Source organism: Xiphias gladius, chromosome 10, assembly GCF_016859285.1.
Source record: "Xiphias gladius isolate SHS-SW01 ecotype Sanya breed wild chromosome 10, ASM1685928v1, whole genome shotgun sequence".
Lineage (NCBI taxonomy): Eukaryota > Metazoa > Chordata > Actinopteri > Istiophoriformes > Xiphiidae > Xiphias > Xiphias gladius.
This window is the reverse complement of record NC_053409.1, coordinates 703,760-992,117: the sequence shown is the minus strand read 5'-3', so window position 1 is coordinate 992,117 and position 288,358 is coordinate 703,760. Positions and strand designations below refer to the sequence as shown.

Below are 288,358 nucleotides of genomic sequence, written 5' to 3'. Positions count from 1 at the left end.
GTCACATTCCCAATTTATTCATCATATACAGTATGGCTTGTCTTCTTGCCTGGATCCTTTTGCTTGTTCCTTCTCTCCCATCATCCCTCATCTCTCCTGCTTTCTTCTTGTTCACTACAGTCAGCATGGCTATTATGTGTGTTCATACTGAATGAGTGTGTGTTGCTGTATGCATTAATACTCTATACTGCTGTGTGTGCATGTGTGTATATGAAAATGTATGTGTGTGTATACTGGGGTGGATGTAAGCCTATTTTCAGCTAGCCTCAGCAGCTGCTGCCTCCTGTGCAGAAACACATCTTTATAGGCATAGGAAGGAGCCAGGAGAAGCTCAACTCTACACTCTTGTACAAATCTAACTAATGAGCAGCAGCAGAGGGAGAGATGGCATAGGACAGAGATGGAAGTAGTCAATGAATACATTTAATTTTCGCCTTTTACTTCCCCTTAAGTAGTTTTTAGGTAAAACAAACAAACAAAAAAAACATTATTCCAGTACACAAAAAATAACCTAGAAAATGAAATTTGCCATTGCTATAACACAGTAAAATGGTGTCATTAGTCCTGAAAATACTAAATTTCACACCCAAATATTTTTAGCTCCGAGCAACTACGAGTCCAGTAATTTATGAGAGGGTGAGTGAACCGACAGCAGAAAGGATGTGGAAAATAAAGCCATGCTTCGTCTTTGGGGGATGGAGTTAGATTTGTACAGGTGGTACAATTTATTACTGCATAAGGTAGAGTCACAGAGACATATTAATCAGTATGACAGATTTAGGGCATTCTAAGGTGATGCTAGCCACTGGGATCAGGAGTTTTTCCTTGATCAGCCCCAGTGGTGAATGGAAGCGGATCAATTTGTGTCAACACTGCTGTTTCCATCCATGTGCTGCCCCTACTCTTTGAACCTTATTTATCCAAGGAAGGTCAAGTAAGCTCAGTGTCTTTGCCCAGCTTCCTCCTGCCCCTGCTTTACATGCATACTGTCCTGCTCATTTACGTTGATAGTACCACACAATCAAAGCCAATAAATGTCCACTTGATTCCCAAGAACTGAGCCTAGACACAAGGCCTGAGTCAAGCTGGGTGTTAAGTATATAGTACAGAATAACTTGGTTTTGGTAAGGTCCAATTCTGTTGTGTCAAGTCCGTGTCAATACTGTTTGTCTTATATTTGAGTAGATCCATGCAGTCTCTAGCAGCTCGGATCACATGGTGACATGTATTGTGATTTTTCTCAACTGTAGCAGATGGTTAATTGGTGGAGCATCATAATGCTGCCACCGTTACTGGTTCCTTTTTATTTGCTTCCGTTCAAGTCCACTGCATTTTTGACCAGGTATAATTAACCTCTAGACTTTTTCAGATCGGGTCTCTTTAATGAAACGTAACATATGCATGTCGGGTTCAGGTATCCTTTCCATGGATCTGTTTCATTACAGGTCCGAAAGTTTGGACCCACGAACACCTCCACTCTACTATGGGCAACTGAGGTGGGCCATTAAGTAGGCTTCAAACTATGCGCTTGTCAACGCGGGACAGCCAGTAGGCCCTTGTCAGAAGACCTAAGAGACCTACTGGCGATACAGGGATGGAGAAGGTCATAGATTTAATTTCTTCAGAACAAATAGAGTCAATATTTAAACCATGTATAAAAACAAGGTCCAGAGTATGCCCCTAATGTGTGTGGGACCAGACACGTGTTAAATAACATTAAAAGACTCAATGACATTAAGAAAATCAGCTTCAAAGCTCCTAGAGACATCATCAACGTGATTTTTAAAATCACCCACCATAATAACTCTGTCCAACCGTATGATGGAGGAAAAAAAACACATTCAGATACAAAATAGCTGTTAAAACCAGGGGGACGGTAGATTAATATGCCATAAAAGGGATTGGAACGACCAACTTTAGCTACCTGCAATTCTAAAGTGGAGAAAACTGAAAACAGTTCCTGAGGACCACAGCGAGTCCTCCACCCTGGCCCGAGGACCTCGGAATGCAAATGAAAATACAATTAGGCGGGCACAGTTCTGCCAAGTCTAGGTACTTGAAGTGAATAAATCATTCAGTATAACGGATTGCATTTTGTATAAACGATTTATTTACAATAGAGCAAGCATTCAACAGTGCCATCCTAAGGGGCACAGACCGACCGATAACAACAGCCCAGTGCAAGGAATGTGGATGGGAAGGCTTGTGCCTGATAATAGTCTGTATGGAGAAAATGCCCAGTGAGAGGGTTAATGATGGCTGAGGCCGGTGGGGGGAGCCAGCGTAAGGGGCAGCACTCTGACGAACAGCCGGAGGTGGATGTTATGGGAGGGAGTCATAAGATGTAAACAGTCAATCACGTGGGGTGGACAGGTCAGCACTGGACTGAACAAGATGCTTTGATGGGCAGCGGGTGTGTATGGAAGCATGGGGATGAAGGACGCTGCATTCCAAATTTTCGGGAAGCACCCGTGCACCAGCTCTGTTTAGGTGGAGACCATGTGCACCGAAGAGGTCACCATGTTTCCAGAAGAGGTTGAAATTATCAACAAAGTTCACGCTGTTGGTGTAACAAGCAGATGTGAGCCAGGTGTTGAGGCCATGACCATGAGTGGGGATTGGACTGGACATATAAACATTGCTGTGGGACTGCTTGATGTAAAGGAGACAGGTGAAATCTTGGAAAGCTTGGACTGCTGTCTTCTAATGTCGTTCAAACCGACATGAACAAGGACCCTGGCCATGTCAGAATAGGAATTTAAAACGCTTGGGATTTTATTGGCAATGTCTTGTACAGTAGCACCTGGGAAGCAGAGAGTGTGCGCTCTGCTGACTCTCACATCTCCGATTATCAAGTCACCAATAATGACAGTTGAGGGGGGATACAGCCCCTGCTGATGAGGGCTGTGGAAGCAGACAGCAGCTCCCACAGGAATGACTGTCGTCTCGGTATGACGGTGGTGGGATGAAGCCTGGCACTGTGACCTTCCTCGCTGGGCAGCAACTGGTCCTGGCAGGACAGCCGACTCTTTCCCTAGGGCCTCAAGACCAACAGATATGCCTTTGGATGGAGCTGCAACTTTAATTCCGCTTTGAGGCGGACGTGCAATGAAATTGGCTGGAGACCAAAGTCAGGGTTTTGACCTGGGAGATGGGAGAGCTGGGAGAGATCGCTGGCCCACTGTCAGTGGAGGGAAACCTGCAACCTGAATGTCTTTTTGCAATCATTAACCAACTCCCAGTGCTCCGGGTTTAATTGGGTGGAGCAGCTACTCAGGGATTTTGGTTTAGCCCCAAGCAGGAAGCAGTGTCGGCCCACTCTTCAGAACTGACGTAGACCCCTTTTTAGGGCTGCCAAACACGTTTATGTCCAAAAGTTTTTCAGCCTACTGGATTTTTTAGACGTGGATTCTTTCCTCCAACACAGTGATCTTCTTGCTGAGACATAGATAGCTCTCACAGCCAGAAGGCGTGGTAAATGGAGCCATGGCGTTTGCTCAGCTTAAAACCAGAAGTCCAATGGCTAAAATCCGTTATCGAGTAAAAGGTATTTTTAACAATATCTAAAAACCTGTATTGTAAAAAGCAGCTCAAAACCAGATAAAATTCAGTTAAAAAAATCTCGGTTTAAGAGAGAGCTTTCTGGCAGACACACAAAACGGAAGTACAAGATAACTCCAATACACTTGAGTTATCTTGTAGTTTATCTTCATAAAAGGCAAGTATTATATTTTTTATTAGCTTTGCAAGATGAAGGTGATGTATTATGTGAATACTCTATGACCTTCGAAATGTGGCTATTTTGAACAGATACTGCTTTTCGATGTGGTCGCACGAGTGTTATGTGAATTCGTTTCTCTGAAGCATAATGAGGCCTTTTATGTGCCTTGCTTATTGGAACTTGGGTAACAGTTTGAGAACAATGTGAATGTTATTAATTCACTTTCCAGCCCATGAATTAGACAGTTTGAATCAGGAACCCTGGTGCTCTCTTACTTAATAACAACCTGAATAACAGTTTGTCTAGGTGCAATACTGTCTCATTAGAGTGATGGTGTATATTGGACAGTTGGAAAGCAAGAGTTTGTGAAAATCTTAATGTTTCGTAAAGTGTTTGCAGGTATACTGCCATTTAATGCCGCTTACTGTATATTTTGGTCTCTCTGAATAAAATCTTAAAGGGGTAAAGTATCGCTCTTCCATGAAAGTGGGGAGGCTGGTATGGGCCAAACTCCCAAAACATTGGCTCCTGTTGGTTTTATTGCCTATTGGTTGCGTTTCCCATTATAAAACAAACCCTAACCCTAACCCATTTTTGTTAGACAGCAAGGAAGGAACAGCATGGTCAAACTTTTGTAAGACAGGCTTTTTGTAATAAATGTGTAGTCTGTGAGATAAGACTTCAGCAGGGTTACTTTCCTAGACTTTGAAAGTTTGAGTTCTCCTGTGAAATGTATGTTTTAAAATGACCTCAGATTACTCCCTGTGGAAGTGTTCTTTTTTCTGTGTTCTCATTGTGACCTTTTACCTTGTCTGGCAGGTTGATGATGGGCTCTGCTTCGCCTGGTGATGTGATGTGCCCCAGAAGGGCTTGTAGGAAGTAGCGGCTGCTAGCAGCGAGGACGGTCCTGTGTGCACGCACCTCCCTACCCTCCACCAGTACAGTCACGTCACAAAGGATGCCCTGCCGCCGCTGCTCTTCCAGGCTCAACAGCACATTGGTACAGTGGACCTTAGATTCATACACGTACATGGGCGCTGCCGCCTCACTGTCCTGCTCCTCGCCTGCCAACATCACTCCCTCTAGGACTCTGCACAGAAGAAAAACAGAAAGAAATGATACCATGTAAGCTTGCTACATAGGTACACTCTTGTAGGATAATATAAAGGCTGCCTTTTCATTGTGTTCAGTTTCTGAGAAGGATGACACTAGGAATTCTATTAGGTTCTTCTTGCATTTTCATGTCTAAAGTGAGGTAGTGTATTTCAACAATATATGGGCCATACTTAGAGAATTTGTCTGTCTGTCTTCCTCCACTTTGGATCACAGCAAGATATCACTCAAACTATTTGCTAGATTGCCATGAAATTAGGTATGGAAATTCAAGACCCCTGGTGATTGTGCTTTATTACTTGCTAACTACTGCGACAACATTTGCAGACGCTGCTGAAGCAAGACTACTGACAAGCCCTAACCAAGCAACAATGACACACACGACAAATAATGAGTGCATCTGCGAAAACTGTGAAACATAAAAAAGACCCTATGACCTGATAGAGAGCGTAAGCGTAACAATTTTTCTTGCTATTTTGATTCGTTGTTTAGAGAACATAGTAGTTGTTGAGACATTTGAGTTTGAAAAGTTTTTGAAGCATTTGTAAAATAACATAACTTCAGTTACCTCCAGTTCCAGAACCCCATTCTTTTAAAATGACCTCGTAATGCCATGCACTGTGGTAAATAATGGGAAAGGTGTAATGGTATAAAAACTGGATCACACCCAATTCTAATACCAAGCAGCTACTGAGCCATGCTCTATACCATAGAGCTGAGATTATTAGACAATTAACCAATTGGTCAAGCAACAGAAAAATTGATTGGCAACTATTTTGTGATTTGTTATGTACTAAATTTAACAAGCAAACATGCCAAACATTCTCTGGTTCCAGTGTCTCAGTAGGAGGGTTTGCTGGTTTCTTTGTCTTGATGTGATAGTAAGCTAAATATCTTTGGATTTTTGACTGCTTGTCACAAAAAGGAACTTCCGAGGTTTTAAAGACTCTGACCTTTCCTGTGGTGCCACCACAATGATAAGCTTTACATGGTTGTCCTCACATTGGTGAGTACTTTTGAAAAGAAAAGGCTTGCCACTTCTCTTTTCAATTCAATTCCTCTATGACAGTATATGAGACTTGAACAGTAGAAGGATACAGAAGGGTATACACTACAGGATTATTGAACTGAATTGTAATATGTTGTATGATGAGTGTGTAATAGTGTATATATCTATGTAGATGTGTTTATCAATTGATAGATATTAAAAAGGTACGTATAAATAGATATAAAGCAGCCCTCCACACTGATTCCAGGCAGCTCTATCCAGAGGGTTTTCATTGTGTTTCTTTTCAATGCTGTAGTACATAAAGCCCCGACACAGACAGCTGAGCATGCAGTCTGTCTGTCTCATCAGCCATGGACTCTGTGTGTGTGTGTGTGTGTGTGTGTGTGTGTGTGTGTGTGTGTGTGTGTGTGTGTGTGTGTGTGTGTGTGTGTGTGTGTGTGTGTGTGTGTGTGTGTGTGTGTGCGTCAGCAGGCATAGAGGGGGCTGCTTGCTGCTGATTCATGGCTTTTGAATAGGCAGAGCCCAGCACTGGGGGCTGCTGAAGTAGTATTCTAGCTTTTCTCCCTGTGGCCCATGGGCCAATCATCTCAGCATTGTAGATCATCTCCTGCCTACCCTCAGGAACACTTCAGGCTCAGACCTTTCTCTCCTGTTTTTTATGATGCTTGCAAATTGTTCACTACCGCCATATGCCCGGTGTACTACTCCGCTCGTATTTTTGAGCTATTGCCTACTGAAACTGAAAACATAAGAAAGGGGAAACTGCATTCAATAACATTGCTCTTTGATTCTAGTCTGCACCAACTGCACCACAATTAGGAAAACAGAAGGAGATTACATAAATTAAAAAATGGAGATGATAACCGATAGAATTAGGACTATAGTTATAGTTCGATTTCACAAAATAAGAATCGAAAAAGGCATTATACAGTGAGATTCAGGGGTTCACACTGAGGTTTTATAGTCAAGAATATTTTGGTTGACTGAATGTGGAGAGGAAGGAAGCGGAGTGTAAATTTGAAATTTCTTCTAAGCCAAATCCATCTGTTTTTTTGTTTATTTCTTTTTTTCATTTTACAGTTATTTATTCGTGTATTTTATGCTGACAGTGTTATAATTTGTGTTTATTTTGAGGTATGCAGTGGTTGGGGCAGAGGATAAAAGACAAACACTGACATGATTTTCTCATAAAGTATTATTGTAATGAGTAACTATAAAATAAAGAGTACATTATCATTTTCTATGACATTTTTCCAACATTTGTCAAATCATGATATATATCATTAATATCCCCATCATTAGGAAATACTAGGAGCACAGTACAATTTAGTCATTGGAAGAAATGACAGGATACTGTTGATGACAAGAAATTGTCATTAAAATAAAATGTATTTTACTCCATTTACAGGTGAACTTCAACGGCCTTGTGAGGATGATTCCTTTAGATGTGAGAGTCAGAGGTATCACATCTGCAGTCAGTACTGTCTATACCAGTATATCAAAACACTGGAATTATTTTATGAATTTGCATAAACATTTCACACTTTCCATATTTCCCCATTTCGCACTTTGAATTAGCAGAGTCTGATGTATGAACCAGTGTTTCTCCATGTTTTGCTTTTTTCCCTCCGAAACACGCTGGGTAAAATGTTCAGAGACAGTTGAAGGGCTTTGGTAAACAAGACGTTGCCAGTGGTTTCATCATCTTGTCTGGGCTGTACTTTAATATGTATGGGGAGAGGATGGCATGTTTCAGCAGCAGACTGAGCTGACAGGCAGCTAACTGATATCCATAATCCCCAAACTGTACAAAAAGAAAAAACAAAACAATAAGTTGGTGAAAAGGGAAGAACTGTACCTGCTGAAATACACTATACTCACCCAGCACAATATTAGGAACACCATGTGTGTTTGTGTGTGTGTGTGTGTGTGTGTGCGTGTGTGTGTGTGTGTGTGTGTGAGTGTGTGTGCGTGTGTGCGTGTGTATAATGTGTATCATGTTTACATTATGTATCTTTGTCTTTGGTTGTGCACTTTTTTTCCCCACAGATTTATATTTGATACTTGATCTCTCCTAGTTAGAAAAAAAAATACATTATACTTATTGTACAGTTAGATTGTAATTAGGGCTAGACCGGTCAAGACGATTTTTCAGCTGATATTCGTATCGCTCTGTATGTAGGTAAGGAATAAGAAGTTGCAGTACGGAGTTGCTGGACTAGGTTTGAGATAAGTTAGAAACAGTGTAAGCATTTAATCATTTGTCCAACAGAGAGCACAAGTTGATTTTTACACTGTACAGCGTCCCACTCTGTTTACAGGTTGTTCATAATTTAAAGACAAAAATATGAATAAATAAATGAAATCTCACTCATCTGTTTCAGGATTATTCTTTATGTTATGGATTGCAAAAAGAAAGTTACTATTGGGTGATTTATCGTTATTAGATATTTGATTTCAGTATCGTCCACAAAAAGCCTGCATTGACCAGGCTATAATTGTAGTGGTTATATCAAAGACAGTCTTTCCGCACACTTTAGTTATTAAGGGTCCAACAAGTTTTACCTACTCTATAGTTTTATATTATTTTTAGATATTGGGGGAGGTGTGTTTTGGGAAGAAACAACCAATCACAGAGCTTCAAATTCTGTTGAGTGCTCTGCTAACAGTAGGTGGAAGACTGCTGAGAAAACAGAAAATACATTCTGCAGCATACATCAATTCACTTTTGGATTACGTTACAGGTGAATCACGCAACTATGGCACCGTTTGTTCACAAATTGTAGTATTTTGAGACATCTTCTGTATCAAATCAACAGACAAAACCTGATTTGTCACAGACAAGTTTAAAACTGGTGGTCATAACACAGATTTATACAATTGTAGTATTATCAAGGGCAGTCCCCCTAAACAAAAACATTTATTATCTTCCAGAACCAGCAACTTCTCCCACTTTGCAACTCTATTAATAATTCTGGAAATTGCTTTTTTATAAACATACGATTCAACCCCCCCACCCAACCCTACTAAATTTCAGGCAGTCCCTAAGTATCGCCCATAGGATGAGTGTTCTCCGAGCCCTGTCTCTGCAAACAGAAAGCCCAGCACTCTAGAAGTAAAACAACATGATTAGATAAACAGTTGGGCCTAAAAGCTCACCATCACCCTATGACCCAGTCAGAATAGTTGGGTAAATGCTTTACAAGGGATAGAGTGATGGCTAAACCTGTACCTACACACTACACAACACTCTTCCACTACGAAATGTTTGCAATGTCTAAATACAGATCTCAAAATCACAATCCAAAGGCCAAACCCCTGTGAAGCAGAGCAGCAGGAGTAGTGGGCCAGTATTTCCCATAATGCAGCTCTCCGTGGCTGCTCAGCACTTTATACTCATCAGTCAGTTGCTCCGTTAGCCTACATCAACCCAACAGTGTGAGGACACTCGTTGACATAATGCATTTCCTAGCCCCTTATCCTAACCCTAACCTAAACTGAATTCTAACTTGAACCCTAAAACATTCCTTTGAGGGTGTGAGGACCAGACAAATTGTCCTCACTTTCCCAAAATGTCCTCACTCCAACAGTTTAAAACTCAAACTGGTCCTCATAATGTATAGCCATACAAGTACAAACACACACACACACACACACACACACACACACACACACACACACACACACACACACACACACACACACACACACACACACACACACACACACACACACACACACACACGGTGCATCCCAGCAGGCAGTATAGAAACATCCAGGAGTGAATAATTCATCACAGGACCAGCAGAGCTCTGGGCCTCTTCCCCCAGAGCTGCTGCTACACACACAAATATTAATTAACAAACACTAATAATTCACCAATTCCACTTTGTGCATCTCTGTGTATGCATGTGTGCGTATTTATGTTTGTGTGGGTACAGTCCAATGTATTACTATGCCCTACTTTCCTCCACCCTTTCCTGCCATCTCCCCTGCCCTGATTATGTCTTATTTTCATCTGATGGTGTCTGTGGGGTATTCTGAGTAGAGCTTATTTCCACAGAACTAATTCCATCAGTACAACAACAGAGTCATGTTCACCACTCCCTGACTTTCTCTTCTCCAACATAAGTAATTATTTTCAGTTGCTTCTACTTTTTTTCATCACAGATAGGCTATCGTCAATCAAACTTGCCACATCCTGTACATTTTAACATCAAAAACTTATGAGGAAGGGGTATGGATTATTCCAATTAAGAAACTGGGTGACATTTAATTTGAAGCTTCTACAGGAAGTGTCGAGTTTGAATGATGGTTACAGTTAGAGCAGCAGAGTGGTAATTATGATTTGACTGATGGAATTAGTTCTGTTTAAATGTACCTAACCCAAATTTTTCCAAGACAGCAGGTAAACATAGAGGTAGCATTGAGTTTGTGTTAGTCAGGGAACAGGGAAGATTAGAAATCAAACTTGGTCGTGAGGAAAATGAAGGCCTAAGCCACTATTGGCTACTTACAATGTGCTACTTTTGAACATTTGCAATCACAAGCCGAAAACAACAATTGTTTCCTGGTAAGGTACCGTGTTTACTTCTTCTTTTGTTGTTTGACATGCTAAAATGTAGTGTAACAGCAGCAAAAATGGAGACCTGATAATGTCAGTAAACACAGCAATGTCTAAACTTTGATAATATTAGCTAACATTAGCCACCATAAGCTACTGGTCATACCAGTACCACATGTTTTTTGAATGTAATTGAACTGACAAATACAAATGAAAACAATGTGGTCCATTTTATTGCCTAAGCATTATTCTTCTCATATGTAGGACAAAATGGCATGATTTCTTTGTTCAAAGTTTACAGTCCTGCCTTAACTGTGGCTGATCAATTGTGTCCTTGTGAGAGTTTTCACCACGGTCAGAGGTTTTCACCCACCTGCATTTTCATCCATTGTTTTCTATGTAAGCCAACACAACGGTGTTGTGTGACACATTTTGTGTGTCAACTTGTCAGAGTACACCACTGTCATATTTGCCACCATCTGTCAACTCTGGAAAATTAGCAATTGTAGCACATTCACTAAAATTGTTACTTTCAGACAACTTCACTTCTTTTGTCTGTATGATTCTTCCAGTGTGTGCTACTGATGTCAGCTGATCCAAATGGTGACACTCCAACCCTCCACGGTGTGGCTGATGTATTTTATATGGCTATAAAATCTTATTGTAAGCACACAAATCACTAAATGCATTTCCATCCACCTATTTGTATGTGCATTCTCAAGTTGCACATAAAAACACCTAACCTCGAAAAAATAAAACCTCAACAAAAAGTCAAAATATCGCCAAAAAGTTTTTTTGCTTATTCAAGGTAGAAGAGTTTGTGTATCGATAAAAAAAAATTGCAACGGAGAAAGACTACACTTATAAATCATGATACATAAAACATCAGATCTGTGTGGAGCAACGAGGAGCCTTCCTGATATTAACAAGTGAAACTAACAGAAATGTCATATTTCCATCATGCTTTCAACATTGTTTTCATTTGAGCTTTGACTGGAGCTCTTTAAAGACGTCACCATATCGTGCCGTCTTCTTTTGCAATGGTTTAATGGTTACATCTGGATAATTAGTGTCAGCAACTGTTTATCTTGGACACTTCATGTGTCCAACTCCTAATACTCACATAACAGTAGTGGATGGAAACATGCATTAATTCACATTTTATTTTGCTGGTTTCCTGGAAATTCAGTTAAAGTCTGTGCCTCAGTTTGACGAAACTTGAAAAACAATGAAAACATTGACATGCTGATGTTTAGCTGGCATGTTTACCATGTTCACTTTCTTAGTTTAAACATAGTACTGGAAAAATTGAAATTTTGATTCAACCAACATCTCAACCTCATGGTGGTGCCAGAGGAAAATTCACAAGATCACCATAGGAATCATAGTGCCACAGTGCTAGTGTGGCTTAAAATTTGAAAATCTAATTTACTCATCAGTGCCTTATTCCCCAAATAAGGCATCAACTCATCAAACTCATGCAAATAAACAAAGAAACCTTAAAGTTCCTCAAATCTAAAGATAGTGCTCAGTCCTGGCTACATTACTGGGGCCCTCCCTTGGGACTTCCTGAGCTCCGGAAATACACCACCATGACATCAGCATCTCCCATTCAACACTGAGCCTTTGTTGAGAGAGCAGCTATGGGGAAGCTCTCACTTGCACTGTGGTTATTGAGATCCTGATAAATGACCTCTGAGGTCATTGCCACCCGTGTTTGCTCAACCCTCAGCCTCCTTCAACCCTGTATAACTCATCTTGTCCTTGTCAAGTGGAATTGGATTTAGTGCAAATGAAAGCCCTTCCGTGTATAGCAAGCTCTCCTGACATATGTCAGAGGACCATTGTAGATGTGTGTGAAAGGCAAGTGGCCTGCATTAGGAGTAAGGAATTAAAGGTCGTAAATGGACTGCTAGGGTTTGGAAGATGGCACATGTAACATTTATGGAGGAATGACATATGTGTTGGTTTGAGCAGGGAGGAGTGAGGTCAATGTCTGCCTCCTGCATGTGTGAGTGCGTGTGTATTTATCCAGTGATTAAGTTACAATCTTTAGATACTGAATAGCTGACCTAGGTACTTTATATCATTTGCTTTCTCACTCTCCATCAATACCTTCACCTTTTATCCTATAAGTGCACACACATACACAAGAGTGCCGCAGACTGCATGTGGGTCAAGCAACACTAATGCAGAGGACTCGCAACTCTAATCTGCTTCCATCAGGAGATAATTTGTAACCCTGAGGGCGCATTGTCCCCCTTACATGTTCAGCAAAAGCATACTAAGACATTTATCTGCCTTCAAGCTTACTGCCAGACAAGAACACTGATAATCGTGATTCTGCAAAACCCAGGATTATATTCAATGACAGCTTTTTTCTTTCATTAGTGCCAATGTTTTGAAACTTCTATCTTATTGTGTGTGGTTAACTAAAGCTTAGTTTAGGTTAGGGAAAGATGTGGTTATAGCAAATAAATTAAGAGTTAGGCAAATCACTTGGTTAGGGGAAAATTGCCATTGTACAGGAATACTGTGCGCAAACTATGCAATGCTGCAGTAAGAACAGTAGGTCAAAATTGAAGCAGGTAGTCGGTCTGTAAACTGAGATGGAAGTTTACAATAGACAGTTTGGGTAATTCATTTGCCTTTATTTTCTGTTCCATATGTTTCTGATGAGTAGTGTTTCTTGCCAACACTTCTTTTAAGTAATGTCCCTGTATTCCCAGATATCGGTTACTAACTACGTGAGTTCAAACTTATTACTGATAGAAAAAATACCCACAACTATGAAATAAAAGACCCAAATTATAATGAACTAGAATTGTTCTTTAAAGATGATAAATGGTCTGCACTTTTCTACCTTTACAGACCTTTACAGTTATTTACCCATTCACACACACACACACACACACACACACACACACAAACACACACAGGCAACGATGGCATCAGAGCTACCATGCCGAATGGGAATTCTTTTGGCCGAAATCCGAGTCCTTCAAAATGGGTATCTGCCGATACAGGGTCAGATGTTTCTATTTACCAAAATGTTAATTAAACAAGTTTATGACACACTGAGATAACAGCTAAACTGAATTTGGTGCTACTTATTTTTCACAAGCTACTTAATCCAAATACTGAAGATCCTGGTTCAAAACTATTACGCTGATCAGTTTAAATTATAATGATCTGAATGGAGGTTAACTGAAAGAATGTGACTTTGATGCAAAATTGACATGACTTGAGCAGCTAGAGAGAAGATGTCTTACTCTGTTGGAGTTGGACCTACAGAAACACTCAGTCCACCATAATTGTACAGTGGTGTTTCAGAGTGGAGCTTCTTCTCTCCCAAACAATCTTTGGCAGAGTACAGACATCTGCTAGCAGCGAACGCACAATCTCGACAACAGGCAAGCGTAATCTTGGCCTGAAGTTACTCATGGAATTAATGTTAATTAGCAACTGCTGTTATGGCCTGCTAGTCCAGGTGTCAGAACACAGAGTAGTGTACAACACAGTAGAGTTCAGATAAGAGAGAAAAGACTGGAATTTGATCAGGTTTATTTTAGCTGATAACGATCCTTTAAAATATACCCATTACAGCCCCGATATGATTTTTAGGATTGGCTTAGTCCACAACCTTATCTCCTAGAAATTATAGGTACAGTACAGAAACCTAGTTTACGTACCACTAAACTGCAACAACAAATATATTTTGTAGGAAACGTAATTACAACCAAATTGCGTTTTCTATTAACATAGTTAGGATATCTTGTTAATTTAAGCATTTGGCAAGTAGCAGATATGTTGACAAAAAAACATAACAGTAAAATGTTCACAGACAACATATTTGTTTTCCACCAGAATATCCAGACTTACAGTACAGTATCCGCTTGTAGTGAATTCGCATCATTACACTTCTTTATGGCTCTGTTTAGACATTCACAGCACTTGGTTAAGGTTAGAGAAAAATTCTATGCACTATGTTCTGTAAAAAAACAAGTTTTCATATTAGCGTATATTGGACAACATATATGCTGATACCGATATATTTTATATTGGCCTATATCAATATATCGGTCAGGCTCTACAAAAAATTCAAACTAGCTTCAGACCTAACATGTTTATTTATACTTAACCAAAACCATTCCAAATCTTAACCAAGGTGCTTTGTTGCCTAACTTAACCACAGACAGGACTGTGGATGTAAGCCCTGGTCTTTAGCGTGATATTTGTACACTTTTGTATGGCTGTCATCCACCTCAACCACCTCCTTGCGAATCTGATGCCTTAAATAAACAAACAAATACTTAATTTATTCAAAAAAAAAAAGAAAAGAAACAACTGTTCCCCACAAAATGTATTTGCTGTTGGAGATTAATTGTATATAAATGCTATTTCTAGGAGAAAGGGTTGCAGGACAACTCTAGTTCAGTGTCTTCCTCAAAGAGACGTTGACATGTGGACAGGGGAAAACTGAGATGAAACTGAGATTTCAAGCTGCTGGATTAGAACAACAGTACTGTTTGTAGTGCCAATGCCCCTTGCATTCATTTATGGTCACAAAGGAACCAACTGAATGGATGCAATTTTTTGGACTGAGTATTACAGAAACAGAACATATTCTCTTACCAAGCTTCAACGCTGCAATAAGCTGACTGTTGTTTAATATTAATATTGTCCTTTTCAGTATAAGCTGTTTACTCAGAGGAAAGTGGAATATAACATACAGAAAGTAATTGAAGACAGGGACATCAAGGCTCATGTTAACAGCTGAACTGGAATTAGCTATTAACCTAAATGTACCAGCTGGCAATATTCCATGAACATTCCTCTACTTACATACCATCCCACAGTAATAACTGAGTCTCTCATATATTTTAGTTGTTAACACAGTAAAAAAAAAAAACTTATCCATAGTACAGAAAAACACAAAAGGCTGAGGGTCAGCATGTAGTTAACTGTAGAAGAAAACCTAATCTGATTAGGAGTGCTGCTGGCTTCAAACTCTGAGGTGAGGGCACAATTCATGGCTGAACTAGTTGAATTTGTCATTCACAATGCATGAAAAATTGTGCTGCTGGTCTAAAATGTCACAACTCTCTGTGATGCCTTGTACCGTTTTCACTGGTTCATCGCATTTGTTTTCATCTCAGTGTTAGTTAACTTTTAAATGTACAATTTGAGGCACGACTTGCTGAATTGGATTTCTGCACCTTTGTGCAGTTCAACTTCCACTCTGCTTTTCTGCACTCCCCTCCTACGGGCTCTGTTGGTGTAATTAACCAAAGGCAAGCTTTTAGGTGTAGGCGTTTTTGACCTAAGAGGGGCAACAGAATCCAGAACAGAAAGGCAGGTGGTGTTAAATAAGGAAATAAGATCCTCTGTGCTAAGGTGGGGAGCTCATAAAGTGAGAACAGCGGACATGAACATCTTTAGTTTAGCTGGAGAAAAAGGAAGAGGCATCAAATAAAACTGCGCTATGATCTGTCCGACTAGCATCAATTATTTCTATATTGCAAATCGGAAAACCAAACGACAAAACTAGGTTCAGTGTGCGGCCTAGCTTGTGAGTAGAGGCACCAGCAAACTGTGTAAGGTTAAAGTATTCAATCAGATGCATAAAATCAGACACAAGAAGTTTAGAGGGACAGCAAACATGAATACCAAGAATCAGGACTCTGTCAAAGTTAGGCATGGTATTTCAGAGAAAGTCATCAAATTGTGGAATAAATTCTTTATGTATCTTGGCAGATAGATGAGTGCAATTAAGAGGGGATTCACTGAGCCTTCCTTTAATTGTTTGCACCACAAAGTTGGAGAAATGACCAGAATTTAATAGGTGGCAGTTAAAATGTTTTTTTTATTCACAAAGGGCGGAGTTTCTGGAAGTCAACAACACCACTGCACTTCACAGAGGGCCGAGCGGGGACCACATGGCTAGGCAGCATCCTGGAGTCAAGGATAATTGGTCGGAGAAAGGTGCACCCTGGAGACTAGATCTAGGGAACACCGACAAATGGAGCATTATAGTTGTCCAGGTCCAACATTGTGGAGCTGACAAAGATAGGCCGGTGCCAAAAGGGCTAGAATCCTCAGCTTAACTGAGGCACCTGTCTGTATACCCTGCCACTTAGTGCATTTCCTACAGTGATAGTGGCAGCGAGGATCCCATGTATCTTAGGTTAGTTGGGAACACAGACAACAATGAAAGATCCTTTCTCCAGGATTCCACGTGCATAAGTCCACAGCAGAGGCTCGAATATTCAGTAGTGTTTGACGATCATAGACAATAGTGGCTTTTACATCATACATGCACAACCATACAAACAGAGCCAGGACAAACAGGAGGGGTACCATCCGATGACAAGCAGCCAGAAACATAGGTGCAGCCATCTTGCCAGGATTAGTCTAATCACACAAAGATCACCATGCTTTAGCTTTTAAATAGGGAGCAGAGTAAATATATAATATCATTTATATCCTGGTGAAAGGACCATTGTGTCACATCCAAACTGTGCAATAACTGAATAATTTTTGAGAGGGTGTAAAAAATCTCAGATGCCAAATGAGTCATAAAGGCAGGAATGTTAAGCAAAGGATTATTTCATCTCCTCCACAAGCCAGCACAGTGTAGGCGTGAAAATTAAAGTACACATGTGGGCTGCTAGACGCCCACAAAGTTTCCATAGAAGACAACTGACAGATTAACATCACCCTTATGAAATACAGTGAATTCTTTCAGTGTTTCAAATGTTTTGCATTGCAAGTAAAACCAAAAGACCTTTATGCTATTGGAATTATAACACGCAACATTCATTCACACTACAGTAAAAGAAGCTTCAGTGACTCAGATGTTGATCTCACCCACAGACTCAGGGCTGTTGTGAAAACTTTTTCCCATGTTCCTCTGCAGTATGTTGTGTTGGCATATCAATCTCCTGACATTTCCTCCCGTTGTCACACTCAAGTAGCAGTGACGCCACTGCCCTTATTAACCCAGAAACCATTGAGAAGTTAGTCCCGGTCTACTGGATTTTATTTCACCTGTTTGACGGTTACGGATGTGGCAGAAGAGGACTTTCCCTCCCCAGGGAGCTCCTCCATGGTCATCTGTGTTTCTGACACTTCCATTCCCTCCTTTCAGCTGGGAGGATGGGCTGACATCACTTTGCCTTAGGCTGCTAGGGAAGCATAAATTGGATCAGGCTTGTCGGGTTTCAGGAATGTGAAGCTAGGGTTTGCTGTGTGAGTCATGCCAAGGATTGAATGCTTTGCAAATTAAAATTCACTACACTGGGAACGCAGCCATATCAAACGGAAATGAAGCAATAGGATCAAAACAAAAAGAAAAACACTTTTGACCGCAGATATAAACTCTCAGTGTTTACTACTGGGTTTAAACATCATGCAGCCTATGATTGTACAGCAATTAAGAGAGAGCAAGTTTGTTTGTTTTAAATGAACACTGTAGTTTTCTCTGCAGTAATTTTGCTGATACTTTCTGCAAAAACCACAGAAATCATAAAGGTCATAAAGCTCCACTTTCACGGGGCTTCATTAATAACTGTTGCATATGGACAAAATGGGGCTAAGAGATGTGTAGGCCATGAAACTGACACATGGTATGAATATTTTAGAGGCTGAGAGAAATGCCAAGGCAGATGGAATGCATTTTCAGGTCTGTAAAATTTTGATTGATAGTTAAAGTTTGGGGGTGGGGCAACAAACTGAGGCACACACACAAAGAAAGGGACACATTTGGAAAATGAGTAAAAACATGTTAACACTCAAATGTAAAGCCCTTCATTTGGGCAATGATAAAATGAACAGTATTAAGTTCAGTTGTTTTTTAATGTTGGTGTTTTGTCAGAAATGTATAAATTCAGTTATACAGCATGTTTATTACTGAATATATAATATCATTTATATCCTGGTGAAAGGACCATTGTGTCACATCCAAACTGTGCAATAACTGAATAATTTTTGAGAGGGTGTAAAAAATCTCAGATGCCAAATGAGTCATAAAGGCAGGAATGTTAAGCAAAGGATTATTTCATCTCCTCCACAAGCCAGCACAGTGTAGGCGTGAAAATTAAAGTACACATGTGGGCTGCTAGACGCCCACAAAGTTTCCATAGAAGACAACTGACAGATTAACATCACCCTTATGAAATACAGTGAATTCTTTCAGTGTTTCAAATGTTTTGCATTGCAAGTAAAACCAAAAGACCTTTATGCTATTGGAATTATAACACGCAACATTCATTCACACTACAGTAAAAGAAGCTTCAGTGACTCAGATGTTGATCTCACCCACAGACTCAGGGCTGTTGTGAAAACTTTTTCCCATGTTCCTCTGCAGTATGTTGTGTTGGCATATCAATCTCCTGACATTTCCTCCCGTTGTCACACTCAAGTAGCAGTGACGCCACTGCCCTTATTAACCCAGAAACCATTGAGAAGTTAGTCCCGGTCTACTGGATTTTATTTCACCTGTTTGACGGTTACGGATGTGGCAGAAGAGGACTTTCCCTCCCCAGGGAGCTCCTCCATGGTCATCTGTGTTTCCTGACACTTCCATTCCCTCCTTTCAGCTGGGAGGATGGGCTGACATCACTTTGCCTTAGGCTGCTAGGGAAGCATAAATTGGATCAGGCTTGTCGGGTTTCAGGGAATGTGAAGCTAGGGTTTGCTGTGTGAGTCATGCCAAGGATTGAATGCTTTGCAAATTAAAATTCACTACACTGGGAAGGCAGCCATATCAAACGGAAATGAAGCAATAGGATCAAAACAAAAAGAAAAACACTTTTGACTGCAGATATAAACTCTCAGTGTTTACTACTGGGTTTAAACATCATGCAGCCTATGATTGTACAGCAATTAAGAGAGAGCAAGTTTGTTTGTTTTAAATGAACACTGTAGTTTTCTCTGCAGTAATTTTGCTGATACTTTCTGCAAAAACCACAGAAATCATAAAGGTCATAAAGCTCCACTTTCACGGGGCTTCATTAATAACTGTTGCATATGGACAAAATGGGGCTAAGAGATGTGTAGGCCATGAAACTGACACATGGTATGAATATTTTAGAGGCTGAGAGAAATGCCAAGGCAGATGGAATGCATTTTCAGGTCTGTAAAATTTTGATTGATAGTTAAAGTTTGGGGGTGGGGCAACAAACTGAGGCACACACACAAAGAAAGGGACACATTTGGAAAATGAGTAAAAACATGTTAACACTCAAATGTAAAGCCCTTCATTTGGGCAATGATAAAATGAACAGTATTAAGTTCAGTTGTTTTTTAATGTTGGTGTTTTTGTCAGAAATGTATAAATTCAGTTATACAGCATGTTTATTACTGAATATATAATATCATTTATATCCTGGTGAAAGGACCATTGCGTCACATCCAAACTGTACTGGACTACGTTATATTCAGAGGTGTTTCTAATTTTTTGTCTTTGCCATTTACATACATAACAGGGGTAAAATTTAATTAAGTATGACAGTTTAAAAAAATGAACATTAAAAGCATCATAAAAGTTTTCATGATTAATAGTTATGCAAAGGACAAAATGGACAACCTGATTGATCTCCGCTTCCTCATTCAAAAGGTCGGTCACACTAGAAAGGGGCACAGTGAAATATGTACAGTAGCTTGGTGATGTAGAGACTACTTGAACGGCTAGTTGGTACTGCTGTAGAAGGCAAGCTAACCGCTACCATGCTAGCTAGCCTTGAACATACTAGCTCCAGTCAGTCACAATACCTCTGATTTTCTTTCTATTTTCTCTGTACTGAGCAGTTTACTAACCCCTATCATTTTGGTGTCAGGATTGTTCATTCTTTCAATAAAGAGTTATTGAAGGGGAAAGAGAAGCTTTCTGAACATGAGTTTGCTAAATGTCAGTTAGCAATGTTAGTTGGTCACTAATAGGACAATATATTCATATAATTTATTCAAGACACATTTTACCCTCCTGACTCTTGTCTCATAACTTTTTGTAAACAATTCCACTTTTGTGGAGCAGTTTATTCTACAGTGGATGCTGCAACAAAGCCTATAAGCTACAATAGCTTCCACTGTCTTGGACTCGCCAATTTTCTGTTCCCTCAAGGATCAGCACTTGCTATTGGTCAACAATGCAAATTACAAAAATTTGCACAGATTTACTCTATCCCCACAGGTGAATCCACTAATCGCAGTGATTCCCTTGAAATGAACAGACGTTGCTGTTTAAATGCTGATGTCACCACTATGTTAGTGGGTGTGTGGCATAAAAACATGGGGCAGTCTGGCAAAAAAAACTGAATATGGTTCTTTGTTGCCACAGCAAAACACCCTGCAATGAATTATGTTAGCCAATTAAATTCATGCACATGATGGGAAGGAGCCTTGTAGAGTCTAGGTTGCTGCATTATTAACTAATTTACAAATCCAGAGTGGTACAATCCTGCCACAAATGAGTATAAACAACCATGTGGTTCCTTGGCCATCAAACTGGACTTCCCATTACATACTGTATTTCATCACACACACACACACACACACACACACACACACACACACACACACACACACACACACACACACACACACACACACACACACACACACACACACACACACACACACACACACCACACATTGTTTTTCTGTAGTTCTATATTGGATCTGAATGTTACCTTAAAGCTAGCCATATGGTTACAAAGCATGCCAGAGTGCTTGTTTATCAATGCTACTGCTGTAATCCTTCATAGCACACAAACCCTAATTGCATCACATCAAAGCCGCAGCCATGTCTTCCCTCAGCAGCAGACATGGAGATGAATGTGAGACCATGCTAATCTGTGTCGACAGGTGGAACCTCCACAAGCCCTTGCAGCTTCATTGGCACTGTTACATCAGCCCACAAACAGCTTCAATGGCCCTACTCAGACCAGAAAATAGCAATGTCTCAACAAATAGCTTTTGCTTGTGGATCCTGCTGAGGTTCCTCCGGATGAAATGTAATCACTTTGGTGAACCCTAAACTTTTCATTTAGCACCATCATCAGGTCAAACTTTTCATTTGTCCAATACTCCAATACTTACTCTTTCCTGAATGGCTTCTTCACACTAGACAGTAGTAGAGGAGGTTGTACCAGAATCTGGCTCTTGAGTATTTTAGCCAACCTCACTAGCATTCAGAATGGGAGAGAGCATGAGAGTATCAGTGCAGCAAGCAGAAACACTGCTCTATCCTCAGCACTGCTCTGCTGTTACCCTTTTCTCTTTTCATATAGTTAAGTTTGCAAGAAATTTTTCAACAACACTCGACTTAAAAGTTTATACCTTGCCATAATGTTTTCTTGTGTTGAGTCCAGGTTCAGTGGGTTCACTTGGTGAATGGGTGACAGTGTTAGCGTGGGACTGAATGCATTCAAAGAATACACCAGAGCTAACCATCCAACTAGCTTCCTTCATGCTGATCTGCTGGGAGGATTCCCTGTCCACCAGGGCTGCTGCAGCTATTTGTTCATTTGATAACAGAGGATTACATCACTTATTCAGTCTGCTGAGTAATCAACAGGCAACAATTACCTTTTCTTTAACAAGAGCAACATGCTTTAAAGAATAAAAATATAGCAATAAGAATAAAACTGACCTGAAACAGAGGTAACAGCCTGCCCATTGCTTACTGTATTTCTCTGAAATTGTCCTGCCTATCTGAGTACTGTGTCTGACAAATTCTACCAAACAAATGCATTAGGTTATTGATGGTTATTGAGGCCAAGGCTGGGAGTCTGCTAATCCCAGCAAATGAGGTGGGATTTGTATCTAGCCTAAATGTAACTTGGCAAAATGTCCACAAAGCAAAGTTGCACAATTAACATGTGATATAAGTGGTGTTTAATAATCCACATGCCACATTTAGCGACCTCCATATTCAATAAAAGCAGCAATCTAGGTTACATTTCCTGCCTCCCTTTTTTCCTAGTGTTGGTACTAAGCCATCTAATTTTATTTATTTATTTATTTTGTGTGTGACATTTCTGAAAAGCTTATATATAATAATGGCCCGTTCTGTCCATTTTCCAAGCTAAATTGGCCCCAACACGTTATGCCCCTGTCCCATATTCTTTTTAAGTCTGCATTCCCAATTAAATCCTTCCTGTCCACTCTAAGACATTGGGTAAAATAAGCAGGCAAACATGATTTTAAATTTGTTTTAATCCAATCAAAGAGGATATTGTGTAATGAGGGGGACTAATAGCAGCCAGGTCTACCCAATGTTCAGCTTGCAGGGAAAAGGGGGGGACTGACAGACCCATGGCTCTATAACTCAGCTCACTGCTGAAGAGGGGGAGAGCGTTTCAAAACCTACACTCTGTCTGCTTCACATCAATACATTTGTTTTGGAACTCTGTCAGTGGCATGGTGTGGGTAAATGACTCAGGTGTGCAGTTCATAACATTTAGACATGTTAGTGCTGTTTGACAGAGGAAGCGTTGTTGTCCATGAAGGATATTAAGGATTATAGCAGGTTTACGGACCAGCCTCGCACCCTTCCTAAGTTTGCCATTACACCGAAGAAACGTGTGTGGTTTCACTGATGTCTCTACATGCCCGTTCCTCAATCTTAAATTATAGCTGGTGGAATGAAAACCTAATTTAAACTACACATTTAAGAAGATTTTGACTGAAATCTGGGTTATATCAACGATAGCTTTAAAGTGGTCAAAATCTGGCCAAATGAGAATAAAATGTTTGAAAGGACATAGAAAGCATGACTTGATGCTTTAGACTTGTGATAACATAATTCATCTGTGTCTGCAAGCTGCCAGCGGTGATGTCAAATAGTTTGCAGACATTGTCATTTACAGCTGCATGCTCAAGTGCAGACTTGGAGAGAACCTAAAACCATCTCTGTGCCTCTCTTGTGTACAGCGGAGTATCTAGAGCCCTGTGCAGCACCACAATGCCTATCAAATTCATGATCTTGTGGCCAGCCGCCGGCGACGCCCCACAGATGCAGGTGGCAAGCCGACGAGAGGAGCACCTTCAAAAAAATAACTTTTGATTTTGATTTTACGTTTTACCAGAGATCATTTGACAGCCTAGAGACATGTATAAAAAGTTTATAAAAAGACACATTACAACCTCCATCATGTAACTTCTTTCAATTTAGAAAAAAGAAGGAATTTTAACCTTAATGCAATGCATGCTGGGGAAGTTCTGTATATAATAACTTAAATAGTTTAAACTGATGAGTTAAGTCTTTGCAATGAATCACAAGTTATCAGGACTCCCTCACTTTTGTTGAAATAACAGACTGACTTCATTTCTTGGCACAATATCAGTTTCTACTTTAAATCCTGACAATTGAAGTTTCTATGGCCTACCACCCTGTAATTGTTATTTATGTTAAATTGAGTTTTTACAGTGTATAGTTTAAGATGTGCAAAACTGACTTTAGAGGAGTGTTGGGGGTGTGGTGAGTGGTCATTTTTATGGATGTGAATGAAACAGGGCTATGATGATGCAATCACCCACTCTGCCACAATTGTACATTTTCATGGGAGCTGTACACTTTAAATTATTTTAAATTTGAAACACAAGTTATCTGACAGGGTTTACTAGAAAGGTAGAGCCTAAACCCTCTTTTGTCTGACTATTTTCTTAGTAACATTTGAGTTTACAATAATGGACTACACAGCATTTGGGACAGAGTCATAGCTTGATTGAGCCATGTATTCATTTTGTTTCTCAGTAGTGATGACTCCATGAGCTTCTTTACATATAAAATTGTAAGTTTGAGAAAAAAAACTTCATCACCTCCTTCCCAAAACTGGCACTGCTGTTATGTCTGGTACAGTGGCCTTAGAAGTGATTGTAAGGCCTGGTTTATATTTAAACTGCTTCTCTTCTATAGATCTCTCTGAGTTAACCTTAACCACCATTCTGTTTCTTAGACGCCATCCCAACTAGGCTGCTTAAGGAAGTTTTACCCTTAGTTAGTACCTCTTCACTAGATATAATCAATATGTCTTTATTGACAGGCTACGTATTGCAGGCCTTTAAAGTTTCAGTAATTAAAGCTCTACTTAATGATCCAGATGTTTTAGCCAACTATAGATCTACTGTATATCCAACCTCCCTTTTATTCCAAAAATTCTTCAAAAAGCTTTTTCAAACCAATTATTTGATTATTTGCATAGGAATGGCAAGTATGAATATTTTTAGTCAGGATTTAGAGTGCATCATAGCACACAAACAGCACTCATGAAAGTTACCAGCGATCTTCTCATGACCTCAGACAATCGACTTGTCTCAATATCTGTCCTTGACTTAAGTGCTTTATTTGACCCCATCGATCACAAGATTTTATTACAGAGACTGGAACATGTTGCTGGGGTTAAAGGAACCACACTAGGTTGGTATAAGTCATATTTATAAGATATATTTCAGTTTGTTCATGTTAACAATGACTCTTCCATGCACAGAAAAGTTAGTCATGGAGTTCCACAGGGTTCTGTACTGAGACAGATACTTTTCACCCTATATATGCTTCCTTTAGGCAATATTATCAGGAAGCACCACATAAACTTCTGTTGGTGTGCAGAGGATCCCCAGCAGTATTTATCTAGCCAGATGAAACTAATCAGGTAGTCACACGCCAGGCTTATCTTAAAGACATAAATGCCTGGATGACCAACAGAACTAATGTTATTGTACTTGGCCCTAAACTTCTTAGAAAAACATTATCTAATCATATACAGTAGTTACTTTGGATGGCATTACCTTGGCCTCCACTTCTACTGTAAGGAACCTTGGAGTCATTTTTGACTGGGGCATTTTTGCCTCACACATAAAACGAGTCTCTGGGACAGCCTTCTTCCGCCTGTTGTGAAAATTAGGAACACCCTGTCTGAAAAGGATGCAGAAAAACTAGTCTATGCATGTGTTTCCTCTAGACTGGACTAATGTAGTTCTTTATTATTAGGATGTCCCAGTAACTCTTCGAAAAGCTTCCAGTTGATCCAAAACGGTGCAGTGCGAGCACTCCTTATGTACAAAGCCCTTTAATGACCAAGCGCCATCATATCTTAAAGAGCTCCTAGTACCCTTTTATCCTAATAGAACACTGCACTCCCAGAACACAGGCTTACTTTGTGAGGCAGAGCGTTCAGTTATTTGACTCCTCTACTAGGGAAACTTCTTCCAGTTTGAGTTTGGGAGACAGACACCCTCTCCACATTTAAGATTAGTCTTAAAACTTTACTCATTGATAAATCTTATAGTTAGGGCTGGCTCATGTGAGCCCTGAACCATCCCTTAGTTATGCTGCTATAGGCCAAGAGGCTGCTTGGGGTACTCCCCTGACGCACTGAGCACTTCGTCCCTCTTCTTCGCTCTCTCTGTCTCTCTCTCCCCATGTGATTGTAGCGGAATGGGTTTTTCCCTTCTCCTCGCCCACTACACTGTCATTGTGCTGGTTTGGAATCACTTGTTTCTCAATCACTGGGCGGCGCCATTCAGCGCTACATCTAGCCGAATTACTGCTACTCTATATTTCGTTTCCTACCTCATCCTGGACCATGTTGGTAGCGAGGTCCACAGTTTAACATGGCTGGTTGAGGCACTGTGGCTCTGTGATCTGTTTTCTTAAACAATTGAAAGGTGTGCATTCTTGCTGTTTTCCTGCCTGCCAGTGCACAGTCCTGGTTGAAATTATTGGCACCCCTGACTATTATGTACAGAATTTAGAATATCTTCAGAAATAAATGCACATTAATTAATTTAAGTGTATAATCAGAATATTTTGATAAAATGTCCAAAGTTACTTGACGAAAGAAAATAAAAAACAAAACTTGCAGAATAGTGAAATAATACAAATACAAAATGTGCCCCAGACACAATTATTGGCAGCCTTAACTAATATTTGGTTATAGAACCATTTGCATCAGTGGCAGCCTCTAAACGTTTCTTGTATCCTTCTAGAAGCTTCTCTCACCTGTCTACTGCGAGTCTCTGTCACTCTTCCACTTCTATGCGTTCAAGCTCTTTTAAGCCTTCTTAACAGTTTTATGACTGTGAATCTTCTCGATAACATTACCAACTGTTGAAACAGGGATTTCCAGATCTTTGCTGATTGCCTTGTAGCATTTGGAATTGCTCTGTTTTTTGATAATAACATTTCTGATGCTCTTAGACAGCTCTCTTGTCTTCACAATACTGAAAAAGAAACTGGAAACAAGCAGTATATCTTTATGCAGTAAAACCATCAGTCATTGGTTAATTCAGGTCATGTGAAGACTGAAAATTAAGCACAGGTGAGTATTAATTGTTTTTTATTTTTTTAAAGGAACTAATTTAATTTCATCAAAAGGCTGCCTAATTGTGTCAAGCATAATGTTTTTGGTGGTATTTTTTATTTCACCACATGAAAGCATCGTTTGTTGTTATTGTTCAGTAACTTTGGACATTTTATTAAAAATACTTTGATTTTACAAAATTGGTTCATTTGCATTAATTTCTTAAGATATTATAAATTCTGTAGTGAAAATTAAGGGGTTCCAGTAATTTCAACCAGGGCTGTATAGTGTGTGTCACTGATATTATATCCATCTCCACTCCCTTGCTTGCAGCGTTGGTGGCCTGTCTTCTGGGTGTACAGACATACAGACGTATCAGGTTGAACCACTAAATATAAAGTTGCTAGAAAAATTCATTAACATTTTTATTTAAAAATAAAAGCTTTAATACTGTATGTTGATATGAACACTGAACAGTGATTTTATACTGTATTTACCCGTTTACCAGAATTCTGTCCAACCAACATTCAACATTTGTTTCAGCTCTACAATCCTATTATAGTCTTTATTTTTGTTAACAGTTAAGCCATGAGTTAGGCTACCGGTCCTTCGCCCTAGTATACCCTAATATTTAATTATAACAGAGTCTGACATCGTAGGAAAATGCCAGCCAGTCATGGATCAGAGCATGTATCTGTTATGTTCTCTCAGCAGCATGTCTGCTTTCCTCAGCACACTTTGTCCTTTATTTTATTCTCATTCTGCATCGCACTCTGATGCGAAGCTCTGTGAGCTAAACAACAGATTTAGCTTTCACTCAGCATCCCCTACGTTGAATATGTTGATTTAAGCAATGCCCCAAACAGCTGACCATCATCTCACCATCTGCCCCCCTGTCTGCACCAATGACCACCAGCCATGCCAGATGGGTTGCCAGAACTGTGGCAAGATTATTCACTGGATAAACCAGGGAAGCCAACAATGCTCTGGGCAGTGAGAGCTGAGAGGGGTGAAGAGAAATGTCTGTGTTTTGTTGTTTGTAATTTGGTGTGGATGTTTTTGGAAAATGGCACTCAGTTAAATACTAGTATGCTGTTAAAATTCAACATCAAGTCCTCTCATTTGTACAGTCACATCATCCACAGTCCATACACAGACATGTCCTTTTGGGCAGATTGTCTACTCATTAGGAATTCTCAGTGTGTCTCTCAGAAGTCCAGACAATAGCTGTTCAAATCTTTTCGAAAACACAAATATGCGGCAATAGCTTGGCACTTGATGAAGCACTTTCATGTCAGGAAATCCATCTCTTGCACTGGGATTAGAAGATGGTTTTCTGCCATGATAAATTTGCTGCTGGCTTTTCATCATTTCAAGGTGTGAACAGATGGATCCATAAAGTATTGAATGAGCAATAGTATTCTTTTCGACATGTAGGCCAGGTCTATTTCAAATCAAAAGAAATGTTCTGGAATATGTTACTGCACATTGGTTGACTGACTGATAAGACAATGAGTGAAGCAAGATCTAGTTGAGGCAAAATGTACCAGTTACAAGCAGCAAAATTGGTCTCCATGATACATGGAACATTTTAGTATCTGAAGCCACTGCATAAACAGTACATAGAGTTTTGTTCCACAATCCATCTCTCATGTCTATACCAGCAGAGGAATTCTACCATTGATCGGGCTAAAACTTAAATATGTTTGGGTGGCTAAAAGCATTTCATATTTATTCAAGTCCACACTGACCACATTCAGATATCGACCTTGTTCAAATCACCACAACGGAATTAGATCAAGTTGACTTTAACAGTAGCGTGGAAACAGCGCTCTAAATCAGTGGTTCCCAGCCTGGTTACCAAGCTGGTTGACAAATCTTTTCTTTCCTTGTTTTCTTGTGGATGAGAAGAATAGTTATCCTAATTAATGGACTACTTCACCTCTAAAAACGATTCAAATAACACAAAGAAATACATAACTAAAAACCATGATGTGCTATATGTGACAAGGGTTCACAGAGACATTGCTTCGTTTTAAAGGGTGACAAGACGAAAAGAATCCACTGCTCTAAATGACAAGAACTGCAGCTTTGAAAGTGTATTCACTTTCTAAGAGCAACAGCATTCTTAGAGCAAAAAGCGGCAAAAAAAAGAAAAAAAAAATCCATTAATTACATTTTTGTGGTACCCTGCCTACACTTCGCGAAATTGAAGCAAGCAGTCTTTAAATCTAAAGCAGTCACAAAATGGTAACTGTCAATGTGAGGATGAATATGAAATATTTCAAAATTAAGGTTACCATTCCATTTTAAAATTCAAGCGTTATTATTAATTATTTAAAGGGATAGTAAGGCAAAATAAGAACTAAAAGAACTAGTAAAGAGCAAATTTAATCTTCTCCAGGGATGGATGTTAACGCCATTCTCATCAGTCTCAGCTGGACTTTGTGTTTAGTGCTAATTAGCAAAGCATGCTACTGCACTAAACTGATCTACTAAACATCAGCATGTTAGCATTGTCACTGTTAGTTAGACTGTGAGTATGTTAGCATGCTGACATTGGTATTTAGTTCATCACTACTCCTAAAAATTACAAATCATTGGATGCCCTCAGGTGCAGGGCTGGGACCAAAAGACATTCTACAACAATATATCTGCACAAAATTATTTATGTATATACATTTTTTTTTCTCATTACTATTTTACTTGGAAATATTTGGCATATTCATATTGTGTACTTTATTTGTGCCAGAAGGGAGTGTCAAAACACAAAAAAATGAAAAACTACACTCTCATCTTGAGAATGTGTTTTTCCCCCCTCTACTAAGAGCACAGACTGGATATCTATGTCAGAGCCCATCATTAAAACTGATAGACTGTATCATGGAAAAATATGGGCAAATTGTGCCAGTGGAGAATATTAGTATGGGAGGCTTCACCCTGCATATTAAGAATATACTTTATTCTCTAATCCGCATTTGAGAATTCACCAATTTTTCACTCACAAAATCATTCTTGCAAATTTGGAAATATTGTGTTATCTCACCATGTAGCAGTGTAATGAGATACTGAACCTAAAAATGCTAGGGGACACCCTAAGTACTGGAGGTTGAATCCTTTCATTTTAAAAGATCGCAGATTTGTAGGATATTTTAAAACAGAATTTAAAGCCTTTCTTGCTCTCAACTACTCTTCAGCTAGTAGCCCATCTTTGCTCTGTAAAACCTCTAAGGTCTGCGCAACGGGATTGATAATTTCTTACATAGCCAGTAAGAAAAACAAAATTGTAACAACAGAATGTACTATAAATGAAACTTTGAGGATGGGGACCTCGTGGTCTTTAATCAGATATTAAAGGCCAAAAATATGATGTGTCCAGAAATGACCTGTTTGGTTTCTCTCAGATATGAGTTTATTAGGAAAATAATTCAATCAATCAATCTGTGTCCTATACAACGTTCTTAGGGGCTATTCTGCTGTTGGTATTCAGGAGCTGGGACAGACCTAGGAGAGGGAACTGGGTGTGAAGATTACAGACGACATGTGGGGAGATTTAAAAAAAAAAACAAAAAAAAAAACAATCTGTAATTGAGCTAGGGCACTACAAGTCATGTCCAAACAGCACAACAAATCCTCGTAGTCCTACAAATTGTCAGTGTTTCTGTCACTAATTACAAAAAACTGGAAACTGTCCCAAATGATATGCAGAACGTGTTGGGAACTCAGGTGGAATTCAATCCGGTATCTCCTCTCACATTACTAATGTACATTGTTTAAAATTGTTTAATGTCTTGACATTGTGTGCAAGGAACATTATATTACTTCAGTGAAGTTCCTGAATTGCTCCCACATTCTCTGCTGAGAACAGGACAATAATAGAGCATATTCCGCTGGGCTTCATAACTTGCGTAATGCACTTCAAGACCGCTAATTTTAACAAAATGTGGAAACTCTTTCTCGAATATCTTAATGTGAATTTATCTGCTATTTTAAATGGTGCTTAAATGAAGCTGATGAGATGCTGAGACCCAACTATGGTGGTTTCTGTCCTACTGTGATGATAAATGTGATGTGCCTGATGAGAATGTTTTTCTTTTCTTTTCTTTGTTACATTTTAAATACTATCAAAGTGTTGTTCCAAAACCTCATAGTGTGATTGGTGTGCAGTTTGTTTATTTAGTGATAAAAAACAAATCCATTAGTTAATATTTCAGAGCCTAATAGATAAATCAGAATGTGATCGGAACCGTTCTCAGGTGATAAACACATCACACTCAAGACAAGCGACGGAGGACGAGACAGTAACCCCTGCTTCACACCAAACCACACATCCACCCTCCAGAATGACAGACTGAGATACTGATGAACAGATAGAGAAGGAGCTCCACAAGACATTCTGAGTCCAGTTTTTCAGTCTGCCCTTGAGTTGTGCTAGGCCTCCTGGGACAGTCTGTACCCCCAAGGAGGTGTAGCTCATCACCTTTGCTCACACGCATGGCCGGGATGCCCTTGATCAATTCCTCTCACCTGCAAAGCTGTACACACACAAATAGAAGAAGAGAATCTCTTCATCACACTCAGCTGTGATTGGTTGGTTCTTCAAATCACACACTATATGCTGCCGTGGAGTTCACATAAAACTCTAGATGGATCCACAAAGAAGCTCACTTCCACATCGCTCCATTCACTCAGTCAGCCAAGTTAATCCATCTGCTCCCTAGTGGTCGTTGTAAGGCATGACAGCGTCTCCACCCCGCATACTGGACCAGGGTCACACACTCAGTGGCCCTGTGGCATACTGCTGAAGTGAGGAGTGCTTTGCATCCCTGGCACCATATATCCTTATTCCTTATTTTCCCTGTTTTTTGATTCATGCAAACTCAACACCTCTTCCCTGTTTAGCTGTTGTCTTGATAAATAAAGAAAAATACACTGTGTTACAATGCACTAATTCGATCAGATTTTGCTGTCTTCCAGAGGCTCACAATCACTGCCTTTCCTGGTGGGCTTTTAATGTGAAAAATATGCAAGAATATTCCACTTCCAATGATGATAGCATAAACCTTAACAATTTTCTATTGAAGCATTTTCATTTTCCATTGAGGTGATTTCCTTTTTTAAGCCTCACTACATGTCTTTTTTGTTTTCCACTGGCATCTTTGATTTGATCTTTTCCATTTCACCTTCAAAACTGAGCTTTTCCATTTTTCATTTTGATTCTATTTTTGATTCTATTTTGATTTCTATTTTCAAATTCATGGTACCTATTGCAGTACCTTGTATTAACCACTTTCTCTTTTAAGTATCTTTCTGGATGATATAAACTGCTACACTGCAGCATTTATACTGACCAAAAAAATGTGGAATTTCAACATCCAACATCCCATCATTCCTGTGGCTCAGTCCATTACTCTCAGTGTAAAGGAGCCTGAATAACTACAGAGTTGTATGTTTGTTCTGGGAGGGTTGACTTTAACACACTCCCAAAGAGATATTCCTGGCAAAAAGTAGAGGCCTCAACTTTGTTTTTCAGTGAAAAAAAGAGTGTAAATGTAGATGATATTTCCACCAACCCTTGTTACGTCTAATTCCTGATTTGGTGAGTAAGTGAGACAAACCCACTGTGCCAGGCTGTGCTGCTGTGCTGTTTTATGATGTCAGCCAAGAGAAGAATGTGAAACCGTTGAATGCACATTACAGGACCATTCTAGTGGTTTTCAGTCCAGTGAATCCTGTGTTCTTACAGCTTACATTATTGACAGCCATTTCACATTTAAAGCAAGTGGCACCGTAATTATTTGAATAAAGTGAGTTTTTTTTTTAAAGTGAGTACGCTATCAATCAACTTACAGAGACTTAAAACTTGCTCAACATAGGTAATGCATCGTAACGAAACACACATCGCACTGATTTTTGTTAAAGTTACTTCCTTTAGTTTTAATTGCAATAGCGGAATGATCTGTGAATCCCTCATGGTGGTGCATTCACATGCTGAAGTGAAGGTCTGACAACAGAGCTTCTTCATTCAGCTGCCACATAACACTCCATTCAGAAACTGTGATTAAGAATTCACAGCATCGGAAAATTAGGAAAGACAACAGGAAATACAAATACTTACCAGACATAAGTGTTGTAAAAACTTTTCATCATCTTGACAGGTAGTTGTAATGAATAATGTATGAAAGTTATTTGGTAGAGCTCAGAGTGGAGCACGGTTTTAGCTACACGATAGCACATTGCTCTATGTCGAACTCGGATGTGAGCTGTGAGTGGATTGTCAGAATTGGAAAATCTGAATACGAGTTGGGAAACAAACAGTATTTAGCAAAGAAGAAACTCTGCAAAGTAGTAACACTTTCAAAAGAAAATGTCATCGAATATAACGAGGAGCTCCGACGAGGGGACTATTACACTTTCTACAGAGAAACTGTTGTACCGTATCATTTGGAGCCAGATTATATACTGAGGAGGACACTGCCGCTACATCAACCAGATCAACCAGAACGCCAGACTCTGGAAAGAACAGATGGCAGCTGTTGGTATAGTTGGAACACATGCCAAGCTATGTAATCCACAACAGAATGTTTGTTGTGCCATGAATGGGACATTTTGGAACCACTGTTGGAGGAGCCCAAGTGGGGAAGTAATACTGTGGATGAACCAGCATGCCATCCCAATTTCCTGAATCCTGGTGTGCTTGATACATTTTTTACTAACAGGTAGGGAGGGTATACTTTAATGTAACCTGACTACACAGTGCATTCACTTTCTTTTTCACATTTTGTTATGTTGCAGCCATTTAAGGTCTCTGCAGAAATGTTTCACTGGGCTCAAGTCAGGGCTCTGGCTGGGCCACTCAAGGACATTCACAGAGTTGTCATGGCCCAGTCTGAGGTCCTGAGCACTCTGGACCAGGTTTTCGTTAAGGATATCTCTGTACTTTGCTCAGTTTACCTTTCCCTCAACCCTGACCAGTCACCCTGTCCCTGCTGCTGCAAAACACCCCTACGGTAGGATGCGGTCATCACCATGCTTCACCGTTGGGATGGTATTAGGCAGGTGATGACTAGTGCCTTTTTCCATCAGACTTGAAGCTTAGAACTGAGGCCAAAAAGTTCAATCTTGGTTTCATCAGACCAGAGAATCTTGTTTCTTAGAGTCTGAGAGTCCTTTAGGTGCTTTAATGTGTCTGTCTGACCACTCTGCCCTAAAGCCCAGATCAGTGGAGTGCTGCAGTGATTGTTGTCCTTTTGGAAGTGTTTCCCATCTCCACACAGGATATCTGGAGCTCAGCCAGAGTGACCATCGGGTTCTTGGTCACCTCTCTTACCAAGTTTGAATACTTTCTGAATACACTTCATGCACTCATCTTTTGGTTCAGCCAGTACAGCCTGGTGGCCTATCGCATCACTTTGGAGTGGTTTCTCAAAGGAAAACATCTTGGGAGGGGTGAAAGGAGAGTACTTCCCTCCTTTCTTGTCCTGGCGATCAGAGCGAAATCCCCCTGCTACTGACACCTACTTTGGGTTCAAGAATATGGATGATGCTGAATCGTTGATGTACAGTAGCTTCAGAAAATGTTCAGCTCCCTTCAATTTTTACACATTTTATTGTGTTGTACATTTAATTTGAAATGGATAAAATTGCCATTCTTGCCCATCAATGCATTTTTGCCCACAGGATGCACCTAACTGTGGCCAGGTGCATCCTGTTTGCTTTAGTTATCCTTGAGATGTGTCTACAATTAACCCTACATCAGGACGAAAACCAAGCCACGAAGTACAGGACAGTACAAGTATCAGGACAAGTGTATATATGAAAGTGTATATATAAAGCTTTGAGTGTTCTCTGGAGCACAGTGGCTTCAATCATTGTGAAATCGAAGAAGTTTGGAACCACCAGGACTCTTCCTAGAGTTGGCCGTCCGGGTGATGATAACATGGTTGTTTATCTGAAGTATAGGTCCACAAATTACTGATATTTTATTTTTATTTATTACTCAAAGTTATATTGAATGCTGTATCTTAATTGAAGCTAGTGCTAAAGTGATTAGTCAATAACTGATTAGTCATTCTAAAACCTAACGCTCAACAATTCTGGTATTCAGTGAATTCTTTTAGATAATTTATCAAGCTAAAAGGCCAAATATTTGCATCTTCGCAAATGTGAGGACTTGTTTTTCCTCTGTTCTAGGCCAGTAAAATGAATTACTTTGGGCTTTGGACTGTTGGTCAGATAAAACAAGACATCTGAAGACATGACCTTGAGCTATTGGAAACTGTGATCGACATATTTCACTGCTTTCTGCTTTCCGATTTCTGACTTACATACTGAAAGATTATCAATTGATCAATAGAGTAATTAGCTGCAGCTCTAATTTAAACATTTCCTGTAATCACTCAGCGAGTGTTCGTATCAAAAAACAGTCAGGACCTTGGTGTTTATGTTCTAATTCTTTCATTTCTCAGTCCACTAACAGGTCCATTTTTACAGACTCGATACGTTTCTTTGAAGAGTTAAAGCCGGTTACAGCACCATGTGTTACATAGTGGGGAGAGCATTCGGTTGAAAAGCAGTTATTTTCAGGACTGAACGCCTCCACACAGACCGAGGAAAACACATTTCACTCCCCACACAGAATGCAAGCCACCAGCTGTCCTTCCATTCAGCAATAGTAGTCCATAGACAGACTGTACACACACACACGCAGACACAGAATGAATAAATGGCATTACATGCTCTTTCTTTGCCAAACACGTCAATACATGTCTCTAGCAATCTCTATGCTCTCACTGTTTTTTCTGTTTACAGACAAGCTCTAGTCCCTTTATTCAAATCCACCTAAAAGCAGATATAACCAACACCAACAAATTGTTGCAAAGTAATGATGTCTTATTTCTGTACTTCAGGAGACTCTTGAGTAACATTTCATTTAGCGATTCAATACATACATCTTCCTTTCTGCACAACATTCCACCTGTCCATGTTGAACAAACCCCTTTTACCCTAACATGCATTCAAGTGAATGGGAAAGTGGGCTCAGACTTTTGGGCCCCCATGTATGTATTTGTGTTGTCGGGTTTGTGGTGTGTATATATACATATACAATCTACTAAGCAAACATGGTATCTCGTAGTTATTAATAATTAATTAGAATTATCTATTTTTTTTCATTTTTAATTCTTGCTTTGGCTCCATCCAGTGGTAGTATCAAGAATGACAGTGAGGTAGTGTGCAGGTTTGTGCTTTTGTTTTGTACCCATAATCACACCCCCCCTTCAAACAAACTTAAGGGCATTCCAGCTGTTTAGTAAAGCTGGGGGACTTGCAAATGACGCTTTTTTTTTTTTAAAAATCTGTGCGCTAGTGTTGGTCCAAAATGCTGCATGCTACACTTCCCATGATACACCTCACCAACATGTTTTGTCCGACCCTCCCAGCCATGTAAGTGTCTATGTTTGGTTTTTGTTTTGGTCTTTGTTTGTTAAATCCACACCCCCAGTTTGTAATGCAGATTCTCTGTGATTAATCTGTGGTCCCCAAGCCCAAGCTGATATAACCTATCATGGGAGTTGTTTTCTCAGACTTGACAAGGCTTCACAGAACACATGATATAACTGTTTTGACAAGATGGGCAGTATCTCCCCCATGAGATGTTAACTGAGCTCGATGTGTAAAATGAGTGGAGTGTCCCTATAATAATTATGTATTTTCAATAAATTATCCCTTTATGTTATGAGATGAGTAATATTTACATCAAATATTTCAGAAATACTTCAGGGCTCTTTGCTCAAAAGTGTCGGCAGCTGAAGTGGTTGTGGTAAATATTTCATCGGCCTCAGTCAACTCTCATCTGCTCCATTCAGCTGAACTGTACTTAAACCCTGAGAGTGAAGGACAGACCGAGATGTCCTCCCACCCCATCACAACCGGGTGCCGCAAACACTCTTGCTTGATGATGCTGTTTTCCCATCAGGAGAGCAATGGAAGGTGGGAGGGGGGGTGGCTCCGAGGCCTGAAGGATTGAAGGATAACAAAGAGCTAATCTGTTCACAACAAGGCATGGTCACAATGGCTTAAACAAGTCATAAAAACAGCCACTACTTCTCCCAGTGTGTAAAGTCGAGGTTTATGAATGTCCATTGAATAAGCAAATACTTCTAGGTACTCCCTTTATTAGGCTAAACTGAAAAGAAGAGCTCAGTAATTCATATTTTAGACCTGTAAGGTCGCGCGTTGTAATTGAGGTGAATGGCGGTGGAGCAGCTCATTTTGACACAGAAATCCTCGGAGTCATAGTCACAGTATACGGTGTCTATGGACCCAGTCAATAAAGGCATTCTTGCTTTCCTCCGAGGTGGGTGTTCACTGATCCGATCGTTCAGCGGCTGAGGGCGGGAATAAGGAGGAGGGAGGCTGGCTCCTTTGTCCCTCTGCAGCCCCTTCCTCCCCCAGCGTGACAGGAGCGCGTGCCCCGGTTGTGGCAGCATTTATCTACCGCCCCCCCCCCGGTTTAGTCTTCCACAGCTATGTGCTAGAGAACGGATTCTAGAAGTAGGACGTGTTGAGCTAATACACGACGAGCCGAGTCGCATAAAGACCCACAACTTCCACGTCGAACGAGCGGACGTGTGCTCCGTCATAATGACTCCGCCGACGGGGCTGCTCGGTTGTTGACACAAGGCACCGCAATCATAGCTCACTGTCAGTCGGCCAGTATCCGTGCTCATTGTTTGTCACGGAACGCCCGGGAATGCCGGGGTTCGGTCCCGGTTTCAGTATTTCTCCCGTGGCCTCGGAGGAGTTCGCGCTGGCCAAACAAGCAGCTAAGCGAAACAGTCCGAACACACTTTGTTACTTTCTCGACGTGATGTCGAGACCAAGCGAAACGTTTCTGAGGGAAATGCAGTCCGGAACAACAACTAGCTAAAAGCAACACAGCATCCCCGCCAACCTGCGTGAGCACCAGCACCAGCACTGTGTCCAAACCACATAAGGTCGGCACGAAGCCCAGGACGAACAGGCAACTAACAAAGACCCCGCGGTTGAACCAACTCCAGTGGCCACAGCGCCAGAATGACTACAACACAAACAACTGGGGGCAGACAGATTAGTAGCAAATCCGATGCTGACAAGGGGCTCCCGTAGTCTGGGTTATTCAAGCTTAGTAAAGCCCAATGGTTGCTTATTATCCTTGTAACGCAGGGAGCGACTTACCCGTTTTCCCTGCCCGTCTGCGTTCCTCAGAAATAAGAGTGATTCCACATTGTGTTTTATCTCCAGCCAGAGCTGCTGCTTCTACTGGACCCTAGGCATCAGTCGGTGTGTGGTAGATGAGTCTCCTGTGTGTGTGTGTGTGTGTGTGTGTGTGTGTGTGTGTGTGTGTACGCGCTAGGATGAAACGCCTTTTCTCCTCCAGGAGCTGCATTGTTGACATTGGCTTCCTGACGTCATGCTGGTCCTCATTCACAACAACGGCCGAGCCCCCCTGCTCTTACGACGATTGACCCCCCCCCCCGCCTCATCCTGACGATGCAGCACAGATGTGTGGTTCCGCTCTCCCTAACCGCGTTACTACACGGTTGATCTCTGCCGTAGACGTGCATTGGTAGGGATACGTTGCTGAACTAGGCGAAGGAAGGTTGGATTATCCCTTTGGTCTATAAAATGTCAGAAAATAGTTAAAGACGCAGATTCAAGGGTGTCAACAACAACAATCTGAACAAAGATAGGCCTCTGCGTCGCTTACAGGAGACAAAGAAAACCCAGATAATGTTTGACACGGATGCTGGAAACTGACCGAAGCGATTCATACTTCATCAGAAGAGCTGCTGACTCCTCCATTTATTGACGTTTCAAGCACGGCATTGCAATTGAGCTAAACTAAGTTCTGCTAAATTTTGGTGGTGAAATTAATATACGTTGAAGACGTTTGAAACGACCCCAAGGACACGGAGCCAGGAACCCTGAACTAGAACCTTGGAACCTCTTCATGGTGGCCCCTTGGAACTCAAAACCTCTGAAATCCCTCAAGGACCCCAACACCATCGGAAACCACTGTGACCTGTTAACAGAACCCTGAAACCCGTGATGCCAGTGAATTCCTGAAGAACTCAGAATACTTCCTTCTCTCACATATTATTTTCATTTTTATTTACATGGAATCATTTTCTGTCGGGGGGGGGCACGGGTGCGTATGACCATGTGAAAAACGTGGAGTGAGACTAAGGATGAGTGGATCTTTTTATTCATTTGTCTAATCCATAAAGCCAGATACAAAGTACATTTATTCACACTCTTTAAAAGAGAATTAATGACACATTTTTTCTTCATGAACTGGATATAGCTTAAGACACGGGTGGCCATGGACACTTTGTCCACCATAGAAAAGCACTATACTCTGCAAGTGCAGACATTTTGACATGACAATAGGAAAACCACAGGTGTAAATAATCAAATGAATAAAGGCAGAATTCCCTTTCTGGGTCCCTTTTTCATCGCAGACATTTTGACTTTTCACAGGCGTCACTAATAACACTTAATTTTCCATCATTTATGTTATTAATTCCACCTGTGCCTCTGCCATGATAAGTCTGAAAAAGGTGCAATATTCTGATGGATGTGGGAAAAATAAAATAGTGAGAGTGATCTGATGATAGCAAGGTTAACAAGATTTATTCTGAACGCAAAACATCATATTTAGTTCAAAATAGAAAAAGTGTTGACAGACAGATGCTCATCAAGCAAATATGTCAGTCAGATCCAAAATATGAAAAAGCCTATCTTTCTCTCAAGTACACTACAGTATACCAGGAGATCCTTGTGTCTGTATTACCTGAAACCGAAGTTTACTATGCATTGTCTGCTGAACTAGCAGTGGGGCTCCTGGCTTTGTGACGTCTGTCATTTCTGTCATTCTGTTGGGTAGTCCACCACTTTGCTCCAGACTGCAATATCTCTGCGATTATTCGGTAGATTGCCTTGAAATTTTGTACAGATTTGCAGAGAGGATGAATCCTAGTGACTTTGGTGATCCCTAAACTTTTCAGCTAGCGCCACCAACAGGTCAAAAAGTCAGTGGGTCTAGTACTTTTGTTTATGATTAAACTTATAACATCCCCATAAGCCCTAGCTGTGTTTTGTGATTAGTGCTAATTAGCAAATGTTAGCATGCTAACACATTGGTAAAGATTACCTGCGAGACATCAGTGTGTTAACACTCCGATTATGAGCATGCTGACATTAGCAGTTTGGACCAGGGCATGGAGACACTAGCACTGTTGGACTCAAATTCATCTGATAACAGGTCTAAAGAAAGGTCTATAAATAATGACTAAAGTCATAAAGTGCTACATTGCCAGACCCCAAGCTAATGTCTTCACTTATTGTGTCTGAACGTAGAAAAAAAAGGGGAAAAAATGTACCAGTTAAGTGAGTATATCTCAGCATTCTTTAAACTCTAGCCACCAAATGTTTGTTTTCTTTTTATTCTTTTTTTTTTTATCTAAATGATTTAGACACTTGATTAATAACCTATTAATTATTATTAATTTCAAAATCAAATAAATAATTAATAATAAAATCAAAGTACTTGATAGTACTAAGAACACAGCGAGTGGCCTCCATAATCTGGTAGCTGCTGAACACACAAGGCATTTACATTACATTATAATCCGAGAAACACAAAGAAAGATAAATAGGCACAATTGAAAAGTAAATACTGCTTGAAAATCAAATCACATATATTTGAAACCATGTTTGCAGTGTACTGCGGCCATTCTGAACAGGACAGTAGGTACAAAACAGTTTCTAATACAGAGCATAATCCTGCGGGAACTGGCAGAGCTGTTATATTTTATCAGTTTGCCACAGACAGGCACCTCTTGGGCCTCATTCTGAGCAGCTGGATTCAGATCAGCCCACATTCTCAATGTCAAGATGTTATAAATAGCTAGAACTGATTTGTAGAGCTTCTCTAGCTAAGATCAGGGGGACATAATGTTCTCAGTAGCCCCATTTATACAGCCTGTTCAGGGCGGTAATGTTGCAGCTTTATTCCGCCTCGACATTCTTTATAAGAGATACTAAAGCGGAATGGGGGGGGGGCATTCATTGTTCCGGCAATAAGCCGAAGGTAGTCACAGAGCCGGATTGATGTCTGTGTAAAAGGGAGAGCCAGCATGGTGGGACAGAGGCCGGCACTGTTGCGCTACACGTAACACCTCTGTCTCCGGAACGCCAGCATGCTATCTAAAAATCACACACTGGGGCAGCATTATGTCGGCTGTGTTGGCTTCAGTGTAAACAAGCAAAGCCCAGGTAACAACAATATAGAGGCATCTCTGTGGGGCCATGGAAAGATCCATGGGTTGCCTGATAGGGTTGGAATGACAAACAAAAGACAAGCTGGCTGATGGCGGCCTCCTGAAGGCACACATTCACCTCAGAGGGCTGCTCACACAGTTTCTGTCTGTGTTTGTTGGTGCAGTCAGATAAAAATTTGTCATTAGAACTTGGATGTCGAACAATCAGCTATTATAACGCAACAATACAGTTGTTCAGAGTCTGATTATTTTATTTCATGCATTCTTCTTCCTTGTCAAAACCTGGTGACTACATTACCTACAATGTAACTTGACTTCCAACAGTTGGGTTGGAGATTTGGGTCTGTTATGCTAGTGGCAGCTAATGTAGCCTGGAGCCGATAGCCTCAAGCAGAGATGAGTGGTGGGCTGTGGAGTCTGGAACAGGGTTAGGGTTAGCCCTATAAACACAGATGTCCGTGACTGACTGACTGAAAAAGTTACACCATTTGTCAGCCGAGTGCCACGTGACTGAGTGTTGGAGCTTCCCCATTGGCCTTTGCTTTTTCTACCGTTTCTACTACGTCATCGGGGCGTGTTGCCTACCTGGCCTTTGTTGCTAGATTTACCGACTTGTATCTCTATAACTCATATTAGAATAGTGTTGGTGTACTGAAGACTTGCCTAACTCAATAATAAAGTATAACTAGCAGGTGATGACAATCCAGTGCATTCAGCAGACCTTTGTATTTCCTCTTCCTCCTTTAGAAAGCAGACAAATCTGAGGAGTGTCACCACAAGAGAGGGAGGTGGCTTCAATTTCAGACCAGCCAGGAGCTTTCTCTATGTGTGCATGCGTGTTACAACACAGCATGTCAAATTGTTGTTGAATGCACTACTGGGATTTTAAAAAAAACTATACATCGCTATGGAAACTGCAGCCTCGCATCCAAGTGGATCCAGTTCTTCCCTCAAACCAGACACACTCCTCCATTTGAAATGGCTGTTAACATCAATAACCTGCTGTACTCTAGCAGCTGCTGATGAAAAGTGTTTTCAGGACAAACTGTGTCACCTGATTTCTTTCCCAATTTGCCCACAAATCAAAGTAATATTCTCGGCTTATCCTGGACCAGTTGTCTTTTCTGAAATGGCCTGTTCAAAGATGTAAATTAAGCTGAGCATGAAATTACAAAAGATATGAATACATATTTTTTTGTAATATATGGATGCTAGGTTTGCATGTAAATATTTAAAGCCATCTGTTACTGCTGCATTTGTAGATATTTGGGGGTTTTAGAAAGATTCAAACAAACTTACAGTATTTAAAATATACATCAAAATGTATGTATTGTACATCATGCTTTTTTTTTATTTCAACAATTAAAATGTATTAATACTACAGCTGGTGCTATATAATATTGAGTTTTATTTATTGTTTGTAATTTCCTCTCCACTTGCTATCATAGGTCTTATGTGCTGCATATCGGTAAGAACTGCAGGTCGGTGCTGCAGTATTGTAGCTGTTTCTTTCTGTGTTGTTCCTTTTTTGGCATGGTAAAGTTATTCAGTGTATGTTATAATGTCCCAAACTTTTTTGTGAAATTTTTTGATTAATGACATCCCTATGATCAGTTGTTTAGCCCAAACATCCCTGTATAGCAATCATTGTACTGTAGTGAAAATAAAGCTCCTCCATTCAGTTATACAGTAGGAGACGTGATGATTGTAGGTCAGTGGTCCCAGGTTTGAATGCAGACAGGCCATCTGGGGCCCCTCTGCATGGAGCTTGCATCCTCTCCAAACACAGGTTCTTACCATATGGGTTTTCTCCAGGTGCTGTGGTTTCCTCTCACAGTCCAAAGACTGTTAGACTAGTTTGTCTGTAGCTCCAGCCCCCCCCCCCAAAACCATAAAAGGTAAGGAGGCATACAGTCCTGCTTGAAATGATTGGAACCCCTGAATTCACACTACAGAATTTAGAATATGTTCAGAAATGAATGCAAATGAACCAATTTTGTAAAATCGAGATATTTTAATAAAATGTCCAAAGTTATCGAACAACAACAACAAAAACTGTTCTCATATAGTTAAATAAAAAATACAGATATACAATGTACACTCGACACAATTATTGTCATTTTGATGAATTTATATTAGTTCCTCAAACGAAATAAAAAACATAAGACTCACCTATGCTTAATTTTCAGCGTTCACATGATCTGAATTAACCAATGTTGATGGTTTTACTGCATAAGAAGGGTCTGCTTGTTTCCAGTTTCTTTTGGAGAATGGTGAAGACAAGAGAGCTGTCTAAGAGCATCAGAAATGTTGTTATCAAAAAACAGAACAATTCCAAATGCTACAAGACAATCAGCAAAGATCTGGAAATCCCTGTTTCAACAGTTGGTATTGTTATCGAGAAGATTCACAGTCATAAAACTGTTAAGACGATCCCACTGAATCCCTTTGAAAACCTTTGGAGAGCTGAAATCTGCCATTGACAAAAAGATTCCTGTGAACTTAAAAGAGCTTGAATGCATAGAAGTGGAAGAGTGACAGAAACTCCCAGCAGACAGGTGAGAGAAGCTTCTAGAAGGATACAAGAAACGTTTAGAGGCTGCCACTGATGCAGATGGTTTTATATAATATTAGTGAAAGGTGCCAATAATTGTGTCTGGGGTACATTTTGTATTTGTATTATTTCACTATTATGCAAGTTTTGTTTTTTATTTTTTTTTCGTTTAGTAACTTTGGACATTTTATCAAAATATTCTGATTATACACTTAAATGAATTAATTTGCATTTATTTCTGAAGATATTCTAAATTCTATACATAATAGTCAGGGGTGCCAATAATTTCAACCAGGACTGTAGATAATGAATGGAGGATGATGTCCTGATGTCTCGAAACTGAATTTATTTTAGTTAAACACTCCTACACCCAATTTATGGGGTTCTTACACATACACACACACACACAAATGTGGGGCCATGGGAAACTTGATCTGATAATGGTGCTTGAAAAGAGATCAGGGGATCTCAAAAATAAATGAGTTTAACTCTTATAATGTATATCCATATCAAATTTAATGGTTAGTTAAGGTATCTTACTTTGGTCCAAAGAATGGACTGACGCGTCTGATAAATATGTGGTCATGAACCATGTTGATTTCTGTGTAAATAGTAAAAGCTGATTTTCCGTAGAAATGCTCTTTAACTGTAATATTTAGATGGAATAGCCCTGAAACTCAAAGTGGACAGAGGCTGCAGGGACGTGAGGAACGGCAGTGAGCTCAGCAGACAGGACCTGGACAGGCGGGTTGTATGAGTGGGAGGTCCAGCCATCATCCTACAGACAAAACTATTTGTCTGAGCTCTGCTGTGCTGTCACAACTGATGTGCTTCCTACCTGACAGGACCAACCTGCAACTGCAACATCAACAGCAGCAGCACTCACTCTTTTCAAGGTACTGATCATATAGCAGAAGTTCTGTCACCTGTGAACTCAATGTTAAAGGTGTAGGAAATCACAGTACCTGCAGGTTTCAGAAAGACTCATTTAAGACTTGGGTTTCTTTAATCCTTTCATGCATGATGTATTATCCCCTGGCTCAGATTTTTTTTCTATGTGTATTCACTGTTCTTCAGGCATGAAAAATATTTTACTCTTTATTATTTTTATGGGTTTTCCGGGAGTTATTGATGTTTCTGCTCAATTTTAAGTAATGTGTGGGGGAAATGGGAAATGGGTCAACCAGTTCTAAGTGTTGTGTTTGAAGGATACCAGACAAACTCCAAGTGGTTTTAATATGTCTTTCACTGAGGAAAGGCTTCTGTCTGACCACTCTGTCCTAAAGCCCAGATCAGTGGAGTGCTGCAGTGATGGTTGTCCTTCTGGAAGTGTCTTTCATCTCCACACAGGATATCTGGAGCTCAGCCAGAGTGACCATCGGGTTCTCGGTCACCTCTCTTACCAAGGCCCTTCTCCCCTGATTGCTCAGTTTGGCCGGACAGCAGCTCTAGGAAGAGTCCTGGTTGTTCCAAACTTCTTCCACCAATGAATTATGGAGGCCAATGTGCTCTTGGGAACCTACATTGCAGCAGAATTTTTTTGTAGCCTTCCTCAGATCTGTGCCTCAACAAAAGCCTGTCTCCTTCAACCTCATGAATTGGTTTTTGCTCTGATATTCATTGTCAGCTGTGAGACCTTATATAGACAGGTGTGGGCCTTTCCACATCATGTCCAATTGAATTTACCACAGGTGGACACCAATTTATTTATTTATATATATATATATATATATATATATATACATACATACATACATACCTACATATACATTCACTGTCTCCAGTACCAGACGCAGCAAAGCAGCCCCACAGCCTGATAGAACCTCCACCATGTTTTACTGTAGGTAGGATGTTCTTTTCATTGTGGTCTTCATTTTGTCGCCTATAATCAACATATGAGCTTTATTCCCAAAGAGCTCTACTCTGGATTCATCTGTCCATAGAACATTATCCCAGAAAGACTGTGGCTTATCTATGAACATTTTTGCAAACATTAGCCTTTTTGTGCCTGCCTTTCTTTCAATAGTGGTGACCTCCTTGGCCTTCGCCCATGGAGACCTACTTGGTTTAGTGCGTGGCGTATGGTACGGGCTGAAACCACCACTCCAGATTGCTCCAGGTCAGCCTGAAGCTTTTTAGATGTCTTGTGTGGTGTTTCTTCTACAATCCGCATCAACCTTCAGACTTCTCTCATTGAGTTTCTTCTTAGGGCCACGTCATGGAAGCATCTTAACAGTTTTATGACTGTGAATCCTCTCGATAACATTACCAACTGTTGAAACAGGGATTTCCAGATCTTTGCTGATTGCCTTGTAGCCTTTGGAATTGTTCTGTTTTTTGATAATAGCATTTCTGATGTTCTCAGACAGCTCTCTCGTCTTCACCATTCTGAAAAAGAAACTGGAAACAAGCAGCACTTTTTTATGCAGTAAAACCATCAGTCATTGGTTAATTCAGGTCATGTGAGGACTGAAAATTAAGCATAGTCGAGTCTTATTTGTTTTTTATTTTGTTTGAGGAACTAATATAAATTCATCAAAAGATGCCTATAGTTGTGTTGCGCATACATTTAATGTCTGTATTTTTCTATTTCAATATATTAAAGCATTTTTTGTTGTTGTTCAGTAACTTTGGATATTTTATTAAATATTCTGATTGTACAAGATTGGTTAATTTGCATTTATTTCTTAGGATTTTCTAAATTCTGTAGTGAAAATTCAGGGGTTCCAGTAATTTCAACCAGAGCTGTATGTATGTGTATAAGTATGTATGTACACCGAAAAGCTAACAGTTTTAATGTCTTGGCTGAATGGTGTATATGTTTGGTGAGTACGCATGTATTCGGAAGACACCTTACTTTAAGCGGAAGTTGCTACAACAACATGGCGCTACGGTGATGATGACTACTCATGAAGGTGCAGACCGGCGGAAATACGAGGAATGTGTATGTAATTTTAGTTGTGTAGATTAGCTTCCAAGTCCATCTCCTACACAGCTTTATTATTTTTAGTGCTCTTATGAAGATCTGTATCTCTGTGTCTAGTATTTGCTGTCAGCTGCTCAGCTTTCAGTTATTGTGTAACTAACAGCCTCTTTTATCACCAAACTCAACACTAAATTCAGTGTGCTGAGGCTCAAATTTGTTGTCCAACCTGTTGGTGATGATGCAGTCATTCTACACGTCACTAATTCATACCACTTCCGATACGCTGGAATAGTTTGAGGGGTTGTGTTGTTACGTGTTACTCGGTAAACTGGGTTAAATATATGCGTTGTATTGTTAACCAGTAGTGTTACAGTTTACCATGCTGAAATAAAGCCCTGCTCCTTGTGTAAAAGCTCAGATAATCTGTGCCACCATTTTTGACTGGAGCACTTCAGACTAATAGCAGAACAAAAAGTCCATTTATTCATACTTTCACCACCATTCACGTGTCCTGCTGTGGCTGGCAATAGGAACATCAAAACATCTTCCTTCAAAGAAAACAGTACACTTGTGGTGTAAAAGCAGTTTTGTAAATTAAAACTACTGACAAAATACCACACACGATTTTTACTTTCTAAAAGCGTATTACAGTCTGTACATTTTAAAATCACATGTGAAATGCTTCAGGAATTCTTAGGTTTCAATTAAAAGTATCCACAAAATAAACTGACATGAGAAAATGAACTGTACAAGAACAATGCTAAGGCAACGTTTGAACAAATGCATTTAAACAACATTCCATCCCCCCCTCAGAAATCCCCAAACCAAAGTGAGACTACAACACATGCTGAAGATTTCTTTGCCCCAAATAAGTGCAGTGCAGAATAATGTTAATCTAATTATGTGGAATATGGCTGTGTGTACTGAAGAAAACAAAACTGAAATGGATTAAAAAAAAAAAAAAAAAATCTGTCAGGTTCACTATTCTACAGTTATTTCCATTTCAAACAGCCTTTCAACAAAGCTCTTCTCTTGCTCTGAGGCAGCATCTTTCTGAAGCAGAATTCCTTTGGTAACAATTGCATTCACAGTAAAATCGGTTTTAAATGATACAGCCCACCCTGCCTTTCCTATTTTCATAAAACACAATAAAAGGGGTGTGACTAAGTAAATATATAAAAGTAAGAATTTACAAATTTAATTGTAGCTACTTTTCAACAATTCAACAAAGAAAATACAACAAAATAAAATTCACTGGCTAAAAGGCAATTTATCTTATAACCCCACAAGGAAATGACACCTGAAGCTTCAGTTTTTATCTGAATGAAAGTCCATTTCAGAATACGAGTCCATGTGAAGTCTCTTTGGTCCCACTGGGTCCATCCCAAAGGTCAGGACTAAAATGACTGGGACTGAATTTTATGGCCAACTCCATCACCAAATGTACAGAGGCCCAGAGAGGATGTGGCAGCTACTACTTTTTAGGTTCATTATCTCTCACAACTGAGTCACCTCATTACTCAAGATAGCAAAAGGTGCTCCTGGTTATGAAATTCGCTTCTTCTACTAAATGTGTTTTGTATTTATAGTATAGGGTCAAAATTGAAGAAATGCACATTTCAGTCATATTTCTGTAGTAACAACGCTGGTTGGTGTTCTACGTTGTTAATTTTCGGTACGGACTTATGGTCTTCATACTGTAATTTGATTGGTGCAGGCACTACAAAGTGTTTGTTTTATTGCTTATTTTCCAACGGTCTAAACTGGAAATATGGAGCACACTGTTGTCTGAAGCAGGATGGGGGGCCACTGCTGTTACCAAGTAGCCCCATTGGTGACCTTGACACTCCGTATACTCCGCCGTGATTCTAATCACAGAGGAATCTTATGAGTACTGAGGTCACAGGACTCCTGTGGTTGTGAGTTTGGACAGTCTGGTCATTTGTCATCACTACATCAGGATCCATCAGAGACAGAAAGCTTATGCTAGCAAGACGTAATCAGTGGTAATGTGCAAAATTCCAGTATTTTTCAGCCTCACTCTTAAAAACGGCTCCAGTCAAACAACGCACTGTATATCAGGCCAAGCTGAAAGCTGCCCAGGAAGCAGATCCCTCTGCAGTTAGATAAAATGTTTCTGTGTTTTTGAGGTCAAACTCAGAGACAAATGTCTGACATGATTTTCGTAAAACTGAGGCTTATGTGAAAAGCTTTAAGGGGCACGCAAGGTTTATGGCCTAGAGTTGGACGTGAGTGCAAAGTTGACACATGGTCAGAATGGCCAAACTTATGAGAATGTACCCAGGTTAAAAATACCGGAACTTTCCTTTAACATCATGACGGGTCCTTCCAACTCCAGCACTCAGTTGTCAAACTCACTCAGAGGCTTGAGGCTTAGACACTTTTTCAACAAATATGTCCAAAAACACTTCTGACAGCTGCCTTATCATTATAGTTTGTATTTCATTACACAAAAATGAATAATGTCTAGATGATAAATCCAATTTCAGTCGGACTTTAGAATTTATAATCCCAAACTATCGATTGAATTCTAATGTTATCTTGATACACTGTTTTGTGGCGAGCTAAATATCTTATTTTCTCCGGATAACAGGCTTCCCTACTTTATTGTCAGCTGGAGTGTTTCCTCTCATCCTTCAGAGAACGGGACAGTCCTGAAGAGAACAGCAAAACTGAAGAGGTGTAGATTGTTACCCGTGGCCCAGCTTACTGTCCTAGCTGTGGTGCTGGTTCTGACCCTTGATCAGACTCAGTTTACTCTTCAGGCCCTGGTGGTAGGCTGACAGGTGGCTGTTGTCCTCCACCAGCTTGCTGTGCTCCTGGATGAGTCGAGATGAAGTCTGCTGCTCCCTCTGGTCCTGCTCCAGCTCAGACATCAGCTCCTGTCTGGACAGAGGGAGCAGCGCAGAGCTTCTGTTAATGTCAGTACATCACGGCCAGGAATGAGTCATTATGTCTCAAAGGGTTCATTCAACATTTCTGGAAAAATGCTTATTTGCTTAATTTTGCTTTCTTCATCTCAGTGAGATGACAAATGCTAACATGGCACAGCATAACGTCTGGAGGCTCTGTCCGAATTTCAGAAATGCACCTATCAGCATGTAGAATAGTGACTGGTGAACAGACATTGAGTGTTAAGTAGTGAGTAGGGACAAGGGGGCAGGGACCGTCTATGTTCAGTGCCCTGCGTAAGGAAGTAGAGCGAGACTGACGTAACTCTGAGCTGTGCCAAGATGGTGTCACGTTGATGCTGCTTGAATGACAGTTAACTTCAGCAAAACTGGAGACCATGCATCAAGAGTCACATTTGTCTCTTGATAAAAGCGCAAAGAAATGTGGCGTCACAAACCAGTCGACGTAAACCGCATCCCAAAATTACTATCATTTACCAGAAATGCAAAGAAAGGCGATTAGCATCTGAAATCACAGCTTAATGTCTGTCGTCTAGTTCGCATTTCTTATTGATGCTTTGCGAGTCATAGTCTTTACTTTGCGCTTCTGAATGTTTCATTGCAGTTCTCAGTTTTTCTGAGCTTGGTCATGAGACAGAAGATGGACAAATGTTTCTGGACGGGGATTCTCTCTGCTGCTCTTCTATTGGTCCCATAAACTGTCAGTCATATCCTGCAACTAAGTGTGTGTAAGTGACCACAGAACTCGGATGCGGTCAACAGTCGGGCAGTAGCAAACCCTAAAAGATGAAATTGACCTCACTGCTGACATCAGATAACAGTGCCCCAAAGAGTTATGTGCTCACAATATTAATTGATGAGCAACAGCTGGGTGCAGTGAGTGTGCACAGCATAGTGTTAGTTTCATTAACAACAACTGTGACAAAATGTATTGATCAATGACCTAATCTCCCATTGAAGAGACGACCAGACGATGGGAGGAATAAGAGGAAACTGATGTCATTAAACAATAACTGTGACTACACCTCCATACAACAGCGTTGACAAACACAGAGAGGACTAAAATAGAGTTTAAAATAAAAACTTTAATAAAATCCCTCTATTTTTGTTGATGGAAAATGAGGAGACAAAATTACATGGACTGTTTTTTCAAACAATGACATGTTCCAAATGTCCTCCTTTCACCAGATGGCTCTGCTGCCCGGATCATCTTCCAGGTGACTCTGCACACTAGCAGTGCATCCGTGAACGCATTTGAATAATAAAGTTAAACCCATTCTAAACACCTACTGTATACCGCAGAGTAATACAGCACTACAACTAAAGTCTAAAACATTACAGAATAAATTCACTGTCTGAACATTATAAAGGTGAGATTTGATACACAGTGGTACAGGGGCCTTGTTTATTGTGTAGGGTTTTCTTTTTTCTGGACATGCAGGGTTCCTCTTATCAAACAAAGTTAAGCTCATACACTGCACCGAGGAACAGTGCAGATGGATACACCGTTGTCCACCGAGAGATAAATTCTAGCATACAACCCCCCCTCAAACTGTAAATTGTCATTTTTAGCTGTTTGCTTACTGGTTAAACACAAAAGTTCGACAGCTTCAGAGGAAGTGACAGGTGTGTTTTTAATTTTTGACAGATCCATTGCTTCCAGTCTTTATGCTAAGCTAGGCTAACCATGTCCTGACCAGCTCTGTACTTAACACAAGAGCAAGGGATTGATAATCACCTTCTCATCTCATTCTCAGAGAGAAAGCGAATAGGCCTATTAAATGTTGAACTGTCTGCCTTTAAAGGCAGAATTAGACTTAGAGGGGAGGCAGCAGCAGTAAACTTGAAGATGTCTCATGTATGGCAGAACCTTTTATTCTTGAGGATTCAAGATAGACAGGTCATAATTCTGTGTAGAAATATGACTATTTCATCACCCAGATAACAAATCCTTTTTGTTTGCAATGCGTTTACATTTTCAGTAGGTTTATGAAGTCTCAATCCCGCCTCTTCCACACCTGCCGTCTGGTTCAGGTGCTGTAGCTACACTGTTGCTTTTTTCAGACTGACTTGTTACGAATGAACCAAGAGGAAAGAGCTAACATGAAGTCGTGTGAAGTGACAGGTAACCCACTGATTGGACAGTTTAGATTATGTCATCCTGCATCCTCACCGCTACATGGACCGATGTGGTGAAATCTAATTCTGGTGACCGACAGCAGGTCAGGCTTTACTGGACCTGGTGTGTTTCTGGATCTGCTCTGGTGTCACAAAGAGCTCACCAAGCAGCAGCTGCTGATGAAGTGTATTAGTCCAGATTGGGACTGGACTTGACAAAGAGGTAGAGCCGGAATGAAGAAGAGACATCTTGTGCTGCGGTATTAAAGTGAGGATAGTTACTTTGCAGTTGCTACATTTCACTCAGTTTTAATGAGGAACTGATCAGATACACAACATGCTTCTGTTGGAACTCTTCACTTTCTAATTCATCAGGGAGAATCCCTATACCTATGCGCATACATGTTACCATGATTATTAAGCGATCTTACACACATCAGTTCAGGGAACGCATGCCAGCCGATGATCAGCAGATGGATTTAAAAGCACTTGAGCTTTTGAGTTCATGCTCGAATCATACATCTACGTAACATCTATGTTACAAAATCCCTGAAGATGTATATATAGTTCTATTAAACAAAAACGACAACATGTGACTTGACTTACTTCCTCCGAACAAAGTGAGCAATCTCCGACTGGACTTTGAGGTACTCTTGAGCCATCCGGATGTGCTGCTCAAACACAGCCATGGACTCTTTGGAGTTTGGACATGGGGCCAGAGGCTGAAAGCACAGGGACAGCTCGGTGATTAAAACTATATTAAATAACAGGGTATAACGCAGGTTTCGGCTCAACGTCAAGAAGTGGCTGAGAGTAATACTGAGAAAAGCTAAAGGTGGTGTCAAAAAAAAACATTATTTCGGCTGAGTTTGAACACCAACCTCTCAAATGCTGCACTAGGACACTACCTCAGCAAACTGTTTGGTTCAAACTGGAACTCATCCAATACAGTACATATCACTGTTTGTAATGAAGTATATGCATATGAAATTGAGCTTTTAAAGTGTGTCTGCATGTATTTATTTGTTCATGCTACTCCCCTGCACAAGGCTTGAGAAAAGCTATTATAGAGGGACATAGTATGTACTAGGGAGGACGCACTAGAGCTGTGCCCATGTACTAAAGCAGACCGGAATAAAGTGCTCTACTGACCCACGTGACCCAGTAATAGACATAACAGTCAAAAAACTCTAAGATGTAATAAATTATCATGATGATGATGATGATGATGATGATGATGATGATGATGATGATAATGATAATAATAATAACAACAACATCAGTACTCGCAGTAACAGTATTATAATGTCATACAAAGGATTTAATCTAATGAACACTTAAGTGTATTTTCAACTTACCTGTAACTGGTGATCCAGTTTCAGGTAGGCCAAGGGAATGGAGCTGTCTAAACCATTGGCAGCTAAAGACACACACACATGGACACACACCTGTCAATGTCAATGTCAATGTAAAAGAGCTCCTGTAGCACACATACAAACACTGGTAGGTTGCACTATAATGCCCTGTAGTGGTTCAGAATGACCAGCGCAACAGGATTCAGAGCTTTGACTGTGTGTTGTCAGCTTGGTGCTGTCAGACTGAGGAACTCAACCTGTTGAAGTAGCACTGATATGGAATTTCACGGCCAATAACTATAACTAATAATGATCTTTCTTGTGGCAGATACAGATATGTGATAACATTAATCCTACAAATACAAACGTGAAGAGGACAATAAAGGCTTCATGTTTAAGATCAAAAGATTTATTGAGCAATTGTCTAAGCTTAGAGAACTTCCACTATTCCTAGAATACAGAATACCTTTAATTATTATAAATCTGTTCCTAAGAATCTTAGTTTATTTTTTCAACATGTAGAATAATTGATTCCTGATGTGGAGACACTCACAGCTGACCGGGTATTACTGGTAGAAAGGAGAAGGGGCCGGTTGGTTTCAGCATCAAACTCTACAAGGATTCAACTGCCTTAAAGATGATGTCAGTCAACAACCACCAGAAATCCTCTGTGCTGACTTTGAGCTTCTCCTTTCCCACCTAAAGGACACTGGGAGACACATCCCTTTATCCGGTCCAATTCTTCCTTGGGCTGTGGCGGTTTTTCCTCTTTCCCTGTCACAACACAACTGGCTGAAAAGAGGATGCAGCACAGCACGTCTGAATCTTGACTTGAATGACGATTTTGACCTGTTGTGGAACTGTAGCCAAAAGACCTTCAGACCTGATGGACCTCATCCAAACCTCCATGGTACAAAGCTGCTCTCTGCAAACATTGACTATGAATTTCAGTACCATCTAACCTAATTCATACCTTACCATTCATGGGGCATGGACTGTCAAACTCACATTCAGCTGCTCCACCTGTAAATCACAACCTAACCTTATCTCCAAGTACGATAACCTTAGTAGAAATTACACCTACTGTAAACTCCTCTTCTTCCTCCCACTCCAATTTTGGTTTGCTAAATGTGAGATCAGTGTCTAACAAATCATTTCTCTCTTAGGATTTTATTTTGTCCCATAATCTTCACCGTTTTTTCATCATCGTGATATGGTTTACCCCTGATGACCTCACACCTCTCACTGAAGCCACTCCTTCAGGCTTCCCCAGCTTTCATCAGCCCATGCACGAGTGTACAGCCCCCTAAGCCCAATATTAATTGTATCAGTGGATTCCCCAATCTCCTCTCCCACATTGCTCCAAAATATGACAACATTCTCAATCTCATAGATTTCAAAATCCACATTTGCTTTCTGTCTCAAGCCATGACTTGTGATTTCTTAAATCTACTTGGCTCATTTAGTCCCTAACAATCTGGCAATGGCCCAACCAATGGTCTCTCTCTATCTCCAGCCCTGTGATAGAGGATCTCCACCTATCGGATCAGATGGAAATCATATTTTATCTTAATTTACCTCCCAATCATCCTGTCCACTCTGCACTTCTCTGTTCCCACATCCTGAATTCCTCCACTGCCACCAGATTTGCAGAAGCCTGTAGAGAGACTCCCATCACTACCATTATCGAGGCCGCACCATCTTGTGTGAACACAGAGGAACCTTTGTCTCCTTTTAACAGCACTGTTTTGGCTACCCTTGACTCTGTCACACCTGTTAAAACCAAAAACTTATGTCTTTAGCCTCCCATGACTTAAAAATTACAATACTAAAGAAATAAGGGGAGTGTGCAGTAAGGAAGAGAGCAAATGGAAGCTGGATAAATGATAGAACTTGGTTCAAGTTTTGAAGGATCTCTTGGGTAAATACCAGTTGGCTGTCAAAAATTCCAGTGCAAAATACTTTTCTGATCCTATCTCCAAAAACTGTCCTAATCCCAGGGTACTTTTTGTGTAGTAAATTTTGTCATTTCCTCCTCCCGAAGCTCCTGCTTAAAACTTGCCACAAAATGTGAGGATTTCCTTAATTTCTTTAAAGACAAAGTACCAGACATCAAAGCTAGTATTATTCCATCTGTAAACAGTCTATCAATCTCCTCTGAAAACACTGCAGTTCTAAAGTCTGATGGAACATTTTCATACTGTCTGCCCTATCAAGACCTCTACCTGTTTCCTCAGCATGATTCCAACTAAACTCTTCGAGTAAGTTTTTGGCACCATTGGCCCCAGGATTCTTTCAGTCATCAGCAGCTCTCTGCTACCTGGCATTGTTCCCTCTTCATTTAAACATGCAGTTTTCCAGCCACTTTAAAAACCAGAATCTAGATCGTTCAGTCAATCATCGATCCAATCCAAGACCAATCCCCAGGCTCCCACTTCTTTCTAAAATACTTGAAAAAGTAGTTTTAAACACAACTGTTGTCTTATCCGGCTCAACACCGTATTTTTGAAAAATTCCAGCCTGGTTTCAGAGCTCTTCACAGTACTGGATCTGCATTACTAAGAGTAACAAATGGTCTCCTCCTGCCTGCTGACACAGGTAACTGTTCTATAATTTGCTTTTAGGCCTAAGTGCAGCCTTGACACAGTAGATCACTGCTTCCCATCTCATTCCCAGCTTAAACCAATGGGTGGGGGTGTCCACCTCTGCCTTCTGCCTGGTTCTCTTCATACTTATCCAACAGATCCTTTGGTGTCTCAATTAGAAACTCCTCTTCATCCTCACACTCTCATCTCCTGTTATGCCCCACAATGTTTTGCAACATGATTTTTTTCTTCACTTTGACACATTGACTTCTTTTGTTAAAAAGCATGAAAAAGATCTTGGTGGTCATGTTCAATATAGCGGTAAAATTTGGTAAAAAACATCAATCAGGTAGTTCAATCAAGTTTCATTCAGCTGCGTGTTGTCTCCAAACTCAGATACATTCTCTGTACCTCTAACCTAGAGAAAGTCATCTACGCCTTCTTATCCTCCTGCCTTGATGACTGCAACAAGTTTTTGCATCACTCAGACTTCTTTATCCTTTCTCCAAATTGTTCAAAAATGCTGCGGCAATAGTATTAACAACTGTGAAAAAAGAGGGACCCCATCATTCCCATTCTCTCCTCCCAGTTAGCTAGCTAACTTCTAATATTATAGTACCCTTTTCCCTATATCACACTTCTGACCGAAGACTCCTGACTTCTGTCTCGTGATACATGATTAAGAGCTATGTGGACAGGCTTTTCTCTATAGCTGCCAAAAAACTATGGAATTCTCTTCCTCCTCCATGCAATTCTCACTTTTAAGATTAAAAAAAAAAAAAAAAAAAAGCAACTAAAAAAACACATTCTTACTCCATAGCTTTTAACTGTGTCCAACCTCACCAGCTTGGGTACTTTTTCTGAAGCCTTCATAGGTTTGTGTTGTCTCTATGTGCAGTGTGTGATCATGTGCTTTTATGGTGATGATGTTGATAATGATAATGATGACAAATACAATGGGGGGAAACACAAGCACCGACAGAGAGCAGTGTACAGGACAGAAAGACAGAGATGAAAGACAAAAAAAAACAAAACATGCATGCACAATATATATGGAAATGTACTCTGCTCTGCTACTCTTCAGTAAACTGGGTTACGAGTGGCGTCTCTAGTTCACAGCCAAGGCTCCACATTACTGGAAATAAAAATTCTAAAAAGTTCTAAAGTTCAAATATCAGAATGGTAACAATACTTAATTTTCGTATTTGTCAGCCAATAATAATAATTGGTCACAAAGTTATTGTGTATCGTTATACAAAAGCAATCAATTGTTTTGGCAAGGAGTCACTCAAGTAAATTAAGGTCAAAATAGTGTTACCAATTGTGTTTGCTATTTTCAGAAATAACCTCTTTCATTCTAATGGCACAGTCAGACCAAAATTTGCTCCCCATTCATTTCTGTGTGGACCAGCGCAAGATACATTTGCTTTTGGTCACCAGAGTTCCATCTGATTTAACTTTGACACACAAAATCACTAGGTTCTCCAATGTCCAGCCTGTTTGAGAGAGATTCTTGTTTGATACTGCACGGTGAGATAATGCAAACAGCAGAGACAAAAGGATGCTGCTGTACTGAGTGTAAAGAAAGTAACAGAGGTTAATGACAGAGGTTAATGACAGTTAAATGTTTGATTAAACATAAAAATATAAAAGATTTTGTGGACTGTCATTAGGTAGACATGGAAACTCCTGCAGTTCTGTTCATAACCTTATAGATGCCATTTTCTGCCCCCAATGCAGGTAAGTTTCCCCCGGCAAATTTCAGTCTGTAGCTTCAGCATCAGCTGTTAACCTTCTCATGAGGCTACCTACCTGTGGGACTAAATGTCATCCTCAGCTCTGACTGGCCAGTGGTTGTTACAGGGCTGGTGCAGTAGTTGGGGCTTTGGGAGCGTCCTGGTTGACTGTCTATGCTGGACACCTTGGACAGACCAGCGCGCAATGTGGCTGTCTGAGGCGGAATAAAAATTGTTCAAATCATAAAAAGTAGAGGTTGAACAAAACATATTCCTGACAGTATGATCCTGTTGCGTCACTTTTTACGGTTAAAATACCTTTATGGGTTTGAACTGTAGTGGAAATTTGGCCTCAAAGCTTTTCAGGGTTTCCTCTCTGCCAACTGAGTTTCTGTGTTCTGTGTTGTCGTCACTTCTGTTAGTGTTGATGGTGTAGTCAGCGTATGAACCTGCAGCCAGCAAAGACTGATTCATGAAAACACTTTCTCTGCCTGCAACATACGATGTGTTCAACACACACTGACCCAATTGTTGACTATAAACATTTTGTTTGAGGTGACAAAAACCATCACGCATTAATAAAAGTTGTAGAGCTGGTAATTACCTGTGCTTGTGGCTGAGGAGGAGCCACTTCTGTTGGCTGAAGACTGGTGAGGGAGCTTGAGTGGTTCATCAGAACCTGGGAAGTACTGGAAGATCCAAACACACCACCCATCACTTTCAAAGAGAACTCATTACAGTTCGACCTGATACATAAAGCCTTATTAGAAGGGAAAATGTATCAAAAAGGTATCTACTGGTATTAATAAACCATTACGAAATGAAAGGAAAAGTTCAACATTTTGGGAAATACAGTTACTCCTCTCTTTCCCAGATAGATCACCGGTTAAACCAACCTTATATCAGTAAATCGGGATTATTTTCAGGAAAATTCTGTCTCATAATGGAGGTTTAAATAAGTTTGTTACCACAAGTAACCATGGAAACTTATCCCTCCAGACTAACCTGGTCCTGGTCAGGCTAGTTTTCAGGTTTAGCTTCATCTCAGTCTGAGCCAGTGTTACAATCAATCTGCCAGACTGAAACAGTGTTTTCTCCACAGTTCCACCCTGAAGGTTCACTCTGTTTGCAGTACATGTAAAATTTATCGCAATTCGACATGAGCTGCTCTTTTGGTCTGCTTATTTTGAGCTCACATTTTTTTAGTCTAAAGGTCTGCGCAATATTCCAGTCAACAGACGTGCTTTAAATCACCTGCAAAAGAGTTAAGGCTACGAAACAACTTTGCCCCATGGCTGTGGCCTCAAAGTAAGAAACATTTTCCCTGTTTTCTCTCTTTAATTGTCATTGAAATAAAATGAAAGGGACAGACACCCATAAATCAGTGTTGCCACCTTACGGAAGCAGTTATGTCACTTGTACAAGCCAACATAATCCAACTGAAAATGCTCATTATTGGGGTCCTATGGGGGACCTCAAAGTTATTTAAAATTTCATGTTACATCTTACACTTCTCCTAATTAATTTTCAGCCCATATGATACACAGAAAATTCACAGGACTTGAATCTATGACAGTCTGATTACAAGCAGAGCACTGCAACAAAGTGGGCTAACAGTAATTGTGCTGAGTTCATTTCTGCTTGTGTCAGGCATTACTGCTGGTCTACAACATGCTTCCAAAAGTTCTCGTTTGCTTCGGCAGGGGTTTCGTTCATTTTTGCTGTCATGTTTTATTCTTACATGTTGAATATCTTCCGCTCTGAGGCTGCATATGTAGTTTTGTGTGTTTTATTCACTGTCAATTGATGTGATCACTTAAGTGAGTGAGATCACATCAGCTCTGAGTTGCTTCATTAATCAGTTTAATCCTGGTTCAGTTTGTCAGGCTCATTCAAGACAGGCTTCCCACATGAGCCCTGCAGCCTTTTGGAGTCAGGAAGTGATTAGCCTAGCTTAGCGGGGGGGGGTTGGGCTCTGTCCAAAACTCAAAAAACACACCTACCAACCCCTAGAGCTTATTTAATGTTATGTTAAAGTTACATTTCATTTGTTTAGTCAGCACCCAAACAGAAATATAAAAATGACAATTTGATGTTTTAGGGAGAGTTACATGTTGGGACTATACCTTCATTAGATGGTTCATGGTGTTCTTGACCTCCTCCATGGACGGTCTCTGGCTGGGCTCTTTGTCCCAGCAGCGGGTCATCAGAGTCTCTATGGGTTCCGGGAGGTCTTTGATCAGAGGAGGCCGTGTACCTGCATGACAGGAAACACCCAGTCAATCGGGTGGTGTGGAACATCTAAAAGTGATAAGCTTTGCTAGTGAGAACACTGTACACTGCAGTGGCGGGAACAACATAACAGCGGCAAGTAAAAGTAAGTGAACTCCTTGGAACGAATTGCATTTATAAATTTGTCTTAAGACATGCTCAGATCTTCATCAAGTTACAGTTATGAACAAACACAATCTATTTTAACTAATGACACACAATAATATTGTTCTTGTCCATACTGAACACTATTCAAACATTCACAGTGTAGTTTGGACAAACCCTTTTAACCCCTCGGCTAACGATATCAACCAAAGCAAATTTGAGTCAGGAGTCAGCAAACCTGGAGTCCAGTCAATGAAAACCAGGCTGGAGGTGTGGGTTAGAGCTACGTTGACTTTGTCTTTATTTGTGACTTAAATGAATATCACATCACATTTTATGACCAATTCATGAAAAAAACCAGGTCACTCCAGAGGGTTCACATACTTTTTCTTGGAACGGTATGTCTGGTCACCTTGGACCCTACTAGTACATCTGATCCTACACAGAAATCCTACAACAGTCAGTCTGCAGCTGTGTGAGGCTTTCAGCAGCTTTCAGCTCATTCTTTATGGTTGACTTCAAAACGCCCGATGTAAAAAACGAGAGATCCAGGGTCAAATGGCAGAGACAGAGGAAAGAAACTAATGGTGTGGTGAAAACAGCTGGAGAGGGGAAATGGGATGCAGCACCACTATCACGGCATTTTTCAACATCTGGGAATCACAATGTAATGTATTCATTTAGGCTGCTTCACGCTGAAATAATACAAATGATAAACAGTTGCATCAACATCACAGAATTAGACTGAGAAGAGCACTCTTATATAGTTGTATTTATACACACATCCAGCTTACACAGCAACATGGCATCCCATTGAAATTCTTTCTTGGACACCTGCTTAATACCTGCCAGTATTCACAGGTGTTTTATTCCTAGTTTGGGCCACTAACTTTTAAAACACTAGATGTTGGATTTTCGAAACCAGCCACTTATTTACCTAGGCGCTCTGCCATTTGGTGCAAGGTAGAGAGAGTACAATCCCTTTGTTGGAGCTTGTGAGCTGAGAGCAGCAGATTTTGGACCTTCAAACCAAAGCAAGACAGAGCAAGACAACATAGAGCAGGATGTTTTAAAAGAGCACTCCACTAATTTAGCACAGCACTCCTATAACACTGTTGGACTCATGGTGGACAGTTTAAAAAAAAAAAAAAGATCACTATCGATGCAGTAGAACCAGAGATATCATCTTTTTTATTCCACACAAAACCTGGTGCCTACATTACTCACAATGCAACTCGAACAGCAACAGTTCAGTCTGACAATTGGGTGTGTTATGCTGTTATACTACTACTGTGTCCTGGAGCTGCTACTTTAAGCAGAGATGGGGAGCAGCCTACAGAGGTCTGGTGAGCTCCCGTCTTTCTAACTCCACACCTCCAAATATTTTTCATTTCATCAAACTTGCAGTCTTCAGGCCCGACTGATACGGACTGAAGTGAAATCACTCGAGGACATTTATCACATTTCTCAAAGTTTTCATTTTTTTCACAAATGCAGTACTACTTTCCAACACCTGTAAACACACGCTGATGTGTGAAACTGGTGAAGTCTCCCTTAAATTCTCAGTGGGATCATCAGTAGCAACCATTTCACATTTCAGTCACTGGATTCAGTGTATTCATCAAACAAACAAAAAAAGAAAGAAAACAAAAGCAGTTGGCAGTATAGCTCAAGTTGGTGCAGGATTTCACTCACCTCTGTGGACAGCCCACATTATACAAAACGCCGAGCCACCGATTTCATCAAACGGTTTCTTGCGTGTGATGACCTCCCATAGGATAATTCCCCAACTGAACACGTCGCACTTTTCACTGTAGTTACTGCCTGAGGAATACACAACAAGATTATATTCACTGTATCCAAGGCTTCAGATGATCAACCAGCAAAATCAAGGTAAAAATTAAGAGCAGCCGGTAATGCTGTGAAGTTATGAACCAACTTGATTGGTGATGAATCAAAATCTACAGGTCTTATTTTAACACTGTGGTCACAATGAATGCAAGAGCAATGAGGATCGGATCCGACTGGCTGACGACACCACCTCCTCAGAATTGTGATGGCAAATCTTAATATTCAAACATCAATGACAAAATACAAATCTAGACACTGATTGTGGCCAACAAATCTTTACCTAATCATCAACACTGATCTATCCAGCTCTCAGCTGGGGCTCCAGACTGATAGTGAAAGTAATGTTAGTGGCTCACCTTCAAACACCTCTGGTGCCATCCATGCTGCACTGCCTTTATTGTTGGTCATGTAGGTCTGAATATCACAAGCTGTGCCAAAGTCACATATCTTCAGCACAGTACCACGAGCCACGAGGAGCAGACTGAAACAGTAGAGTGGACAAGGATTAGAGACTTAAGAAAATATGTTCCACATTGCAGATGTCCTATTATACTGACACGCATATAAAATATGCATTTGTGAATGTACTGAGTTGAGCCAGAATTCCTATGGAGTTATTTGGTCGTAAACCAAAGTACCGGATTTTGATCTGATGACAGCGCTAGATGAAAGATTACAATTCATCTTCTTGGGAACGTGAATGTGTGGACTATATTTTATAGCAAACCAACCAACAGCTATTGAGATATTTTGATTAAAAAAAACAACAACCCACAAATCTCAACCTCATGGCACCAGAGGAAAAGCTGGGGAATCATAGTCAGAAGAATTTATCCTCTAGGGACCATGAATGTTTGTCCTAAATTTCATGGCAATCCATCCCCTAGCTGTTGAGATATTTTAGTCTGAACAAAAGCATTGGATGGTCGGACAGGCCAACAGAGTGACACTGCCATCCCCAGATCCTTGTCACTAGCATGGCTAAAAAAAAGAAATAAAAAGGATAACTTAAAAAAAAAAAATATATAATCATAATCATAATCATAATAATGATTTAGTCTGAATCCTGCTGAAGTAGTTTATGTTAAGTAAAGGGCTTTATTTATATACTTGGTCTATTCTGCCTTTGAACAAACCGGAGGCAGAGCATTAGAGTGTTAGTCACTTTTTCCTTAAATCTGACAATGCAGGGTCAATCTACAGGGGATTTTTCCTTTTACAGCAAAAAGCGCGTGATTATTTTTCCATTTCCAGTTGTAGAGGCCATAAATCTTGTGTATAGCTCCTATTAGGCGTTTCCATATATGGCGTCCCAGGCTTCTGTTCTTCACCAATCAGCAACTGTTTAACACATGGGACAGCAAGCAGATCCAATGAGCAGTTAATGTTCTGGGGAAGTCCACGCTGACTCCTACCTAAGCTACAATTATTGATAAGTCCCTTGGAAAAGAATCAACAGATGACAGCCCTGTGCACAGCTATAAGCTCATTCATAATGCAGGGTGCAGGGAGTTGGAGCAGGAAGAAAGTAGCAATATAAGGAGACATTCCTGTTCACACCAGGAATATCTTAAATCACTTGTTCAATCATTCATATTACAAATCTTTTCACTTTTAAAGGTTCTTGTGACTTGTAATGGTCAGTGATCAATGATCTGATAAAGACGTGGCCAAAAGTGTCGGTACCCTTACACCTCATTGAAACAATGCTCCGTTCTTCTTGAAAAATGTTGAAATCAAAAAAGCTCTTCTGCCATGCATAGCTGCTTGCCTTGGGTTTGCCATAGAGTAAAGCAAAGAAGCTGTGAAAACAGCTGAATTCTTGCTTATTCTACAAAGATCTTCTGAAATGGCCAAAAGGGACAAAATCATATGAACAAAACCCATTTGAAATGGTGATAAATAAGTGGATTGTTTGATATTTCCAGTAGACTATTGTCTTCAATTAGTATCACAGGTGCCTTCAATCTTTTAATCAGTCATTCAGAATATTTACATGGAAAGAAGCACGTCAAAAGTACATAACATGATCTACAGAAAGAGCGGAAACTCTCAGTTGGGAGAGGACACCCATCAAACCTGAGAGGACTGGAGCATTTTGCTCAAGAACAGTTCAGCCAGAATATCAACTGAGAAGTGTAGAAGTCTCTTTAAGAGCTACAAAAAGGGCTGGATTGCAGTAATTGTCTCAAAAGGATGTTCTACAAAATATTAGGTTAAGGGTCCCAATATGTTTGTCCATGGCATTTTCATTTGTTGTATTATTTAAAATAATATGTTACATAGACAACCACAAGCAAAGTGTCTGTTCTATTATTTATGGAACAGAGAATAGTGCCAGTTACTTTTGTCCCTTACATCTTATTTCAGAGAAAATTGTGGGTTTTCCTTTTAAGAGGAAGGGGACCAACACTTTTGGACCCATCTGTATATTGTGACAAAAGCACTTCCAATCATCTTTTCTCTGTAGTTCAACATATCTGACCAGGTTTTCAAAGTATTTACAAAAACTCTGAACTGTGTTACTTCTATCGGTTCGATCACAGAGTCTTACTTTGGTGGTTTGAGGTCCCGGTGAATTAAGGCCTTTGGCTTCATCGCATGCAGATAGGCAACTCCCTGGGCGCACTGCAGACACCAGCTCATGGCATGGGATGCCGTGTAGTGTGGCTGTGGGTCTGCGCTGTGCAAGACTTTGTGGTTGAGTGACAGGCAGAGAGAAAAGCAAAGAATGACATAACACTGTATGAACACACATACAGTATGGGGTACTGTCATTTTACTGCAAATCCACTTTGGAGCTGTCGTGTACTGAGTGTAAAAGGCATCATCAGTGTGGTTTTTCTCTCTGTGTTTCAGTTAATGTGTTTATTACTAAGCCTTTTTTTTTATAAAAACTAGCGTATGTTGTTAAAAATAATACCCAGTCTATGTCTTACAGACATAATATGACTTACGGTTATATAATGAGCCACATTCTGCATACTCCATGACCAGACAGACCTGAGAACATAAATCATGTTACTATGCTTCAGCAGTGAAAGCATTACAATAATACACATCGGCCATCTGCAGGGGTTAAAGTGGGATTTGGCAGGTGGGGGAACCCTAAAATCCGGTGTAGTGGATGGCACCATGAAATGTGCAAAACGTAAAGGGATTGGAATACTTTCTGAAGCCACTGTAAAACACATAAGTAAGTTAAGCTGCTTGTGTTCCCCTGGCAGATTTACCGTCAGTGGCATACACAGAATCTTACTGTCATATTCCATTGATTGGGTTACGCCTCACTGGCCTATGCCACACATATTCAGATACCACTCCTTATTTCAACAGCCATCACATGTAGTGCATAGAAACTAACTGGAAGTTCCTGTCAGAGTGCACCAGACCTCAGTACTCACTTCGCTCTCTCAGCTCTAACTTTGCTATCAAGTGAGGTGCTGCCTGCCAGCATTGTGGAGGGACAGACATTTTTTGATGGAGAAATACATTTATGTTAGAAAATAAATAACAATAAATAAATACATTTCGTTTTCCAAAACGGTTCTAAGTCAGGACAATTTGGGAGGGCTCTGAAAAAACTCTTGAAACTGTGAAATTCACTCAGGAAGGGGCTTGTCCTTTACCACGCACATCATAAGAGAAGGGCACTGATATGTTCGACTAAACATGAGCTATTAGCCTGTGTTGAGTGTTCGTATACTCACTGGATTGTCGCAGGAGCCGTACAGCTTAACAATGTTAGGGTGATTCACCCGGGAGAGCTGGCGGAGCTGTGCACAGACAAAGAGAGCAGGTGGGAAAACTACATCTTACTGCAAATCCATATGTTAATGTCTCTGTCCGTCTGTCTTTCTAGATTACATTGCAGCATATTATGTAAAGTTAGGTCCATAACTATTTGGACAGTGACACAATTTTTGTCATTTTGCCTCTGTACAACATGATTGAAGTGTAGACTTTCAGCTTTAATTCAAGGAGGTTAACAAAAATATCACATCAACCATTTAGGAATTTAAGGCCATTCTTATGCACAGTCCCTCATTTTCAGCGGCTCAAAAGTAATTGGACAAAACAACATAATTATAAATATGAGGATTATTTTTAATACTTGGATGAAAATCATTTGCCTGAAGTCTGGAACCCATGGACATCACCAGATGCTGAGTTTCCTCCCTTGAGATGCTTTGCCAGGTCTTTTACTGCAGCCGCCTTCAGTTGCTGCTTGTTTATGGATCTTTCTGCACTCAGTTTTGTCTTCAGTAAGTGAAAAGCCTGCTCATTTGGGTTTAGGTCAGGTGACTGACTTGGCCATTGAAGAATATTTCATTTCTCTGCCTTGAGAAGCTCTTGGGTTGCTTTCGCAGTACGTTTTGGGTCATAATCCATCTATATTGTGAAGCACCGTCCTGTCAGTTTTGCAGCATTTGGCTGAATCTGAGCAGATAGTATAGAACTATACACTTCAGAATTCATCCTGCTACTTCCACCAGCAGTCACATCATCAATAAACACCAGGGACTCAGTTCCACTGGCAGACCATTACAAGCCCATGCCATAACACTGCTCCACCATGTCTGACAGATGATGTGGTATGCTTTGGATCATGAGCCGTTCCTTTCCTTCTCCATACTCTTCTCTTCCAATCATTCTGCTACAAGTTAATCTTGGTTTTATCTATGGAAAGAACCTGGTTCCAGAACTGGGCAGGTTTTTTAAGATGTCTGTGGATTTGGCAACTCCTAAAGTTTCTGCCATCTGTGGGAACAGGCCCCACCTGGCCATGAAACTGGTAGTCAGTCAATTGTCCAATTACATTTGAGGCTATGAAAATGAGGGACTACGTTTAAAAATGGCTTTAATTCCTAAACAGTTAATGGGATATTTTTGTTAAGCTTCTCCATTCCGCATGTTGTAGTGTCTTTGGGCAAGATACTGAACCCCAAATTTCCCCTGAAGACTGTACCATCAGTATATGTGAGTGTGTGTGAGTGTGGTGAATGTGGTACTAGTGTAAAGCACTTTGAGTGGTCGATTAGACTAGGAAAGCGCTATGTAAGTGGAGTCTATTTACCAAGAGGAAGCAATCCGAAACATACAGTCATAAAGAACTCACTTCAGAAACAGCACAGAACTCATTACCTAGATGTGGGCCATATGGATACAATCCTCTACCGCGGAATATTGAGAAATGATTGACGTGTTTTTGGTTACTCCAGCAAATACTTGACAAGTCAAGGTCAGATTAATGCAAAAATAATGTAAAAATCCAGTATCGCAATATCCATTCTACTCATTGATTTGGTAAACCCCTCATCATGGCCTAATACAACCAAGGATTTTAAAAGGAGAGTTTAAGAAGGTCCACAGTTTTATGCAGAAGTTTGAGTGTAGTATGCTCCCAGGCATTTGTTGATTTTTGAAGTGAAAAGAACTAAATCCAACCACTGCAGCAAATAAACATTTAAAAAAGAACCATTCTTCAAAATGTTTTACTTCATCAACTTCATAAAAAAAGAAAAAAAAAATCAACAGAATTTCTGGCATGTGCAAAAGTAAGGGCCCCCTTCTAGTTGTATAACACTCAGAACTTCAGTAACTCGTTGGACCTTAACTGACTCGTTAGGACTTGCGAGGCAGGTCAAGAACTGTCATTGGGGATTGTCAGATGATGACAGTTCCAGAGCTGATAAACTCTCTGAGTCTTCAAACCTTGTTGTAACACTCAAGAACCATGAGCTCCTCTAAACAACTGACTGAGGACCTGAAAGTGAAGCTAAGTGGTGCTACAAAGCAGGGAAGGCTGTAAAAGGATAACAAAGCTCTTCCAGCTTGAAATTTCCACTGCCTGAACTGTCAATAAGGAACGGCCTTTCGAGGAGAGCTGTGGAAGTTAAGACAAGATCTGGAAGAGCCAGAAAACTTAGAGATAAAAATGCAGGTCTGCTGGACAGAAAGATGAGGCCAAACCTCCGTATGACTGCAGAGGAGCTGACAAAGACGTGCTGGTGCACCGATCCACTGTGCAGCATTGCTTGCAGAAACAGGGTCTGCAAGGAAGAGTCATCAGAAGGAAACCTCACCTGCAACCTCATCACTTAAGTCAATGTATGAAGTCTGGATAAGCCAGAGTCGTTCTAGTGACAAGTGCCATGGGCTGGTTACTACAGGACTGGCTTCGAAAAGGACAAAGATCCAAAGCAGACGTCAAAGTCCTCTATAAACTACTTAAGGGTGCACAAGATGAGGCTTTTGGAACAGCCCTCACAGACCCCTGACTTTAACATCACTGAAAATCTGTGGGTAGATGTTAAACCTGCTGTGCGGCCTGAAATATTACAGAATTTGAAGCGAACTACAGGGAGAGGCTGAAAATTAAAAAACAAACAGAGCTAGACTTGATATCTGCCACGACGGGGGGCACCCAAAGTTCTGCATACAACTGTAACTAAATCACTGAAGTTTATATAATCTCACAGTATATGTATATCATTATATTGCTCGCCCATATTATGAGCTAGATTGCATGAAAACAAAAACAAAACAAAAAAACCCAATATCCAAACATGGTTGTTTTCAAAGAGACATTGACACTATGGAGGCTTCTTCCATTAAATAGGCTGCTGTTCATCAGCTGACTCTCACAGCTTTAAAAGACAAAGGCTCCAACTGCACAAGAATGCACCACAGCACCACAACAAGTGTCAGGTACACAATCAGAACAGCCTGCACCAAGAGGAAACACTGTGCAGCACTATGAAATATCCACATGCACAGTATCAAAAGGCGGCACTGAAGGAGATTCAAAACCTCCTCCAGTTCCTGAGTTAAATCCAAATTTTACTCATTTTAAGTGTATTTTTTAATGACAAAGTTCTTGTGCGGCAGCTTGTGAATTAAGTTATTACACATAAGTAAAGTACACAGCCTGAGTAAGAAAAACTTTGTTATAATTGTTATTTAAAATGAATATATGAAAGTGTCTAGGTTTATTATTATTCCCGGTCTAAAGAGTCCCTGTTATATGGCCACACCTGGCACCTAGCGAGCTGCAGAACACTCTCACGTCATCAAGTTAAGACAGCAGTGGGCATCTTTGAACCCTGCCACAGTCTGAAGTTGGGCGCTGGCTGCTGGATTCAAGAACAACACTGTACCTCACCTCAACAAGGAACGCGTTCCTCTCATTTTCACTCTCAATGGTCTTGATGGCTACATCCTTTCCTTTCCACACGGCCTTGAAGACAACTCCAAACGTCCCTCTGCCAACAGCCTGAAAAAGATAAGGAGACAACATGACACAATGCAAAGGGAAGGCAGGTGCTGGTGCTGGTGCTGGTTTCACCAACTCATTTTTACCCAGGACCCACGCAAGCGCGTTAATGTGGCCGTGGTAGACGGGACCTACCCCTGTATAAGCCTGTTTTTACTGCTTTCTACAGCTGAGTTTTACGACTAGGCTGCCCTCCCAGAGACTGGGGCCTTGTTGTGTTGTTGAAATGCCTTTAGGCTTTTCAGGAGCGAACGCTGTCATGTTTCATGGTCTGTTCAGGCCTCGGTGCGTTACTGTCTCACTGTATTTCACACGAAAGGCCAGAAAACAGAACAGAACTATCAGAGCAGCAGAGCTGGTTTTCCCTAAGAACTCGTGTCTGGCTTTTATCTCGGCGTTGCTCGTGAGCAGGATTTCGACTCCAACTGTCACATCTTGCCTCAGAAAGGCAGAGCGAGCTGTTGTTGGTCAGTAAGTTTACCGCTTCAACTTGAATGTCTTCGTACTGGATGTCTTCGAACAGACAGCCGGCTGGAGCCTCCACCATCGCGGCAGCGCGGCGACACTCCTCGACACAGCTGCCCGGGATGCCGCTTTGAAAACCCAAAGCTTCTTTGGAGTTAATCGGGCAAACGGCGCGCTTCGACGTCCGCTGGCTGCTGCCGAACAGCCCTTTTCATCTGTTGCTGCGAATTCAGGAAGTAGGCACCAGCGGCGGCGCTGTGAGGGCTGTGCGCCCCTGGACGTCCCGGCGCAGAGACGGGCGGGAAACAGGGGTCTGCCCGACACGCTGAGCGGCGCTGGGATTGACTTTAGACGGCACCCGTGCCCGGCTGATCCGGGTCTTTGTTTTAGAGGCAGGTAACTGAGCTAATCGCCCAAACGCGCCGCTGGCCGATTCGCGCTCTTGAATGCAGCCCGGCGTGGCTTCTGCACGCACGAGAGTCTCCAAAGGGGGCGACAAACCGTTTTCACAGCCAATACACTGTACGATATGCAACCCCCACCCCTCTCCCAGGCACACACGCACTCTGTCCCCGGTGCGGCTTTGACAGGAATCGGGTCCAAACGGCAGCTGCGCTCCAAACAGCCCAGATGTGTTTTGAGCGTTTTGGAATGAACTTTCAAGAATCGAAGCCGCTTCCATGTAGACGGTGGTTCTGATGGCCTATATACTGACAGTCTAGATTGCATCATTGTGTTGCTCAGTACTTTTGTTGTGTGAAGCCTGCTGCTCTCTAATTCAGATCATTTCATTCTTCTTCAATTCTTAAAACAAATAAAAACACACCATTTGACATATTGTTATTCCCACTTTTACTTACATCAGACATTTAAGTGACTTTTATTGAGCTTGACATTGGGGGCATTCATGGTTGAACAGACAGAAGAAGCATTAGAGGTTTTATTAACAGTAAATCCAAATCCCACAGAGCTGACAAACTCTCTCACACCACAAAACATAATATTTTGGACAGATTTGTGCAAAAATTCACTCCTCAGGAGGAAGCATCCTGATCCTCCGAGGTTTTGGAATAGAAGTACCATGTTCGTATGGAAACAGTCCCAGATCATTGAGCGTGTGAGTGGGGTGTTTTCACCAAAGAAGCCCCATTCTCTATACAGACACAGCTAGATGGATGAAGGTCCAGGAGACCGCTGCGTCGAACACCAGCCATACATCTGACAATACAGAACAATAGCTTCAAGAGTTTTTAAAAAATGACACGGGTCAGGTCAACAGGTCAAAATCAACCTACAACATGGTTCTCACATGAAAACACTCATTCCTCCGCCTTCTCACCAAACCCGTCAGAGCGCACGGGGACAAGTTACAGCAGCTGGTAAAACAGCCTTATTAGGGGCTGTCATTCTTTTAAATAATCATGTCATCATTTCACCCAAATAACACTTATGTTACGATATATACCCGTATCAACTAATAATACTGATTTGTCAGTTACAGAGTTACAGTTTTAATTATCTATCTATACGGAATGCAATCCACCCTGAAAAAATAAGTCTTGCACTCAAAATTTGTTCAAACACAAAAATGAGTACAACTTCATGAATACAAGTATTGCAGGATATAATTGTGCAGATATTTACAGACTGTTGTTTAAAACAAGAGTTGGATGCCAAAGTGAAGACTAAATGGAGTCGTGTGTGACGGCCAGCAACAAACATTTAAACACTTTACGGAAAAGAAACTCAGAACAATAATATTGACAGTTACCAAATTATCCATTTTTGAAACTTGGTATAAATCTCACATTGATCAATAAATGTTTTAGAGGATGAACAGACAGATTTTTTCTTGTAGAACTATAATTTACAAGTCTAATGGCACTCATGAATAATTAAAGCAGCAAATCTGGGCAATATACAGATTATGAATATATGTAAAATGTATGTAATATATACTTTATCTGAGGACATATGTGTCTTTTAGTTGCTTTCTCGTCCTCTCTCTTCTGCAAAAACATCCCATTAAAAGAACATAAAGAGACTCAATATTGGTCAAAGCAGACCGAGTGAGTTTTGGGAAAGCCTTCTTCAATTATTATAATGGCACAAAAAGTATGCAGTGGTCTTCCTCGTGTCAGTACACTCAGATACATAAATTAGGATACATACTGTACAGTCTTACAGAATGTATCTGTAGTTTTAGACAGCTCCAGGGTCTGCTACCAATGACAGGACACATGAAAAGGTTCAGTTGTCTCTGAAGAAACTGGAGATATTCTAAACTGCAAACCCATTTCATCCACATCCAGTTTTTCCACTAATATAACTCAGCATCACTTATGGTCTCGTATATGCAGTATAATGTTATATTGTGCAAAACATCCTGTACAGGTACATTTTGAACACAATAAAAAGCAACACGTATTGTAGGTCAACCACTCATTCTCCATACTCCAGACTCTAAAAGGTGGTACTTTGTTGCAGCCACACTTCTAACACACACGCACGCACACACACACACACACACACACACACACACACACACAAACACACAGCATTAAAGTAAGCTTTTTTTAAACATAAAAACTAGAGTTAGTGTAAGTTGAATGTATACAAAAAACACTGTGGCTTCTGTTTCATCAACTACATTTTGTTGTACACAGTCTGCATCACGAAATTCTCTCCAGGAAAAGAATTGTGGTATTTTAAGGAATAGTTCGACATTTTGTTAAATACGTATACACACTTTCTGTCAGTTAGTAAATTGAGAATATTCATCTCATGTCCGTGTGTTGACTATGGAGCTGAAGTCAGGATGTGATTAGCCTAGCTGAGCATAAAGACTGGAAGCAGGGGGAAACAGTTAGCCCGCCTCTGTAAAGTATACCCCCTCTTACGTATGTCAGAATGACAGTTTGTGATATTAAGAATAATTTTGTGCTGGAACAGTTTCCAAGAAATAGTTGGGCACAGTGTTCTCAGTGACGGTCTGCAGCTTCCTGGAGTCTTGTCATCACGGGGCCATTGCCAGGCAACAAACCAGTGACTACAGGAAGCTACTGCGGTCGGCCAAGAGGTAGTCTTGCACAACTTGTCGCTTTTTCACTTCAGTTTTTCTACAGATTAAGCAAACAAGCTGTAATGTGTTAATTAGTGAGCTTCTACAGTTGCCGGGGGACAGATTTTGTTTTCACAGAACTGGACCAGCTGTTTCCAGCTAAGCTAACTGACCGCTAGCAGTAGCTTCATATTTACCATACAGGCACAAGAGTGTCAATCTTTTCACCTAACTCTCGGCAAGTGAATTGTGTTTCCCACTTCAACGGTACATACTGTAACTCAAATATAGAGCCCAGCTCCATCCCCACATGCCGTACTTAACCTATGCACGCAGACAAAAAAGACAACTACACCGTGCATTTATGAGTAGCTGGGTGTGGGATTCAGAACAGATATAGCAGAGGGGACAAAATTATACTAGAGACATTCTCCTGCATCTCCAACTATAACAGAGTAGAGTGAAAAATGGATGCAGTGAATGTCCAGGGTCATGGGCTATAGGCAGTGCCATGCAAGTGATAACTGTTCAAGATTTTGGAAGCTGTGTGTGTAATATGTGACATCCTGTTATTGTTGAAGAATGTCAAACTGTTCCTTAAATCAGTGAGCTTGAGCAGCATCTGTGTTTTTTGGTTTGTTTTTTTTTACTTTGGACAGAGCCGGTCTAGCTGCTTCCAGTCTTAATGCTAAGTTAAACTGAGCATGTCCTGACTCCCACAATGCTGAAATATTCCTTTAAGTCCTCACAATTGGACAGTTTACTTTCTCCTCATACCAGGACAGTTGTGATCTCGTGACAAATGGTTTCAAAGATTATTAGCAACCATAAGTCTTCTCAGCCTTAGTTCTCCATAATGCACGGTAGCACAGTAACGGGCCAAAGTACCAAAAAGGGTTGCTTCTGTATACTGTATATACAGTTACCGTATGTATCCATATACTGTATATACATTTACCGTATGTATCCATATACTGTATATACATTTACCGTATGTATCCATATACTGTACACCATTGAGCCACAACATTAACCGTAACAGGTAACTGGTTTTAATGTTGTGGCTGATCGGTGAGAACAACCTTGAACCATGAACCAGTAGTGTGGATGTAAATGAAAATAATAACTCCACGCCTACCACAGTGTTACAGAGACATTCCCGTGTTTGAGCAGGCCTTTAACAGTCCCAGTGAGGTGTTGCTGTCCATTAAGTCTGCTGTTACTGGTTTAGTTTTGGTGCTGGTCTCTCCCGGCTGCTGTCAAACGTGCTGTGTCTCTGCTGTTTTCTGCGGCTCATTTTGGACAGATCCTTATCAAACACCTCACCGGAACGCAGAGCAGAGACCAAGTCATCAAACTCACCGCCCTCCTCTTCATTTGCTTTGGCTTTCCTCGCCTTCTGCTCCCTGTCTCTCTTCAGCTAGTGACGGGGAAAGAGAGCAGATGGGCGGATGGAGAAGGTTTATTTAACATTTTTTACTGTACATTTATCCATCAATGAGGTGATCATCAGACTTTGTATCAGTATGTGGAAATTGGGAAAGTGGGTCGGCAATGTCATTGATGTCAGCTCTCAGAAGTTAGAATCAACATTTGTGTGGTTTTCAACATTTTCAACTGAATTCACGCAAAGTTTAGAATATGTTTCATGTATCTAATCCCTGTGTAACAGACACCTGGTAAAGAGCAATTCAGATACATGATGTATCTTTTCAATTGAATCTTTTTCACACGTCTGACTACATTATATCCTTCTCCTAGCTCATCTGATAATGTCTGCTAACCTGTGCCTCCATGAGTGCCCGTCTCTCCTCCTCCTCCTTGCGTTTGGCCATGTTCTTGTTGTCCTGTTTGGCCTCTGAGAAAGCTATGAGGAAAGTGTCAAAGATCCCAAAGAACCCATCTGGCTGCAGGTTGGATGAGTCTTCTCCAAAGTGTTTCAGCGCCTTTCCAAACTTTCAACAAGAGACATAAAGACTGAGTCGCTCTTGTCTCCTCCATTGTTTTGTAGACAATTTGCTCAAGGTTACAAATTAACTTTCTGTACTATGTTGAAGCTTTGTAAAAAGAACAGTACATTTAAGTCGCAAAGTTTGCTTGTTTGTTTGTTATACTTGAGTATAAACCACAGCCCTCTTGACAGAAAGGTTTGATCTGGACTACATGCTGGAGGGAACATTAGTATTAGTTAGAAAAAGTCAAACAATTTGGGAAATTTGCTTATTTGCTGTTTCATTAATTTGAGAAGTTTAGATGGATATCACTCTTATGTCTGTGTGTCAAGTACAGAGCTGGAGTTAGGACATGGTTAGCTTAGCTTAGCATAAAAACTGGAAGCAGTTGGAAGCTGCTAGCCTAATGATGATGGACAAGAGAGCTGTCTAACAAATCACTCCAAACACATCTTCATGTTCTACTCAGTGTATTTAGCCTACACATTGACACTGCTTAGTGTTATGATAATATTTTATATTTTTTAAGGCAGAGGACATCAGAAAATGGGGCTATATGAATGTGCATAACAGTTATCTGTTGCCCGCTCACCAATTGTTTGGCCTCAGTGAATGACTCCTCTACCTCGGAGAAGCTGAAGGAGGCCACAGTGATGAACTGACTGACAACAGGGACAAACTTATCAGCCAGACCGTGAGGGGACTGAGCCCGCTGGTACTGCAGCTCCTGCACATGGACAAAAAGACATCAGACAGAAAGACAGGACATTACTACTGAAAAGATTTTCAAACAAACTACTGAGGTCACTCACCGCTTCAATGCTCTTTAGGCCAGATCTCAGATTTCCAATGTCCTTTTCCAACTCTGTCATACTGGAAAGAGAAAGTAAAAGAGACACATGGCAGGGTAGAGTTTTTTTTGTTTTGTTTTGTTTTTTTGACATGGTGGTTTTGGGCTGAGTTGGAACTGGAATTATTTCTTGCTGAACAGCAGCTAGATGCATTGACTTTGTGCAACAGGCTGAAATCTTGGCCAAGCTATTTCAACAAACGTGACTCTGCATGTGTTACTTCAACAACCACTGCCACAATATGTGTGTGTGTTAGTTCATTCCTACTTGACTTTAGAAGCTTCTGGCACATTCTGCAGCTCTTCACTAAAAGCTGCCACCTTTGGGTACTTCTTTTCCAGTACAGTGATCATGTAGTGGAGCAGAGTGATGTTTCTACAAACACACAGCACATTCAGTCAGTGATCAATGATTTATCACTTCTCAGTTGCTTGTAAAAGAAATAATTTGACTTGTGAATATGACTTTTTTTTTTTTTTACCAGCAGACATTTTGACTTGTCATAGTAGGAAAAGCAAGGATGTCACTAATAACATGACCAGTGGCTCTGTCCCAGTAGCCATGGCAAAGTGTCCGTGAACCAGCATGAACAATACCAGGACTCTAAAACAAAATTCAGCCATCGTTCATTATACTATCTACACCTGTGCTTTTCCCACTACTGTCAAAATGTCGTCGGTGAAAAAGGCCAATGACAGAGAAAGGATTCTAGATAGCTGTACTTGTCTATGCTTGACTTGGTGTCAGCTATCTTGTTGAGACTAGACACTTTAAATCCATAGGCATTTCCTCGTTGTCCTTTGTTCATGTAGTTCCCAAAGGCCAGAACCACCTCTAGGAGTTGACGCAGTGTCCCACTCTGTACCACCTCCCTGGACGCAAGACACAGAGCTGAAACCACAGAAAAGGAGTGTTCACACACAGCACTCACATCAAGATGGCAATCTTCAATTTCTTGTTTTCATATCTTCAGCTCAAGATACAAAACAGAACTTAAAGCAACTTTAAGAGAGAAAAGCGTTCATACATATTAACACAAACCCCAGGTTCAAATTTAGCCCATTTTGAAAAAACTTTCATTCATTAATTCAATGTAAACTAATGACCCTTTGGGATAGAAGAGGGTACCTTTGATTTTAGGTTTGACCTCAGCCACTCTTTCAGCAAACTTTTTCTTGAAGTGGAGAGCCTGGAGTCTCTGTTGATAGTGGTCGATTCTGGGTGTGGACAAAAAATAGACAGAAAACCTGTGAGTGGACTCAAAATGTCTCGAAAGAGTCACTGACATCTGTCCCAGCAGGAAGAGATGGAGCAATATTTTGGTTATCACTCAATGTAAAACCCTATTTAATGGCACTAACTAAGTATTGATGCATCAGATGCTATATAAACCCTTTATTTACCTGTTAGTACTGTAAGTGTTTTGTAAGAAGGACATACAACGTAAAGTGGAGTTATACCATGAGATCGTGGAACTCTGACCTTCGACCTCTTGCCTACAGCTCAGCAGTGCTACTATCTTAAAAGGTAACTGCAGTACTACACCCACTCTAATGGCTGGGTTATGCTGGAACAGAACTGGTTTGTGTGACATATTGTCCGACTGTGTTGGAAATAAAAAGTGTTTGGCCGTCATGGAGGGAGGAAGATGCGATATCGTAAAAATATCGGCCAGTCTGTCCTGGAAGGCCCTCTGTTGTTCACATGCAAAGTGCAAGAAATGGTTGTGTCAAGAGGGAAAACAGAGAGTCGAGAGAGAAGTTCAAACCCTGCCTCCTTTCTCACCTCCACATACCTGGCTGATCACAGCGTGAAGTGGCTGTGCTGGTCAGATTGTCAGTGAAAGTTAGAGAAATGGTCACACACAGCCCTCCCAGGGGGAAGGGGGTTTGCGAAGATATTCATCCATCCGACAAGGAGTTCTGATGAAGCATTCGAGCATCTTAATAATCCTGCTTGTGCTGCTAACCTGTCGCGATGACATTCTCTTTTCACCAGTGTTGCCGGATTGGACTGACAAAAAGTACTAAAGACAAAAAGTAGACCAATGGGAGCCCAGAGCCCACCCAATCGTCATAAATGTAGCCCAATCTTTAACTTTCATTTGGGATATTAATATATTTCCGTTATATGTATATATTCTTGGTCACGTAACTGAATATGAGCAAGAACAAACTATCGGTCCCATAGCCTCTGGTTGTCTGGTTTATCAGAATAAGAAGTCAAAAAATAGATAATACTGTATGAATAGATGAACAGGTGTAAACTCTTGCAAGTCTTTTAGTGCAACCTTTAATGCTTTTCCTCCATGCAGGATCTACTGGGGGGTTCCAAGTATGCATTCTCTGTGTGTGGTCTTGGTTTGATAAACTGCCATGTTGAAAGACATCCTCGCTCAGACGTTCAGAAGTGTCGCTGTGCGTCTCTCTTGTTTTGGTGCGTACCTGCTCATGTCATACAGGAAGCGATCTGATACGGCCATACGATCCAGCTCATGTCTGTGTTCCTCTAACAGCTCAATGTCACTCTTCTCAGGAACAAACTTCAGGAGCTTCAAAACAAAGACACATATACACAAACTATCATAAGTGCATTTGAGTTGAGGAGTTCTTTGTGTAGTATCAGACATAAATAAGAGCCCAAAATAAATAAGATTTTACCATGTTTCCATTAGAAACATGCCTCATAGTTACTGAATTGATCCAGCATCATCCCAAAATCCAAAAGGGAATAAAGCTGCTGAAAAAAAACTTCTAAGAGTGCACATGTAATTTTATATCACAATATCAATATACCGTGATTTAGTACATTTTCCAAAAACCACATAACCACATAACGTTGTCTATGGGAAAAATGAATTTCACTTTTACAGTAGGAACCCTGGACAACTTGGCCACTTTGCTACTGTACTTCTTACAATACTGTGTGAAGCAATGGAGACAGAGCATGTGTGTCTTTAGATTGTGTTTTGGCACCTGCTCCAGCATGTCTTTAGGTAAGTCCTCCTGTTCATCCATGGTCAGGATGGCATGGCGGATCTCCTCATTGGTCAGCTTCAGCCTGTGGCACAGAAAATGACATTTTTTCATTTTTAAATGAACAGGTGTCCCCAATGCAATTCATTACATGTGCCCTGTAATACCTTTTCCCTTGGTGAAACTCAACATGTAATTTTTTTTTCGTTGAGGCTGTAAGAGAAAGGGGTTTATTCAGCTATGGAGGATGGAGGATGGTAAGAAACTGGTTCAATCACCCAAATGCCCTGTGATTGAACATAGGCCGTAACAGAACATCCAGTTAGTGCCATAAGTTAGTGCAACAGATTGTGGTCTTCCTAATGTGGGCATATTATAAATATTCCAGTGACAGTGTTTGCTGGAAAAACTCTGAAGGATGCACAGGCTGAGATGGTAGAATAAACTGCAGGAAGAGGATATGCCACTGTACAAATCAAAAAGCCCACTTCACTGCCGATACTGATATGGAGACAAAATGTTAAAACTCCTATGTGTAGTGTAGGATGTGAAATTCTTCTGCCTTTGGTGACTCCCAGTGGTACTATCAAATATGACAGCCACTAAAAAAAAAGACCTTTGCCAGTGGTGAGCAAATAGTGGCCCATGGGCCAAATCTGGCCCTCCCTCTACAATGTTTGGCCCCCTAAAAAACCTGAAGCTTTACCATTTTCTAGTTAGCATTAAAACCTTATATGATCCTTCATAATTCTACTGTAGGTAACAATATAAATCCCAATAAATATGACCTTGTCACATCTAATACTTCCCTCACATGCATAGAAGTACAGGATGAATTACAGAGGTAAATCGTTGTTTATTTGACCTATTCGAGCGTAACAGTTAGCAAACGTACTTTCATTCAGAAATCAGTGATCAAGCAGCTCACTTTTTATTGTGAGTGTGAAAAGTCATTTTTTGCTAAATGACTATCAAAATAAGCTGCTGATGTTAGTATAACTTACTAAGAAGAATTATGAAGTCAGTTTTGTACATCAGTATTATTCTTAAATGAATTTGATGAAATAACTAGAAAAAAACCACTGAAAACATACAGGCCTATGTTTCTACTGGGCCTGTAGATGTTGGCCCCACGTTGAACACTGCTGAAAAAAACTGGCCCGTGGCTGAACCTAATTGGTGACCCCTACCCTATGCCATCAGAATCATTCAAAAACTGCTATAATCAGTTAAAGATCCTAAACATAGAGGCTTTGAGTACAGACTTTTCAGAAATTTCGTGGCAGTTCAATGTGGCACTGGGCTGAATCTGCAGATCCACCACAAAGGTGCTGTGGTCAGTTCCAACCCGGCATCACAGGCACCAGATGTGATGGTGCATTGAGGCAAATCATAAGTTTGCGTGTATTGGCAAAACATTTGCATCAATGAGGTAAATACCCAAAATCCCAGGTAAAGTGAGGCAAGTTCATGATACCAAAGTTTACCAAGATGATTTTTCACTTCATTTTATAATGGACAACGGTGTACCAGGGTATTAGTAAATCTATGCATGGAACTGTAATTTGCCCTTTAGGATGTGTGGAAACAGCCCACATGTAGAGATGAACAACAAAGCCGGAGTTCATGTCTGATTTCCCTCATTAACATCCTACAGTGGCTTTCTCTCTCATTCTCCTAACAACACTGACCGTGAGAGCAGAATGTTACAGTTCTGTGCTCGGCGGCCATCGATTACTGACAGCTCCTTGACTTTCTTGGCAGACGTCTGATCACCCTCAGCATCCTTCTGTTAATACAAAGCAAAGCACAATATAACGGAACTCGGCCATGCCAAGATCGGCACCTAGCAATTAAATCATGACAATATCATTATCTTGAGGTAACTGTTATAAATAATAAACATTAGTGCAACAAACGATGGGGAAAATAAGATCACTTATCAGTGAAATAGGTTGTTTATTGCTGAGAAGGGAGAAAATACCGATAAACTTTAGAAAAGCCTCTAAAGAATCATTAGCAACCACAGCGGCATTTGGCTTTTGAGTAAATTTTCTCTTACGTCACCGTGCATTCCTATTGGAGAATAGGTATACTAAAAATAAACAAATCAATCAATCAATTAATTAAAAAAAGACTCTCACTAGTAAATCCAATTGAACACGAGCAGTGTTGCTTTATTTAGTATCTGTGACAGTGAAAACACTGAATCCAAAACATATGAATGGATAGATATGCCAGAATGAATGAACATTAAATAAAAGGCAAAAGGGAAAATGGCAGTGTTGCTGAGGGTTTGGTGTCAGTGTAGAGCGCAATATGTTACTTGTGGCTTTTGGTAGGCTGAGAAGGTCCTCTGGAACTCTTCTAGGTCTAGAACTTTGAACACCTGGAGATCATCGATCTCTCTCCATATGGTTCCTTCTGTCTTGCTCTGAAACAAACGATAATGCATTTGGATGACAAAATCTTAATTTCAAGTCCAACGAATATCTTTTACCTGAGATTTCAACTGCATCTTACACCTGTTTGACGACTGCTGCTGTTTGAAGTTCCCCGATTAAAGGATCAGTCTGGTGTTATTCTGTTGTGATAAGTAAACCGCAGTCTCTGGAGCTCCTCCCCACAAGTAAGCAGTCACTAATGACTAGCTCCTGTGCAGCTCATGGGGAGGTGGGTCTATTTAAATTCAGTTGGTGTAGTGTGAGCTGCTGTCCTGGCACACTCCATGCTGCCTGGCTGGTTTTTAGATAGTTGTTCCACTTCCTTTGCAGTTGTGAGCTATGTTAACTCTTTTGGTTTAAAGCAAACATGCATTTTTAACCACGGTTCCACTTGATTGTGGTCTTTGTTTGTAGGCTCACCACCCAAAGAGAGTGCAGACTACCAGCTATAAGGTGTATTGTGTTTAATTGGATTTTAACAGCTTTTTGAGAACCATTGCCTGTAACCACATGTTTGTGGTTGCTCTAGAAGCAACTGTATTGTGGGTTCCTGTGTTCCCCTGGGGGTCATATAGTAAAATGTTTCAGGTAACTTTTAATCCCATGGTTTTATTTCTTTAGAAACTCTGCGAGGTGGGTGGTGGTAGGTGGGTTTTCCCATTGCCCTCCAAAGATAGACCTGCCTCTGGTTAATCCCTTGCCAGGACTAGCTGTTTTTATTGGTATTATTTCCATCACTGGTACTCTGGTACTCTTGTAATCTTACGTTGTAAATTATTTTTTAATCCAGTTTTGCCACTGTTTGCTATTGCTGGCAAGATAAACAAAGTCATCTGCCATTCAACGCCGTGTCACGTGTCTGACCTCTTTATGAGCTTATCTGAGTGGATTCCCCCTAGTGCTACAGGTTTTTTTTTGTTTTGTTTTTTTGGACACTCCCAAGGTGATGAAGTTGGAACTTCAGAAAAAATTGTGTTTGCCTGCCCCTTGATTATACTTTTTTTCCCCGTGCTCTCAACAAATCCCATGAAAAGACCAAAACCAGCAATGTGTTAGTCCATCTCATTACTCTCTGACTTCCCTCTATGGCTCTCACCCCTAAGCCCATTTGTTCATACTGAAGATGTCTCACAAATGTATAGTTTCAATCACAAAAAATCTTGTATTATTCAAATTTTCTTTATATATGGCAGAATGAAAGATTAATATCACCCTGTGCAACAGTGTGGCTCACTGATGCCTTTTTAATAGTTTTTGGACAATATGCGATGGAACAAGATACTTCAGGCTCTGGATACACAGAACTCTAGTGAGTGTGACACATTCATTACCGGTTTGGCTCTGCTCATGGAATTTGTTGACAGGAGGAAAAGTACAGAACACCAGACTTTAACGTATAGTAGCACCTCAACAGAAACTGGATTTGTACCATTACCCAGAACGCATCAGTATATTGTTTTTGAATCATTGTTGCCTTTCAGTTTCGACTGGTCTAGATTCTTTGTGGATGCCTGAACATGTCTTTTATTACTAGTCATTATATTGTGTGTTGTTTTATTGGGGGGGGGATTATCTTAAAAGTTACACATGGCAGGCAACCAGGTTCAGACCAAGACATCAGTTGGATAATGCTACAGAATGTGTGCTGTACACATAACCCCTGAAGAAACAGCCACTGACATTATGATATGTTGAAGGAACATGTCCAGGTGACCACCAAGTAATGTCCAAGATAGATAGATGTACTTTATTGATCCCGAATTGGGAAATTCTTGTTGATGTCAGTATTTTGAACCTCTACCAGATGTCTTTGGAAGATGTTCAGACATTGGTCATACTGTATAACCTCGCAGCGTTTGCTGGGTCGAGACTGAAGCTGGATTTCTACTGCGTTACAGGGCTACGTTGTACCCTGACAACTACTTGCGTAGGCTTCAATGTTACGGTGTACGTTGGGACAGCAAGAGCTGTGATTGGCTGCTTGTGTTTTCCCCGACGTGTTTCTGATACCTGTGGAGTTTGCTGAGAGTGAAGACGACATTAAGAACGTTAAAGACGCTCAGTGTCAGTTACAAACGACTGACTAAGCCATTACACTGCAAACCTTCTGCCCACTACAGTCGCCGCTCCGTATGATTAAATGAATGCAAACACCGCAGCTGCTTGGCTGTAGTCTCCTATTCAGTAACAAGACACAGCAAAATAATGCTTTAAGTTACCTGGATCTGAATCTACCTGAACCTGCTATGTGCATAGCTCACTGTTGCTCTGTATAACAAAATAAATGAGAGAATGTAAACACAGCTACTGTAAGGATATAAAGCAAGACACAACCTAATCACAACACGTGTCTAGTGTTGCAAAAGTGATCCGATGCTCAACTAAAAATCAAAACCTACGCCATAGGTACCCACAACTCCCATTAACCCCTTGTGTGAATTATAAATCCAGTTCATTTTGAGGGTGTAGGGGACACATTTTCTTATTCTTGAGATGACTGAACAGGTGCTTCTCTTAAGATGAATTCATGAGGTTCCTGGTAAGTAGTTGACATGCTGTTAGAGGGACAAGCCAGACAGCTCATTAACTCCACCTTCAGTCTCAAAGAAGTTTTCTTTGTACGTACGCTGAACCGAACCCCTGGGGAACGAAAGGCCTTAATCTTGTTTAGGTAAAGGTGGAGCACATTAGCAACTGTAAAACTAGTAGAAGCTGTGCAGGAGTATGTGGATCAACAGCAGTTTGTAATAGTTCATAAAAATAGTAATAGTGGGAGTTATAGCAGATGTAATAGCTGCAGTAACGTTAGCATCAATAGACCTAGCAGTTAATAAGTGTACCTCCGGCAGTTTGCTCCAGTTGAATGACTTGAGTGGGTTAGACGGCTGGGGAATATTCTTCTTCTGGGCAGTTCCTAGTGGAGCTCCTGGAGGAGGGGGTGGAGCGAATGGTACCATGCCAAAGGCTGGTAGGCCTCCTGGAGGAGGAGGTGGTGGTGGAGGAGGAGGAGGAGGAGGAGGAGAGGGGATGGATGGGACAATACCAGGAGGGACTAAACCAACTGCAGTCACAGGAGGTCCTCCTGGAACGCTGGAGGTCTAACAGGACAACAAGAGAAAATAACCGATGACACAAATACTGATTATGAATTATGAACAGACAGATGAGCAAGACACAAATGATCATCGTGATGATGGGACTTTGTAAGTGTCGGGAAATTCTTTGCGGCTTGTAGGTACATTTTATCACAATATGACACTAATGAACAAAAGTGAAACTGATCAATGGCATTTCTAGCTCACAGTACATGTATCTTGAGGTGGTGAACATACAGAGCTGAGCTGTTGCAGCCGAGCAGACAGTTCTGCCACTTGTAGTTTAGCCTGCTTGTGGTCGTTGCTCTCTCGCTCCAGTTTGTCTTTCATCTTGCTCAGCATTGCCATCATATCGTCTTTCTCCTTATTCTTGGCCTCACACTCCCTCTCTTTCTTTTCAAAGCGCTGCTGTAAGTTCTGATGGTCTGGAGAGGAGAGAAGTTGAGACAACTAGAAACAAGCGACTTATAGGAGCATGTTCATTCTACAAACCAGAGTCGATTTATCCAAAGTATAATTGTTGAAGGCAGAGGTGCTGCGAAAGATGAAGAGTGAAAGACAGTGAAGCAGCATTCTCACTTTCTGCATCTTGACTTATTTTCTGTGATTTTGGTTCTGAGTTGCATCGAGTGCTTGGTTCCTGATGTGTCCTCATGGTCTAATCTAGTCCAGAGGACTAGTTTGTTTTGTTATTTACAAAGTCAAGCAAAGCATCTACTGAGCATTTATTCCCAGCTGATCAGGTCGGCGAAATGTAAAACTGTAAAAATCAACCAATTCACAGTTTTTAGGTGAGTTAACTAAAACAAATAAAAAGAAATTTATGATTACAATTTATGTTTTGGGTTATCTTTGTACATGTTAATGTTGTACTTGATGCACAAGTGTGTATTTACCTTTTCTCATTTTATCAGCTTGCTCTTTCCATTGTTTGACCTCGCTCTCCTTGATGAGCCTATAGGCAAAGACACACCCACACACACACGGCTGAAAGAAGTTCTCCAAACACAATTTGCATCTACTAATACTACCACACACGCACACAGATTTAGAGTTTGCAGCACTAATGCTCATTCCCCAAAGTCAGGAACCCTGTAAACTTACATGCGTACAATATTTTTAACGTTGAAGTCGTCCAGGGGAGCAACATCAGGGTTTTCACCTTTGTCCGTCTGCAGAACCAGCTGCTGAACTATCCGGTCCAACAACACCCAGTACTGAAGTGAGGTACTGTTCTGCTTATCTGCAGACACACAGAGAGAGGAGTCAAGAAAGAGAGAAAACTGCCACTGTCACAGATCGTTTTTATGGTCAATGAAAAAAAGGGAATGAGTAAATAGTAGACAAGCAGACCACCAGCCGGTCTTACAGGGCATCATGAGACAGTGCTGCAGTGCAGACAGGAGGTGAGGGTAAGCTTCAGTGTGGTTCAGATTCTTCCTGATCAGCTCAAACATCTGGCTGGCACTTTTAGTTTCCACATGGACCTGAGGCAATGTATCATCATTTATCACTGGGTTTATAACACATCACACATCTAGTTAGCACTTCCACATTTTATTTGACATCAAAAAGAAATGTAATGCTGGTAGAAAATGTGCTGGTACAAGTGTGTTTTCTTATTAAGGAACACTGGAATACACCACTCCTTAGATGTGTATCATTTTTACACGTGCAATAATAATATGCATCATGAGTTAATACGTTAGTTTGGTTTCCAATAATCCGTTAAAATTCCCCTTAAAGTTCACTTCCATAAAAGCTTAGAGTCCAGCTGGTTACTGGAGCTGAAGGATGTAACACAAAAAGAAGTCAGAGTATTTAAGCATTTGCACAGTGTAAAGCTTTGTCTGAACGACTTACAACATCAAAGCGTTTGGAAATCACAAGCTCATCTTCATTCCTCAACATCTCAAAGAAGTCCAGATGTCTGGAAGACAATTAAATACCCGAAACAACTGAACTCAGAAAGCCATTTAAACTCAAAGTCTGTTAAAGCACAAAGAAGTGCCCCTGACCTGGTACTTATTTGTTAGTTCCATGATACAGTAGGTTTGAACATTCCTGCACCTTTTGGTGCACCTGATGTACCTGTCCAGGGTGGCATTTTCATGGGAACGTAGTTTGTCAATGACTGGCTGGATGCCCAACATCAGAAACTCATAGCGCAAATGGATACGGAACTCCAGACTGGTCTGTGGAAAACACACACACGCGTACAACATTGCCATATTGTTCGTAATCATCTCTTTTGTTACACAATAAGAAAAAAACAGTACAATTGGTCAAAGATGAAGTAAATTGAAGAAAAGAAGTAGCTTTAGGTAGATGAGCAGAAACACAAACAGATTTTCAGTGAGACCGGTTGAATGCAGATAACATAGTGTTAATTCAAGATATTTTCAAAGCAGCTACAGCAGCTGTTTGAGAGTAGAAAATCAGGTTGTAGCATCAGTCCCTAAGAACTAAAGAGCTAGATGTCTTTCTTCTAGATTTATCAGGAACCAATTAGTAAACCAAAAATAACCTCAACAGACACGTAAATATATACCAATATACCATGTCTTTAATATACAATATATTTGTGTACCTTAACCGTGCTGTACTGTGTGTGTAAAGCCTGATGTATCATATTCCTCTGAGCCTCAGAGCTCCACTGTTTCCACAAATTATTAAAACACATGGGTGAGTCACACTGTTGCACTGGGTGACATGTTCCTTCATCTCCATCAGCACACACATACACCATCCTGCTGCCCCAGACACTCACTAGAGCACAGGATGGAGCACCAACAGGCACTTTTTCTTGCCATTTGAGTAACGTGTGCCAAAAACTACAGTGACCAGCTCTTATAGGAAATTACAGAGCCATTTTCAAACACGTACTTCTGTTTGTTGGCCTTTTTCAAAGATTTACATCTTCAGTAGGAACCTGGACTTGGGGCTTAGAGTCGAAGACAGGACAGGGAAGTCAAAAACGACTGAGAGATGGATTACCCTCTGTTGGTTTTGGTTTTTTTATGAAAGTATAGGATAACACCTGCCTTATGTTTAAGAGGATGCATGTTGAAGGAAAGAGACTGAAAGAAAAAAATCACACAGTATCACACTGCATCACAAGCCAACTCCTAGAAGACATTTGACATGATAGACGTATGCTACTTAAACCTGCGCGCAGAGGGATTTCTCTTTGAGAGAGAGACACAGATAGATTGATCTTCACCTCTCCTGCTCCCTGGCTGAGCACAGCGTTGATGAAGGACATGATGGCAGTCTTCAGGTTAACCTCATCTCTGTAGCGGCCTGTGGATCTATCCAAGTCTGTCAGCAGGATCTGCACACAAGACAGAAAATACTCACGTTTCACCACGATGAATCACGCTTGCATGGATAAAGGACTTGTGTCCTCCTTTTTGATGTTTGCCCTCCAAATTCTCTCTTTCAAATTCTTTTCCTATTGGTCTGGTCGTGGGCTCCAAATATAATGAATGAATGTCCATCACTGCCTGTCACAGTCTGTCAGTATGTCCATCTGTCCAGCCATCCATTAATATTAATGGTTCCTAAAGGATGACTCCAAATGATTTTAATGACAGAAATAACTATATGTTTCAACATACATTAAAAACATGGTGAGCAAAGTGGAGACAACATCTCCAATTCAGAGGCATGATGGGATGGCTGGGTGTGGGAGAAGGATGAGCAACGCAGAGGGCACATCAATTAACTGTGATCTGGATACCTGATGGGTTGTGGCCAACTAACCACATCTGTCATATATTTATTGTAAAGAAAACCAAAAAAGTAAATTGCAATTAGTAGAGCTTTTAACTGCTGACGTCCAATTAGATGCAACAGCTGCAACACTTTGCACCGGTGTGAGTATTTGTATAATGCGTCCTGTCATGTTTGCATATTTGGTTGAGTTGTGTTCTGTTACTGTGCATACCGTGTGTTTTAAGTGTTACCTGCCAAGGGACTGCAAATGAGAAGCAGCTTTAAGCTAACTCCAGTACAGTACGTCAGATAGTAACATTCATATTCTGTCTGCATGACAAATATAAGGCAGGGCCGCAGAGGGTAGGGAGATGGACCTGCCTCCATCAAAGGAGGCGGGGCTGCGGCACAGGTGGGGGTGAAGACAACGGGGCCCTTGGATGTGGCCGGTTGCTCACATACGGGGGCTGGACTGGTCCCATTGTTCCGCACGGGCCAGGGCTGCGGCGCAGCCGACACAGCGCTTCACATGAGGCGAGTACACACGACAAAGGAGGCTGGGCTGCGGCAAATCATAACCCCGCATATTCATCTCCCTGCTGAAGTTCTTTACTCAAATTCCTCACTGCGGCGTTTGAACCCTATTCAGCCCAGTCCCAGACGGTGGTCTGAACCCCTAATCTATCTGGCCAACAAGTTCCTCCTGTGACACGCCAATCATTTCTCCAGTATGACCAGTCTAAGAGTTGCTTTATTATTAATTACTGACCACCTAAAACATGTTTAATACCATACTCTAACTTTTTATATTTCTCTTTTAGTTTTTGAGTTATTTAACTTCGTTTGGTTTTTTTCTGGTTCAGAATTTTGGCTATGGGAAGTCAGGAGACGTCTCAAGAAATGATTTGCGTTGTGTTTTAAGCTCAGGGTCACCATGTCAAGAAATCAGATTCATCTATTTTGTCCTTTCACATCTTCTTTAGCAGGAAATTCAATGAAGCACACTCAAATTACCAGAACAAAAGCCGACCTGAAAGCGTGTTCTCTCCGAGGCAAATTTTTGGTAGTGCAGCATAGCTTCTAGTACTTTCTTATGACCTCCTGGCACCAAACACACTGCGCCGAGGATCTCTAACACTGCAACCTAAGAAGAGAGAAGAATGGTCAATTAAGAATGAGAAGAAGAAAACAATTCATGGTTTCTTTGCTGGGCCAAGTAAACGTTTGTCCTTAACGATATCCTTTCTGACAAACTTTGATCAGAGACAGGTTCAGGTTAAAAGAAAATCATCAAAACCAAACTTTGAAGCAACTGTTTGCATTAAGACTTGAGTACATCATCCTCATGACCATCAGTTTTCCTCCTGTAATAGAACCTTGTCCTCACATCCTGCCATCACATTACAGTCAACAGAACTAGAAGACTGCCAGGAGTATGGAGTATAGCTTGCTCCCAGCTCTCTTAGTAGTCATAGTGTCTGTTTTGCCATCTTGTCCTAACTACTGAGATTCTAGAGAAGTGCACACCCGCCTCTTTGCCAACACATGAATTATTCATCTGTGTCCAGATTTCATCCCTGTCTATTCTTTTGCTGAACTGGCTGATGATCTGCTGTGTGTGGTTTTCTTCTGCCTTACCTACCTGATTAACAAAATCAACCACATTCTCCATGTCATTTGCTGGACCTGGTGCAACGTTGAAGGACAGGCCAATTACAGTTGTTTTTGTAGGGATCCTTTTCTTTCACCTGCTCTTGCAGTTCCTCAACAGTGTTTAGTAGTTTGATTGAATCTCTTTATAGATTTCTATCTATAAATCTATACATTCTCTCTTCAATTTTATTACTCATGGTACAATGAAATGTGTTGGACGACAAAATGGGTCTGCTAAGCAATAAGAGCACTAGTCGTATAAAATGTAGAATATAAGATCAAAAAAATGTAATTGGGAAGGGATGAGGTACAAATAAAATATAACACTATGTACATATATGAAAGTGAGTATTTATGTATAAAAGTAAATGTGACCAGCATATGCAACAGTATAGCACATGGGGTATGTAGTCAGTCCTGGTTCAGTAGCAGCAGTCATGGTTGATAGTTTATATTTATGTAAGCAGTGCAGTAGACAGTAGACAGCACTGTAGGCCCATTCAGCGGCCCTCAGTTCTCAATCTCAAACCAGCATACCAGAAACAGCCACGGAGTACCTGCATTCCCCAGCTCCCTCAGCTTCTCAGAAATTTCGAGAGTAGCCTACCTACTGTTTGTGCTCCACCTTTGTACCTTGGTTTTGATGTTTTCCGTGGTGAGACTTTGCGCGATGATATTAATGCTCTCACAGTGGCCCAGGACATGAGCTCTGCCCTGAGAATTGTTCATCAGGGCTTTGATGCAACCAATCAGTGAGGAGTGGACCTGAGACTCTGTGGTCTCATAGTCCATGGACGTGAGGAAATTCAGGATACAAGACAGGCCATCCAACTCAATGAATCGCGTCACAAACCTGAGGGAGATCAATCAGAAAGGCAGGTTGAGGTTATTCTTTAGGTGACTGGAGTACAAGAGAAAGGGAAACAAAGTGAAGCAAAGCTTTGGGAAACCTCTTAATCTGTCACGTGTGTTAGAACTGGAATCCTACCTCATTGGCTGTGTCCTCAGCGCTGTTCTCAGACCATCTACGATCTTATGCCTCCCGTGCTCTTCCTCATCTTCCAGTGCCAGCAGACTCTTCCTCTGGAAATAGAGGGGTTAAACAGAATAATGCCTTGCAATGTTAAACAATTCCAAATAGGTTACATACTCACTCAGAGGCAATAATGGAGAAACAGTTTGGCCAAACTTACCCTCTGGCTCCTCACCACAACTAAATGTTAGTATGTTACTATGTAAATGAACAAAATTGATCTAACTCAAAGCCCCATGTGTAAAATTATTCTGATGAACTAAGACTAGAGGTTTTAAGCAAACTCTGTCAAGCTTTGTCTTTGTATAACTTGGGAATAGCAGGATGAAAACAAACTTTCCTGTATTACTCACAGCAGCCAAGGACCTGAGATGGTCAATATAAAACTCTGGCCATCTGGTTGCTCCTTTATTCTCCTGTGCCTCCTGAAAAACACATACATACAGAAGGACAGGTGAGGGTTATGGACATGGTTATATATAATAGACAAACAAACCCATGTGTCACCTGTTGCTTATTAGCCTTTTTTTTTGTCAACATAGAGAAAATTAGAACCTGCAGCAGCTCCGAAAAAGTGAATGTACTATAGATGTTATGTGGCTAGGCCTGGCACTTGTACCATGAACGTCTTCTTGGAGAGACTGTCTGACGGTGTGCGCCGTTATCCCTATTTGTACCAGTCATCACTCTGTGAGAGCAGGCTTTTTACACCACTGCTGAGAATGTCCATTTAGAACATGCGTATGATGATTTGTTGTTGTTGATACCATGTTGCAGAATGTAGTTCATTTGAAGAACGCTGAACTTTTAAGTAGTAGCAAGTCTTAACCGAGAAAAGCAGCTACCCAAGAGATCACTGTACATAAACTGTAAACTGGAAGGGGAGATAGGATACCTGTTGTACATGTAGTTTCTTACCATTTTCTTACTACAGTAAATCTTCCATTTTTTCTCTGCTGGCAAAGAAAACATGGCAACTCTGTGCTCCTCTGTGAGGTCCAGTTCATCCTGGGAGAGATGGGAAGGGAGAATGAGGAAGATAAGAAGAAAGCTGTTGAATAATTATGGATTTTTGAAGTCACCTAGAAATACTCAATGTTCAGAATAAGAACATTGACTCTGGTCTTGTACTCACCACCAGCTCAGTGAAAATAGAGTCCAGTTCTTGAAGGGGGGGCAAGGGCAAGGTGGGCTCTAGTACAGCCGCATTGGTACTGGTTTCATGGCAGTAGGTGATCTCTGGTTGGTCGTTTCCTTTGAAGCAGCAAGAAAACAGAGAGGACAGGCCACGCCCCTGGGGCTGCTTCACCTGGGATGCCATGGTTACGGTGGGGACCTCGCCACAAGTATTGGCTAGTGAGTGATGAAATAAGTTGCTAGTTATTCCCCGGTACTGTTTTTGATGCAGTTTGCAGCAGTTTCTATGGTCAGAGGACTCACAAAGGCAAATACTGAATTAGCTTGATGTTTGCATGCATGTTGCAGAGGAGCTGTTCAAACATGGAAAACATGAAACAAAATTGGGAACAAAGGAAAGACAGCTAAACTCATGAAATAAAATGAAAGAAAGCATTTTCCTTTATGTATTTGTTTCTCAGTTTCTAAAGTCAGAGTGACACATAATGTATATCATTTCCTGTTACTGCTTTAACCTGCCAATTGTGGATGCGAATGAAGATTTGTAAGGCTATGAAATTTTTGATGACCCCTTGACCTTTCCTCTGGGTTTTGGGTTAAGAATAAGGAGGGCATGAGTGTGATTATCATTGCACAGCATTTAAACTAATAATCCCATTAATATTACGTTGATGCTGAGTGTCTTTGTATCACGTTTGAAAAGATCTCAAGAACAGAACACATCGCATCAACTAATATCCATCCACAGTAATAATAACAATCCCACACCCGTTAAATCCTTCCCATCTCTTCAAATCAACTCATAAAATGAACAAAAATATTTATTAGCACATACATCCACATCCACATCCCTAAAACGGTTCAGGCTGCACACACACTTATCGCCTATCCAGTAACACTAGAGTGATCATACACATACACAAGCACAAACTAACACAGTTCTCGCTCACACAGCTGAGTCATGAGGCGTGGCCCGGAGCACAGTACATAACAGTCCTGTGTTTGGTCATGTATTTAAGGATTTGATTTATGATAGAAAAAGCACTTTGGTATGTTGCACCACAAAAAATAGTTTCGGTGTGGCTGCAAATATCAGCTACACACTAAGGTCCTTACATGGTCATAAAGCAAGTGCAGGTGGTACTAAGTCAGCGTCAGTCATGGAGTGGTAACACAGTGTTACTGGTACGCTTTCTGCTCTTTTTTGTGAAACAAAATGACATTACTATACAACTAAAGGGCAACAGCAAATATGTTTTATAGGAAACGTAATGGAGGGATGAGTCGACAAAACACGGGTCTTTCACGCAGAAGATTGCTCTTTGTTTTTCATTTGAAAGTGATCAGTCAGGACTGTTCCACAACCTTAAGTGCGTGTTTATTATTCTTTCCATGACGACAGAGGTCCAGTATGTCTGGCCCTGGTTCACTGCTGTGGATTGTATTATTGTTACCATGTCAACAACGTCTGGTATGCCTGACGCTCTATGTACGCTCCTGTGGGTCATATCCGACGGTAGTTACCAACCTATACGGTCGTTTAGGTCAGAGGGACTTGTTGGATCTTACAGTACAACATCCACCTGTGGCACCTCCAGCATTATTAAACTGTTTCGTGGTTCTGCTTAGACTCTCACAGCACCTGGTTCAGGTTCTGGAAGGACCCTGGTCTGGTTTAATACAGAAAAAGTTCACAGTGACATCAGACACAACCTGTTTATTTACATTGAACCAAAACCACAAACTCTCTCCAGTCTTAATCAAAGTGCTTTTTAGCCTACGCCTAGTCACGGGGGGGGTGTATGCAAGCCCTGGTCTCAGGTGTGGCAGTCATGCACTTTACCATCCACCCCAACACCTCCTTGGGAATCCACTGCCCGTTATAACTATAACGGCTTCATTCATTCTTCCAAAAAACACAAGAATAAAAACCAAAAATCGCTGCCTCTGAACATGATCCGGCCAGAGAACAGGTTTCCTACGAAACATATTTGCTGTTGCAGTTTATTTATATAGAAACCTCATCCCTGGGAGACACTTGCTTCTGCGATATGATTTCTTATTATCTGTAGTACTTGTACAACAGTGAAAGTACATTTTATTACTGACTAAAACACGAGCTCTTACAATCAAGCACCTCATTCATAAAATCATATACTGACAGCAGGCTGGTTGACGTCTGGTATAAGGATTAGTATATGCAGGACTGTGTACAGTTAGAGTGGAGTATGGAATTAGGATGCTCCAGATAACTTAGCTAGCTAATGCTAACTCTGTAATGTCATGCTGACATTACTAAGTTTGACACTTTGACCCCACCAGCTGAGGTTTAGACAGTTTTCTCTGTCCACTGTTGAAGCGCTGGTAAATAAACGAGTGGGTCACTTTACCAGGCAGTCTGAAGCCTCGTTTTAAGCTCTGGCAGAATGAAGCTCAAGGTGTGGAACCGAATGCAAAAACTAAGTGGAATAAACACGTTTTACAGGCAGATGCTGAAATGTTACAAATGACAACAGAACAAAGCTTAACGATACAAAAACCGAAATAACATGTTTCTGCTTTCAAGCCTTTATCAGTGACTCAATATTCCATAATCACCAACCTGCTTGGGCCTGGTAAAAGATTTCAACCTTCCTGACCATCATCGCTTGCTGTTTAGATGGACTCTGTAGACCCTGATGCCTGTCTGGTGGATACAGGGAATGCTGATTAATGACTGGCTCAACAGTACAGAAAAGGTTGGCGTTAAGGACGGACTTGCCTGACAGGTGGTTCAGGAGCAGCAGTGGTGTTATGTGAGGCATGCTGAGTTGACAGGCAGCAGGCAGGGGCACGCCCTCAGCAGGAGGAAGTTGCGCTCATCAAGGACAGTGGTTCTGGAGCTTTTAATGCTTGCCAATGAAAATGAAAGTGTTGGAGGCTGGACTGAGGGTCTACACTCTTTTCTGGGAACAATTACCCATGAGCTGTAGTTAGGGCTGGAGCATACTGTATATCATGTAATAGCCAAACTTATCAGCACCGTTCAAACAGCTATTGAATAATCTCTGTGAGACTGATTTGAGATGTAGTTTAAAGGTAAACAAACAGTGTATTTTTTTGGTTTGATTTTTCTGTCTTGTCAGAGAAAATGTCTGGAAATGGTTCCCCGTGGGTTACATCAGTAACACAGAGCTGAAAAAGTACAGTAGCCTGCGGAGCTGTACCTTCGGCTGATCTGTATGGCTTACGGAAACTAAAACACACACCATCAACTTTGTCTGTACTGTTCCTATCTTGTTTCTGAACTGTTTTCAGTCCAAGTTTTCCCCTTTTTCCCCACTTGCATAGCTTTTCATTTCTCTCAATACCTTGTGTAGACAGTTGATCATTTGGGCTGAGGTTGATATCAGAGGACAGATTGTCTCATCCAGCTCTGCTTCCTAGGTCCTGTGTTCTTTGTTCCATGTTTTCATGTTGCATTTCCTGCCTTATTTTGTGTTTTTTTTACCCTTTTTTCCTTTCATTTCAGATCCCCACTTCCTGCCCCAGAGTGTTTCCCGCCACTGTGATCGTCTGCCCGGCCCCAGATGTGTTGCACCTGTGTCCCATTGTCTCCCCTCTCCTAGTGTATTTCGTGTCTGTGCCAGTTCGTCTTCGTTCTCTGTAGGAGTGTTGGTGTTCTCCGTGTGACTCTGTTCTTGCTTTAGACCTCACCTAGGCCGGGCCCTCTGGCTTTGTTTGCCTCTTCCTGGTTGCCTGCCTGTGGACCGAACCATTACGGTCTTATAAAGCTGATCAAGCTGTGGGAGCTATTTATCAGCTTGTTGTTTTATTTATTTGTCTTGAGTTTTCTAAAAAAGTGTTGACTTTAGATGAGATTAATTTAGCATTTGCCTTTGTTAGTTATGTTAGTTTGCTTTGTATTTCTAGTTGTCTATTTAGTGTAGTTGGGTTTATTTTGTAACAACTGGGCAGCACTGTGGGCATCTCAGGTTATAATTGTAGACAGGCGGGTACGGGACCAGCATGCACCTGGGAGGGTCTGTGCAGGAGCCATGATTTCTCTATTCTTTTATGTGCTTGCTCAAGAAAACGCAAAAACCTCAGTTTGGAAAATGAGTTTCTTTTGCCTGCGTGTATTACATCCCCATGGTGCTTCAGTGGCCTTTTGATTTCAAGTTTGATTCTAGTTTGATTTTGATGTTTGACAAATCGACACCACGGTAGCTAATGCATTAGCAAAAAAGCACCATTAGTCATCTTTGGAGTCATGTTTGTTTCCACCTGATGAATAGAAGTCCAGTATTCACTCTCCTCTTAGCTCTGGCTTGGACTCCACAAACTCCTTGTCATACTAAAGTATGTCTCTGTAGCTGCTAAATGCTAAATCCACTGTGTTCACCAGCTAGTTATTAATTGTGTCCGTCTGCCGTTTGCTGCTGTGCAGGTAGGGTGCAGTGGGTTTATCAGGGCTTTTCCCCTGACACTGAACATTGTGGACTGTAAAACCAAAACAATGAGCTGAAAGAGCCGAGGTCTCTGTGTACTCGTAGATCATTCTGTCAGTTCATCACTGCAGCTCAGTAGCCAGCAAAATGGCTGTCAGTGTTCATTTTTAGATTTTATATCATATTATTATTATTATTATTATTATTATTATTATTATTATTATTATCATTATCATTATTATTATTATTATTATTATTATTATTATTGTGACACACTGACATACGAGCATCATTACAATTTGGTTGCTGGTTCAGGTTGAGCTAATTTTGATGACTGTATACACATTTTGCCTGTGAAAGTTAATTTGTGAACTTGAGAACAGTAGTATGACAAAATAATCCCAACTCATGTTCCACTCTCAAACTTTGTCTGGTGATGTCAACAGCATTTCACCGTCCTCATCAGCAGATGGAGTTCGCTTAGTAGTCATTAAGTTGGTTCAGTTATCATAGCATCATCTTAACTATGGAACTTTGGTCCAATTACAACAGGTGGTCTGCTGGCGAGGACTGTGAGCTGTGGTTGAAAGCTCCAGAAAAAGCTAGTAAGTGGACCTTGAGTTAAGATCATTACACTCATTGCACTATATCATATTGTATTAGGTCATCATATTTTGTTCGGAAAGCTTTGAAAGTAACTAGTAACTATAGCTCTCAGATAGATGGGTAAAAATGCTCCATTTTCCTCTGGAATGTTTTGAAGTGGGTGTGTAAAGTAGCAGCATACGGAAAAACTCAAGTAAGGTAGAAGTACCTGAAAATGTTTGTAAGTGCAATAGATGAGGTAATGTACTTAGTTACGATGTTTTGGCCATGGCTGTTAATAGAGAAATGCTCAGGGGGGGATCGACCCCACTATCAGTGAGGTCGATCCCCTGGGGGCCATAGCATCCGAAACAAACTTCATGGAAAAATACAGTTTTTTTCCAAACCTAGGGGTGGACAGATCGACTGGCTGGCTTGCTGACATTGCCATGCTTAAGCCCTACCAACAATAAATACACAAATAAAACTACTGGAACTCTTGCAACCAATGTCCATGTATGTTTTGTTGGTATTTAACCGTGTACAAATCCTGAGGCAGTGCCCTTGCCTCAGTCACCGAAATGTTTTTTACATAACAGCAAGTCAGTGCTTGCTGCAGGACTGAACTAATGATCAGCACTGTGTATATGTTCATTTTGTGTATGGATTGATGACAGCGTTATAATTCATCCTGATGCTCAGCTCAAGCACTCAGCTCAGAGTTTGCAGGGTTTGATCAATACTGTATTGATCCCTGTAGGGAAAGCTTGTTTCTCTCTAGCCCCTCTTCCACACAGTGGTCAAAGGTCAGTGTCAGCAACAGAGCAGCACTTCTGGAGCTGTAGGGGATTCACTGTCTCACCCAGCGACATTTCAGTCAGTAAATGTTTGCCAGAGCGTGTTCTTTCCCAATATGAATGTGTGTTGTTGATGTAGCTGTTAACCATGTGTCTTCATCAAGCAGAAACTCTGGAAATGTCCATTCTGTCTCCTGAGGAGCCATTTTTAAATGGACTCGTGGAATTCCACACTTACACTCTGACTGGAGTGTATCTTTAATACGGTTGTGCGTAAGGCAACGTGGCAATAGAGGCCTGACGCCACTGAAGACCTGAGGACCAACCCAAAACAGGTCTGTGGTCCTCAGTCCTAAAGGATTAGGCAAGGACAAGAAATCCCACAACAGCCAGAACCAACAATGTGTTGGTCTGTCTCTCACCACTTTTTGACTTCCCTACCGTGTCTGTGGCTCTCAGCTCCAAGCCAGTTGGTACCTTCTGAAGATGCAGATGTTTAATCTTGACAACGTTTCATTTTTAAGAAAGCCTCATTCATTTCCTACAACAGCTGACCAGTGTAGTTTTTAGCAAACGTTACTCAAACAAGAGCAAAGAGTGCATCTGTTGGGGACTGCCACATTTGGTGCTCTAGTGAGTATGTCCTGCAGCAGGATGGTGCGTGTGCGTTGACGATAGGGAAGGGACATGTCCACAATACAATATAAAAAATACTTCTTAGTAGGATCAATGCATTGTTGATGTGGCTCTGCACATTGGATTTGTCGACAGTAAGATAAATGCGGAGGACCACCAGACATTGCTCAGGTAATTGAAACTACTGCAAGTCATCATGTGAGAGTTTGGGCCTGTTGCTGTAAGAGGACTACATTTTGGCCAAGAGGCAGCCGTGCTGGCTGCAATGTTAGCACCTCCCACCAAGCTTTTTGGAAACAGGACTATTTCACTATCAATTTAATGCTGCCACAGAATTGCCACCTTTACCATAAATAAACGTCACTTTTATAACAGTGAAAAATTAGACTTGTTGTAAAGACCATGTAAGTTTACTTATACCGACGATGAGCTAGTAGGTTTTCAGTCAGAGGTTTTACAGAGGAACCAAAACACAACGGAGGATGACGAGCGTTACTCACTTTTATCTGTAAGAAGTTATTTCCTCAGTCTGATGGTTAAGGGTTTGTTTCATAGCTCAGAAAAGCTGTACTGTGTTGAATGAGCCTAACAAACTGAACCAGGATGGCTCTCTTTCATAAAGCAACTCAGAGCTGATGAGATCTGACTTTTTAAGTCTGAATCAAGAACTGACACTGAAACACAACCCTGATGCTTCAAGCACTGATTACGTCATTCCACAGTGAAGAGAACAGACCCGTGAAAACAAAACCAAAATGATTAATATATAAATGGACTCCATTTATATAGCGCTTTCCTAGTCTTATCGACCACTCAAAGCGCTTTACACTACTGCCACATTCACCCACTCACACACACATTCTATACATACAGCGCTTTCTACACACACACACACACACACACACACACACACTCACACACAGATGATACATTGGGGACCATTGGGTTCGGTATCTTGCCCAAGGACTTTGTTGCAGTGCTCTGCTTGTAATTGTATCAGTGTGGGCTCAAGTCACATGTGGGCATTGTGAATTTTCTTGGTATCATATATGCTGAAAATTAAGGTACACGATGCGTAGGAGGCAACATTGACCTTTAAATACCCTCAAAGTGCCCTATAGGACCCCAGCCAGGTATTCTCTAGAGATGAAAGTTCCCTTTCAGTTGGTTCATATTTTTAAATACCCTCGGATTGGCTGTCTACCACTTCTGCATTTTCATTGACAGATTTATAGTTGTTCCTTTAATTGTATTCAAGTTACATTTAAAATTAGAAAAAAAATGCCTGGAATTTTTCTTTCTACGAGGCTACAGCCATGAGCTTTATTTCATTTGCACTGCATTTAAAAGCTCATACGTATGGATATGACTGGGATACTGTGCAGATACTTTAGACTGAAAAAGAGCTCAGATTTGAAGTACACAATAAGAGCAGCTCATGTCAAATTGTGATAAATTTTACGCGGACTGCAGACAGAGTGATGTTCACAGTGCAGCAGGACAGAGGAACCTTCGGGGGTTTCAGTCTGGCAGGGTAACACCGGTTCAGCCTGAGGTGAAGCTAAACCTGAAAACCAACTTGACCAGGGGCCGGCCTGTATCACAAAGTGAGTTCAACTTAGTCAGGCTCGGTTGGGTTATCTGGCTTCACTGAGCCTAACATCGGCCGTCCTCTGTTAACCCTTCTTGTGGAGTGAGATCAGTGGTTTATCCAGCCCTCTTTAGGCTTATCTTAGGTTTTCTGGTATCACAAAGCTGGTTCACTTCTTTCCCGGGGTACATCGCCGTAGTAGCTTATGCTGCACAGCTAACCTTCTCCGGAGCAGGTTTAGTTCAGAGGATCAGATCAAAAGCTGTCAACAGCCTGACTACTGACCAGTCAGATCACTGGAAAACCAGAGTCATCATTCCTACAGGATCCCGACATGGACAAAAGAGTTTACAATAAATTTTTATGTGATATATTTTTATAGATCAGTCGAATGGTTTTGCTGTTTGAGGCTTTCCGTGTGTCAAGCTGCTGAGTTTCTAACTGAGGGAGTTTATCACACCCAATAACTACATAACTATTATAGCTTCATTATAATTGCACGCAGATTATTTGATTCCAGACAGGATTCCTAACAGCGTTGATGATTTTACTCCTATTCTATCACTGCTGCTCAGCATCACATGGGGAGACTCTGTGGCGATAAATGGAAATGAAAAGGAAAACCTCCGATGTCTTTTATGAGAAAAAGAAACCGCTTACTCTGACATTTCAGTCAGATGGACCTCATTAGCCACGAACTACGTCTTTTCCCTCCTCTGACGTTACTTTTAATGTTTCTATGTGCAGTGCATCACATACTCAGAGTAGTTTGTGTCTCATCAGACAAAAAAGCAGAAAAAATTCTCACTCTGCCCAAAAGAAATATATAATAATTCCTGCACTTATTTACAGCCTTAGAATTACTTTAACATTTGGAAATTATTTCTACAGCTTTGTATTCTGTTCTAGTCATGTGATCATATTCTTTACATGTCACCTTGAACATCACTTTCTGGTGTCACTATAACCAAATTTACCTGATATGAAATTCTTCATTTGCGATTGTGTTGATGTTGCTCTTAATTAACAACTTTGCCTCTTTCACATGAACACGCCTGTAACTGGATTGGAGTTAACAGAGCCACTTGATAACCACCTTCATGATACCAGTTATCCAGTTCAGCAAATGTGAAGCTCAGTGAAACCAGGTAACCCCAAGAGAGCCAGATTAAGTTGAACTTGGGCCATATGACAGCACCTGTCAGCTAACTGCAAAACCCAACCGACAGATGAAGGCAGCCCGCTTGCGCCCACTTCAGATATTGAAATGACTGTTTGAATATCAGTGCTTGATGGTGTGGGTACACAGCCAAAGAGAAAGGCTGAGAGTAAGCATTTAATGACCGCGATGGGAAAGGACTCACTCTCCTGCAGTGCAGCTTCCTCCTTATGCCCAGTTAAAACCAGGCCTGTGCTGAAAGCTGTGACTAGCTTCATGACTACGTCTGGCATCTAACGAGGGGAGTAATGTCATGTCTCACACGTTTTTATCACTTCAAGTGGTAAAACAGCCTAGGTGCAAAACATCAGATACCATCCTGAGTCTCAAGGTGCCCTTTTTTGCGTTCTGAGGTCTGAGGTCCGCTACCAGTGTTAGGTGATGAGTTGAAAAATGCTGAGCTGCCTGATAATGTCCTGAATTACGTAAATGATTTTTACCAGCAGGAAGAAAGTACAGTGGTTTCACGTCAACTTATTTAAGTAGTATCATTCTGTTCACTCTAACTCTGGGGTAAATGGTGTCCTGCTTTCAACAAGTCCTCATCCATACGAGCCCACAGGTCGTTTGTCCCTGCCCTTGGTTACCACCCGTAGGAGCAGCTCCTGAATTAGCCGCCCTACGGCAACAGGGGATATGCCACAGATGACCTGTTATAAACAGCGGTTGATGTGGCATTTCGCTTGTAACAATGCTACGGTAAAGCTTTGGACAGTCAGTTGAGATTATCTGTCAGACGCTTGCCCACTTCACGTGTCATGCTTTGGTTATTTTGCGTTATCATTAACAAATCACTCGTTTTACTTAAATTGTTTGTTATGACCTGTATCAGCTGGGAATAACGCTGTAAAATAGAGAGAAACACTGGCTATTTTAGAGGAAAGGAGGAGTAAATGATACTCTCAGTGCTTCCGTAAATAACGGGGCCCCATACAGTGTTTTATGGGCTTCAGTACTGGGAAAAGAAAAACAACAAAAAGCTCCTAACACTGATATTCTGGGTAACATATAAAGTAATTGTGGTATAATGTATTTCACAGTTCTGACATGTCAAAAGTGCGGGGGTACAGTGAGGTAACAAAAGGGGACTACATCAAATATACGGGTGACCTTCCCACAGCGATGATAGGGTTACTCACCAGCGCTGGAGTACAGCACTGTTGTGGTTCTCCCCAGTACTGTACCCAGTAGGTACACAGTATTTACAAAAAGTGTATCATTTTGTTTCCCCTTTCCTCTAAAGTGCCCAATCATACTCCATCGTTCCCCACAGTCTTGTTTTCCTCCAATGTGCCTACAGGTAAGTACGAGGAGGAACGATTTATTCAATGAAATTACACTTACATTACAATTGCAGTGAGTATTTTTAAGTGTGAAACAAAATGGTAGAGAAATATTACAAAACGAAAGGCCATTTTGTTTTTTGTAAAGGGGTGTGTTGTGGGAATTTGGACTCTTTCTAAAATCCTGGCTACAGGCCTGGCAAAGCCTATGGACCTGTGACGTCACCGTCCCGTACATAAAGTGCGCGGATCATCGTGTGTTTCTTACCTCTGGGATCCTCTTCTATGTGGCGATGCAGTGAGATACCATGTTCAGCTCCAGCTGTGTGTGTAGCATCAGTCAGGTGTCAGATGAACATCTGTAGCAGAGATCATTCACTCTGCTTTCACTGTAGCTGAAGCTCCAGCTGGCAATCACTGAAGACTGCCCTGAATTTCTTCTGACAATATCTCTCTACATATTTTATATAACCCAAAGAAAGAGATGAAGACAACATGAAACTAGAGAGTCAACAGTCAGAGTTTTGCTGAAATGGAGCCTCAGCTCCAAAGACGCTGATTTAAACAAAAATCGAGAGCTGAATTCCAAAATTTCAACCAGAGTCCATATTCATAATCCACAAGAACTTTGTCGAGTAAGTAAGTGGATAAATATAAAATCCACTCGAGAAAGAAAAGTCACCAAGAGCTGATTCAGAGCGGGATTTCCTGAAAGTTTGGAAGAAATGAGCAGGTCTCCAAGAAAACAACACCTGTCCTTGTATTTCTACCTCTTTATTCTTCTTTCTCCTTTCTCCATTCTGATTTGGTCACATCTCTGTGTCTGTCAGGCAGCATGTACAGAGGAACAGACAGACCAGCCAGGGTGGGGGTGTACTTTATGTGGAGAGTTCCAAACACACACTACTGCATTCCTGTTGGAGGCAGTCACGCCCAGACCCCACCCACTGCATTGTTTGTGTGTTGGTGTGTGTGTGTGTGTGTGTGTGTGAGAGAGAAAGAGAGAGACGTTTGACAGTCCCTGTGCTAACATCTGTACAGCGTCTCATCATATCTGACAATCAGGAGATTTTTCAAATGTAGATCAGCAGATTACAAACCTTTCCTGTTGCACAGCCCTTCAGAACCGGTTCTGCTACCTTTTCTGTCCCTCGTCAGCATTGGCAGCCTGCTCTCACACAATCATGCCCTGTGATTAGCGTACTGCAAGTGATTAGAACAGTCATGGCAGTGGACTATCTGTGAAGAAGTGAATTTGAATCAGAACCTTGTCAAGGCAGCTTTCAAGTAACCCATCCGAACATAGTTGTTGTGTCACTGCTTCATTGCCCGTGGATCCTACATTCTATTCTCTTCTTGTTCACACATTTTGAAAATGAGAGCGTTATTTTATTAGATTTTAATTCAACCTGTGACGGAAGTTCAAACCTTGACAACAACTGAACCATCTTCTCCGTGAGAGTGGAGCAAACTTGAATTTGTTCACTCGTTCCATTCACTGATGAAGACAGCGAGATGTGGTTGAAATCTACACAAGCTACCAAGTGGAAAATGAGTTAGAATTATTTTGCAAAGCCACTGTTTGACAGAGGTCAAGAATGACCTTCCATGTGCAAATATTTCGTTATATCACGTTTTTTGAGATGAATAGATTGGGTAAAAGGGTTTGGATAAGGTTGCACTCCTGCATCATATTCATATACATTCATATAGTTGTGAAAGATTACATTTATTGCTGTATAAATAAGTAAGAATTTCCCATGATATCAAACTCACAGATATTTATGTAAAAATCTGTCCACACCATCAGAAAACATGAATGTGTGGCGCTTCTCATTGTACTAAAAGGACTGTCTGTCCAGTCAGTCTGAGAATGACGGCAGGTTCCAGCATGCATTTAAATGGTGGGGTGATTGATTACGTTGGATTACAGATTTTAGCTAACACCAGTCCAAATAAAACACAAACTTGTAATCATAAACCCACTACCTAATCCTAATTTAGCATTTTTGAGAAACGAGTTCCAGGAAAATATCTCTGAAGCTTCTTTTTTTACTACAAATTCAACAAAAAACAACAAAATACACACACAACGTGCGTATGTACAGACAAAACAAACATACATTGAGATGTACTGCTGTGCATTCTGAGGGCAAAAGCTGCAGCAGATGTTGACACAGGGTGGGTGCCCTGGGAGTCAAGGCCCTGAGAAAGAGGGACAACCACAGCAATAGCAGTAAAGAATTTTAAAGCCTGCTGCAATCTACAATGAGCTAATTTAGTATGCCATAACCCAGCTCACGGAAGGACACACAAAGGCCAGACCACACGGGAGCACAACTACAAGAGAAAAGAAACTGTGTAGAGACGGCCGAGTGTCTGTGATGCACGAATGGGTGGAACGTTGCATAGCGCAGAAAAGGAAACCAAAGTGCAGCAGGCGGCCGGACCAGGTGAGCCAGACCCTACCAGATGACCCTCACCTCTGCCCTCCAGGCTCCCGCGGGGAAAAACTGTGGGTGCTTCCCACTCTGCTAATAATTCTTCCTTCGACAGGGCACTTTCCATTGGCTAATGTGCCTGGTTTACAAGAGACGACCACCCTCAACACTCCGGCTTCATTTTGAGCAGGCAGCAGTTACTGATCGCTGATGACGCACAGTGTCTCTACTGTTCCATAATGTCTACAAAATATTAAGTAACAATTTTGATAAATGATGATAATTATACCCATCTGATGTAGTACTGAAAGATCAGGTTGGACATGAGGAGAAATAAAAAGTAGCCAAAGTTGCAAAGAGTGTTTTTATGCTTTCTTCATTTTCTGATTACTCACATGAACACCGCACCTTCAGTGCTCTCATTCAGTCTCTAGGTTTTTCATCACCTGCCTGATAATACATTTAAGCCAAAGTGAGGTTTACAGTAAACTGGTGAGTTTCGACCCAAAGAAATCTAAGGATGAAGATCATTTAGATCCTTCCATTCTGCAGCTCAGTGCTCACTTACTTGCAGCACCTCTAGTCACATTTTTATTTATTCCTGGTAAAATACTGAAAATCTGGAAAGCTGCACAAATCATAAAGGTGGAGATCCCAGTGACTTGAACTACCTTCCAATTTCGAAATTGCCCTGCTTAGCCAAAACCTGTCCCTCGTACACTCACAACTGTGATTGTTTGCCTCAGCAGTCAGAATTTACATCTTGCCACAGCTCAACAACAACTGCTGTATGTGTACTTAACAATATTCTGATGCCCTGGACAATCCTCAACACTGTGCTGTGCTATTTTTAGACCTGTCTCAAGCATTTGATACTGTTGATCATAAAAAACTGCCCCTGTTAGGAATAAATGAACACACTCTACATAAACAATATGATCTCTGCCACTCCAAGTTGTAATGTGCATTGTTATGCTAATGATACTATTTCATACTATTTGGCACTGGCTCTTCTCTTAATCTAGTCATTTCAAATCTACAGTTTGCTTGTGATATATTTCAGATATCTCTTTTCAAACACACTGTAAGCTTGTTTTAAATTCTGGTAAAAACAAAATCTATGCCATTCTCGAGGACACCTAAGAGCTTGCAGCCTAGTGTCCCTATCCACACTCTTCAGGGTTCTCAAATTGAAATTGTTGAGAGTTATAAATACTTGGGAATCTGGCTGGACACTATATTCACTTTCAAGACCCACGTGGAACAGTTGACAAGAAAACTGAAGATCAAAATTGGCTTTTTGCATAGTCACAAATCTTGCTTATGTTTTGCTATTCAGAAGACCATTGTACAATCTACTATTCCTTCTGCTTTCGATTACGGTGATACTGTGTATATGCAGCCTTTCCCTCCGCCTTAAAGCCTCATCACGCCTCAGATTACATTTTTCTCCATTCTGATGTTTGATGTTAACATGAACTGAATTTCCTGACCTGTTTCTGCAGGATTTAATGTATTGCACTGCTGCCACGTGATTGGCTGATTGGATAATGGCATGAATAAGCAGGTGTCTAAGTGTTCCTAATAAATTGCCCAATGAGAGTATTATTTGCAAGAACATTTGTCATTGTAATGACTCTTAGCAGTCATTAGGAGTTACTACAGTGGCAAAGACCGCCACTGAAGGCAAGGTCATAATATTTGGGAAATAAAGGAAAGCAAATGAAATGTCATCTGGAATTAGTACGTGTGTGTGCGAGGACACTCGTTGGTTAACCATCTCTGGTTTGACTAACATTTCTTTGAGTCAGAGGCTTCTGTGTGTGTGTTTTTTTCTTTGGTTGTTTTTCTTTCTTTAACATTCAGGATTTCAACAAGAGTATTTTCACTGCTGGTTTTGTTTGCCTCAGTTAAGTTTTTATTCAAAGACTTGTGTGTATTACTGTTCACCTGGAGGGGATAATATCTGATAATACAAAGTACGTACAGGTGTTGTTGTGCAAATGTGCCAGTGAGTACCAGCCCAATCTAAGAAAACTGTATTATTATCTCAACATAGTCCTAGCCATTGGGTCCAGAATGGGTCATGAACTGAACACGGCATCAATCAATGCCATAGACAAATGGCTGCTGATACACAGTTCGTATTGATGAAGGACCACATTAAGCTTCTGAGTGGTGGCAGTCTGATCTCTGTGGAACAAGCAGCAGCATATGTCTTTCCTGCTCTTGTTATATCCTTCGGGTGCATGTGGTAGCTGGCAGACCACCATGACCAGAGGTTTTGGAATAGGCAGTCACACTCTGCTCTGAATATCTGTCGCTTTTCAACTGTCAGACCATGAAAAAAATCCTGGTGATTTGTTGAGATTCACACTGAATGTGTCTTAATTAAACACTAGAACCTGGTCTAATCATCTTTTTGATCCAAATCAATAACAGTGTGGTGGATCTTGATTGACTGACTGTGTGTGTTTTGTTGTGCTTATCGGTCTATAGAACAGGTTTTGCAGTGGTGGAATGGAACTAAGTACTTAAGTACAATGTCGGGCTACTGGTTTTGAGTATGTACATTTGATGCCACTTTATAATTCTACTCCACTGCAGTTCAGAGCTTTTACAGCACTACATTTCCCTGACAGCTGTAGTTATTAGTTACTTTATAGTTTAGGATTTTACACACAAAACCTTTGATGAGCTTGTAGAAAGTGTTTCATGATTAGAGACTGAACTACCGAACAGTATATGAAATAGTTACAATTAGTTCCACCTTGACTAACTACAACAGTAAAAATGCTGCTTCCACATAAATGTATCTAAAATAATAACCCAGTAATATAATAGTACCACACTCACACTGCATTATGGGTATGTTTACATTTGATACTTCAAGCACATTTTGCCTTTAATACTTCTGTACTTATACTTAAGTGACACTTAAGTTATTTTTACATTGTATTGCTATATAATATGAATAATATTCATTGATGGAAATACGCTATAGTAACAAGACCTAGCAGCTCGAGGAGTTTTACGTTTAAAAAAAGTTAAAAAAAAAAAAAAAAAAAAAAGTGTTCTGAAGGCAGAAAGAAAGGAGTATGAAATGTTTACAGCAATTAAATCAGAGTAGGTGGGACTTCTTGTTAAATGTCAGAATGGGCTTCGTTTTAAATCTTCAGGTAATTTTCCAGGGGTTAAATCATCTAAACCCTGTTAGAGAGGACTTAAAAACAGTGTGTCCCTTGTCCCTTTCTGTTCTCTCTCAGATCTCCTGTCCTGGCTGTTTGCCTTTAAATAGCCCTCTACACAAACAGTCTTTAAGTCTTCAAAGACAGATGACCTTTAGGGTTCAGTAGAGCATATAAACTGATAAAACTGATTTCATCACACAGGACAGCAAAAAAAAATAAATTATACACACACCCACACAAACACCAGACCTGGGCAGGCTTTTTTAGATGTTCTCTGGCAAAGTCTAATCTGGCCTTTCTGTTCCTGGGTGTTACCAGTGGTTTGCACCTTGTGGTAAATCCCCTGTATTTACATTCATGAAGGCGTCTCTTGATTGTAGACTTTGACAATGTTACACCTTCCTGCTCCAGAGTGTTGTTGACCTCGCCAGATGTTGTGAAGAGGTTTTTCTTCACCAAGGAAAGAATTCTGTGATCATCCACTTCAGTTGTCCTCTGTGGTCTTCCAGGCCTTTTAGTGTTGCTGAGCTCACCAGTTCCTTCTTTTTAATAATGTACCAGTTTGTTGACTTGGCCTCTCCTAAAGTTTCTGCCATATGTCTGATAGGGTTGTTTTGTTTTTTCAGCCTAATGATGGGCACTTTATTTTTCATTGATATTTCTCTAGACCGTACATTGAGAGTTCCCATGAACAGCTACCAAATGCAAATTCAACACTTCAATTCAACTCCAGACCTTTTATCTGCTTAATTTGTCATGAAACAATGAGGGAACAGGCCACACCTGGCTATGAAACTGATTGTCAGTCAATTGTCCAATTACTTTTGAACCTCTGAAGATGAGGGACTATGTATAAAATGTCTGTAATTCCTAAAGAGTTGATGCAATATTTTTAAACCCCTTGAATTAAAGCTGAAAGTCTACACTTCAATCACACCCTGATGGCTTCTTTTCAAATCCATTGTGGTGATGTACGGAGGCAAAATTACTAAAAATGTGTCACTGTCCAAATACTTATGTACCTAATTGTATATATGTATGTATATATATTCACCTTTTCAGTTGTTATTTAAACCTGCATTTCGGTTATTGTATATGCGTGAAATGGTTGTTATTAATTGGAATTAGTCCAACCTACTGTACTGATAGGGTGGACTTCCCAGACAAATTCAGTTTCTTCATATACACAGTATGACGTTTCCAACACATGAACTGAAAGGTGGCAAGAACATGCAAAAAACTGCAAACTGCAAAAACTGGTAAGACTTCTTTTTATGGGTCTTTGATTTATGGAAATCTTACTTTCTTCCTTTCCTAAAAAAAACTATAATTTGATTCTAATTACCAGGAAAATAAAGACAAAGTTAGTTTTTGAGTTTATAAGCACAAATTCCAAAGGAATTATTGTGAAAGACTGCTCCATAAATATTCCTTTATTCATTTATTACTCTAAATCTGTGTGCTTGGTGTAGGCAAATTGTACTTTTGCATGTTGCTGCACTGACTTAAAGAAACAGAAATCAGTTCATTGTTCATTGTATTGTCTTTTAGAAAATGAGGGACTTGCAAAATAAAATGTTACCCTTTTTTTCAAAAAAGGTAAAGATGAGATGTTGACCATATGAAAAACACATTTAAAGAACAGGAGACCAAAGTGGAATTTGTAGATAAAAACAATGGAGCAACCTCTTTATTGCTGACAAAAAAGGTGATATGAAAATGGATTTACTCATACAGGTCAAAGTGATGAAAACACCATCTTTTCCTTCCTGACTGGCACCTGAATCCTCTTCCCTGCAGCACCTACAGTGGCGCTGAAAACTGAAGACTTTCAGAGCTTGGCTCGGATGATTACAATAATTGGCTTGGATGAAAATAAAATAAAAAACAGCCATTCAGGTGAGGGATACTCTATTTTGGATGGTTGTAGCTCATATTTCAGACAGATTTTCTTACTATTATTACTTTTTTGCCACGGCCGCCAGATGAGAGTGAGGTCACTCCTCCTTCTTATTTGTACATGGAGGTGATCTTATATAATTATCCACTCTCACAGCAGACATTAGTGACGGAAACAATTCATTCAGGTGTACCATTGCCGCAGCCATGGATCTATGTGGGGTGCTCGCTCATTGACACGCCGTAACTGACATACCTATGTTAAACTGAATAGAGCCTTCATCAGTGTTATTATTTACACCTGTGCTTTTCCGAGTCTGACAAGTCAAAAGGTCCCATGTGAAAAATGTTTTTTTGCCTGTATAATTCCACCCATCTTGTGTAGGAAATGTCAAGATGCTACCAGTAAAACTGCTCTTCAGTAACATCAAGCGGAAGTTTTAGGATGTTATAAAATTGTCAAATATGTTTTCCAGAATTGTAATCAAATTCTATAGTCAAAATTGTACACTGGTGTGTACCCACTTCACAGACAGGTACAAAACATTCAAGATAGAAATAAAAGCTTATGTAAGCATGCTTATATTAAAACCTTAATCTCTCCATTACTTTAAACTCACAGCAAGAGACAAAGGGGTGTGACATTACTGCTGGAAATTTGTAAAGTGTAAGTGCAAATGTGATGCTGCGGTGAGCCAGTGTTGGCTATGTTGCGTCAACCTTAAACATTAGCTTATGTGGCTTCTGTCTGCCACATCAAAGGTTTCCTGCCTGGTCAACAAGTACAATTCAGCTCTGCATCTGACAAATGCTGTGCTGAGGTTCACTCTGGTTTCAAAGAAACTAAACCAAGAAGAGGTGTTCAGTATGTGAACAATCTAATATTGAAAACTGAATCCTCCAGCTGAACTGACTGTACAGAAACATCATCACCGACCAAATCTCGCTCCGTGTCAGCTTTTCACCTCAACTGTATTACTGTATACATTCCTGTTTTTTTTCCTGGTTAAAACTTAATGAAAGAAAACAAAAATCCACTTAATCAAAGATGGGGTTATGATGGGATAACGCTGCTGCAGATAGGTGGTTCCTGAGTCATTAGACTTATTTAACAAAGCTTCTATAGACCTACTGAACTGAACAAACCAGTCTGAACCAACAAGTGACTGAACTTTTAATCCAAGACCAAACTGGTGACCATGAGGAGCAGCACATTCAGGTTGAATGTGAATAATCATAACTGCAATAAAGAAGTAATATTTTACCTAATACATTTTGAAAAAAATCCACAACAGGCTAAAAGGTAGACCTGATGAAAAAGCCACTCCTCATCCACATAAATACAATCTTGATCTGTCAGAGTATAAACTGCAGACAATTATGAGATGGTACTCAATGGTATGCGAGTCTCTTGGAAAAAACTCTACAAGCTAGGTGGCTGAAACGGTGGTTTGGAGAGCGAACTCCAACTGGGTACCGTTAGCATCTTCTCTGCTGGCTATTGTCTCAGTGGTTACCTTGCCAGCTAAAACAGTTTGACGTCACCTTTATTGTGAAGAAATGTGGATGAACTCCGCTGTACCACGTTCTGGTGTGACCAGGCCATCAGAGGTTCTGTCAAGTTTTGCCTTTGCTTCTGACAGAGGACAGGCTAGTCATTATTCACATGACAGAAAGAGATTAGGAAGGTGTAACTTTAGGTTGCTTTAAGCATTTAAACAAATGGCTATTGATATCATTTTCCTGGTGAGGATAGTCTGAAAATTACAGGTACAGGAGATATATGTTTTATGCATGGAAGGTTTACGATTAAGGAAATGCTAGATCATTTATTAGTTTTCCTTATCCACGTGCTTCATCTATATATGAAAGGATATCTGACATGAAGCAGCACAAGCACAAACTTGTCATGGTCTTCTACAGAAATGTTTTGCATACCCTTCCATGCTTCATTACTGAGGGGATTCCAGAGATTCTTCAGGTGGTCCTGTGGATCCTTGAGAGGACTTAACAGTGTTTTCCAAATTCAGGAAGGAATTTTATTTAACTGTTTTTAACTATTATACAACAGCTGTTTAAATTGAGTTTTCACCATCATAACATTTGTCGTCCCACAAAAAGTTCTTAAATTCAACAGTACTATATGAACAACCCATGATCCTTTTGATTCCCTTGAAAAAATCTGGTCCAGTGGTGGTTTGGATCATAAACATCTTTGAGATTCTGTGATTTGATGAGACAAATGTCACCTTGGTTACAGCAGTCTCTAGCTTCAGATCATTAAATACAGAGCAGATGAAAACAATTATTAAATGGTTAAGATTTCTTCCAGAATGTCACAGGCTGGTGTCAGCTGTCTTCATCTTTTGAGTGCTGACTGAGTTGGGTAGTGTTGCAGTGTCAGGCTGGGCGTCCCTGCAGAAAAACACAGCAGGGTTTTTACAGGCCCACATTGCCACCTCTCCTCCTTTTCCAGGACTTGAACTCGAGAGCCGGCTGTTATTATTCACCCGTACTCGACTCACGTAGCGGTCCCTTATCCTCTCTGCTTGGTTAAGCCGAATTTCACGGTTCTGGGTATGGCTGGAGAGGTACGCAGCAATATTTCTGGTCCGATAGCCCTCCTCTCTGCTCCGTCCCAGTAACATGGATATATTGGGGTTCCTCAGGGCATAGATCAGAGGGTTAATGGCTCCATTTGCCCAGGCTAGCCAGATGGCAACCTTGTCCATTGCTGGGTTGAATTTGTAGTCTCCCATTGCTGTAACCAACCCCATTAGACAATATGGCCCCCAACAAAAAATAATAAAAACAATCATAATCAGAACTGTGGTGGCCGTTCGCATTTCACTGTAAAATCGGAGTAAGTATGCATATGTGGTCACCGGCCTGACTCGGATCTCTGAGAGCCGCACTGTCTTACAGATGTTATAATGACAAAAACACATGAGGGAAAAGGGCAGTAAATAACATACAATTATAAGGCAGATGCTATAAGCCGTCCCCATGCGCGAGGTCCCAGAGTGAAACACATACATACAGTGGTAGAAACCTAGCTTATGGATTTCTTTAGGTGTCCGGACTAACAGATACCAAGGTAAAGAGAAAATGACAGCAGTTAACCACACAGCTATCAACAACTGAGTTGCTTTCTGGCGCCCTATTTTAGCCTGTGGCTGTCTGACTATGGCGTAGTACCTGTCAAAGGAGATCAAAGTCATAGTCAGGGTGGAAATTATACCAAAGCAGGTGTTGAAAAAGCCATTGGCCACACATAAATGATCCCCAAACATCCAGATGCCATCCTTGCTGAAGAGCATGACAAAGGAGAATGGCAGACATAGAATAGCTGTGAGGAAGTCAGACAGTGACAGCGACATGATGAAAGCGTTTGTCACCGTTCGAAGCTGTCTGTGTTTGATGATGACAATGACGACTGCCGAGTTACCGAGGCTGGAAAGGAGGAAGATGGAGAGGAGTACCAGGGCCTGAGCTGCCACTGTGAAGCCCTGCAGGACAGAATTACTCTCAGTGGCGCTCAGCACCGACGGGGTCGATGCCAGATGGGTTTGACTGACCTCGCTCCCTCTTTGGTCTCTGAAAGCTGATAGGTTTCCTGTGGTTCCCACTGTGGCCTCTGTGGTGGCGGTCACAAGGCTGGTCACTATGGAAACAAACCTAAAGAACCAAAAAAGGAAAAAAAGAAAAGAGGGAGAAATCACTGTGCAATCAGCATAGTCTGGATACAATGTCTTCTCACAACTACTAACAGCACTTCATTCATATCCCAAACATTTTTCATTAGGGCTGGGTGTTGTTACAAATGTTTTGATACTGGTGTGATACAGTACCACATAGCTTCAATTTCTCTAAAGTACAGCATAGTAACTATCTAAATAAAATACAGTATGTATCTGACAAAATTATGATTTAAATCATAAATCATCTGATCAAAGAATACGTGTCTGGCCAGACATGCAAGCTTTTGCTGGTTGACAGTTTCTCTACCAAGAGAGTATCAAGGTTAGAGATCTGGTTCTATTTCTCAACGATATGCTATGGAAACAGACAGCTCTATTTTGAAACTTTCAGCCAGAGAGAGCAGTAAAACACTTCTTTGCAGCCTGGTGTTAAGTGACTCTGAGTTGTTCTGTGAAAGTTTATTAATGTTTGACCAGTCAGTAGTCAGTAGTGAGGTACTGTCCAGCTGACATAATTTTCCACTGACAGAGATTTCCCACTTACCGATGAAAGAAGAGCAGATTAACTGAATCAGTAACTTGGCTCACTAGGGCTCTGATAGTAATAGGTCTTAACATAAAGGTTGTAGAAAGAAAAAGGGTCTAAAGTTGACTACTGCAAACCAATTAGTGGATGTGCACCTTGTTGTCTAATCTGAAATGAAATGTGCAGGAATAGAAAAAGGCTTGAAAAGAGATTTTCAAAATAAAATACCTAAAATGTAGGTTACTATGTGATCCCGTTGCATGAATAAAGGCTTCAATATCACACCACCGTTACTGCGTATTCTGCAGTGAATTTGGCATTTTTTTAGATTTTCACACTGATGGCTTGGCTTCTTATGTCCAATGGATTCTGTGGTCCAGGAGCCTCTAGAACATGCTGGATACTGTGGCTATGCATTGCTGTCAGGTCCTGAGGGAGCAGTATTCAGGAGGCCCTGAATTTGTAACCACACCACTGATGCTATGGGGTGGATATCTGAGCAGTCCACTCTACATTTGAGATATGAAATCTACTGTCCTGGCTAATTGTATCTCTGCTGAAATTATGTAGTTTCTCAATTTGACAGCTGAAAAATGTTTGTGTCAGCAATAAGTCACTGTAGCTCCAGAAAAGGGTGTATGGATGGTGCAGGTGTCTGTGAGCAGGTGCCCCATTGTTGTCATTTCTTCTGCGAGGTTGAACTATGGCTTTATAATTTGCTCCTCTCAAGTAATTTAACCAGTTGTTGCATTCTGCAGCCACCCAGATGCAGTTTTTCAGAGTGCAACTCTAATTCCAAAGCTGAGTGGACAGATGGAAAGGTAGATAGACAGAGTGAATTACCTTGGCACAACAGGTGAGGCAGTGCCCAGCTGGTTGGCGAAGCTTGGCTCTGAGTTGTCAGCTGTGCCCCACAGGGCTGTGCTAGCAGGCAAATCCATCAATGAAGCACAAGAACAACACAACAAAACTCATCCCTTACACACATCCAGTCAGATTAGAGTATGTCCGTGTTAGTTTCCTGGATTCAGACATAGCCGCTGATAGACGACTCCTCTTTATCCATTTGTAGTTTTTTATTTTCATTATCTCCACATCCATCAACAGAAAAAATTAAAAGACAGGGGGAAGTCAAATCTGTGTTCAAGGGCTAACAGTGACTTGTTAGGCTGGTTTGAATTAACCGTCATAGTGCAATATTTAGGTTTAAAATAAAAATGTTTAAGATAAAAATATAATGTCTGAGCCTTTTTGTATGATGGATACCAATGTATTACTCACCTTGTGCAGTATTTAGCCTGCTGAAGTCTGAATGTATATAATTCAGTCTGAAAAAGAAAAAAATAACAGCAAACCTTTTTGCTATGCTAAGCTAGTTAGCAATTGCATCTGCTTTAGGTGCAACCTAAATTTACCAGACAACTTTATAAAAACCTAAGCCACCGGAATTTAGACCTTCAACTCCCTGTTTGTTCACAAGAAGAGTTAAATAACCTGCCCTGAAGTTATGTGTTATTTGTTTACATTCTGTAAAAATCTGACCAGAGTCCTATTAACATTTTGTTAAGCATGCTAAATATAAATGCCCGTTCTTCGGTTTATTTATTCCCTTTCCTCCTGGTGTTGCCTCAGGCTGTGGTGATTGTGTTGCAATCGGTCCACATTAACAACCGCACTAAGAAGCTGTCCCTCTCGAACGCCTGTTTCCTGATGTTTCAGCTCAGTTCAAAAGAGCCCAATTGGCGTTAGACTCTTAAGGATTCTGACAGCACTCAACAGGCTGCATATCCGGGAAAGCTACGATACAATTCACAGTTCCGCGTCGCTCAATTCAGTACTGTACGTCTGTTGTTTAGACTGTGGCCTCTGGCATCCTTCATACGGAGAGGAGGAGAAATCCAATCCATCTCCTTATCCTCAGATGTGATCAACGCTGCTGGAAGAGGGGGAAAAAACACCGTCGGAGAGACAGTAGCTCCCTCCCAGTTGATCTCTGCCAGGAAAAACACACGCTAGCTTTGTGTCTGCTTCTCCACATCTCCATTCCTAACAGCTCCGTGACCAGACGAGTGCTGCTTCGCTTGCATCCCTCTTTCCTCTCTGAGTCTCTACTCGCTCTCCCTCCCTCCGAAACCACGCCTTCCACATGAACATGCTCACAGCTTAGGCTGACGTCGAAGACAGTTGCCATGGTAACTGCTGATCGATTTTACATCTACGTCCCTGTGATGTTGTTATAAAGTGTTTGCAAAATATACTGTTGAAAAATGATATATACGTCCACATCTCACTGGATGTACAAATACGATCTGACCAGTTTGGTGATTCCACTATTGGTCCCCTACAGCTGTGCGTTAGTCTCTGATGCAAGTAGGCTGGAGAAGATGAGCATGTGCGGCTAAAATCCTAAACCTGTCAGCATCAGCTATGGTGGAGAAGCATAAACGACTCAATCTGAATTTAAAAAGCCAGTGTCTCCATGTTGTGTCTTCAGCGGTGTTTTGATGGTTGGTACATCTAGATCTGTCTTTTTTATCAAGCTTGACCACAATGATGTCCATGTTATGCAAGTCTTTGCCTGCTAATATTAAAATGAAATTATTTAATCAAACTGAAATCTTAATTTTCCCTTGTGCTTGCAAATTACGTCCAACTCAATTATTTAATTAGATTAATTATTTAATTATTTAATTTTTAAATCAAATTTTTATGTTTGAAAATACTAAAGTACTGCCGAAACGAAAATTAAAATAAAAACAAAATGATTCATAATTTGGTCACCATGACCATGTAATGTAATAACATACCATAATAATAGTGAAATTTTCCTTTTCAAATTGGCAGACGATATCTAACTTTTACACTTACACTTTTACTTTAACGTTTACAAGCTTGTCTCTGATGAAAATAACGAAAAATTTACAACCATTATGAAAATGCCAATGAAAAACACCTTTTTCATCTGAAATTACCTAAAATAAGGACATACTTGAAATTGAAATGCAATAGTTCTGTTTGCAAATTAATTTTCAAGTTTTGGTTGCACTTTTTCATGCATCATACAAACAAATCAAGTGAGAAATCTGAGATTCACCACCTTAACTTGGTGGAAGGGTTTGTGCATCTCTGTGACCTTTGCTGGCGTGGGTAATAGCTCCTGGTAGGGTCTCCCAAGGCAAACTGGTCCCAGGGGAGGGGCCAGACTAAGAGCAATTCATAGACCCCATGTTAATCGGCGGCAACAGAGCTGCAGTACCTTGCATGGAACAGGGAAACAGGAGTCTCCCTCCTGGAGCGAGACTTGGGAGGGGAACTTACCGGTGACCGTGTAATGGCTGGGCTTTGACACATGGGGCCTGGTTGGGCACACCCAGAAAGAACTACATGAATTTGATGCCTTGTGGGCCCACCTTGCAAAGTTAGGCTTTGGGGTTGGGTGCATTGTAAGCTAGGCGGCAGGCAAAAGCAGGGACCTATGCGTGCTGACCACTAGCATTGTGGACTGGTTCTAGTGAAATGGAATGGCACCTCTCTGGTGGGGAAAGAACTGGAGCTAGTGCAGGAGGAGCCAATTACATACCTCATGGTACAACTACGACTACAACAACTACATACAGCTGAGCTCACATTCACGCATGGCATTGGTTCTGGAAACAAACTCCTTGAGAAAAGCTGGATTATCTCCTTTTCCAGAGTTGCCCAGGGTGAGAGGCGCCGGGGATGATACTCACGTGTCCCTGGCTGAATGCTGCTGTGTTAGAGTTTTCGCCACGGAGGACGAGATGGTTGCCTCTGCATGATGCTACATCATGCTACATGATGCTGGGAAGAAGGCTCTGACTGTTGTTTGTGCTGATGGACCAAACATCAGTTTGGAGTATCCAACCCTCTTGGAGTCTCATGGTAGGACCCTGGAGAGGGTACCACCTAGGGACTCTATGCTGGGAGATTTCAGTACTCACCTGGGCAACGATGGAGACACCTTTAAATTAGGTGAGTGGGAGGAAAGGTCTGCCTCATCTTAACCCAAGTGGTGCTTTGTTTTTGGATCTCTGTGCTAGACATGGGTTGCCCATAACAAACACCTCGTTTGAGCAAAGAGCAATTTATTAGTGTACTTGGTATAAAGACACCTTCGGCCAAAGATCAACGATCAATTTTGTGGTCGAATCATCTGAATTGCGGCCATGTGTCTTAGATACTCAGGTGAAGATTGGAACAGAGCTGTCAACTAATCGTCACCTGATGGTGAGCTTGATCAGATGGAGAGGGAGACTGCTAGACAGACCTTGTAAACCCAAAAATATAGGTTGGGTAAAATGGGAACTTCCAGCTGAAGCCCCCGTCTGCAAGATTTTTAACTCTCATCTCTGGAAGAATTTCTCATGCGTCCCAGGGGAGGTTGGAGACATGGAATTCAAGTAGGCCATGTTCAAAGCCTCCATTGTGAATGTAGCTGTTAAGGGTTGTGGTCGAAAGGTCGTTGCTGCCTGTCGTGGTGGCAACCCGAGAACCCGTTGGTGGACACTTGTTGTGAGGAAAGCCGTCAAGCTGAAGAAGGAGGCCTTTTGGGCCTGGCTGGACCAGGGGTCTTCTGAAGTAATAGACAGGTACCGTCAGGCCAGATCAGCTGCTGCTGCAGCAGTCGCGGATGCAAAAACATAGGTGTGGGAGGAGTTCAGGGAGGCCATGGAGAAGGACTTTCAGTTCGTCACAAGCAAGTTCTGGCAAACCATTCAGCATCTCAGAAAGGGAAGCATGGGGAGGAGAACTGCTTACTCAAACTGTGGATATCATTGGGGGGTGGTAGGAATTCCCGACACGTCCTCTGAGGAGGAGGAAGAGTTTGAAGACTCAGAGGGAGCCTCACTCATTTCTCTAACAGAGTTCTCTGAGGTAGTTAAGAAGTTCCTCAGTTGCAAGGCGCTAAGAGTGGATGAGATTTGCCCTGAGATGCTGAGGGCTCTGGACATTGTCGGGCAGTCTTGGCTTATATGCCTCTTCAATGTCACATGGAGGCTGGTGACAGTGCCTGTGAACTGACAGACCGGAGTGGTGGTCCCTATTTTTAAAAAGGGGTACTGGAAGGTGTGCTTGAATTATATGGGTATTACACTGCTCAGCCTCCCAGAGCAAGCTCATGCTAAGGTGCTGGAAAGGAGGCTCCGACCTATCATCTGAACCTCAGATTCAGGAGGAGCAATGCAGATTCCGTCCTGGCCATGGAACAATGGACCAACTCTTTACCCTTGCAAGGCTACTTGGGGAGTCATGGGAGTTTGCCCATACAGTCTGCATGTGCCTTGTGGACTTGGAGAAGTAATTCGGTCACAATATAACCAGAGTGAAAGTTGTGTTAGTATATTCTCAGCAGGAAGTTCCTCCCCATCACCCCCCGACAGGTTTCTACATCATTGGCCACATAAGCGTTGAAGTCCCCCAGAAGAACTATAGGGTCACCATGTGCTGCCCTTTCCAAGACCCCACCCATGGACATCAAGAAGGCCGGATACTCCGAACTGCTGTTAGGTGCATAAGCACAAACAGTCATAGCCTTCCTCTTATCAACTTGCATTGGCCTTGAGGCGACCCTCTCGCTCTCCAGGGAGATCTCCAACACAGTGGTTCTCAGCCGGGGGCTCATGAGTATCCCCACACGCGCCCAGCGCCTCTCACCCTGGGCACTTCCAGAACAGGGTAAAGTCCAGCCCCTCTCCAGAAGTTTGGTGCCAGAGCCAATGCTGTGTGTGGAAGTGAGCCCAACAAGATCTAGTTGGTAACGCTCCACCTCCCACACCAACTCCAGCTCCTTCCCCCCCAGAGAGGTCACATTCCATGTCCCTAGAGCTAGTCTGCGACACCAGGAATCGGCCTGGCCAGGTCCCTGACCCAGCCTGCTGTCTGTTTTACAATGCAGCACGACCCGATGCCTACCCCTGCAGGTGGTGAGACCACGGGATAGTGGCTCCATGTAATATCAAAGGGCTGTTTCCGACCGGGCCCCATGGGCCAAGGCCCAGTCACCAGATGCTCACTGGTGAGTTCCCCTCCCAGGTCTGGCTCCAGGAGGGTACCCTGATTTCCCTAATCCAGGTGAGGTGAAACAGTCCAGAAGTTTGCCGTCAATTGCTCTGAGTCTGGCCTCGCCCTGGGACCAATTTGCTTTGGGAGACCCTATCAGGGGGTGATACCACCAACAACACAGCTCCAAGGATCACTGAGACACACAAAACCCTCCACCAAGTTCAGGTGGCAATTCTGAGAAGAGTACAAGAAAACAGAGTTTTATTCTTAAAGTGATGATTATTATTTCTGTAGGCCTATAATGTATTATTCCAAAAAAAGTTAAAAGTCATTTTGATATCTAAGGAGTCGGATGTTTTGAGAACATCACATTTGCTGTTTTTGGTTCAGACTGAAATAATTCTAAACAGCTTGTAAATAAATGTGTTGATTAATTTCTGTTTGTTGAGAAATAAAAAAAGATTGTCTAAATTACTTATTTGGATGTATGGGATTTATATTTATTTACAGTGTCACTGTGAATAGTTAAGCAAGCAAAATATGAACTGATCTCACTGCACAGTAGAACAGTGCACCACCACTTCAGGGTCTAAATCTTGCTGAAGGTCTTTTGCAGTCAAACAGGAGGTTTGATTTGCCTTTCTTGCAATCCTACCAGCAGTTCTCTCTGAAAGTTTTCTTGGTCTTCCAGACCTCAACTTGACCTCCACCTTTCCCGTTAACTATCATTTTTTAATTACATTACGAGTTGAAGAAACAACTACCTGAAAACGCTTTGCTACCCTGTTATAGCCTTCTCCTGCATTGGTGCATAAATTATTTTAATGATCAGAGTGCTAGGCAGCTGCTAAGAGGAGCCCATGGCTGCTGATTGTTGGGAAAAGGTTTGAGGAGTCAAAGTATTTATAAGGCTTTGAAATTTGTATCACCTGGCCTTTCCTAACAATGACTGTGAACAAGCCCTGACAAGCTACTTAAGGTCTGAGATGGGTTAAGCAAGCAACTCCTAGTGGTTAAGGCTCAAAAGTTTAGCATTAATTTGATCCAAACTGGAGGTACTCAGACCACACACCAAAAAAGATAAACCCCACAGATTCTTTCATACATCTAGCAGAAAACGCGTGGGTCCTGACAAAGAGTTCCCCTAAAAATACAAGTTTATTAAACACTTTTAAAATTAAAATGACATAGGTATTTACAAAGGGCCTAAAATAAAACAAAAATTTAACCCCAGGACACCCCAAAATAATCGGTTAAGAATGAATAAAGGTTACTGCAGACACACAGATAAGAGGGTGGGAGGTGCCAGTGAGGGGAGCTCGCCGACAGGCTCTCCCACGATGAGCAGGCCACACCCTATGCTCGTCTTGTGGTGCTCAAAAAACAAAACAAAAAAAAAAGAGAAAAACAAAATCTCAGAACACTGAGCATGTAAACAACGTCAGCATACTGACATAATCACAAACCTAAAGCTTCACGCTGCTTCTTGGGGGGAAGGTAGAAGGTAGAAGGGCGCTGGTGAGGCCTAAACTACAACGGCTGGCGCCACTACCATAAAACAATTCACTGAAACAAAACAAGCAAAATCAAGCACAAACAAAAAAAAATAAAAAATAAAAAATAAAGCAGCAGTGGCAGTGCAATATTTAAAAGGAGAATCATCAACATTAGTCTCTGACTGCCACAAAAACAAATCACCAACACCATGGAAGTAGGAAGGAGAGCTGAATCTACCTTGGCTGTCTCATGGATAAGTACACAGTCCTAACTCGTCGCAGTGGGCTGCGCACACCAGCATAATGGCTTGCTTGGTTGGAAACATGTCCTAAAAGATTGGTTTGAGGTGAGGGTCAAATCACCGAGCAAACAATAGCTGTGGCGCAAGGTCTACCGAACATGTAGGGAGAGAGCAGCTACCAGGAAAGTACATATGCCCCAAGGTATTGCCAAGACACTGACCCAGTGAGAAAGAGCAGCCTAACAGAAAGCAAACGTGGCCTGCGCTTGCATTAGTAACCAGGAGGCGGGAGGGGCTCTAGGCTGGCTGACTTACGGTGGCTCAGAAAGATTTCCATGGTTTGTTACACCTACTTACTATCAAACACAACTTAGACCATGAACTTAAAACGGCAACCATCATCTACAAGAAGTAGTTTTAAGCAGGAATTGGATTAGAATTCCAGGACTTTCCCTAGGTTTTCCGAGGGCTGAGGTGCTGTCTGGGTTCTGGGGTTAGGTGGTTGTTGGGGGGTTCGAAATTATATGGAGCAAAGTTATTTTAAGTTTTTTTCACATTGTTTTTGGCAGTTATCCTTACCATATTTGTGAAAGGAATCTGGCAACACTTATTGTACTTATAGTCAAAAGTCTATTATTTTCACCAAATAACATGTTTAAGATAAATATACGTGGATTAGCTTAATTTGTACACGTAGGAAGAATAAAATTCTTTAAAAAAAAAGTGGCATCATCCATGAGTCGACATATGATAAGATGCTTACCAGCAATTTCAGTACCCTTCAATTCATTAAGCCTATTATAGTCAGTAAGAAGTTGGGTGCAAATTAAAAGTAGGTAAGATAAAACACTGTTTAAACAACACTGTTTAAAGTAAACCAAGGAGAAGTACCAGACTGCAGTTTGATTGCAGAAAAAACAGATCCTAAATGCAGTGGAACTGGAAATATAAATGTGTAATATTGCACATTTATCTTTAAAAAAACTAAGCAGCAGTAGTGAAAGGGTCTGTTGGAGTGAAAAAAAAAAGTCAATACGTTAACTCTATTAGAGCCAGTATTATTGGCAAATATTGGCCCATCACAGATATATACAGAACATAGTGCAGAAAAAGATGCTTGGGGTAATTTAGAAATTGTGTCATCACATAGTTTGTCCAGCAGAGCGTGCTCTGACTCCATTGTTTACAAAATTCTCAGCACTGTCTGCTGTGAAAGTTAATAAACAACGACCCCATCATTTTCCTTTGTCAGTGTAACTCTAGCATATACAGTACACACACACACACACACACCCACACACACACACACGCACACACAAGTGATGCTGGAACCTGAAAACGACATCAAACAGATCTATAGATGGACAGATAGACCTATGATTAATAGCCTAATGATTTTGGTGATTTGCATTTGAAAAAAGGATCAAACTGAGTGTCAGTTTTTAGATGTCTATTTTACATTTAAAAATCTTACTCATAGCATATTTTATATCATGTTCTATGTCAACATGTAGGAAATTTAAACATAGTAACTAAAATTCTGTTAAAGCAAGTTAAGACTAAATGTAGCCTACATTCAAAAACTCACTTTTAAACAACATTTAGTCCAGTTTTAACATCTTAAAGGTCTTTTCCAATGTTGTAAAATCATCTTCACTCATAATCTGTAATATGACATGATAAATATGAGAGGACTGCTCCACCAGTGTAACCAATCACAGCGTGAGAAATGATTATCCTAGATCGGTGTTTTATGTGTCCGAAGCTTCACGCAGATTTTGTAAAGTTTGCAGTGATTAATGCGGGTCAACGTTTCAGTGCAGGGGAAATGACTGACAACCTGCCAGTTGTTTTAATGTCCACGGAGTCACAGTGTTACAAAGACGGACAGTGAATGGATTTTAATCTGAGTTGAGGATGAATCCACGATATTTAACATTTGAGTACATTCAAACGTTAAACATCGACTGCCTGTTCATAAAAAGGTAGGCCTGGGTAACAACTAGTGTCCAACCAGGATTTCGATCTTGTCCTGGTGTAGACCTCTGCAAATGATTGAGCTCTTGTATGCGCTTTGCTCCCGACTGTGTGAGGACTGAGGAGAATGAAACGGCGTGTCAGAAAGCGTCCCCCGGCTCGGCAGGAGGAGACAGAGAGACACTCGGGGTTCGTTGAAAAACCTGCCAGTGAGCAGGTTGGGTTTACAGCGTAAGTTACCACAGTGACTGGCCGGGAGTTTCATTTCTCTCTGTCTCTGCAGTTCGCCTCAACTCAGCGTTAAGAAACAGAGTTTTAACAGAACCCGCTTTCTGGAATACCCCCAGGCGTTGATATGCTGTTGTTTTTTTTTTTCAATAAAGTTAAAAAAAAAAAAAAAACTTCCATCTTTCCTCTTCCTGTTTGTGCTACCTTGTTTTCGTCCGCATCCCGTTTAGGTACCGAAAGAAAATACGGTAGCATTGAGTCGAAAAAGTTGTTTTTAATCATTACTGGCAAAAAATGGGTAAGTTAAACTTGGCTTTCATCTGATAATAGTTAGGTTGTTAAGATAGTGTGACCGCCGCCGCACATAATAGTGTGATTTTACTAGCTACCTGTGATCTAGCTAAGTAACCCCATACTTACCCAAATGATTTCTTAGGAGACGTCTTTGCACTTATATAAACCGAAGACTGTATTTACGCCAGTTAAGAGAGCGACCAGTGAAAGTAACGGGGTGTGCCAGTAGCGGAAATTTGCTCCAGTTTTCTTGGAACCTGAATTGTTGTGGTCTTGGTCTCGAGCTAACGTCATGCTTCTCTCCAGAAAGCTTCTAGTGTGAAATAGCCGCCTCGTCTAAATGAACTAGACAACCATCATCTGCATTTGCCGATATAGCAACAAACCGAGAGACTGTCCCTTGCTGTTATGCATATCTCTCCTCTCTCCATCCTAGTATTGAACAGTGTGCGAATTCTGGCAGGTAAACATTAAATCCACCGTTAAAACACACGGAGGGCAAGGGCTTGAAAAATCCTGCACGCTCCACGTTATAGTTCCCAGACAATTCTGGCGACCGACACCGAAATGCCTGTAACGTTAACGTTCAGTTAATAATTAGTAACGACTATTCATCTGCTCTCATGGAGAATACGAGCTACTTCGGAACTTGGACCCATCTAGTGTCTCTGTGTTATAAACCGCACAGTTAGCTTTCAGAAAGTGGTTTTGCTGCCAAACTGTTTACCGGTGGTGATTGTTGTATATCCTTGCAGCTGTGGCCATGAGTTCAACATGTCCGGGCCTGTACTGTGGCAGGACGATGGTCAATGGATCAGCGGAGGGAGAGTGTGGTGTGAGTATTAAACGCCTGATTTCTGTGTGACTGCCGCTTTGTATTTGTGCGACTGAGGGACATTGTTTGTCATCCATCTATGCTATAAAAGTGAGATGGGATAGTTGTACTTTGGGTTATACTTTCAGATTGGTATCCAGTTTTATGTAGCGTGTCAGACTGTAGAGTGGGTACAATACCCTTACCCACTATACAGTTGAGTCTGGTGACAGCTTCTCATTGAATTTTTGCTGCAGTTATGATACCAGACTACTCAGAAGTTTCACCGTTCGGATTTGGGAATGCTGTAACACTCAGACAGCTTTGTCGTGGTGTCATTTATTCCAAGCAGCATGGGCACTCAGATAAGGTTTGATTTTAGTGATTTATCCACATCACTTTTGTGGAAGTGAAACTGAATGTAAACCCACCCAGCCTGTATATTGGAATGTCAATTTGATCAACGGGCTTATGCTGCATAGGGGTGGGTTTGGAACCGATTGAAATGTGTCCATAGAACCGAGTTTCGAAAACTGTCAAGTACTGAAGAGTGGCATCAGTTGTCTGGTCAGATTCTTAGTATTATTACTTTATTTTGACCAGATATAATCTGATCTGAATCATAATTTTTAAAGCTTTAATTTTAAGCAAAGTTCTTGCACAACTGTTGTTTGAAGACAACAGTAAACACTGATTCACCGAGAAATTTGACATATGCGTCATTCCACACCAACTCACCCGGAATTCTGAATTCCCAATACTTTTTTAGTTATGAATATTTGAGGTTTGACAGAACAACTTCTAGACGTGATAAAACTTACATTATTGCTACACGGTACCAACTTTTGTAAGAAAGAAAGTGAAAACTAGTGGAGATATTCATTTTTGAAAATGAATGACATTTTCCTGTTCGGGTAAAAAAAAATATTTAGTTTTCTTAATCTGATTAATGTAAATCATTCAGCAACAGCTATTTAAATGAATACAATTTCTAAATGATCCTTAGGGCTTCGTGGATGTTCGGTACAAATTTCAGTGATCGTTGAGGCTTAGAATACACATACAAAGAATGACAAAAATGATGAACTTCAAAAATTCAGTATTTGGAGTAGAGCTATGGAATTTTGCAAACAGATTTTCAGCTGCATTTATGCTCTGTACTCTTGGCTGCGGAAGTGGTCCAACTATAACCACACTGAATATGTACACAACTTGTCTTTCTGGCTGTGTGGTGCCTTCTACAGTTCAGACAGTTTGCACCCAAGCTGATGAGGGGAACAAATGCTCATCACAAACATAACAAACTGTCTTCAATTGTGACGTCATTGCGTCTCACCTGTTAAGGCAATTCCCATTATCACCAGTAACAGAGTCCTCAGCAGGAAATGCAACAATACAGCAAATCCCTGTTAAGCCCTTCTTGGACAGTCCTGTTCCATGCCCATCTTCCTTCTTCCAACTCATTTATATTTGGCTTGTTAAATGCCAGATCTCAGATGGCAAATAAGACGTTATTCAGTTGGCTATCTTTATGCTTACTGAGACTTGCTTAAGCCCAGGTTACTGTTGCATTAAATGAAACATGTCCTTCCAATTTCAGTTATTTTCACCAGCCTCGGCTTTCACGTCATGGAGGCTCTATTTTATACAGATACTTTAAAGTGTTCTCTATGCTCTTGGAAACTTATCCTCATTTGAATCGTTTGGGTTTATGATAAATGGCAGGGTCCTTTTAATTTTTGATCAGTCTACAGGCCCCCAAAATTTCTGGTTTTATTTAGGAGTCCTTGGATCTTTTAGCTTTATTGTTCCTTGCTTTGATAAAGTCTTGATTTGAGGTGACTTTAACAAACATGTTTACTGCCCCTTTGGTTCTACTTTCACTATGGATTTTGTAGACATCGTGAAATCTTTTGATCTCAGTCAATTAGTTGAAGGTCCCACTAGCGTAAAGGCACCATGTCTCCTGTGGTTTTGCTATTGATAGAATTGATGTCTGTGAGGAGAGCTTATTTGCTTCTGACCACAAATCTATTATTTTTAAGGTCCTGTTTCCACCTCCTGCCCCCACAGTTTTCACTTGTTACCTCTCGTATCCATTGTTGTGCTTGTGCATCTAAAAAATAGCAGTAACTGAAACCCAAATATATCTACAGATGAGCTACCAAATAACTTCAGTGATTTGTGCAAAATTATTCTTGATTGTCATAGCACCTACAAAAACCAGCCGTAGCACACCTTGGCTAAATAACACCAGAGAAATAAAGAGGTAATGCGGACAAGCAGAACGTGAATGGAAAAAGGACAGACTGGTGGTGTCATGAAATTTTGAAAGAACTAATGTTCACTTATCATAAAGTAAGAGATGCCAGGTCCACATATTTTTCCAGCATCATTTTAACAAACTTTCATACAACACACTTTTTTTTTTACAGAACATAGTGCAGAAAAAGATACTTGGGGTAATTTAGAAAGGCTGTCTCTCTGTCGAGTAGCCGAGTTTTTATCAATATTTTCACAGTGAAATGCATCATAATGATATAGATTCAACTCTGGTTTCAGTTGGGGAAAGGAAAAAGGGAATGAGGCAGAAGGGGAAAAATTTAAATGTGGTTGTTGGGCTGGCAGTGAGTTTTGGTGGGCTGTTTCTAATCATAGTCATCTCTATCTGTCCTGCCAGGTTTGTCCTCGTGGAGAGCGGGCCAACATCCAGAAGGTATGTGAACGCTGCACTGAGTCCCCCGGGCTCTACGACTGGCTCTATCTAGGATTCATGGCCATGTTACCTCTAGTGCTGCATTGGTTCTTCATTGAGTGGTACTCTGGAAAGAAGAGGTGAGGTCACACACGCGCACAAACTCTCTCTCCCTGTGTCTCCGCTTTCACAAGTCAAAATAAGCTTACCAGGGTGAAACCAGAACTAAGTGTAAATGTGATAGCTTGCAGTGGTCATGTTAGCATACACCGATCAGCCACAACATTAAAACAACTGGTTTTAATGTTGTGGCTGATCGGTGTAATACAGGTGGTGAAAAGAGAGAACTGTAACTGTTTGTAGTTTGAGCTGCATGTTCACAGTGTTGTATCTATGCCCATCAGTGCCTGGCTGAAGTGCCTGATTTCAGAGCTATCTATTGGTTAAAAAAAAAATGGTGTGGATGGAAAATTGTGCCAGCTACCTAGTTACAAGTCAGCTGGAAGGGCAGTCTGGTTAACTCCCCATCAGCGCCACAGGAGCAGAATGTATCTAATTTCATGACAGTGGGTCTGCACAGATTTTACATTATAATGGAGTAGGAAATTTCCCAGGCATTTTTTGTCTCAGAAGCAAGAGAAGTATTGTTATCAGTCTATCCACTTCCACATCGATACCTGCCCTGGAGTAACTTGATATCAGATCGAAAGCAAAAGGAGTGCTACAAGCAAGATTACCAGTTGTGCCAACAAATCAGCCATTCAAATTCCCATCAGTAAACTGGGCCTATTTTCAGGAAACTGTGTTTCTTAAAGCAGGTTTAGGCTGTTTGTGTACTTTTATTAAATTATAGAGAATAAATAGATTTGACCCATGGCTGTAGCAGCATTGTGAACTCAGAACACTAACAGCGGAGTTGAGTGGAGCTGAGTTTATCCAAGATAAGATACGATAAGATAAGAAAAGATCATTCTTTATTAGTCGCACAGTGGAAAATTTGCAGTGTCACAGTAGAGGGGATAGGTCAATAGCAAGAAACATCAGTAAAGAAAGATAAAATGAACAAGTCAAATAAGTAAGTAAAGAGACTCAATGGTTGAGTCCACATGATTGTACATAGGAAATATGGATAATGCACCCTTGTGTTGTTGTGTGTTCAGTTCCAGTGCTTTGCTTCAGCACATCACAGCCATGTTGGAGTGCAGCGTGTCAGCTGTGGTCACTCTGCTGGTCACGGAGCCCGTGGGAACGCTCACTATCCGTTCCTGTGGAGTCCAGATGCTGTCAGACTGGTACACCATGCTGTACAACCCCAGTCCAGACTACATCAACACAATACACTGCACCCAGGAAGCCGTCTACCCACTGTAAGTACTAATAATGGAGGGGGGGTTGAAAACCTGAGTTTATTCTACAATTAAAGACAAAGACATTAATTAAAAAAACAAAACAATGTTTTCCTGGCAGAGTGGAGAAGTCTTTGAAACAGCATTGAGATATTGGGAATTAAATTAAGTGAAACAGTTCTATATGCAGTTAACACTTTCATAAAAATACGCAGATATACGTATTTATCTGTATATATTTTTGTATATACACAGTTAGGTCCATAAGTTTTTGGACAGTGACACAATTTTTGTCATTTTGCCTCTGTACGACGCTATTGAAGTGTAGACTTTCAGCTTTAATTCAAGGGGGTTAACAGAAATATCCCTTTAACTGTTTAGGAATTACGGCCATTTTTATAGGCAGTCCCTTATTTTAAGAGGCTCAAAAGTAATTGGACAAACCAACATAATTATAAATATAAGGATTATTTTTAATACTTGGATGAAAATCATTTGCCTGAAGTCTGGAACCCATGGACATCACCAGATGCTGAGTTTCCTCCCTTGAGATGCTTTGCCAGGCCTTTACTGCAGCCGCCTTCAGTTGCTTCTTGTTTGTGGGTCTTTCTGCCCTCAGTTTTGTCTTCAGTAAGTGAAAAGCCTGCTCATTTGGGTTTAGGTCAGGTGACTGACTTGGCCATTGAAGAATATTCCATTTCTCTGCCTTGAGAAGCTCTTGGGTTGCTTTCGCAGTACGTTTTGGGTCATTACCCATCTGTACTGTGAAACACCGTCCTATCAGTTTTGCAGCATTTGGCTGAATCTGAGCAGATAGTATAGCCCTATACACTTCAGAATTCATCCTACTTCATGATCAGTAAACACCGGTGACCCAGTTTCATTGGCAGCCATACATGTCCATGCCGTAACACTGCCTCCACCATGTCTGACAGATGATGTGGTGGCTTTAGATCATAAGCCTTTCCTTTCCTTCTCCATACGCTTCTCTTCCCATCATTCTGCTACAAGTTAATCTGGGTTTCATCTATGGAAAGAATCTTTTTCCAGAACTGGGAAGGTTTTTTTAGATGTTTTCTGGCAAAATATAATCTGGCCTTTCTGTTCCTGAGTGTTACCAGTGGTTTGCATCTCGTGGTAAACCCTCTGTATTTACATTCATGAAGGCCTCTCTTGATTTTAGACTTTTGCAATGATACACCTTCCTCCTCGAGAGCGTTCTTCTGGCCAGATGTTGTGAAGAGGTTTTTCTTCACCAAGGAAAGAATTCTGTGATCATCCACTTCAGTTGTCCTCTGTGATCTTCCAGGCCTTTTGGTGTTGCTGAGCTCAGCCGTTCATTCCTTCTTTTAATAATGCACCAGTTTGTTGATTTGGCCTCTCCTAAAGGTTCTGCCGTATGTCTGATAGGGTTGTTTTGTTTTTTCAGCCTATTGATGGCCTCCTTCATTTGCATCGACACCTCTTTGGACAGCATATTGAGAGTTCCCATGAACAGCTACCAGATGCAAATTCAACTTTTGGAATCAACTCCAGACTTTTTCTCTGCTTCATTTGTCATGAAACAATGAGGGAACAGGCCAAACCTGGACATGAAACTGATTGTCAGTCAATTGTCCAATTACTTTTGAGGCTCTGTAAATCAGGGACTATGTATAAAAATGACTTTAATTCCTAAATGGTTAATGTGATATTTTTGTTAATATAGACACACTCACAAACACACACACACATTTTACCTACTGTGTGTGTGTGTGTGTGTGTGTGTGTGTGTGTGTGTGTGTGTGTGTGTGTGTGTGTGTGTGTGTGTGTGTGTGTGTGTGTGTGTGTGTGTGTGTGAATGAGAAGCAAATTGTAAAGCACTTTGGAAAGTACTAAATGAAGTAAATGGTGCCTCTTATTCCATTTAAAAAAAGATTCGGAGGGTATTTTCATCATGTCATCTGTGCGTTAACATTTCAGCACCTTTCAAATGTATCCTGTTCCTTAAAATATTGCAGGATATGAGATCCTTGTTGGTCTAATCTTATGTGATGTTTAACTTCTACTGACAAATAATATATACACACTGTTTATTCAGATATTGGGGGACTGTGCTCTTATATAGAAACGCTGTGTTTTCACTCTCTTTGTCAACCTTAAATAAGCTCATGTTTTCGGATCTTTCTGAGTCCATCAACTACCCTCGGGATTAGCTGAATATTATTGCTTTTTTTGTTTTTTTTCTCCTCCTCAGTTACACCATTGTGTTAATCTACTACGCCTTCTGCTTGGTGCTGATGATGCTACTGCGGCCTCTGCTGGTGAAGAAGATAGCATGTGGTCTGGGTAAATCTGACCGCTTCAAGAGCATCTATGCTGCTCTGTACTTCTTCCCCATCCTCACCGTGCTGCAGGCTGTTGGAGGAGGACTGCTCTGTGAGTATGAATGAGTGGCTGCAGATCTTTGCTACTGAGTTCACATCCAACTCGTACCAGTGTTGGAGAGTTGTTTCCTGCTTTTCGTGCGGTTGTGACCACATTACACACCTATTAATCATTTCACTTTAAACTTTAGTGCTGAATTATGTAGGTTGACCTGTGCAGCTGCTAGTGACAGTTTGTGTGTTTCAGACTATGCCTTTCCCTACATCATACTGGTCCTGTCTCTGGTCACACTGGCTGTTTACATGTCTGCCTCTGAGATACAGGTAACAGCACTCACTGCACCGTGTGTCTTTGTAATATGTAGCAAATGAAATCACTCTTGACAACTGTAAATTAAAGTAAGTAGTTTTTACCTTGAGAATCCTCCAAAGGAACGGACAGGGTTTTGAATTTCATATCGGGTTAATTAATTCATCCAAGAATTAATTGTGTGATTCATTCATAAATTAGTAAATGTCAAAATTCTGAATTAAGGATTGAATTTTGACATTTAATCTAAAAATGAATTTAAAAAGGTTTTTAAATTTTACTTGTTCCATTTACCACAATTTCATTGCATCCTATTATAACTCTCAAATCGCAAAACATTTTCAGTTTCCGTTTCATAATCACTTTAATGTAATCTAAATGTGTGCCTCCACTGGCGGTATTTCTCTTGATATTATTGTTTTTGTATCACTGACATTACAAACAGTTCAGTGTTTCAGAAGCATTTCAGAATCGTGGAGCATTTTATTTGAAGCCGAAGAGTTATTCTCTCTAACCTCTTTCCTCTGTGTGTGCTCATCCACCACCACAGTCTTTTAAAAACCTGGTTGCTAAGAAGAAGCGTCTGGTTGTCTTGTTCAGCCACTGGCTACTCCATGCGTACGGCATCATCTCTATCTCCAGACTGGACAAGCTGGAGCAGGACCTGCCGCTACTGGCCCTCGTGCCCGGTCCCGCCCTGTTCTACATCGCCACTGCAAAGTTCACGGAGCCGAGCCGCATCCTGTCTGAGGGCGGCAACGGACACTGAGCTGGTTTCATCAGAAATCAGCAGAGAGGAAATTTCACTCATTGCCACAGTCAAGTCTTTCAGCTTCTAATCCTGAGCCATCAGAAGACAGACAGCAGTGTGTCAGTCATTAGTACTCCAGTGGGTTTGAATGGGCTTGACTTCCTGGCCTTTGGTGTGACCAGACTTGCTCAGCCAGTTAGTGGCCATATTGTGACATCATTACAATAGTAGATTTTTCATTATGAATGTGTTTCTGTTTATGATTTCTGAGCAGACTTTTTCACATGGCGGAATGGCATCTTCCTTAACCAGCTGAATATAGAAATCTTCACATGGGAGTAAGATGCCATGAAAACTAGCTCTGTGCTCGGCTTGCACAATCCAAGTTGAGAACTGCTCACTGAGAGCTCACGTACCTGTCGATGACATTTCTTGTTAGCGTAGTTGCCACGAAGGATTCTGTATATTCCAAGCAGATGAATCTTTTAAGTATTTTTGTTTAACAAGTTGACAAATGCCAGTGAGAAGTTACCAAACACAGTCCAAAGTGATGTCGTTAAATGGCTCGTTTAGTTTTACAAACTGTCCAAAAAGCCGACGAACAGCAGTTCAGAGTGCTACTAAACAGAGCACACCTGCAAATAGTCCGAGTGGAGAAGCTGCAACCAGACAGTGTTTGGTATATTCACTTGATTAAAGAGCCGAACAATTGATTGATTATTGATACATTTTCTGGTACTACATCTTAGTTCACATCCTGTTTCCTCCTGAGACTCAAATCCTAAATTGATTATTTGACATCATCCCAGAGCGTGTTGAGAGATGTTGTCTTGTGTTTTTGTGCATGTTGTACATTTTCTTGTAAATACAGTAAATGTCGTGAATGAAGAGTGATGGTGGCTTGGTTACTCAGACCACCTCAGGTCGTGGTGAAGAGATTCTCTGGGCCTACTGTATGTATCAAAGTGCAACAGAAGTACACCAGGGCAACATCCAGCCAGGACAGGGTTAACCCTGGTCCTTGCCACTCATGTATTAGCATTACACTGTAGTCACAGCGCTGGGCGTCCATTTCTCTGAAAGCGAAATCCCTGGCAGTCTTTGACAAGTCCAGCTCTGACGGATTTCCAGAATCCTGCGAGACTCCTCTGATCATCTGGATGAAAACAAATCTGTCTGCTGAATGATGACAATAAATATTTGTAACCAGTTTGAGTTTCAGGTGCGACTGTTTCTTAGCTGGAAGTGATGTATGACCTCGCTTGATTTGCACAAAACAAAGTTAAAACGTTTTATTTGCATCTATGTTTGTCTACATTAATGTTACTTTATTTTATCTATTTAATACACAATAACACATTTGTATTTTTCACGTTTTGTACAACTTGATGAGAAGAGAGCCTGGATGGGAGATCGACTCGCAGGCTTTGCAATGGGGCGGAACACGGCTTCTTTTTTCATCCGGATGGTTAGAGAAGCCCTCAGAGCTGTAGCAGACGTTAAAACATTGTGGAGTTTGTTTTTCAAAGGTTGCCAAGGATTTATCTTTCCCACTAACACACATGACAAAATGTCGGAGGCACAGACATGTGAACAGGGTCGCTGCTGCGTATTTGAGTGAACTTAACTAAAATAGATAGCAGCACCTGTCTGCTTTTGGGCTGTTGTTAGTTTAGTCGTCTATGTCCTGAACCGAGCTGTAATCCTTCCAATGGCCTTCAGTGGTTTTCTGAGTTGAAGCTGCTATAATGTACTGTATATGTATGTTATTGTAAATGTACGAATGCTTGTAAATCTAAGTGTCTTCCTGTTCAGTGGGATTTGCTACGTGCACACACGCTCAAATCGTTTTGCAACAGTGAGTAGTAGTTGAAGTTCAGTGTACCTACCTGTGTGATTTCATCTAACTCCTGACAATACATGTGCTCTCTATCTGTCCTTGTATCCGTTTAGGGAACCCTGTCAGCTTGAGCTCAAACCACGAGTACTTATGAGCCACCTTTATGAGTCTATATACCTGCTGTCAGAGGCAAACATATAGTGTGGTCCCTTGAGCGTCGAGATGTTCTGCATTTCCTGAGGTAAAGAGCATGCAGATGCAGCTGTGACCAGGAGACATTTTACTGCCTTATCCAAATCTAATCCAGCTCCATCCAACACAATATGCAGAGCACACACATCCACAGCAGCAACCTGTTTACAGAAGCAGTTATGTGGATCACTTTGCTGAATGAAAAACCTGAACAGGCTTGTTCTACTAGTCCATGTTCTTGAGTCGAGGGGTTTGACTCAGTAAAGTTAACCAGAGAACTTGCTAAACCTGCCTGTGGCTTGTCTGCACTTTGTTAGAAAATGACTGAACACACCCATAGGTTTGCTGTTGCCTCTCAAAGAAAGTGGTGCCATCTTGAAACCACGGTAAAGCGTTGAGAAAGTCCCTTATTTAATTTCTCTAGAAAAGTATATAGCAGCACATTTAATATACTGGCAATCAGTCCAGATTTTCAGATGCTATTCCTTCGGAACCTGCCTTGCTACCATTTCCCCACCTCCCCTCTTTTTTGCCCTCTTCTTCCTCGTCTCATGAATTCAACAAAGACTAAAAGGGTCTGACAGAGTACCACTTCAAAACAAGAAATGTCATGACACTTTTGTGAGAAATAGATCACCTTTTTTCTTGCCCTACAACTACACAAACTGTTTTTGAACACATTTGGCAGTGTGTATGTGACCTATAGAAAGTCGAGACAATTGCTGCAACTCGTTGGTGCACCGACACCTTCCAACACTGTTGGTTGGTTTGACATCATTTCAGGTGATGGAATTGGGGATGTGGTGAATTGGCACTTGGGAAGCTACTCACTCCAGAACTACTAAGCCTTTACTCAAAGGAAAGGTACAGTTGGCCTGGAGCGAATCGGAACCGGTGGGAGAAGGAGTGAGGTACTTGTTGCATTGTCTCGGGAATGGATCCTTAGAAACAGGAATCAAGCCAGAGGGAGGACCCATTCACACGTTGTAAGCCTGACAGTCTTGATGTGAGTAAGCAAGTCCAGGTTTTTAAAAGTCAACTGCCTCCTCCTCTGGAGGTCCAACGTTCCTGTGCTGTTATTTTTATTTTGTCTTCTCACGTCACTGTCAGGATATCACCTGTCTCCTCCACGCCCCTGCTAACGTTCAAGGAAGTCTGCACGCTTTCTGGCATCAGGAGCAGAAAGATGATGTCTTCCAGATCATGAGGATGGGTGATGGAGTTTTTGGCAGTAATGCTTGGGCTTGGATGGTGATGGCTGGATGCAGTCCAGGTTTTTTGTTATGCTGTCCCCGATGTGCACTGTTCTGTATGGGTGTATGGTTTGTTTTAATATAACCGACATACCTTTAGCCATGCTAGCGGCACGGCTGTCCGGATGGCGATGTCTGTTAGTCGGTTATTTGGCCCATCACTCTTGTCCAGACTGAAGTACCTCAACTGCCAGTGGGTGGATTGCCGCGAGATTTTGTGATTCCCAGTCGCCAAGTCCTATTAACTTTGGTGACCCCGAGTGTTCCTCTAGTGCCACCATGGGGTTGACATCTGTCTTTGAGTGATTGCCTTTTCATTTGGTTACATATTCAAGCCCCCCTCAGGATGAATTGTAAGAACTTTGGTGAACTTTCCTCTAGCGCCATCATCAGGTCAATACTTTAGTTTGTCCAGTACTTTGGTTTAAGACCAAATACCTGCAAAATGAGTTACACTCCCATTAGCCTCAGCTGCAATTTGTGTTTTGTGCTAATTAGCAGCATGCTAATACACTAAACTAAGGGAACCATGGTAAACATTATTGGTAAACATCAGCATGTGAGCATTTAGCTCAAATCACCATTGTGCCAGACTGCAGCCTCACAGAGCTGCAAGCATGCTCTCAGGCCTGTTATTACACAGTATGTTGAATGTCTGTTATTCTCTGTGTCATATGCGGAAGGCTGTGTGTATTCTCTGTTCCTCCTGGCTGCAAGACGACGTCCTTCTTGGAGACAGTTAAGTTAAACATGAAAGTTGACAGTAGTAAAGTACTGTACTTACACAAATACAATGTTGCAGTACAGTTTGAGGTATGTTTCTTATCATCTTACAGTATGCTATTTCTACTCTACTACATCTGACACTGATAGATGGATAGCGTAGTGGAAAAATACAAGTTCATGTCCCCATTTTAACCCTTTGTCTGCAGCACACGGTGTCTCAGTTCCTCTTGTCTCGCATGTTAGTTTGCAGAACTGGAAAAACTCATGTATGGGACAAGGTAGCTGAAAAAGATCTGAAAATAATCAAAAGAACCCCTTCCTTTACATGCTCACCCTTGTGTATGAATGTTGAGCTGTCTTAATGCTCCTTGCTCTCTTGCTGTGGAAACCCCAGATCGCTGTATGCAGTGAGCCCATGTGCATATGGAAAGGACAAGTCCTTGGTGAATGCTCTCTTTATTACAGACTTTTTCCAACTGTAAATTAGATAGATAGATACTTTAAATTTTACATAAAAAAAAAAAAATCATTAGTTTGTCTTGTGTGTGTGTGTGTGTGTGTGTGTGTGTATGTATATATATGTGTGTGTGTGTGTGTATGTATATATATGTGTGTGTGTGTGTGTATGTATATATATGTGTGTATGTATATATGTATATATATGTATATATATGTATATATATATATATATATATGTATATATATATATATATATATATATATATATATATATATATATATATGTATATATATATATATATATATGTATATATATATATATAAGACATAAGACAATATATGTTAAACTACCTGACAATAGATAGTTAGAATTAGCTACGAACATACAAAGGCTGCTTATATGTGAATGCATCTGTAACAGAAATCCAATAATATAAAATAGATGGTATGACAAAATCAAATTCACAGAGGCCGTCTTGCTGCTAATACTTCCGCACTGCTGCTTAAGTCAGATAAGTCAGATTTGAAAAAGCAGGACCGATGATCTGACTTTAGCCTGGATCTTTCAGCTCTTCAGATCTGGTTTCAAATTTATCTGGAGCTGCTGTCATAGCAGGCTTATTCAGTTAGCTGGGTTATGATCAATGCGTCTTTGGGTGAACCCCAGAGTAACTGAATTTATTATCTCCAAAGGATGATGTATTTCCGATTTGAAATGAGAACGTATTTGTAGGTTATGAAGAAGCCCAGCTAAACTCAGCTAACAGTTACTTTTATCAGACCAGTGGAACCATTAAACATGGTGTTTAACTATGAGATTATGAAGGGTGCTTGTCATTTGTACACCAAAAGTTAGGAAATGTACTCACACTGTAAGTACCAACTTTATACACTTAGATTGAAACACTTCGTTGAAAATTTGCCGCAAAATTACATGTAAAAAATTTAAGGATTTTTTGCAATGATTCATTCCAGGCAGAATATTTGTGGGGTACGAACTTTTGTCAAAAAATGCCCTAGTACCATGTCAACAAATCATGAGTGCAATAATATGATCAGCACTCAGCCAATTAGTCAGTGCTGATCATTTTTTCAACTTTTGATTCATGTTTGGATTAGTTAAACCATGTCTGAAAAGCGGGACTCTGATGTTCACTGTGACAGATTACACTAATCTAACAAGTTCCGGAGCCCACCAATTCACTTTTATAATGGAAATGAATGGAAACCAATGGCTTCCTGGAAGGTGTGAAAAATACACTGAACAGTCTGAAACACTACAGATTGGTTTGGATAAAGGTTAGCAGTGATGTGAAGCATTTTTGATATTTGTTAAATGGGATGCACCTTTATAGTGACTGGTCTTAGCAATAGACTGAAAATAACACGGCACATATGTATTGTGACAAATGACCTTGGATCAGGACTCTCCCAGTACAAAAAAATATGTTGTTTTAACATTTCTTGCAGACAGTACTGTAGAACTCGGTGACATCCAAAGAACATTTTTGGGAACACTCATAATCATACACGGTGCAAAACATTTAGAGTCAACATTTCTTTTGTTGACACCTTATAAACAAAAAGTGATGTTCAAAAGAATTGATCACAGCTTCTTAAAAGAGGGACAAATGCAGCAGGGCTCCACTAAGTGAGTAGTGAACATACGGCACAGTAATGATGTCTCCCCTGGAAAACATTTGTACTCAGTAGTAAATTTAAAGTCAGTGAGATGACTACAGTGTGTGAGCAGTTAACCTGCACATTCAAATATGTCAGCAAAATCTACAACAATAACAGAAGTGTAAATTATGACTACCTGAGACCACCATTAGAATTTAAGGTCAGATCAAACTAAAATCCACCTTTAGACACTCCTCAAAGTTTTTGGGGAAACAAAATGCAGCTTCAGCAGATCAAGGTTTTTCTGGTTATGTTTAGGCAACTTATACATTTGGCTCTGGTTCATAAAAGATGGTGTCTTGTTAAATATTTTTAAGTCAACCATGACTTAATGCTCGAGGACATCTCTATCAAACACTCTTATGGAAAAAGGTATGATCATCCACCTGCGCCATTGAATGTCATGTCCTACACTAAAACTAAATGTTGCCCGTGAAGGCGACACTAATACATTTCATATGCAGGTGGTTCATAGGAGACGCAGCCTCGTCTACAGCTGTTTGCAGTGTGAACATTCAGCTTTGGATTTACAGTAAGTGACTGTGATTACGGACGTATTTCTTATTTAAAGACTAACAACACCTGAGGCTGAGAAGGCTTTCGGAGGATTTTGAGTATGATGACAATCAGATATGATTACACAGAGGCATTCAGTGTTTATTCCACTCTGCCAAAACAGGCTGATTGGTTAAGACAATTGTGTAACTTAAATGTTATGCAGACTAAAAACAGAAATTGAAGGTATTTCGCAATATAACCAAAACCCAAAGACCATGTCAAGTCTGACAGGTTGATATTGATATTCTATCAGTGTACCCTACCAGCTCTATGCATAAATAAACATCAGTCTGTTACTCAGCTGAACACTCCAGTGTAGTTGTAGTCAGCAGTGTCAGTCTAACTTGAGATGTTGTCTGGGCTTGTTGGGAGTAACTGTCACACTGCAGCTCTGCCAACCCCCGCAGAGACAAACTGGAAGACTGCGTGTTTAGCTTTGTCCCTCCACTAAAATTGGCATAAGAATACTCAAACTGAATTCTATCTGTTGGAACACATTTAGTTTCCAAAACAAAATGGGAGTTTTATCCCAATTTGTCAATTTCTTATCTTTCCATGAATGTGAGAATTCATTAGTGACATACTTCACATTTCTGTCCATTCCCTTGAGAAGATGACTTCCACTTGTATCTATTAGAGATACACCAATGTGCAATTTCGGGGCAATAACAGTAAGGACATTTTCCCACTTATCAGAATATACTGTGCATCCCTAGTATCTCACAAAGTAAACATTTTACTGCAAAAAGGTTTCACAAAAACACACTATGTACTATATGTCAGCTTTACTTTCAGACACTGTTTCTTCTGATTAATTATTGGAGTCATATTACTGCTGCGCTTACACACCACATTAACAGGCTGTATGTTAGGAAAGATCTCTCATCTGTTGTGTGCACTTGTATTTCCTGAGCACTGGGACTCCTGGCCTTCACTTCCTCTGACTCAAACAAAAACAAAAACATTTCCCAAAATGACTTCCCATTCCTTTAAATTGGCTGATCAATACCATTACGCCATGCCAGCAGAGGCAGCAGGACAGCTCCACTCCTTTTACTGAGGCGGGGGAAGCTCCAGAACAAGAGAGGAATTCCTGAGAATCCTGACTGAACAAGCGTTAAAGCGTTTCCAGAAACCTGCCAAGTGTCCATCAGCCACTATCACTACCGAGCAGCTGTCCCCCCTAAAAGCACAGATCCACTGCATATTCCAATGCAAACATCCATTAAAATGAAACGAGTCCTGCATGTGTAAATATGAACAGCAGGCTCCACGGATTACCAGCGCTCATTACTTCTGGATGTAGATGATGATGATGCACAAAGTTCCCACCAGTCCCAGAGCCTGAATACCCAGGAACCAGAGCAGCAGCCAGAAGAAGACAATCACTACTGGCTCCACTATCTTGTCTCCAAAGTACATCTGGCTGAAGCCCATCCCCCGCAGACACTTGTTGAGCATCCCAAACAAAGTCCCCATTCGCTCACAGTCATCCAGCCGAGGCTCTCTGGTGGTGGGGTCATCCACTTGGGGCCATCTGGCACTGGGATCACTTGGCAGTCGAGGTCGGGTCCAGCTGCTATCAGCCTGTGGAGACAGTTCCAAATTCCAATAATGAACAGAGCTGCTAGTATACCCGTCAAAATCCAATGTTTGTTAATACTGCTCCGTTTGGCCTTGTTTTAACCTATTAAGCCCTTCAGACCAGATTTTTTTACCACCACTTTTATCTTATCCTTATATCAAATAGAATTGATGCAAAATCTAAATGTTCGTGTGATTCTGATGTGTATTATATTTCCCCCAGTAGCATGCACGGACAGTTGGCCTGTTGTTGCCTGTTATCACTTTGTGCAGGTAGAGATTGAGGGATGCAACTAATGAATATTTTCATTATTGATTAATCTTCTAAATTAATCAATCATTTTATCTAAAAAAAAAAAAAAAAAAAAAGGTGCAAAAGGCCGCTTTTAATTTTCTTCAGTTCAAGGTGATTTTAATTGATTGTCTTATTCGACCCACTGTCCAAAAACCAAAGATATTCACTTTCTATCATATGCAGTGGCTTCAGAAAATAGAGTTGTAGATTTAATTGTAAATGGATAAAATTTCCATTTTCGCCTCAATCTAGACTGAACAACCCAGGATGACAAAGTGAAAACATGTTTTTAGAATTTTTTTGCAAATTTATTTCAAGTCAAAAACTGAAATCTCATTTAGTCATTTGGTATTCACACCCATCATTCAGTTCTTTGTAGAAGCCCCTTTGGCAGCAGTTACAGCCTCCAGTCTTCTTTGGTGAGTCTCTACAAGCTTTGTACAACTGGAGTCGGACAGTTGATCTCTTTCTTTCTGGCAGATCCTCTCAAAACTCCGTCAGAGACTTGTCCAAAAGCCACTCCAGTGTCTTCTTGGCTTTATGCTTCAGGTCATAGTCGTGCTGAAAGGTGAAGGTCACCTGCACTTGGAGCAGGTTTTCTTCCAGGACCTCTCTGTATTTGGATGCATTCATCCTTACCTCAATTCTGACCAGTGGACCTCTGAAGCTCTGTTAGAGTGATTGTTGGGTTCTTGGTCACCTCCCTGACCAAGGCCTTTCTTACCTGGTTACTCAGTTTGGTGGTACGGCCAACTCTAGGAAGAGTCCTGGTGGTTCCAAACTTCTTCCATTTCACACTCACTGAGGCCACTTTGCTCCTGGGAACACTCAAAGCTTTAGAACTGGTTTTATACCTTTTGTCCTGATCTAAGTATCGCCACAGTTTTATCTCAAAGAACGTCTTGGACTTCATGGCTTGGTTTTTGTCCTGACAGGCATTGTGAATTGCGGGACCTTATATACACTGGTGTATGAGGTAATTTATTGACGGTGTCTCCATTACAGAGTTTGTCCATTAGGGAGCACTGACAAGTTGACAGTCAGACAATTGCCAGAATGCAGAGTCACATGCAGCGTGCCTGTTTCCATTTTCATTAGCTGTATTAAGCCCCTGGGAAATGTGAATGACATTCAAAAGTATGGATACAGCTACAAAAAGCTTGTAGAGCTTGTATAGTTTCATGACACCCAATTATATATCTTCCTCACTCTGGGCATATTGCTGATGTGACATCATTATCATACAATCCTCTGAACTGTTCTGTCACTTGCCCATTGTGTGTATAATGTATCTGAATCTCATGGCAGCCTGTAGTCCTATTCACAGTATAATAATGTACTTCCTTAGTGAACTATTGAGCAATCTGAGACACACCCCATCACGTCTGCAATGGTACACACTACAGTCGCTCTGATACATTCCCCCATTCATTAAGAAATCACCACAGGCAGGAAAACAAATTTACAAATGACTACACCTTGTTAGTCTGAGGTTGTAGTATGCTAGTGCTTTTAGTTACCAATGTAAAGCTCTGATCAGCTTGAACTAAAAAGAGCTCTGTATCCTAACACAACTTGAAAGATGGTTATGCAATGACGGACCTGGGAGAAGGAACAGAATATATGATCCTAATAAATTATCCCAAAAATTCCACCGAAACAGTCAGGTTTCTTGGAAAGTAACAGGCTGCCATTCACTGAGAACCAAGATTTCAAAGTTGTTTGGTGTCTGCAATCTGAACTCCCATTGTGATAAGGTTGCAGGCGCGACCTTTGGCCTCCAAATGGCGTTGGAGCTCTACTGCTGCAGGTGGGATGAGGGGCTATGAGTAGTTACCGATTTCATTTCCCTGTGAACAAACTCAATCTGATCATGCATTGTCCTTAAGCTACCTTTTGTATTCTGTTAAATTGACAAATTATTGCCGAACTCGAGATAAGACCCAGCAGTGTCACGTGATGTTCAGAGAAGACGTCCCATTTCAAGCTGCTCTGCTGCTCCGCTGGTCCATAGTTAGATACACAACAGGCCACGACTTGAGAAGTTTAATGTATGGCTTCTGTGTGTATAGGCTACTGCATCACAACATGCCGCTTCTCTTCTCTATCCCGACTTGTGCGGAGCTAGACTGGATAACTGAAAGCCGTAGAAACCGAGGTGGTCATAGACCGAACCTGACGAGCTCTCGAACTATCGCAGGACCTGACTGAGCGGAGCTCCGACACAGTGAAACCCCTCCTGCGTCTTGGACCATGAGGGGCTACGAGGTTAGCATGAAATCTAATAAACGGCTACAGCTAGCTTTCCACTGTTGCTTTACCCGGTGTCGCTGGTGGTGTGCTGCGGTCTGCCCCGCATCGTGAACAGGTTGAGCAGTATGCCTGCCTCTTCGCTGATTTACCGATGGCGGCTCTTCAAAGTCACGTCGATGAAAAACGTACTGGTCATTCAAAGGTGGCGTTAAAGCGGACATTTTCCAGCTAGTCCACTGACAGTGACTTCAAGGAATCAAAACATACGGAGGGAAGTGACTGAGAGCCCACTCCCAACGTCCGCCCTTAGCGGCGCGTTCCCGATCAGTAGGCGACAGCCCAACGACATCATCCAATGGCAGAGCTCCGACGACAGCCGCTCTCAGCGGTATTCGTCTGCAGCCCGCAACACAACAAGACACGCCCACCACCGGACACGCCCACGCGATGGGTGCCATTGGTCGGTTTTAACGCCAATTCCAAACGTGTTAACCCAATGGCCATTCAGTAGGCGTTACGCTAACAGAGATGTGCAATACTTTATTACCTGTAGTCTAGGCGGGATTTATGCCGCTGAGCAGCGTCTCTGAAAGTGTTTTCCATCCAAAAGCTTGTTTCACCACACACAGTGAGCCTGAATAAAAACAAACTGGCATGTATGTCCCTGTGTCCTCCTGTCATCATGACAATGACGTTGGCTAATTCAGCCATTTCCTGTATAATCCCTCTTTTTCTTGGTTTGTTTGTTTTTTCAGCGACCACTTTGGGTAATGGACTGCCTATAACATGTTCATGTTTTTTTAGTTAGTCAGTTTTTTTTTTTCACTTATGTTGCCTGTCAATAAAAGCCAAAAAAGCCATGCAATGACTAGGTTAAGGCAGCACCCATTTAGTTTGAAGAGTTATACTCCATTATGTTATATTGTATACATATATTTTATTATTCATGTATTATTTGATACATTATAATGAAATCCCACGGAAAGCAAATTTCAAGGAGCCACGCCCGCATTGTGGTATTAAAAATTTAAGGGAAAAAAATAGTAGCTCAAACCAGCACTGAATCACTGGTCTAGAACGGCATAAAGTGGGTTGTATGTTCACAGTGGAACAGACTAGTTCAGGTTCTACCAGCTGATCAGCCAGCAACCCTGTAGTGTGTGGCTTCAAGTTAAACACAGGCTGGTAGGGACAAACATGATGAAAATGTCCTGAATGTTTGGCCCAACTTTCCCTTCTTTTCTTTACATTTTTTTTTTACAACAAATTCATCCAAGTATTATGCATAGTTCTTGAGTCCCTTCTATTGATCAGTCACAGCTGTTAAAGTTTGAAATTACGTACTGTAACACCTAACCATTTCAGCTGCAAAGCTATTAATGTGTTATCACACTAACATCTACCAAACACGTTCCAGACCAAGGGATTACAAATATTGTTGCAGTGCATTCTGTGGCGTGTATGTAAGGAATGGATATGTGAGAGTACAATCTGATGTCAGTTTGTAGTCAGACTAGCAGCAGTAAACAACTGTTGTGGAAGAAATAAACAGAACAAAAGCAGCTTCAGTGATCAGTGTGTAATTTAACCTTAACTGGTGAAAGATGAACAAACACAGAGAACAAAACCAAACACAGCCACAAAACAATGACAACCCAGGGAGGTAATTAAGAGATGGGGCTCGTGCACTCCAGCCTTCAAAAAACATTCCCAGCTACGGTACGGAAGTCAGCGTCAGAGTAAAACCCCTGCAGGATTCCTCATCGTCCACTTCCCCATTAGCCTGCAGCACAGTCTTTATATAGTCTGGATGTTGAAGATTTCTGATCTGTACAGGTCTTAAGGGGCCAGGGAGGAACTGGGTTCAGACAAGGAACTGGAAGCTTTTATGCAGCAGGCTACAGAGGAGCCAGAGACTGCTCATGGAATGGTAGACGGTGTGGTCAAGCTCAGGCCATTGCATGGACTGAGAGCTGAGAGTCCTACGGTGGGCTCTGCTGTTGGAATTTGGACTCCACACGACCCACACTTGTGCTCATGGATAATAAACACATTTGTGCGGATGATGGTCTTTCGGGAATAACAACGATGATAGTGGTGGCTTTTTACACATCCTAGGTGGCACTGATAAATTTTATACCCTGCAAACAGAGAGAAAAATGTACATTACAAACCGCATTTCTGTTTTTCTTGTGACAGTGTTCACAACAACGATGATCTGTAAATTAGTTTCTAAATAAAAAACTTACCATCACTAAGAAATAAGTTGCATTTGCAGATTGTGTGTTACGAAATGGAACATTTACTTCTACCGTCACAGTCAATTACCGTCCTGTTTAACAGCAGATTCCTCATGGGTCTACACATTTGCCACCGGAGCAGGGTACTCTCCCAACTTGCTGCAAAACTGGAATTGGTATTTGTCTGGGACCTGTTTGTGTCCAGAGCACAAACAGTCCAGACAGATCGCCTTCCTGGGAAACCATAACATGAACCTGGAAGTAAACAAATGAAACACTTCGACATTTGTTTACACATGATTACATTAATATTTCATTGAAAAGACCTTAAGAATAACCTATTTCAATATAAACATACTTCTGTGACCAGTTCATTCTGCACATCACAAATGAACTGAAAACCTTAACTAAATCCTACAGCTAAGATCAGCCTAGCAATAACCACTACTCGAGGCAAGGCAGGTTTCAGTACTAAGTTACATAGAGCGTGGATAATATAGATCACTTATCAACTTTGGTGACAGCTCGTTATCTTTGCACCGAATGAGAGACCAAAACAGTCTTACCTTTTCACTGCAACAACAATCTGTTGTTCTACTAAGACATCTTGGTTGGTTCTTTGTTGTGATTTAGAACAGCACCAGACAAGGCACGTCTTTCAGTCCGCACTTCTAGACCTGTCAACCCGACCCATGGTGCAAACAGGCGCGCCCTGCAGGCTAGGATACTATTTACAGCATTACTACCCAAGTTCACTACACCTCGCTTTGTTACGCCTTTACAGATCCCCTCGCCAACGTAATCTAATCTGTCCAAATCTGTCAGTCATGCATGCCACACCAGTGGAACGGCTTGAAGTAATATGTTTTTACTGCTCTTGTGAAAGAGGTTTTCAGATATGTAGGCTACAGAAATGATCATAATAGATGCGTTCACAAATATATTAAGTTCATGGCATTCACTCCATTGTTAATGGTTGACAGTAAAGATGTGTACAGCTTCTGTGATTATTTATAGCCACAGGATAGTAGAAGATAAATGCATTTATTTAATCACCATCTATAGGTTACTTTCTAAATTGGTGGCCATTTCTGCCACTATATACTAACATTTTGTGATGCTGCCAAAGTAATAGCTCCACTAACAAAAAGCAACAAAATAACCTTAAAAGATCCCCAGAGCTGGATTAACCCACTAGTTTCTGTCAAAATTAGCTTTGGGACTTTACACATACAAGTCATTCAACCGCTCTGGCAAGAGCCCCAGATCCAGCCTGTGTCTTAAATCAGTGCCTAGTTCACTCTTTCACTCCTCCCTATATAATGGACATTCAATAATCAACCCTGTCTCCTCAAATACAACTAGACTGCAACAGCAAATACGTTTTGTAGGAAATGTAATTGTGACCGGTTGTTAATTGTGTTAATTTACATTTAATGTACATCTGCCGGTCATACAGGTACCTATCACTGAAAAAATGGTGCCCCTGAATATAATACAGAGATTATGTTTACTGCAAAATGTATTTGCTGTTGCACTTTTCAATTGCAATTATTCACTTTCTGACACTTAATTATCCTCATCATTTTCATCCTCACTGAAAGCTGTTAAGTAGGACAACTGTAGCCTAAGTTTCACATCTATAAAATGAGTTACATTGCACTGAGGGATTGTAAATCCATGAAAAGTAGCGTACATGCCCTGTTCTGGCTCGATTGTGGAACTTTTGAGGGCACTATATGCTGGATAAATTTGGCAGAATTCGGACTCTCAAATCAAATGACAGGCAGTATAATGTGCTGTACAATATAACATTGTACTGTTGCACTTTGGACACAGCCCCATTGTTCCTACACGGGAAAACTGCCCTCCCCAGGTTTGCTATGTGTCAGTTAGTTTGTGATAATCTGATTAAACACAAACATATTTCACAATATGCATCATGTGTGCATATTTCAGTGGAAAACAAATTTTGACATGGGGCCCCTAAATAAGACAGGATCTCATTTCATGTTTTATTGTGTTTTAGCATACTACCAAATTACATATTACAGTGGCCTTCAGAGCCCCTGAGGGTCTGTGGCCCTGGGCAGTTATCAGACATCATTCAATTTGTAATATCTGATCCATAGGCGATTACTGTCCCCAGAAATGGGTTGGCGCAACAAACTCTCAGTTTTATTCATCCATACAGTATCTACATAGTATAGGAGTTCACTTTAGCTGTCACAGAGAGAGATCCATCACAGGTAACATATCCCATTATCATATTCCATGTTCCAATTTCTTCCCTGAATGCTCCAGAGTGGGTCGGCAAGGTGCGTCCTATTCCAGAGGATCCTCTAAATGTGGCTGAGAAATGCAGCCTTCTCTCATCTGTATTTGGCGGGCACAACCTGCGCATCCTTCAAACTTAACTGTCTGTTATTGTTGGTTATGTTATTTGCTTGTTGTCCATCACGTGTTAAAGTGAAAGTTCACAGTAAGCACTGTGAACTCAGGTATCATGGGAATTTCCTTAGTTTACGACTGGTGTGTACCACTTCCATGGAGAAAAGCAGGTTCACAGGTTCAGCCTGGCCTTCAGAGCTTCTGACGGACAAACCTTTGTAGCCATATCCTTCAGAACATGTACGACCTGAACAGGGCTCCAGCTATTGTTTGGTTGTCTCCTGGTGACTGAACCATTAGTCATATCATACTGCAATCATGTCCTATCGGAAATACAGAAACAGCACCTTCCTAGAAGGGACACTGCTGACGGTAAATCTGACCAGTCGGTTCTGAGTCGGTTCTGTTCAAGGTTTCTACCTGTTAAAAGGGAGTTTTTCCTCGTCGGTTCTCTTTAAATATAACTATGAAGAGTCCTGATCTAGACCTGCTCTACATGAAAAGTGCCCTGAGATAATCTCTGTTATGATTTGGCTCTATATAAATAAAACTGAATTGAAAATTGAATTCAATCAATATTGTAATGTAACAAAGTACAGTTACTTGCAGTTGTACAGTTTTGAGGAACTCTACTTTTACATCACTCGGCTTTTTCAATTTCTTTTTTTGCTACTTTATACTTGTACTCCATTACTTATCTGAAGAAAATATTGTGATTTTCACTGCTTTTTAACAGTTACAGTTAATCTTTACTTTCCTCATTAATATTTTTACAAAGAAAACAGATGATGGCCTTATAAAATACTAACTTCTAATTATAAAAAGCTGTTTTTCAATTCTGGTGCTGCTGTTTGACTAAACTATATATTTCTTCCACCGCTGCACTTCACTTCTTGAATAATCTCATTACTAGTATTGCATTCCTAATATTACCCCTAGTGTTAACTTTCAGCAATACCCCAAAATGTTATACAAAACTGTGATGTATATGAAATACTCCCTGGGGTAGGGGGTTGGGGTCAAATTGTCATCAAAGCCCAGGAAGGCTTGGGCTTGCCCTGATGTTGCGGTTTGTCATTCTGACAGTGAGGCATGGGATTACATGCCGCTTGTAAGCAGTGTAATCCCAGCTAATCTGGGATTCAGTTTCACTCTGCGCTGTGGACACAACCTCAGACTAGAGAGGTCTGGAAATATGGAGATACCAATGGCCTGCCGGAGTACGGGGTTTGTCTGTTGAAGGATGTATCTGCTGGTCCTTGTTCACATCTTGCAGTCCTCTCTGTTGGCAGTCCACTCCTGTCCAGCTTTATGTGCCTGCACGTTTGGAAACAGTGGAATAGCAGAGCTCAGGTTGAGTGAGGCTGACTTCATTCTCTTCTTTGTGTTTGTGTGTTTATTGATTTGTTTCTCCATGTAAATAACTCATTATAGCCTGTAATATCTTGTGAATTATCTTATTATTGAAGCTCCATTTGAACTAACACAGTAGTGCTAATGCTACAGATGTTATCACCAAGTGGGTCAGATGGTGACATGTTAGTAAATCACTGAATAGTATCCCATATTGCAAAAAGAAGGTGTAATCATATGGTCTGCCCAATGCATATTAGTTTACATTGTAGCTAATGGTGCTTTACATGCACAGGAACAGGACTGCAGTGATTTTGTCGCAACCAAATTTAGTGCAGGCACACAAACGTGTATCAGTGCTGACAATGATACAGTACATGTGTTGAACAGTGGGCAGCGTTACTGTTGATTTTGAATAAAACATGTACATTTACTTGCTGAAGACCATCCTTACTTATGGAGGATGGGGAGTGCCACCAGAAATATTGTACAGTAAACAGTCAGTTTTTCAGCGATTGATTGTAATAAATTAAAACATTTCTGACTACAAATTATTTATAAAGTGATTTGTGAGATTAAAAAGATTAAAACTAAAAAAGAGTTAATTGTAAATGCAATTTAAGAATATTTTCTTGAGCCATATAAACAATTTCACTCATTCATGTATTTTTGTAAAGAAAAAAATGCAAATGGTTTATTCCATATTTCATCATTACATTTTTAACTAACATATTTAATGATTATTTATTACTTTTTAGCTAGTTTAAATAATTGGAATATAAACGCAAATCAAATAGATAATTTCTAACATAGAATATAACATTGTACTGCTGCAGAGCAATTGGTGGTAGTAATGTGGTGTAAAACAGTATGGAGCCTGGAGAGACCCACTGGAATAAGGAGAGACTTTTACAGCGTTTAATTATAATTAATCAATAAATTTACAATTAAAAAAATAATTGAAAGAATGCATTATACAACTCAAAATTAAAAGGAATGTTAAAAGATCACATTGTCCAGTTCATTATTTGTATCCTTATTCTGTCTTCAAACTAAAAAAAATTTTTTTTTAAAAAACAATCCAAACAAAAATCCAAATTAAATGTATTTTAAGTACAGCTTTTTGATACAGTTTCTTGCTTTAATATTTACAATTCCCATTTCCTGATCACTTTCATTTCAAGAAAGCTCCCTCTCTCCACCCCCTAAACGTTTAACGAAGTCCAACCCACAGAGCAACAGCTGCAGCTCGAACTACACAGCTTTTACTACTGCTGTGTGGCACACTGATGGCACGCTCCAAAATCCATATAAAAGGAGACATGTGCCAGTAGAATAGGAGAAGAGGGAGATTGGGAGCTGATGTCAACGATGCAGATTTCAAAAATAAATAAATAACTCAATAAAGGCCTTTGCAACTGAATCTCCAGGTGGGAACCGCGCTCAGCATGTTTGTAAGGCCTTGCAACACACATACCATGCACTGGTTAGAAGGTTCCTACAAATGTTTGTTTAAAAACTGAAAACTCCACATTGTGCCTAGAATTCATTTATCACACATATACTCCGAAACACCTTGTATTTATTCCCACGCCACAATCCAGCTTCAACACAAATTTGTTTTTATGGAAGCTTTGTTTGCCATCTTTAAAAAAGAATATAGAATAAAAAGAAAGAGCACAATCAAATAGAGCAAATGATACGCTCAGAAAATGCATGTCTATATATTTATCCATCCCAACTTTAGCCCTTACAGGTTTGTGTTTAACAACAGGTGGGTGCAGTGCAGTGACCCCGGAATCTTAGCTGTTCCAATTAATATCCCAGCGGACACAGTCAAACTGCGTCTAGAGAAGACCTTGATCTCCAGGGTCCCCAGGGCAGCCTTCTACAACCTGTCAGAGCTGCAGTTCTTGTGGCTGGCCTACAACTCCATCACATCCATCCACCCCAGCAGCTTTGTCAACCTGAAGGCCCTGCGAGAGCTGCGTCTGGATGGGAACCTCCTGACATCCTTCCCCTGGGAGGGGCTCAGGGACATGCCCCACCTCCAAACTCTGGGTCTCCACAACAACCGTCTGTCCAGCCTTCCTGCCCACGCTGCGCTCTTCCTCCCCAACATCACCTACCTCGACCTGTCCAGCAACAGGTGGGGCCACATGCTACAGAACCATGTGGCCAGCCTACTGATATAGAGAGCTGTCAGTAGTTTTCAATAGATACATTCAATCTTCCTGTCCTCCTCTTTTTGTTTCCTAACCTTTTCTTTCCTTTCTTTTTTCTTTTTCTTTCCCTTCCTCCTCTCATTGTCTCCTTTCCTTTCATCTCCTTTGCTCTCCTTTGCTTCCCTTTCCTCTCTGTTTTCCTGTCCTTGTCTCGTTTGGTTTGGTTTGGTTTCTTTTGGTTTTGTTTTGTTTTGTTTCCTCTCCTTCTTCCATCTCCTCTCCTCATCTTTCTTTTCCTTTTCTCTCCTCAGGCTGACTATTTTATCTGCCGAGCTACTGGACCTTTGGTTTCCTCTCCCAGGACAACAGGGGGGACCAGTACAAAGACGAATTTTGGGTACAGTTTGTTTTGGAGCAATAGAGATACATTATATTCTATTGCTGTCTAAAGCAGCTACAATTGATGTAAATCAGGAAAAACATGAAGATGCCCAATTACTTTCAGGCCAATAGAGCTTTACTCCTATTTTGTCACTGTGATGTTTGTAACATCATACTGTACGTGTTGTTATCAAATGGAACTCTATGGAGCTCTATATGAGATGGTCAGTTTCAAGAAGAAGAAAGTGACAACACTACTGCTACAGTCTTGGTTGAAATTACTGGCACCCCTGAAGTTTAAGAACAGAATTTAGAATATCTTCAGAAATAACTGCAAATTAACCAATTTTGTAAAATCTGATTTTTTAAATAAAATGTCCAAAGTTACTGAATGAAAGAACATTTTAAAAAGAAAAACTTGCAGAATAGTGAAATAATAAAAATACAAAATGTACCTCAGACCCATTTATTGGCACCTTTCACTAATATTTGGTTATAGAACAATTTGCATCAGTGGCAGCCTCTAAACGTTTCTTGTAGCCTTCTAGAAGCTTCTCTCACCTGTCTGCTGGTAGTCTCTGTCACTCTTCCATTGATATGCATTCAAGCTCTTCTAAGTTCGCAGTGAGATTCCAGCTCTCTCCAAAGGTTATCTAATGGGATCTAGATCAGGACTCACAGCTGGCCATTTTAAAACAGTCCATCTTTTCCTTTTCAACTACCCTTCTGCTGAGTGTATATTTTGGATTGTTGTCCTCCTGAAAGAGCCAAGACCTTTGCCTCAAACCTAGTTTTCTGACACTGGGTAAGACATTTCGCTTTAAAATGCCTTGGTAATCCTATGGTTTCATCATTCCTTTGATGCATTCAATGCCTCCAGTACCAGACGCAGCAAAGCAGCCCCACAGCCTGATAGAACCTCCACCATGTTTACTGTAGGTAGGATGTTCTTTTCGTTGTGATCTTCATTTTGTCACCTATAATCAAACATGAGCTTCATTCCCAAAGAGCTCTACATTGGTTTCATCTGTCCATAGAACATTATCCCAGAAAGACTGTAGCTTATCTATGGAAGTTTTTGCAAACATTATCCTTTTTGTGCCTTTCTTTCAATAGTGGTGTCTCCTTGGCCTTCGCCCATAGAGCCCTACTTGGTTTAGTGTGTGGCGTATGGTACGGGCTGAAACCACCACTCCAGATTGGTCCAGGTCAGCCTGAAGCTCTTTAGATGTCTTGTGTGGTGTATTTTCCACAATCCGCATCAACCTTCACAGACTTCTCTCATTGAGTTTCTTCTTAGGGTCACGTCCTGGAAGCGTCTTATCAGTTTTATGACTGTGAAACTTCTTGATAAGATTACCAACTGTTGAAACAGGGATTTCCAGATCTTTGGCGATTGCCTTGTAGCCTTTGGAATTGTTCTGTTTTTAGATAAAATATTCTGATTATACACTTACAAAAATTAAATTGCATTTATTCCTAAGGATATTCTAAATTCTGTACTTACAATTCAGGGGTGCCACTAATTTCAACCAATACTGTTGGTAGTTCAAAACAGATGGACACAACTCCCTTCAAGGCAAAGTCCCATTAGTTAATTTTTTTTCTCCTCTATTTCTATAGGTAGCTTCAAACGGCATCGTGTTTTACCTTTCTCTTGGGAAAAGTCATCATGAACAACCCACTCTAGTAGTATTCATCAGTAAAGCTCACAAGTAATGAGAACATTGGTTGTACACATCTGTCACCTGTACATTACTTCTCATGACAAAAAACACCTACAGTACAAGCTTACCTTATACAAACTGTGTAAATGAACGCTTACTCTAAGTGTAAAATATGTGTGGGAATTTCATGCTTTTCTTTAGGCTCTGATACAGTATATCCTACTTGGTGCTAAAATACCTCAGAAGTGTCTGAAAAGCAAACATCATAGATAGATAACAGACATCACTGTTAATAGTTTTTATTGTGAAACTGTCTTTGGTGGAAAATTGTTTCAGAGAACAATACTTCTGAACAACAATACTGAAATAAACTATTATGCAGAATTGAAAACCTGCCATTACAGCCACCTCACTGTCCTCAGAGAAGGCTTTCCCCTCAATTTATGACACATATCAAACATGACAATGATATTAACAAGTCAAATTGTCCTGGTTGCCCAGGTCTCCATGACAACCCTTGGTTGTGTGACTGCCAGATCTCCATGGTGGTGTCCTTGTCCATGTCCCTTGGGAGTCCTGTAGTTCTCATGGACCAGTTGCTGATGTGCAGCAGGTCTCTGGGTCAGTCAGGGATGCTGCTGACCCAGGCTGAGCTATCCCGCTGTATGAGGCCCTCGGTCCAGCCTGCAGCCACCATAGTCACCTCTCCCCTGGGCAGTAACGTAATCCTCCGCTGTGACGCCACTGGTTACCCAACTCCAACCCTGACCTGGATCAAAACCTCAGCCTACTCTGGTAAGCATTCAGGCTTACTATCTGGTGATTAAGTGGTGTTACTAACATCTGAGCATCAGTCAAGTCATGTTGTCATTTGCTTCTCTGTACAGGTTGTTGCCAGCAACACATCCTTGAGACCTCCGAACAGCTACCCAGGAATTTGGACAGCTGTAAGTTGTGTGTGTGTGAGATGAGGATTATCATTCATTTTCCATTTATTCTATTTATTTGTTTATTTAACAGGGGGAATACAGATACAATACCATAGCTGTTACATACAGATAAGCAATGCAACAGATGTAATGTATACAGGGCGTCTAGCCGAATCTGATGAGCAATCCCTGTCCCTGGGTAAGCCTTTAAATCTAGGTTAAAACAGCAAACAAATGAGGAGATAAAACAGAATCAGAATCAAAACACCTATAATTGTAACAGTGTGTGTATAAACGTGAATGCCTATGCACTATGTAAGCATGGATTTTACAAGTGAATCCAATCAAAAGTTAGTCATCTTTGTTGTTGTTTAATTGCTCTGATTGGGTTCTCAGTTGTGTTGGTGAGGTGTTCCATGACTGTCAGCTCTTTACTGACCAAACGTTGTTCCTCCTCTTGGAACTCTACAGTTACCACTCATTGCCCGTCTGGTCATGACTCCTTAACTACTAGAATTTTTATCTGGGACAAGGATATTTATTTACTTAGATATTGTTTGTATGAATGAGAACTTTATAAAATTGTCAAAATTGTAAATTATATTTTTGCAGAATTGACAATGATGCCATTTCATTGGTGTCTGATCCATGACCTTCAAGGTTTGTCTGTATAATGAAATTATAGGCTTGTTTACTGATTGGGAGGACTGCCCCCATGTGATCACACAGTAGGATATATCACTCACTTCCTCCATTTCCTTTGAATCTGTACCTATTATAAATCTATCACACATTTTTCTCTGAAATGAAAAGTACATTGAAACAGTTTTGATGATTCACTGAGCAGTTATCCTGCATCCACTGTGAGACACTGAACATCTGCCTAGTGAGCAATTCATTGACACCCAACCTCTTTACAGCTTTAGGTAGATCATTATTATGTAAGCAGAAAAGCAACGGGCCCAATACTTAGCCTTGAAGTGATTTTACGTTTTAAACACACTGCTGTCTACATTCCAATTATGATCTAAACCAGCTTACAGCTCATTGAGAAAAATAAAGTTGTTTTAATTTATTTAGAAGTAAAAAAAGGTTGCTCTGTGCATTTGTAGCAGTTGTGCACACTCTTTTTTGCTGTGTGATGAATCAGGCACAAACCATCAGCTTTTGGCTCCAACCAGCCGTTTATTCTGATAACAACAGATTAATAGTAGGTCTCTCACTGCTGACTTCACAGTAACAAACTCCAGAAAACACTAAAACAAAGAAATAAATAATTTGGCTTACTGTTGGTTACAAAGTTACAAAGTAATCAAGCTAGAAAAGTCCCGGATAATGATAATGTGGTGATCCAACAAATTACTCTACATTAAATTATTCACAACCATTATCATCACAGATGCATTTTCTGTGGCAACTGGAAGCCAATGCAGATAATACAGTTTTAGCCAGAAAAACAAACTTATGAAGGTATTTTAACAGAGCTTATTACAGGATACAGCAGACAGCAGAGGGCACTGACGTTACACACAACACACCAGTCCCAGTGAGAAAATAATAGTAATACATTATGAGGAATATCAACAATAATAAAGTGGGAAGTGACTAATAATACATTTCATTTATAGCAATAATGGTAAATATTTGCAAACAACAGCAAGTAATGACTAGTGATCACAAGTGGAGTCCATAACGCCGCTACATGTTCATATGCAGGACGTCACTCTCCGGCGTCCATATCTCTACTCTCTTCCACTCTCTCTCTCAAGCTGGCTCATATTACGAAAGACCCGCCCCTCCCCTTCCTACACATGTCTGGACCTAATTTTTTGAGTTTTAACTAAAGGCATGTATCCTGTATCATGACTAAACCAGGTCTGCTGCATGTTATTATTTTGCCAGAAAAAAAACCCCCTTAAGATCTGGCATTGGTGATTAGCTGGGATCTGAGATGTTCATGTAGTGTATTACCATAGCTCTCTGATCATGTACCATATTGTGTTAACAGGGGATTAGTTCTGTTACTGCTTGGCTCCTCTGAGAGCTTCCTCAAAATGCAAAGCTTTTCCCACCAAATCTAACTAGAAAATCATTTGATATACATTGTCAAAAGTCAAAGAGACAGTGAAGCTAATTGTTGTTGAGAGCTACGTGTCACTAATGCGGGAAATAAAGCAGACATGGTTTTTTTTTCGGATCTCGGGCTCTGAGAGTACAACTAGACTTTAGTTGGGTCTGGTCTCAAAGAGTGCCTGTTTGAAACTCTGTGCTATTGTTAGAGCGAAACGTGTGCTGAGAGCTAAGACTGTACACTTTTTTTATATTCCAGTTATGCAGGGATCTCCTCGAGTGGGGGTTTGCTGGTCAATAATTAGCCTGAATGGATTATCATACAAAGACGCTGGTGAATACCGCTGCCAGGCACGGAACATGGCAGGAATAGCTGAAGCCCCGATCAAACTGAAGGTGGTGGGCATCACAAGACTATCCCGTCTTCCAAAGAAGAAGTCCCAAAAGACTCCGCCCAAATCATCATCAAAATACAGGAAGCCAAACCAGAATGCAGCTACTATCAACACCCCGTCAATGAAGGAGAATCAGATACTCCAAAACATCACGCCACCTTCCATTGACAAGACCCAGACTACTCCCAATCTTGTGTCCAAAGTCTTCCCTGTAGACAAGTACAATAAAGGGCACAAAATGAATTACCCAGGTGAAAAGAAAAAGAGCCAGACATCCATCAAGTCTACACCTGAGTCCTCAGACAACACTACAGCTGCTCTTTTGTCAGAAACACTTATGAGATATAATGACGATGGTCAGGGTCAGTGACGTGGTTAACTTCGACATGGGGATACAAATAAAACTTCATTGGTTGTGAACCTCTATTTTTAGACTTCTGTGCATTATTCTACATTCTGCACTGTAGAATAATGCACATTTTGTTGATGAGCTATCCTGTCAATTTAACTGGTTTAATTTGTAAAAATAAAATGTGTGACACATAGGAACTTGGATGTAGCGTCAGTGATGTACCTATAGTTTTCTGTAAGGATCTTTTGGTTTACGGCAGAGGTCTCAAATTACTGACCTTTGAGCCAGATCCAGCCTGCAGGATAAGGCCCCCAAATGTTTGTAACTCACTGTTATAAATCCATTTTGATCATTGGTCATCATTTATTTTAAACTTATCTATTGATTTCTCTACCAGGTTGCAAAATCAGAGCATAAAATTGGGTCTAGGACCATCACCTCTCCGATTCACACCCGATACCTGACACCAAAAAGGTCTCGTTCATGAAGCCAGACCTGGGGTAAGCATGGATTTCTCCACTGTGGTGGGAAAGTTGAAGCCTTGACATAACATAGGCAATTTCATAATCACAGGCACCAGAGACGGCACAGAGGGAGGAACTATGTCTACTACTTCCGCTTCCAAATAAGCAGTGTGAGAAAATGAAACAGGGAGAAAATGGCTGTTTTTCCATCGGAGCAGAACGGTAAAGAGGAAAGGGAAAGATGAATTGCTCAGCCTTGAAATTATAGCTTAACTGTATTGTTGGAAAATTAAAACACTGGAATTTCTTTTTATACTCCAAAGTGTTCAACTAACCCCTTGATGGAGGACAATTTGGCCAATGCCCCCCAGGTAATTTCAGTTTGAGAACCCTGGTTTACTGCTTCCTACCACAATTACAAATTTGGCTAATCTGTTTTTCCCTATTCTTGCTCTCTCTGATCCAGATTGTGAGAAAGAGCAAGAGATATATGAAATGTATGATAAATACTGGAAATCTTCTTTGATATGACTTTACATCTAAATGTAACATGACCAGTAGGTGGTACCAGTAGATACAATATATTAACTCTCTGTGACACTTTCAACTGGGCTTTATAACAAGTGTACTATACATATTTGTTCTTGCAAAATTTTTTCTTTATTTCTTTATTTAAACTTACCAACAAACAGGCCTTTTTGTCCTACCTCAAGCATTGACAGAGTAAAAAAACAATAACAACGAAGATCTATTTATTGGAGTTGCAATCAATAAATAAATAAATAAATAAATAAATAAATAAATAAATAAATAAATAAATAGCATCACATACTTTTGGGAAGATTCTTAAGATTATGAAAGTATTAGATCACAGGACCCCAAATGGGAAAGAAATTGTGTGCAGAGCATCTGAGTGCAAACTTTATTTTCTCGATGTTCATAAACATCATCAGGTCTTTGAGCCAGAGGGATGCCTCAGAGTGGGCTCCCATTTTGATACGATTCTTCTTCTCGCCAATGACGATGCAAATGCTAATAATAATAATAATAATAATAATAATAATAATAATAATAATAATAATAATAATAATAATAACATTTAATTTAATCCTCAGTGGTTCTGCTGATTGACCAGAACCCCACAGATACCTCTCCAAATGTTTTTGGAGATATATTTAAAAATATTTGTCCGCTCAGTAGATGGGTGAGAGCTACTAGAGAGCCATCATATCTATCACACGTCTTGTCAAAATTAGGATATATCTTCAAGAGCTTGGCATTTGAATAGCAGGATAGGTTCAGTACGCTTTGAAGGAGACTAACATCACAAATGCAAGTTATACAACCTTGAGGGGGAGGGTGGGGTTTCCAAGATATATTCGAGTCCTGATTTTTGAGGCACACTGGGAAATTTTGGATTATGGTAGTGATCAAAATGATGCATCTGAAAATAAGAGAATAAGTCTGGATTAGGTTTTTTGATAAGTCATTAAAGGTTGCACATATAGCATCAATCTATAGGTCCTTATAATTTCGCAGTAGCTGAGGCAAAATGGTGTTTTTTTTACATTGGGCTCACTTATAAACCAGAGATCTAAATCGGTAGATGCCACAGTGGGGTAAGAAGAATACTGAGTAGGAAGGAGGGGTAATTCTGAAGTCCCCAAGCCTAAAAAGGTGGATGAAAAACATTAATTTGTTTCATTTTGACACCAATCTTTTCTGAATATCTATGGCTTGATACCAATAGTTTGCCATTTCAAATTGCTCAGTTATCTTCAAGGAAAGATGATCCCTGCTATGATACAGTTCTATCAGATGAGATCACTGAATTGCTTCTCAAATCTAAAAGCCAAAATATTAGCACACCAGTTCAGACAAATAGCTTCATTTTAATCAAATTCTTAAAATTTCCACATCTCCGGGATTAATAATTGACCCAATTTAAATTAATGAGGAATTTAAAAAAAAATGAACACCTCCTGTAATAATTCAGATTATGATTTGGACCCTTTAAAACTGGATAATTTCTTTAATTCACTTAATATCCCCTTAATCAGACAGGAACTATCAAAAACCTGGACTAAGGGTAAAACTTCCTTAAGCAGCCTAGTTGGGAAGGGGTCTAAGAGACAAGATGGTTTAGATGGAGACATTATTGAAGTTAGTTGGTGAAGGTCAATGGGAGAGAAACTGTCTAAGTATATATCAGGTTTAACTATAACTAATAGAACAGGCTTTAAAGTTTTCCATGATGGATGTGTAAGACTAAGAACCAGGCTTTTGAATGAATTATAATTGAGTTTAGGTTTAGGGTTGATTATTAGGCTTGAGTTGAAAATGGCTACAACTCCACCTCCTCGGCCGGTGCCTGGAGGAATGTGAGTATTGATATGACTGGGGGAGTGGATTCATTTAGGCTAGCATATTCATCATGACACAGCCAGGTTTCAGTGAGACTAAATATAAAAATATGATGTTCTGATGTTAGATTATTTACTAGTACAGCTTTAGATGGGGGCGATTTAATGTTTAAGAGTTCATATTTAATTCTCCTATGTTGTACTTCTGCAGTGGTGGTCTTGATTTTTATTAGGTTTCTGTGTACAACTCCTCTCCTGTTTATTTCTGAGTTAATTAATTTAGGTGGTCGGGGGGCAGAAACAGTCTCTGTGGGGGTTTGGGTGGGTGACTGCTGTACTGGAAGCACAGAGAAGCGTGTAAGACTGCAACTCTGCCTCCTGGTCTCAACTCTGGGTTGTCATGGTTTTGGTCTACTAATAAAGTCAGTCAGATTTCTAGATATGAGAGCTGCTCCATCCAAAGTGGGATGTATCCTGTCTCTCTTAATCAGACCAGGTCTTCCCCAGAAAGTCCCCCACTTATCTCCAAAGCCCACGTCACTTGCTTGACTACACCTCGACAGCCAGCAGTTGAATGATGTCATGCAACTGTACATGTCATCGCTGGTCAGATTAGGCAGGGGCCCAGAGAAAACTACAGAGTCTGACATTGTCTTTGTATGTGTACACACAGAATCAACCTTAATTTTAGTGACCACCGGTCACTTGGTGTAATCAGGTGTCGTTACTGCTGATGTGAATAACAATCTTACTATATTTATGTTTATCTTTAGCCAGCAGTTTCAAATAGGATTCTGCATCGGAGGAATAACTAAAAATAAGACACACTGAGCAAGAGAGAGAAGAAGAGAGAAAAGCCATTGCTAAATGCTAAGCTAAAGTAACTGGCCCATCTGAAAAGTGTGTAAACAACTGTGAAGTAGTGAGAAAATCTCTAAAAGAAGGAGAGAGCTAAGGCTGCTTAAGCAAAACGAATGTAGGTTTAAATATACAACGGGTAATTAGCAGTTGTAATGGAGAAAATAGCAAAATTAACTGGGTAAAGGCAGAGCAGCAAAACTCGCTACCAGTCACACAAACACTGGCAACAGGAAATGACACAATACGCTTACCTCAGCACGTCACCTTGTTATACCATCTGTAAAAAAGCTGAAGATGAAAAGAGGATGGTTCTACAACAGAATAATGATCTTAAACACACCTCAGAATCTAAACACACCTCAAAATCCGTAATCCAAAATCCATTCTCCTATTTGGCTCCTCTGATTCGATTTCCTCAGCGTCTTGTCCTCACTGTGCGGCCCCACTGCCCCTGCTCACTCGGACTGCTGCGGAAGACAAGAAAGCACCCTCAGTCATGGATACACACAAATGGGGACTCAGGCCCATGTTTGGTTTGCTTGGCCACTTCCCTTTACTAAGCTTATAACAGGCGTTAAACCAGGTCTTTCTGCCTCTGCGTTCATCCAGCTTGTCCACGGCTGTCCGTTTTGTTACCTCATCTCGTGCTGTATTTCTGCTCCATCGCCCCATGTTCTATCGGCAGACTTGCTCAGTGGAGCAGCTTCAACTCCACGGTCCAAACTCTAGGTGCACTGGAATCGGAATGGGGGGACAATGAGACTATTTGTGCCCCCACTTTAAGGTTTTATGAAAATAGAGTGGTAAAGCTACTGCGTCCCTACCTCACCGTGCCGATGTCGATGAGGAGTTTCTCAAGTCTCTGTCGTTTGAAGACCTGCATCTCATCTACAATGACAGAGGAAAGGCTTAACAACCTGCTTTTCCTGCACATCCACAAAGACCTGAATGATTAATTGGACATGAACAAAGTCTTAAATAGTTTTTGCACAATCAGTACTGGGACTAAACCTTAATCTGTTTGTATGTTAGTAGGCATACTGGATGTAAAGTATTAATAGGCTATGGATCTGTTTCAAACCTTTTTTTAAAAAAAAAAAAAAAAAAAATCATACTGACTGGTTGGTTGGTTGGTCACAGTGTAACAGTTCTCAGAGTGAAAAGCATAAGGGTCTGTATCAACAGGAGCCAGGACCCTCCTTCTGAGTCGTGTCTACACCTGAAGTGTGAGAAGAGGGAATGCATTTCTTACCATATTTTTTTTACAAAAACAGTAGGCTAGGCTGAGATTGAAAGCAAGTTGACTGAAAAAGTTCACTAGCCTATTACATCATCCAAAGCTGGAAATATCCCCCCCACTTCAAAACTCATTCTGGCGCCACTGGTTGTGTGTGTAGCTCTCCTCCCTCCAGTCACGCTGGGGTCTGTTTTCTCTCCCCTCTCCCTACCTATCTCACATCAACACTTCAAACGCTGCCCTTTGGCGGCCAATCTTGAGCTCTGGGGGGTGTGGCCCAGTTAATCACAGCTGTTTCTTATTACCATGATCCCCAGCCCCAGCAAATCCATAAAACCATGCAATGAAAACTCTACAAAACCATGTTATATAAAACTAGTTAAACCATTCAATACACATGAAGACCAATAAAAACAAATGTAAAATATAACTGATAACACCCAAACTGAATGATAAATTAAAACATATGGATGTTGGGATCAAGTGAATTTAAAAAAACAAAAAAACCTAGTTTAAAAGAAAGTCCCCCCCTGACATTTATCTCAATGTATTACTGTCTTTATTCCAGACAGTTTGTTTGCTAAACTTGATACCCAGACTAAACAGTTTCTACAAAGACCAAAATTACACGGTGGTCTAGCACTCCCCAATTTTAGATCTTAGTACTGGGCTACCAATCTCCAGATTATCCACTACTGGCTGCGATACGATATAGACCCCTTGCCTACCTGATTAAAGCTGAAGACCTCTTGCTCTAAACTGGCATCTTTGTCTACACTGGCCCACTCTCTTTCTAATGACTCTTTGCTTCCATAACCTAAAATATGATTGTAAAAGTCTTACTTTGACTTTCCAGCCCCAACACTATCCGCTCCAAAAGTCCTAAACCTTGCCTTCCCTCCATCTTCGAATGATGGAGCATTTTCCATATGGTCAAAGCAGAGCATCAATGAGGTCAAAGACTTATACACTAACAAGACAATTGCATCACTCCAACAACTCTCACATAAATTTTCTCTTCCCAGTTATCATTTTTCTGGATACGTTCATTCCTGTTGTCCAGTGTAAAATTGTACATCGTGTCTATTGGACAAATGCAAAACTATCTAAACTCTATAAAACTTTTAATCCAAACTGCCAACAGATGCAACCACACACCTGCAAATCTCTGCATATGTTCCTTTCATGTCCATCTCATAAAAACTATTGGAACGAAAATCTTTAAAGCTCTCTCAGACATAAATAAAATCCAAACTGAGCCTGAACCCATTAGTGCAATATTCAGGGTCACTCCTCTCATGTCGCAGCTCACCACTCGTCAAATTTATATCATTGCTTTCCTCACTCTGTTAGCCAGATGCTTGATCCCTATGAGATGGAAATCTCCAACACCCCCTTCTCATGCTCTATGGATTACAAATGTTATAGCCATATTAGATTAGAGAGAATATCAGATACACATTGAAGGGATCTGTGAATTCTTTCAAAAAAGTGTGCAGCCCCATGCACATCTATCTTAAGAAATGTGTCTTTGTAACAATACCTGACAAATGCTGTCTCCATGTGATGCTGATTTAGATAACAGAGCAACAGCCCTGTTATTCATTTTTATGAGATGCCAATAATGCTTGATGTACATTATATCTGTATAAATTTACTAATTCTGTAACTGACAGTCTTACCACAGTATGATTATTTTTATCTATTTTTTAATTTAATTTTTTCTGTTAATTGTTTCCCCTTGGTTTGTATACTATTTGTACTTTTCCCCTTTTTTCTCTTCATTTTCTTTTCTTTTTTCTCTCTTTCCTCCTTTCCTATCTCATTTGCAGCTATTAATGAAAAAATTTAAACATTTATTGCCAATGTAATATATGCATGAAAAGAATATAAAAGATTAAATCCGATATTTCAAACTGGGTAGGGCCACTCCAACTATGCTTGTCATACTGTACATATGTATACTGTTATTGGATCATATGTTATTTACTTTTTGTGTATTTAGATCTCAGGCAGCGATCAAGCACATAGGGAGGTATCATATCACAGCTAGGCAGGGGCCATTCAAGGCTTTAAAAACAGGCAGTAAAATCTTAAAATCAATTCTAAAACTCACAGGTTACCAGTGAAGGGCAGCAAGAATCAGTGTGATGTCATGGCTTCTCTTGAATGTTCCACTTGTTGATACCGGAATACTGTGTTGCAGTAGTCCAGTTCTGAGGGGATAAAAGCATGGATGACCTTTTCTAGACCTGAAGATGAAAGTCTTGCTTAGATGTTGCAGGCTTCATCTATAGCTAACCTTCAGGTTAAAATTTTAATTTGTCTAATACTTTAGTTTATGTCCAAATACTTGCAAAGCTATGGCAAAGCTATGGCATTCCCAGCTGTACTGCAAATGTTAGCATGTATGAGCATGAATATTATACCTGCTAAACATCCGCACAATAGCATTATCATTGTAAACATCCTGATGCTAGCATTTAGCTCAAAAAAGAAGTATATCCAAGTACAGTCTCACAGAGATACTAGCATGACTTTAGACTCTCAGTCTTGTACCACTTTTTGGAAGACAGAAGAAACCATTAGCCATCTATAGTAAAAACAAAGAAATATTTATTTGCTTGGACAGTGGTTTACATGTTTCATGGAAACTAACAAACACAGAAATCAATTATTTGACTTGTGTTACTAGTTATTAGTTTACTTTGTATGTTCTTAAATTACAAAGCATAGTAATAATGTTTCATACCAACAGTATAATCAGGCAAAATAATAAATATATAATGTTTATATTAACTGCTCTTATAAGATGTATGGTTAAGTGCTAATGTTAATACCTAGGGTTACAAAGGCAAATGTGTGTTATTCATTTAATGCTTGTCAAGACCAAATATACATTATGTATGATAAAAACAACCTCCAGCTGTGCGAGACTGTCCTCCCCTAAAAACAACCCCATAGGTCATCCGTGCAAGCAGCTTATTATGTTTTATTGATGGGTCACTGCACATGAGGAGTAAAAATGGCCAACTGAACCGGCTGCTTTTGAATAATTAACTTGTCATTTTTATCACGATTTAAGCCACATTTTATGCTACACTCTTTAGACTCTGGTCATCTTACCTATACTTTTTAACAAGGTAAAAGATCTTAGATATCGGATGCTCAGATTTTTAGTTTTAAGTTTCCCGGTCAGGATAGCCTGACAGAAGTGATTTGGCGCCGTGTAAGTGCCTGAGCCCTCCATGACAGCGGCTGCTACCCACCATAACTAGTCGCTGACCTTTGTTTATGCGCTTTTAGTCCTTGTACTGGCCTCCTTTTATTTCTGTTCCCGGTCAGATCTACTCCATCCCACCACGAGCCTTGGTCCCCTCCTAACCATAACATCCAGCTGGAAAAAAGATTTGACATCAGTGCATGACTTCCCCTCTTTGGTATGGGAATTCCAGGCTCCTCCTCCATCACCCCTGATGTAGTGTGGGTCCCACAGCCCACTGTCACCCTGGATAAATCTTGGAAAGATCAAAAATGTCCACAGTTGGTTGACTTTCGAGATGGTGGTGCAGTGTGTTGGTGTGCATTGTTTTGTCTTATTTTGTTTGTAAATTCAATTTTCTGCTTTGGTACCCTTAGCTCTTTCACCGGAGAGGAGTTCATGATCATCAGGGCTACAATTCTGTGGAGCTATTGGACATTCTGTTCAAAGGTACCCTCACCTTTGTTCATTCAGTGACATGCCGGAGAAGAGGGAAAGGTGCATGGTCCATGGTCCTGGTAGTGGTCTGTGCAGACTTCACAGACCACTACCAGAAATATTCCTCTCCAACTTCAGGAAGAGCCCTGCCCCATCCGCCATCATCACCCTGTGTGTAATATTGTAAAGAATATGATCTAGAACTGCTCTATATGTAAAGTGCCCAGAGATAACTTCTGTTATGATTTGGCACTGTATAATAGGGTTATTCCACTGCACGGTACTGGCTCAACTCAACTTGACTCTACTCAACTTTTTTGATTTTCCATCGTGCAAAAGTTGTTGATAGTACCTGATAGCTAGTACTTTTTTTGGTATCACTTCCAGCAAGGTTCCAAGTGAGCTAAGGCGACACCAATAGGTGACATCAAAACACTGCAGACTACTGATTGGTCAGAGAGAATTGTCATTATCATTGCGACATCAGTGTGTGAGAAGGGACGTCTAGAACAAACCCATTTTTAAATACCCAAGCTACCGTCCTCAACTCACCGCACACTTCATATATTCTTTATACTGCATACTGTGAACTTTCCAGCCTTCCCTAATGAATATTCTGCACACTCCAGCACAAAATTGTACAGCTCATTCATTTAACATATTGTACATAGTTTTTTAAATATTTTTTTTCATGTTTTGTCAATTTTGTTTTTCTATTCATGTTTCTTGACTCGCAGTACTTGCTTTATCTTTATTTACATTTTTCTGCCTACCATGTTTATTGTTATGCACCAAAAATACCAAAGCAAATTCCTTATATGTGAAAAGCTACTTTGCTAAAAACCTGCTTCTGATCCTGATTCTGATGTAAGACATGAGATCATAGTCACCAGGTTTTATGCCTTTTTAAAGAGTTAAAAGTTCTTAAAATATCAAAGTAAATTTAAAATTTGAACCCCCCCCCCCACCAGGAAGTATCAGTAGTCCACGTTTGGTGTGGTGTGTGTGGCTCCTGATGAATTTGGAATAATATAATATCAAGCAGAATAATGATGGTATAGATTATAGGAGGGTAATTCATTAGGTAATTATTAAAAGACTTTCAATAAAAGTGTCAGCTACTGTCTGTTGACATATTCTGGCAAACACATGCCATTATAATATCAGATAATTCATTAATGATCCGCTCTAAATGAACAAAAATTGTTTTTTCATGTCCAGTAAAATATGGAAATTTTAGTCCTTGGCAAGTTTGCTATTCACCTACTGGTTGCATATAATGCTGTTAAAAACACTGCAAACATATGTGGCTTCAAAGTGAATTCTTGTGAAAATGCAAATCAAATACCGTCCAACATCTAACATCTGTTCTCTCTCATGTTAAACACATAACACCCCACAAAAAATCTGAAAGACACATTAGGAGACATTTTAAATAAAACAAAATATTTCCCACATCATCTCATCATATGTTTGTGCATAAATTTACTGCAGCACAACACATTGGACAGTAAAAGCACATTAGTGTTGTTTTCATGCAGTCCATGTGGTGAACATGATTATACAACATGTGCAAACGTTTTAACCATTGCCTTTGTTGGACAAAGCAACTTTTTAAACCACACATTGCTATGTTGGGCACACATCACAAAAATGTGTAAATATTTTTCAATACAAAGTGATGGAGGTTGTGAAGATGGAGTTCAAGTATCTTGAACAGCTCAGAATTGGAAGGTCTGAAATACGCGACTCAGTTCATAAAAGTTCACCTTTATTCGAGCTCATAGACAAAAGCAGGCAAGGATAAACAGGAGGTGAAGTCAGGAAGCAGGCAGTGATTGGCAACAGGCAGGCAGGAGAAGCAGGCAAAAAGAAGGCAAAGCCCAGAAAAAAGCATGAGGTCAAACCGGGCAGGTAAAAAACAGTCAAGCTTCGGCTTGGATGGCACAATAGACAATCATATGACAATCAGACAATTTGATTGATTTGATTATTGAAAAATAATCTTCTATTGAGAAATGTCTGACAGCCATTATTCTCCTCAGGTGCAGTACGTGTAATGTTTAGTGGTCTGGACCAAAATGCAGACAGACAGGCAGGCTGATGCAGTGAAGTATCTTTTAATAAGAGAAACAACAGTCTTACGGTCAAACAGGTGGACATGATGGCAGTCAGGTATCCAGGTAAGCTGGCAAAAGGAAAATACACATTCAAGGAACAAAACAGATAATCCAATGTAGGTAGTAAATCCACAGAGCAACACAAGTGAGTGAACACAGACAAACTGACAAGGAGTGAAGGGAACACAGAGACTTAAATATATTAGTGAGGGGAGGACAATAGGACACAGATGAAACTAATTAAGGTTGGGCAAGCAATCCTAAAAGGTGGGACAACACAAAGACAGGAAGAAAAAATGATTTCAAAATAAAACAGGAAGCACAGAGTCTGGGCAAAGAGTCACTGAGAGGGGCAGATAATGACAGTGTTATGACTGTCTGAAATCTGTCCCTGTAAATGGAAAAGAAAATGACATTTTCTTAAAATGCAAAAAATAGAAAAAAATCAGTTACATTTACTTGAGGAAATATGTGTGCTTGTGAGATAACAGCCTTTTAGAGAAAGGAAAAATGCCATTATAATATTCTACATTGAAATAAGACATCATATAGCACCAACAGCTGATGTAAGGTGGAAAATTGATGCAGTGACCATTGACATCATTAAAATCATACATGAAAGCTTAATTGGCATTGATAGAGATTTTGATGCAGAACATGAAAGACGTCATCTACGGGAGCTGCTGGATCATGTGTCAACAATCATAACTCATCTTCATGCACTGCATCCAAATGGGCAGATGCAGCTGGCTGCAAAACAGATTGAGTATAACATTGTGCACGAGAAAACAAAACAAAAGGAAAGGATAAGACCTCCAGAGGAGCAGCATAAGAAAGAACTGGCAATTCAACAGTCTGAGCTGGAATGCCTGCAGGCTGAAAAGGATGCAGAGGCAGCTAAAGCCAGGTTGGAAGTGTGCAACAGAGAAATAATGCAGTTAGGTGATGATCAGTCACTTAAGACTAAGCAGGTGAACCCAAATCCTGCATCTAAGTCTGTTGCACCACCTCCTTTTGTTGCCTGGAGAAATGCACTGGCATTTCTCAACTGGTGCAAGCTGTTCTGCACAGTATGGCAATAAATAGACTGCCCATGCCAGAGCCAACAGTGTTCAGTGGTGAACTAATTCACTTCACTGAATGGAAAGCCTCCTTCATGTCACTTAAAGATAGAAGAAGGCTTTTCCTGTCCTGATAAATTGTGTTATCGTCAGAAGTATGTCAGTGGCCCAGCTCATACATGCCTTGAAGGCACTTTTTTCCAAAATGACGAAGAAGCATACCGATATGATTGGAAAGAGCTCCACCATCAATACACCAGGCATTTGTTATTCAAAGAGCATTTAGAGAGAAACTAGCAAGTTGGCCACAAATATAGTTTAAAGATGCTGAAGGTCTAAGAGTCTTTGCACACTTTTTAAACGTCTGTCTGCAAGCAATGCCTCATGTGAAGGGCCTGGAACTGAGAAGAAAATCGAAAGCTGGTACAGAAACTGCATGACTGGGCAGCTGCCAGAGGGAACCATCAGATAACAAAAGCCCTTATGGAAAGTAAAGAGTTTCCCAGTTTTAATGATTTTGCTCCATTTAAGTTAACAGAAGCAGAGATTGCTTGCAACCCAGTCACTTCCACCTATGCATTTTGTTTAGTTGAACACTTTGCCTTGACACAGGAATGATGAACAGTCTTTGTCATCCCCAGTAACACCCATGAAACTTCGGAGAGTAACTTCAAGGATGTCAACGGAAATGACAAAACACTGTCTCACCAGGACCTTAGTTTTCCCAATAAACTAAAGGAAGGCATAAAGAAAAATGAACAAGGACATAATGGAGTATCATTCCCCTTCATGGAAAGACCACACATGCTTGATAACGAAAAGCTCGCAGAGGTTCAACTCAGCCACATCAGGAGGAAATTCTTCATAGATGAGCGATACAAGGAAGACTGTGTGTGTCCTTTTTGACTCCTCTGCCAATTATGAAGGATCCAGCCTTAATGATCATCTTCTGTCAGGGAACAGACACGATAATTTACCTGACAGGTTCCCATCACCTTAATGTGTGATATACAAGAAATGTCCCATCAGTTCCAAGTCCAAGAGGATGATACCAACTACCTCTGCCTCTTGTGGTGGAAAAGTTGAGACATAAATAGCCAACCACTAGAGTACGGGATGAAGGTACATCTCAATGCAATGTTTTCCCCAGAATGTGCAAACTATGGGCTACAACATCTAGCCATGGAAAACAGTCTCTCATATCCAGTGTGGAGATCGGTTCATCACCGGAGACTTCTATGTGGATGATAGAGTCACAAGTGCAGAGACCGTGGAAAAGGCCGTACAACTGGCACATGAAATATTTGCAACGGGTGATCTCCGTCCAGACAAGTTAGAATCAAATAACAGGGCTATTCTACACATGTAACAGACATCAAAACAAAGAATCTTGCTTTCAGCGAAAGTGGTAAGAGCATTATGGATTCATTGGAGTATTGACAGTTATTGCCTCACATTCAGCATTACACTGAAAGACCAGAAACCAAATGCTCCATCATATTGTCTGCTGTTTCCTCCATATACAGTTCCCTGGGGTTTGTTGCCCCCATCTTCTCAGTGGGAAAAGAATCCTGCAAGAAATATTTCACCAAGGTTCTGGTTGGTATGAAAGGGAACTGCATCATTCCTCAGAGGCTAACACAACCAGATAGGGACAGTGTTCTTACCTGAGTACCTGAAGGGTTAACCTGGATATTGCATGTAAATACTATTACCTTGTTCAATGTATAAAAATGAAAGTAGAATTAAAATGTGGTCCAGTTTGTTGCACGTTACATGTTTATATGTATTAGTTCTTTTTAAGTTATTTTTTAAGTTCAAGTTAGATCAGACCATTTTTACACGCAAAAATAAATCTAATAATTTAATCTTCATATTGGGACTTATAAACGTGATCCTATTAACAATCTAAAAATAAATTTGGATTTTAAAAATTTAAATCTTTTGTTTAATCCGAACAATCTCTATCACGTCATGTTGTTCATCACAGTCACAAATCTACCTGTATCGGCATTTAAAATGTGGAACTCTGGGCTACACTTTGAAAAAAGGATGCTGCACGCAGCCGTTGCCCAGGTTAGAGTTTTGAATGGATTCATGGGAGAATTTGTGTGAAAGGCTGGTCCTGCAGGACTCATTGGTGAATAGAGAAGTTTTAAGTGATCCACAATTTTTCCCGGAACTGTGTGAACTTTTATCAACATGTCTGTCTGCACCAAACTTGTTCATTTGCAGTAAAAGCTGTAGAATAATCAAAATGACAGGTTTGAAGTGCTCATGTGGTCATTGTGGTTGTTTTGAAATAGTTTGGTGCATGCTGCACCAAATGTAACCAGCATAATTCTGGCTTGACAGTGCACAACATTGTCCAGTTAAAGACTGCAGATGGAACAGATCCCTGCTGCATTTAGGTGGTTATAAGGAGAGACACCAGAATGAAAGAAAAGCCTTCAGTACAGGCTAACGACTGACGTGGATTGCAGAGGTGATAATCATAATCATTCAGCTTCATTCTCTCGGGCTGTCCTAAATGTCATTGGATGACCAGCAACTTTCTGCTGTTAAACTCAGACAAAACTGAAGTTACTCTGCTTGGCCCCCAACACCTCAGAAACACATTATCTAATGATGTAGTTACTCTAGATGACATTGCCCTGTTCTCCAGCACCACTGTTATGAATCTCTGAGTTCTCTTTGGTCAGGATATGTCCTTTAACTCCCACATAAAACACTCTTCAAGGACTGCCTTTTTTCACTAATCCATGCTTTTGTTACTTCTAGGCTGGATTATTGTAACTCCTTATTATCAGGCTGTCCCAACAAGTCTCTAAATACTCTCCAGCTGATCCAGAATAGTCCAGTACAAGTACTGACAAGAACTAGGAAAAGAGATCCCATTTCTCCTGTTTTAGCTTCTCCGCATTAGCTCCCTGTAAAATCCAGAATAGAATTTAAAATCCTCCTCCTCACCTACAAAGCCCTTAATGGTCAGGCACCATCATATCTGAAAGAGCTCATAGTTCCTATTACCCCGGTGGAACACTGTGCTCCCAGAACGCATGCTTACTTGTGGTTCCTAGTCTCCAAAAGTAGAATGGGAGGCAGAGCCTTCAGTTATCAGGATCCTTTACTATGGACCCTTCTTCCAGTTTGGCTCCTCTCTCCTCCTCTTCCTCTCCATCAGTACACATTTGTATCCCATCAATGCTCGTTACTGACTTGACTTCTTCTCTCTCCTGTAGTTTTGTTCTTTCTCATCTCTCTCCTCTCTCCTCCTGTCGCTTTCTGCAGGTATTTCTGCTCCTGCTGCTGCAGAGTCTGGATCTGCGACTGCAAACAGTGTGGCTGCTCTGAACATGTACAAAACTTTTGATTTGCATGCATAGCCTGGCTTTAAAACACCCAGAAAGGGTCCAAATACAGGGTTCAGACATGTTGGATATGAAGAACCTCTTCTTGCTTTTGTTTTTCTCAAGACAGAAGTATCTAAATAAGAGTGTGAGAGTTGTGTGTCTCTCATGCAGATATTTAGTGAGGTTGAGGATAAGGGAGCCTTAACATTTATGAGTGTCCTATATCTATGAAACCTGAAAACACCATAAAAAGGAAGAAACTCAGGCTCAGGTTGTTGCACAAGCTGGTCTGCCAAAACTGTTTTGAACCTTTAGCTCCTGTAGAAACAAAACTAAGTATTCGAAGTCCTGGTATCATCCATAGTAGCTGCAATGGTCGAGTGTTGGACAGAACTAACAACATATTGACAATTTTTTTATTTTTAAAGCCTTAACCTAACTGTAGTATTATTGGAGCTAAAATGTACAGTTTGCCCTGAGGGTGGCACTCAATGTGAATCATATGCTGTGGCCTTTGCAGTCACAACAACGTAGTTGCACACCTATGGACCCGTGTTAGACAGCACTGTCCCCCATCATCATCAAAACACCAAATGATTGAACATCTTTTGGAGGCTTGTAATGGCACAACACTTTACTATATTGGACAATTCCATGCCTCACAATATACATCCAGTGTCAGGGTATGAAGTTGTATTCCCTTTATGTAAAGAAGTGAAAAGTAAGAGTGAAAGTGTCTGACTTTTATGCAGGAGACCAGAATTCATATCCTAACACAGATCTGCAAATGTTTGATTTTTGTAACTGTAACCACAATCTTTGCTTAACATTAACCACAACATTTGCCTAATATTTATGTTCTTATCTGGCAGTAGGATGGAAGAAATGTATCCCCCTTATCCATTTCAGTTGGTTTGGACTCCCACTGTGTCAAACCAGTGGGAGTGTGCAAGGGCACATTCCTTGGAAATTTTCATTTGTAACTTGTTCAGGATAATTCAACGGTTTACCTTACGACTGCAGAGACGGAGGGTAACATGATGCTGCTGAGATTTTTTGAGTTGTGAAATCCTTCCTCAGAGTATTATACATGTAAACAGCTGTGCAGTGTTTTGGCATCTGATGTATCTTCAAACCCATGAATCTATTACTCAAACCGGCCTTTATCTTGCATGATCTCATTAGGTGTGGATCCATGTGCATCATCAGTTGTAAAAAGACTTCAATATTGCAACCCCCTCCCCCAAAAAAACAAACAAGTTCTATGCTTGGCTGAAGTGGATAAAAAAGAAAAGTGACTTAGTGACTAAATCCTGACATACATGAAGCATGTGACTTACATGTCGACTTACCATGTTTGTTTTTTCCTTTTCATTTGTCATTTTTCATCTGAGGGCTATATAGATGATAGACTATATAGTGCGCTCCAGGAACTTCATAGAGTTGAGAAGTGGAAGCCACTGGTTCCACAAGTGTTTTTCCACATTCTGTATTCGCATTTAATTATTTGATGACAGGCTCAGTTTTACTGAACAAACAAACATAGGATTCTCCTGGAAAATCTAACAATCCTGTGGTTAATGTAATGGCCACCAGGTTTAATTTTGTTTCTTAGAAATGTTTTTCTCTGTCGGTTTGGAGGATGGTTTAAATACTGAAATGCCACAGTTGCCATGGACAAGAAACTAGTCAAAGGTGTAAATTCAAAATGCTTCACCAATGCAGTTGTGAACAAAACAAAGTGCCATAGTTACTGAATTAATTCAAGAGTGACACAGAATCTGAAAGTGAATTAATTTAAAGCTTTAAGCAATTTAAGATTGTGTTTCCAGTTTTATCAACTGTATTGTTTAGCTTCAGCTCCCTGTTGGCGGTGCACCTAACAGAATTTTAATCTCTGCGATTGAATGTTTCCTACTGAGAGGAGCCTTGGGAATTGTAGTTGAATTCTCTTATGTTTTTATATACAGTCTTTTAGTCAAAGAATTTGATATTTGCTGACACAGTTGTTCATCTTTTATACTCATGATTCATCCAGGAGAGTTTCATGTCCATATAAGCCTTGAAGTTCTCCAACTGTGAGTTACCTAACACTGACTTGGGAAAAATCCATGGGGCTTTTTTACTTCTTGGACCTGGGGTGCCTGATATAACTCTTCCATTTTGCAACTCTGTTGAGTTTCCAAATTGTAAAAGGGCAATCCTCTGGGGAGTATCAGTGGATGCAATAAATTTTATGGCAGCCTGTATATTAGATTTCCATATTTTTGTATAAAGTGGAAATTTTGGCCTAAGGGTGGGCTGGAAGAAAGGTCAGAGGGTAAACAAAAGGATTTTCCTCTGGGGGATCATGAACATCCACACAAGCTTTCATGATCATTTTGCCAATAGGCGTTGAAATATCTTCCTTTGGACCTACTTGTTGGTCAAAAACCACCTGACTGAATAATCAGCATCATCATCCTCAGGCCCTGCTGCTACAGATATAGGAAGAACAATTAGTATTTTCTAAATAGTTAGTCCTGCTAGTGTGGTGCAACACAATAACAGCCACTGTTTTGCATTTCTGTTGACACGTCTCTCTTTCGCAATCACTATTTTGTTGACCAAAGAGCAAACACAATGGCAATGTAACCCCTCCCTCTGTGTATCCCCTGTCAGTAGGACAGATTCCACTGCATCCAACTCACTTCGAAATTTAAATCCCTCCGATATGGATTCAAACCAAACATGCACGCACACACACACACGCACACACACACGCACACACGCACACACACACACACACACACACACACACACACACACACACACACACACACACACAATGGTTCACTTATTTTTAAAATTACTTGCAGACATTGAGTTCATGCTCTGTTTATATGCACATACACAGAGAACTACACACAGCATTTTTTAAGCACAGTACACATAAAGTTGAACTTAAGCTATTGATTTACAGGCAGATTGTAGATGTTTAACAGGAGGAGGTGTGTTAACAGCACTGAGGACACAATAAATCTCTTGCTCAGTGTGCAAGAATCTCTACACCGTCTGACAGATTCTGACTCTCCTCACTTCACCTCTTCTTTCTTCCCTCCAGCCCACAGCACCACAGAGGCAAGCTTTGGATCAGCTCACACTGCTAATAAAAATACTGTGGGAGCTGAAGCCTACAGCTCTGACTTCAGGTCAGCTTTAGAACTTTTTACCCGAATAAAGTTGTGCTTTCGTCTAGTGAAATTTTTAGCTTTGGAAGTCACCATGGTTGACAGCATGGACTTGGAAAGGCAAAAGAAGCGTTACTGCATCCGTGGTAAGCATGTGGTCATCATATGTATGACAGTGGTGGTGTGCTCTTTGGCGGTGGGTCTTGGTGTGGGCCTCTCCAGGTCAGACACCACCACCATCCCCCCCACCACCCCCAATCCCACCCAGCCCCCTCCACCTGGCAGAGGGCCTTGCAAGCCTTCCACTGATTCCAGTGGGGACTGGGGGAATTTCCGTCTGCCCAGCTACGTGAGCCCGGTCCACTATGACCTGAATCTGGAGCCAGACCTGGTCGAGGACACCTACATGGGCACTGTGAACATCAATGTAGAAGTCAGCAAGCCCACCTGGCATCTGTGGCTCCACATCAGGGAGACGTTTGTCAGCGCCATGCCCAGGCTGAGGATGCTGAACAGTCAGGGGGGCCTGAGGGAGATACCAGTGAAAAGCTGTTTTGAATACAAACCTCATCAATATGTGGTGGTGGAGGCCACAGAGCAGCTGCCCATCACTGGCCCAGGAGAGGTGTACGTGCTTAGCCTGGACTTCCAGGGCTGGCTTAATGGCTCTGTGGTGGGATTCTACAGGGTCATCTACACTGAGGAGGGGGCCACCAAGTAAGATCTTTGATTTGATTTGATTCTGTTATAAACACCATACACATAACACACAACTCTGTTTCCTAGAAATTACATTTCTATACAACTTAACTGCAACAGCATATATGTTTTGTTGGAAACGTGAACTCTGGCTGGATTATGTTCAGAGGCAACAATTTTTTTGAAGGAATGAATGAATGAAGTGTTACATTTATTAACATCAGCAGTCACCAGGATGCTGCTTCTGGTGGATGGTGGGCGTACAAAGCGCAGGATTGTTACATCAGAGACCAGGTTCACATCCAGAGTCAGCTCTTTGGTTAAGGTTCAGGAAAGACGGTGGTTTTGGTTTGATGTTAATGAACAGTTTGTGTCTGAAGTTACTGTGAACTTTTTCTATATTAAACCAGACCAGGATCTTTCCCGAACCTGAATCAGGTGCTGTGAGAGTTTGACCGGAACCATAAATCAGTTTAATGATGCTGGAGTCACTACAGGTGGATGTTGTGCTGCAGGATCAGATACTTTATTGGAAAACAAACACGTTGTCTTTTACACTTTACTGATGCGTTCAGTATCAACGTATTTACCACTTGCAGAATACATAGACTAACAACATTTCCTCCTTATGCTAATAAAAAAAACATTATCTAGTTGCAATTATGTTGCAACAAAACATATTTGCTGTTGCAGTTTAGTTGCATAGAAACGTAATTTCCAGGAGACGGGGTTGAGAAAAAACACAGCTTCAACCTCTCAAGGAAACATTATGAACATTTTATTTTGACTCACCCTATTTAGTATTTCAATGCAGCATGTCAAGAATTAATAGATGTTTATGACACTATAATTTAGTTGAAAACAGATTTTATACATTTATAATCATTTGTTAATGTATTTTTTCATCAATGTGTGTGTTTTAAACAAAACACAGCTTTACCCCCATTTGTGAAATATTTTTTACATGTGTATCTGACTGATGAATGTTTTATACTGTAAGCATTAGTTTGTGTGTGTAATCTAATATCTTTATACCTGATTACAAGATGATTAACGTGGTTAACAAGTATTCATTGACTGTGTAACAGAAGTTATGGGTGCTTCAATGGAGTTATAGGGAGTTATAATCGTTGATGAAGACAAAGGCAATAATAAATTCTAAAAATGCCCTTATGCATGCTCAAGAAGAAATCATAGTGTGTTATAAAGTAGTGTAAATATAACAGAGAGAAAAAATAGTGAAAAAAGTCAAATAGTGTAAAAAACTGTAAATACATGCATGCAGTCAAATTAGTGAAATAATTTGACAAGTCGAAATCCACCTATGTTTTTGTGAAATTCAGAGATGTGGTTGAAGGTTCTGGAAAAAGCTGGTAAGTGGACATCATTAAACTACTCTTTCCAAGGTCAAAAATGAACTGTCATGCCTGGCGAAAATAACGACTAAAAAGACTTTTCTTAGCGATTTCTTCTCTAACCCTAATTTTCTGCAACTGCAGACCAGAGACTAAATGGAGGCAAAGTAATCAAGCCTGCTAGAAATCAAAGCATTAGCAACTTGTTCAGTAAGCACAATAACAATATACACAGTACTGAGACAGATGTTCTATGGAATGTGCTGTTGTTATTTCATCTTACTGATCAGATTTCAGTTAATGATGGTGCTTGTTGTAACATCAAATGAAAGGAAACATCAGCGTGGCAGCACTTCAAGAGTTTCTCGGACTGTGTTTACTAAGGTATTTTCAGTATCCAAAAGGATGAATCCCACTCTCTCTCTTTCTTTCTTTCATATCTCTCGCCAGTATATTTGAATGAAATGAGGGAAAAACAAACCCTTAACAAAGTGAAGATATAATTCATAAAAAGCCAAAATCCGTCTCAAGTTGCTCTGGTCAGAGGAAGCCAGTTGATTACTCTGGCAGGGTTTCCAGGTTTCTCTGCGATCACTAATGAAACGCTCATGGTTACTTGGGCATATCACAACCGGAGAGTCATTCTGTAGTTGGAAATGACAAAACAGCATTTTTTCCAACTAACTTAAAGACCAAGTAACAGGTGTTACTGTGCAATCAGTAACTCCCAGTCAACAAATTACTAAATCAATCTACTGGCCATTTAAATAAGCTTGTATACTCTATATCCCACAAAGCCATGCATTTTGAACAAAACGCGAGAGACCAATTTTTCAACTTTTAAAGTCCAAGCTTCTTGACCTTGGAAATAGAAGTTTGACAAATCAATCCCAACTCAAGGTCCACTTACATACTTCACATGGTCTTCATCAGTGGATGGATTTTGCTTAGTTGTCATGACGATGCCATGGACGTGCTATGGATAAAATCACAACAGCTACTGATGAGGACTGTACAATACAGTGGAGAGTTGCACGGAAATGTAGCAAGTGAACATTGATTTGGGATTGTTTTGTTAAACTATAAAATTCACATTGCTGCTCCTGTTTTTCCATCCAGAATCTATCTTTTGAGTAACAAACACTCATCAGCAGCAGGTTGCTGTAAAAAGTTTGTAGTTTGCTCCAGGGTGTCGACTGGGCTCAGCTTGGATTCATGTCAGTTACAATGGATTCCACTGCAGTTAAAAAAAAAAAAAATCATCGGCTGAATCACTACCTCATATATACTGACCCTTTGGATGGACAGCAGAGATGTGGATTATGCTGCAGAAGTGTGTTGAAAAGTTTCTGTGGATGTTTTGATACCTTTTTTGCCACCATGAAAACTTCACTGACATAAATTCAAGCCACCACCTTTAAAATCTTCAGGGGATAAGTGTTAAAATGACTCAAAAGATAGATTTGAGCAGGGTACCACTCACCTTACTCTAACGGTAAACAGTGCCCTGGTCTGTTGGGTCTGCAGTGTTTCATATGTAAGGACATAAAGATTCTTTTCATAATTAACTAAAAAGTTGTATGGGATCTGGCTTGGTCAGGGGAACTATATAATGCAAAATACCAGAGGTGGTCTCAATCAGAAATGATAAACTTGCATCTGAAATATTTTACTTTGTTGTAAAGTATTAACTTACACAATTTTGGGGGTTAAAAGCTTTAAGAAAAAGACGTAAAGCACCTGCTCTCAAACACTTTCTGCAATAATTTGCACTTTATTTGATCACCAGAAAGATTGCTGCAACTGATCATGAGCCAACTGATGCCCGCAAGTCATTTCCCTGCTTCGATGAACCCAACAAGAAGGCCACCTACAAAATCTCCATCATTCATGATGCTAACTATCAGGCTCTGTCCAACATGCCGCTTGAGGTAGGACCATGTCACCAATGCTAAACATTAACATCTTCATAAACGGTTCTACTCAACATGTTAGAATCACATTAAAGGTTTGGCGTTTTGGACATGTAATATCAGTGAGGCAGCATGCTCAATACCAGGGCTCTGAAACTGGAAAGGTGCATTTATATCGAACACAAAGAAAACACTTCCTTTGCATTATTTCCACAGTTTGACTGCTGGAGTATTTTTTGAGTACACAGCAGTGTACATGGAGCACTAGCCAAAGTGCTAGCACTGGATTTGCCAAATTCATCAGTTAGTCTTCATCCCCAAATCCTTCTCTCTTTTTAAAGGAGAAATAAGAAAAACCAGTTTATAGTTAACAGACTCAAATCTGCCAAATGTCTGTCAAAATGTCTGCCATCCACAAAAATGATCGATCACAGTAGCTTTTTTCTCTTACATTTTTACCTTATTTGTTTTACATTTAAGTTAATTCAAGAAATTTTGACTGGGCTTCATCAGCAAAGGGTTTTCCTAAATTTTTCATTCTAGAGGAGACCATCATCTAAAATTAACGAAATTTAATAGAAAAATCCTGAAAATTCACACTCTACTAATAACTACTAATAATTACTTATTTGAATTCCTTTTATATACAGTTACTTTGCCAATCCAATTGTTCACAATCCTGTTGAACTCAGAATGGTTGCTGTAAGTGGAAGGAGTAGAATTTCTCAAACTTTCCCATGGTTGAGGTAAAAAAAAAAAAGCGTTAGGGTTTTGGTAGGTAAAAAAAACAAAGAGGAAGCCAGGCTCAGAGTGAACACTTTGAATACCAAAAGCAAACGAATCAATCTTGTGCCTCTGTTTCTGGGCCAGGGGATCCACCCAGCTCTACAGGCTGAGTGACAGCCACATTAACCCAATAGCCTTTTGCTCTGCCTCTTCAGGGCACCCCTCAAAAACTGCTTGGCAATAAATTGAAGACCTCCTTCCAGAAGTCCATTCCAATGAGTACCTATTTGGTATGTTTTGCTGTGCACCAGTTTGGCCATGTTGAAAGAACTTCCGCTCGAGGAATTCCTGTGAGTTCACCATTATGTCTCACTATCAGTGCCATCACTTCACAAAGAGCAGTGTTCAAAAGATTTGGAATGAACTTACACTAAAAGATGTACACTGTCAGTCACACAATAGACACACTCACACTTGTGTTTTTTTTTTTTTTCCTCTGACTTTGCAGCTGAGAATCTACGCCCAGCCAAGTCAGCTGGGAACTGCAAAGTACGCAGCTGACACAACCAAGGTCATCTTTGATTACTTTGAGGACTATTTCAACATGACATACTCCATCACAAAACTGGGTGTGTTTAGACAAACTCATACTCATGGCGGCCTCTTATCCCTACACTTCGAGCAGGGTACTGACTGGCACGCTAACCCAGTCCTGTGATTTCCATACTATTATACTGTTATATACTATGTTAAGGATGTCTGATTTACAGTACTTACATTTAAATTATTTTGTCTGTGTTTCACCTTATTACAGTGAGATACATGCTTTGTTTCTGGGGTCACAGTGTTTTCAAAATAAGAATAACAAGTCTAAAGGTCCCTGCTAGGAACCCCTTGTGGCTGCAGTTTTATTCCAGGGTGTTGACTGTTCCAAATAAATCTAGATGTCAAGACAATCCCAGTACGCAACTGTGGTATACTCAGAAAATCTTTATCTGGGGTACAATATCAATTTTAGAGATGTGTGACTTAACAGATTTTGTAATTTATGGACATCTTTCCAAATCAATTTAAAATAAAATTGAAATAATTTACATCCGTTTCATTCAGTAATAAGTAACATGTAACTGTTTCTTGGAATGTCAGAGACAAATTCCAAGTCATTTATAACCTCATGAAGAGGTTAAAATCTCACTTTTTCCAGTTCATTTAAATCCAGAAAAAAATGTACTTTGTGAAGCTTTTAAGAAGGTGTTGTAGAGACACCCCAAAATAAAGCATACAAACAAATATGAGCTAGTATTGTGGACAGTAATGGGATCATGATCCTCAGCCAGTCATTCTAATGATAAGGCAAACAATACATGCGAAAGAATACAACCCTGTCAAGTTCACCCAGTGAGTTTTGCCTGTCAGAGGTGGGGTGGGGGTGATGTAAACAATAACCAAGATGGCGCGTGAGAACTCCCTGGGTATGTTGTATGGCCATTGCACCACAGTTAACACTTCAATATCTAGGCTACAGACACGTTCCTTTACAGGAATGTGAACAGGGTGGCACCATCTGTTAAAATAAACGCAGGAAACTCGGTCCTTCTTTTCTTTCTGCTCTCAGATTTATTCCTGTCCTCCAGAAACATCTGAAAGCCATCGCTGGTAGCGATGGGGTCCGGGGAATCGTCCTGTAGCCATGTCTCTGTGAAACACATAATACTACACTCACGGAAGTCCCTCTACACTTATTACAAAGTAATTCCTCGATCAAACAAGACTATGTCAAAACTTAGTATGTGACTGGATCGCACTTTATCTGTTTGCTTCCCTCATAAGTTGCAGCTGTGCTGTGATTTCAGCTATATTTACCTGTAAAATGATCAGTCAAAGAGAAAGTTAGAAGCTCATCATGTCTCACATTGGCGGGGCAACATTGGCGACTCGCTTCTACGGAAAGTTGCTAGGGTTTTTACAGAAAGTTGCTTGATTTGTCGCGTGGTGCTTTTGTGAAGAAAAGTCGCTAAAAGGGTTTGAAATTTGGTCAATCTAGCGACAAAGGCCCCAAGTTGGCAACACTGCATGTAAACACCCTCGGATGACACAATGGGAAAACTCCAACACTCAGCCAGCCGACCAGTGGTGTAATGTCAGGACTCAGTCACGTGGCATTCGGCTGACCAATCGTGTAACTTCATCAGTCAGTCAATAAGTGACAGAGTTTGCGTTTATAGAGCTGGCCCTGCTGTTGTGGTCCAGGCAAAAAACAGACCAGAACTCTCTCTACTAGCATGTTTAGAGAGAGCGCAGCTTAAATAAGTAACTATTAAACTTTTAAACAAAATCACAAAAACTAAAACTTTGGGTATTTTTACAGAAGTACCTTTAAACATACCTTTTTGTGAGCTGTAAAGTTCATACTAATCTCAGTAGATTTTAAACTATCTGGTGTACCAGAGGGAAATTTGTTCAAATTGTGGTGCTAGAGGATTAGGTGATTGCCTAAAACTAGTTTTCATTTATGCTATTTAATAAAAGCACACATTTTCTTGGAATGAAGAATACCCATTCCAACTTTGATGGCAATATTACTAGTAGTTGTCAAGATACAGTCTGAGTTAGTCACTATCTCACTGTCTCACAAGAACCGATAATGCAGTAATGCCATAAAACATGTGATAAGTGCTTACTCTAGTGGGATCTCTGTGCTGTCTCGATCCAGATAAAATAGCCATCCCTGACTTCGGTACTGGTGCCATGGAGAACTGGGGTCTCATCACCTACCGGGAGACCAACCTGCTGTATGATGAGAGCCAGTCTTCCTCCTACAACAAGCAGCGAGTGGCCAGTGTTATCGCCCATGAACTGGTTCACCAGGTACCACTATCTAGCTACTTATTACTTACTCTGCTTATTTTATGTGTATAATGGTGGTCAGAATTTTGAATTAGCATGCAAGACTATACTGCACATGCAGGGCACGTTCATCAGTTCGTTATGTTGCATATACCTGGAAAATAACTCAAGTTTACTCAAGTACTATATTTTTTGGAATTACCTATGCATAAGTATTTCCATTTTATTGTACTTTATACATCTTCTTTACTATGTTTGAGTGCCAAGTATAGCCTCTAGTAGAGTGGCATCTAGAGGATGCCCTTCCTCTGAGACACCAAGTCCAACCAAAAATGCAAGTGCCAGCAGTCACTTCCAAGCCATTTCCAAGGGTAAATAAAAACCCAGGAATTAAGTTTCAATTTGGGGTATTTGGTCTGCTAGCATACTTACGCAAACTTAAAACCACAATGTTTAATTAATCCAGATATGCCCCATTACGGTGACAAAATAATCAAAAACTTAAAAAATTTGTCTGCTGTATGATATTTATTTAAATATTTGAGATATGTGACTAGAAGAATTAGGAATTTAAGGCATCGATCCTAATAAGCTTCGACAATACAGCATACAGTATATATCTACATAATCTAGTAATAAATGAAAAGTTTATTGTCTTGCATTGTCAGACATATTCCAAGTTACTTCTAACCTCAATCAGAAGCGATAAAGCTCACCTAGACCAGTTAATTTATATCCAGATAAACCGCTGAAATTTGTGAAGATGAAGAGAAGGAGCAATGGAAACTCAGAGGTGTTCCCAATATAAAGCAGATTATTCTCAGTTTTATGCTCCAATTCAGCCACATATCATGGAAAAACCAAATATATCAAGTTACCTTGCTATTCTTTTGGAAATGCTATGATGGCTTTTATCTTTATTTCACACAAGTGGTGAAACGTCCACAGGAAGGGTTCAGAGTTCAGAATTGTAAATGTTTAAAACCCTTTATGTGATATTGTTCAAGCTTTTTATGATGCATGATCTGGGAACATTTCTTTCCAAGATATCAGCTATTTTACTGTGATGGGAGATAAAATGCCTTGAGACAGTCAATAAAGTTTTATGAACTGTTCAAAGTTACAGGAATAAGGGATCAGTAGTGGTTCATTTTGAATACGATGATGTACAAATAGTCTTCTGGGTGCCAGTATAGAGTTAAATACTTCATACATATATGCTAGGGTGGTTTACAAAAGTAGACAAATGTTTTCGGCCCCCAGACCCTCAGAGGCCACATAGGCTCAAGGTTTATCCTGTCGAGTTTGTTGGAATTGTATTTATTTGTAATTGAGTCTAATTAAAAAGCTTTATTCATTCACAGCAGGTCGTTGAAAAGTGTTTATTTGTTTTGTAGTATGCACAATATAAGCGGCAAGAATTTTGCCTTATAAAGGGGCCCTGTGTCAAAAACCAAGTAGTAATACCATTATTACCACAATTTTATAAACAAAATCCAGCATTCAATTTCATTAAATTAAATTTTATTTATATATCACCAAATCATAACAGAGGTTATCTCAGGGCACTTTTCATGTAGAGCAGGTCTAGACCAGATTCTTTATAGTTATATTTACTGAGACCCAACAGTCCCCCATGAGCAAGCACTTGGCGACAGCGGCAAAAAAACCCTCCCTTTTAACAGGTAGAAACCTTGAACAGAACCCGGCTCATGGTGGGGGGGTCTGCCCTGACCTGCTGGGTTGAGAGACAGAGAGAGAGAGAAAGGGAGAACATAGTATTATGCAAGTTCTACATGGAGATGTATAGTCATAATAATAATAAGACTAATGGTAAGACTAATAATGATAATACTATAATACTATAATACTATAATACTAAGCAGGATCAAGGGGGCAATAGGAGGTTTTGCAGTCACAGATCCAGACTCTGCAGCAGCAGGAGCAGAAATACCTGCAGAAAGTGACAGGAAGAGAGAGGAGAGAGATGAGAAAGCACAAAACTACGGCAGAGAGAAGAAGTTAGGTTAGTAACAAGCATTGATGCCATATGAATGCGTACAGATGGAGAGGAAGAGGAGGAGAGAGGAGCTTGGTGCATCATGGGCAGTCCCTCAGCAGTCTAGGCCTATAGCAGCATAACTAGGGGATGGTTCAAGCCAAGCCTGAGCCACCCCTAACTATAAGCTTTATCAAAAAGTAAGGTTTTAAGCCTACTCTTGAATGTGGAGAGGGTGTCTGCCTCCCAGACCTAAACTGGAAGATGGTTCCACAGTAGAGGACGCTGATAACTGAAGGCTCTGCCTCCCATTTTACTTTTGGAGACTCTAGGAACCACAACTAAGCCTGCGTTCTGGGAGCACATTGTTCTAGTGGGGTAATAGGGTACTATGAGCTCTTTCAGATATGATGGTTCCTGACCATTAAGGGCTTTGTAGGTGAAGAGGAGGATTCTATATTCTAGTCTGGATTTTACAGGGAGCCAATGCAGAAAAGCTAACACGGGAGAAATATGATCTCTCTTCCTAATTCCTCTCAGTACTTGTGCTGGACTATTCTGGATCAGCTGGAGAGTATTTAGAGATCCTGACCAAGGAGAACTCAGAGATTCTTAACAGTGGTGCTGGAGGCCAGGGCAAAGCCATCTAGAGTAACTTTATCATTAGATTATATGTTTCTGAGGTGTTGGGGGCCAAGTACAATAACTTCAGTTTTGTCTGAGTTTAACAGCAGAAAGCTGTTGAAGTTTAGTTAACTGATTGGTTTCATAGGGCTTCAGTGACAAGTACAATTGGGTATAATCTGCATAACAATGGAAGTTTATGGAGTGTTTCCTAATAGTATTGCCTAAAGGAAGCATATATAAGGTGAATAGAACTAGTCCAAATACAGATTCTTTTGGATCTCCATGACTAACTTTTGAGTATGTGGAGGATTTATTGTTAACGTGCACAAACTGAAATCAATCAGATAGATAGGACTTAAACCAGTTTAGACGGTTCCTTTAATGCCAATTAAATGTTCCAGTCTCTGTAATAGGATATGATGGTCAATGGTATCAAATTCAGCACTAAAATCTAACAAGACAAGTACAGAGACAAGTCCTTTGTCCGATGCAATTAGAAGGTCATCTGTAACTCTCACCAGTGCTGTCTCTGTGCTATGATGCAGTCTAAATCCTGACTGATAATCCTCAAATAAACTATTATCATGTGAAAAGTCACAAAACTGGTTTGCAACAGTTTTCTCAAGGATCTTAGAGAGAAAGGGAAGGTTGGATATGGGTCTATAGTTGGCTAAAACATCTGGAACAAGATTAGGCGGTTTAATTACAGCTGTTTTAAAGGACTGTGGTACATAGCCTGTTAATAAAGAACTATTATTGATTATATCTAGTAAAGAGGTGCTAACTAAGGGTAAAACTTCCTTAAGCAGCCTAGTTGGGATGGGGTCTAAGAGACAGGTTTGAAGGTTTAGATGTAGACATTATTGGAGTTATATTATAACTTTATAGGACTATCATGCCAGGCTAAGCTGGATTCTTCCAGTTTGGTACAACGCCATATCCTTTCAAGTTTTTGTCTAGTTTGTTTTAATATGCGGGTTTGGGAGTGAAACCATGGAGCTAACCTCCTTTGTTTTATTATCTTCTTTTTTAGAGGGGCAGTGGAGTCGAGTGTCATTCTCATTGAGCCTGCAGCTCTATCAACAAGATGATCAATTTGGGAGGGACTAAAGTTAGCATAGGAGTCATCAGCTTTTGAAGGCAGAGATCTAAAGTTTAATAGTCCACGTTTAATTATTCTATTTTGTTGTACTTTTGCAGGGGTGGTCTTAATTTTTATTGGGTTTTTGCGTACAACTCCTCTTCTGCTTGTTTTTGAGTTAGTTAGTTTAGGTGGCCAGGGGACAGACACAGTCTTTATGGGGTTTTGAATTGATGACTCCTGTAATGGAAGCACTGAAGACTGAACACATCCTCCTGGTCTTAACTGGGTTCTCATGGTTTTGGCTTTCTAATAAACTCAGTCAGATTTCGAGATATGAGAGCTGCTAATCCAACATGAGATGTATGCCGTCTCTCCTGATCAGACCAGGTCTTCCCTAGAAGGTCCATTAATTATCCACAAAGCCCATTTGCCCTTATTCAAATAAAGGCAGATAAGCAAATAGTAGCTGGGGCAACATTTTTAGAGAGATCCCCACAACAAGCAATGGCAGAGAGTGGCTGCAGTGAAGCTCTGGGAAAGCATCACCAAGGAAGATACAAAGCACCTGGTGTTGTCTATGATTTGAAGACTTCGGGCAGTCATTTACTGCAAAGGATTTTCCATCCATCTATCCATCCATCCATCCATCCATGTTCTACCTCTTATTTGGGGTAGGGTCGCATTGGCAATAGGTTAAACAAGGTAGTCCAGACACCCCTCTCCCCAGTAACACTTTCCAGTTACTCCTGGGGGACCCCGAGATGTTCCCATGCCAGATGAGCAATGTAGTTTCTCCGATGTGTTCTGGGTCTACCCCAGGGCCTCCTACCAGGTGGACCTGCCTGGAAAACCTTCAGTGGAAGTCACCCAGCAGGCTACCTGACCAGATGCCGAAACCACCTCAACTGGCTCCTTTCAACATGGAGCAGCGGCTCTACTCCGAGCTCCCTCCGGATATCTGAGCTCCTTACACTTTCTCTAGGGTTGAGCCCAGCCACCCTTTGCAGGAAACCCATTCTTTCAGTCACTACCCAAAGCTCATTACCATAGGTGCGGCTTGGAACGTAGATCGACTGGTAAATCAAAAGCTTTAATTTCTGACTCAGCTCCCTCTTCATTGCAACGGTCCAGTAAAATGGATCAGTGACAAAGGACAACCTTGATGGAGGCCAACACCAACTGGAAACCTGTTTGACTTCCAGCCAAGAATACGAACACAACACTTCAGTTATATAAGGACTGGATGGCTCATTGTAACTGCCCCAGTACCCCATACTCTTGCAGTAGCCCCCAAAAGACTGGATAGGCAAACTACCATGACCCCTCCATTAACCTTGCAGGGGTGAAGAGTTGGTCTATCGTTCCATTCCACGGTGGGAATCTGCATTGCTCCTCCTGGATCCGAGGTTTGGAAAGGTTGTTGGTGCCTCATTTCCAGTACCCTGGCATAAGCTTTCCCATAGAGGCTGAGCAGTGTGGTATCCCGATAATTGGAGCAAAGTCTATGGTCCCCCTTTTTAAATATGGGATCCACCACCCCGGTCTGCCAGTCCACAGGTACTGTCCCCAATCTCCATGTGGCATTGCAGAGGCATGTCAGCCATGACAGCCCAACAATGTCCAGAACCTTCCGCATCTCAGGACAAATCTCATCAACACCTGGCGCTTTGTCGTTGAGGAGCTTTATGACTACCTAAGTGACCACTGAGTGAGGCTTCCCCTGAGTGTTCAAACTGTGCCTTTGCCTCAAAGGACATGTTAGCCGGGTTCAGGAGTTCCTCAAAGTGTTCCTTCCAACGCCCAATGACATCCCCAGTCAGACTCAGCAGTTTTCCTCCCCATCTAAACACAGCCTGGGCCAAGCCCTACTTTTGCTTCCTGCGTTGCCTGATGGTTTGCCAGCACTTTCTCCAGTCAAGTAAGGACTTTCCACAAAATATTAAATATGAGGATTTTGTTTTACTTCATGTGAGTCTGTCCAATTACTTTTGGTCCCCTAAATTTTGGGCGCTATATGTGAAAAGAGCTATATGTTTCAAATTAAAAATGTTCTCCAGGACACCATGCTGTATTCACATTTTTGGCTATATCCGATTGTTCCAGTTTCCACCTACCAATATTTGATGAGGAATATTTTGAAATGTTGTTTCTAATATTGTATATTTTATTTTTATACTAATTTGTATTTCTGTTGTTAATTTCTATATCCACTAAGAATACATATTGTATTTCGTAAATACTATTTTTAAAAGATGATAGTAATGTACAGTACAATAATGTATGACTGCATAGACTGTATATTAGGAAAGTGGGGAGAAGTTGTGCAACATTTTGAATTTTGATGGACTATAGTTAATTTTTTCAGCTATTTTTAGATTTAGTCTTATACCTGAGATCAAGAGCCCATGTTCGTTTTAGTCGTATTCAGTTAACCTCATCCTTTGTATTTTTAGTCATTTTTGGTTGACTAAAAACATTTTAGTCTGGTCTCTCGTCAAAGAAAACAACAAATTTTAGTCTAGTTTTAGTCCACAAAAACAAATTTGAGTCTTTTTAAATAATCAGATTAGATAGATGACAAAAATGTTGTGAACATTTTAGTCTAGTTTTAGACAAGTCCAAAAATGAACATTTCAGTCAAACTTAAGCAAAATGCTTTCAAAAGAAATTTAATTTGAATGATTTTAAGCTAAAGGAAAACATGAAAACAAGCCACAAAGCGACAAGTTGTATGATTAAGAATGCAGCTTTACCGAAAGGGTGTCTGGTCTGATGTTATTAGCGGTCGTGTTGTACTAGATTGTGTTAATACAGTGTTTATAAGTGTTTATAACAGGTTTTACACTACCATTTAAAGAAATTTGCAAACACAATATTTGGAACTTCTTTGCATAATGTTACATCACAATTTAATTTCTAGACAGCTAACTACTGCCCTACAGACTTTATTCAAGCCAAAAACAGTCTTCTACATTACATGCCATTCATTTTAATAAAGTAGTAGTGTCTCTTTGTTGTGATGCTAATACATAACGTTACACCACCACGTTAATAAGTGGCTTAATGTGGCTTTAAAATTAACATTATATCATTAACATCTGTGAGGTGCGCCTTGAGGTGTCTCTTCAGGTTTGTGGTTTTCTTCCCTGCAATTTTGTAGCTACAGGCTTTCTCTCCCAACAATACTAAACACAAATTTTTCTCTTTATGGGTGCGCTGCTAGTGTGTCATTTTATTGGTAACTGCCAGTCACCCATTAAATGATTTGTGTGCACAGGAAGAGAAATGTCCACTGAAAGGAGGGCATTTGGATTATGCCATTGTTTGAACAAAGTCTATGTAATTTCATCTCCTCTTTCTTCTGGAAGTAGCCATGATAATATGGAAAACTGTGGCCATAAAGGGATGCACATGGTCAGTAACAATACTTAGAGAGGCTGTGGCATTAAAACCATGATTTATTGGTATTGGAAGGAGCCAAAAGTGTGCCAAGAAAACACTCCCAACACGAGCCTGCGAGCCTCAGCAGAAATACAGATTCATCAGACCAAGCCACATTTTTCCTGTCTTCAACTGTCAAGTGTTGGTGAGCCTGTGTCCACTGCAGCCTCAGATTTCTGGACTTGGCTGACAGGAATCTGACGTGGTCTTCTGCTGCTGCAGCCCATCCTCCTCAAGATTTAACATGTTGTTAATTCTGAGATGCTTTTCTGCTCACCACAGTCGTAAAGAGTGGTTATCTGAGTTACCGTAGCCTTTCTGTCAGCTCCAACCAGTCTGGCCTCTCTCATCAACAGGGGGTTTCCGTCCACAGAACTGCTGCTCACTGGATGTTTTAGTTTAAACTCTAAACTCTAGAGACTGTTGTGTGTTAAAATCCCAGGAAATCAGCAGTTTCGAAAATACTCAAACCAGGTGGTCAAAGTCACTGAGATCACATTTTCTCCCCATTCTGATGTTTGATATGGACATTAACTGAAGCACCTGACCTGCATCTGCAGGATTTAATGCATTATACTGCTGCCACATGTTTGGCTGATTGGATAATTGTACAAAAAAGCAGGTGTACTAGCGTTTCTAATAAAGTGCTTGGTGAGTCTATATTTCATCAACAATTATCTTTAACAAAATTAACTATGGTGGACATACAATTATGCTCACAATGGTCTGCACCTCACTGTATGCTTTTCAATGGCAGACCTTAGCCCAGATTGAAAGCCTGCCAGGAATGGAGTAGATGAAACCTGTTAATTGATCCCTGAAATTTTCATATGCAATTTCCTTTGTTTGGACCCTCAAAGCTCATGTCAGTTGTCTTTTACCAGTGGTTCGGGAATATTGTGACTATGGACTGGTGGGATGACCTCTGGCTTAATGAGGGCTTCGCCAGCTTCTTTGAGTACATCGGAGTGGATAAAGCTGAATCTAGCTGGGGCATGGTGAGTTCTCCTTTACAGGCACATCAAAGTAGCACCAAACTATTAGTCACACTGACAGTAGACCAGTCATTTTGGAGACTCCAGTACTCTAAAAACTTTTCTTTTGTCCTCCTGTTTGTTTTCAGCGAGATATCATGATCATCAATGATGTGCTTCCTGTAATGGTGGATGACGCCCTGCTTTCCTCCCACCCAATCATCGTGAATGTGTCGAGTCCAGCAGAGATCACCTCTGTGTTTGATGCTATCTCATACAGCAAGGTACGACAACTAGAACACCTCACACAGTAAATATTTCAATGTATTGTTCAGAAAACCTTGCTTCCCATGGGAACCATGACAAATCAGTTATATTACCAACAAGATACAGAAAAAAGGTATCTTGTATCATGCAACAAAATATTTGTGATGGAAATTATCCATCTTTTTCCAGGGAGCTTCCATTCTAAGGATGCTGGAGGACTGGATGGGTAAAGATATGTTCAGAGACGGCTGTCGAGTAAGTCAGACACTGTTGCAGCTTCATGACAGTTAATTAACAATGATTATTGTTCATTAAAGTTTCAAGTGGTCCAACAGCTGAGTGGTGAAAGCCTGTTTTTTGATTGTTTATTTTTCTCCCTTTTCTTCCTTCACCAGAAATACTTGAAAGACTACCAATTCAAGAATGCCAAAACTGCCAACTTCTGGGCATCTCTCGCCAGTGTATGTTTGAACCTTATCAGATTTATCCTCAATTTCTGTGCAAGGCCAGAGTGATCAAAGTTCAATTCTAATGTTTTTGGAAAGAATGCTTTTTTGCATTCTTTATGAATATGAGATGCGAAAATGGAAATCAATCTCATTTCTGCATGCTATGTAAAGAGCTGGAGTCAGGATGTGATTAGCCTATCTTAGCATAAAAACTGGAAGCAGGAGGAAACAGCCAAGTGTGACTCTGTCTACAGAGATACACACACAGAGATATAAAGACAACAATTGGTTTTAGCAAACTGTTATAGAAGGAGACATAAGCTGGAATTATCTCTTGAAAAACAGAACAGTGTATCCATCCACTTATTACTTCTGTACAGTGTCTCCAGCTACAGTGTGGGTCGTCAGTGAGCACAGGTAATGGTCTTGGTCCCTGTACAGGAACAACCTTTTCTGGTTTTATGTGCCCAGGGGCCCATTGTCTCATAATCTGTCAGTGCCAGCGAGGTACATAAAGTCACTGTGTCTGGCTGCTATTCAACAAGAAATAGTTCCGGGACATAACCCCAACTTGCACAGAACCAGACTAGCTGCTTCCCCATGCTTCCAGTCTTTGTGCTAAGCTAAGCTAACAATGTCCAGACTGCAGCTCTGTAGTTATTGTAACACACAGACATGAAATTGATATCAGTCTGAACATCTCATTCCCAGACAGAGAACAAACAAGGATACTTCCCAAAATATTCCTTCAAGATTTGTCTGTTAATTTCTTGAAACATCAATTTCCCCTCTCTGTACCCAGGTGAGTGGGTTGCCAGTTGCAGAGGTAATGGACACATGGACCAATCAGATGGGTTATCCTGTGCTGGAACTGTCTGTCTCAGCGACAAATGCCAAACTCAGCCAGAAGCGTTTCCTCCTGGATCCTAAAGCTAACGCCAGTCATCCCCCTTCACCTCTTGGGTAAGGGATACAAAGAAGATAGAAATGACCCTTTAACTGGTTTAATCCTCAGAGCTGTATAAAGTGGATTATGACAGCATCGCTCTATTTTGTCATCATTACCCATCAAACAAGTCCAAAGACTGCAAAATACTTAGCTTCCGCTGTGGTTTTTCTTTTTCTTTTTTTTTGTTTGTTTGTTGTTTTTTGGCCCATGATCTCAAGATTATGACCAAGCAAAATTTTCCTCTCACTTACTATACCAAAACAGCCACTGGTGCTCAAAACTCTAATACTGGGTGTAGGCCCACGTCCTCTCTCATTTTTGCTCTGTTCTCTTTAATTATGAGATAGAACATGAACTATAGAAGCCTGTTGAGTTAATAAGACATTTAAGTCAGACGTGAGATGGATGACTGAAAACCACATCTTGTCTAGGCATGCCATTAGTCAACATCCCTTTCAGCGGCAGCTGTTTTCAGTGAAAAAGGTCCGATAAGCCCACAGTACACTACCGTCTCAGCAACCAAAAGGCAGACAGACATAGTTAAGATGGATTTATAGTTGATGCAAGAGGTTAACACTGTAGGTACCTATGGCGTAGGTTGTGATTTATAGTTGAGCATTGGACTTAACCTCTTAATATCACCTCTGCAACACTACACGGAGGTGGAACTATGTTTACATTCTCTCATTTATTTTGTGATACAGAGCAACAGCTATGCACATAGCAGGTTCAGGTAGATTCAGATCCAGGTAACTTAAAGCATTATTTTGCTGTGTCTTGTTACTGAATAAGAGATTACAGCCATGCAGCTGCGGTGTTTGCGTTCATTTAATCATACGGAGCGGCGACTGTAGTGAGCAGATGGTTTGCAGTTAATGGCTTAGTCAGGGTGTGTAACTGACACTGAGTCTTTAACGTTCTTAATGTCGTCTTCACTCTCAGCAAACTCCACAGGTATCAGAAACACATCATTTTTGAGGAGGCAAATATCAGCTACACCATAACATTGAAGCCTACGCACGTAGTTGCCATAGGTACAGCGTAGCCCCTTAACGCAGAAGTAGAAATCCAGCTTCAGAGACCAGCTGGTGAACACAGTGGAGCATGTAGCAGCCAAAGTGCCAGATCTTTTTCCAAAGCAGAGCTATTGATAGGGGAGAAGTTTAGATTTAAGCAATCAAATGAAAATGTATTTTTAATGTTGCCCTAGAAAGACTGAAAATGATACCTGTAGGTTTTGTATCTCAGTGCACTGATAACTACAAATGTGTTTTTGTTTCAGGTACAAGTGGACAATTCCAGTCAAATGGCATTCTGTGAAAAGCGACAAGAATATGTTGGCTATGTTTGACCAGAGCAGCAGAGGTAGTATGCTTAGCTGTCAAGTATTGTGTCATAATCTTCATCAAATAATCAAAGACATATAATCAGCACTTAGCCTTTAAGTGGCTATGTGATCTGTTTTCTCATTCTCATCGTAAGAAAATAATTGCCACCTAGCAGATGAATAGGGAAGAAGTAATAAGATACTCTATATTGATTGATCCAGGAAAAATGTCCATTTAGACATGCAGACTAATGACTGTTGATTTTCAGAGCATGTCATCAGAAACTACTCGCTCTCAATGGACGGTTTGCTGAAGGTTAATAATGATCACATTGGATTCTACAGAGTCAACCATGACAACCACATGTGGAACGATATTAGTCAACAGCTTCAAAACAACCACACGGTAAACCTGTCTTCAGAGATGTGTACACGCTACCCAGCATATTGTTTGTTTAAATTTAGTTGTGTGTTTGTAATAAAAGTCATAAAATTACAAGGAGAAAGTGCTAAAATATGCAAATGGAATCTAATCCATCCTTTGCTGATATTTTCTTGAAATATTAATCTCATAAATTACTACTTTATTCTCCTGATATATCAAATGTTCTTGTTTTATTCTTGTAGTATTTAACCTTCTCCTGATTACATTTTTACTTAGAGATATTAAAACTTTATTCTCAATAACTTATGAAAAACAGCGGCCCAATAACTGTTGTACCATTAATACCTTTACACTGCAGGAAGAGAATTCTTTGTATACTTTGTTTCTAACAAATATTTCAATTACGTTGAATCCACATTCAATCAAATGTATGTTTAATACATAAACATATTATTTAAAACAGATAAGCAAGTATAGTGCTGAATTTAGTTTTTTTTTTTACTTTTGATGCTAACTACTTAGCATGGAGCAGGGATGGAAGAACATGGAGAACCAAGCCAAATTTTACTAATGACAGATACAGTATACTTTAATTTTCTTTGGAATGGTTACCAACCCCACAGTCTTCAAAGACGCCACTGTTACCGTCATGTTAATCTTCTATTTGACTCCCTTCTCTTTCTTAAACAGGAGTTTGATGCAGCCGATCGCGCAGGCTACATTGATGATGTGTTTGCACTTGCAAGGTAAGATTTCCCCCAAAACATACATTGTATGAAGATTAAAGGCACTAATCATATACAGAGACTATAAATTCTGTTTCATTTCACTGTTCAGGGCAGACATTATCGATTATGGTAATGCCTTCAATCTTACAAAGTACCTGATAAATGAGACTAACTACATAGTCTGGGACCGTGTGGCCTCCTCCATCACCTATGTGCGAGACATGCTGTTAGGCAATGCTACACTCTACCAAAGGTTTCAGGTAAGCATCCGGCTAATCCTTCTGTATTCAGCAGTCCATTTTCAAAAATCATATCACCTTTAAATTTATTTGTGATCTAAATTTTCAACTATCCACTTCAGCATAATCAACACAAATGTCATTTTTTGCATTCTATGTAATAATTTAAATCCAGTCAATGATATAATGATGTGGTTGGTCTGCAAAATTGAATTTCACTAATTGCACTAAGAATTGAAAGCAGGAAACACCTGTATTGGATACAAGCAAATAATAAGGCACTACCTAATAGAGATACTGGTATGTTTAACTATTTCTGAAGGTCTGTTGGTCTGAATTTTCATTATAGGCAGTAAATCAGGATTATATACATGAGAAAGCTTGGGGGGAAAGGAAATACGAAGATATCTAAATCCATTATTACATATTTTTCAACTTACAAGGAAAATGTTCAAAGAGACACATGCCTCTAATCATTCTAAGTGGCAGGGCAAGAGATTTATCACAATCTATCTTAAATCCAGAAAACATACTGAATTTGTAATGTTGATGTTGATAGGTGTTGTACAGATTTTGATGGATCACTCATAAACAAAAGTATGTCATCAGTGTGTATGAAATGCGATGTGTTCAGGTACTTGTTTTAATAGACAGTTTTAGCTAGAGGCTAGAGGCTAGAGGCTCTATGACCAAAGAAGAAAGCATGGGAAACGGGACAGCCCTGTACTTCAGCAACTGGAAAATGTGGTGACAAGCAATGGACTGATACATCAGCTTCTGGAGATCCATAAAACAATTTGACCCAATTAATAAAAAAAATCACCAAAAGAAAAAAAAAAAAAATTTAAATGCTTTTTCTGCATCTAAAGTAATACTTGTTATACACAACATACAGTTCCAAACAATCTTCCATAATATGAGTAAGGCTGGTGATTCAGTTTGATCAGTATACACTAAACTGGGCAAAGCTAAGTTAAGTTGTGTTGCCGAAATACTGGCTAATATTCGTCAATCTGATTTTTGAATTTATAACAGGCCTGTCTGATGAGGCAATCTCTGGGTCGTTCTGTCCTTCACCTTAACAGAGGTCAGCTGCATTGTTTTGGAGAGTTATGTAACCTGAAAGAAATACTGACACATGTTAATGAAGCAAGCATCAAGCATCAAGGCCTGTCTCGTGTTCTTGAGAAGATCATATATGCTTTTATATTGTGAGTTTACTATAGCAATTTGCTATATTCATGGATGACCCAAAAAGCCTATCTCAAGCCTTCAGTTAATATGAAATGCCGCCACTTTTCTTCTAACAAATTCAAAAAGACAAGAGGATATCACCCCTGTTCTGCCCTCTCTTCAGTGGTTACCAGTCAGTTTCAGAGCTGATTTTTGGATCACAAACATTTCCAGCAGTAATACTTTGGTTTTCATTTTAACCCTAATTACCTTGCTATATCTTTCAAGAGTGATCTTTAAATCATCTTCCTCTCATCAAATCAAACCTGATGGAATACAGCGCAGCATGCAGTGTCAGGCTGGGACAGGCTGTTAGTCTTCTGATCAATGGTCTCATTTGCTTAATAATCCGTTACACAATAGCACAAGCCCCTGTTATCAAGAAAAAGAAACAGTGGTTTTATCAAAAAACAGGGAACAAGCCAAAAACTCAGTTTTCAAGCTACTGGTACAATCATTTGGACAAGTAACTGTTGAGCCATTGTAGTAATTGCGCGATGGTACAGTAGAAACATCTCTTCCATTCCTTTAAAAAGATGACGTGGGTCAGTAAGGTTTTGTATAGTTTACATGTTGTGATTACGAACCATATTCTTGTTTCTTTTCTCTAGAAGCTCTTTCGTGATCATGTTAAGGCAATCTCAACACAACTTGGATGGAATGATAAAGGAACACAGACAGAGAGGTACACTAGAAACCGTGTATAGTTATACAAACAGGATGGACTTTATGACCTTTAAAGAAAACACCTCAGATCTTTCCCTGGGCTCCTTTACAATGTAGTGTCAGTGGACATGATAACAGTAACAATATTATGGCTGTTAAACAATGTTTGTCCTCATTCTTCTATGGCAGCTTTCATGCACTAATTTATCAACCAATGTAAAATGGGTGGTTGGATGTGTTTGGCAGGTTACTGAGGGAGTCCGTGCTCAGTATCGCTTGTCAGATGGGAGATCAGGATTCTCTTAATGAAGCCTCTCGTATTTTTGACCTCTGGATTGATGGAAGTCTCAGGTATCACCACTGCACTGTCTTTTCAAACAAACATGTCTGTGTGTTCAATTTACAGACAGACACTGAAGCATACAACTTAAATATAGTGTAATCTTATCATTCATGTGCATCAGGACTAAAGGACATTAAGATATATTTTTAGACCATTGAAAACAAGAAAAACTAGACCATATTTTTAATAGAGCTACTGTTTTAGATTTACATTTTGCATCTCTGGTAACCTGACATAAAAATTTCTTGACCTTTTGAACTGCAGCAGTGTAGCAGTGAACCTGCGTCTGCTGGTCTATCGATATGGCATGAAGAATTCAGGCACTGAATCCAAGTGGAACACAATGTTCCAGAGGTACAAAGATACTTCTCTGGCTCAAGAGAAAGACAAGCTGCTGTATGGACTGGCTTCTGTGGAGAACGTCAACCTTCTGTACAAGTAAATAAAACATCTCATCTTTACAGAATGGCTAACCTGATAACCCAACAAAAGTTCTGTTACACCATTTTAGCCATGACGAGATCACATATTCCATATTAAAGTGGAGATGGAGTATTTTTTCTGGTGCACTGCATCAATATTTGTTATTTCTCAGAAAGCCCACCCCAAACGCAACTGTATGTTAAGCCTGGCATCTCCTGGCAAAGACATAGTTAACCAGCCATTGGCAGCGACATCTCCTGGCACCAGAGATGACCCATTAGTAGACTGACACATGGACACCCTGCTTATACCTTAAGGTGTCAGATATTGGCTTCACTTTAAAGCTGCACTTGACTTAATCACCCAGAAATCCTGTAAGGTGATTCTGTAAAATAAAAGGAAACTACTTGCTGAGATCTTAGAATGCAGAGACATTGCTATAAAAACATGAGCAGTCAGATAGATTGTAAACAAGCCAACAGTTTTGCTAGCTTACTTCCCACCTTATTTGGAGGTCAAGCTAAGAGTATGCCCACACTGAAATTTGTAAATGCATCTCATCCAGAATGAGACTGCATTTTTCTGCCCAAAAACAGAGCTTTTCCAAAATGGTTTAAAGAGCATGAAAAACTTAAAACACTGCCTTGAAGTTTCAGTGTGTAAAAAACTCTCATCACCTCAGAGTTTCTCTGTGATCTTTCATTTTACCAGTCAGCATAGCCAAATACACAGCAGAACTTGCTGTCATCAATCTGTATTTATGTTGATTTTTTTTTTTATTGTAAAATGAAAAGTGGACAACAAAGACGAGACTTAGCAGTTTCTCTGTTGTTCAGGTGTTTCACTGTGCACAGAGGTCTGTGTTTTAAAAATGAGATGGCGTAGGGTAGATGTTTGAAAGTGGTTAATAATCTCTCATTATACAGGGAAACTATGTGCATACATACAGTAAATGCAGCAGGTCAAAGTTGAAGCAGGTAGTGGCTCTGTAAACTGTGATGGCTGTTTACAACCATCATTGGGTCATAATTTTACTTTTCACCTTTGTTTTCTCTTCAAATAAGTTTGTTTCCAATCTGTTTGATTGTCTGACTGCTCGTGTTTCTTGTTCCCTTGGACCTATTTTTACTGATTACAAGAACTCAGCAATTACTTTGTTGAGCGCAATATTATCGTAAATGATAGAACTGATGGCCAGAGCTATGAAAATAAAACCTAAGTTGCAATAAAACATGGTTTTCCTTCAAATTGTGCTTTGGACTGGGTGGTGTGGTAGTGAAAAGATTAAGTCTCAGGAAGTCCTGCTTCCTCTGCATGTACTGTTCCAAACCCGCTGCTTAGCAGACACTTTCGTTGACCCTAATAGGGACAGTCTGAGAAACGAGAAAATTGAGAAGAAGAAAATTAATCCAGCGTAAGAGGGAGAGATAAAATTGATATATCATACGTAAAACTATAGAATTTTGAGCATGGATGTTCATTATAGTAAAGAAAAACAGTAAGTGAGCTTACTAAAGTTTCTGAACACTTTATCAGAGATATATACAATTTATTTTGTACAAATAGTGTGAGTTTACAGTGTGTCAGTGGGTGGATGCAGGACACCCCTACACATTTTGTTTTAGTCGGATATTATGACTGAATTTGACATAAAATCTCAGCTACTGCAGCTTTAAAATCATTATGAAGAGTAAATATGTAGAGAGAATTCGTTTCTTCTGCCAAAAGGCTCCTGGAGGCTACCAAGGATGAGAGTGTGGTGAGGAGTCAGGATCTGTTCACTGTTGTGCGATACGTGTCCGTCAACCCACTGGGAAAGAGCATGGCCTGGGACTGGACCACACTTAACTGGGACTATCTGGTCAACAGGTCAGTGCAACAAGGCAACAACCACAGCTGACAGCAATAGCAAGCAAGCAAGCCCCAAAAGATTATTGAATCTTTAAACTGCATTAGTCACTTCTTTTTTGGCCCCTTGGCAGCACCAGAAGAAGCTGACATATTATCAGTGTAGTGGCCACGTTACTATGCTCCAAGTTCCTAGGCCACTTGGTGTGCAAAGTATTTTAGCTTTGACTTGTATTCCATTTAATTAAATCCAACTGTCTAATGAAAACCCACTGTACTCGCAAATCCAGGAGGCAGGGAAATGATTTGAATGAGGTTTTATTTGAAGATTTAGATCACAACATCACAGCTGGTGATTCCTATCCAATGTTACATCTCAAACTCGATACAGTTGGGATTCACATTACAGGGGGAGGTGGGGTCTAAAATATTTACCGTGTTCCTCTGTAATTGAACTCATTGCTCTGGACAGCATTTTAATCATTGGGGAATTACAGGGTTTGGACTGTAATAGACATAGATATTCAGCAGGAATAAACCAAAAGAGAAAGCCAAAAGCCTCTCCAAGGGGCCTGGCAGAGTTGAATGGGATGTGAAGAGGAGGGAGAGACGTGAGGCAAAAACACTACATGAGGTAAATTTGGGTCAAAAATCGTACTTTTTCCTCGGAGTCATAACTCGGTCAAATATGAACACACAGAAATGAGACACAAATTGATATTATTCAGTTTGACAGACTTCCCAAGGATATCCTTATCTCCGATGTCCATTGCACAGTAACATCCATATATCTACTTAGAAATCAGAGAAAAAAGACAATGAGAATCATTAAATGTTTAAATTTTCTTCAGTATCAAAGTAATCGAGTACGTTTTCCAATTTTTTCCAAACAAGTATAGTCCAAACACATAGCTCAGAAATGAAAACCAGTACCTACCTGTATCTGACATTACAACATCCCATTTGATAAGCTTTTACAAGCTTTCCTAATGGCTTTAATTCTGGCTAATTGGTTCCCAGAAAGGCTGATATGCTGGTGTTAGCATGGCTCCATCTATAAGATCAACATTTATGACTTCCTCCTTTTTCACACAAAACTGAGATTTAACATTGAGCTGATAAAATAATGAATAGAATATACCACAAGCAGCTCTTCCTGTGAAAAAAAGACCTCAGAGATCCACTTTAAACTACAAGGATGTCACTCTGGACAGGATTTAAATTACAGGAGGACCAGTGAGTTCACAGCAAAATAGAGGGTCATTGTGGCTGTAACTATTACTGGGGTGGGGGTGAAAAATCACCCACATGCACAATCTGAACATGACTAAAATCACTGATCAGCACAGGTGATGTTAAAATAATCCCACCGTCCCTAGAGGAAGAACTCAAGTCCCAATGGGGCTGTAGACCTGTCCATTATTGACTTGACGTTCGATTCCTACTTTCATGCTATGACAAGATATAACACACTATCACACAGTATACACGGTCAAAAGCTTTCTGCTGACTACGACTTACCAGCACCATGTTGTTCCTAAACTTTTACTACCCATGTGCTCTAAAACTGCTTTAGAGATCTACCACCTGTCCCCTAGCATTTCATGACAGAAAAATAGCAAATATAAATATAACCTTAACCTCAAAAAACTGCAAAAACTCTTCTATGGACTTAATATCAGAACATGTGATGATATCATAAAATTATACCAAATATAATATGTGCTTCTGGCCTGTTTACACATCCTGCAGACACAGAGCAACATTAGCATTGATTTGGAGTTTGTGTCCGTGATGAATGTAAGTCCAATATTCACTCCCTTTTAGCTCTGAAATTAGTTTTGACATACACACTTTAGACACAAATTTGACCTTATACTGTGTAGTCATATAATCATTCTAGTGTGTGTTTAGCAGATAACTACTGTCTGGGGGATTGAACAGTACCATGTGATACTCTATCAGCCGATAAAGATTAAAGCTGTGGCTGTTCAGGAGGTAAAATGACACAACTCTTTTACCATAAGCCCAAATAAGGAAGTCGTTGTTGATAAGAAAGGACAAAAAAGCAGAACAGTGCCTTATAATCTGTGTTGTTCAGAACAGTTAGATAAAGCCATTTCCTCCTGTGAAAAGCACACTGTCATGTGCACACCAACTTTCTGGTAATATGCTGCCCCCATTTGTTTGGAGTATGAATTCAACAGTTGGCCAGTTCTGACAAATTAGCTCTTTGTAGTTGGAGGCTGTTGGTTTGCATACCAAAAACTACTGACTTAACATTACCTTACAGCTGCTGTACCCAGAGCATGTTGTAGTGTTAAGAAATTCAGTCAATCAGTTCATTAAAACTGAATAATGAAAAACACGTGCACTGCGTTTTCTGATATGTCAGAATACACTGAACTTCAAAAAGACTTTGAAGTTTTTCACCTACAGTCAAAAATAACTTCAAAAACTTGTTTTGCTCTATTTTGCTGGTCCTGATTATGAATTTTCTTTCTTAACAGGTACACCATCAATGACAGGAACCTTGGTCGTCTACTCAGTAGAATCACCACCACCTACAACACAGAGCTCCAGCTATGGAAGGTGAGCAACGGCCTGCAACACACTCCTACTTTAGTTAAAATGGGGGTCTTTTTTTGCTTATCAATTTTAACATGTTTGGGTTTAGGAAGCTTCCCTCTATTTCTTTCCCTGGACTGAAGAGTGGGTAGTTGTTTGTCTTGACAGTAACTAACACAGTTATTTTTTTTTTTCTTACAGAAATACTCCAGTAAAAATCTTTATTTTGAGTAATTAACATTCTCAGAAGGCCTGAAAGGCGACTGAAGAATAGTGGCTGTGGTCAGCTGGGATTATAGGGCTGGATAAAATCAACAGATTTTTCGATTTAATTGCGATTTGTACAGTACATTTGTACAGTTGTACTGATGCTCAAATCATTTCAATTCATTTTTTCCCTCATCCATCTACACTCAATAACCTGTGATGAAAAAGCCCAAACAAAATTTTAGAAATTTTTGCAAATTTATTAAAAAGGAATTTCTGAAATATCCCATTGACATAATTATTCAGACGCCTTGCTATGGCACTTGAAGTTTAGCTCTAAACAGATCATTTTGGTTGAATACTCTGCCTGTGTTCTGAGCTATTGCCTACCTAATTTTTGAAGTTCTGCCAGAAGTTGTGTTTTAAGTCATATTTTGGACAAAAGTATTCTACTGATGCATATGGGGAGGAGGATTATGATACAAAAGGGGTGGATTCAGACGTTGCTATGGACATTTTGATACTTTTCCCCCAATGTGAAAACGTGTTTCCATTGGAATCCACTGTAACCAACACAAATCCAAGTTGACAACAGCTGCTGTTCTACTACTTATAAATACTACTATAAATCAACTTTCAAGGCTACAGGTTATGAAATTGAGCTTCATACGGTTTTGGATGGAATATCATTTACTGATGGCTGCAAGGGGGATACAATGTTTGATATCATGTGAGTCACAGCAAGTAGAGGTTGGCAGTTTGTGTTCAGTTTTTTGTAACATATTTCTCCATGCTGATCTTGTAGATGAAGCATTTCTTCGGTCTAACACCAGATGCTGGTGCTGGGGAGATGCCCAGGCAGCAGGCACTAGAGACAGTGAGGAGCAACATCGAATGGATCCGGAGGAATGGGGACGAGATCAGAGGCTGGCTGGAGAACAACGTGGTCTAAAACAGCACCAATACAAAACACTGCAGGGATACAGGCACGCTGTAACTGTGAAGGACATATAAATATGGCCTTTTCCCATTCAGTACACACATGGTTAGTTTGGGTTGAGACTGTGTTCTTTTTTGAAGGACAAAAGCAGGGGGCTGCTGTTCTGAATCAACATTTGAAAACAGACAACAATAAAAACAAATATCCACATTCTTATCTATAAGCACTTCACAGTAGCAAAACTCGTACTTGGTCTGATCAGAAGTGAACTGATTTACTACTGCTGTCACCAATAATAATGCACACAAAAAGGCACGGGTCACAAACAATTAGAGTTCCTGACTATTTACTGTAAATGAACTCCGATAGTTATAGATACTCCTACACTCCACTGTATTCTTGCAGTTCAGTCTTGACAATGTTCTCCTATCACGTAGCTAGGAAGGTATCAGCTGACAGTTTTTATCATTGATGCCCTTTCCTCACTAGTTTTACTAACAATCACTTCTGATCTTGTGCTCATCTCCAGAAGGATTTTTGTACTGCCGCTTCTCTTCTTTGTACTTGAAACATTTACAATTTCTTGAATATTTTTTGTAAAACTTTAGCTTATAAAAAAATCTCCATTATTTTGTTTTCATCAAGTGACAAATACAAATATTTGGCTGATACACTCTTTTGAATTGAATTAAAATGACTTTAAATCTCAGGTGTTGGAATTTTCACGATTGCAGAAACTTTGGCTTCTGTCATGGTGTAAGTGCTTAATACACTTGGCACAATGGCGCTGTGAGAGTTTGCCCTTGTCAGCACAGAGAGTGCAGCCATGATTGTCAGGCCGACCTCCAGTATGTTATATGATGATGCATTCTTTGTAATCTCACCTTGTTTCCGTGCATGCCCTGGGTGTGCAGCACACAAAAATTTCACAAGTACACACCACTCTCTGTGCATGGTGCTCACATAATGAGTGCCCCATATTTGTAAGCAATGAGTCAAATAGGGTTAATTTGCTATTGATGAAGAAATAAACTTTTACTAAAATTACTTGTTGTCCATCATTATCTTTTTTCATGTTATTATGGCCCCAGCAGCAGGAAGACCATCAGCAACAATGTCAGTCAGCAATGGTGGAATTAAATATTTATGCTAACATTACGGTACTTGTAACTTATTACAGTATTATAGTTATTAGTTATCTTGAAGACGAACATTTTACATACAAAACAAAAAATTAAATACATCTTGATGTAGCAGTAATCCTAATTTGATAATATAACTCGGACCATTATGCTTTGTAATAAATACTTTCACTGCGTATTAGCACTATATTTAAGTGCAGTTCTGGGGTAATTGAGAACTTTGAGATTGTGCTACTTTATTCTTCTTCTTCACTAGATTTCAGATGGAAATATTGCACCCTTCACTGTGATTGTCTGACAGCTACTTTGCAGATGTAGATTTTACATACAAAACATATGATCAATTTAAAAATTTGATTGCTATAGACTATTAAACTACACAAAGTTTATAAAATTGTTAAAACTAGAACCACTCACTCATGTATTGCACTAAAATGCTGCTTACACGTTAATGCATCAACCTTAACAATAACAATTTAATAATATATTACATAATATTGAAACACCAACAGAGGCCATTCTGCAATACAATATATATAACTACATTCTCTGATAACACTAGCCGTGGTGCCCGCATGACGAGGCAGGTGACCGGCCCATCTGCAAGGAAGTTCCCGCTGCCTCTTCAACGGAATACCATTCATCTCTGCCAACTTCAGGCTGTGTCATTTGCCAACACTAAGTGGCTGTTTCTGGATGCATGATGACCTGCTAGCAATTGATGCATGATGCAGGTCATGATGCGTCCACAGTCACAGCTCAGATGGCAGAGTACACCCCCACTAAATGCTCGGCAATTGTCACTCAGGTTGCACCACTAACTAACACTAGCAGCTACTGTAGCTACATCATGACTTGCTAACACTATTCTGTCTTAGCACTGCTAACAATCATTCGTTCCTTGATAACTTGCTCAAACAGCAGTCTAGGTAATCTATGCTCAAACTATGGCAGCCATTTTCAATGGACTGTTCCAGGTTTTCACCCAAGACCAGGACCAATGGCACAGGATGCATAGTACTGGCTTCAGACTCCTCTGTTAGGCTTGTCGAAGGTGCATGAGCAGTGGCCTACTGTTAGTATACTGAAGTACAGGCTGTTTTTCAGTTCAAATAGAACTGTTGATCAGAGGCACCCTACCTGGGATGGGCTTGCTTCTTCCCTCCCTAACTCATATATGGGGTGTATGAGAGGGGGAGAGTGCATCACATGCACACACAGTACAGAGGATATGTGCCATGTGACATGGGGTCCATAAGTCAGGTGGATCATGTGCATAATAAGGAGGAGAAGTGGGACGGGTATAAAAAAGAGACGCAGAGATCCTGTGTGGAGATGGGAGAACCTTCCAGAAGTACAACCATCACTGCAGCACTCCACCGATCTGGGCTTTAGGGCAGAGTGGCCAGACAGAAGCCTTTCCTCAGTGAAAGACACATTTAAGCACCTAAAGGACTCTCAGACTCTAAGAAACAAGATTCTCTGGTCTGATGAAACCAAGATTGAACTGTTTGGCCTAAGTTCTAAGCTTCATGTCTGGAGGAAAAAGGCACTACTCATCACCTGCCTAATACCATCCCAACGGTGAAGCATGGTGATCACCGCATCCTACTGTAGGTTTGTTTTTCAGCTGCAGGGACAGGGGGACTGGTCAGGGTTGAGGGAAAGGTAAACTGAGCAAAGTACAGAGATATCCTTAACGAAAACCTGGTCCAGAGCGCTCAGGACCTCAGAATGGGCCATGACAACTCTGTGAATGTCCTTGAGTGACCCAGCCAGAGCCCTGACTTGAACCCAGTCAAACATTTCTGGAGAGACCTTAAATGGCTGTCCATCAACAGTCCCCATCCGCAGAAAATCCCTAAATCCAGGCGTGCAAAGCACATCATACCCAAGAGGACTTGAGGCTGTCGTTGCTGCCAAAGGTGCTTTAACTAAGTACTCAGTAAAGGGTCTGAATAATTATGTCAATGTGATATTTCAGTTTTTCATTGTTAGTAGAATTTGCAAAAAAAAATCTAAAATTCTGTTTTGCTTTGGTATTATGGGGCATTGATTGTATATTATTGAGAGAAAAAATGAATTTAAAGAATTTTAGCATAAGGCTGCAACATAAAAACATGTGAAACAAGTGAAGGGGTCTGAATCCTTTCTGAATGCACAGTATGTTCTAAAAAAACAACACAGAGCTATTTTTGGAGGATTTTAAATACAAAATGGTACTACTCCACTATATGTCAGCAGAGTGTGTAAAAAGCGAACATCATCTTTTTACTCTGCCGCTTACAAAGACATCAATTTAAAAATTAACATCTCCCGAAATTTCACCACTATTGGCGATATGACACAAGACCACTGGAGTTTTACATTTTTTGCAGTAGTGAAGATTACATTGACATGAATGACATATTTTTACATTTACATGTTAAAATCACCAATACAGATGGAAATGATTTGGGCAAGCAGGATGACTGTCAGTTACCCAGGTTTTACACTTTTCTCACCTACATAACCTTGGGAGATGGACTGATTTCGCCAACACATATCCATATAGGGGTATGATAGAATGCTTACTAAGTTATGGAAAGGATACACTTGACTTGCAGTTTGCGCTCTTTCTCTCTAAAATCCTCGAGAAAGCTGTGGACAACCAGTCAGGATTTAGTGAAATCCTGGTGGCACTCCAATTGCATCAGACAAAGGACTTGTCTCTGATCGATTTCAGTTTGTGCACGTTAACGATAAATCCTGCACATACTCAAAAGTTAGTCATGGAGTTCCACAAGGTTCTGTGCATGCACCAGTTCTATTCACCATATATATGCTTCCTTTAGGCAATATTATTAGGAAACACTCCATAAACTTCCATTGTTATGCAGATGATATCCAATTGTACTTGTCAGTGAAGCCCGATGAAACCAATCAGTTAGTTAAACTTTAAGCTTTGCCTTAAGGACATAAAGACCTGGATGACCAGCAACTTTCTGCTGTTAAACTCAGACAAAACTGAAGTTATTGTACTTGGCCCCCAACACCTCAGAAACATATAATCTAATGATAAAGTTACTCTAGATGGCTTTGCCCTGGCCTCCAGCACCACTGTTAAGAAACTCTCAGTTCTCCTTGATCAGGGTATGTCCTTTAACTCTCACATAAAACACTCTTCAAGGACTACCTTTTTTCAGTAGTTCATACTTTTGTTACTTCTACGCTGGATTATTGTAACTCCTTATTATCAGGCTGTCCCAACCAATATTTAAAAACTCTCCAGTTGATCCAGACTGCTGCAGCGTGAGTACTGACAGGAACTAAGAAAAGAGACCACATTTCTCCTGTGTTAGCTTCCCTGCATTGGCTCCCTGTAAAAGTCAGAATAGAATTTAGAATCTTCTTCCTCACCTGCAAAGCCCTTAATGACATAGGAGCTAACCTCCTTTGTTGTATTATCTTCTTTTTCAGAGGGGCAATACTGTCGAGTGTCATTCTCATTGAGCCTGAAGCTCTATCAAACAAGATGATCGGTGTGGATGCACATTGCAAATGTGCATAGCAGTGTGTTGCTATCGAGGAATCCGCTGACATCTGCAACCACTGCCAAGCCATATAAGGGTCTGAGGGGAAAGAATGCAGTCCAGTGGTGTTTCTACAGCCGTCAAATGCACGAGTACGAAATACTGTGGCAAGGTTAAAAAATACTAAGTAGAGGGTCAGCAAAACGTAAACTCCTGTGAATGATGAGTCTCGATCAGTATATATTTGAAAATGAGCACTGTTTCACAGACTCATATTCAGTAGCTAGGGAAGGTTCGCCCAGTACAGACGTGTTTCATCAAAGTACAGTTATATCATTTAGTTTACAGCTAAAAAACAAGTTTACCTCTCTAAAAATAAATTAAATCAGGGGTTTCCAACACATAGTGTGGTGTTCCTAATATAGTGCTCCCTGTTTTAGAGTAGTCAGCCCAAAAGTTCAGAGAATATAGCATGTGCATAGTACAAATATAATTTTGGATTATTTTGATACTGGATAAAACTTTGAAACTTTATGATTCCCAATCAAGTTCTGCAGTTATAAGATCCCCCCACTCTGATGTCAATTTTAGTCTTTCTAAGGGATCAAGGTCATCTAATTTTGGCTATAATTCACAATGTTGTGCTGCTTGTTTTCTAAGTCTAGCCAAAAGAACATCGTCATCATACTCATTATATTCATAATCAGTACACATATTATCATCCCATCATGCAGATGGTGGGCAGGAGCTTCAGTTAATGTTCAAACATCAAAAATCAGAATGAGGAAAAACTTTGATCTCTGTGACTTTGACCGTTGCATGATTGTTAGTGCCAGGCGGGCTGGTTTGTGTGTTTCTGAAACTGCTGATCTCTGGGATTTCAGCATGAATCAATGAACCCAACCTGCCTTGTGTCAACAGTCCAGGCGGCTGGTGGTGGTGTAGTGGTGTATGGAATGTTTTCTTGACACACTGCGGGCCCTTGATACCAGCCAATCATGGTTTGAATTCCACAGCCTCTCTGAGTGTTGTTGCTGACCATTTTCATCACTTCATGGCCACAGTTTACCATATTGTAATGGTTACTTCCAGGAGGATAATGCACCGTGTCACAACGTAAAAGTCTTCTCAAACTGGTTTCATGAAGATGACAATGAGTTCAGTGTACATCAGTTCCCCTCCCAGTCACCAGATGTGGATGCAATATAACACCTTTTGGATGTGGTTGAACAGGAGACTAGTAGCATGAATGTGCAGCTGTAAAATCTGCAGAAATGATGTGACGCAATCATGTCACCATGGACGAAAAGGAAAGTTTCCAACATCTTGCAGAATCCAGGCCATGAAGAACTGACGCTGTTTGAGAGCAAAGGGAGGAACTACCCAGCATTAGTATGGTGTTCCTAATATAGTGCTTGGTGAGTGTACATGCTCTTTCACTGTTTTGGGGGTCCCTAATAAGACATTCCTTAAATATACTATGAAAAATATCTTTCTGTTTTATGCTAGTTTACCACACTGTATCGCACTTTAAAACACTAGTTACAATAACATTGCAATACACACCATATACCTTCACCATGATGATTCTAAAAATAAAAGGCTACTCTTGCAGTGTGAGCTTGCAGAAATTAGTTTTCTTAGAGAGAGGATGTCCAAATGAAGTAGTGTGCCCGTATATACCTGCTTGTTTAAAACACAATCCCCTTCTATTGACCAACATTTATTTGCCGTTACACGGCAGAGGTCTGATCTTTCAGTAGCTATATTGTAAAACGAAAGGTGATTTTATTATGTTATTATAACATTATAACATACACAAAAAACTTACAGATGAACTAATTGTCACAGGTACAGAATGCTTTGTAACGTGCCCCCATACTGATACACAAAATCCACCTGACTTATGCACACACCCCATGTCACATGACACATATCCTTTTTGCTGTGTCTGATATATGTCTTTCACGCACATGTACTGTACATGCAAGGGTGACTTACTATTACTACTCACATGTTGATAAGAGGCAAATGCCTCATTTTGTCAGTAAGCACAACCTAAGCACAATGATACTGATACTGATACATTTCATAGGTCGGTTAGAGACACCCCACCTGGGATGAGGTTGCTTCTGTCTCCCCAACTGGAGAGATATAAAGTGGTGGTGAATAAAGTGAAGGTAATGTCTGATGCTCATCTTCCCTGTGTGTTCACCACATTGGGTGTGTGGGGATATGCACTGATTTTTCTGAAGTGTTTTTGGAGAGGCAGACCATCTGGGGCGACTTCTCTTATCATGTGGAGAACTGGGAGAAAGCTCAGGCACAGCGCAGTTTTTTCTCTAAGATTGCTGCACACAAACCAGGCTAGCCCACAAGCAGGGTGATAGCTCTCCAGGGATGGCTTGAGTTATCACTGGCGTGCATAAAACTGGATTACTGTTCTTTCCTTCCTTCTTTGGTTTCTAAAGATGTGGAAACCACGCAAGGCGAGTAATGTCTCCTCCCATTTCCATTTTCACTACTGTGCGCCTGGCAAAGTAGAGCGCAAAGTAGTGCACAACCAGACTCCTGCGTGGTAAATCTGTGATGATTCTGCCCTGGTTCATGGTCACATAAGGTTTTATCACTGAAGCATGGTGTCAACTCTCATGTGCCGGAGAGTAAGCAGCTTAAAGGTGAGCTGTTTTTCCTCCCTCTGCCTCCCCGATAGTGACCCATTTCAAAATGAAAATGACTATTTGCATACTACTGGTGAGTGTTTAATATTGTTTCTGATTGCGGGAATCGAGCCATGCCAATTTTTCAGTCTTTTCTGCTAATTCCAAGTGTTGCCCTGGTGATGACTTCCTCCCTGCATATGCCTTCATTAATGGCATTCTGCGGCAGAGCTGTGTGTTTTCCACCATTGCAGGAGGGTAACAAGGGGCAGCCCTGCTCTGCCTCACTCACCTGCACACTATTCATGCATCACTGTTCAACAGATAAGTGGGTCACTTTCTGGCTTGACAGGTTGCTGAAAAGGGGGAGCGTTATCCTGCTGCCAACGTCCTCCATTGTGCTGCCTCTTACCTAGGCATTGGGCAAGAGTTTACGTAGCATAGACGATTACATATTCTCATCACTTCATTGAGCTAAGCCCATGTCTCTGGCGATTCAATGTCATCACGCTGAAGTTGCATTCCAGCCAAGCCAGTGTATTCAGTCTCGTTCTCGACCTGGATTCATGTTCTCTGTGGATCTTTGTCAGATGAAAACATAGTGGCTCTACTGCACTTGCTACAATGAGTGAAGACGGCCTCTAAGGTAAGGGTGGGGGCAGTCATGCCTATGATCAGACCAATGTCAACCACTCAGCTCGGCTTTGTTTGGCTGGAACTGCACCTCACCTGCAACAACGGCACAGGCTCCACATCCCCACTGGCCCCCAGTGATGTTGCCCTTTGACACCTGTTTTTCAGTATGCTTGCTTGACAGACAGGGATGGAAGAGACATTGCCTGTCGTCTCATTATACCAACCCTCGGAATCACTGCAGTACAGAAAGCTCTGCTCCATTTCCACCTCAGTTACCAAAGAACTCGTCATGCTGAGGTCGGACAACATCACTGTGGGGGCAATTTTATTCCCTGAGAGCCTGGTACCTTCTTGGATCTCTCAGGGTGGGAGCAGGAAGCAGGTCCAGGTGCGAGTGGAGGTTGCCACATCATCTTGCCACATTCTACGACAGTGCCTCATGGTTTGGCGGCTGAGAGGGAGAAGTTGAACAGCTTGTGCCTTCCAGTCGCCAATGTTTCCACAATATAAACACAGGGTTCCCTCCACTTCCAAGGCATAGGGGACATATTAGCATGTGTTTGCATCCGTTCCCACTGCAGGATATACTTGCTCTTCTGCAGGGGCTTTTTGACTGGGTGGTGCTGTGTCCACCTGGGGGTGTTTGCGGTGATATCTGTGGCTGGTCATGACAACTTAAACCGCTTCATAGCCAGGAGTCATCTGCCTGTTGAAGACTTCCTACGTGGTGTCCATGTACTGAGACCCCACCTGTTGCCTCTTCCCACACTGGGATCTTGAAATGGTCCTGGTAGGTCTCTCAGGCCTGCCTTTTGAGCCCGGAGTCAGGCTGGGCTGGACCTTGTATCAATGAAGCCCTTTCCTCTTCCAAGAGAGTGGGTGAGTTTTGTGCCTTGTAAGTGCAAGGCAATGCTTTTTTTAGTGGCAAGAACGGGAGTGTTGTTGATATGTGACCAAACCCGTTGTTTCGACCTCTAGTCGTCACTTCCAGCTTCAGGTACTTTTTTCTGATACAGAAGCTGGCACTTTTGTACCAGTAAAGAACTTGTAAGAACAAGGTGTAATGAGTTTTCCTATTGTTGCTTTGGCTTTTTTCGAGCACAGGATATTATTCTGATGAACAGTTGAAGAATGCAGTCCATACCAGAAAGATTTTCATTGTTAGTTTGTTATTGAACTGGAACACAAACAATAACTACAATGTCACAGCCAGCGGAATTTACATGGTAAATACCACAATGCACAATAAGGTTATTCAAGAGAAAAATAGCTACAATAGAAGAAAAACACTGAGTGTGATTAATTTTATTTCACCATAGCAATCTTCTATACATGGTTTTAATGACAGTGTCTATTAATACAATATAATACTGAAGCATTTTCATCTCACTGGGTTAGAGGTTGTTGGGAGGTTGTCATGGCAACCTGGGTATTGATGGTGATTCGCTGCCTGGTTTGACATCGGATCATCCCTATGATGGCTCTTCTGAACCTGAAGGAAAAGATCATTTAAGTCCTTGAATGCACCATCACTAAAGCAACCCCTCTCTACTGCACACAACTGCCTATCACAAGCATATTGTAAAAAGTACACGTGCACACACATTGACTGTTATCAAATGATGAAAAGAAAAACCCTCACTTTTTGTTGGCAATAACATAAATGCAGGGGTTGTAAAAAGTGGAGGACTTGGCAAAGAGTGGAGCGATGATAGCCATGGGGGCAGGTATGGTCTTTGGGTCACCGAACGATGCCCAGAGGCACACCATGGAGTAAGGAGACCAGGCCACCAGGAACATGAAAATCATCACTATGGACATCTGCTGGCCACAAACACAGCAAAACAGTTTTGACGTAATACAGGCAGAATACTGTATGTGTTATAAAGGAAAGAGTTGAGATAGTTAGGAAATAGACATGAAGTTGAAGAAAGGAGCGTTAAAACTGCCAAAAACCACGGGGATAGTGCTCAATAACTTCTATGTTTTGGTTTTCCTGGTCAAGTAGATTCACATTAAGGTTATTAATTTGAGTTTACTTGGGGGATCTTTGCACACCTGGTGGTCTGAAATAAATATATGTCTCTAATGTGTATCTGACATTAACTCCTCAAGACCTACAGTGGATAGGCAAGCTTGGCAACGAGCCTACATCTTGTCTACACCAGCGGTGTATCAAAAGCAGTACATTAGCTGCATATGCAGTCCAGTATCTAGACTGGATCTGTTGAGCAACATGACAGATATCCTCTCAGAAGCACTTTTGCAGCTCTCACAGCCCAAAACACAATCAAAGTAATTACATAGGTAAGATGGAGCCATATAGTAGTCTTTATGCCTAAAAACACACTTTGGCTTATAGTTAGACTCGTAAAATATGAGTCGATACACAGCCTGTGAAGACTGTATTGATTAAAATTGAATACAGATGCATGTGAGACCGTAGAACAAAAAAATTGTCCAGTGGACACTGGATACGTCAACATTGCATTCTGGATGCAATAAGACTTTTTCACGTCATATCTCTGCCACTACTACTACTCCTGAAGCTGAACTTGATTTCGCCACTAAAATCATGGCCTACACCAAAGCTGCATGCAACTATAAGTGGCACACTACCTCAATGACAGCATAGTAGTAGCATCAGAAGAAACAATGAGCCTGAAAATGGCTCAGTGTGGCTCAATCTTCACCTTGGTGACATCCATCTGATCCGACCAGTCAATGTTGATCCTGTCCAGGCAGTTGCCAGCTTTGTATCTCCTCACAGTGACTGACACATTGTAGTAGCAGTAAAACATGACAGATAGAGGCATCACAAAGTTCACAGCAATCACTGCCATAGTGTAAGAGATGAATGAGCTGTGGAGGAAAGGTAGAGTTAGTATGTGCTCACACAATTATATACTGGATTTTGTTTTATCTTTGGCCTGGTTAACATGCATTAGTATGCATATTAATGTCTTAAAGTTCTAATCCCGATGATTTAAATTCAGTTCAAATTTTCCTTATTGCATTGACTATCGTTGAATATAGTATTACCAACGCAGCAGCAGGTTTACAATCTAAGTGTAATAATTCAGGATGTAAAAAAAAACAATCAAAAAGACAACAGGTGTCTACACTGTACTACACTGTAGTACTTTACATACATTACACTAGATAGAATTAATTATTACCAATAGTTCATGTTATAAATAATCATTATAATTTTTAATCAAATAAATATAATGAACTAATAAAAAAACAACTTAACTAACTAACTATGTACTACTACTAGTACTATTCATTAACGTTAATGAATAATTATTCCATTTAAGGTTAACATTTATTTGTTAACAGGGGAACTTTAAGCAGTTCTAATAGTGACAGTAGTAGAAAGTATAGTATAGCATAGGATATTTGAGGCCAATACTGACATTGAGATTTTAGAGTTTTAAAAAATGTGATGATGACATATCATAACAATAACACATAATGGTAACACATGAACATATCTTTGATAAGGTGCTTAAATTTGTCTTTGTAACCAAATATGAAAAAGATACTGTGTGTTCTGATATATACCAAAAAAGCAACTTTTAAGCGCTCTCTGGTGGATAAACTATGTAGTGGAGACACTGTTTCTAGCTGTCCTCAAATACCTTTGGCGTTGAGTCTGGCTTTAGTAGAAAGTGTAGTAGCAGCTTTCACAGTATTATTAGCTACAGAATAACCAGATGATTTTGTGGTTTTGATAGTAGTATCACTACTAGTTCTACAAAGAGCACTTGCAATATGAACCCTAATAGTAACAGAAACAGCAGCAGTATTAATAGCAGTTTCTAAAGTAGCCAGTACAGTAGCATTGGGGGGGCCACTGGCTGCCAGCGTAATACCTTCTCCTCTGGGTCCATTATAGGAGCCCACCCATTTAAGATGTTCTAAATATGCCCCATATAATGTGTCACACTGGGGCTATTATTGAGATTATTTTATTGTAACCTACATTAGTATTTGTTAAGTCATTCTGTAATGTGTTAAAATGCTAATTTGTGATTAAAGGCAGATACGTTTTAGACCAGGGTTCTCCAATACATCGCTCGTGAGCTACCGGTAGCTCACTGCCTGTTTTGAGTAGCTCACCAAAAGGTTAAAAGATTATGTACAAAAAAAATCAGACAACAAATAAATTCACCCTGGAAACCTTTTCCAATTTCAATCCAATCAAATACACAGACGTCCCGACCCCCTCAAACACAAAATGACATCAGATATCAATCAAATAAATTATGCTATTGTCAAGATTTTCAACACGTCGTCACATCACTTACACTGTAAGCTAGTTACTTAGGTAGCCACTGAGCTAAAGCAAGGAGTCCGGTGGTGTTAGCAAGCCAGATAACCTTACAGAATAGCCAGATTTAGGATGAACAAAGTAAGTGGCCAGGTCAAGAAAAAGCAGAAAACATACTATTTCCACGAGGTATGAGAAAGCAAGGATTTTTTTTCACGAATGTGAAGGGCAAGTGTGTATGCCTCATGTACGGTACCAGCGTTTCAGTTGGTATCAGATGCAACATTGCACGGCACTTCACTCAAGTCCACAGTAACTTTGCATGGGACTTTCCTGTGGGAAGCAGCCTACGAATAGAAAAGGTGAGCGAACTGAGAGCAACACTAAAAAAACAGCAATTCATATTCACTAAACTGACAAAAAAGGTCAAGGCAGCAACAGAGGCATTGTTTAAAGTGGCCCATGTCGTATGAAAGAGCAACAAGCCGTTCACCGATGGTGGGATGGTGAAGGAAGCGATGACTTTTATAGCTAAAAAAGTTATTCAGGGACCATAAAAGTAAGAAAGAAAATTTGTCTACTATTGCTGATGTACAGCTCAGTGGTAACACAGGGGCATGGAGAGGCTCTGTGCTTTAATCAGAAAGGGACATGACTAGGTGCAATTGGCTTTCAATCAAATGCGATTAGTCGGTGGACTCAGGTGATACCGCGTAGTTGGCTGTGCTTGTTCGGAAGGTGCTCGATGACTTTTCCACAAAAGAAAGAAAAAGAGTTTTTTACATTGCTTCCTCTGAAAACCACAACCAGAAGGGTTGACATCTACAACGTTTTGAAGAACTGTAGTCTATAACAACAAACAGAGCCCCAGCTATGACAGGGCACCACATAGGATTTATTGCAAATTGCAAGGCATGCCCGGACTTTCCTAAATTTCTGAACTATCACTGCATCATCCATCAGCAGGCTATATGCACAAAGGTTACGGGATTTGGTCATGTCATGACACCTGCTGTTAAGAGTATCAACTCCATTCAAGCAAAGGCCAAACAACACAGACATTTCAAACTGTTTCTTGAGGAATTGTCTGCTGAGTATGATAATCTTCTCCTCGACACAGAAAACAGATGGCTGAGCAGGGGCAACAAACTACAGCGCTTTATTTCCTTGCTGAAGGAAATCAAGGCTTTCCTGGAATCAAGGGAGGAGGACATTACCCCATTGTCTGACATTGGGTGGCTGCTCGATCTTGTGTTCCTGACAGATGTGACAGAGAAACTGAATCACCTGAACCTACAGCTACAAGGCAAAGACAAAGCCATAGTCATATGAACAGTACTGTCAAGGCTTTTAAAGCCAAACTGTTATTTCATAAAACTAAAAACTTGAGCCCTATGCGGCATTCATTGCCAACCCCTTCATGGAGGTAGACATAGGTGAGACTCCAGAGCAGATGGCTGAACTGTTCAGTGTCAATCCTGTGGAGAAAGAGATGGAGGTTATAAATCTCCAAAATCATGTCCAGCTAAAATCTCAACAACATTCACAACATTTTTGGTGACTGGTGGACCCAGAACGCTATAAGAGCAGTCACCAAGAGGCCCTGGAAGTATCTGCTTTATTTGGCTCTGCATACCTTTGTGAAGCAGCCTTTTCTGATATGAATGTCATAAAATCTAAATTCAGAACAAGACTGACAGATGAACATTTAAATGACTCTATAAGAGTGAACCTAAGTAGATACACTCCAGCATACACCTCTCTTGTGGACTGCATGCAGTGCCATCATCAGTCATCTCACTAACTGTAGGAAATAGTGAAATCACTTATTACACGCATGTGGACCATAAAAAGATGATGAGAATCTGATAATTGAATGGAGGTGATGTGTGAAACACTGATATGTGTATACGGAAAATAAGTTTAAGAAAAAACTAAAGTAAAAAGCGGTAATGTTTTCTATGACTTTGATGTGTATTTAAGATGTTTTCATAAACTATGTGAGCTTTGAATCTTGACATTTGATACATGTATATACAAAATTATCTTAACTCAGCTGGTTAATTTGAGTGTTTTGATACGTTATGTGAATAAATATAAGTAATATATAAGACAGAAGTAGCTCTTGGTCACTTTAATTTTTTAAAAGTAGTGTTCAGATAAATTTTAGACAAATTTATGCCTAAAACTTATCTGCCTTTAATAACATATTTGCAGATAAGTTTATGCTTTTTGTTTAGTTGAAACTGTTATTTTTATTAGTTCTGTAAATTTAGTAAAACGGCAGGTTAAGACGCAGAGGCAGGTTAAGACCACCTGTCACACTCACTAAACTCATATTCTCTCTCTTTTATCACACAGGTGATAAAAGAGCACATCCAGAACTTTTTAAGAAGGACATAAACCGGGGCTTCAACTTATTTGAAACTTAGTCTGCTTTCATGTTGTTTGGGTAGTTCTTTTAAACAGTTTTTAACAGATTTATTATATGATGTGGTTTTATGATGTTTTTATCTATGGTTTTTATTTTGTGGGCATTTACTGTATTTCCTGTGTTTGGGTAATCTGCATTGGTTCATTAGCATGGGAGCACTTTAATTTCAAACCAATCCCAGTTTACCACAGTAGCAGCAGTAGTATTTTTTTTGTAATACATTTTCTTAGTAGATTTAAAGCAATATGTTAGTTACTGTCAAGAATGCAATAACATCTGCAGTGTATTGATGACTCACGCATCATTCTGTCTCCAGTTGATTGTGCATGTAGCGCCAGTGGGGTCAGGGGCATAACCAGCCCAGCCAACTATAGGCATGGAGGACCAGAACACAGCATTCAGCCATGCTGCCAGAATAAGAAGGTTGTATGATCGCACCGTCATTTTCTGCCCTGGGGACAGAAATGACAGGTACGTTCACAATGAAGATCAGGAAAGTCACTAAATTGTAAATAAAGTGTGGATATACTGGTTTCATTACAATTTATTTTTATTGGGTTTTTTACATTTTGGAGTTAGTTTCCAAATGTTTGAATAAATTAACACTGTGTAACATTTGTAACACCTAAACAGGTTTGTGTTTATTTTGCAACTGCAGCTGCAGCTTTTTCTTTTTGAGAAAACTGGAGAAAAACGAAAGCCTTTCTATTTCTATTTTTTTCAGTAACAGTTAGAACAGTTGCAAAAAGCCAGAGGTAAAACACATTTTAGAGGGTTTCTGTGTAAACCTACAAAAGATTCCCATAGAAATGGATGAATTGGACAACACTTTACCCACAACTCTCACATTTTTAGAGCCAAGTGGGAAAAAATATAAAAAAAATAATATATATATATATATACTGTCCTGAGGGTGATGCAAGAAAGACCATTATGTCATTAAAATTAAAAATATTTATCCCATTGGGAACATGGAGATGTCAAGTAAATTTCATGGCAATCTCCCTATTACAATTAATATTTGATGCATACAAGTCAAGATTTTTGGCCTGATGTTGGCAATAAAGAACAGGTCAAGGGTCACCAATAACCCTGGGCACCATGAATAATTTGTTCAATTTTTATTAGCTACACAAAGCTAAAATTAATGCAATCCGGCAATAATTCTTACCCCTGTGAAGGCTGTAATGTTTTTGTTTGAAACTGTTTCATAGAGGTGTTGGTGAAATTGTATGATCATTTGGGAGGCTGCAGTTTGTGGTGCTGCTGAATTCTATTGCGTTATACAGAGAGGTGTTTATATCATTTTTTATGTCAGTAAGGGAAGGCGAAATAAAAGAAACTCCTCTCTGTATAACAGAGCACAGTTCAACAGCAGCACAAACTACATCCTCCAAAATGATCACTCAGTTGAGTCAACACCTTCATGAAAGGAGGATTTATTACAGGACTGTTGTATCAGTCTAGTTTTAGCTACATGTACCGAACAAACTGTCAAATTAGTGTATACATTTCTACATGCATGCATGGTGAGCAGAAGAGCAGTAAATAGATACCTATGTCTGGTCTGCAGATGGTGAGATAGCGGTCAATGGCCACCACAGTCAACAGGCCAATACTGGCCATGCCAAAGAAGATGTTGAGAGCTGCATAGATCTGGAGACAAAAACACAGAAATTTGAACCTTTTTTTAACAGATAGTTCATGATAATGGCTTGTTGTGATGTTGCCTTGAGGTGTTTTCTATAAAACTATTTGCATAATTGTGACACATTAAGCTAGTAATAACAACATGTTCAAATTCAAATTTCCTACTTTTGTGTAGCACTTTATTAAACTTATCAGTTAAAGGTAGTGTCTGTTTGCTACTGTTTGGCTGTTTGGGGGCCCTTTCGGGTTAATCCATACATTTCTATAGCGCCCAGGATCCACAAGTAGGTACTCCACGCCACCCCACCCAGAATGTGAACTGATTTCTGAGTTGAAAATGTGTTCTTAAAATCTGTTCTAAATACATTAAATAAATCCTTTGCTTTTACTTAGTTGTTGCATAGAAATACAGATAGAAGTGCAAATCAGTTTGAAAAGTTTGCATTGCACCACACAATGACATCAAAATGATACACAATGATAAGTAACTTTGACAACAATAAATACAGATCGCTGCGTTCACTGTGAGGGAAGACCTAACTCACACAAGTGTGAAGTCTCTGAAACTTGATTTCACAGAACACTGAAATGAACTGAAAGCAGAGGCTGCTTGGAAGATTGGATAGACACATTCAGCAATCTGTCTATTGTATGCCTATGGTTAGCGTTACTGTAACGTGTACTACACATATGATACCATGTGTACACACATGTTACTAAAAACAGAGAGAGAGACAGAGTTTATGAACAGAGCCCGAGATCACTGACGGAGAGAAAACAGGCAGGCCTAATGGGATTGTGCAAGCAATGGAGGACCAGCACTTGATCCTGAAAAGATGTCCTTTTTGGGAAATCTTTGGCTTTCCATTTGATAACATGCTCAAACAAAGAAAAAAAAAAAAACCTTTAAAAGAGACTCACCTGAATGCATCTGTCAGTTTCCTTCTTGACAGGTGTAGTGCTGGGATGGTCGAGTGTTATTTTCCCTTGGTATATACACACACACTAGCATGATATGCTGGTATCAAGTGGAACTTAAACAATATTCATAATCAACCTCCCAAAATATTAAACTGTCAGCTACATAAAGCTGATAACTTATGTCAATAGTCAATGGTGACTTTACTTAACATACTGTGATAATTGTCTTGATGCTATGTGTGTGTATTATTTTTACAATAAATCAACAAAAGTCTACCAACTCATACATAAGTTGTATCATGACAATGGCAGAAATAAGAAATGACCTGGAGATGACAGAGGTATTTAAATTGTAAAACAGTTATGAACACTAAAAGGCATTACAGGTTGTTAAACTTAACCAAAATGTAGTAGCGAGTCTGTCAGCATATCAGCAAGTCAAATATTCAAAGGCTACCAAGCTCTACTGTCTGACTCTGGTACATGAACAAATCAAGCGAGCCCCCAAGACCTCAAGCGGTATCTTCAGCATTCTTCGGCATGCCGGCTGCAGTGCAGCATGTACAGGAGGTGTTGATGGCAGCGAGTCTGTACGAGAGCTGGTATCAGCAGCAGCTGAGCTGAGTCGAGTCGAGTAAATGGGTTTGTATATATTGTATTTATGGGTTTGTTTTGGAAATTAGAAATGTAACTCCAGGCCTGGAGGAATTAGGAGAAATTAAATAAAGTAAAAGTAACATTGTAAAAGAGGTAATGTAAAGGAAAAGAGATAAAATACAGAGGTCAAGCTGCAGATTCGGATGAAGCCCTTAGGAAGGCGGTGTTAGATGGGCCATAAAACCTGGGATGTCACCAGGGGATGTCTCAGGTCAGTTCTAAGAACTGGAGGTGCAGAATGAGAAAATTCAGTTGTAAGCTCCCACTCGAACATTCGTTGACGAACAATGTCTGAAGCAGCCTCTCATTGAAATGTCTGCATCTCACGAAAGTAGCATTCATTTAGGAAAAAGAGAAAAGTGAGCGGCAAAAATGAGCATTTAGTTGGGAAAAGTATGAATGAGTTAACTTTGAGAAATTTGGATGATGATTGAGTTCGTTGTGAGCTTTTCTTTTGTGTAATCTGCTCTGTGCCTTTGTTTGTTCCGCGATTGGTTTGTGTGTCTGTGTGTCGGCGGTGTTTCAGCTGGGTGTGACTGGCTGCGGAAGGTTCATGTGTGAAAGCCACACGTAGGTTGTGGTTGAAAATAAGTGATTTATTGATTCATAAGGACAGATATGTTTGCTTTTTAATGATAAAAATCATGAGCCTCTTTGAGAGGACGTTTGAAACTAATGATCTATGAGTCTTTAAGGGGACTTAAATTGTTAAAAATACACACATGAGCCCTTGAGGGACAGTTGATAGTATTTATCATTTATTATTAAATTAAATATATTAAAACTCGCATTTTGGTTTTGATGTGGGATCGATTGGTCGATCGATAGCTGTGCAGTTTTTCTCTGTTTTTTGCTCTTTGCCTCTCTGTGTGAGAGAGAGGGAGTGATTGAGAGAGCACTACCCCCTTCCTTCCCTCTTTGTTAGAGACAAGAAAAAAAAAACCCAGAAGAGTTGGGTTTAGAGTAAATGGACAGTCTTTATGGACATTTGAGTCAATTTAAAGTAGAATAACTTGGAGAACTAAGATATTATTAGAAAGATAAATCAAAATAAGACTTTTGATTCTCTGAAGTTGGCAAATTTATTTAACTTTCTGTTACCAATTGTGGCAATACAGTGGTTTGTGATTAATTTAAATTGGAAACTAAAGAAAGGGATAACCTACATAAACTTTAATAAATTTGATTTGATTTACAATAAGGGAGTATAAGAGAACCCTTACAATTTCGAAGAAGGACGCTAAAACTCCAAAAGCAATTACTCCGGTTGATGTTGTGCAGAAGAGTAATCCCCTAATTAAAGGTGTAGAAAAAATGTCGGAAAAGTCGCATAAGCGTTGTCCCGAAATTGACCAACATTGGCCAGTGGATGGGACACTCAACCAAGATTTAATTAAAACAATGCAGGTGCTCATATCCACATATAAGGCGGATCAGAAGAAAATGCGGAATGACATGCAGAAGGAGCAGAGGTCCATGAAGACGTCCAGGCTGAAGAGCCCGAGGAGGAGATTGTCCATGTTGTGGACAATGGTGATGACCTTGGGCACACTTCTTATGATGCCAGGGATGACTTTGCAGTCAATGGACAGGAAAGAAAATTTGATGACATAGATTTCCAATATGTCCCAGAAACAGAAGAGCCCATTTCTGTGGGGCATGATGCATCAAAGACACCAGAGGGCTGTGAGCCCGCTTCAGGGGAATCCAGAGATTCAGTCAGACGAAGGAGTCCAGGGCCAGTTCAGAAAAGGGTCAGACCAAGACGTTACGAGAACTAGGGGTGAAGTGCCCTTGGGAAAGCCAGCTCAGCTCCCATGTCAGTGTACGAGAGAGAATACTGGCGAAGGGAAATTCAGAGTTCAGTGGGAAGATAACCATGGCAAGGCTCTTGATCTGTTGGGAGCATCAACACTAGGGAAGTATGTGTTAATTAATGACCAGAGGAGAATAAAGATTGAAGGTGACTGTAGCCTTTATGTACGTAGGCTTCAGCAAGAGGATCAAGGTGATTGTAGGTGTTCTTATTATGATCCACAAGTTCAGAGTGAGGGGTTAGAGACAGGGTTTAGAATGAGGATAGTGACTTTAGTAGTAAAAGATGTAAACAAGATCACACAACTCCAAGCTGGTAAAGAAGTAAGAGAGTTAACAACTATAACGTCAACTCTCCGGCCAGAAACTGGAAAAAAGGAACAGAAACCTATCCTTCCAGTCCTGAAGGTTACTGAAAGTACAAATGCATTGCTCTTAACAACAGTTGCACCTCGGACGACACCGACTTCTTCGAATTCTGTGATTAGGGTAAAAGTAGGCAGTGCGGTTCATCTTCCATGTCAATGTGGTAAATGGAATGTTGGTGGCAATAATCCTCCTAAGTGGAAAAATAGTCACGGTGAAGACGTAGTGTTAGTAGGACCTGATGTTGACATTGTGCCTCGTGATCGAAGGAAGAATGTGTTGTACAATAACATGAGGTGGATGAAAATGGAGGGTGATTGTCGGCTTGTCTTGAACAATGCTACTTGGGAAGACCAAGGGGAATATACATACACTTATTTTGAACCACACTTAAAATTTGTATCATTTCGAAATTATTGGATAGAGGGATATGTCGCTCGTAAAGTGAAAGTGATAAGTTTTATTCCTGTTCAAGTATCCACAGTCGTTAGAAAAGTTCAGGAGCGATTCACCACAGCAACTACACTGGGGATATATAGTGGAAAGATGACACATACTACTTTAGCTCCCCAAGCGACTAATAGTGTTAATACAACAACTTCGGTTGTTACTTTAGATACGACTCAGACAGGGATAAATACTACAAAAATGATGGTGATGACTCATACATCTGCTACATTGGGAAATTCTACAAGTGAGGTTGTGACAGGGGCAGCCACAAATAAAACATTGACTGAGCTTGTAAACAGGACACAGATGCCACTACTACAGAAGATTGACCCAGACGACGAAGATGAGGAACTGGTGGTAGAATGCAAATTGATTGAGAAATATCATTTTTGAATATATAATCTCATTATACTTTATGCATTTGTTCTTGATATTATTTAGTTATTTTGTGGTCTCTTACTATAGAGTGGTATAATCAAAGAGGGCAAATGGAAATGTGAATGTTAATTTGGGATAATGTGAAAGTATGATACTGTGAAATTCACATCTCATTATAATGTGATAATCTGCATTTGATGTTTTTTTATTTTTGCAAGATACTGGTTTGGGTTTTCTTTCTTTTCTCCTAGAATGGTATTTGGGAAAACCACTGTGAGGGTGGCTGACTGTTCAGGCACCCCGATGTTCTCAAACACTCAAAACGAGGAAAGTGAAAATGGACGAAGGGCCCTAAACAAGGACACTGTGGAAATAAAATGTCCAGACTCAAAACACCACCAACACTACAACGAGAGTCGACGCTGCTGAGGAGCTGCAGTGTGATACCTTCTTATGTCTTCTCTCATATATATATACATTCTACAGTGTTAGATGTAATCTGTGATATTGATAATATTCGAAGTAGGACATTTATATGCTAGTGAGTCCAATATGATATTTTGCTTTACTTGGGGATCTTTTTACTTTAATTGCTTTAAAAACGTTGTTTTCTGTCAGTATGTAAATACAATTTTCATTTATTTTCTTTTTCTCTGTGCTTAGGGAGATGGGTGCTTGGCAGGGAAAGGTCCATTGGAGGGTCAGATGGGACGACCAGCCTGAATTTCGACATTATTTAGTTTTATTTGCTGAGGTTTCAATATGTATTTGCTTAAGACATATTTCTATACATTTTTCACAAATCCTCCTTTTTTAATTGGCTTGGAGTACTATATGTGGTCGCTTAAAGGCATCAAGGACCATGAGAAGAATTTCCTGTCTTGATTGATTGATTGAACTTGTAAGAAAGGAAGCTGATTGACAGGATTTTGCTCTCACACTCCACAAATTTGTTGTCTTGCTAAGGTTAAGCTGCAGCAAGCAGTACAGGCGGAACTGTCATTCTTGGTACATTTATAAAAATGAATGGGTAATTCTTTTCTTTTTTTAGGCTCTGCAAGCCTCAAAGGGGGGAAATGAGTTGTATGGTTAAATATGCAGAGCTAAATTTATGTGTTATCATAGAGGCCCTAGATCGGGGGGACTCAGAGGAAGCCTCGCATTTTGGAGGGAGTTAATGCTTTGTGATTGAAACCATACGTTAGTGACATTTCAACAACGGCCTTATTTAAGAGTCGGCGGTCAAGGCTGATTTTCAGAGTGGTTCATTGGCTTCACACCCTCTCACGAGCAGACCTGCAAATGCTTGATTTGATGCTGTACTTCTTTGTAATATACCCTTATATGCAATCAAGACGGTGTCAGCGGAGTCTCCTTCATCCTCTTCAAATCATCATCACCACCTAATAAACTACACATGCAAAGTTTGAGTTTAAAGCAAAATTGTCTTTAGTCAAAACTCCAGATTATTGGCGCTTTTACCAGCTGTTCTCAGGTCATGGTCAGTTCCATTATACCTTTTCATATCATTCAACATATCCCTTTCAGCATTAACTTGGTTTTTCATTCTTTATTCTCACTTTTGCTTTAGCTTGTTTAATGTTTGCATATTTAATATGTTTTGTGCTGTTGTAGTTGTTGTTGTGTAATTTGTGTAGAAGTTTTGGTCATAGTAATAAACGTGTACACATATAAAGTTTGGTATTTTCCGTTTTCTTTTACTCCCATCTCAATCTTTAACTTGTACAGACAGTTTGCTGCCTATCTTATTTAAAGTCAGTTTCCCCCAAAAAGATAATAATTCCTGGTTAAAAGCTTGTTTTGGAAGGCCACCAAGAGGAACTTTTCTTTAAGTGTAATTATGCTGACTCTTTAAAACCCTCTTGGTTAAATTGGGTGTGTATGATAAATCTGATATTCCCCTAATTCTTAAATAAATGAAATTTCCTACGAGTAGGTACTATATGGGAAAGCCATCACTAGCCAGATAAATTGTTTGGGTCTAGGTTTCCTAGCACTCCTTCTCACTGTAGATTAGTATCACATGGGTCAATATCACTAAGCAATAACAAGGACTGAGGAAAAAAATCCATAATCTGCTAAAATATTCCAAACACGTGGCCAGCTGCAGTGCAGCAGCTGAAGTGAATGTGCGTCAATCTGCTCACATGTTTAGTCTCATGGGCAGCTCAGAATAAGTTTACATACAGTTATTATGATATATATTTTTTTAATTTTAGGAAACATGATGAGATGGAGAACTACAAGGCCGGGGTCAATGCTGACTGAGTCTTATGAATAATTTCCATATATTTACATAGATTTGGGAGGAATATGTGGATTATATGATTACACAGGAGGGGGCTAAGTCCAACCTCAGAGGTTTACATGCCACTATGGTTCAATGTCAAGCCTAACAAGTGCAAGGTTCTCACCTTATGCAGATCTTGATGAGTGGTGTATGTTTTTTTTAATGTTAGCAATGGAGTAACTAAAAACACCCTCATATTCCATATCTTATACCGTTGAAGCGGTAGAAAGGGTCTGTGAAATCTGGTAACTTGTTTACACAGTTCTTTAAGCCTTTCTTTAAATGTTACGTAGGCATTGCAGGATGGAAGTGCACAATCGCACAAACAGGATGTGTCTTTGAAGACAGTGCAGAGAACAGAAAATTGAGTTTTGTGAAGATACATTTTCAAGAGTACTTAATGTACACTGATGAGCTACAACCTTAAAACCACTCACAGGTGAAGTGGTGAAGTTGAGATAATCACTGATTCTCTCAACAGTGGCACCTGTCACGGGGTGAGATATATTAGGCAGCAGGTGAACAGTCAGTTCTTGAAGTTGATGTGTTGGAAGCAGGAAAAATGGGCGAATATAATGATCTGAACGATTTTGTCAAGGGCCAAATTGTGATGGCTAGACAACAGGGTCAGAGCATCTCCAAACAGTAGGTACAGGGGTGTTCCCGGTATGCAGTGGTTAGTACCGACCTGCTCTGGGTAATGTTCTGCTGGGAAACCTTGGGTCCTGGCATTCATGCGTTACTTTGACACGTACCACCAACTTAAACATTGTTGCAGACCAAGTACACCCCTTCATGGCCAAGGTATGTGTTGATGGCAGTGGCCTCTTTCAGCGGGATAATGCTCCCTGCCACAATGCAAAAACTGTTCAAGAATGGTTTGAGGAACATGACAAAGAGTTCAAGGTGTTGACTTGGCCTCCAAATTCCCCAGATCTCAGTCTGATCGAGCATCTCAGGGATGTGCCGGAAAAAGGCCCCACCTCGCAACTTAAAAGACTTGAATGATATGATGCTAAGATCTTGGCGCCTGACACCACAGGACATCTTCACAGATCTTGTGAAGTCTGTCCCTTGATGGGTCAGAGCTGTTTTGATGGCACAAAGGAGACCTACACAGTATTAGGCAGGTGGTTTTCATGTTGCGGGCTGATCGGTGTATATTTTAAGCCATATACTGTGGTGTCAAAATATCAAAACAAACGAAAAAATAAATAAAGCAAAAACACAATAAAACAATTGACTGATGGAACACACGCCGCCCTTCATTTCAACCTTAAATTTGGTGCCATTTACATGACTTTTCAATGTAGATTACCAGTACCAGTTGAATAATGCACATGTCAAGTCAAGTCGGTTTTATTTATATAGTCCAGTATCAAAATTTGTCTCAAGGGGTAGACATGCAATAGATGCTCTGTGTACAGAATTGCCCAACAAAGTAAAATTACAGTTCAACGCACTCACATTCCACCCACCTGACAACCAGTGTAGCCAAATTTCCAGCTTCCGTGGATGTCTGAGGCAGCTGACATGGGATAGCCGATACCAGCCACTCCAATGTCAGTAAAAGCTAGGTTGATTATAATGAAGTTGGTGGCAGTACGGAGTTCCTTGAATTTCACAAACATAAGCAGCACCACAATGTTGCTTGTTAAACTGATGACACCTGAAAAGAGGAAAAAAGACATGAAGTACAGTGTCACAATGTGGGAGGTAGAAATCCTGCAACACCTAATCCTAGAGTATATTTATTCTAAACAGAAGTCACAGTGTCTGAGGAGTAAAGAAAACACATAAGTGTTTTAAGCTGCAATTCCTCTGATGACACTTTTTTCAATTTAAAGTCAACAACTCACAAAAAGTGAGTCTCAATATGAAAATTAACTTCTTGTAATGTGTCTCTCAATGGTGAAATTTAGAATGAAAATTTAGAATTATTGAGGCTGGTAAACATAAGCATGTTGTATATTAAATTATTGGTTATATGATCTGGTGCCAGCAGTTGACCACACATGGCAAACATGACCAGGGGAACAATGCAGGGTGAAAGCAACTATAGAAAAGAGGGAATTCTAAAGAGTTAAAGCTGAACTTAATTAATCCAAAGGGTGATACAAGTAGAATATTTTGATGGAAGTCCACCTAGTTTTCTTTTAGTGAGTAAACAATGATATAGCTGATATACCTTCAAATATGGGCAATGTACCCTAGTCTGTGATCCTTAATTAATCAATCATGATTTCAGGCATTTTTTAAAAGAAGGCTTCACATTCACAAATTTGTGGAAAAGATTTAGACAACTTCTTCACTGGCCTAAGCTTACCACATCTAGGTTTTGAAAAAGCTTATTACTCAATTGATTTTTTTGCCTGATTTAGGTCTTAGATATGATCCATATACCAATCAAAGAGAAAAGCTCTCATAATGTTGTTAATACTGCTATTATTACCCTTCTATATAAGAAGGGGAAAGTGTGCTTAAACTTCAGACCAATATCACTTCTGAATTCAGGCATTACATTGTCTGCAAAAGTTTCAGAAGGTCACTTAAAGAAAGTTTTTTCTTCATTAATGAATTCTGATCAAACTGGCTTTGTGAAAACAATGATTCTCTTTTGATAACATTCAAAGTTTTTTGCATGTAAATGATGCAACAAGAGACTGCTCAACTGCTTGTGTCATAGTGGCAGTTTATGCTGAAAAAGCCTTTGATTGACTGGAGTGGCCTTATCTGTTCTACACAATTTAAAAAAATGTTTTTTAGTGAGAAATCTATTAATATGCTGACCACATTTTACATAATCAAACAGCCATGGTTCTAAAAGGCAATCAGTGATCTCATTAGATTTCCTTAGATTATGTGTGGCACGCATCAAGGCTGCCCCATCTCTGCTTGTTTCCTATATCTTTAGAATCATTGGCCCAGAAAAGAAGATCATCAGATGAGGTGGAACAGATTGGGATTTAAGGTACCACTAAAAAAAACCCTCTGTATGCTGATGAATTGTTACTGTATATGGACCAGGTTCCTATTACACTCGCCCATAATTTAAAGATACTAGTTATACAAGTTTAGTTCAATACCTGGTTTCAAGATAAACTTTTCAAAAATAAATCGCTTCTTTTACCTCTGGGTAATGAAATGAGAGAGCTTAATCTAAACACAAAATTACTATTTTTAATTTTTAACTATTGTTAATGATTTCAGGCATTTAGGAATTGATGTGTATGTGTCTCATGACTAAATTGCCTAAAAGAATTACAAAGGAATGTACAAATCTGTTAAAGATGACCTAAGTGGCAAAAGCTAACAATGTCAATGGCAGGATGAATTTCACTTGTTAAAAAGAATATCCTCCCCAGAATCAATTTCAGTAATTGGTATGTTACTTCTATCACCTCCAGGTGGGATTTGGGATGAATTACATAAACTAATTTCAAGATTCACTTGAAAACAATGGTACCGAAGAATAAGATTTGAGATATAACAGTACAGTAAAAATAGTATAGGGCTCAATGTTCCCCATTTTGAGCTATGTCATCATTCTTTTATGTTAAGGGCATTCAGATGTGGTTCCCGGAAATGACTCATGTACCCTCGGCTGAAATTGAGAAAAACATTGTGTAACCTCTTAAGCCTACTGATGTGCTGTTTAATGGCTCGTTGTACGAAGACAGATTTGGACCAATAATTGCTTATTTGATTAAGGTTTGGAAAATATTTGAAAAAACAGTGTAATTGGGGGTTGAAATGGCATATTAACACACCAATATTTTATAACCAGTTTTTATGTATTGGAAGTAAAGCCATCAAATTTCCTCAATGGTAAACCAGAGGAACACAATACCTCTCAGATAATATGAGGCACAATGGTCTTACAACTTTCCATGAACTGAGATGTACATATAATTCATCTGCTTCATCTTTTACTTTCATTTGGTTTCCCTGTTGATGGAATGAATGTTATCAGATGTTAATGTTATCTGAGCAGGGGCATCCCTCTCTATTTTCAAGAAACTCTTGAAGACCCATCTCTTCCGAGAGCACCTCCTCTCCTAACACCTCTAACATCCGAATATGCCTAACTAGCACTTACTGTGCACTGTTGATGCACTTCTTTAACTGTTCTCCTTGCACTGTGTCTTATTGTACAGATTTAGTACTTACTTAAAGTCTCCCACCGTACTGAGGCCTTAGTGTTGTCCCTCACTTGTAAGTCGCTTTGGTCTGCCAAATGAGTAAATGTTCACGTATTTAACTGCACGCTACTGCACGAACCTGTGGAGTACCTTAGAATCATATAATCGTGAGTAGCAGCATGCACAACTCCAAATATTGAACATTGCAACAGGAATTGCATGGGTATATAGGTATGGTGTTGATATGGAATGTAGATTTATCAAAATATGAACACACTATTGATTAGAAGGAGTGTGGTGTAACATGTAACACCACACATAACTTCCTACAGTCACAATCATCACATATTACAGTATAAAATGATCCACGGGCTACTTATCAAACAGATCAAAGCAGATGCTGTCAGTATAAGATGATTTCATGTCCAAAATGCTCCCTTTGTAATCAAAAGTCAATTGGCACAAACATCCATGTTTTTTGAATTTCCAGATGTTTATTATTTTAGGCATCAAGTTACCCAGAAATTATCAGATGTTATTGGGGTGTCACTAATAAAATCATTATTTGCTGGATTGCATTGCAACTATCGCTAGGGCAGAGCCATCATTAACGTCAACTGTGCTTTTCCTGTTGTTATAAGTCAAATGTCTGTTATGAAAAACACCTGTGAATCTGATTAATTTGAGCAATCCTATAAAAATCAGTTTAGTAAGCAAAATGCCATGAGCAGCACCCGTTGGACGGATTTTTGACAGAAATGAAAAAAAAAAGGCTTAAACATACATATGAAGAAACCTACAGGCTGAAACCCAGGGTTGACTTTTTTTCTACTATTTCACTGTTTTAATAAAGTTTCTGTAAGAGACATGCAAAATTCGGGATTCAGAAACTATTATAAAGATATTGGTTAGGTAACAAGGTCTTTAGTAGCAAGAACTGAACATTAAACATGTTTTCATATCAGCCAATCTCACTAAACATCCACCATGATAAAGTGCCAATACTTGGATAAATTACATAATGCTATCGGATCAGCTTTTTAAAGGATAACAATAGACTAACGTCTTTTCAGCATTACTGGCCTTGCAAAGTTTAAACCCACCTATTTATTTGATACAGTCACATTTCCTTTACCTCCGCGCTTTCCTTTACCATCCAATAAAATTAAATGTGTAAGAAATTTTTTTTTCAATGCTGTGAGCAACAGAAACGGAATTCAATTCACTTCTCAAATAAGTGCAAATTATGATTTGGCTGAACCAACCCTTTAACATTAACTGGATACAGAACTTTATCAGTGCAATAAAAAAAATTCTGTACTTGACTACTACAGCATGACAGCGCTGACAGGGCAAATACATGTTTACTATATGTTACTGCATACAAAAATATAAGGAACAACTGTGGTAGGCCAATCCTTTCTCCTATAAAATTACATGTATATACTTATAATTTGCAATAGCAAATATTTTTGTAACAAACATAATATCACTTGTATTGTTTTTTTATAAAAAAAATTAAGAAAATAAAAAGTCTTTAAAATATCTGTACAAGTTCGCTGCCAACGTATTTCGTTTGTCTTCTAACAATACCCAATGAATAGGTTTTTGGTTAAGGTTAAATCACTCAAAAGACTTTGTTGGGGTTAGTCAACGGTGACAAGAAGCACAAAACCAGTGTTTTCTTTATTCTAAATTTAACCAAAGCCACCATCTTTCCCTAATGTTTTAGTATTCTAATCTTATAACCACAGGCAGGACATAGGACATGATGGCACTTTTTATTCCCAATATCCACCCTGACCACAATTTCTTTGCATTACAATTTCACAGCCAGATGTGGCCTGATCCCTCATTATTTCACGACAAATTCAGCCGATAAAGTCTGGAGTTGATTCCAAGTGTTGAATTTGCATTTGGTAGCTGTTCATGCGAACTCTCAATGTACGGTCTAGAGAAATGTCAATGAAAAATAAAGATGTCCATCTTTAGGCTGAAAAAACAAAACATCCCTATCAGACATATGGCAGAAACTTTAGGAGAGGCCAAATCAACAAACTGGTCCATTATTAAAAAGAAGGAACTGGCGAGCTCAGCAACACTAAAAGGCCTGGAAGACCACAGAGGACTACTGAAGTGGATGATCACAGAATTCTTTCCTTGGTGAAGAAAAACCTCTTCACAACATCTGGCCAGGTCAACAACACTCTGGAGCAGGAAGATGTAACATTGTCAAAGTCTACAATCAAGAGACGCCTTCATGAATGTAAATACAGAGGGTTTACCACAAGGTGCAAACCACTGGTAACACTCAAGAACAGGGACTATGTATAAAAATTGCTGTAATTCCTAAACAGTTGTGTGATATTTTTTTTATGTCTTACATATACACACACTCACACGCACACACGCACATATATACATATCTATATATATATATATAGATATGTATATATCCATATATATCTATATTATGTGAGTGTGCATGTGTGTGTGTTAAGGAAAAGGAGTTGATGAGGGAGCAATATTCATTGTTCACTGGTTATTCTTCTGAGCATTTGAGCGTCTGAGCATTTGAAACTTTGGAGCTGTGTTGAGTGTTTGTTTAAACAGTGACTGAATGCAGACTCTACTGAATGCCACTGAGAGTTACATTATTTGACTCTAAAAGGTTCTACAGAATAAATAATATAAATGAGAGAAATCACACTGAAACAACACAATACTCGCAATGAAATCTATCTATTTATGTTGCCTTGTCTTCTGTTTGTTACCTGCAGTAATAAGATATCCAGCCACTATGTTGTGCTCCAATTGGGTAAATGCACTTTTTCCTCCGTAAGGTGCAACATCATCTGAAATATTAACTCCAGAGTCAATCCCCATTTTCTGAGTTGTTAGAAAAAAACAAAATACACTCTATTGAAGTCAACCGTCTTCCCACTAATAGTTTCAGAGGAAAATTACACACGGAGGTAATAAAAAATCGGAACAAAAGAGATGTAGAGAGTAGTATTGCGAAATGTTGCTTCAATCTAAAATCTGTAGGGAATTGTGGAGAGGTGGGGAGGTGAACATGGAGGGATGGGGTGAAGGGGATTATTACATACCACCGCTCCCCCTTTCCCTGGTTAGCAGGAGGCAGTCTGTATGTAACATGAGGAGCAGGGCTGCACAAGACAGGATTACCACTCACGTTGAGTTGCGTACAGGTTGGACTCTGGCCAATAAACTTTGACATTACTGAACTGAAGTTGAGTTATTGCCTGACTGAGGACTTTTCACTTCACCGAGGGTAAATACCGTGGGCAACAACCACACTGGATTACCAGCTCTCAAAGGCCAAAGGCTCCAGACTCACTCTGTGGCAATTAGTTTGCTTAATAAATGCAAATTGTGACGGACAGGGCCTTAAGGTGACTGCATTTTGTTCTTATCTTGAGGTCCTATTTTATAGAGAGGATTTATGTCAAAATCTAGTTTGAAAGAATAATTACACCCCCAAACAATTCTTTGAGTAGTAAACTTTTTACCACTGCTATTTCTACCATACGATTACTGCTTCTTACTCATCACACATAGAATAAAAAGTTACTGGTAATTTAGTCAGCAGTTGAACACAGCCAGCAGTTGCTGGCTGAAGTTTTCGCTTCAAAGTCTGTCTCTCTGCTCCACCAAGTCAATGAAACCAGCTGAAGGAGATCTAGCTGACACATCAGAGGCAATAGAATCTGAGTAGGAGAGCTGACCTGCCAACAGCTTGAATAATTAGTGTTTCCAGTCATTAATGATCCTTTTTTCATGTGGCATTTGAACTGTTACTTTGCCAGAACAGTGGCTCTGATCTGTGACCTCTAAAAAGGCCTCTGGTTCTAATTTACCCTGGCTTATAACCTTAACGCAAGCCTTCGAAGCTGCCGCCAGACACAAAAAGAGATTTATTCCTCTTCTATAAACATGAGACATCTGATAACTGTGCTATATAGACGGGTGTCCGTGTGGCTTCATCAGCGAGATCTGTGCACAGGCAGGGGGCCGAAAAACAACCCAAAATGACTGAATGCTTTTGAGGCCATCAACATGAAAAGTTATTTTTGTGCCTAAAAATGCAGAAAATGCAAAAGTAATGGATGGGAAGTGGTCATTATACCATGAGGAGGAAACCTGGCTGCCTATTAGCTCAGACTGCAGAATAAGCTGGCTGGTCAGAGCCATTTACCATTTGGACATTCGACCCCTTGAAAACGACCTGAAACTTCGAAATCGAAGCACAGTCTGATTTTTAACAAGATCCTGCCTACTCTGATTGAAGTGGTCTTGTAACTATATAGAGCATTGCTGTCAACGAACAAGTTGGATGTGAAATATGTGACACTATTCGTATTGTCTTTTTAAATTGAACTGCAGTAGTGGAGTAACTATTCTGTATCCTGTAACTAAACACTGTGCAGAAGTATTATTAGCAAAATGTACTTAACGTATTAAAGTTAAAGCAACCGTTCTGCAGTAAAATGGTGCCTGTGACTAATATACATATTCTTATTCATTAACATCATCATCCAGGACAGCAGGTGGCGCTGTGCGACTGGCTAGTGATCTTCGATGAGGAAAAGCGGAGAAATGACCTTTGCATCGAAGCACTTCCTCTTCACGCCATAGCAGCTCCTTCAGTCAAGAAGACATCTCTTCACCGTAGCGGATAAACATGCCGGGGCTACTGAGGACCATCGCTAGCCGTGCCGCTCCGGCTCTGCGGCCACACGCCGTCACTCAGAGAGCTAATATCTACACCAGACCGGCCAAGGAGAAAATCGGCCCGGTTGTAAGTCTACTGTCATCGCTAAACCACTTTGGCCTCATGCTGACTGAATGACTAGCTAGCAGCTAACCTATTGATTGTCCTTGGCTGACGAGGTCAAAACCGATATCTGCAAAGTCAGTGGGCAGCGTTAAGGCATGTGTTTTGTTTTAAAAGCCAATGTATCGCATTAACCCCCCTAACTGAATTTAAATAGCTGCGTGTCCGGCAAAGTATTTTAAGTCGCCGCTTACTTGTTTCTTATTGATCGTTTTACTTCCTCCAGTAGGTAGGCCCAAGCTAACACGGTTATATTAGCCATCCTGTCTCCTACCGCGCTGTCTGATACGAAAGTAACGCAGTGTCTAAATGTAAATTGTTTTCTTTTAACTTCACCGTAATTAATTTACGGTCAGTTGTCAGTTTATTAGGTCCACTTCGCGGCTGTGGCTCAGGAGAGCGGGTCTTCCATTAACCGGAAGGTCGGTGGTTCGATCCCCGGCTATTCCAGCATGTCGAAGTGTCCTTGGGCAAGATACTGAGCTCCAAATTGCCCCCGATGTATCATCGCTGTATGAATGTTTGAATGGGTGAATGTGGCAGTAGTGTGAAGCGCTATATTAGTGCAGTCCATTTACCATTTACTTGGCTAAAACTAATGCTAATCTAATAATCCAACGGCCCTGCAATCTGTTTTTGTAGAAAGTGATCTGAGAGGTGTTGATTTAATGTGGCTACTCGCATGAAAGTGGAAGCCTCCGGTGTTGACAGTGATTGCATCACCAGGGTCTTTAAATGAACTCAAACGCCAAGCTCCTATGGTGCAGAAAGCACTTAGATGTATTGTACATTTTTATCCCCAGTTGCTTCAATAAAATTTACTGTAATCGCTACATTCAGGTGGGTATCAGTTGAGTAACATTTGAAGCCTGATTACTGGTTTGTCATTGTAAATGTAAATTGCAGTAGCCTCTTGTTTGCTATCATGCAGTTAGCCAGGGTAGCATGGAGATCAATGGGGAAACGAGCCACAATTACCTTTGAGCCTCTGAAAATAAGGGACTATGTGTAAATATATGTATGTGTGTGGGTGTGTGTGTGTGAGAGACAAATTAAAGGAAAATAAACTAAAGTGTTTTAGTAATATGATGTTCCACAACGAGCCCCGACAACCTCAAGCCAGATTTTTCCTTTAATTTGTCACCTCTCTGGGTGTTTTGACAGTTTAATTCAGCTGCATAGTGAAATGCTGCACTGTGGTTGTAAAGGAAAGCAGAACTGCACAGTTGCACAAGAGAAAAAGCATTGGCATTTCATTGGCTTTTTTTTTTTTAACCTATACCGATCCTTTAGAATATGTCCGGATTGGCTTCAAGACCGATCCTTGGGATCAAATCAGGACACCTCTATCTGCCAGTTATGGATTGTTGTTAACATTGGTTTGAGTTCATAATAGGAGGTTACATAAAATGTAGGACTGCAGCCAATGATTGTTTTCATTATAGATTTATCTTAATTATTTTTGATAAATATTTAACTATTAGGTCTATAAAAAGTAAAAAAAAAAAAAAAGTAGTGAAAATTGTCCATCTTGGCTATCTGGAGTTAATGGTGACATCTTCATATGTTTTGCCTTGTTTGACCAAACAGTCCAAAACCCAGTGGTATTCAGTTTACAGTGATGTAAAGCGGAGCAGTGAATCCTCACTCTGGAGAAACTAAAAGCAAGAGAATGTTGAGACGTTTTGCTCAATAGATAACCTAAACCGTTTATCAGTTATCAAAACTGGCAGTACATTTTCTGTCAATTGGTTGATTGACTAATCCTTTCAGTACTACAAAATATATGTAACAAAATACATGAATACACCTTGTACAAAACAATAATTGATAAAAAGAATCAGGGTTTTCAGTAAGAGCGATCCTTTTTGCAGCAGGAGACAGGTCGTATGGTCAAGGATCCTTTTTTCATGGATTTTATTTGATGGGAAGCTGTGGAGGAGGTAGAGCAGGTCGTCCACTTACAGGAAGGTTGGTGGTTTGATCCCCAGCTCCTCCAGTTCATCAAAGTGTCCATGGGCAAGATACTGAACCCCAAACTGCCCCCGATGGCAAAGTCATCAGGAGGTGTGTGTGTGTGTGTGTGTGTGTGTGTGTGTGTGTGTGTGTGTGTGTGTGTGTAAAAATGGGTGTAGAGCACTTTGAGTCTTGATAAGACTACAAAAGCGCTGTGTAAGTGCAGTCCATTTACCATTTAAAAAGGCTGAAATTTCAGAGGTTAAATTGTAACTAAAATCCTCTGTTTCCAGTCTAAAAAAACAAACTACACATGCAGTGTATCGAGTAATGTGTTGCTTCATCTGCTATGAGAGGATACAAGGCTACATACAACTGCATACGAGGCTAAATGGCATCGTGTCACTATCATACACAGCTACGATGAAAAGATTTTGGGAGGGTGTCCGAATACAGTCTCTGCGTGGGAAACAGAGGGAGAAGGGACTAGATTGTTGCTCCCAAAAACCCGATATGGGCACTGATTTCAAACTTGTGCCAACAGTTTAAGAACAGCCTTTGGCATACTTAACACAATGTGATCAATGGATCTTGTTTTATGTAGCGGTGAAGATGCTGATTGGCTGTCAGATGACTGAATGCTCTCCATCTCTCTGTCTGTTGTCCAGGAAACTGCCATTGGAATTGGCATGTTCTCCCTGGCCATCCTGGGACCATCTGGATGGATCCTGGCCCACTTGGAGGACTACAAGAGGAAAGAGTAAAACTGGACATTTTAACAGTGTGATGCCTGGTGTATCCAACCTCCTGTCTCCAGTGACAACCTGGGACCATAACTATTACTTTGTGCTGCAGAGAAGAATATAGAACAAGTTTTACCCTCATTCTTCTACCTCTCTGACAGTTCCACTCCACAACTCAGATACAAACCAACTGTTCAGAAAAAACACTTCATCTAATACACTGCAAATTGAATTGTATATGTTCTCTCATAAAGGAGAATGTTACAAGATAAAATTTTAAACACAACTCTGTTGCTTGTTATGTGTGTATTTTGTCTGCTGTGGATCAGGTTTCTAGGATCCAATGGTTGTCAGGAGAGCTCAGAAAAATGCCTGTTGACGGAAAAGAAAAGGAGAACATAGGGCAAAGATTAGCTGATAATTCTGCAGGTTAACGACACACTCAATGTCCCAATGTAAAGATAATCCATTACAAGTTAAAGTCCTTTCAAAATTCACTGTACAGGATGTTATCATTAAATAATAAGTATCAAAAGTAATCATTAAATGGCCTCTTCCAGGGTGGTTCAAGCATTCTAATGGTGTAACTGGTCAAGGTGGTCTTTATAAGTACGTTATACACTGTGTGGTTGTTTAATCTGTGACAGGGCATCAGATAAACTTATTTTGTTTGTAAACCATCAATCTAGAATGTAACTTGTGATGGTTTTCAAAATGTATTGTAATAATTAAGTACAAGTACCTTGAATTAAATCCAGGTACACCAAGTAAATGTACTTACTATTTTTACTTCTCACAACTCCCAATCAGTACAAGATAGCTTAGTATCTTTACATACATGTTCTATTTTGGGGTCTCTCTTTTAAAATCAGATTTAGGGTTGGGCTATATGACTTTACCTGGATATGATATAAAATTGTCAGTGTTCAGAGATTGTGGCATACTTTGTTTGGGTTGTAGTGGTTATTTGTCAATAATCAAAATCAAACCTAAAATCAAAAGGCCCCTGATGCACCATAAGGATGTCATGAATGCAGGCCATAGAAGTCCATTGTCCAAACTCTTTCTGTTTTCTTGAGGTTTCTTTAACTATTGCGAGCAAGCAAACAAAAGAACTAAGAAGCCGTGGCTCATGTTGCGTCTCGTTCTGGTAAAAACAACAGAGACCCTCCCAGATGCATGCTGGCCCTTTACCTGTCTGTCTACAGTATAAAAACCTGAGGTGGCCGTACTCCTCCTATAATCTTACTAAAAAAAAACAAAAGTAAACCAAAAAACTAGCAAAAGAAACCTTCAAATATATTTGGTCTAATTAAAGCAAGATTCTAGAGTAATCAAAGAAATTGTAATAGTTATTAATTAAGCAAACAAAATCTCCTACATGGGTTATTGTCTGGTTATTTTACACATAAACAGTGTCATTGATTTTCCAGAAAACTACTACATGACTGTACACGACAATGTACAGTATATTAACATCACAAAATAAAATTAAATATACCTTAATAGAGAATTTTATCCACATTGCCGACTCCCATTCAGATGTTGTGATACCCTTAGGAGCTTAACAAGACAGTTAAGAACTGCACTTAATTTTGTCATTAATAGACTGTTTTCACTGCAAACATCACAGCACATGGAATAAAATGAACAATGGCCGAGTTCAGTTTAAGTGTCCGGGTATTGTGGATGCTGGTTCATGTGACACGTGAATAAAACACAGCCAGTGTTATAAGTAACACCATGATTTTCCTGCTATGACAAGTCAAAATGTGTGCTGTGAAAAGGTGAAATTAAAAATTTACTGCATGTGTATACACCCACGCAGCTGTTGTCAGTTATCCTGGCTGATTAGCCCATTATTCAGGTTAACACAATAGCTAAAATGCTGCTGTTCAAAAGGTCCAAGAATCTGATTTATTTGGGAGTGATGCAAATAAGAGTGCTCTGATCCTTGAAAACTTATTCAGAGTCAGGTTAGCAAGATCTATTTAGGAAAATAGTATATTTAGTAGACAGAAAATTTGACAAGGAAAAAAAGATCATGTTATGCACATTGAAAAAATGTAATTTCTTCGACTTTCAAAGGGAGGCATGTTTGGGAGACATTGTTCTAAACCTTTAAGGAATGTTGGTACGCTTTTAGAGGAGACTTCACAAAGAAAAAGGATCAGTCTTGTTTATCAGCATGGGACCAGGTGGTTGATACAAGCTATAATGCATGTAGGCTACAGTATGATGCAGTAAATGAGGACTGAATGCCTTTATGTAGATTTTGGCACTTGAAAGCATTTCTAGGGCACATTTTATGTTGGTCTTATTAAAATGTAGGCACATCCAGTATGATCCTGATCAACTGTCTTTGTGCCAATGTACTGGTGTTTAAACAGTTAATCTGTTAGTCCTTATTAATATACACATTGGAGTGTCTGGATGTTCCATCATCTAATTATGATCTTCTGCTCTATTCTTGAGTAATTGTCTTCACAAGGTTACAGAAACTAGAAAATGAACCAAACCTGGCTACTGGTCCTATTTTGTCCTAGATTAATGTCTCCACTCAGTGATCACACAATGACCGAGATCTTAGACGTCCTAATCATTTCAGATGTACCAAAGATTGGCTGCTGGAGAGGTGCCAAACTGATAATGTGCACTGGTATCCCCTTTTTTCAAATATCACGTTTCCCCCTCTCAATGAGGACTTTTCACGCAGCCTTTGAGTGGGGCCCTATGGAACAATTATAAAAACTTTTGATTCAATTCAGGTCAATTCCATTTTATTTTTATTGCGCCAAATCATACAGTTAGGTCCATAAGTATTTGAACAGTGACACAATTTTAGTAATTTTGCCTCTGTACACTACCACAATGGATTCGTTCTAAATCCATCGACATGTGATTGAAGTGTAGACTTTCAGCTTTAATTCAAGGGGTTTAAATTAAATACTAAATTAACTGTTAAGTAATTAAAGTCATTTTTACGAACAGTCCCTCATTTTCAGAGGCTCAAAAGTATTTGGACAAACCAACCTAATTATAAATATGACATTATTTTGAATACTTTTTAAATCCTTTGAGATACTAAGAACCAGGCTTTTGAATGAATTATAATTGAGTTTAGGTTTAGTGTTGATTATTATGCTTGAGTTGAAAATGGCTACAGCTCCACCTCCTCAGCCGGTGCCTGGAGGAATGTGAGTATTAATATGACTGGGGGAGTGGATTCATTTAGGCTAACATATTCATCATGCCACAGCCAGGTTTCAGTGAGACTAAATATATCAATATGATGTTCTGATGTTACATCATTTACTAATACAGCTTTGGATGGGAGCGATGTAATGTGATGTGATGAAATCTTAAGACTGTAATTTTATTATTATTATCATTGCTGTCAATGTTGTCACGATATTTCGGCCACACGGACTCCAGGTCTTCCACGGTGAAATCACTTGACCGGTAGTTGATCACGTGACAACACAGACGTCTTGCAACACCTGACTTCTGGACTGACAAACCGAGTATTGAGCAGGTAAAAAACAAATCTTGTTAAGTTGTTTAGCTCACGTTAATAATGAACTATTCGTTTCAGTTTAGCAGAGGGACGTGTTTCAGTAAATGTAAATTCAAATAAACTTGGAAGAATCCTCTCCTGTTTAAGTTACTTCTCTTGCTAACATTAGCCACTGCCTCGACAAACTCAGTAGAAATATCTGACACTTTACCAGTGCCGTGCTTATGGATAATGTTAACATTTTCAGACCATCTGCCTCTACATCAACGGGAGTTAAGAACCAGTCTTTTTGATACAAGCTGTTATTTGAGAATATATTGTAAGTAAGCGACGCTTTGTACGGTACCAACTTTGGTAATTAGCTGGCAAAGCACGCATTCAGTTTGCACGTTTTTGAATGGAGTTTGGAGTGGTGTTTTCCGCCATTGCTGCTCTATCTTCATCAGGTTACCACGGCGCCACTAAAATCCTGGTGTTGTTACCGTGTTTCAGGCTGTTACTTTATTAGATTCCTCTTATTAACTCAGAAAGCCCGTACAATGAGGCTGGTCATTCTGAACGACTATGATCTGGCCAGTGAGTGGGCAGCAAAATACATCCGCAACAGAGTCATCCAGTTCCAGCCCTCCGCTGAAAGATACTTCACCCTGGGCTTGCCAACAGGTAAGCGCCCATCCACACGAAGCGTAAGGTTCTGTAGGGTCAGAGAGCAAACTATGTCTGAAACGTTATCAGTATGAAGTGGAAAGTATTAACATGCGTGATGTCTTTCAGGGAGTACTCCTTATGGCTGTTACCAGAAGTTAATTGAATACTACAGAAGTGGAGATATTTCATTCAAGTATGTGAAAACCTTCAACATGGATGAATATGTAGGTGAGTTCAACGCTGACTGACTAAACTCTCTACCTGCCATTCACCTTCAGAGTTATGCATTGTAGGTGTGTGTAAGCAGCTTTGAAGTGTTCGAATGCTAGAAAGTTTTCTGGCATTAGATTGGATGCAAGATGTTTGCTCATATCTTCTTACACTGTTAGATATGGTCAGTAGCCTACATTCCACCAATGCCTAAGAGATGGTGTGTTATAATTATTTGGCGTGCTCACTCTACTTAAACTTGCTGAATGTACTCTCAGCTAAAGAATGACCTTTGTCCTCCCTTTGGAAGGTACGCTGCCAGTAGCTTTTTAAATTTAAGCTGGATTAAGCCACAAAGTGAGTAGCAGCTTTCAACTGGCAGCAGCAGTAAAGTTTTAGATGACTTCATCCCTCAGGAATCCTGTGAGGTGAAATTAGCAAACAGTGACTTCTCAGTTCATTTTAAAGAGTTAACTCAATTCAGTTTCATTTATATAGCACCAAATCAGAACGCACATTATCTCAAGGCACTTAACAGAGTCAGCAAGAAACCCGACAGCTCCCACCATGAGCAAGCACTTGGTGACAGAAGCGGACTTAGGTCGGAGGGACGCCTGGCTGGACCGTTTGGGTCGAAGGGTGAGAAGTGGGGGGAGAGGAGCAGAGAGAGAAGAAAGAGAGACCATTAATAGCTGTATTTGCTGTTTTATCCAAGCACGGTCAGACTGGTTGTTGTTATTATGATTATAATAATAATAGTGATACATATCGGTGTAATAATGTTATTGATAATAAGAACATCAGCAATGATAGCAGCACCAATTATTAAACATAATAATAACAATAACAAAATGAGTAAAGGTGACGATGAGTGTTAAGTAGTATGGCAGATCTCAGAGAGACCTGGAGAGGGAGGACAGAGAGGAACAGCACAAACTAAGGGAGAGAGAAGACACAAAGTTAATGACATGCAGTAGTGGGATACAAATGCATGCAGAGAGAGAGAGAGAGAAAAGGAGGATTTTAAATTCAATTCTGGATTTTACAAGGAGCCGGTGCAGAGAAGCTAACACAGGAGAAATGTGATCTCTTTTCCTAGTTCCTGTCAGTACTCTGCTGCAGCATTCTGGATCACCTGGACGTTTTTTAAGGAGTTACTGGGACATCCTGATAATAAGGAACTACAGTAGTCCAGTCTAGAGGAAACACATGCATAGACTAGTTTTTCAGCATCCTTTTGAGACAGGGTGTTCCTAATTTCACAACAGGTGGAAGAAGGCTGTCACAGAGACGTGTTTTATGTGTGAGGCAAAGGACGTGTCCTGGTCAGTTTACATCAGTTAGCTCTTGACTATGTTTCTCATTTTATACCTTCCACATCCTTGTGGCCCCAAGGGTTAGCTGCAGTTTGTTTTGGACTGGTGTATATCTGGCCCTTAAGATGGAACAAAAAATCAGCTGTTTTCACTCTGGCGGCTGGATTCATGGCACTGCAGCTCTTAGGTAAGAAAAGGTGACCCTCTTGCTCTCCAGGTCTACCACGTGCTCATCCAGAGAGCTACCACTCCTACATGTGGAACAACTTCTTCAAGCACATTGACATCGATCCGGCCAATGCTCACATCCTGAATGGAAACGCAGAGGACCTGGAAGCAGAATGTCAGGCCTTCGAGCAGAAAATCGCAGAGGCCGGAGGAATTGAGTTGTTTGTAGGAGGTCAGACACATGATTTTTTTTATATTGTTTTGTCTGAGATATCTCATTAGTGAAACAGAGCCTGCCGTAGATGTCATTAGGAGAATTTCGTCTCTTGTGTAAATCTAATTCTCGGTCCGGTTCCTTCTCATTGTCCTTGTGTAGGTATTGGCCCTGATGGTCACATTGCATTCAACGAGCCAGGCTCCAGCCTTGTTTCCAGGACCAGAGTGAAAACCCTGGCTAAGGACACCATTGTGGCCAACGCTCGCTTCTTTGGTAACAACCTCTCCAAGGTTCCCACCATGGCCCTCACTGTGGGTGTAGGAACTGTCATGGATGCCAAGGAGGTCAGATTGGAAGGCAGTTAATTTATTGTCCTCCAATAAATTAATCTTATGTGAACATTTTAAGATATTCTGTACTACATATGTAGTATCTGTACATACCTGAAAAACTCTGTTACTTTCAATAAGATCATATATTGAAAGAGTATATGTGAAGAAGATGTAGCCTCCCTGCTAGTTCTATGCTGGATTCACTTAAATAGTAACACACTGCAGGTGATGGATCAGAATCACACAGATGTCATAATTTCAAATGCCTCTACAACCTTCTTCCGTCTGTCCAAGTCTTTGGTAAATCAGTGGTTCTGTATAAAATTAACATAATCTAAGAATAAACATGTAAGTATCTTATACAGAAATATATACATTACTCATATGAAATATTATAAACTTCACTGCTGAACTGAAAAATATGCATATCACAGTATGCAATTTAGTACAAAACTGGCCAACAGTAGAGAAATAACGTGACAATGAATTAACAGGCATCTCTGAAGGGGAAACAGCCTTCAGCAGTGGATTTACTGTATATGCAGCACTGCCCTCTAGTGGCCAATGAAATGCAGGCAGGATATTATTACCAGTGGCTACCCTGGCTGCTAAGCTACATGTGCTGTGCACGCCTCATTAGATAACGAGCAGACCTACGATACAGCCGTTTGGTCGGGTAATCAGTCAGTAAAACTGCGAACTCAACACAGAGCAAACTTAACTATCATGTCAGAAAGTGACACTGAAAATGTACCACAGTTTTACACACTAGCGACAGTAAAACAGTTAGCTGCTAATAGTGAACACACCGTGAGCTGCACTATATTAGCTAACACACACCAAACCAAACGATAAACAAACTAGTGACAACAACAATGAAATATATTCTCAAACTGCTGGAGATAAAGTCATTACTAGAGTGGGCCTTTGTCTCAAAATAAGTATGACCTAACTCTTAATGTTCCTAGTTTCCTGGAAGCACAGCCAGTAGCGTCTGCACTGACTATAACTCTGCTGTTGTCTTCTGTTCAGGTGATGATTCTGATCACAGGAGCACACAAAGCCTTTGCTCTGTATAAAGCCATAGAAGAGGGCGTCAACCACATGTGGACGGTATCAGCCTTCCAACAGCACCCACGTACCATCTTTGTCTGTGACGAGGACGCAACGCTGGAACTCCGAGTCAAAACTGTAAAATACTTCAAAGGTACCACCAGCACCATCCTTGTTCTGCTCAGTGGACAACAGTCTGGAGACAAGTGTTCACTGATATAAATGGAGCTGCCCAAAGTATTAGTTGTTACATTGCACATCACTGTATTGCCGTGCAATGTAACAACAGCAAACTACAGCCTTGTATATTAGCATAAAGTTGAATCAACACTTATCTGAACATTAGGACCATTATGGAGGTAAGATTTATGGCAAGACTCTTGGAATAGACTGCAATAGTTTTTACTAGGTGGATCCATTTAACTGCCAGCTAGGCGTACATACAGGGAAAAATAGCAACTCTGCTTTCATAGCTAACTGGATCCGGTGCTGACCAAACAAACAGATTGAAACCACCTGAAAACGCGAATCCTGGTCTCGTCCCAAGCAGACTCTGATGCAGTTTGTTTGTTTGTTTGTGGTCTGAAGCAGGGCAGGCCAACTATAGGCTTTTGTGATTGTAAATATGAGATTTTAAAAAAAATCAGAGGATAAACTATTAAATCCTGCTATATATATATATAAGTGATGTACATATTTATACTAGGTCATTTGGTAACCATGGTAACACCTTTTCCCCGATAACAGAGGTATGTTGTGTATTTTAACAGTTCCTCCACACAGTAGCTATCCTCACTGTAATCTCACAGTACAAGAAGCTTCTTCCTTCCCTACCTTTTTGTAATTATTTAGAGCAGGACTACACACAGCCACAAGCGGTGATAAGCTGGATCCAAGCACGTTGCTTTGACATATATGGATTAAACAAATTCTTGAACATCAAATTGCCATTATAGCATTTTACAGTGATTTTTATGTTAACTTTTTAAATGGCAAAAATTTGTAATGTAAGTCAATTGGATGAAAGATACACCCGCTGAAACCTACTCAACTTTCAAAACCTACTGCTCTGACATTTGAGCAGCTATAGAGTTGTTCAAACTCTGAAACACTAACCAGACTTTGAATTTTCAAAGTTGTAATAAGTGTTAATGAGCATAAAGTGACTGCCTTTACAGTCTTTGTGAGACCTGATCTGTGTCTCATGTGATCAACTAAAGTATGGAGCAATGTTTTTTCAAGAGCAGGAAAAAAAAAATTCTCAACTGCTCACACATTACCCACAGTAAGTGTAGTTCTTGAGATCTAAGCCTTAATTGATGGCAGAGGACTGTCAATCTCTCATTCATTGCCATAGAAACTGCAGGCCGACTCCTTCCTCGCCTTCTTTAACTTACGAATTCTCCCCTGATTTTTAACGGTATGTAAGTGTGCAATCCATTTTTCACGCTCAGCTAATCTTGCCAAAACTGGTAATGTCAAAATTTCGGCCCCAAGCTTACTTTGGAGCTGATTATTTTCTCCTCAAGGAAATGTGAACTTGTGCTGTGCATAAGGGGGGTGCCTGCGCGGCTCAGTGGAGCAGAGCCCCAGAGCAGTGGAGCTCACTGCTCTGGGGCTCTGCGTTAGGGTCTCACTACTTGTATGAGCAAATCCATTAGAAGGTTGAATGCATGCTGGGGGAAATTTTGTTATCACTGCAGTGTTCCGAGAAGTGGAGCTGGTTGATTGGATACAACTTCCAGCTGTCTGGCTCACACAGGTGTATGGCGTTTTCCGTTGAACAGTTGCCGAGTTTGAGTTTCCACTCACTGCCCTCTTTGAGTGGGGATTGAACCTTTGCACATATGCACATGGTTTTCAACTCATCTGTTGTGTACATGTCGCTCATATGGTCATTATGCTCTTACCTATTCTTCTTCACTGACATAAAAACTGATGTCGCTTTTCAAGTTTCCCTTTCCGCAATAATTGTAACATATTCTAATCAAATAAAATATTCTCATGCTTAACTGCTCTTGCTGACACAGCTATAGCCTCAGGTTATAGGCAGTTTGCTGCAGGTTGTGTTGGCTTGGCAGTCAGTGCTGCAGTCAGAAGGTGCAGTGGTAAACCCCTGCTAAGGGCAGACCGCACGTCACAACTGCAGAGGCAGCGGGTCCCGGCACTCACTCCCAGTTTCTTTGGAAAACGCATTCTCCAGTAATCCTTACCATTTCAGCACCTATGGTGCTTGGATTCCCAATAATCTTTACAGTTCCAAGAAGATGATGATGATGATAATAATAATCCTTACAATTCCAAGAGGGTTCCAGCACCTGCAGTGATTACACCTCTAATAATGAGTTATCTCTTGGTGAGCTCATTGTAAAACCAGAATAGATAAATCAACACATCAGGTTCAGTAGAGCAAGGCCTGCTGTCAGTCACCAGAATTAGATTTTCCCTTGTGGGTCCATAAAGGGCTGATTATGTGGCATTAGACTCGATGTGACTTCATGTTTGCTCCTCTTGGTTTGTTTTGAAATAAGTCATTGGGAACAGGAAACAGACCCAAATCCATTGTCATTTGGTCTGGACAAAGTGAACCAAACTACAGGTGTGAGAGAGTCCTAAATGTTACGTACCTAGGTTTAAGTATCAAGTTTGCTGTACCTGTTTAAAGCTCCCAGCATCCTGGTGAGAAGGTCAGAGTTCATAAAAAATGAGGTTGTTGTCAGTTAGGTAAACGAGCATAATGTTGTCTGGACCTTACACATCGCAATGCAGAGAGAAACACGTGCTTTATCATCACTTTATCCTGATCGTGATATAAAGTGGACCTGTGGTGCTAAGAAAAGGCCATTCTGAAGGATCTTAAGTTAAACACTTGCTTACGACACTGTGTTGCATTCCTCAAGAGCCAACCACGCTCAAGTCATAGCGTAGAGCTGTATTTTTCTGTCTTGCAGAAATGTGTCGTACCTAATATTCCTCTTTTTTTTACTCTTCATTTACATTGTAGGTTTAATGCATGTTCATAACAAGCTGGTGGACCCAGTGCTGAGCATAAAGGACCAGTAAAACAGAGAAGGTCACCAAGGAAGAGAACTGAAGACGTCAAGATGGTCAGAGGTCCCTGGATCCATCATGAATGGACAGCATTATTACTCTGGTACTGTTCTGTGCCTCAGGAACTACTGAGCCAGTGTTTGAGCCACTTTCCTGACTGTCTACATTGTTTATTTATAGACTTAAACCGGCTTTGGATAATGTTCACCTCAGACAGGAAAGTGACCAGGTATTTGGTATTTTAGTGGAGCTTGTCCCGCTGAGTTTCTTTGTTTAGCAGTTTGCATTTAAAGAGAATGAAAACAGTACAGTATATACTTGATAAGTTTTCTGAATGTTAGCTTTGCTTTTTACATAACTGATTCATCCCCAACTAGTGACTGGTCCAGAGGAAGCAAATACAATGTGTATATCGGTAAGATCTATCGAACTAATGAGCAGTTATGGAAGTAACTGAACTCAAATGGATGTCATCAAAAGTGACCTTTGTCTTTGGTCAAACTTTCTTTGGTATGGTTTTTGCATTTAGGTGTACAAGGAACGTGATCTGTGAGCTCCTGTCAGCAGCTCCTCGCTTCTCCTTCACTCGCAGTCCCAGTCACAGCTGCCCAGCACAGCCACAGTCCTCCACTGCTGGACACTAAATAAGTCCGTGTTGAACCATCTCTGACGTTTACTTCAGTTTTCAAAACAACAGGCTCTTTAAATTGTGACAAAATAATCTCAACTCAAGGTCCACTTATTAGCTTTGCCAGAGCCTGCAACTGTATCATAGGGTCTTGAAGATGTAATTTCTGAGTTTTCTTAGAGTATAGAATTTCAGTCACAGGTGGTTGTATATAGGGGGAAATAGTAAGCTCTGTTTTTGTTCAAAGATGGTCTCTGGTGTCAGGTGTGAACATCCTTGATCTTTCTCTGGTTATCTACTGACTACAGGTTGATGAGGTCTGACCTTTTCCAAGTGGATGCTTCGAGTGGTCGCAGACCGCCGACATCTTTAGCAGTGTTAATCCATTCTCTTGAAGACGATGTGATGTGGTTGAAAGCTCTGTAAGGCAAGTTATTGACCCTTGAGTTGAGATTAGTTTGTCACATGTACTTGTGACACCATGTTTAGTTTTTGTTTTGTTTTTTTTAAAGGCTTTTTATGGATGTAGGGTTTGTAGCTCCACTGCAGCAGTCGACTAGCCCACCTCTAGACTGCTCTCCTGTGCCTGCTAAGTGAATGGTTAACAAAGCGTAAAATTGACCTGGATGACATTGTTGCCCTCACTGACTGTCGAAGTACCGTCAGAGTTCCTTTCAAATGCAACAGCATCTTGGTTCATGGTAAATCTATTCATCACTTTCCTTGTATAGTCAGGATCCTTTTACAGGCATTGAAATATTTCCAGTGTAATAATATGATTTGTTTTCATCTTTCGTGTTTGGTTACAACATTCCTTCCTTGGTTTTCTTTTATTCTTTTGTCACTCATCCTTTTTACAAGGCTGTTATGTTGTCTTTTTGTAAATACACAGTGGCTTGTAACCCTTTTATTTTCTAATGACAATTAAAACTTTGCTAAGAATCATTTGCTCATTTTTATGAAAAAAATACACAAGGAAGAAACTTACCTTTTTCTGACAGAAACACTTTCAGGCCTGACATCATCTGTGGCGGAAACCACTTTTATCCATGTTTTGATGCATTTCCCTTATTTTCCACAGTGGGGCAGTCATACCTAAAATTTGAAACCAACAGCGCCCCAAGTGCACTCTCATTAGATGCACTGTGATAGAAATAAATGGCTGAACGTTGTTTACAGCGACAGTTTGGTTTAATTTGACAGTGAGTCTGCAAACAACACATGGCATTCATTAATTCTCAGAAGAGCTCCACTGTAAGATTAGACATGTAGGTTCCATGCGGGGAAGTGTCACAGCAGCAGAAAGAGGTATAAGACCAGATGTAGTGTAGATTAGTAACCTTCAATAACTAGAATCCTATGTTTATTGGGTTGTGGAGGGGTCGCCCATGATGGGCAGGAGTTTGGACATCATCTTTTTAATATTTGTGGACCATGTGAATTTTCAAAAGGGCTTTGTCACAGGATGTGATTGCTAGAATATTATAGAAATTGAAGGTATTACAGCAACACGTTTTATTTATTCATTTACTTTGTGCCCTATATTGTCGCCAGTTTCTTTGAGGCTTTTTCTGGTGCTTGATTAGAGGAATTGGTTGACATTTTGGGAAATACACTTATTTGCTCTCTTGTTGAAGGTTAGATGGTCAGATCGATCTCGTATCTGTCCATTAAATATAAAACTACAGTCAGGAGCCAATTTGCATAAGATAGCATAAAGACTGAAAACGGGAAAACCGTTATATGAACGGTGTAGGAATCTGAATTTTTTAATAGCACTATGTCTTTGAGCACTATCCTTAATGTTTGTTCAGCAGCGAGTGATTTGATTTTCAAAAGTGAATTTGAAGAGAAGTTCTGTTAGGGGTGATTATCTGCCTGGTGGAGTCTGGGCAATGGGGAATGTGTGGGTATGAACTCTGAAAGTAATCATGTGCTGCCCTCATTTATGGATATCATTAACATCTCAGTCAGTTTTAGCCTCATTCTCCCCACATGATTTGATAGGGGCATGGAGCAATATTCAGTAATATTCAGGGTTGTCCGATGGAACCAACATATCAGCTGTATGTGATTGGCTCAATGTGTGACCAATTAACTTACTTTTGCAATAAAATCCCCGAAATAAGTGACTATCTCTGGTTCATCAGTGTTGAGAGCGTTTGCTTAGAATTTACCTGTAATAGTGCAATTTGTTCTCCATCAGTAGTACCCAGAAATATGGGGCTCAATTGGCTGACAGCTTTGAGCCTGCACCATGTCCTTACACAGCCTGGAATGGCTGTGTATTCCAGCAGTATACAGCAGTTAGATGCAACACACAGTGGGCACCATTTGCTCACCTCATCTCCCACACACGCCACACTGCTGCTGGAAATAAGTGTTTTACCCAAAGTGTCGAACTGGTCCTTTAATACAAAGAAGGAGCAGTATTACAGTATGGATTGGTGTTCAGTGTGTAGCATGGGGCAACAGGTGCTGGTACCTGCTTTGATTTGTCATCTCATGTATAAGGTTCAAAGCTTCATCTCTGTAACTAGCACATTATTACTGTACGTTTTCCTGAAATCAGTGCGCTATTACTTCTGCAGAACCTTTTAAAATGTAACATCTTATAATTGCAAACCAAGTGTGGTATTGATATTAACACTTAAATGAATATTTAAGTAATGAACAGTGGTGGAGGAAGTATTCATATTCTTCACTGAATTAAAAGTAGCAATGTCACACTTTAAAGTGTAGTAAAGGTAAAATTCCAGCATTTAAGTACAGAAATATTATCAACAAAATATATTTTAAGTATAAAAACATAAAAGAAATCAATACAGACACACTGACCTTGAGTGTTACACTGTACACAAGGGACCAAGCAGGAAGAAGGTGCAAGCACCCTAATCCCTCTCGGAATTGTAAGGAGGATGATTATTATTATTATTATTATTATTATTATTATTGCAAATTAGTTTTAAATAACAGCAAATTTTACATATGGAAAAACTGGACTGAGCTGCTCAAAAGTTATTATGTTTTATTTATGAAACTCAATTCCATTTTGGAGATATACATTTTTAAAAATGTTTCGTTAAGGACATTTCACATAAAATGTCATTGATAAAAATTGGTTTAAGCTATCATGATCAATTCTGAGCTCTAGGTGGGCACCAAAACCTTATATCTCATAACTAACTCCACATTTTTTTCCTACTGATCTACATTCATGTCCTAGTCAACAGGTAAATTTTGGTTTTGATTAATCAAAGTGTGTAGGAATTGTAAGTGGGTTTTACAAAATTTTGGCCATACAGCACTCAAAACTTCAAAACATTGCCAAAAATCTGCAGAAGGTTGCAGAGACTTCATTTTTATTGCAGCACATTTTGCAATATGTGACATAACTTGCTTCACTGCAACCAGTGGTCAGTTAAGTCCATCGTCCTACTTTTTTCAAAATTTGCATAATCAGTTAACTCTCAAAACTCCTAAAGTAGTTGTTCAAATGCTAACAAAACTCAGTCACAGATTGTTTTAGAGTCTGGAGGTGAAATGTTGTGAAAAGTTTAGAAATCTGGTTAAAATTGAGGCCGTGGTGACAATAAATGTTTTAGCATAAAATGTCCTGTACAAACAACGTGTCCTGACTTGGCAAATGATCCAACTTCATGAAAAGCTCAGAAAACGTTTCTGTGTTGATCACAACCATGTGATTTTTATGCTTCCCCTTTGCTTTATTTATCTCTGAGATGTGTCTAGACCTTGATTGGAGTCCACCTGGGACAAACTGAATTGACTGGACATAGTTTAGAAATGCACACACCAGTGTATATAAGGTTCCACAGTTCACACTGCCTGTCAGGACAAAAACTAAGCTATGAAGTCCAAGGAAAACTCTCTGTAGACCTCCGAGATAAAACTGTGGCGAGACAAAGGTATAAAACCAGTTCTAAAGCTTTGAGTGTTCCCAGGAGCACAGTGGCCTCAGTGAGTGTGAAACGGAAGAAGTTTGGAACCACCAGGACTCTTCCTAGAGTTGGCCATCCCACCAAACTGAGTAACTGGGTAAGAAGGGCCTTGGTCCAAGAACCCAAACGTCACTCTGACAGTGGTTTAACATTGGTTTGGTTTAAATGTGTCTGTCTCTCCTAAGCTACGGATGTAATGGAAGCAGGTAATCACAAGTAATACGTTCAAGTTGTTTCAGATCAAATTAAATGATGTGATGCATAATGTGAACAATAACACTCATAGTGTCCTGAGCATTATCAATCTATTCACTTTACTTTTGAGTGTGTTTTCAGTGGACATCCTGCATTCAAACAGCACCGAGTGCTCTTAATGTCTAATCAACTGCCTGGTTGAATCAGGTTCATGAGTTCAGAGAGGCTCACAGTAGCAGTCTGACACAGTAAACAGTGTTGCGTTTGCATTTCGGCACCTCTGAAATTCATGCTGCTGATTAAACACGACCTATGTAAATACTGAGTAGTTACTTTATTATGATGCAGTGAGGCCGGATTAAACAGGCAGCAGGATGACAGCTCCTCTGTGCTTTACTTTGTTCTCTGATAGAAGAACCTGACAGTTGCTTTTTGCTTCTCAAATTCCAATGTGTAATAGTGCTAACAGAATACAGGCCCTACTGTTGGTGGTCTTGAGGGAAATACAATTTTGCTTGTGGTACAACGGCCAAACTTACACCTAGAAATATCGTTCAGTGATATAGTATGTAGGAGCTGTTGGAGGAGTATGGGGCAGTGACAGCTTTTGTCAAAGACACAAATCAATCTAAATTTAAGCGAAAGAGCCTCCCCACCGAATTTCAGAAGAACGGCTTGAAGCCTGTACCCCCCACAGACTGACAGGTCTTTCAATACAGTGACATACAACTAAATGCTATCAAAAGAGCACCCAAGCAGTTTGGTGTTGCACTCACTTAGTTGTGAGTGGAAAAAACCGGGCAACATTTTCTAAAATTCCCAGATGATGTCTCAAAGTAGGCAGCTAACCATGATGGGGAAAAATGGTTTTGATTTAAAATATGTGTAGTGTCCATTTTAGTGCTTGTTCATATCATAAATGTTTTCTGAACACAGCAGAAAAACACACTACACTGATTTTCTTCTTATGAGTCAAAAATATTCATAATCAATCATCTAAGTAATTTACCAGGTAAAAAAAATATTTCTTTGGTCTTTAAGCCGTAAAGAGTAAACATTCAGTATTTCAAGACTCAGCATATTACAGTTGAGCCTGTAGTATATTTGTGGAAGTGCACCAATCTTTAAAAAAAAAAAAAAGAATTGTCAATAAATCCCACAATTACTTTCACTACTTTCTGACACAGCTCTAAGCCCATTGGCTCCTTCTGAAGACTTTTTTTCCCCCCAGAATTTCTTTGAGTTTCTTTTATTGATCACTGCTTTGCCTGGTTGATTCGAGACTTAAAGAATCCAGTAAAAACTAGAAAATGTGCTCAGTAGAGCACAGACCTTTGTCAAAGGCCAATGTGTAACAACATACACAAGACTTCAGAGGAAAAAATTCAAATTCATAGTAAATTATGTAGATCTGCCCCAAAATGTAATGGGTTCTTCACTGGTCCAGGCCCCATCCCTCCACCAAGCTTGGTGCAAATCGGTTCAGTAGTTTTTGCGTAATCCTGCTGACAAACGGACAAACCAACAAACAAACCAACACAGAAATAGACATGGGTGATTACACAACCTCCTTGGTGGAGATAATGAGGGGATGTGTGAATGAATGAATGCCATCATTCACATTTTAGCCAATTATTGTTTCATTCTTTCCAAAGGATATGACGGGGCAAATCCCATAGCACCTAGGATTGAGCAATAGAATGAATATGTCAGCCAATTTGGCTGATTAGAATCACTAAAACAAGATTCTTTACATCTCTGCTTCATCAGCATTGAGAGCAATTGTCCTGTCACAGAGGATTTGCCTCTACTAGCACAACTTGTTCAGCAGGGGCTACATTTACTGATAATATGAGCCTGCACAATGTCTTACACAGCATGAGACGGCTCACCTGCATCTCCACTCTGGCTTTCCTAGAAACATCACATGGGTATAGGTTCTATTTAAAGGCTTTTTAATCCTGCAGTACACAGCAGGTGAGTAGATGTGACAGACAGTGGGCTCCACATGCTCACCTCACCCCCATCCTACCCATGGATGTAGACATGCCTTACTGAATCAAATTCAAGACGGCCCTGATTATTACACATTTTTGAAGGAAGACTTTTGGAAGATTAGGAGGAGAATTAACCAATATAGCCAAAGTAACATCTTTTGATTGTGTTGCCATATTTAAATGGCAATACAATTCAATAAATGGTAGCACTTTACATACAGCTCAGTAATACACTGAAATTAAAGTAATAATAATAATAATAATAATATAATGGAAATATGTTAGGATTAAAATTCTGTAATAGTGTAAAATTGGGGCAATAACAGGAAGGTAATAATAGTATCAGGGTAATATTTTCTTAGTAGTAATGGGGTAATAGTGCAAAATCATTGTAGTGGTAATAAGGTGGGGAAATGCTTTGATGAAAATGAGGGAAGAAAAGAAATAATAATATGGCATTATTACCACAATATTGTTAGCAAAGGGCAATGTGCTAAAAATAATGTGGTAATATTTAAAGAGCACCATATGTGTTTCTAGCTAATCGCTGTCAGCCTTTGGTGTCTAGTTTACAGAAGCGTAAGTATAAAATTAAGTAGAAACAGATTGTTTTTTCAGATTTTGTGTGCAAAATGGAAGCGCTGTACTCATGTTCAATTGTGATTTACCTATTGTTATTGTGTATCAGGCTGTGCTGTCACAAATCTACCAAGCCCTCGGACAGATGACGCCATTCGCTATCTCAGACTTAACGTACCATTAAACTGCCTACATTCTAGAGTGTGTCTGCTGAGGCTAAACTACACTAGCTTGATAGGCAGTTTCATCTGACTGCCATGGTGCACTCAGTAGTCCAGCTGCTGTCATTGTTTATGTAGTTCCAATAGACTTACAAATAGCCATTTAAATCACTACGCTTCTTAGCAAGCTTTTCCATGTATTAATCAGGTACCTTGACCTGTCTTACCAAAGAAAAGAACATGCTTTCAGTATGAATTTGTGTCTGAGTGTAAGAGTGCAGGCAAGTCTCTGGGATCACTGTCGTGGTCATCCTCTAGGTAAGTGGTGTTTGGTTGAATAGTACAGAGGAGGCTCAACGGTGTGTTCCAGCATCCCAGAACCATCCCCCTTTTTACCTGCACCCACACACTCAATGCTAGCACAGACTCAACTAACCAGTGTGTTTTCAGCACTGGCAGCAGGCAGGCAAAGCCACAGAATAAACCAAACAATCTCCCTAAACTACCTCATCCTAGCAAGCCGCAAAGCATACACTTGTCTATATCAGTGGAACTGGAGAGGACGGGGAAAACCAACCCACAGTATCTGGTATTTTACACTAGTTGGTTACTTACTGGGATCCAGTCCCTGGTGAGCAGAGTGCAGCAGGACATTGGGGCACCGCACGGCAACCGAGTCCCGCCGTGAGTCCAGTCCAGACAGCTGAGGCAGCGGGGACCAAGGCTGCGCCGGCAGAGCTGAGCTCTCCATCCTTTGCTGCTGCCACACCACCCAGTCCAAATTTGTTCTCGCAGTTAGCTTAACATTCCTTCAGGGATGCTACAACAAGCTAACTGTTAGGCTGGCTAAAGCAAGTAGCTAACTACTGCTTGATACAAAAAGAGAAATGTAGATCTGAAAAAAGGAATTTTGGACTCTGTTAAAAAAGCCTAAATCAAATGTAATTTTTTAGTGATCTTTTTAAAACTACTTTGCAATTTGCAAGTTATAATTTCTTTTTTGATATGCTAATCCTGTATGAATCAATCTATTGCTTTATCACAAGTAAAACACCAACAAAACACATATCTTTACATTACTGACTATTTTAGAAAGCACACTGTCAGTTTTTATTGTGAATTTTTGCCTTTCGGCTGAGACTTGCTGTCAACAAGGCTATATCAATCTGTAGATAAATATCTGTCTCTAGTAGGATATTTCAAGTACATAAATATCCAGGCGGATAAACAGGGCTTTTTGTAATGACATGGAGCATGCATATCACACCCTGCCATTACTTTTATTAACCAGTGGGGACCTGATTTACAGGTGAGGAGATTAATTTCTTCTACAAAGACTTCATTCATCAGAATTTCAAACATGGCCACACAGTTTATCACAATCAGAAATAAAAAAAAAAAGAATTGCATCCTGCTCTTAATGTCTAATCTACTAACTCTGGCTCACACAATTAGAGAGGCACAATTTACATTACCTCCACACAAGTTATTTGTCGTGTTAAAAGTGTGATTGTTAGAAACTGTTTAAGTTAGTATGTGCCCAAGAGTGACATTCAAGGTAACATATCATGACAACATATTCAGTGTTACACGTGAATATTACATATAACATCAGTAACATGATGATGCCATTACAGCCAAAACATATTTGGAAAGTTGGATGTAGAGATATGAAAACTGGCCTCAGAGGCAAAATGTGTTTGTTTTAGGTTTAATATTTTATTTTTCACGTTATATGAACATGGAAAATGAGAGACAGTGAGTATGCTGCGATAGTAAATAACGAAAAAATGGAAAAAGGACAATGCACACAATATACAGTGAACGCGTTAGAGTGGCTTCAAAAAGTATTCAGACACTTTAATGTGTTGTAGATTTAATTGTAAATGGATAAAACTGCCATTTTTCTTCATCAAGCTAGACCCAGAATGACAAAGTGAAAACATGTTTTTAGAAATTTTTGTAAATGTATTAAAAATTAACGACTGAAATCTCTCATTTAAAAAGTATTCAGACACTTTGCTATGGCACTCCAAACTGCGTTTATTATCCTTGAGATGTGTCTAGAAATTGCAGGACAAAGTTATCAAACCAGTTCTAGTTTTCCACTGTCATATACTGTCAGTTCCTATCAGATCACAAGTAAAACATGACCTTTAACAAAACAGAGCATAAACAGTCCCTTTAGAAGGAAAACTCGGGCTTGGCAGAACAAAGTGTACAGCAAATATTAGGCTTAAATTTGCTTCATGCCATGAAAGTGAAAACAACTGAAATGAAACTTACCTTAACGAACTAGATTGCTGTTTACAAAGAAAAACAAAATCTCCAAAAATGTTTATGTTTATTGAATTACTCAAATGAATATTTACATTACTGTTACTACTGCATGGTCACCTCTTCAGTCCTCATAGTGACTGAATCCATCTAAATGGCAACTCAATTCTCAGTCGCTTAAAAGACTTAAAAGAATAGTTGTAGGTCCAACTCATAACCACAAACTACTGTTGATAGATGTCTTTTTTGGCTTGTTTTTTTCCCTCTCTGATCATTTCTTCTTTGCAGGTTAGATTTAGGTGAAATAATTAACATAATTTATCATGTTACACTGATAGTACCCTTAACTTCCTCAAAATGTGATCAGATGTGTCTGATGTAAAGAGATCAGTGAGCAGAGACGCATCAGCAGCCCCTTCATTCCCCACCTATTTCTGCCTCCTCAGGCCATTGTGCAGTGAGTCTGTCATTCACATGACTTCTGATCCATCCTCCCGCCTCGATCATGCATCTCAGTCAATGGTTGGTGATGATTAGGATTCCCTTTGGATGGGGGGTTGCACATCCCATTGGCAGAGTGTGGGCACTATCCCCATGGCAACTCCCAGCCTTAGTGATTGGGTAAGCCTCTGACAGCCAATGGAGTGGTTGCATGTGCTGGGGTCAGTGGAATCCCTCTGTGCCGCAGTACAACATCCCATATCAACTACCAATTATACTGCAGATCTGTGACTCAATAGGAAGCATAGCAAAACATCACCTCAGTATGTACATTAGCAACAGCAGAGTCTGTTCATTGCATTAGGATCCTTTAAAGCTCTTTTTATAGTGTGTAGAATGAGTACTTTATTTATCTTCCCTTTATTATTCAGGCATATTTAACTAAGAGCACAGGCCCTGTTTACTCCCACACATTTACACCTGAAGCTGCCCAGTACAACCCCAGTTGTAAGGTCTTGGGAAACGTCTTGCTTGCAGTGATGAGTCTGCGTGAATTATCTCCTGAATCTGCAGCTCCTCTCAAATTTACAGAGCTTTGTAGTGAGTTTCAGCTCATTGTTTAGCTCCTTGGCCCACAACTTTACTCTCACTGCTCTCATGGCATCGACAGGCAGGCAGGTGTTTTCAGAGAAAAAGCTCTCCAAAACCTAATGGGCACTACCTGCTCAGCACCGTAGCAAAAAAAAACATCGATGATGGCTGCTTTGAAGTTATATTATGTGGATTTACAAGTAAGATGCCAGCGCGGTAATGCCGGCTTGATTCCTTCTGCCAAAACTCCTTTGAGTCTGTGGACCTGAGGAACTCAATTTAAGGAACACTTACATCAAAACATTAAGAGCTGTGTCCATATATTAAGGGATAAATAAAAGAACGGTCACATGACACTTCCATTCTACATGCATGTGTTTCATGCATCTGTTTTGCTTTAATCAGCTCCAGCAACTTTGTTCAGCTTTAACCAAGCAGATGTGCACGGCGGGCCAGTAGAATCACTAATGTTATATGTTTCAAAATTGAGCGATGACTTTTATATATTTTTTACCCACATCTGAACCGTAACATCACATCATTTTTTGGAGCTAAGTTGGTATGTTGCTCCCTTTTTTGTGCTTTTCCTTGATGTCAAACACAAACTGTATTTTTTATCTTTTTGTCTATTACTCCAATCAAATTGAAGGCCTTTATTTCACTGCAGATTTGTCCCACTGACCAAACCTATTTTGTGGTGAGTGTGATGCCTTAATGTCAGGATACCAGCAAATATTTTCTCACCTCGCGTGACCTTGCTCATGATTCGCCTCTACCACTGCTTTGAGTCATTATCGCTCCTCTCATAGTGCACATGTGCAGGCTATGACTTGGTGCTCAGCACACTAGTATGCTATTCATGGTCATTGTGTCTGTTTCCATGGAAACCGAGCTGCTGTGATGAGGAATGGAGAATGAACTTGAGAAGAAGTAATCCAGCACATCTCACAGAACACACTAGGCATCGCTGTATCCACACAAGTCTGTTCACCTCACACTGTGGGATTGCTGTTACTATTCAGTAGAAGAACTATATTACACTGTTTCATACTCATTAGCATATCTTTGAATATATCCCTACCCATCTACATCAACAAGCTAACATGGTGCTAGAGTCTATTGCGTGCGACCATAGATCTGTGGTCCCCTGCTGTGCCTCCAGTCACTCAGCTTCCTTCAGTATTATATAGTGGCGCTTCATGCTGAACATCGCCTGGACTTAATGTGTATTTGCTCAGCTATAAATGAGGTCTCCATACTGTAAACAAGCCGACTAAGTGCCTCTTTAAATCAGCTCTTTACATTGTTTCATACTCAGTCACAGCAAAATGGACAGACAGTAAACTAGTACGGGAGTAGTTCAGTGTTTGGGGGAAATACAGTTATTTTCTTCCTTTCTGAGAATGAGAATGAATGAAAAAGAATGAGATTATCCATCTCACGTCTGGGCATTAAGTGTGGAAGCAGTAAGGATGGGCATAGCCAAGATGACTGCAGCAGCACGGCAGTGAGGTTTTCCTGACTGTGACTTTTTCTGTGTACTCAGGAAGTTTTCTTAATACCACAACATTACATTGTGCTGCTTTTAACTACTGTAAAGGAAACTTACAATGTGATCAACCAATCAGTGTCTCCTGCTGAGCTGAATCAGACAGAACCTAACATACCTTTGCTGTGGGAATTAGTGCCTCTGCTCATTTCCCTTAATCTCAATTTATTTCATAAAAGTGTCATCATTTCTTTTGTTCTTAGTGGAGGCACTCTTTACTTCAGGCAGGATGATGCACCTCTGCTGTGATACATTGTGGGGAATCCAGGAAGTCCTGACTACAACTCTTTGCCCTGCTTTCTTGTGAAAAAACAAGTCTTTGTTAACATTCTGTGTTTCTCACCAAAGCGCAATGGGACTAGCGCAGGAACCTTTTTGTATTCTTATTCAGAACTTCTTACTTTTTTCTGTGTGAGTTCAAAGTCGGATTAATCAAGGTCTTTTAACTGCACATTAAGTGGTGCTTAGTGGGAAATCGCTCCTTTCAGCCTCATGAATGCCACCTGTCCATGGGGAAGTGCACATTCACGAGATTTGATCAATCGACGCCACTAACATTTCATAGAAGGTTGCCTGTTACTGATGTTAGAGGGCCACCTTTGTTTTTTAGATTATTCTCAATTAGAACATAATAGTACATCTGCTGTCATCCGAGCAGAACTGTACTGTGACAGACATAAAGAGGGAATGGTTTAGGCTTGATGAAATTAGATGCTAAAAATTTAAGTGTTCCATGACTAATATGAGAGGACGTCAAAGGGATGTGACAATCACGGAGAAAAGCTGTCTCCTAGAAATTATGTTCATATAGTAGTTAAATTGTTTTCCATTTCTGTTGTGGTGATATGTTCAGAGGCAACTGTTATTTTGAATGAATGAAGTGCCACATAAGAACTTTAATGGAGTGGCTTGGAGGTGCATGGTTAGTTAACAAAACGCAGGACACCAGAGTTCGGGGTTCACATCCACGGTCAAATCTGTACGGGCTCAAATTAGTGTCACAAAGATTTTGAGCTTGTAAAGTGATGTTTTCAAATAATTCCAAAATTCAACTGTTGCAAACCTGTAAAATAAAACTGCATGAGAAATTCTACTTTGTAAATGTGCATTTCTCTGCATTTGTATCTGAAGAGTATAGTGGTGAGGTTTCACAAAGAAGTGCTTTACAGTTGAGTATTTTACATTTATGTACATTTTGTGACTCACCAGACATGTGGATTAACATTTCCTCATATTAATAGAAAATGTAATCCGACCAGAATTATGTTTCCTTCAAAACGTAAGATATTTGCTGTTGAAAATTTCTTGTGCCTAAACCTCATTTCTAGGAGACCGGGTTGAGACAGGGACGTCTCCCTGTCTCCCTGTCTCCCTGTCAACCCTACAGCAACCCTACAGTAGGTTATTACCTACTGATACACTGGGTGATGCTGATGATGATACTTGATGGATACCTGCATAAAGACCTTGAGGCAGCTGTCAGAATGTAAGGATTGGCTTTACACGTCGCTCTGCCAAACTGCCAATACAATTCTAAAATTTATAAAAAGTTCTCCATAGGTCATGATGATGACTCGTACGTGTGACGATTCCTACATGTCCCCAATAAACAGGGTACATGTGTAAGTAAGACAACGGTCAAAACACGACCAGTGTCTGTATGCACAATGTCTGACCACACACAGAGATGAAATTAATATTGATGTTCTAATCTGAAGCCTATGGTATTTGCTATAATGCCAGTTTCTGTCCGACAGTTCGTTTGAGTTAAAGCAACTACCAACAGAAAAACATTTATTCAAGCAGAATCACTGGGAGGACAAAAAGTAAGACTGGAATTCCAACAGTAGCTGCAGTTATATTTATGACTTTTATAAACAGTGGTAGTTTCAGAAGGTTTGCATAGGGAGTATTTAAAGTGACATCTTTTCTTGCATGATCCTGACTGTCAGTGACACTTTGAGTGGAACACATGCAGAGACTTCAGTGAGAGGAGCCTGACACATCAGGGGTGAACGTGGCACTAAGGAGACAGACCAACAGGGACTACATAATCACACCTTGAAAAGAGCAAGGCAGGAAAGCACAGCTGAGGCCTTATTGCAGCACAAAAGCCTGGACACGGTGTGCCTGACCCACTGACGCCTGTTTACCTCCCCTGACAGCTGGGCAGCACACTGAGACCAACACAGGTTGATTTAACAGGAGGTGAAAAGGAACCACATTCACACAGTCAGGGGCACATTTAAATGATGAACACAAACCTTTTCATAGCTTTAAGATATTTTAATGACATCTACCCAGGTTAAAACAGTCAAGCCATACCGACTGATCTATGGCTCTCGGTTTCTCTTTTCTACCAGAAATGCTGTTTTTAGTCATTCATGATTTTCAGTCTGGTTCCAATTTCTGTTAAGCTCATGTGAATTAAACTCAAACCTTCCTGCACATTTATTTCACATTAAAGAGGCCAAATTCCTCCCTTTCCTTTTAGGCTTTTAACCTGAAACATCAGCAGGAGGTGTCTCATTGACAGTAGCTTAACAGCAGTTAGAAAAACAAACCAAACACACAATCAAGTAACACAACTAGAAAGGAGAACAAAATTGGAATTAATTTGTGAAGGAATAGTGTACTCTTGTTAGAGAAGAGAAACTGAGAGTGGTGATTATGATATGACTCTATTTTTGTTTTAGAAAAGAACATTATACTGAATTTACCATGTGACCTATCAGAATACATGGGGAATCCGCTGTTCATTTATCCCTGGGACTGGCTGATATATTTCTTTGTGCCAGCTATTTGTTGAGACTCGAATACAACTTCTTATTTGCCAAGCCATAAGTACTTTTTTTATTCTTTTAAACACTTTGAAAGTTCAGTGAATATAGCAGCCTCTAGGAACTGCTAAACTAAGCTGAGGAGAGACAAATAGCTTCACTGAAATTAAAGGTACTACAACAGATTTCAGTCGGTTACCTGTAAAACAGCATTTTAAGAGCTCAAACCTCATTCAGACTGTTCAGAGGAAAGGTTTTATGTGTGTGTTGAAATGATTTTATTTACTGTTGCCAACCTCAGATGTCTGCTATACATCACCTTTCAACTGAGGAAATGAGTACTTTGGATACAAAGGCTCACTGACTCGCAAGACTTCTCAGACTGTGAAAAGATTCATATTTACATAGTGTTGGTGTTATTTGGCACTTGGGAGCAGATACAATCAGCAGCAAAAAGTTCAAAATTTTCTCTGGCTCTTCATCTGTGCCACTATAGTCCACATATGACGAGAATCGTTTTTTGTTCCTAGATTTTCGAGTATTGTGTAAGCTTAACGATCCTGAAATAAGACGTTGCACTGCTTCTTGCTGGCACTGCCACTGCTTCTGTGGCGACCTCATTGTGCACTAGCAGGTTTAAATCCAACCAGTAAAGTTTTCAGGCATTTTTCAAGAATCCTGCCATTCTGGTCCTATAGAGATCAAACTGCCTAAGCACCCAAAACATCTAAAAGATTCTTAAAAGCTCCATAGCTGCTTTTGGATTCATCACTGTGTGTTACCCCTTTCATGTTACACCATTACTCATATAAAAACAGTTGACAATTGCCGAATAATGGCAGCTTTTGATATACATGTACACTCACCAAGCATTTTATTAGGAACACCTGTACACCTGCTTATTCATGCAATTATCCAACCAGCCAATCGTGTAGCAGCAGAGCGGTGCGTAAAATCCTGCAGATACAGCTCAGAAGCTTTAGTTAATGTTCACATCAAACAACAGAATGAGGTCTGGTTCGAGCTGAGAGATAACAACTCTTTAAAACTATGGTGAGCAGAGAAGCATCTTAGAGCTAACAACACGTCCAACCTTGATGTCGTTGGGCTACAACAGCAGAAGACCACATCAGGTTCCAGTCCTCTCAGCCGAGAACAGAAATGTGAGGCTGCAGTGGGTACAGGCTCACTAAAACTGGACAGATGAAGACTCGAAAAACAGCCTGGTCGAATTTGGCGTCAACACCACGAATCCATGGACCTAACCTGCCTTGTGTCAACAGTCCAGGCTGCTGGTGGTGGTGCAATGATGTCGGGAATGTTTTCTTGACACACTTTGGGCCCCTTAATACTAATCAATCATGGTTTAAATTCCACAGAAAATAAACAGAAGAGGAGTTGTAAACAGAAACCTAATAAAAATTAGACCACAAGTGCAGAAGTACAAGAAAATAGGAGAATTAAATTTGGACTCTTAAACATTATGATCTCTCCCATCCAAAGTCGTATTAGTAAATGATCCAATATCAGATCATTATATTGATATATTTAGTCCCACTGAAACCTGGTTGTCTCAAGATGTATATGTTAACCTTAATGAATCCACTCCCCCCAGTCATATCAATACTCACATTCCTCCAGGCAGGTGGAGCTGCAGCCATTTTCAACTCAAGCCTGTTAATACCAATCCTAAACCTAAACTCAATTATAACTCATTGGAAAGCCTGGTTCTTAGTCTTACACAGCCATCATGGAAAACCTCAAAACCTATTCTATTTGTTATAGTGTACCGCGCTCCTGGCCCATACTCTGAATTTTTATCTGAATTCTCAGAGTTTTTATCAAGTTTAGTCCTTAGTACAGATCAAGTAATTATGGTAGGTGATTTTGATATTCATGTGGATGCTGATAATGAACCTTAAAACTGCGTTTATCTCATTATCAGACTCAATTGGCTTCCCTGAGGGTGTAAATAAACCCCCTTGCTGTTTTAAACACAACCTCGACCTTCTTCTGACTTATTGCATTGAAAGTTAACATTTAATAATCTTAAAACTTTTATTGGACCACTATTTAATAACGTTCGATTCCTGTTACTGGACTACACACTGTTATGCAGAAATGTCTTTGCTAGATGTCTATCTGATAGTGCTGTAGCTAAATTTAAGGAACTGATTCCATCAACACTTAATTCACCACCATGTTACAATATAACAGGAGGACTCCTATGCTAACTTTAGTTCCTCTCAAATTGATCATCTTGTTCATAGAGCTGTAGGCTCAATGAGAATGACACTCGACTCCACTGCCACTCTAAAAAACAAGATAATAAAACAAAGGAGGTTAGCTCCATGGTTTAACTCCCAAACCCACATATTAAAGCAAACTACAGGAAAACTTGAAAGGATATGGCGTTCCACCAAACTGGAAGAATCCAGCTTAGCCTGTCATAATAGTCTTATAATGTTCAATCCTCCAATAATGTCTTCATCTAAACCATCAACCTGTTTCTTAGACCCCATCCCAACTAGGCTGCTTAAGGAAGTTTTACCCTTAGTCAGCACCTCTTTACTAGATATAATCAATATGTCTTTATTAACAGGCCATGTACCTCAGTCCTTTAAAACAGCTGTAATTCTGAACCTCTTCTTAAAAAACATACTGTGGATCCTGAGGTTTTAGCCAACTGTAGACCCATATCTAACCTTCCCTTTCTCTCTAAGATCCTTGAGAAAACTGTTGCAAACCAGTTGTGTGACTTTTCACATGATAATAGTTTATTTGAGGATTATCAGTCAGGATTTAGACTGCATCAGGTGAGAGTTACAAATGACCTTCTAAGTGCATCGGACAAAGGACTTGTCTCTGTACTTGTCTTGTTAGATTTTAGTGCTGCATTTGATACCATTGACAATCATGTCCTATTACAGAGACTGGAACATTTAATTGGCATTAAAGGAACCGGTCTAAACTGGTCCTATCTATCAGATCGATTTCAGTTTGTGCACGTTAACAATAAATCCTCCACATATTCAAAAGTTAGTCATGAAGTTCCACAAGGTTCTGTATTTGGACCAGTTCTATTCACCTTATATATGCTTCCTTTAGGCAATATTATTAGGAAACACTCCATAATCTTCCATTGTTATGCAGATGATACCCAATCTTACTTGTCAGTGAAGCCCTATGAAACCAATCAGCTAGCTGAACTTCAAGCTTGCCCTAAGGACATAAAGACCTGGATGACCAGCAACTTTCTGCTGTTAAACTCAGACAAAACTGAAGTTATTCTGCTTGGCCCCCAACACCTCAGAAACACATTATCTATGATATAGTTACTCTGGATGGCTTTGCCCTGTTCTCCAGCACCACCATTAGGAATCTGCTGAGTTCTCTTTGATCAGAATATCTCCTTTAACTCTCACCTAAAACAAACTTCAAGGACTGCCTTTTTTCACCTATGAAACATTTCAAAAATCAGGCACATCCTTTCTCAAAAAGACGCAGAAAAACGAGTCCATGCTTTTGTTACCTCTAAGCTGGATCATTGCAACTCCTTATTATCAGGCTGTCCCAAAATATCTTTAAATACTCTCCAGCTGATCCAGAATGCTACAGAAAATAGATCCCATTTCTCCTGTGTTAGCTTCTCTGCATTGGCTCCCTGTAAAATTCAGAATATAATTTAAAATCCTCATCCTCACCTACAAAGCCCTTAATGGTCAGGCACCATCATATACCCCAGTAGAACACTGCTCGCCCAGAACGCATGCTTACTTGTGGTTCCTGGACTCTCCAAAAGTACAATATTAGGCAGAGCCTTCAGTTATCAGGCTCCTCTACTGTGGAACCTTCTTCTAGTTTTGGTCTGGGAGGCAGACACCCTCTCCACATTGAAGAGGAGGCTTAAAATCTTCCCTTTTGATAAAGCTTATAGTCAGGACTAGCTCAGGCCTGTCTTTAACCATCCCCTAGTTATGGTGCTATAGGCCTAGACTGCTGGGTGACTTCCCATGATTCACCGAGCTCCTCTCTCCTCCTCTTTCTCTCCATCTGTACGCATTCATATGGCATCAATGCTTGTTACTAACTTGATTTCTTCTCTCTCCCGTAGTTTTGTGCTTTCTCGTCTCTCTCCTCTCTCCTCCTGTCGCTTACTGCAGGTATATCTGCCCCTGATGCTGCAGAGTCTGGATCTGTGACTGCAAACCTCCTATTATCACCATGATCCTGCTCTACACCCGCTGCTTCAATTATTATGATTATCTTCTATTATTATTAATTATGATAATATCTATAATTATTATTTAGTTTTATACGTACTACTATTCACCCTATTATTATAATTACGAGTTTTATTATTAGTCCCATTATTGTTACACATCTTTATGTGATAAGTCTACTGTGCTATGCCCCCTCAACTCAGCCGGTTGAGGCAGATAGCCGCCCACCATGAGCCAGGTTCTGTTCAAGGTTTCTACCTGTTTAAAGGGAGTTGTTCCTCGCTGCTGTCACCAAGCGCTTGCTCATGGGGGAATGCTGGGTCTCTGTAAATATAACTATAAAGAGTGGTAAAATTAGTTGTGTGAAAATGTATTCAGATAAAAGTACAATGTAAGTCAGTTAAAATGTACTCTGAGTAAACATAACTGTGTTACATTTTTAAAAGGGGGAAGGGAGGTAAAAATGTTATGAGGTGATAATAATAATGATATATGATAAAACTATTTAAATTATAGAATATCTTTATGCTACCAGGTGTGTATGCATTGGTATTTTCCCCAGGTGAAAACCGCACCAGAAGCAACCAATAATTTCCAGGCAGGCACTTTGCAGCCTCTGCATACAACTGATAATTACAAATATATACTCAGGTGGCAGCTTATGAGGTACAGCTAACTAAAGCTAATAGAGTATAATACATCAGTCTTGCAATAAATCCTCCATTAATAAAGATTACAATGTTCAGTTTTTAGTAAGGTTGTTTTAGGTAGTCGTTGAATAAACTGTATGATCACTTTGGAGAATGCACTGTGTAGTGCTGTTGAGCTGTATTTTGCATTATACAGTGAGGTTTTTCTGTTATTTAGCCTACATTAATTGATATAAGTGGGGTGGAAAAAATAATAGAAACACTTTGACACCATGATTGGTGTCCAGAGACTTTATTTAGCAGTAGTTTTATGTTGGAGTTTGTGTTATTCTTAATTTTGAAACGAAGCTTTTCATTTTTGCTGCAAACAGTTCCAAATATCGGTATCCTTCATTACTAATAATCTGTGTAAAAAACTCAAGATATCTTGGCCTCTGCTGCATTGACTTGACCGTTTACTGGCTGGACCGCAACAGGGTTAGGGTTAGGGTTAGCCCTATAAACGCAAATGTCAGTGACTGACTGACTGAGTGACTGAGTGATAAAGTGGCACCATTGGTCAGTCCAATGCCATGTGACCAAGTGCTGAAGTTAAACCATTGACCGTTGCTCTTTCAAAATGAAATGGTGCAAACAATTTCTATAACGTCATCGGGGGCGTTTAAGGCACTTCACTGTCTATTTCGTGTTGTTCTCCTGTTGTTAACTACCTCTTGTACAGATCAGTATTGATCTGTATCCTCTCTGGCCTGTGTTCTGCCCTGCTGTGCCAACTGAATTTTCCATCTTAGGGATCAATCAAGTTTTTATTTTATTTTATGTGTTCACAGCAAAAAGCAGGACTGGACAGAATAAGCAGACCAGTTAAACTGTCAACCTTTCAACAAGCCTAATGGAACTAGACACAATGGGAGGTAGAAAAGTGCAGTTTTAAGAGCCATTATAGGTGTTCACTGTCAGTACTGCTTACCTGGGAGATTTACTGCCAATATCAGTGTCTTTAAAATCTGCAGAAGGTTTTGCTCAGTGTGACACATCAATCCCACCCCTCCCAGGATTCACTGTGACAGCATTCCTAAAGTTTATTTATGATGCCAAAACGCAAGTGCCTCAGCTTTCATTACACTAGGAGTGATGGGACAACTCTGCACATTTTGTTCAATAAATAATGAACCCATTGTTGCATTAATAAGTCATGCACCAACTGCCTGTAAAAGTGGGGAGGTAGGGATTGATATGCCATTTCTTCAGCTGCAGGAAGATGTATTAATTGATCACTGAAAATACATTTCAGCTGTTCTTTCAACTAAAAGAAAAATCTAAGAGCACCTCTGGAGCCTCTGTATTCTAATGAAAATAATATGGGTTAATGACCACAATTTAGAGTGCCACAGAAAAGGGTCTCAATACTTATGTAAATAAGAGTTTTCAGTTTTTGATTTTTAGTAAATCTGCAAAGACTTCTAAAAACAAATTTTTACTATTATTGAATGTAGTGTGAAGGGGGAAAATGGCAATTTTATCCATTTAAAATTAAATCTACAACACAATAAAGTGTGCAAAAGGTGAAGGACTCTGGATACTTTCTGAAACCACGTTACCTAGTAGACAGAAGAAAATACACAAAACTCAGCTTGAGCATCATTAGTAACCTGTAAAACTACTCCAGCATGATTTCAGTAGGGGACTGGGGCAGTGTGGGTAATGGTGTAATGCCAACTGGATTTTGTCAAAAATCAAAGAGCAATTTTTTATTTACTCTGTGTCTGACATGTGCACTATCTTGTTTGTACTAACAGCTGCTGAAACATATGACATGGCTCAAGTAGGGCATATCACCCCCATCCATTTCTGTACCATCTATTTCCTCCATAGTGCTGGGTCTGAATGCTGCAGAGCTTTTGGCAGAAGATAGGATAAATTGGGCATTTCTCCTTCATGTTTTAAAATAGGAAAGAACATCTGGGAGAGCACTTCCACTGACATATATGTGTCATACATTGTTTATGAGGCATTTCACTAAAAGAAAGGCTTGCTATACTTTTGGCCTGGGTGGCACATGGACCAGGACTGAAAGAGAGCGATTCTGTTGAAATCTTCAGAATGCTGAGATTATCTTTATTATTTATTAAAGCTGCTAGATTTTAAATGTCTTCATGAAAATGCTCTTAATCTTTCTTTATCTGTGTGTGTGTGTGTGTGTGTGTGTGTGTGTGTGTGTGTGTGTGTGTGTGTGTGTGTGTGTGTGTGTGTGTGTGGTGAAGGGGGTTGGGGTTTTTATACTGTTGGCCTTGAGCAGATTGAGTTTTAGACGTTGTTTGCCAAAAAATTCAACCATATTTCACCAATCACCACAACTAACACAATTGGAACCAAGTACAAGGACTCAAATGCTAGACTCAGAGACAAAAACAGTTAGTAAATAAAATAGTTTGGTACAAAGGCAGGCAATCAGGAACAGACAGACAAAACCAGGCTAAGGCTAGGCTTAGGCGAGGTAAAAAAAAACTAGAAAGAAGTCATATGGAAAACACTAACACAAAGAAAGGCTGTAATGCTTTTCACAGAGAACAAAGGCGAACTGGCACAGAGACTAAATACACTTGGAGAGGGGAGACAAGGTACAACAAATCAGGGGCGGGGCAAATTACACAGGGGTGGGAAACACTTTGGGGAAGGAAGTGAGGAACGAAAGGAAAAAAGGTAAGTGACACAAAATAAAACAGGAAATGCACCATGAAAACATGGAAAGAGAAGACAGGACCTAGGAAGCAGAGCTAGACATGACACACAACAACACCACAGAAAACAAAACATCGATTCAGGAAACACAGCAACATAAGAAAGCACACTGACAAAAAAGAAAACAGATATTTGATATACTATGAATAATTAGAGAGAGAGTTTTTGTCCAATCTTCACAGCCTGGATCTGAAAGTTGTGCAAGTTTATGACTATAAATCACAAACTTACAATCCATGATTTCTTGCATCAAATAAATCATTTTTAAAAATCTGAAAAGTTGAAAGTTTGGTCAGGAAAGGTATTATTGGCATGCCGCTTGGAGGATTGAATCGAAACAAATTAAAATGAAATGAGTTTCATGTAGCATATGCTTGTAGATTTTGTCTTAGACAATACCAGCACAGTAAAATGCCCAGTAAATGTGGTTTTGGTGATTTGCAGGTTAAAAGATGTCTTGCCATCTATTAAAAACCAAGCCCCCAGGAACAGAGCTGAGCTGTGAAACGATTCTGGTGTGTGGCTGCACATTGTATTGCAACTTCCACATTTATGACATGATGCCCATTGGCTGAAAAAGGATTTTTTCAATACACAATCATTAGAAAATGGGTGACTGTAAAACAGCAAAAACATTTTTTTTAGTTTCTCAAATCCCCAGAAATGACTCTTTATTATCAGAATTAGATCCCTTTGCTCCAAAAACATTTCGATAGTCAAGGGGAACCAAATGATTAAACGATTTTATCCCATTCATGTGCAGGAAGTCAGCCGACTCAGACATGCATGGTCTAAACTCGCTCAACTGGAGAAAGACTTGAGTACACATGCTTTATGACAAAGCCATTCGCACCCAGTGAGCAACTTTCTTGGGGATGACCCGGGTGCCATCTTTGCGGTATCCAGTGCTCCTTAATAAATAAATGATTAAAACCGGACTAAATTCTGTTGAAACTAAGTGGCAGCAGTCTGGTGTCATAATTGTAATTCTGGCAGAGATACTAAATTAATTTCATTTTAATCAAAATGAGCCTTAGGAAACCCATTATGAATAATATATGTTCTAACTGCAAACATTTCCAGAAACATTAACATGGATGTGGCCCTGGTGTCCTCAATGGTAGCTTCGGTCTGCTACGAGTCTAAAACCACTGTACCTCTGTGAGGCTTTACTTAGGCACAGGTGTGCTTTAGTTTACTGTTTTTAAACGTTTCTCTCTAATAATACAAATGATCTCATAACTCTTTTTGTTTTGTTCAGTTTTTCTAAAGACGGAGAAATGTGTCTGTTTGTGTATGATTCTCCTGACTGACAAATGACAACACTCCTTATTGCTGAAATACTGAGCTAATTTATCACCTTCTCAATGCAGGACCTTACTGACACTGTCAACTGTTCCTGGATACTGTATGTATAAAATTTGCACACTATTAACAGTGAGAACACCAGCAAATTATCTGGTTTATTCACACCAGCACATTATCATGACGGCATTACAGAACAACCATTGTTGAATGAGCTGGTGTCTTATTGACAAAGTCTATGAGGTTTCTTTTTCTAAGATCCACTTGAGAACTTCATCCTTCGTCCTGCTCTTTCTAGACGGTGTGGCCACCCGGTGTGGCCCCAGGGTCTGGATAATATCTGCTGCCGCCTGCTGCAGTTTGTGCTCCAATGAGCTGTTGTAGCCGTTGAACTGAGGTAGACTCTGTTAAGTGACACATCAGTGTAGTCTGACCGCAGTGTAAGGAACAGCTCATTTAGAGTAAGAGGAGAAGCTGATCAAAGGAGCAGTTGGACAGTTTGTAAAATCTGTTTGTTTGCTAGCTGTCGTACTGATAGTCAGTCTTCAGACAAGCTCTTCAGAGAGATTCGCACACTAAATATGAGACACCCCAGCAATTTGATCGCCTTCATTGGCTTTCACCTTGCACACAGCTTTGTTCTTCTGTGACTCTTCTTGATCCTCTTGAAACTCCCACATTAGACCTGAAGATTTCTGTAAGATAAACATTTTCTGCTACCAAACAACACTGTGACTGTCCTAAACATATCTTGAACTTATCTGCAAGGATACAAGAATACACCCCGTAAATAAGAAATGGACCCAGATATGCAATGTGCACTAAACATAAAACACCCATTTTAAAAGTCTTAGAGCATTTTAAGGGTGCGTTCACAAGTAACCAGTTTTGTTTGGTTAAAACAAACAACAATTTTTTGGCTGGTGGTAAAGCTGTCAGTCAAACCCTGGTGGGTACTAAACAACCAGGCCAAGACTGCCTGAAAAGGAGGGTCTTGGCCCACTTCCAAGCAGACTCTAGTGCGGTTCATCTGTGGTGTGAAAGCGAACAGATCAACTGCAGCGTTTTATGATAGTGGATATGTGATTTTAACAGGAATTCAAAAGCTGCTATCAAATCATCTGCTGATCGTGAACTGCTCAACAAGCGGTCTCATGATTAACCTGTATCAGAAATGTATATGTTGATACTGTATGTCAATTATTTGGTAACTATTGTAACATGCATTCTACTCTATGTACTTTGGCAGTCCATTAATTCCATCAAAAGGTGCGTGACACAGCAATCCAACAGTAAACCACCTGGAGTATTACTGTACAAGACACCTCTTTTTCATCTCTCTCTACCTATTATTCATTATTCATAACGTGGCCCATATGCAGAGAATATAAATATACACATTAGAAGCATTAAAGTGCATACTGACCTGTGTTGATGATGAACGATGACATCACCAAAACAGTCCAATCAGTGAACTACCTGTCAGTCTACCAGTCCAGAACTGATATGCAATAACTTATCATTTTTCCCTTAGTCCAGAACAAATGAATTGAACTACAGGTGTGAAGGTGCCCTAAGGTCCTCACCCGGGAGACTTCTTAATACACAGATGTCTCCACCTGAAGTGCAGAGCATCTGTTTAAAAGTGAGGGGTAGTGCTTCGTACATGTTGGTGCTGAGGAGTTAAGATATTTTGCTGACCCAGTATGTACTGCTAAATGTATCAAACTTTTGAGTTTTTCAGGTTTTTGAGTCATGTCCTCAAGAAAACTTTGTGCACCACTTAGGCAACTATAGGGCAGAGCAGGCTAAAAGGTCTTGCTTGTACTAAGTGAAGCAACTTATGCTTGTTAATCATTATTCTTCCATAATGTGTAGTTGTAGGCTATTTTTAGTGAAGAGAACCACATGGAGAGTTATACTTTGTTTTAACTGTGCTGATTCTGGATACTACAGCATGAAACATTTTGATGGTTATGTTAAGGCACTCACAGCATTTGTTTATGGTTAGGGAAAGATCAAGGTCTTGACTTAATACAGTAAAAGTCTGCAGTCAAGCGCAAGACACAATGTGTTTATAACTAACAAGTCCTCCAAATTAAATGACAATATACACTGTTTGTAACTGCCCTTAGTCGAAAACATAAAAATGTTTTCTGATTTGACACCCTTGTCAACAGGACAACATCATTTGTCTGCATCTTCCAAAGCTGTCACAAGATACTGTTGAAAAATAAATCTGTCTTATGATATGACAGTGCTATGGTTTTGGTTTGGCTAGCTTTAGAAAAAAAAAATCACTTTGTTACGTTTAAGGAAAGATCCTCGTTTGCGTGAAAACCCCAACCTTCTCCCACTGTCGACTGTCGCGCTATAACAACGTCACCTGACCTCATCCTTTGCCGCCATTATAATTACTACAGCCATAGGAGGGCATGTTGGAGCACTTGCTGAAACAACCGATGCTGTCATTCTTCTTGGGAGAACATTTGATCAAAAACTTGAACTTTCCCTGTTCTTAAGCTGAGTGCTTTTGTTAACAAGATGCAAAGTCTGGTCTCCGATGTCAGAGTCCTTTTTTCCGTTCAGCCATCATCCAGCCTGATTTATTTTCTACAACTTCTATGTGATACATAACTGTAGAGCTTCGTTCCCTCAAAAAATTGTGAACGTAATCAAGACAGTGACTAAGTTTATTAACAGAACGTAATCGAGAAAAAAAAAAGAATAGTATATAAATGTTATTTCTTTCAGGGTTGGCTTCAGTCTTTGAGTAGCAGTTTTGAGTTGGCATGTACAGATAGGGTTGAGGCCAGTGAGTATTTCTATGAACTGGTATCACCAGCAGCTTAGTTGAGTCAAGTATATGGGTTTGTAGTGCTGAACAATGCACTAGTATTGAGTTCACACAATTACAGCAAGCACCGAATACATTACACCATTGCAGACCTGGTATGTAAAATCAGTCTTAATGATGAATTGTGAAGAGAATATCTCAGCTGTGCAGCAACTGCAGGCTGGAAAGAATACAGTTACCTGCACTGTTTAAGACTATGTGGCCTAAGCCAAGTGAAGACCAGTGAAATTCGCCTCTGTGTAAAGTGTGAGTAGGCAACACTGGGTGACCATGTTCTTTTTTGAACCACATGTATAAAAACACCCAAATCCTGTCAGCCCAGTAGTGCTGAGTCAGTGTGGCAGATGATGAACATGTTTTGTTGACTCTGGAAGAGCAGATAGTTATTTTGCTGTGTTGCAGGGTCACTCTTCATTCAAGCTGATGACAATTTTATTCTCTAGGTTGCTGATGGCACAAGATACTATCAAGCTTTTTATTGAATGACACATTTACTCCAGCTAGACAGTCACTCTTCCATACGGGACCTACTTTAACAACCAAATCATGACATAGTTGAGCTAAAGTAGCACACCCATTCCTGTTTCTAAATCAACCTGTTTCTTAATTAAGCATCTCAAGCATTCTTTGTCCTACTTTGAGGACTAAGACTAAAAGCATTTTATCATCTTCCTAACTTAGGAAATCACTCCTTCCAACAATTTTGGAAGTCATAAATCAAACTTTGATTACATTGACGCGCCTCTTAATGTGCATGACAAGGTTTCGCAGTCATATGTCACTTGGGTAATGAAGGATATCTGTACTTAATTATAAAAGGGAAGATTTATGTGAGGTTTTCTACATTATGTAGCAAATTATTTTTTATTTATTTCAAATAATTGTGGGGACATAGCAGGGGCTTTAATATTTGAGAGATATGCTCACATCGTTATGGCTTATCTCTCAAGACTAGGAGACATTGCAAATATTAATTTAAAATTGTAAATTTGACATTGGATGGGTCTGATAGGATAATTTCATGCAGCTGATTCAAATGACCTATTTTAACTTACATATAGGCTATATTTATTTGTTTATATTTATGTTTTTACGTATGAAGTACGGTCCTGCTTGAAATTATTGGCATCCCTGAATTTTAAGTACAGAATTTAGAATATCTTTAGGAATAAATGCAAATTAACTGTTTTTGTATAATCAGAATATTTCGATAAAATGTCAAAAGTTATTGAACAAAATAAAAAAAATAAAAAACTTGTATAATAGTGAAATAATACAAATACAAAATGTGCCCCAGACACAATTATTGGCACCTTTCACTAATATTTGGTTATAGAACCATTTGCATCAATGACAGCCTCTAAACGTTTCCTTTATCCTTCTACAAGCTTCTCTCACCTGTGTGCTGGGAGTTTCTGTCAGTCTTCCACTTCTATGCATTCAAGCTCTTTAAAGTTTGCAGGAGTCTTTTTGTCAATTGCATATTTCAGCTCTCTCCAAAGGTCTTCAATAGGATATAGGTCAGGACTCCCAGCTGGCCAGTTTAAAACAGTCCATCTTTTCCTTTTCAACCAATCTTTGTGCTGCTGGATGTTTGCTTTGGGTCATTGTCCTGCTGAAAGGTGGTAACTGGACTGCACTGATATTTTCTTGTCTTATCCACTACTCAAAGTGCTATACACTACTGCCACATTCACCCATTCAAACATACATTCATACAGTACTTTCTATACATACACACACTCACACTCACCCATGATAAATAGGGGGCAATTCAGGGTTCACTATCTTGCCCAAGGACCGTGGGATCAAACTAACTGACCTTGCAGTTAGTGGATGACCTGCTCTATCTCCTGAGCCAAAACTGCCCAAAAACCCAGGACCTTCACCTCAAACCTAGTTTTATGACACTGATTAACACATTTCGCTCTAAAATGCCTTGGTAATCTTCTGATTTCATCATTTCTTTGATATATTCAATGCTTCCAGTACAGCATGATAGAACCTCCACCATGTTCTACTGTAGGTATGCTGTTCTTTTCCTCATGAGCTTAATTTTGTCACCTATAGACAAACTGATGCAGTGCATTCCCAGAGAGACAGAACATTGTGCCACAAAGACTGTGACTTATCTATGAAAGTTTTTGCAAACATTAGTGTTGCATATATGTGCCTTTCTTTCAGTAGTGGTGTCCTCCTTGGCCTTCGTCCATGGAGACCTACTTGGTGTGTGGTATATGGTGAGGGCTGAACCCACCACTCCAGATAGCTCCCAGTCAGCCTGAAGCTCTTTAGATGTCTTGTGTGGTGTTTTTTCCACAATCTGCATCAACCTTTGCAGACTTCTTTAAATGAATTTTTTCTAAGCATCAATTTTTGGAAGCATCAGTTTTATGACTGTGAAACTTCTCGATAACAATACAAACTGTTGATTGGGATTTCCAGATCTTTGCTGATTGCCTAGTAGATTTGGAATTATCCTGTTTTTGATAATAGCATTTCTGATGCTCTCAGACAGCTCTATTGTCTTCACCATTGTGAAAAAGAAACTGGGAACAATCAGCCCATAACCTTTTTATGCAGTAAAACCATCATTTATTGGTTTATTCAGGTCATGTGAACACTGAAAATTAACCAGAGGTGAGTCTTATTTGTTTTTCATTTTGTTTGAAGAACTAATATAAATTCATCAAAAGGCTGCCGATAATTCTGTTGAGCGTCCATTTTATGTCTGAATTTTTTATTTTCAACAAAAAATACTTTCATATGAAAGTATTTTTTGTTGTTGTTGTACAGTAACTTTGGAAATTTTATTAAATAGTCGGATTATACAAAATTGGTTAATTTGCATTTATTTCTTAAGAGTTTCTAAATTCTGTACTTAAAATTCAGGGCTGCAGATAATTTCAACCGGAACTGTAATTTTGGCAATGTTTCTCTTAGAGCAGAAGTGCAATGGCAAGCTCACCTGCTCCAAAGTTGAGATTGACCGCCGCCGCAGAAACACCTTCAGTTATGAATCCAGGGAGCATGATGTGGGTACCTTACAAGGTTTATAAGAAATGCCTAAGGTTACTCCACAGGCTCTGGAGGATTCTGAAGGTTATCTGGAGGATAGGTGAGGTAGTTCATCAGTGGAGGTATGTGGAAGGTTTACGAATTCCAGAGGAGGAAAGTTGAAGAACATTGATGGGTTTAGAACCATCGTGTTGTTGAATGTGGAGGGAAAGATATCCTTCAGCACTGTAGTCAGGCACCTGACAGAGTACCTCTTGAGGCACTCCTTCGTTGATACCTTGGTCCAGAAAGGAGGGATTCCGTAGGTACTGGAATGTCTGGAGCACACAGGCGGGGTCACCCAGCTGATCAGGGAAGCCCAAGAGAACAAGGGGGTTCTGGCAATGATGTGGCTGGACCTAGCAAACGCCTATGGTGCCATACCCCACAAGCTGTTCGAAGAGGCACTGAACTGGCACCATATCGCAGGTAAATTAAGGGACCCTATTCTGGAATACTACAACAGCTTCAGCCTGAGATTCTCCACTGGATCTACAACCTCAGAGAAGGAAATCGTTACTGGATGCACCATGTCAGAGATCCTCTTCATGCTCACCATGAACATGCTGGTGAAGTCTGCTGAGGTTCAGTGCAGAGGGCCCCTCACCAAGTCAGGCCTCCGACAGCTATCCATTAGAGCCTTTATGGATGACCTGACTGTGACAACAACATCTGTCCCAGGGAGCAGGTGGATCTTCAAGGCCCTTGAGGAGCTGATCATCTGGGCTCATATTTGCTTCAAGCTGTGAAGTCCAGATCCCTGGTGCTAAAGAAAAGAAGGGCCATCCACAAGTTCCACTTCACACTTGGCAGCACTCAGATACCATCCATCACCGAGACACCAGTGAAGAGCCTGGGAAAGTTGTTTGAGAGACACAGCATCCATCTGAGTAACCAACCAAGAGCTGGAAGCCTGGCTAGCTGCTTTGGATAAGTCAGGCCTACCTGACCTATGTTTAAGGCCTCAATATACCAAAATGGCATCCTCTTGGTATATGAGGTCCCAATCTCCAAGGCCTATGGCTTTGAGAGGAGGGTCAGCAGGTTCCTACGGAAGTGGCTGGGACTACCTCAGAGCCTGAGCAGCATCACCTTTTACGGGCAGAACAATAAGCTGAAGCTCCCCATCAGAAGCCCAAATTAAAAATTCATGATGGCTTATACAAGTGAGGTGCTGAAATACTGAGAATCCACCAGCAGCTTGTGACTCAGCCGCATCTAAGCAAAAGTCATCCTGGGGAAGCAATTGCAGTTCCCAGAAACCGCTGCCAGAGCAACGCTAAGGACAGACATAATGCTGATCTGGGAAGTCTCCAAGTAGATCACTTTCTTGGAACTCACCGTTCCCTGAGCTAGTGAAACAATTCTGAAGCACTGGGTGGCGAGCGAAGTGTGAGCCCTTCGAGGTGGGATGGAGAGGGTTTGTAAGCAAGTCCCTCTGCCTACCTCATGCTGAGCATCACCTTGGCCAGTAGGCGAAGGGCAATCAAGTTGGCCACCAAGGCACCAGAAGTTGCTTCAACGTGGCTGTGGATCAGGAGAGGGGAGCCGTGGGTGGGGTAGCACTACAAGTAAGTGTCTGATCAACCATGGCTGGGTTGCATGGGTGAGGGTGTTGAAAGGCCCCAAAAAACCGATGACCCCAGGATAATGTGTGTTGAAGGAATCTTACAGTCTAAATTGTATATTTGTAAATGTTTTTTCCATATATATATATATATATACATATAAAACCTAAACATAAAAAAGTGGTAGTATTTTCTGCATTAGATCTATCATTAATACTACAGCACATCATCATTTGGCTCAAGTGATTGAGGGGGTTGTCCACTGATCGCAGGGTTGTCGGTTCAATCCCTGGCTCCTGTCCACAAAGTCTAAACATGTTTTCAACCTATCCCTATCCCTTTTTTTTGAGAGTGAAACAAAAAAGTTAAGTATAATGGTTACACACATTACTGATAATGTCCACATTAAATTGGAGCATGCAGAATGAAAAAAAGGATTGCAGGAAGTGAGGGAGGATGGAAGAGCAGTTGTTGGCATTTGAGCTTAAGTTGAACATCATTAATTGCCATGACTCTGCTTAAGTTGCCTCCTAGGGGCAAAATGTAACAGTTAGCATTAGATCTAACTTCCAGTGCTAAGTGCAGCCAGGCAGAAGCTACCAGAAATCTCTGTTCCTGTCGATCATGATCATCTACATTGTGGTCCACAGATGAAGTGCTCCATAGTGAAAATGTGACCCACTCAATGATACTAATTCCTGCAAAATAGATTTATAGTATGCGGCATTCAACCAACTGGCTTTGCAAAATATGATTTGGGAGAAAATGTAATTGCTGCCTGGATTATATTAATTAATATTATTATAATTATAATAATATATAATATAATATAATTATTAATATTATTACTGTGGGCTGGAGACAGAAATAGCAGTGATTGGATGATTCACTCTGAAAAGTATCTGGAAGGAGTGATGAATGGAAGAGTAGAGGGATAAATGTCAGTGAAATAAGCTTTTGTTAAGTTCCATTTATTTTGTAATCATAACTGTCCCAATGCCATCATTCTAGGCTTAATAGGTTCAATTAGCGTCTCATTTTTCCACTTACATGACAAAACAGCCCACTGTCTGTAAAAGCACCAAATAAGCTGTCCATTACATTACACTGGCAATTAGTTTGAAAAGAAATACTGCAGTCAATGCACAAGTATCTATTGTAGTAATAACTTGTATGATAGTTAAACGTCACTCTGAACTCACTGTCTGTAACACAAACAGATTGCGGAGGTATAGCAAACTATAAAATGAAACAGTCTAAAACAATGACAGTGACCTTCAAACAACCTACATCTAAAATTTCCTGAAAGTCTCTTTCAGTTGTGCACATAATGATTATTGTGGTCTCTAAGTATCATAGGTGGAAGTAGCATGACGTCATACCGCTGCAAAAGCTCAGTGGTGAATGTTTGTTGAAACAAAGTGTCTTCTTTGACACAGTAAATTGTGGTTCATGTTCCATCTCCTACTAACAGTCAATGTTGGTTTCTCTAAACCATGGAGGAAATCTTTCTATAACCTAAACAAAAGGCTTTTCTTAGCTGGACAGCAACAGCGGTCCCAGCCCTATAAATGTGAATGTCTGTCACTGAATGACTGACTGACTGAGTGACTGATGGATGATGTTACACTATTGGTCTTTCGGCTGGGTGTTGGAGTTTCCCTTTTGCCCGTTGCTCTTTCAAAATGACTTGGCATGAACAGTTTCTATTACGTCATCAGGGTGTTAGTGCAATGACACCCTTTGTGTTTCCTGCTGGTCTTACGCCGCCTTCTGTTTCTCGTCTTTCCCCAGTTTGTCTCTCTTCCTGCCTGTGTGTTCGTGTGTTTGTCTGTCTGATCTTGCGATCTGGTTTCCTCCTGCCGTCAATCCACCTGCGCACCTGAGGTCCATCCACAAATCAATGCCAGCAGTATAAATATCCCGGCTCTACACTGCAGTCTTCAACAGATCATTCAGATCGCCAGCGTGGTTCGTCATACCCTGATGCTCCAGTCTGACTGCCTCACTCTGTGCCTTGCCATTTTAACTGTCCATTTGAAAACCCAACACTTTCAGCCTGCCCTGTTCCACCATCTGCCTTCGATAAAGATGCTTTTCAACTGCTAACCATCTCTTGTCTGAATTCTGCTTATGAGTCTAAATTCCATTTCATTGTCACCCATTCAATTCAACACAACACAGAGGGCATTTACAGGAAGTGTTGCCAATTTAGTGGCTTTGTTGCTAGATTTACTGACTTTTCATACCCCTTTAGCAACTTTTCTTCACAAAAGCACCAAACAACAAATCTAGTGACTTTCTGGACAGACCTTAGCTACTTTCCATAGAAGAGAGTCACCAGTATTACCCCACGAGCACGAGGTCGGGCTTTCCCGCCACAGGATCTCCTCTCTATGCATCTCATTCAGTTGACCAAACGGCAGTTGACACAGACGTGAATGAGCTTCTAACTTTCTCCCTGAGTGACAATTTTACAAGTAAATATAGCAGAAATCACAGCACAGCTGTGTCTTTAACTTATGTGTGCGGTGATACCATCAGATGGCGTTGTGGTTAGAAAATCAGGATTTTAGCAGAGTAGAGCAGCAGCTTGGAAATGGCTCAGAAGTGACTTCTGGTTAACATGTCGTCTCGATGGGTCGCCTTTTAGTCACTATTTCATACTTGTTCCATTGTCTGACAACAGCAACAGAAAAACATGTAAATGAGAACAGCTTTATTGGGAATTCAGCTGTATCAAAATATTGTACACTTGTGCAGAGACAGTAGGAGAGAAGCAAACAGATAATGGGTCAAATCCAGCTTACCCCAGGCAAAATGCAAATACGATGCAATGACGCCTTGAATATGCTAATTTCTGTATTACGTCATCTAGCAACATTTAACTTTTCGAGCCGGCTGTAGCTACTCTCCATTGAAAGCAGTTGTTTACAAAGGTTCCACAATAATGTTCAACTACATCCTCAATTTCGCACATTGACCATACGCAGTTCAGCCATATACTAGGTTTTGACCCAGTCTTTTTTAGTCTCAACCTAACCAAAGGTGGTACATAGGATGTAAACCCTGGTCTCTGTTTTCAAGGTCCTACAGTTTGTACACCCACCATCCACCTCTACCTCCTGCCTATGACTTCTGTACAGTAAAAGAATGTAACAATTTGAAAAAAAAAAATGTTGCCAGTCAACATAATCCAACCAAAACATATCAGGCAAAAAAATTTCGGAGGATACAGCGTTGATGGTTCACATACATAAACAATTTCATCAGACTCACTCGAAGTGAAACTTCATGCTGCTCAAACTACTTGTTTAAACTTTTATGAACAAACAGATGGAAAATTATTCTTTAAAATGCTGCTTACATTACTGTTTTATTGTCTCATGCCCATCAAAATAAGTTTTGCTTGCTGCATTCATTTCTCCTTTTCATACTGCCCATTAAAAGATCCCTTGCTAAGTGATGGGGGACAATATCCACGGGACTCATTCTGCGTTAGTTTGTCTTAGGCTAATATTAAGTTTTAGCAGTGTAACAAATCAAGTGGGTATCTTCTAACCTTACAGTCTTTTTAGGACAAAAATCCTTGTTTTTTCCTGGACAGTGTTTTTGTGTTGAGCTGTGGTGGAGGGAAAGTAACACAAAGTAGGATTTTTATATTAAAAATGTAACTTTCAAAGAAAACCGCTTGATTTGTCTATCTCTGACTGCTCAAGCCTTATATTACCTTAACATAACCTGTTGCATACATTTTTACACAGAATGAGGACTGTGGATTTTGTCCCCCATCACTTACATTGGAAACGTGTCACAAAGTGATCTTTTAATAGCCAGGATAAATAGAAGGAAAGGGAGGAGAGGGGCAGGAGGGAGGAAAGAGAACATAGCACAGTACAGGTACCACATAAAGATGCATAATAATAATGACACTAATAATAAAACTAATAATTAAAAGTCAAGTTAGTCAAGGAATGATAAAAGCAAGCAAAAACTAATTCAATGGAAATATTTGCACGAGAGTATTGTTTTAAGACAAATTTGAAAAACTATGAGCCTATCTTTTAAAATAATTAATAACTATATTATTAATAATTACATTCTAACCATCATTCATTTACTTTTGAAAAAACTTTTGAAAAAATTTTTAAAGTCATTGACTGTACAATAGTTATTTGGCCTTCTTCTCTACGTCCATGTTGCGGTTTTTGCTACTTCACAAGGTCCAAGCATGGCGAATTTAAATTAAACAAATAGTCCACATGTTTCCTCCAGCAGTTCCAGGGGGATCCCGAGGTGTCTCCTGGAACACCTAAACAGGGAGACATCTAGGGGACACGTTCTACTCTGAGCTTATTCTACATGTCAAGGCTTCATGTTTAGTTGAAGGTGAGAATACAGGATGTGTCCTTCACATCTGTATCTATAAACCTAGATCTGTTTCGACCTCATTTTGACTGACACTATGGTCTAAAAAGAATGATAGCCTTTTGTGATAGCCCCTGCTAACCTGCTGCCTATGAGCCTAGGAGCTCATTTGTGCTGCGACCTCTAGCTAAGATTTGTGAATGTGTGGTTTTGGACTTTCGGTATTTGGTACATAGCCATGTTGGTGTTTGTTTGTTTGGAGCATTTGGGTCAATTAGCCTAGGAGCTAAGTTATGGCCCTTTGTTTCACCTCTTCTCAAGACCATATGTAAACAAAGTCATGCTCATGACCCAAGGAGATGGAACCAGCTCGTCCTCTTTGCCTTAGAAACCAGGTAGGAAATTAATTCTTGTGATTCCACTGTTCAATTCATCACCTAAGGGGTGGAGATGTCCTGTTTCCCTGTGAATTGTGGTGGTTTCTGTTTTATTGTACAGAAACACACTCTCTTTTTGATAGTGTACAGCAGTCAAAAGGGGACAACCATCTGGTGGATCTCTATTCAGATACTGTAGAGATAGACAAGGAATCAGTAATGATGGTGGCCTTTCGTCCCATTGGATCAGGATTCCAAAGCTCTGGTTGTTTCAGCTTTGTCAGCCTATTCACAGCTTATATGTGACATGGGGGAGGCTATTGTAATAGAAATTGCTTAACTTAGTAGCTCTTGATTAAGAATTTTGCTGTGTCAGACTGTACTTTGCTTGTCTGACATGTTATTCGTCTAGAATGAACTGAAAGACCCCAATTAACGGGCAAGTCAAACATGGGCCCCACAGTCTTGGGCCAGGAAGAACGAAGTTTGCCTCTTTTGGACGACAGATCGATGCATACGGGGCTACTGACCGCCAGCTCATATGAAACTCCTGTATAAAAGATCTGCTCAACTCCAGAGGAATTGTCAGATTCTTGAAACAGCATTGGTGAAAGAACTCTGTCCCTACTTGACTGAATAGTATTGCTCTGACTCTGTTTGTTGGCTCGTTCGATCCTTTTTTTTGATTTATCTTCTTATTCATTAAATTACCTAAAACTCAGTTGACTCTAATACTTTTATTTCTCACTAGGAATCTATACACTAATTTCTGCCACAGCCATGTCTTTATTCACCCCCCTGTCTTATGTCATGGGCAGATATGGCTGGCCCAGACCTCTTAATCAGTCAAACGTGTTTGTCATCAGTCAGCCTCAACCTATGAGGCTTGTTTGTTTTTACAAAACTACAGTGACAGAGGACCGTAGGCTTGTAGTTAAACTAACAAGGAAGGTAACGTTACCTGGCATAGCATTTGGAATTATGCATCAATCCAAATAATCCCACTGTATTAGTAACATGCGTTCTTTGGTCTTTATGGTTATAAAACCCTTCTCATGTTTACAGACAAATACCATGCTAGAGAGCAAGTACTGTAAGCAATGTTAGCTAGGTTGTGGGTTAGCAAACTGTGGCTACAGTTGCTGCTGCAAAGCTAACATGTAGATAGGACCTGACAGCTTCCCATGGGAAGCACACCAGCTTCAGACAGCAGTACTCACAACTCTCCTGCTACTATAGCTAATATCACACCAACACCATATCTTGGCAAACTAGAAAGTTAGCTGAATATCACTGTAATGTGAAACAATTACCTGCTTGCTAACTAACCCGTTGTGATTGATTATCACAAACATTAGCAACCAGGACAAAACAATAGTGACCTAGTGGCTCTTTAAAACATAGCAAAACTTATTTTTACACACCTGTCACGCAGAAAAAAAGCAACCTCTGCATCCATCTTCATGCATTTCAACTGTCAGTGGTCCTCCACCAGAGTTGGACTAACCAATGGGAATACCAGGACAAACCCTGGTGGGCTGTTGAGTTGGCTGCTGCATCGGTGGGCTGGTGGACTGTTAAAAATTTCCATACAGTTTGTATGGAATTTAATTTGTATTTTTATAGTTTGTTTGTTGTCTTTGCCCTTCAGCATATTAGACCATGCACTGGATGGAGGGCAAGGAGACACTATGGAAAGGTCACCAGTCCATTGTGGGTCATGTTCATACTATCTCAGCCCATATGCCATGCAGGAGGACTCCCACACAAACATGCATACTCCACACTGAAAGCACTTGGGCCAATCATGAGAAAGCAAATCATCAAGGCACAAGAGCAATGAGTCAGTCATGCTGTGCAGCCTGTAGGCTTCAGTGCATTCTTTCAGTATGTGGCAAGCCTTGTTTTGGTATGCATGAGGGAGGAGGACCAAGGAAGAAAGAAAAATGACATTACACGTTCCTATAACAAGTTATGTGCTGCTCAGCTAATCAGCCATGTACTGCAACTCATCAGTGGGTTGAAGAGAAACCTGATCAAGTGCTTTTCCAAATCTTACAGTGGAACTTTAAATTTTAACTGTTATGCATGGCTAAAATTTCTAAAGTGAGTCAGAATTGAGGAGTGCATGTCAAGTGCTGTGCACAAAGCATCTCAAAGCATGTTACACTGAACTGAGTGATTTTCACAGAATTGAGATGGACAAAGGGAATAGTGTAATTTTCTGAAACTGATTTTAGATTAACATAAGAAACAATCTCATCTTTAAAACCATATTCATGTAGCTGTTTAAGGTAGATCAGCAGTCTACAGTGCATAACAGGGTGAAGGAGATGCTGCTCAATCAAATCTATCAGCACCCTACAGTACTTGTTTCATTGATTAATAAATAAATATGTGGGCCTTTACTCTATGTGATCAAGCAAATCTCCACTATCCTGACCAAAACTGACCAAGAAAGAATATTTGTTTCTGATTGGTGGCAGGTGTTCATTAAAGAGTAACTTAAAATAAACCTAAATAGCAGTGTTTCCATAGTTTGCACATCCTTTACACCTGTGACCACCAAGTTTTTGTCACAATGATGTCACAGTGTACTGACAAATCCTGGAGTACACTTGTAGACCCAGTGTTAGTGTCTAGTCACACCAGAAAGTGGCACAGTGAAATTCATTTGCATGTAGTGTGAGTTCATACTGTTTAATTAACGGAGTTCTTTTGTACCATCCACTACTGTCTAACAACTGACTGCAGACTGTTGTGTATTTTTTTGTGCAGCAGTTTATACTCCAGTAGAACAGACTTCTAAAACATTGGATGGTACCACAATAGCTTTCTAATAGCCTTCCTCATTTTGGTTCTCTTTGTTCCTTAAAAACAATCAACACCGTCAACACCATGTGCAGTTATTTGCATGTCAAATTTCACCAAAGTCAGTGGTAAAGGAAGTACTCAGATCCTTTGCTTAAGTAAATCTACTAATGCCAGACTGTATAAGCTCTCTACACCATTAAAAGTAAAAGTCCTGCATTTGTAAAATGTGTAAGTATAATCACACAAATGTACTGCAGACAATGATTATTTTCATTATGGATTAATCTGCTGATTGTTGTCATGACAGTTGAGAAAATGCTCTCACTTTACCACTCAATCTATGGTTCAACCCTCATTCGTGAGAATCCAGTTACCATCAAATTACCCAGAGCCCACAGTGTCACCTATGAATACAGACATTACAGTAGTTATATCCCAAGGATTTAGGTGTCATGTGGTAACATCATAATTTCACTAATAAGTAAATATAAGGAAAATA

The 288,358-nt window shown here is 40.2% G+C and overlaps 11 protein-coding genes and 1 long non-coding RNA gene across 22 annotated transcripts in view; 5 read left to right on the top strand and 7 right to left on the bottom strand.

Moving 5' to 3' along the window:
• Window positions 1–38,049, bottom strand: part of LOC120794956 (transcription regulator protein BACH2-like) — a 53,946-nt gene extending 15,897 nt beyond the window's left edge. Inside the window, exons 1-2 of the mRNA XM_040136366.1 lie at window positions 37,929–38,049; window positions 4,529–4,811 (exon numbers count right to left, since the gene is read on the bottom strand). Of these exons, the coding sequence (XP_039992300.1) occupies window positions 4,529–4,795 (267 nt within the window). The 5' untranslated portion in view covers window positions 4,796–4,811; window positions 37,929–38,049. The remainder of the gene's footprint in view (window positions 1–4,528; window positions 4,812–37,928) is intronic.
• An 8,531-nt stretch (window positions 38,050–46,580) lies between these two features.
• LOC120795051 (mitogen-activated protein kinase kinase kinase 7-like) lies at window positions 46,581–69,641 on the bottom strand. 2 transcript variants are annotated; one of them, XM_040136509.1, is made up of 14 exons: window positions 69,227–69,637; window positions 68,635–68,745; window positions 65,180–65,245; window positions 64,427–64,472; window positions 64,024–64,162; window positions 61,826–61,950; window positions 61,314–61,442; window positions 59,369–59,499; window positions 57,847–57,931; window positions 57,561–57,691; window positions 57,319–57,457; window positions 52,925–52,986; window positions 52,173–52,288; window positions 46,581–49,422 (listed from the first exon to the last, which is right to left on the bottom strand). In XM_040136509.1, the coding sequence occupies exons 1-14, from the start codon at window positions 69,290–69,292 to the stop codon at window positions 49,251–49,253; spliced, it is 1,518 nt and encodes a 505-aa protein (XP_039992443.1). In that variant the 5' UTR covers window positions 69,293–69,637; the 3' UTR covers window positions 46,581–49,250. The 2 variants fall into 2 exon arrangements, with proteins under 2 accessions (XP_039992443.1, XP_039992444.1); XM_040136510.1 differs by lacking the exon at window positions 46,581–49,422 and adding an exon at window positions 50,999–51,821 and having other exon boundaries at window positions 69,227–69,641.
• Window positions 69,642–70,021: 380 nt separating this feature from the next.
• On the bottom strand, window positions 70,022–102,494 carry daam1a (dishevelled associated activator of morphogenesis 1a). Of its 2 annotated transcripts, XR_005708201.1 has the most exons (27): window positions 101,938–102,494; window positions 91,127–91,344; window positions 90,910–90,999; window positions 90,345–90,416; window positions 89,947–90,041; window positions 89,592–89,811; window positions 88,336–88,449; window positions 86,812–86,922; window positions 85,680–85,783; window positions 85,452–85,518; window positions 84,958–85,075; window positions 84,693–84,831; window positions 84,485–84,543; window positions 83,826–84,013; window positions 83,334–83,591; window positions 80,376–80,483; window positions 79,741–79,838; window positions 78,050–78,134; window positions 77,519–77,625; window positions 76,203–76,291; window positions 75,797–75,965; window positions 75,342–75,449; window positions 75,036–75,096; window positions 74,816–74,950; window positions 74,056–74,226; window positions 73,410–73,691; window positions 70,022–70,428 (listed from the first exon to the last, which is right to left on the bottom strand). XR_005708201.1 is itself a non-coding variant. In XM_040136508.1 (26 exons), the coding sequence occupies exons 2-26, from the start codon at window positions 91,310–91,312 to the stop codon at window positions 73,491–73,493; spliced, it is 3,153 nt and encodes a 1,050-aa protein (XP_039992442.1). In that variant the 5' UTR covers window positions 91,313–91,344; window positions 101,938–102,494; the 3' UTR covers window positions 73,255–73,490. The 2 variants fall into 2 exon arrangements, 1 of the variants encoding a protein (XP_039992442.1); XM_040136508.1 differs by lacking the exon at window positions 70,022–70,428 and having other exon boundaries at window positions 73,255–73,691.
• Window positions 102,495–109,010: 6,516 nt separating this feature from the next.
• Window positions 109,011–115,567, bottom strand: LOC120795197 (G-protein coupled receptor 135). Of its 3 annotated transcripts, none has more exons than XM_040136861.1 (3): window positions 114,271–115,567; window positions 111,717–112,878; window positions 109,011–111,615 (listed from the first exon to the last, which is right to left on the bottom strand). In XM_040136861.1, the coding sequence occupies exons 1-3, from the start codon at window positions 114,366–114,368 to the stop codon at window positions 111,601–111,603; spliced, it is 1,275 nt and encodes a 424-aa protein (XP_039992795.1). In that variant the 5' UTR covers window positions 114,369–115,567; the 3' UTR covers window positions 109,011–111,600. The 3 variants fall into 3 exon arrangements, with proteins under 3 accessions (XP_039992795.1, XP_039992794.1, XP_039992797.1); XM_040136863.1 differs by having other exon boundaries at window positions 111,518–111,615; window positions 111,726–112,878; XM_040136860.1 differs by having other exon boundaries at window positions 109,011–112,878.
• A 7,635-nt stretch (window positions 115,568–123,202) lies between these two features.
• On the top strand, window positions 123,203–136,453 carry LOC120795198 (jnk1/mapk8 associated membrane protein). Of its 4 annotated transcripts, XR_005708213.1 has the most exons (8): window positions 123,803–124,151; window positions 124,444–124,523; window positions 127,183–127,337; window positions 128,358–128,564; window positions 130,780–130,961; window positions 131,157–131,233; window positions 131,770–133,828; window positions 133,924–136,453. XR_005708213.1 is itself a non-coding variant. In XM_040136866.1 (7 exons), exons 2-7 carry the CDS (start codon window positions 124,452–124,454, stop codon window positions 131,986–131,988), a joined length of 912 nt encoding a protein of 303 aa, XP_039992800.1. In that variant the 5' UTR covers window positions 123,203–123,397; window positions 124,444–124,451; the 3' UTR covers window positions 131,989–136,453. The 4 variants fall into 4 exon arrangements, 3 of the variants coding, with proteins under 3 accessions (XP_039992800.1, XP_039992799.1, XP_039992798.1); XM_040136866.1 differs by lacking the exon at window positions 123,803–124,151 and adding an exon at window positions 123,203–123,397 and having other exon boundaries at window positions 131,770–136,453; XM_040136865.1 differs by lacking the exon at window positions 123,803–124,151 and adding an exon at window positions 123,447–123,692 and having other exon boundaries at window positions 131,770–136,453.
• Window positions 136,454–136,778: 325 nt separating this feature from the next.
• fam241a (family with sequence similarity 241 member A) lies at window positions 136,779–143,185 on the bottom strand. The gene is made up of 2 exons (XM_040138001.1): window positions 142,882–143,185; window positions 136,779–140,268 (listed from the first exon to the last, which is right to left on the bottom strand). The coding sequence occupies exons 1-2, from the start codon at window positions 143,032–143,034 to the stop codon at window positions 139,972–139,974; spliced, it is 450 nt and encodes a 149-aa protein (XP_039993935.1). The 5' UTR covers window positions 143,035–143,185; the 3' UTR covers window positions 136,779–139,971.
• A 7,324-nt stretch (window positions 143,186–150,509) lies between these two features.
• Window positions 150,510–156,774, top strand: lrit3b (leucine-rich repeat, immunoglobulin-like and transmembrane domains 3b). Its single transcript, XM_040137325.1, has 5 exons — window positions 150,510–150,946; window positions 151,274–151,359; window positions 153,512–153,795; window positions 154,197–154,221; window positions 156,269–156,774. The coding sequence occupies exons 1-5, from the start codon at window positions 150,510–150,512 to the stop codon at window positions 156,772–156,774; spliced, it is 1,338 nt and encodes a 445-aa protein (XP_039993259.1).
• Window positions 156,775–158,335: 1,561 nt separating this feature from the next.
• On the bottom strand, window positions 158,336–161,885 carry LOC120795015. Of its 2 annotated transcripts, XR_005708189.1 has the most exons (6): window positions 161,774–161,885; window positions 161,564–161,663; window positions 161,269–161,332; window positions 161,081–161,178; window positions 160,803–160,911; window positions 158,336–158,664 (listed from the first exon to the last, which is right to left on the bottom strand). It is a non-coding gene; the product is annotated as an uncharacterized LOC120795015 (long non-coding RNA). The 2 variants fall into 2 exon arrangements; XR_005708190.1 differs by lacking the exon at window positions 161,564–161,663 and having other exon boundaries at window positions 161,697–161,884.
• A 13,104-nt stretch (window positions 161,886–174,989) lies between these two features.
• Window positions 174,990–204,333, top strand: LOC120794970 (glutamyl aminopeptidase). Its single transcript, XM_040136388.1, has 20 exons — window positions 174,990–175,802; window positions 178,929–179,070; window positions 179,994–180,128; window positions 180,287–180,407; window positions 182,492–182,646; window positions 190,661–190,774; window positions 190,900–191,034; window positions 191,207–191,272; window positions 191,413–191,478; window positions 192,269–192,429; window positions 193,698–193,780; window positions 194,012–194,148; window positions 194,818–194,873; window positions 194,965–195,115; window positions 196,939–197,012; window positions 197,240–197,344; window positions 197,601–197,774; window positions 199,488–199,628; window positions 202,118–202,199; window positions 203,188–204,333. Exons 1-20 carry the CDS (start codon window positions 175,180–175,182, stop codon window positions 203,332–203,334), a joined length of 2,868 nt encoding a protein of 955 aa, XP_039992322.1. The 5' UTR covers window positions 174,990–175,179; the 3' UTR covers window positions 203,335–204,333.
• An 8,325-nt stretch (window positions 204,334–212,658) lies between these two features.
• On the bottom strand, window positions 212,659–233,558 carry rrh (retinal pigment epithelium-derived rhodopsin homolog). Its single transcript, XM_040137951.1, has 7 exons — window positions 233,447–233,558; window positions 228,009–228,199; window positions 219,539–219,638; window positions 218,281–218,434; window positions 213,966–214,134; window positions 212,915–213,093; window positions 212,659–212,764 (listed from the first exon to the last, which is right to left on the bottom strand). Exons 1-7 carry the CDS (start codon window positions 233,556–233,558, stop codon window positions 212,659–212,661), a joined length of 1,011 nt encoding a protein of 336 aa, XP_039993885.1.
• A 1,750-nt stretch (window positions 233,559–235,308) lies between these two features.
• On the top strand, window positions 235,309–238,515 carry LOC120794985 (cytochrome c oxidase subunit 8A, mitochondrial). The gene is made up of 2 exons (XM_040136409.1): window positions 235,309–235,494; window positions 238,155–238,515. The coding sequence occupies exons 1-2, from the start codon at window positions 235,378–235,380 to the stop codon at window positions 238,248–238,250; spliced, it is 213 nt and encodes a 70-aa protein (XP_039992343.1). The 5' UTR covers window positions 235,309–235,377; the 3' UTR covers window positions 238,251–238,515.
• Window positions 238,516–241,499: 2,984 nt separating this feature from the next.
• LOC120795694 (glucosamine-6-phosphate isomerase 2) lies at window positions 241,500–250,311 on the top strand. Of its 3 annotated transcripts, none has more exons than XM_040137797.1 (7): window positions 241,500–241,764; window positions 242,239–242,409; window positions 242,521–242,622; window positions 244,138–244,320; window positions 244,465–244,649; window positions 245,670–245,844; window positions 248,695–250,311. In XM_040137797.1, exons 2-7 carry the CDS (start codon window positions 242,286–242,288, stop codon window positions 248,751–248,753), a joined length of 828 nt encoding a protein of 275 aa, XP_039993731.1. In that variant the 5' UTR covers window positions 241,500–241,764; window positions 242,239–242,285; the 3' UTR covers window positions 248,754–250,311. The 3 variants fall into 3 exon arrangements, with proteins under 3 accessions (XP_039993731.1, XP_039993730.1, XP_039993729.1); XM_040137796.1 differs by having other exon boundaries at window positions 241,504–241,764; window positions 242,274–242,409; XM_040137795.1 differs by lacking the exon at window positions 241,500–241,764 and adding an exon at window positions 241,778–242,065.
• The last annotated feature ends 38,047 nt before the right edge of the window (window positions 250,312–288,358 follow it).

Coding starts and splice junctions, on each gene's coding strand:
- LOC120795051 (XM_040136509.1), bottom strand. CDS start 69,292: ATGGTGGAGGCTCCAGCCGGCTGTCTGTTCGAAGACATCCAGTACGAA. Junction 68,746..69,226: donor AAGACATTCAAGTTGAAGCG/GTAAACTTACTG, acceptor TATCTTTTTCAG/GCTGTTGGCAGAGGGACGTT. Junction 57,458..57,560: donor TACAGTTCAAACCCATAAAG/GTATTTTAACCG, acceptor ATTCCGCCTCAG/ACAGCCACATTGCGCGCTGG.
- daam1a (XM_040136508.1), bottom strand. CDS start 91,312: ATGGCATCCCAGGTGAAGCAGCCCCAGGGGCGTGGCCTGTCCTCTCTG. Junction 84,014..84,484: donor AGCTGATAAAATGAGAAAAG/GTAAATACACAC, acceptor TCTCCTCTCCAG/ACCATCAGAACTTACAGCAG. Junction 75,097..75,341: donor CCAGAAGCTTCTAAAGTCAA/GTAGGAATGAAC, acceptor TTCTCTTTCCAG/TATGACAGAGTTGGAAAAGG.
- LOC120795197 (XM_040136860.1), bottom strand. CDS start 114,368: ATGGATTTGCCTGCTAGCACAGCCCTGTGGGGCACAGCTGACAACTCA. Junction 112,879..114,270: donor GCCTCACCTGTTGTGCCAAG/GTAATTCACTCT, acceptor TTGGTTCTTTAG/GTTTGTTTCCATAGTGACCA.
- LOC120795198 (XM_040136864.1), top strand. CDS start 124,097: ATGCATATCTCTCCTCTCTCCATCCTAGTATTGAACAGTGTGCGAATT. Junction 124,152..124,443: donor CAGTGTGCGAATTCTGGCAG/GTAAACATTAAA, acceptor ATATCCTTGCAG/CTGTGGCCATGAGTTCAACA. Junction 128,565..130,779: donor CAGGAAGCCGTCTACCCACT/GTAAGTACTAAT, acceptor TCTCCTCCTCAG/TTACACCATTGTGTTAATCT.
- fam241a (XM_040138001.1), bottom strand. CDS start 143,034: ATGTCCGCTTTAACGCCACCTTTGAATGACCAGTACGTTTTTCATCGA. Junction 140,269..142,881: donor CACACCACCAGCGACACCGG/GTAAAGCAACAG, acceptor CTGTCTCCACAG/GCTGATAGCAGCTGGACCCG.
- lrit3b (XM_040137325.1), top strand. CDS start 150,510: ATGCATGTCTATATATTTATCCATCCCAACTTTAGCCCTTACAGGTTT. Junction 151,360..153,511: donor AGTACAAAGACGAATTTTGG/GTACAGTTTGTT, acceptor CTGGTTGCCCAG/GTCTCCATGACAACCCTTGG. Junction 153,796..154,196: donor TGACCTGGATCAAAACCTCA/GCCTACTCTGGT, acceptor AAACAGAATCAG/AATCAAAACACCTATAATTG.
- LOC120794970 (XM_040136388.1), top strand. CDS start 175,180: ATGGTTGACAGCATGGACTTGGAAAGGCAAAAGAAGCGTTACTGCATC. Junction 190,775..190,899: donor CTGAATCTAGCTGGGGCATG/GTGAGTTCTCCT, acceptor GTTTGTTTTCAG/CGAGATATCATGATCATCAA. Junction 199,629..202,117: donor TGGGACTATCTGGTCAACAG/GTCAGTGCAACA, acceptor CTTTCTTAACAG/GTACACCATCAATGACAGGA.
- rrh (XM_040137951.1), bottom strand. CDS start 233,558: ATGGGGATTGACTCTGGAGTTAATATTTCAGATGATGTTGCACCTTAC. Junction 228,200..233,446: donor TGGATATCTTATTACTGCAG/GTAACAAACAGA, acceptor TCCTCTTTTCAG/GTGTCATCAGTTTAACAAGC. Junction 214,135..218,280: donor AACTGGAGACAGAATGATGC/GTGAGTCATCAA, acceptor TTTCCTCCACAG/CTCATTCATCTCTTACACTA.
- LOC120794985 (XM_040136409.1), top strand. CDS start 235,378: ATGCCGGGGCTACTGAGGACCATCGCTAGCCGTGCCGCTCCGGCTCTG. Junction 235,495..238,154: donor AGGAGAAAATCGGCCCGGTT/GTAAGTCTACTG, acceptor TCTGTTGTCCAG/GAAACTGCCATTGGAATTGG.
- LOC120795694 (XM_040137795.1), top strand. CDS start 241,978: ATGTTAACATTTTCAGACCATCTGCCTCTACATCAACGGGAGTTAAGA. Junction 244,321..244,464: donor AATTGAGTTGTTTGTAGGAG/GTCAGACACATG, acceptor GTCCTTGTGTAG/GTATTGGCCCTGATGGTCAC. Junction 244,650..245,669: donor CTGTCATGGATGCCAAGGAG/GTCAGATTGGAA, acceptor TCTTCTGTTCAG/GTGATGATTCTGATCACAGG.